Source organism: Erythrolamprus reginae, unplaced genomic scaffold (assembly GCF_031021105.1).
Source record: "Erythrolamprus reginae isolate rEryReg1 unplaced genomic scaffold, rEryReg1.hap1 H_2, whole genome shotgun sequence".
Classification (NCBI taxonomy): Eukaryota; Metazoa; Chordata; class Lepidosauria; order Squamata; family Dipsadidae; genus Erythrolamprus; species Erythrolamprus reginae.
In genome coordinates this window covers 548,731-825,309 of record NW_027248473.1, presented here as the reverse complement: position 1 = coordinate 825,309, position 276,579 = coordinate 548,731, and the positions used below count along the sequence as shown (strand labels likewise).

At 40.9% G+C, this 276,579-nt stretch overlaps 2 protein-coding genes across 4 annotated transcripts; one reads left to right on the top strand and one right to left on the bottom strand.

The window, feature by feature from the left end:
• Positions 1 to 49,686: 49,686 nt before the first annotated feature.
• Positions 49,687 to 64,863, top strand: LOC139155459 (nuclear receptor subfamily 1 group D member 1-like). Of its 2 annotated transcripts, none has more exons than XM_070730596.1 (8): positions 49,687 to 50,182; positions 57,466 to 57,801; positions 58,149 to 58,237; positions 59,596 to 59,740; positions 60,835 to 61,409; positions 62,331 to 62,516; positions 63,655 to 63,865; positions 64,402 to 64,863. In XM_070730596.1, the coding sequence occupies exons 1-8, from the start codon at positions 50,122 to 50,124 to the stop codon at positions 64,596 to 64,598; spliced, it is 1,800 nt and encodes a 599-aa protein (XP_070586697.1). In that variant the 5' UTR covers positions 49,687 to 50,121; the 3' UTR covers positions 64,599 to 64,863. The 2 variants fall into 2 exon arrangements, with proteins under 2 accessions (XP_070586697.1, XP_070586696.1); XM_070730595.1 differs by lacking the exon at positions 49,687 to 50,182 and adding an exon at positions 51,237 to 51,481.
• Positions 64,864 to 77,077: 12,214 nt separating this feature from the next.
• Positions 77,078 to 274,317, bottom strand: LOC139155460 (thyroid hormone receptor alpha-like). 2 transcript variants are annotated; one of them, XM_070730598.1, is made up of 10 exons: positions 274,277 to 274,317; positions 205,863 to 205,930; positions 137,250 to 137,501; positions 108,004 to 108,065; positions 99,162 to 99,262; positions 90,337 to 90,484; positions 89,772 to 89,977; positions 85,557 to 85,703; positions 79,941 to 80,199; positions 77,078 to 78,071 (listed from the first exon to the last, which is right to left on the bottom strand). In XM_070730598.1, exons 3-10 carry the CDS (start codon positions 137,300 to 137,302, stop codon positions 77,821 to 77,823), a joined length of 1,227 nt encoding a protein of 408 aa, XP_070586699.1. In that variant the 5' UTR covers positions 137,303 to 137,501; positions 205,863 to 205,930; positions 274,277 to 274,317; the 3' UTR covers positions 77,078 to 77,820. The 2 variants fall into 2 exon arrangements, with proteins under 2 accessions (XP_070586699.1, XP_070586698.1); XM_070730597.1 differs by lacking the exons at positions 137,250 to 137,501; positions 205,863 to 205,930; positions 274,277 to 274,317 and adding an exon at positions 125,834 to 125,973 and having other exon boundaries at positions 77,817 to 78,071.
• Between the last annotated feature and the right edge of the window lie 2,262 nt (positions 274,318 to 276,579).

Here is a 276,579-nt window from a genome sequence, read left to right as displayed (position 1 = left end):
GTCCGTCTTACTCTATATGTTCTAGATCAGAGGTCTCCAACTTTTAAGATTTGTGGACTTCAATTCCCAGAATTCCTCAGCCAGCTTTGCTGGGGTTTATCTTGTGTATTTTGATAGCTTTGCTGGCTGAGGAATTCTGGGAATTGAAGTCCACAAGTCTTAAAGTGGCCAAGGTTGAGACCCCTGTTCTAGATGAGACCTGCATTTTCTTCTGAGGCTGCTGGATCTTTTGGTTTAGACAGGATGTTTAGAAGGTCTTTAGTTTGATTGTGGGCCTTGGAGATGCCATGTGGTTATAATAGTCTGTTGGTGATTTCTGGAATGTTTTTGATATATGGCAGAGTTATCCTTTTCACATTTGCATTGGTTGAGCTGTGGTAGATTGAATAGTCAGGCAATTTTTGATGCAGCTAAGACTCAGTGGTTCTCAACCTTTCTAATGCCATGAGCATGACCCCTTAATACAGTTCCTCATGTTGTGGTGACCCCCAACCATAGGTCTAGCACCAATTCTCCCAACAGAGCTTTAAGCTGATTGGCAGGAAGGTCAGAGCGACACCTCCACTGTAAACGCTTGATTGGTCAGACCTTCAAATTTCTAGGTTCTATCATATCTCAAGACCTAAAATGGTCACCTAACATCAAAAACATCATCAAAAAAGCACAACAAAGAATGTTCTTTCTGCGCCAGCTCAGGAAGCTCAAGCTGCCCAAGGAGCTGCTGATTCAGTTCTACAGAGGAATCACTGAGTCTGGCATTTGCACCTCTATAACTGTCTGGTTGGTGCTGCAACCCAACAGGACCGACACAGACTTCAGAGGACAATCAGAACTGTAGAAAAAACAACTGCTGTCAGCCTGCCTTCCACTGAGGACTTGTATACTGTACCAGTCAAAAAGAGGGCGGGGAAAATATTTACTGACCCCTCATATCCTGGACACAAACTGTTTCAACTCCTACCCTCAAAACATCGCTACAGAGCACTGCACACCAAGACAACTAGACACAAGAACAGTTTTTTTCCAAACGCCATCACTCTACTAAACAAATAATTCCCTCAACACTGTCAGACTTTCTACTAAATCTGCACTTCTACTAGTTTTTCTCATCATTCCTATCACCCATTTCCTCCCATGTTGACTGTATGACTGCAACTTGTTGCTTATATCCTAAGATTTTTATTAATATTGCTTCTTCATTGCTTATTTGACCCCTATGACAATCATTAAGTGTCGTACCACATGATTCTTGACAAATGTATATTTTATTTTATGTACGCTGAGAGCATATGCACTAAGACAAATTCCTTGTGTGTCCAATCACACTTGGCCAATAAAATTCTATTCTATTCTATTCTAAAAATATGTTTCAAGGAACCAGAATAGAAGCTTTAATTCCTAACACCATGGGAAATTTGTCTTTTTCCATGGTCTTAGGCGACCCTGTGAAATGGTCGTTCGACCCCCAAAGGGGTCCTGACCCCCAGGTTGAGAACCACTGAGCTAAGTGGATATACATTTTCTTGGAAGTCGTTGTATAGATCAGTGACCGCAAACCTTTTTTGACTCAGGTGCCAAAAGGATGTGTGCACGCACAATAGCGTGCATGTGCATGTGCATGCCCACATCCATAATGCAATGCCCTCCCACCAAGCATGCACACAACCCCTGCACTGCCCCTTGCCTATGCACAACCTCCCGCACTGCTCCCCTGCACATGTGCACGGGCCTCACTGAAGCCTCCAGACTTCTGATGGGCCCATTGGGTTATTTTTCACCATCCCCCAGGTTCAGGAGGCTTTCCTAAAGCCTGAAGAGGGTGAAGACAGCTGAAAAGAAGGGCGAAAATTAGCTGACCAGTACACATGATAATGCACGCTGGAACTGACATAGGGCAATACCTCATTTCCCATCAGGCATGGCTCCTCGTGCCACCTGTGGCACCCGTGCCATAGGTTCACCATCAGTGGTAAGGATGTTCTGGCTCCTTTCTCAGATCTTCAGGATTACTACAATATGTGCTTGTCTAAATGGTGTTCTTAATACAGCTTTTCTTGTGGATAGTTGTGTTGTTACTTTGTTCATGGAGCATTTGGATAGTGTGGGTAGTTTTCCATAGAGTTACATGTCTAATTTGCAACCACTGGCTCTGCTGATGAGGATATCCAGGAAGGGAAATGCATTGTTTTCTTCCTATCTTTTTTTACTCCTTTGAAGATATTATTATTGAAGATAAGAGCCGGGGTGGCGCAGCAGGTAGAGTGCTGTACTGCAGGCCACTGAAGCTAACTGTAGATCTGAAGGTCAGCGGTTCAAATCTCATCACCGGCTCAAGGTTGACTCAGCCTTCCACCCTTCCAAGGTGGGTAAAATGAGGACCCGGATTGTGGGGGCACTAGGCTGGCTTTGTTAAAAAGTGCTATTGCTAACATGTTGTAAGCCACCCTGAGTCTAAGGAGAAGGGCGGCATAAAAATCAAATGAATGAACGAACAAACAAACAAACAAACAAACAAACAAACAAACAAACATTGTTGATAATTTTATGTCTTTTTTTTCTTGTTGATCCTTTTTTGCTACGTCAAAGGTACTGTATCATTTATATACTGGATCCATACTTTGTATACATGAAAGTTCTATGGATTCTATGCATTGAATTATTATTATCTTTGATATTACTAATATCTCTGCTATTAGTCCTGAAGGGGCTGATACCATAGTTTTGAGTTATTGATTTATTTGTCCATCAAACTGAAAGGTTGTGATCCAAGTAAGATCCAATCATTCTTCATATTTCTACTTTGCTATATTTGGTTAGGTCAGGGGTACTGTGAAGTACTAAACCCATGGATTCTTTGCTAATTCTGGGTCAGTGGATGTAATAACTCCTGTGATATCAGATGAGTCCATGATTTCACCTTCATCTATTGCAGTGGTTCTCAACCTGGGGGTCGGGACCCCTTTGAGGGTCCATTTCCCAGGGGTTGCCTGAGATCTTGGGAAAAGACAAATTTCCCATGGTGTTAGGAACTAAAGCTTCTACTCTAGAGCCTTGGAACATATTTTTACAATCTGCCAATCAGCTTAAAGCTCTGTTGGGAGAATTGGCGCTCGACCTATGGTTGGGGGTCACCACAACAGGAGGAACTGTATTAAAGGGGCACGGCATTAGAAAGGTTGAGAACCACTGATCTATTGCCCTCTGTTTGATTCTTTGGAGACACTGTGGTAGGGAATTTATTTATTATATTTATTTATTTATTTATTGGATTTGTATGCCGCTCCTCTCCATGGACTCGGGGTGGCTCACAGCATATATAGAAAACATAGTAATACAATTGATACAATTTAATACAATTTAAAAACTTTTTTAAAAATTCTAAAAATACTTTAAAACATTCAACTCATAGATATTTGCTACTCTGAGAGATATTCAAGCTTTTCTATCAATTTTTTGGCAATGTTGTAGTTTGCAGTACCTGATAATGGTACAATTATATCTTGCATATTTTGGGAATTCACAGAAGCATGAGAGGATGCGTCATTTGCCACTTGTCTGATAATTTGACTTGATGGATTGCTAAGAGTGCTCTTCATCTGGTATTGGACTGGTTTTCACTATAATTCATCATATAGGAAAACAATCCTCCTCCAATTAGGGACTGGAGGCTAAAACATATGAAGAACAATTGCACGAACTAAGTATGTTTAGTTTAATGAAAATAAGAACTAGGGGAGACATGATAACAGTGTTCCCATATCTCAGGTTGCCATAAAGAATAGGAAGTCAAACTATTCTCCAAAGTACCTGAGCGTAGAACAAGAAGCCATGGGTGGAAACTAAATAAGAAGAGAAACAATTTCATCTATTAAACTACTGAAGTTTGCAGACAATACAATAGTGATTAGTCTCATTCGAGACAATGATGAAACTGCATACAGACGGGAGGTTGAACAACTAACCCCATGGTGTGACTTGAACAATCTGGAACTGAACACATTCAAAACTGTAGAAATGGTGGTAGACTTTAGGAGAAACCCTCCCATCCTACTGTGTCTCACAATACTAGACAACACAGTATCAAAAGTAGTGACATTCAAATTTCTAGATTCTTATCAAATCTCAAGACCTAAAATGGTCACCTAACATCAATAATGTCATCAAAAAAGCACAACAAAGAATGTTCTTTCTGTGCCAACTCAGGAAACTCAAACTGCCCAAGGACCTGCTGATACAGTTCTACAGAGGAATCATTGAGTCTGGCATCTGCACCTCTATAACCGTCTGGTTTGGTTCTGCAACCCAACAGGACCGACACAGACTTCAGAGGATAATCATAACTGCAGAAAAAGCAATTGCTGCCAACTGGCCTTCCATCGAGGACCTGCATACTGCATGAGTCAAAAAGTGGGCAGTGAAAATATTTACTGACCCCTCACATTCTAGACATAGACCGTTTAAACTCCTAGCCTCAAAGCAACTCTACAGAGCACTGCACACCAAGACAACTAGACACAAGAGCAGTTTTTTTCAGAACGCCATCATTCTGCTAAACAAATAATTTCTTCAACACTGTCAAAACTATTTATTAAATCTGCACTACTGTTACTAGTTTTTTCTCATTTCCTCCCATTTATGACTGTATGACTGTAACTTGTTGCTTGTATCCTTAACATTTTTATTAATATTGTTTCCTCATTGCTTATTTGACCCCTATGACAATCATTAAGTGTGGTACATCATGATTCTTGACAAAAGTATCTTTTCTTTTGTGTATACTGAGAGCATATGCACCAAGACAAATTCCTTCTGTGTCTAATCACACTTGGCCAATAAAGAATGCTGTTCTGTTCTGTTCCGTTCTATTCTATTCAGGAGAAATTTCCTGACAGTTAGAACAATTAATCTGTGGAACAGCTTGCCTACAGAATTTGTGAATGCTTCAACACTGGAAGTTTTTAAGATGTTGGATAACCATTTGTCTAAAATGGTGTAGGGTTTTCTGCCTAAGCAGGGGGTTGGACTAGATGACCACCCAGGTCCCTTCCAACTCAGTGTTGTTGTTGTTGTTGTCGTCGTCATCATGATCCATAATATGTTGCAATCTGTCCATAATAATACTGGTTCAGCCTTTCAGATGTTCAGGATTGCAGCAGTGTTGCAGTACATGAATTCAATCCTCTACTGCAAATATTCTCTTTCATCAGTAGCCTATCAACTCAAGCATCATGTGCATACCATGGTTGCTTAATAAATTTTAATTGGCTACATAAGAAAGTAAGCCAAAACTAAGAATGATAGCTTACAGCATATTAGCCATGGATAAACTAACCATAACACTTCCTTTAAAAAGTCAATCATAGTGACTCAGTTGGGTCCAAGTTCTGCCTTTGTAAGGCTTTAGATGTCATAGGAGGCTAATTCAAGTCATAACTATTTACAACCAGACGCAGCCAAGAATCTGGTTTGATCATCTGCTTCCCATTACAAACATAGCTGGAGGTCATACAGTTTGCTTACCCATATTCAACTGAGCCATGGTATGTTCATTAACCCCGTTTTCTGAGTCTGCACAGCACACTTAAATAAATTCAGGACTGAGTTGTGCAATGTGAGGGTAAACTGTAGTAAGTTTACGTTTCACTGTGTTGTGTGAACAGAATCACTCTTATGCTTGAGTTTGTAGCATGCTATAAACATTTTGTCCCAGATTCCAATGTGATAATAACAAGAGGGTCTCAATTGTTTTAAAAAACCCAAAATTGTATTTTTATGTTCTAATTATAACACAGTGTAGTGGGGTGATCTCTAAAACATTCCAAGACTCCGATATTTTTGCTCTGAATATAATAATATCCTTCGGAATTTGCTGGCATGGGATTCAACAAAAGAAACTCTTTTATCTACTATATAATTACTTATTTACATAACTTTGATTTGCTGGCCAATCTTACTCTTATATTATAAACCTGTGGCCACTAGGTGGCTCTGGATATCCAATTGGTGCAGCCCTTGCCGATTCTCTATGTACTTGTATTTGGGTACCTTTGCTTTATCTTTTTTCAATATGTCAGTGCAACTCTATTTTTATCCCAAGGTGGTTCCGATGTACATTGGACATTGTTGTGATTCCTTTGTGCTTCTGTTACCCATAGCATCCTCACCAGTATTGTCATTATTATGCAAATGTAACATCTTCCTCCAAGAACTTCAATCAGTTGAGTACAGTGGAACTCATTAGCTAGAAGGAACTGAGAATTATACAGCAGAAATATAAGTCATCTCATATACAGAAATAGTAATTCCTACCATGGTGTTTTAAAGCACTCAACAACATGAACTTTCTAGAAATTACTGTGAACACCTTCGATGCCTTCTTATTCACTATTTATAACCACACTTCTGGGATCAGACTCTGAAAGAAGCAGTTCGAAAATCTGGATGTAGGCAGGTGTTACACTTTTTGCAACTGCTTGGCAAGGCAGCAGACTAGCAAATTCCAAGGCATATATAGGTCATTCAGTTGGAGAAGTATTTTAGCAAGTGTTTGCATGTTACAGTAGATTAAAACATTGGATGTTTGACTCATAGCGTCTTCCAAATTTATTTTATGTATTTATTTATTTTGTCCAATACACAATACATATTGAAGAGAATAGACATGAAGTATTATATATAAAGAAAAGATATAAAAAATAGAGAAGATATATGAAAGGAAGAAAAGATATATGATATATGAGATAAGGAGAGACAATTGGACAGGGGACAAGAGGCACACTAGTGCACTTATGTACGCCCCTTATTGACCTCTTAGGAACCTGGAGAGGTCAATCGTGGATAGTCTAAGGGAAAAATGTTGGGGATTAGGGGTTGACACTACTGAGTCCAGTAATGAGTTCCACGCTTCGACAACTCGATTGCTACAGTCATATCTTTTACAGTCAAGCTTGGAGCGATTAATATTAAGTTTGAATTTCTTGCGTGCTCTTGTGTTGTTGCGGTTGAAGCTAGTCATTGATAGGCAGGACGTTGCAGCATATGATTTTGTGGGCAATACTTAGATCGTGTTTTAGGCGTCGTAGTTCTAGACCTAGGATTGATAGTCTGCTTTCGTAGGGCACTCTGTTTTGAGTGGAGGAGTGGAGGGCTCTTCTGATGAAGTATCTTTGGGCATTTTCTAGGGTGTTGATGTCCGAGATGTGGCATGGGTTCCAGACAGATGAACTGTATTCAAGGATGGGTCTGGCAAAAGTTTAGTTGGCTCTGGTTGGGCATAATTTGAAATTAATCCCCTGGACAATCAGCAGAGTGCAGAAATAACCATCAAGCAGAGTTATTTGAGAAGTAGCATCCTTGTTTGCTTCCCAATTTTGGGGGGGGGGGGGGAGGAGAGGAGAGACTATTTTGAACGATTATATTTCATCTTGCACTTTCACCCCTGCCCAAATTCAGTATAAAGGAGAAATGCAAAGCTTGACTTCTGGATGTTTTCCCAAGCCATTCATAGCTCCTTTCTAGATCACATAACTGAGATAGCATTTTAGAAGGAAGGAGTCAGCAGCCTTCTTCTATATATATTTCCTTTGTTGACTTCTTCTTACATACCAAAACTTGATCCCTTTTCTGACAGTAATCCTGCTAATTATATTCAGTTAGCCAAGTGAAGTCCTGAATCACTTTATTTCTTCTCTTCAATATGTCATCAGACTGGAAAGAATTTTTTTTTAAACTGTTGCGTCCATCTGTAATTCATTGTGTCTTCTGGGGCATGTTTGCTGTGTGAATGTTTTGCCCATGATTAATACAAAGATATATTTAATGTGCATGCAAATACAGTGTTTCCACTTACCTTTGTGTAACAGAAACAATCATGTATTGTAAAAAAAAACATATTATGTAATAATTCTAATCTGAGTAATATTCGGGATATGTCAAGTTCAACCTCAATGATTTGGGAATAAAAAGTAGGTACCCAACAGCCAATCATTGTAGTTTAGCGTCATGTTTGGAAATCTCTACTTCCCTCACTTGTGCAAACTCAAAAACAGTGTTGTGCCTCTCAAAAACATGTGCTACATTTGTGCTGGTACAAATGTAGAATCTGTGTCCCTTCATAGTACAGTATTTATCCACTTGGACTCCTATTATTTCCCTTGTTTCTCTCAGCAGAGGCAAACGACATACGCTGGCTACTGCAGATGTAAACAACTCTAATACTTGGCGGTACTGCAGTCCCCCTGCATCCAGGAGTTTCTTTGCCAAATTCCCGCCCCCTCCTCCTCCTTCACCCGCTAGGGGAACACTGACATAGCCACAATGACAAAAATGGAGATGTCTTGTTTAGGGGTCAGAGCTCCGTCTCCCCCGACTCCAGCCTCCATAACTAAGTCAAATCCTTATTTAGACTTCCAAAGGAACAGACTAGCGCAGAATGAACGAAAACAACTCTCCCTCCTCCTGCTCCCAGCTAGCGAAGTAAAACACGCCTTGCTTTGTAACAGGAAGTTTCCGTAGCCAAAGAAATGTACAACACACACACACACACGGTTAGTATCCTGCATGTACACGTGCAATATCCCCGCCTCTTCACTTTGGCACATGTCACTGCAGCAGAGAAGTCCTAGGGAAGAAGTTGTGTCTAAAAATGGATCGCGTTTCACATGGCAGGGACACGTGATCGAAAGAGGCAAGTCTTTTTTTAAACAAACAGCCCTTCGTACTGAGAGATGGCTCAGGAAAACAAGCAGCAGAAGAGAATAGCTCACATGGGGAGCCGTAAAAAGACAGCCCTAGATTACTGGCAAGCAACTGCCTGGAAAAGCCACAGCAACTGATTTGGCTGGCTGAGCCAGACTTTGTCCTAAATCAGGCTTCAAAGAGAAAACGTGATAGAAGCCATTGCCAAATGCATCTATTCGCAACAAAAATGATTCGGGGTGAGGTTGGAAGGGGGTGTGTGTTAAAGGTTGGTTAAAGGTTGATACCATATTTGGAACACTGTGTTCAGTGCTGGAGACCTCACCTACAAAAAGATATTGACAAAATTGAACGGGTCCAAAGACGGGCTACAAGAATGGTGGAAGGTCCTAAGCATAAAACGTATCAGGAAAGACTTAATGAACTCAATCTGTATAGTCTGGAGGACAGAAGGAAAAGGGGGGGGGGGGACATGATTGAAACATTTAAATATGTTAAAGGGTTAAATAAGGTTCAGAAGGGAAGTGTTTTTGATAGGAAAGTAAACACAAGAACAAGGGGGCACAATATATTTTACTATGAGTATCTCCTCTATAACCTTCATTCGTGTATTTTACTGTGTGTGTGTGTGTTTATACACACACCTACACCCCCCCACTAAAACCCTCATTGTGTATTGGACAAAATAAATAAATAAATAATCTGAAGTTAGTTGGGGAAAAGATCAAAAGCAACATGAGAAAATATTATTTTACTGAAAGAGTAGTAGATCCTTGGAACAAACTTCCAGCAGACGTGGTAGATAAATCCACAGTAACTAAATTTAAACATGCCTGGGATAAACATATATCCATTGTAAGATAAAATACAGGAAATAGTATAAGGGCAGACTAGATGGACCATGAGGTCTTTTTCTGCCGTCAGTTTCCTATGTTTCTTTCTATGTTTCTAAATAGCTGCCTTTAGCATCGTAAAGTTTAGGCCACTCTGTTTTAGGGATCTGCAGTTACGCAATACACCATCTAGACCAGTGGACTTCAAAGTTAGTTAACTTCAAGAGATACAAGCTGAAATTTCCAGAATTTCGCAACCAGGGTGAGATTGATAGTTTTTGTAGTTTATCCTACGATGAGAACCCAACCATATTGTAGTCACCACACATTCTTCAAATATGCAACATGGTTTGCTTGAACTTAATATATTAGGGAACATGGCAAATTATATTTTGTTAAGTTGACTTTCTAATTTAGGATGCTGGGTGAACCTACCTGGAAATGTATTAGCATAAACTGAAAGGAACAACAAAGAAATAAGTTCACAAATCCAGCCAGTTTTCCCAACCTAGAACTCTGCAGTTTTGCTGACAGCTTGCTCTGCTATGATTCCCCAATTAGAAGATGCTGATTGGGGAGTTATGATAATTGAAGTGCAACATGGATAACCTCGTGTTAGGAGAAGCTGCTATGCGACATATCCAAGTGGGTATGTCTTTGCCTGAACATTATTTCACTATGGCTAATGTAGTCATTAGCTGAGCCTGCATGTGCTAAGCCATAAATCAACATACATAAACTATAATGGATAGTTCAAATATTGTTGTCATCAACCGTTCAGTTGTGTCCGACCCACAACCACTCTATGGACCAGCACTCCCCATGCCCTCTGCTTCCTTCAGATCCGCCACAGTCCTCTGGGCATCTTCCTTTATCATATTCAGTCTATAGGGCAGTGATGGCAAACCTTTTTTTCTCCCGAGTGACCAAAGAGCATGTGTGTGTGCTACTGCAAATGCGCAAGTGCCCACACCCATAATTCAATGCCTGGGGAGGGCAAAAACACCTGCCCCTGCCCCCCGGAGGCCCTCTAGAGCAGTGTTTTTCAACCAGTGTGCCGCGGCACACTAGTGTGCCGTGAGACATGGTCAGGTGTGCCGCGAAGCTCAGAGAGAGAAAGACAACAAGAGAGAGAGAAAGAAAGAGAGAGAGAAAGAAAGAAAGAAAGAGAGAAAGAAAGAGAGAGAGAAATAAAGCAAGAGAGAGAGAGAAAGCAAGAGAGGGAAAAAGAAAGAACAAGAGAGAGAGAGAAAGAGAACAAGAGAGAAAGAGAAAGAAAGAGAGAGAGAGGGAGGGAAGGTGGGAGAGAGAAAGACATAGAGGGAGGTAGGGAGGGAGAGAGAAAGAGCAAAAAAGAGGAAGGAAGGGAGAAAGAAAGGGAAGGAGAGAGAGAGAAAAAGGAGAAAGAGAGAGAAAGAGGGAGGGAGAGAGAAATAGAGCAAAAGGGAGGAAGAGAGAGAGATAGAATTTTTTTGTCCAAACTTTTTTTAGCTGCCCCCCCATCCCCACTCAATGTGCCCCATGGTTTTGTAAATGTAAAAAATGTGCCACGGCTCAAAAAAGGTTGAAAATCACTGCTCTAGAGGCTGGAAATGGCTTGTTTCCCAACTCCTGGTGGTCCCAGTAGGCTCGTGTTTCACCCTCCTCAATCTCCAAAGGCTTCCCTGGAGCTGGGGGACAGTAAAAACACCCTCCCCCATGCTCCTGGAGGCTCTCTGGATGCAAAAAATGCCCTCCCAGAACCTCTGTGTGAGCCAAAAATCAGCTGGCTAGCACACACATGCACACTGGAGCTGAGCTAGGGAAATGGATCACGTGCCAGCAGACACGGCTCTGCGTGACACCTGTGACACCCATGCCGTAGGTTCGCCATCACTGCTATAGGGCGACCCTTTCTCCTGCCTCCATTTATCACTCCCATCATGATAGACTTTTCAGGTGAGTCTACTCACATGACACGTTCAAAGTATGACAGCCTTTGTTTGGCGACCTTGACTTGATGAGGTTTGATCTAGGACTTCTTTGTTAGTTATTTTTTCACCCCGTGGGAATGAATAATATCTCCTCCTCCTATCTGCCTTTTTCAGAGTCCCTAGTTTTACAGTCGTAAGTAGCAACTGGAAAAATTATTGCGTTGATTTATCTGCATTTGCTTATGCCACACATAGTAGTTCTTCCAAGTGTTGTATGTCTCCTGAACTCAGAGCTGCAGCCAACACTTTAATCGATTTTGGAGCCCAAGCAGATAAATTCCTTTACTGTGCCGATGGTCGCATTGTCGACTCTGAACTCTGACTTATGTGTTCTCTGCAGTAGTCATTATCTTTGTTTTCTGATGGCCTGTTACAACCAAGCTCAAGGAACATAAACCCCACAATGGCTTAGTCTAATTTCAAAGGTTGCTAATACATAGTTCCAGAGGCAGGTTCCAGTTAAATTTTGCTAACGGTGTGCATTTGCGCATGCACCCGCGTCCCACCGCGAGATTTAAGTTCCGTGTATGCTCAGGATGACCTTACAAGCCAAAACACATGGGGAAAAAAATAAAGATCGGCATTAACACAAGGGCAGCTGTAAGGGCTTTTTTCCACGTGGAGAAGCCATCTAAACCCAGAAATAATTGCCAAAAATTACATCATCACTGGGCTCCTACTGGTGCAGAGCAACAGACCGAACTGATAGAGATACACCACTGCATAGTTCCCAACAGACCAAAGCAAGGCTGCATCTATTCTTTAGCATTTCTTGTATCATGTGCAAAAATCTGAAAATAATTTTTTTTCATAGTACCAAGATAAAATTTGCTATCTCTATCCACGAAGGCAGTGCTAAAAGCATAACTGGACTGGCCTGTGGAAAAGCTGGCATCCTGATGATGTGTAACAAACTCAGTAAAAGACCTTGGAATACTAATATCAAATGACCTAAGTGCTAAAGCCCATTGCAACAATATCTCCGAAAAAGGCTTCTAGAGTTGTTAACCTGATCCTACGTAGCTTCTGCTCTGGCAATCTCACACTACTCACCAGAGCCTACAAAACCTTTGCCAGACCCATTCTTGAATACAGCTCATCTGTCTGGAACCCATACCATATCTCGGACATCAACACCCTCGAAAACGTTCAAAGATACTTCACCAGAAGAACCCTTCACTCCTCCTCTCAAAACAGAATACCCTACGAAAATAGACTAACAATCCTGCGTCTAGAAAGCTTAGAACTATGACGCCTAAAACATGATCTAAGTACATATTGCCCACAAGAGCATATGCTGCAACATCCTGCCTGTCAATGACTACTTCAGCTTCAACCGCAGCAACACAAGAGCATACAACAGATTCAAACTTAATATTAATCGCTCCAAACTTGACTGTAAAAAATATGACTTTAGCAATCGAGTTGTCGAAGTGTGGAACTCATTACCGGACTCAGTAGTGTCAACCCCTAACATTTTTCCCTTAGACTATCCACGATTGACCTCTCCAGGTTCCTAAGAGGTCAGTAAGGGGCGTACATAAGTGCACTAGTCTGCCTTCCGTCCCCTGTCCAACTGTCTCTCCTTTATCTTATATATCATATATCTTCTCTATTTTTATATCTTTTCTTCTATCCTTTTCTTTATATATATTACTACATGTCTATTCTCTTCAATATGTACTGTGTATTGGACAAAATTAATTAAATAAATAAATAAATCACAGATTATTGAATCATTAACTTAAATGACGGTGCATAGCTATTTCCTTCTCAGTTACTAAATAGCTGCCAAACAAGTTTCTTCAAGCCAGTGTGCCAATGGGCAAGGAAACCACGAGTTACTCAGTGCTAATTGTGTCCAAGTGTTTCCCTGCACATGCGAGGTGCCTTTATTGCTTAAGTGAGAGTAGCAGGCTGTGAGACCAATTGGTATGGGGAAAAATAGTCAAAGCGCCTTAGTGCAATTGTTGGCATACAAGCCGGCTTTGAATTTCCCATAAGCAACTATGGAACCGTGAAGCAGCCGCCATGTGTAACTCGGCCAAGGGAAAGAAATTGGAGGTTAGGAATTGAGCTACAAAGCTCTTCTCTCTTAAAAACTTTTGCAGTGTTTTGGCAAGAAAAAATTGATGATGAATGACCCTAAACTGCTTAATGCATACTTGACATTCCATAACTGTGCTGTGCTTGCGTGGCTGCATTTGCTTATTTTTTATTATTAATATTTTTTATTGATTTTTATAATATAAAACACACACACAACGTATGACATATAACATGTGCTCAGTGATTGTGCCCACCACCAGACAATCAATCATACCCCACCACCGGTTGGGGGTCTTTCTTGTTTAAATCATTTAAACCCAAGAGTGAAATATTTCTTTACATATTAAAGAGTGATTCCAACTTGTTTCTTATAGCTTGGTCTCGGATCCTACTCGCCATATATCGTCTTACCTTGTCCCATCGCCCCATCAGCTGTTGCAAATCAGTTTCATTAGTCGAATTCATCCTTTTATCCATAATCTCGAATTGAATGTGGTCCACCCATATACCTATACCAATTTTGCATTGTCCATTTTGTCGCGTCTTTCCACCCCAACACTATTACCGCTTGAGCGCTTTCTATCGCTGCTTGTTTTATTTCTCTGTATTCTCCCATCTCACTACTTTTAACTAATGCTGCCATTTCCTTAGTAATGGTCCATCTTATATTTAATATCCTATTAATATCCTCTTGCACTGTTTGCCAAAAGTTCTGCACCACTGGGCATTCCCAGAGCATATGCATAAACACTCCTTTATCTTGGCACCCATGCCAACAGATACCTTTAACATGAAAAGGTAAAAGACGTAGCTGCATTTGCAAAGCTAACCAACTGCACCAAAAAGGCCAAGAAGGAAGAGAATCCTTGGCTTTCTCTAGAAAGTAAATCACTCTGCAGAATGAACTGCAGTGCTGTGCTTAGAAGGTTTTTTTTTAAAGGGAACATAACCTTATTTAAGGGATTGCCCTACATTCCAGATTGCCTCAGTTTCACAAGCAGCTAAAATTATACCACACCCAGTGCAACTCCATCTTCCAATTCAAAGCTCTGCAGAACACACACAAAACTACCTAGTGCACACACACTATCTCACACATGTCCATACAGGTTGCAGGTCCCAGTGGGTATGGCTAGCTGATGAGGCCAAAATAAGGCCAAAATAAATCTATCCTAGTCTCCCTTAATTTTCAAATTCAGCAAAAAAAACATGTGGCACATACAGATAGAATTGTCGGCTATCAATAAAATTAACTGCCTTGGAAATGGCCCTGGGTTGGGCCTAGAGGCAAATAAGGAGCTGGGATGTTCCTTCAGTACACCAGGGTGATTCGACCCTTCCCTGGTGCAAAGCTGAAGGGATTGGATACTGTAGCCTAGAGCAGTGTTTTTCAACCAGTGTGCCGTGGCACACTAGTGTGCCGCGAGACATGGTCAGGTGTGCCGCGAAGCTCAGAGAGAAAGCAAGCAAGAGAGAGAGAAAGAAAGAGAGAAAGAAAGCAAGAGAGAGAGAAAGCAAGAGAGAAAGAACGCAAGAGAGAGAAAGAAAGCAAGAGAGAGAGAAAACAAGAGAAAGCAAGAGAGAGAGAAAGAGAGAGAAAGAAAGCAAGAGAGAGAGAAAAAGCAAGAGAGAGAGAGAAAGAGAGGGAGGGATGGAGAGAGAGAGAAAGACATAGAGGGAGGTAGGGAGGGAGAGAGAAAGAGAGCAAAAAAGAGAGGAAGGAAGGAAGAGAAAGAAAGAGGGATGGAGAGAGAGAGAGAAAGAGGAAGTAAGGGAGAGAAAGAGGGAGGGAGAAAGAAATAGAGTGAAGGGAGGAAGAGAGAGAGAGAGAACTTTTTGTCCAAACTTTTTTAGCGGCCCCCCCCCCCCCTCAATGTGCCCCAGGGTTTCGTAAATGTAAAAAATGTGCCGCGGCTCAAAAATGGTTGAAAATCACTGGCCTAGAGGATAATTCTCTGAAATATATTACTTATTTCACAAACTCTATAAGCCTTTCTCTTTAAAAGTAAAAACTGCTTTATGATCACAATTGAAGCCAAAATTTCTGTTGCTAAGTGAGACATTTGTTAAATGTTTTATCTCATTTTGCAACCTTTCTTCCCACAGAATCACTGCAGTAGTTAAATTAGTAACACAGATGTTAAATGAATCTGGATTCTTCATTGATTTTGCTTGTCAGAAGGCCCCAAAACACTGCAACTGTCGTAAATATGAGTCGGTTGCCAAGCATCTGAATTTTATTGATGTGTCCATGAAGATGCAATGGTCATAAATCTGAAAAACAGTCATGTCACTTTTTTCAGTGCTGGTTTTAGCATGTTTTTAGAACGTCAAAATGTGCAGACTGCAGCCACGGGAGCAGTCATGGGTCTTTCCAGATACATCCATGTTTCTCCAACACTCTGTGGACTGCATTGGTTGCCGATTGGTTTCCGGACACAAGTCAAAGTTGGTGATGACCTACAAACCCCTACATGGCACCATTACGCATGGGATCACTTTCTGCCATATGAATCCCAGCAGCCGGTTGGGTCCCACAGAGTGGACCTTCTCTAGGTCCCGTCAACCAGAAAATTAGATTAGATTACATTAGATTTATTGGATTTATATGCCGCCCCTCTCCAAAAACTCGGGGCGGCTCACAGCAAGACAAAAACAATACATAATGACAATCCAATACCCACCAATCCAATGACAATTTTAAGCTAAAATTCATAAAAAACAACCCCAGAGTATTACAACAAATAAACAAAACACGCATACAATCAATCTAATACCAAAACAACATGGGCAAGGGGGAGATGTTTCAGTTCCCCCATGCCTGACGGCAGAGGTGGGTTTTAAGAAGTTTGTGAAAGGCAAGGAGGGTGGGGGCAATCCTAATCTCAGGGGGGAGCTGGTTCCAGAGGGTCGGAGCCGCCACAGAGAAGGCTCTTCCCCTGGGTCCCACCAGACAACATTGTTTAGTCGACGGGACCCAGAGAAGGCCAACTCTGTGGGACCGAACCGGTCGCTGGGATTCGTGCGGCAGAAGGCGGTCCTGAAGGTATTCTGGTCCGGTGCCATGAAGGGCTTTATAGGTCATAACCAACACTTTGAATTGTGACCGGAAACTGATCGGCAACCAATGCAGACTGTGGAGTGTTGGAGTGATATGGGCATATCTTGGAAAGCCCATGATTGCTCTCGCAGCTGCATTCTGCACGATCTGAAGTTTCCGAACACTTTTCAAAGTTAGCCCCATGTAGAGAGCGTTACAGTAGTCGAACCTTGAGGTGATGAGGGCATGAGTGACTGTGAGCAATGACTCCCGGTCCGAGTAGGGCCGCAACTGGCGCACCAGGCGAACCTGGGCAAACGCCCCCCAAATGTCGCTTGGCGGAGCCTAGGGGAAGAGCCTTCTTTGTGGCGGCCCTGGCCCTCTGGAATCAGCTCCCTCCACAGATTTGCACTGGCCCCACCCTCCTTGCCTTCCGCAAAAATCTTAAGACTTTTGACTCCAAAGACTCCAAAACTTTAAGGCTTAAAAAAAAAAAGAGGGACTGAGGCGGCGCCTCTAATATACACGGCACAAGGCTGCCTCCCATACACTGGCTGCTGCTGCTGCTGCTACCTGCTGCCTCTTCCTTCCTATGCTGAAGGGCTCCCCTCTCCTTTCGCTCCCTCACTTTGTATCTGGCGCCTTCCATTTGCTATGGTGACTCCTCAGCTACCCAGAGCAAAGGGAGTGTTTCTTTTCTCTAGGCGTTGACAGAGGTTTATTCCCTGTCCAAGCGCCCAAAGAAAGGAAAATGCTTTGTTCGCTCTGGACCGCCAAAGGCCCCTTAAGCACCACTGAAAGGCTCCTCTGGCAGCCCAGAATGCTGGGATTAAAGTGGGAATGGGAGGAAACTAGCCAGGCCTTCGTGCCGCTCTCAAATTTCCTGGGAAATACTTCCAGGCTCAGGTTCTTCTTAAGAAGAAGCCAAAAAATCTTGAACACCTGGTTTTTATCTACAAAAGTAGACGCGTTATTAATGTTATTAAGTAGAGGTACCACTGCATTGGGTTTTTAGCTTGTAGTTTTTTAACTAATTAGATTTGTTTGTACACATTGTTTTATATTGTATCTTGTGAGCCACCCCAAGTCTTCAGAGAAGGGTGGCATACAAATCTAATTAACAACAACAACAACAACAATAATAATAATAATAATGTACGTTTGTGTTTTAAATTTTTATAGTTATAATATACACTGAAGAAGGCATTTAATGTCATTGTACCATGTGCAATGACAATAAAGTAAACTAAACTAAATTAAACTAAACTATTGTAACTTTAAATAGTCAATAAATGAACTATTGTTAAATAAAAAATTACCTGTAATAAACTCCTCAAACTTTCTTCCAGGATAATCAACATCATAATTTGCACCAGGCCCTCCTTAAAAATAAAAGTACCAAATTTCAGAACTTACCGGAACTCAGACTTTCAGTTTCTTTTATCCCAGATTATCCAGACATCAACAGACACTTTTCAGAGTATTTGCTCTTCTCAAAATACACAAAAGGAGGGAAAACCTTTAACCTATAGGTTTGAAGTAGCCTGCAAGGGATTGAGAACAAATCATTGGAAGCTTCCGTTTCTTATTCTTTTCACAATACGTCTCTGTTGCCATGAGAGAGGAATTAGGCAACAACCTATGCTTCGTCTAGCGTGGTCTCTTTCTGCTTAAAAGTGGGACTTTCCTTCCACTGTAGGGAGCAAAAAAAACTCAAAAACCAAACAAGCCACCTCTAGATATGTGAATCCTTATCTCAAGGCCAAGGCCATTAAAGAGGAGGAGAGAGAGAAGCTTCGACAAAGCTATGTCCCCGACTATGTCTGACCTTGTTATTGTTGTTCAACTTTAGGGAGATTTAAACTCAGATTTCTTCTAAAGTCACAACGTCCACTAATTTTAGTTTTTTTATTTATTTTATTTATTTATTTTGTCTAATACATAATGAGAGTTTTAGTGGGTATAGAAATATATACACACACATAGTAAAATACACGATGAAGGTTATAGAGGAGATACTCATAGTAAAATATATCTATGAAAGAATAGAAAAGAAGATATAGTAATAGAACATATCAATGAAAGAATAGAAGAAGAGATATAGGGATAGAAGAAAGGAATAGGAGATATAAGAGAGCAATAGGACAGGGGATGGAAGGCACTCTAGTGCACTTGTACTCTCCCCAATCTTTAAACCAAGTTTTTAAAACTTTGCAGTATTGTGACCCCCCCCCCCTTTGTATAAAACAAATGATTTCAGTGGAGTTACAACTGGGCAAGAAATAAATATATGACTTAACAATTTGGAATGTGATCTATATATTGCCAACCGAAAGTGCATTTTGACCACATGTATTTTGACAGTGAGCCGGGTTAGGTGAAGGTAAGGGTGGATTCCCTTTCCATTGCTTGCTGCCTGGCCCCACAGTTTGAGAAAACCTGCCTGAAATCAAATTATGTCACAGGGGATTTTGAAGGTAAGTATCTCCCACATACATTAAGGGGTGTGCATAAGTGCATCAGTGTGCCTTCCATCCCCTGTCCTAATGTTTCTTCATTTTTTTCATTTTTTTCTACTAGTACTATGCATATAAATATTATTTCTTCTAATATTTAATCTAATATTTCTTCTTATTTTTTTTGTTACTTATATCATGTATATGACTATTATTATGTCTTTGCATACCTCCAAAACGTACTTGACAAAACAAACAAACAAATAAATAAATACATTGGAGGAAACTGCATATTAGTGTAACAATAGAAATGTTAACTTTTTCAGAGTCTTTCTAAACAAGCATTTCATTTTCATTTTCATGGGCATATACACTGGACTTTAAAGAATCAGGGTAGGAAGAGAATTCATGCTTCTGAATTCTGGTGTTGGAGGAAATTCTTGAGAATATCATGAACAGTGAAGAAAACAAACTAATGGATCATCAAAGAAATCAACCCAGAATTCTCAGCTCAGGCATAAATGTCCAGGCTCAAATTATCCTACTGTGGATACATTATGCAAAAACCTGCCTTGCTCTAATATAGGAAAGCTGGAAAGAAATAGAAGAATAACATAAGTGGATGGACTTACAGTGGCAATGAGTGCACTATTGGGAGACATGAAAGAGCAAATTAGAGATAGATTTTTATGGAGAAAATCTGCCTATGTTGTTATTAGGAGTCAAAAGAGTTTAGTCTAGTAGTTAAAGCATTAGGCTAGAAACCAGAAACTGAGTTCCAGCCTCATCTTAGGGATGAAAGCTAACTGGAGTGACTTTTGACTGGTCACTCTGTCTCAGCCCAAGTCACCTCAAAAGTTTGTTGTGGGGAAAATAGGAGGAAGAAGTATTAGTTATGTTTATCACCTTGGGTTATTTATAAAAATGATAAATGCAGAATAGATTTTTTTTTAAATGAATTATGGCACAAAATCAAATCAATACATGGGTAGCTATGCCCTACTTTTTAAAATATTCTCAGAACTGCTTTCAAAAGTATTCCTAACCTGGATACCTGGCCAGACTGCTGACTGCAATGTAAATAGACCCTATTAGGGTCATCTAGTGAAAGCTACATCTAGAGTGTTTGCCTACTTGACAGCAATGCATGATGAAATTTGCTTTTTATCCAGTGTCTTGCAGAATTCAATACTGCTCTTGATTTGGGAGAGTGCCCAACACAAGATCATGTCACTGGAGGCTTTCACGAAGAGATTGGACTGCTCTTTGTCAGAAATGGTGTAGGGTCTCCTGCTTGGGTGGTCTGTGAGTTGGACTAGATAACCTGCAAAGTCCCTTCCGACTCTGTTAATCTGTATGCAGTTGGTTTCTAATGCTAATGGAGGACTAGAGGACAGGTCTCCAGTTTTAGTCCAGAACATAGTACCCCACTGGTCTATTGGAGTGGGGGGGGGAGGAAGAAGGGAGGAAGAGGAAGAAGAAGGAGGAGGAGGTGTTGGAAGGGTCCATGGAGGTCTTCTATTCCAAATCCCTGCTTAAATATACCCTATTTTAAATATACCCTATAGTGGACCTATGGCATACCTAACCATATTTGCTGGCACGCAAGCCATTGCCCTAGCTTAGTTCCAGCACGCATGCGGGTGCCTGCCAGCTGATTTCTTGATCACATGGAGACTCTGGGAGGGCATTTTTGGCTTCCAGAGGCCTCCAGGGGGGCAGGGGAGGGTGTTCCCCCCCACAAGCTCCAAGAAAACCCATTGAGCCTGGAGAGGGTGCAAAATGGGCCTACCAGGCCCACTGGAAGCCAAAAAATGGAGGAGGGGGGCGCTTGGGGGTATTGAATACAGATGTGCGCATGCACAAGTGTATGATAGCATGCACATGCATTATTTCTTCGGAGAGGGGCGGCATACAAATCTAATAAATTATTATTGTTGTTGTTGTTGTTATTGTTGTTGTTGTTATTATTATTATTATTATTATTATTATTATTATTACTATTATTGTAATTTATTAGATTTGTATGCCGCCCCTCTCCGAAGACTCGGGGCGGCTCACAACAATAATAAAAAACAATATTATAGAGAAACAAATCTAATATTAAAAAAGAAGCATATAAAACCCTATCATATTTAAAAACCAAACAACACATACATACCAAACATAAAATATAACAATATAAAAAAGCCTGGGGGAAAGGTGTCTCAACTCCCCCATGCCTGGCGGTATAGGTAGGTCTTGAGTAGTTTACAAAAGACAAGGAGGGTGGGGACAGTTCTAATCTCTGGGGAGAGTTGATTCCAGAGGGCCGAGGCCGCCACAGAGAAGGCTCTTCCCCTAGGGCCCGCCAAACGACATTGTTTAGTCGATGGGACCTGGAGAAGGCCAACTCTGTGGGACCGTATCAGTTGCTGGGATTCGTGCGGTCGCAGGCGATTCCGGAGATATCTGGTCCAATGCTATGTAAGGCTTTAAATGTCATAACCAACACTTTGAATTGTGACCGGAAACTGATCGGCAGCCAATACAGGCCGCGGAGTGTTGTAGAAACATGGGCGAATCTGGGAAGTCACACGATGGCTCTCACAGCCATGTTCTGCATGATCTGAAGTTTCCAAACACTTCTCAAAGGTAGCCCCATGTAGAGAGCCTTGCGGTAATTGAACCTCGAGGTGATGAGGGCTAATTGTTCTGACTGTCAGGAAATTATTCCTTAGTTCTTGATTGGATCTCTATTCAATTATTTTTAATCTTTTACTCCTTGTCCTGCCCTCAGGTGATTTACAGGCTAAGTCAACCCCCTCTTCTCTGTAACAGCCCCTCAAATATTGGAAGACTGCTATCACACATCACACTTAGGCCTAGACGATAAGAAGATTCTTCATCATATAGTTTAGCCTTCAGTTCTTCAACCATTTGTCTGAAATGGCATAGGGCAGTGATGGCGAACCTATGGCACGGGTGCCACAACTGTCAACGAAGCAGTGGAAGTGATGTGCCGGTGCCTGGAGGCTGTTGGGGTCTGGATGGGTTTCAACAGACTCAAACTCAACCCTGATAAGACGGAGTGGCTGTGGGTTTTGCCTCCCAGGGACAATTCCATCTGTCCGTCCATTACCCTGGGGTGGGGAATTACTGACCTCCTCAGAGAAGGTTGGTAACTTGGGCGTCCTCCTCGATCCACAGCTACCATTAGAGAACCATCTTTTGGCTGAGCCGAGGGGGGCGTTTGCCCAGGTTCGCCTGGTGCACCAGTTGCGGCCCTATCTGGACTGGGTCACTGCTCACAGTCACTCATGCCCTCATCACCTTTAGGTTCGACCACTGTAATGCTCTCTACATGGGGCTACCTTTGAAGAGTGTTAGGAAACTTCAGATCGTGCAGAATGCGGCTGCAAGAGCAATCGTGGGCTTTCCCAGATACACCCATATCACACCAACACTCCGCAGTCTGCATTGGTTGCCGATCAGTTTCCAGTCACAATTCAAAGTGTTGGTCATGACCTATAAAGCCCTTCATGGCATCGGACCAGAATATCTCCGGGACTGCCTTCTGCCGCACGAATCCAAGCGACCGATTAGGTCCCACAGAGTTGGCCTTCTCCAGGTCCTGTCGACTAAACAATGTCTGGCGGGGCTCAGGGGAAGAGCCTTCTCTGTGGCGGCTCCGACCCTCTGGAACCAACTCCCTCCGGAGATCAGAATTGCCCCCACCCTCCTTGCCTTTCACAAACTCCTAAAAACCTACCTCTGCCGACAGGTATGGGGAAATTGATTCCCCCGGGCCGTTTCAGTTTGGGATGCATGACTGTTTTTTATGATAAGGATTTTAAATTGTTTTTTAACCATTAGTTTTGTAGTATGTATTGTTGTTGTAAGCCGCTCCGAGTCTCCGGAGAGTTGCGGCATACAAATCTAAATGAATGAATGAATGAATGAATGAATGAATGAATGAATGAATGAATGAATGAATCTATCTATCTATCTATCTATCTATCTATCTATCTATCTATCTATCTATCTATCTATCTATCTATCTGCTGGCCCATGAGCTGCTGCCCTAGCTCAACTCCAACATGCATGTGTGTGCTGGCCAGCTGATTTTTGGCTTGCACAAAAGCTCTGGGCGGCCATTTCTGTGAAGGGCAAAACATAAGTCTACTGAGCTCACCAGAAGTTGGGAAACAAGGTGTTTCCAGCCTCCAGGGGTGGGGGAGCTGTTTTCACCCTCCTCAGGCATTGAATTATGTGTGGGTGTGGGCACTCACGCATGTGCGATAGCATGCGCGTACGCTTTTTTGGCACCCGAGGGGAAAAAAGGTTCGCCATCACTGGCATAGGGGCTCCTGCCTGACAGGGAGTTGAAGACCAAGATCCTTTCCAGCTCTGTTATTTATGCCTTATCACCTTTGTTGTGCTTCTCTGCATTTTGCCCCTTAGGAGGAATGGCTCTGCAGTTATTGTCCTTCAGCCTTAAGAATAAGGATACTCTACTAAGAAAGTCTTTTGGGCTTGTTCTAGAGAAGAATGAGCACCAAGGAACTGTGCCTGGCCCATATCCACGTCATCTTTCCCAGTTTGACATTCATTCCTAAACTTCCTGGTCCCATAAGGAAGGTATGATAGTGATATTAACATCAGTGGTATTAACAACGTCCCTGGCCACATATATGAATGTGTTGGATTGGTGTGTATGCATGTTGCTATGTTTGTTTGTTTGTTTGTTTATTTATTAGATTTGTATGCCTCGGGGCGGCTCACAGCAATAATAAAAACAATATTCTAGCGAAAACAAATCTAATATTAAAAAAGCACATAAAAACCCTATCATATTTAAAGAGCAAACAACACATACATACCCCAAACATAAATATAAAAAAGCCTTGGGGAAAGGTGTCTCAACTCCCTCATGCCTGGCGGTATAGATGGGTCTTGAGTAATTTACAAAAGACAAGGAGGGTGGGGGCAGTTCTAATCTTCGGGGGGAGTTGATTCCAGAGAGCCGGGGCCACCACAGAGAAGGCTCTTCCCCTGGGGCCCGCCAAACAACATTGTTTAGTCAACGGGACCCGGAGAAGGCCAACTCTGTGGGACCTTATCGGTCATTTACTAGTTTTATTAGGATTTTAGAGATTAGACAATACTTTTGACTTCTTCTATTGTTTTTGTAATTCTTTTATTGCTGTAAGCCGCCCTGAGTCCTTCAGATTGGGCGGCATAGAAGTCAAATTAAATAAATAAATAAATTCTAATAGTGATTATGCAAATTCAGTGGGAATGTTCAGAAAGTTCAATCTGTAGTTAACTTTGTCTGATTACTTCGTCTTTATTTCCAGTGCATAGTTATTCCAGTTTCATGTCTACTGGCAGATGATGATGACCTGTAGGACTAGGAGATATTTTTTTTATCAGGAACAGACAATCATTTTGATAAGGAGCATCATGAATTTGATGGAGAATGAGTGAGCCTTTGCTAGAGTTTTAGGTGTAAGGTAAAGGGATGTTGAGTTTTTTTGTCCTCCCAGTCGTTTTTTGGAGAGGTTTTTTGATTTGATGCAACATTGAGCCTTTCTCTGCAATCAGTGAGTATTTCTAACTTTAGCATTAAAATATTGCAAATATTTGGCTTTTTCCTTCAGAGGAAATTCCAAGGGACACACACATACAAAAAGATTCCATGTGGGGCCTTGGTTCACTCAGCCATTTTATGCAGAAGAACCAACCATATTAGAGAATAAACACAGTGGATGGTGGAGAATTTGATGATCATTAATTAAACTTAGTCAAAAGTAATGCAAATGGCAATGTTGGATCTAGATATGTTTATGTCACCCAAGCAGTCCAATTCTATGTATTCTTACACAGAAGGATTTCAATACTATACCCTAAACATTGATGAAACTTATTTTGGCATTAACAATTCAATTATAAATTATAAAGTTTAATGATACACAAGGTTTGGGTCACTACCTTTTACATTAATGTCGTTGGCCACATAGCTGCTATATTTTAGTCATTTGAACCTTCTAAACTAGTGTTTCTCAACAATAACAAGGTTAAGATACCTTCATTCCAATTCCCAGAATTCCTTAACCAGCCATGCTTGCTGGGGAATTTTAGGAGTTAAAATCCAGACTTCTTAAAGTTGCCAAGATTAAGAAACACTGGTCTAGACATTCCTCAGTGGTAGCTTCATTACATCAGGTCTGGACTCCTGTGTCATATGCTAGTTGGTAGGTTAGCCTTGACTCCTCATTACAAAATGTTGCTTTTAGAACCTGACTATTGTGAGAAGCTCTTCTTCTTATTCTGGATCAGTTATTACATTTGCAGAAAAGCTTTCTTGGAAAAGCATGTCAGGTGGACCCAGCAGAAAGTTTTCCCCAATGATGATCCAAACAATGGCATGTATTCCCTTGTGAAATTGTCATTACTGTTATAATTTTCTTGGTCTGATTTTCTAATCTGGGACACAAATGTATATACAAAAGGGCATCTGCTGGCAGTAGAATAGCTTATTAATTCAGCTGCGTACAATGGTTGAAGGCAGCCCACATCACTATAAATCTAACAAGAGTTATATATAATGACAAGTAAACTTTGATGTTTAGATATGTAGATTGAGGTGCTCCAGTCCTGGGCTTTGAGGATGTGTGAAATCCGGTAAGATGACAATAGCAGTAGCATTTAGACTTATACAGTATAGCATTTCACTGTGCTTTATAGCCCTCTCTAAGCAGTTTAGAGTTAGTATATTGCCACCAACAATCTGGGTCCTCATTTTACTGACCTTGGAAAGATGGAAAGTCGAGTCAACCTTGAGCAAGATAGGTGAGGTCTTCTCTAAGTATAGATTATTAGAGGAACTCCGATGGGTTCTCTATTTGCTGTAGCCACTAATCTAAGTGTTAGGATTGTATGTTTATTCTGAGGTTTGCTGGCAGTAGAGGGACGCTTTGGAGAGGGGGGGATTAGAGGCTTCTAACCTCCAATGTTATTTCCTATGTTCCTTTCTATTTAAAGTCTAACCTTTTTCCAACAAAGATGCAACAATTTAGTTTTTCAAAAGCACTTTGACTGGATTTTTTTTTAAAAAAAAATTGCATTATTATTACTTGCTGTTAAGCCGTTTTTGGAAAGGGAGCATTCTAAACGTTCGAAATAAATAAGCTGCCACACTTCCCTTTCTTTGCCTGAGCAAAGAATAAATCATGTTCTGAAAATAATAGGAATCAGGCCAAAGTTTTGAAAACAACAGATACATATGAATGCCAATGGGTTGCAGGCGCGGGTCTAATGATTACGGGGGAAAACACCCGTTCCCTTTGGACGCGCGTGCCTGCCTGCCTGCCCACCTCTACTTTTGGGTTCTGTAATCCTTGCCAGGTTTTCCTCCTGGTTTACGTAAGCAGCTGCAGGAGAGAGGGGAAAGGGAGCGGCGGCTTTGCACGCGGCTAAGCCAGCTCCTTCCCCTGGTGGTCGCTGCGTGCCGCGGTTACAGCCTTGGCTCGGCCAGATCACGAGGGCCGGCCATGAGCTGTTTGGGCAGTTTGCCCCGCTCCACTTCCTTTCCGCGAAGCCAATCGAGGTGATCCGCCTGCCTTGACCCCAACCCTGGGAGAGAACGGGCTTAATGTGCTCTCCTTTTTTTTCCCTTTCGCTCCTGGTAGTAGCGCCCGCGGCCTCGGAGTAGCATCCTCGGAGCAACCAAGGCGAGACGCAAATGTAGAGCGAGCCCCGAGGAGCGTGTTCGCCCCGGCTCTCGCCCTCCCCCCCCCCCCCCCCAGCCTGACAAAAGAATTTAGATCGCCTCGTGACTGCTAGGGTCAAACAAGCTTCCGTGCTGGGCAGCGAGCCCAAACTTCTTGGCACGGCTTGCCGCAGTTCTCTTCCTACCCTTCTTCCCTTTACACCCCCTGCCTCCCCTTCTTAATGCAGTAGCCCCTCAGGGAGGGAGGGTCGGCGGTGGGTTCTTTCGGTGAAAGCGGGGCGGTTGACGTAGACAAGCTGCCGCAAAACCGCCAATATCTCGGGCAGAGGCTTAACTTTTGAAAGAGCCAGACGACGGCCCAAAAGGCGCGCTAATTCCTCTCAGTGAGGCGAGAGACGCCGCAGGGGGGGAGGGATCTCGCTTTGGATGGCAAACGCTGCATTGCAGGAGGAAAACGTGACTGAGGAAGAACAGGATTCGACTGCAGTCCAAGAAACGCAATGTTGCAGTGTGGCATACTGAAATTTGGGGGGCGGGGGGCGGGGGGCGGATATGATGGAAGCAGAAAAGTTTTACTCTGCGCTGTTCTGGGTTCCCAGGAAAACAACGAAGCTTTTCGCCACCGTTTACTGCATTGCAGATCTAGGTTTTGGGGAGTGTATACACGTTTGTGTACATGTGAATAATTTCAAAGCAGATTTTAATTGAGTATATATGAAAATTTCATTGAAGAGTCTAAAAAAACCTGTGGCCACTGTTGGTCAATTTATCATCAGTAGTAGTGATAGCTGCATAATGCAAGGAGCTAGTAATAACACTTCAAATATCCTGTTTATCAGAAGATGCTTTAGGGGGCACTATGTTGGAAAAACGAAATAATATATAATTTACGGGATATTCAGCATCATACAGAAGAGTTCTAAGATACCAGAAATCCTTACCGGTGTTGTTAAGTTCCTAGGAGTTACAATTAAGAACAAGCACACTGAAATGCTTTTGTGGAAAATTCTGGTCTTGTAGGATTATATACAACATTGCAGAAAGTAACACTTGCAAAATAGTTTAATTGTACGTGGAAAGAAAGTTTTAATGGCTTTTATTTGTATATGCTGTTATATTTGTAAACGTTCAACAATATTTCCATAGGATAGGAAGTTTGTCTGTTTTTTTGGGTGGAGATTGTCAAAGGAAATTTTATTAGCGTATTTATTGTGGGAATGCTGCCACTGTTGTAACATTGGTACAAATCGGGTTATGTTAAACAAGTAAGTAGGGCTTATTCATTCAATATAGCATGTAATTTGAATTCAACAACTGTGTTTTGTTAATTTGACTTTAGCATGCTGTTTGATCCTATCTTTAGTTGAGTCCCTGGGCAGCTAACAAAAATTAAAGACATAAAACTAATACTAATATTGGGGGTCTGGAACGACCATACTTTTCTAGAAGCAGAGAGAGAGTGGGAATTAAATACGGCTCCTAAGGGTATACTTCTCTTCTTCCTACAATGAAATAAAAGAAAATCGTGTTGCATGTGTCTGATAAATCAGCTCTAAAGCACAAGAAGGAGGCTTCTTCTGCAGTCAGGAAGTGCTTGGCAGATTTTTAATGGGAGGAAGAGTCAAGAGATTTTCAGTTGCCCACTGCTTTGGAAGCTTAGGGAAAATGGAGTATGGGGGTAGGTGAAGATGCAAACACATACCTGCAGGGCAGTCTCCATACATACCAAAGACACCAAAGTTAAGAAGAACACCTCCATGGGTAATATATTCTAAACCAACTTTTTGCTTTTGGCAACCAAGCACTTCCATTCAGGACTTTAGGCATTAATATCAGCACCTTAGATTGTGCCCAATAAAACCAACTTAACAAACAGCATAAATTTTCAGACAGGAATTTGTGTCTTGCGCAGTTTGACAATTTAGCTGCCCTACTGGAGCTTTTTAAAAATTAAACTATATACTGCATTGTCATTATGCATTTTCATTCAACATAAATTCCTCAATGGGTAAAGCTGAATTGCTGATTTACCTGGTGCATAGGTAAAAGATGCTCCTGTGCAAATATTTCAATACTTAAACACACATGAAACTTTGATCCTAATAACTCTTTGGAATCTTATCCTCTAGGAAAACAATGCAGTTAATTGCAAGATCATAAACACATCATTGTCCCAACTGGTTGCACAGCATTCCATCTGTTCCCACAAAATCATAAGGTGGGCGCTCCTCCTTTGATGTCCTTTTGCACCCCACTAGTTTCTTCCTGGATGCAAAATTAATGTCTACCACACTGCTTATTTGTACCTCAGAGATGTTGTAAGTCTCCAGTCTTAGTTTCTAGATTAAGGCTGGCAAGATGCTTAAGATGCGGCAGCAACAGAAGAGCAGGTTGTTCCACATTAGGCCTTACCCTGGCTCCAAAAACCATTGCAGTTCACTAGGAACAACTTCTGCTTAGTTGCCCAAGAGAACTTAAACTGGTATACATGGTTTTCAGAATTTTGTCCTAGTCCTGGTCACTGGAATGCAGACCCAAAAGGCATGCTGTTGAAAAAGATAGACATCCTTAGATTTATTAGTTTGAGTTGGTCCTTTCTCAAGTATGATCTGCCTCCCTTTGGAATAAAAGCTGGAGAAATGAATGTGGAATATGTAAAGTAGAAGACAACCAGCTTTTCTCGACAGGGCAGAGATCATTTTTTGCAGCCTTAAAAAAATCAAGTTGCAATATTTATCTTCTTTAAAGAATTGTACGTAAATAGAACTTTCACCTTTAACTGCTTATCTCCACCTAGCTATTGTAGTATGCTACTGTTTGTTTCTTCATGTAGTTTCTGCAGCATACAGATCTATGATCCACCCTCTACTTTAATGGATTTAGGAACTAGTCAAGAGTTATTACAAAACTTTTGGTCAGGGTTCATTCATTACAATCAAGCTAGTTAAATCCATAATAAATGGTCAAATCAATATTGCTTCCGGTTAGCATGAAGAAATGAGGTAGGTCAAATCAAGTCATCTCTGGAAGTAAAGTTGCCATCCAGTAAACATCAATACCTGATAACTATAACATCATGACATAAATATAGGCAGTCCTTCATTTATGACCACAGTTGAGACCAAATTTCCCATTGCTAAGTGCGACAGTATGCTAAGTGAATTTTGCCCCATGTTACGACCCTTTTTGACAGCTTTTAACTGAATCATTGTGGTTAAGTTAGTAACAGGATTGTTAGGTGAATCTTACCAGAGATGGGTTTCTACCAGTTCACACTGGCTCTATAGTAGCAAACTGCTGGTCATGTCACAGAACTGGTTCTGTCAATGCTAGTCCATGAACACTGCCACCTTTTGGGGGGGTGGGTTATTTTTTGGAGATATTATTTCTGGGTGGGTTTTTTCTGTCCATGTATGCGGAAGACAAGTTTCTGGCGCTGCATATGTGTCACCATCTTGTTTTGGGGTTGGGTTTTTTTGGGGGGGGGATATTGGATTTTTCAGCGCTGCTCATGCGTCACCATCTTATTTTCAGCTTTTAAAAAATTATCTTTTTGGCACTGCACAAAGTGCATGCGCTTTCATGAGGCAGGGCTACATGGCGCAGGAGGAAGCGAACCAGCAATGGGGTAAGTTAGAACCCATCCCCGAATCTTACCCATTGACTGCTTGTTAGTAGGTTGCAGAAGGTCTTAACCTGGGATGCTGCAACTACCATAAACACATGCCAGTTGCCAATTTTGATCACGTGGCCATGGAGATGCTACAAAAATTCTTAAGTTGGAAAGTCACCGTCCTAAGTCACTTTTTTCACTGCGGTTGTAATTCAGATAATCACTGGTTGTAAGTCGAGGACTATGGTTGTTTAGTTTCCTTGGCAGCAAGATGGAATTAGTTTTGCTTTGCATGTGTGTATTTTCATTCTGTTCTGCAATGCTTTGGATTTTCTTTTGATCTGCCATCCAAGTACTAACCAGGTCTTTAAGTATAAACCAGGGTTAATTAAGTTCAGCCAGGAATGAGAATCATTTGATGAAGGGGGTCCTGTGAGTTTATTGGTTTGAATTCAAACCTCGTATTTGAGGGGGGAAACACATTGATTTACATATGGCAAGCCATGATTAGTTGAATATAGTAAACCATAATTGGCTAGGGTTGTAGAAAATACAAACTCTAAATTTAGATATTCCTTGTCTAATGATAGTAATTGGAGATTCCCTTTGCTAAACTGCACGATTGTATAAAATACAATGATAATTGATTCCCATTTGGCAACATCAATTCCAGCAGTTCCCAACTGTTGTCATTAAGCAGGAGCCTCACATGATCATGGTTTGTGATTTTCTGCCAGTTTCCCATTTACTTGTGGGAAGCCTGGAGTGTGTCCCAGTTCAGTTTTGGTACTGGTGCACATCTGTGTACACATCCCATCGTACAATTTCACTTCATCACATGCTCAGGACCACATTACAAGATGTGCTTCGGATGAAAAATAAAGATCGGCATTAAGATGCGGGTGGGCAGGTGGGCTTCTTCCAACACAGACGCCAGGAAAAAAATTGCATCATCAGTGGGTTCCTACAGGTACAGCCCTGTGGACTGCACCAGAAGGAAACCATCACTAGGGAGCCCTGTTGAAGGTCACAAATGATCACAGAACAGTCAAAAATCCAGGCACAGAGCACCTAGATTGCAATAATGTGACATGGCCCCAGTGATGGGCTACCAAACGTTTTACTACCATACTGTGGGCGTGGCTTATGCATTTTGTTTCAACATCTTTCAGTGCAAATTGGGTGCTCTTGGGTGGAGCTCCAAATTTTGCTACTGGTACTCCGTACCTGACCGTACCCGTAGGAGCCCATCACTGCAGGGCCTCGCAATGGCCAGAAGTTGGAGTACAGTGATCCCTAGATTTTCGCAGGGGATGCATTCCGAGACCGCCCGCGAAATCAAATTTCCGCGAAGTAGAGATGCAGAAGTAAATACACTATTTTTGGCTATGGACAGTATCACAAGCCATCCCTTCACATTTTAAACCCCTAAATTACCATTTCCCATTCCCTTAACAACAATTTACTCACCAGTATTACTGGTACTCACCATTGAATAAGACACTTAGTGATCCTGATATTTATAAACATAGTTATTTATTAACAATATTTTTTTTGTTATTTATTTGCAAAAATTATTAGTTTGGTGATGATGTATGATGTCATCGGGCGGGAAAAACCATGGTATAGAAAAAAAACCTGCGAAGTATTTTTTAATTAATATTTTTTGAAAAACTGGTATAGGCTGTTGGGGGTCAAGGGAAAGGGAGGGTTTTGCCTGATTCAGCATGGTTCTTATGTTCTTATGCTACAGGATGTCCTGATAGCCAATGGATGGTACTAAGGAAGATAGAAAAATGCACCTAATACATTGAGTATTAAGGGTACTTTCAATTAATACTGAAAAAGCAAGTACTCTTTTGCCAAAAGGCTGTCTCTAAACTCTAGCCACAAGAAAACAAGCAAAGGGGCAATCTTATTTCTGGTTGCCCTTTATTCTGTAATCTTTGGGGCAAGTTGTCCTGATCCAGCAATTTTTTCACTCAGTCAGCAAATACGTCAACGTATAATCTGGCAAAATAAAATGCGCTTTAAAAAAAATTATCTGTGTTGTTTTGCAGTTGAATACTACTTTCCCAATATCATAAATGCAGTCACAGCTGTATACACATTTACGAGATTTCTCAACATCTTTCATTTTGGGGAAATCGATTGGGTTAATGCAGAAAACTGAACAATAAAGATACTAGATAGGCAAAAATCTGGCAGCATAGTGGGAGTCAAACTGTTTAAAAGTTAGGCAAGTTGTTAATCTGTTTACTTCTTTCTCAAACTTGCACCTGCCTGCAAATTTTATAAATAGCTGGCAAAGCTAGTTCAAACATGTAAAATCAAAAGTGATGCAACTCCAAGGCTGTTACCCATGTAAAACATTCTGTATCCATTTGTACAACAAAGGCAGTTGTATTCAGCAGGCTCTGGCCACTTCTGGGGAACAGATAGTGGAAATTTTGAGTAGTTCAGAGAAGTAGTAAATACTATCTCTGACTCACCCCACCCCCATCTATTCTTAGTCTCCCATCTGATTGGGAGGAAATGAGGAGGTTTAGAAGTAAGACGCCTTAAACAAGATCTAAGTATTGCCCACAAGATCATATGCTGCAACGTCCTGCCTGTCGGCGACTACTTCAGCATCAAGCACAACAACACAAGAGTACACAACAGATTTAAACTTAATATTAACCGCTCCAAACTTGACTGTAAAAAATATGACTTCAGTAACCGAGTTGTAGAAGCGTGGAACTCATTACTGGACTCTATAGTGTCATCCCCAAACCCCCAACACTTTATCCTTAGATTATCTACGGTTGACCTATCCAGATTCCTAAGAGGTCAGTAAGGGACAAGTACAAGTGCACTAGAGTGCCTTCCGTCCCCTGTCCTATTGCTCTCCTATATCTCCTATACCTTTATTCTATTCCTAGATCTCTTCTTCTATTCTTTCATTGATATGTTCTATTCCTATATCTTCTCTTCTTTCTTAGATATATTTTACTATGAGTATCTCCTCTATAACCTTCATCATGTATTTTACTATGTGTATATAGACATATACCCACTAAAACCCTCATTGTGTATTGGACTAACTAACTAAATAAACAAACAAACAAGCCCACCAAGCCACGTTCACAGAACTGGTGGTAACATTTTTTGAATCCCACCACTGAACAAAAGTCAAAATGGGACATGGGGTTTGGGGTCACAATTTAAGCCCGGTTAGTGATGACCAGGGCTAGGGCGACCAAATTTGAGTTGCAAATTCTATATGACTTTCAGTCAGCAGCAAAGGGTTGAGTTTTCTGCATCTCTTTGCTGGTATTTGGTGATTATGTGCCTTGTATACTGCTCAGCCTGCTAGCCCCTTTCTCAGATTTTGGATAAGACTTTTTTTAAAAAATTAATATTTTTATTGATTTTTTAAAATTATGGACACACACACAACATAAAACAGGTACTTTGTGAGTAGTGCCCACTTCCGGACAAGCATTCACACCCCACCACCAAATTGGGGGTGTTTCTTGTATATACCATTTTAACTCAAGAGCAAAGTATCTGTTTACATATTATAGAGTGATTCCAATTTTTTCCTCATAGCTTGGTCTCGGATTCTACTCGCCATATATCGTCTTACCTTGTCCCATTGTCCCATCAGTTGTCACAAATCAGTTTCATTAACTGAATTCATCCTTTTATCCGTAATCTCAAATTGAATATGGTCCGCCATGTACCGGTACCAATTTTGCATTGTCCATTTTGTCGCATCCTTCCAACCCAAGACTATTACTGACTGAGCGCTTTCTATCGCTGCTTGTTTTATTTCTCTAAATTCTCCCATCGCATTGCTTTTAACCAATACTGCCATTTCCTTAGTAATTATTCATCATATATTTAACATCCTATTAATATCCTCTTGCACTTTTTGCCAAAAATTCTGCACTACTGGGCATTCCTAAAGCATATGCACAAGCATTCCTTTATGTTGACGTCCATGCCAACATATACCTTTAACATTCTGCTGAGAATATGCAAGTTGAACGGGTGTGTAACACCACTTATGTAATATTTTCCTTCTCATTTACCTAACCCTTGTATTCTTAGTTTTCCTTATATTCTCCACTATATTTTTCATCTATTGCACATCTACTTCTATTTCACTTTGCCGCCATTTAGTCAATCCTTGGATCATATCCCTGTCTGACTGCAGTAACATCTTATATATACAGTGTTCCCTCAATTTTTGCGGGTTCGAACTTCGCGGAACATCTATACCACGGTTTTTCAAAAATATTAATTAAAAAATACTTCGCGGTTTCCCCCCCCATACCACGTTTTTTTCCCGCCCGATGACGTCATATGTCATTGCCAAACTTTCGTCTGCCTTTAAAAAACATTTTTTAAATAAACTTTAATAAGTAAACATGGTGAGTAATAATCTAAATGGTTGCTAAGGGAATGGAAAATTGTAATTTAGGAGTTTAAAGTGTTAAGGGAAGGCTTGGGATACTGTTCATAGCCAAAAATAGTGTATTTACTTCCACATCTCTACTTTGGGAAAATTCAACTTTCGCAGGCAGTCTCGGAACGCATCCCCGGCGAAAATCGAGGGAACACTGTATTACTTGCTTGCGCCTTGGTATACCCTCACTTTTTTCTCTTATTATTTTCTCTAACTCTATCTCCTCCCTAAACAGTGCTTCTTTATTCTCCCTTTCATTCATATATTTACATATTGCATTTATTTGTGGCCATCTTCCCTTACCCAACCACCATTCTATACGATTTCTACTTGGCCTCCCATCCTTCTTATTTAACTGTTCTATCTTAGTTATCCCTCTTCCCTTCAACTCTCCTATAACCCTATTTAGATTTGTTTCTAAACAAGGTTTTTTATCCCACTCCCTAAAGTTTGATGCTAATAAACCCCCTGGCAATACCTAAAATAGATACAGCATTTTGGGAACTATCATCATTTTTAATGCTCTTATTTTAGCCATTCTCCTTAGCTTTTTCTCTTTCCAACTCCTCGTCTGTTGCAACATTTTCCTCCATATTTGTCTATAATTCACCTCGATTTTCGCTGGATTTCTCAATAACAAAATTCCCAAGTATTTAATTTTCTTTAGTCCTAACTTCAAGCCTGATTCTTTCCTAATTTCTATCTGCTCTCTTGGACCTGTATTTAAACACATAATCTCTCATTTTTCCATATTGACCGATAATCCCGATTCCTGTTTAAACTCTTGCAAAATATTTCTTATACCTTTAATCATCTACATCAGGGCCTGGTTCAGTATAATTGCATCGTTTGCAAATAGATTTAATTTCATTTCTAATTCCCCTATTTTATATCCTGCCCAAGTATTATCTTGTTTTATCTTATTAGCTAATGTCTCTATTGCTATTAACATTGGAGATAAAGGGCATCCCTGCTTGGTACCATTTTGAATTTTAATTTTCTGCATTCTTTGTCCGTTCACCCTTATATATGCTTCATTCCTTTTATAAATCTTTTATAATTCCGCAAAATTCACTCCCCATATTTAGTTCCTTACATAATTTATATAAATAGCTATGGTTAACTTTATCAAAAGTTTTACAGACATCTCATTTCAAATTTCCTAATTTCTTTTTAGTAACAGGAAGTCTTTAAGGACCAGAAACCTGGAGAGAGACTGCAGTAGCTCAGGATTATATGTTCAAAGCAGGAGTGTACGCCATACTGTCATTGCTACATTTATCCCGATAGGTTAGATTGGCTATGTTTATACAATGCACTTATTGAATTAATCCATTTCGCATAATCCATTACAAATTAAATAGGTAGCCTGGATTAGTGCAACACACTGAGACACAAAAACTGAACAAAGCAAACTAACATATTAATGAAACATAATGTACTGTGCAATATTTTTAAGCACACTGCTTATGTGTGCTGTGGGATCATGGTGTGCCCATTAATCATAGGCTATAGGGCTAAGTATTGACTCAAAACACAGACTGGATAGAAATAATACAACCCAGTAAGAGCATGCAATTTAAGCATAGATCTATGGAAAAGAAATTATTTTAACCGGGCAAAGCAATCTCCCCCTGAGCACGTTGAAGTTATATATGGTATGCTTGTGTGTGTGTATGTTAGTATAGGGGATTTTCTTAAATTTATAATATTTTAATTAATTGAATTGTATTGGATTGTTTTTCACTTGTTGTGAGCCGCCCCGAGTCTTCGGAGAGGGGCGGCATACAAATCCAAATAATAAATAAATAAATAAATAAATAAATCCCTCCATGAGAAGAAAGCTATTTCAGTATAAAGGAAATAGAGCCTTCAATGTGAGGAAAATTAAGAATGAGAGAAACAGTTACCTTAAAGCGCTACAGGGACATAAGGCAACCTCAAAAAAGAAATGTCGTTTGGCGGGACCCAGGGGAGAAGAGCCTTCTCTGTGGCGGCCCCGCCCCTCTGGAACCAACTCCCCCCAGAGATTAGAATAGCCCCCCCCCTCCTTGCCTTTCCTAAGCTTCTTAAAACCCACCTCTGTCGTCAGGCATGGGGGAATTAAGATATTCTTTCCCCCTAGGCTTCTACAATTTATGTATGGTACGTTTGTTTGTTTGTATGTATGATTGGTTTTAAAATAAGGGTTTTTAGCTTCTTTAGTATTGGATTGTCGCATGTTGTTTTTACCACTGTTGTTAGCTGCCCCGAGTCTACGGAGAGGGGCGGCATACAAATCCAATAAAATGAAATGAAATGAAATGAGAGGAATGTATAGAAATGTCAAGGCACGTGCTTGGCATTCTGATTGACAGGCCCCAGAAAGCAGTCCAACAAGCACCTAACGCTTCCCCATTATCTACTCAGGACACCTGAGCCATGTTGTTTGGACTGGCTTACCTGCATTTGGCAACTTGTCATACTGTATTTGAATATTGTCAGAATATAGGTGTGTGAAGCTCCACCTGGGATTTGTTTTGGAGCTCTGGCTCCAAGGTCTCGTAGGAGGTGTGAGCACAGCAGCCTGGCAGGGTGTTTGTGGTTTGGGTACCTCTGCAGACAAGAAGGTTTTGGAGGCGTATGCAGCAGTAGGTTCCATTGTGGAAAATGTGGCTTTTCCTGTCTCTCCATAGTCCAGTGTCTTTTTCTTGGAAATCTGAGTAGGCAAGGCAACTGGGCAAGTGTCCCACTTTTGACTGGTTTAGGTTTGGGCTTAAGTTATTGACACAGTTTTCTCACAATTTGAATGACTGGGAAGGGCACTTGTTATAAACATATTTCCTAATCCAACAGATGACTGTATTAGATCATATGAACACAACCCATGGAACTTCTCAGCATGCCATAAAGCAGAAGGCCATTCTTTTGGCTAATAACAAACTGTACATTGTGTTCAGATCTCAGACTAAATCTTCAGGCGATCATATAAACCCCGAGTCTACAGAGAGGGGCGGCATACAAATCTAATAAATAATAATAATAATAATAATAATAATAATAATAATAATAATAATAAACTGTATCATAAAACCATAAAATGTAAGATCAAATAATAATAACAACAACAACAATCCCATCATCAACATATTCAGTAGCACACCCCAAAAAGTTTAAGATTTCAAAACTTAATGAAAGAGGATAGTTAACAGAGAGGAGGGCAGGATATTCTCTATTGGCTTTCTTGGCCCCTAGTCGTTTAGCTTCATAATATGATTTCCCAACTCAAATGCATACTATGGGAGTTTCCAGAATAGTTCCAAAGTTCCAGGAATTCAAGAAGCAAACAAGAGTAGATTGTTTAGGAGCAATCACATCCAATATCCAAGCCAGCTCTGAATTCCAGTAATTGATCATGGACATAATGAAATTGGCATTAGATCATTGGCTGCCCAACAATAAGGCACCTGAGATGGACCATTTTGATGATTCCACCATCACATGTAGATTGATTATTTATTTATTTACTTACTTACTTACTTATTTATTTATTTATGTATTTATTTATTTTTATGTATTTATTTTGTTCAATATACAACAATATACAATGAAGCTTATAGAGATATAGTAGAGAAGATATATGAGATATAGAAGAGACTGTAGGACAGGGGATGGAAGGCCCCTTACTGACCTCTTAGGAATCATTTGGTATCAGAGATACTAAATCTCAGGATGACCAAAAAGTGACCTGACCATGAAGAAATACTAGTAGAAATGTCTTCTACCTTCGGACTGTGAAATGTCTGCTTCAATAAAAAAATCAGATCAAGCATACAGGCCACTTGTATGAGTTGGGTCAGTGCAACTTGGGACAATTCTGTGAACAACTGGGTCATTTTGTCCCTCACAGTCAAGACATGAAGATGAAAATACCCTAGCTGGCAGTTATAAGTAACTCTTCTTTCAACATGTTTATGCAAATTTGTGAGACAGAATTTGCATTGCAGACACGTTTTGTCACATGACTCCAGATAACGCCTATGCTAGAATGGGGGGAATTAACCACCAGACCAGAGATGAGACCAAAAAAATGCAGGAAACGTGATGTGAAAGTTCTCTCTCTGAAGAATGCAGTTCAGTGGATTTATAGATTCCTCTTTAACATTAACCAGCAACAAGGACGCTGCAATTTCTTGATGTGTTTTGTGAAATTCTTGGACATGGTACCAAGGGCCCCAATCATAATGTGTATCACTGTTACATGCTTCATCCATAGTAGTGTAATTTAGATGGCTAGGTCATGGTATATCATAATTTTTCCCAGTTTTTTCTTCGATTATGGCATCTCCTGGTATAGTGATATCAATAAACTATACTTTTCGACCATGGACAATCGTGATATCTGATGTGTTGTGTTCCAAATGATGATCTGTCTGTATTTGAAAGTCCCACAAGATCTTCACCATATCATTTTCGGTAACTTTTTCCACTTTGTGTTCCCATTATTTTTGGGATTCAGGTATGTCGTATTTTTACATAACGATCACTGGATTAATTTAGCAACTCAATCATGTCTAAATTAGTCCACTGGTCATTATGCAAAAATACATATTATTATTGCTACTACTACTACTACTACTACTACTACTACTACTAATAATAATAATAATAATAATAATACAAATCTAATAAACTATAACTATAACTATTGTTATTATTGTTGTTGTTATTATTATTATTATTATTATTATTATTATTATTATTATTATTATTATTATTAAATCTTCAATTTGATTCACGGTCTGGGACTGGTAAAAATGGTTCAAATCCTAACCAAGAATCTAAGAGCTGTTAAGGTAACTTCTGAGTACATAGACAGTTCCAAGTAAAATGGCTTTTTGCAAAGTCAGAATATTTATCAGACCTGATATTATCGTTATTATCGTTATATCCTATATTACATATAAGATATTTGAGAGGTTTACTACCTGGAAAGACAGGACATAAATGTATAATAAATAAAGTCCATGATTTTGTGAACCAAGGGACATCTTGCATTACAACTTCATCTTCCTTGTTAATAGATCATCAGGCACAATAAAATGTGCAATAAAATTTGAGAAGTAGTTCCAGCCCCAAACGGGGCTGGTTTTCCCATAGTTTAAGACATTGATTAGATTATCATGATTTTCAGATATTCAAATTCTATTTAAATTCAATAGCCAGTTTAGAATCATGCTTTGAAACAGATATGTTTCACATAAAATTCATCATTCATACTTCACACTAATCCATAATAAATTGAGGTACCGTGATGGAACCTGTACCTGGAAAATGAAAAAGGGGTAGTCTCAGCAACAGAATATAGTTTTCCAGGAAGGTAGCATACATTTTAAAGATGCACAAAATAAGAATGCATTGCCCTGAATGGTAGTCACACTATAGCTATCATTTGTGAGGTTTATAAATTCAAATGACCACTAGAAATCACAAAGAAATACAGAAAACTCTAACTCTACTGACATTTAGTAGATTCGCCCACGTTTCTGCAACACTCCGCGGCCTGCACTGGCTGCCAATCGGTTTCCGGTCACAATTCAAAGTGTTGGTAATGACCTTTAAAGCCCTCCATGGCATTGAGCCAGAATACATCCGGAACCGCCTTCTACCGCACGAATCCCAGCGGCCGACAAGGTCCCACAGAGTTGGCCTTCTCCGGGTCCTGTCGACCAAACAATGTCGTTTGGCGGGCCCCAGGGGAAGAGCCTTCTCTGTGGCGGCCCCGGCCCTCTGGAATCAACTCCCCCCAGAGATTAGAACGGCCCCCACCCTCCTTGTTTTTCGCAAATTACTCAAGACCCACCTTTCTTTCCCCTAGGCCATTACAAGTTATGCATGGTATGTTTGTGTGTATGTTTGGGTTTTTTTTATAATAAGGGTTTTTAGTTGTTTTATTAAATTGGATTGTTACATGTTGTTTTACCATTGTTGTTGGCCTCCCTGAGTCTGTGGAGAGGGGCGGCATACAAATCCAATAAATAAATAAATAAATAAATTTAATGGCCATCCAGATTTTTGTGGCTCAGATTTATTATGCCTTTCGGGTTAAGTTGACATAGGAAACTAAAATGGTCTTTGCAGTAAACATCTTGTACTCTTTGGAAAATGCAATGGCTAAGGTAGTTCCATTTACTGATTAAATCCTTGTTGAACTCTCTGTGGAAAGGGAGTTCCCTAAATGTATATGCAGTTTAATTACCAGACACTTGGTCAATATTGCCCTATCATATTGGAAGAATGCTGTGTTATGCTATGACACTATGATTTGTGCCAGTGGTGCTCCACCTATTCCTTGCCATTGACATATCAATACATGCAGCTTTTTCCCAATCAGGTGTGTGACTGCTGGGTTAATTTCGCAATTTTTTTCCTATTCTTCTCCAATCTGATGCCTTTTAGAGTATGACTGCTCTGAGAATTAAGGTAATTCTGGAAGTTGCAGTCTCAAAACTCCTAGAGGGCATCAGAATGGAGCACGTCGCTTATGTCTTACCATTGTGGCTCAGACTATTATCTCTTATGAGAAATCCTCTCCTTTAAATTTCAACCAACATATAGAATGTCTGAATATCTTTAAGCAGGTCTTTAATGTTCAAGATTCCCTACTGCCACGATACTATCCTGTCTTGCAACGAGGCCACTTAACTATTATAAGGAAGATGCTATTAATATTTAAGATGCGCTATATAAATAGTAGGTATCATGGTGAGGCACATGCCTTTAGAAAACAGCTGGGAATTGTGCTACTTACCACAAGTCACACTTTCATAGTAGGCGCTGTGTAAAGCATGCTTTTGGAAAATGTGTTTATTCTAGTTTAACTGGTCTGTACTAAAAAGGGAACCAGAGTGGGCAGATAGCAATAAGCCACTGGTTTCCCCAGTCTTCAGTGGCATGCATTCCTCTGAACCATAAATGCAGGACACATTTTTTCACAGTGCCTGCCTTCTCTTACTCAGCAATTGCTCTAGACTCTCCAGGTCTCAGTGAAGTGAGTAACATCCCTTAAGGAAGACCTGATTACAATATGGGACCTAAATCCAAGTGTAGGAATGCAGCCAAAGGTGTGTTGCTTCACAAGGCACATGGCATTTAATGAAACTCTTGAGCAGACAATATGGAACATATTAAAGGGTGGCTAGGCAACCTATGGTATTTTGGATTACACTGCTTACAACTCTCTTGTCATTGGCCGTGATTCTGGCGTTGATGGGAGTTCAGAAGAAAAATATCTGGGTGTTATAAATGAAAATAGAGGATGGTATGATCCCAGAGAGGGGAAAAAATAGCTCCTCTATTTTCATTTATTTTTAAAAAACGGAAGTTATCATTCTCCAGATGTGCTGCATTCAACTCCAGCAGTTCTTTTACTAGCACATCAGGAAGTTACCATTTGGGGAAAGACAGTAATGTTACCTAGGAAGGGGGAGAAGCAACTTTTGCCTGCAAACCAGAAAATAGCTGCTCAGCTTTTGATGAGGTACAGTTTAAAAATTGCATAATGCCATACTTTACTTTTAGGGTTAAGTGCACGTCTTGATCTTGGTTTATCTTTACATCAAGCTTTCTCAACCTCGGCAATTTTTAAGATGGTTGAATTTCAGCTCCTAGAACTCTGTAGCCAGCATGTTTTAAGATTATGGGTGATGTTGATGAAAGCTGCTTCAGATTAAGAATACAGTGTTCCCTCGATTTTCACGGGTTCGAACTTCGCAAATAGCCTATACCACGGTTTTTCAAAAAATATTAATTAAAAAATACTTCACGGTTTTTTTCCTATACCACGGTTTTTTTCATCCAATGACGTCATACGTCATCGCCAAACTAATAATTTTTGCAAATAAATAACAAAAAATTATTATTAATAAATTATTATGTTTATAAATACTGTATCAGGATCACTATTCAATGGTGAGTACCAGTAATAATGGTGAGTAAATGGTTGTTAAGGGAATGGGAAATGGTAATTTAGAGGTTTAAAGTCTTAAAGGAAGGCTTGTGATACTGTCCATAGCCAAAAATGGTGTATTTACTTCCGCATCTCTACTTCACGGAAATTCGACTTTCGCGGGCGGTCTCGGAACGCATCCCCTGCAGAAATCGAGGGAACACTGTAAATCCCTGCAAAGGTAATTTAAAACCCCACTTTCAGAGAAGCCAAAGTAGCATAGCACAGCATTTGATGTCCATAAGCCAGAAATAAATTCATTTCTTCCAATTGCTCTAATACTCCACAATCACTTTCTGTGTGATATTGGCCAGAATTATAGACATGTGAAGTATAAAACACTTGCCTTGGACCTACAACACTATTACCCAAAAGGAGGGCCAGATATGCTGATTTCTAGTTAGTCTGCTACCAAGCAACCTGTTGGGATTTGGAATTCAACAAATTCTGGAGGAATGTATGATGTTCAATCTTGTTTAATATGTAACACCTCACTACCATTTGAGCACTTTTTTTTTACATGACTGGCAGCACAAAACTATTGGGTATCCGTGTGAATAGTCAACAAAAACATTGTCAAAAAGCACCAATTATTTTTCAAAACAAGGTGTGTGCTTTATTGATTTCATTATTTTAGGGTCCAGAGCACACCAACCTGTTCATCTCATAAGCAAATCTGAACATACTTGTTCTCCACACCTATTAACCAAAAATTCCTGAGTGGATGCAGATGGAATAATAATAATTTATTAGATTTGTATGCCGCCCCTCTCCGAAGACTCGGAGTCTCATTTCATAGTCTCATTTCACTTTCCACACAGAGCTCTTTTTGTAATTCAGCACTTACTTTACATAATGATTCTCCCGCTCCAATTAGCATATAACACCCATATTCTCGAAATTCTCCCCAAAGATCACTCGGATGGCATGAATGTGTTTCAACTTCGGGCCATTCAGTTACTATTTCATTGAATATATATATCAGTACATCTTTCTCTGGGCTCCCATACCATCTCACCTGTCTACCTTTATCATTTATGCAAATCCTTCTACTTCTCCCATTATCAACCCTAGTCACATTAGAATCTGTATTACCCATTCTTCATTTCTTTTCTTGCGGGTACTGGAGAGTCCAGGCTGAAAGGAGAAAAACAAGCATTTTATTTTCTGGTTATCCGCACCTTCAAGGATCTGACAGGTTGGCTTATCCACCTATCGGGATCATAACTTCTCTTCACATGAGTGTAATGGGTCCAGCCTCACTCTACAATGGTATTAGTACAAACAGATTGCAGCTTCACCCCTTTATCAGGATACAATCTCTGACTTCAATATGATGTACTTTAAAAACTCAATACAGGTATTTGCAATGACAAGCTACTGGATCTGCAAAACTCAAAAGATTTTGACATTAACTGCAAATACTTAATCAATCCCTTGTCTTTGGTAGGCAAAGTACCTTCTTCAATTTCCTCCCCCTTGAACAGGCATACCAAACATCATTTCATAATGATTCAGCCCTGTGTAATCTTTTAATCCATTTTATTTCCGTCTCTTCGTTAATCAATGTTTTATTTTGTTGTCCATAGTTTCATTTTTCCCCAGAACTAGCAGGGTATCAAGGGCTGTGTAAGTCCCAATCAAGGGCTGTGTAAGTCCCAATAAATTCTCAAATGTCCTCCTAATTCCTTGTGCAATTTAAAGTATTTCCCCTGGTATTAATCAATTCTCTGCACCAATCCGTATCTGAAAAACCTAATTACAGTTCTAGCAGTTTCATCAACAATTATTAACAAATATCTGAGCCCCCCCACCCCACACACACCTGTGGCCTTTTTGTAAAATCAATTTGCAGCACCAGAGATCTTTCTCCCCTTTGAGTTTGCCTTATGATGATTATGATTCAAACATTTATTGACAAACCATACATTTGTTTATGATTTGTTGGGCCATGGTATACATTTTGATCCTTGCAAAAATTTTCAACACAGCATCAGTCAGGCCTTGAGTTTTCCAATGACTTCGCTCATGCAATCTTTCCATTATTATGGTTGATTCAATATCTGTCTCCAATCTGGCAAATACCACTGCCCATTTTTCGCTTCTTGACCCCCTAACTGTGTAAGTTTCTCCTTTTATTTTTCAGTGAGAATTGGTTAGGCTCTTCAGGTTCTTCCACTTCAGGGACCAAAATTAAAAGTTTTTCTTCTTGTTTTCCCTGTTGGTAAGTTCTGATGTGTATTACTGCGATCCTTAAAGGCTCATGCAAAGCATTTAGCACTCCAACAATTAGTTCATAATGGATCAAATTCTTTCCTTGACTAACAACATACCCCCTTTCTCTCCAAATTTTCCAAAGGTTTTGCACTACTCTAAAAGCATATTTTAAGTTTGTATAAGTATTCACGATCTTTCCTTTACTTAAACCCAAAGCTCTATTGCTTGTGCTGACCAATGTTTCAGTAATTTATTTATTTATTGGATTTGTATGCCGTCCCTCTCTGTAGACTCGGGGCGGCTAACAACAGTGATAAAAAACAGCATGTAACAATCCAATATTAAAACAACTAAAAAAAACCCCTTATTATAAAACCAAACATACATACAGACATACCATGCATAAAATTGTAAAGGCCTAGGGGGAAAGAATATCTCAGTTCCCCCATGCCTGACGGCAAAGGTGGGTTTTAAGAAGCTTAGGAAAGGCAAGGAGGGGGGGGGCAATTATAATCTCTGGGGGGAGTTGGTTCCAGAGGGCCAGGGCCGCCACAGAGAAGGCTATTCCCCTGGGTCCCACCAAGCGACATTGTTTAGTTGACAGGACCCGGAGAAGACCCACTCTGTTGGACCTAACTGATCGCTGGGATTCGTGCAGCAGAAGGCGGTTCCCTGAGATAATCTGGTCCGGTGCCATGAAGGGTTTTGCTTCTCTCAATCACTAACAAAACTTCTTCTCTTATGACCGCATATCCATTTGATTTTTCTCTGTCCACCACCCAAGAGGATCCTTCTATGTATAATTTTTTTTCCCTTCTCCCAGCGGCTCATCTTATAAATCTGGCCAGATTTTGATTTCAGGTTCTACCATCCCTTTGTGGTCTAGCAACATGCCTTCATATTTTAAAGGTTCCAAATCTGTGATCCAGCATCCCACTTTTTGCTTTAACCAATTTCCAATTTGGTGAGGGCTATTGACTATTAAAGCACACCCTTGCATAATTTTCTGCTCTTTTCAACCAAATATATGCTACTACAGTGATGGCCTGAAGGCATTTAGGTCATCACTTATTAACAATGTCCAATAATTCAGACAGGTAAAATTCACAAATAGGTTTCTTCTGCTCACAACACATTTGGGTAAGCTGTTCCCTCATATATATTTACAAACAGGTAAAAAAAATTCACAGTCTGCAGGATCCTACTAATCCTATTAGTTTCCTTGAATCCCTCTTTTTGTTTTCAAGGATTCCCCCCCCCCCAACTAATTATGTATTTCACTTCTCTTTTGACAAATTGCCATTTATTTCCCCCCCCCACACTCAACCTCTTTTGGGCTGAAAGTTTCAATTTTAGGGAGGCATTGTTGATTCTAATTCCTCTTTGCACTAATTGGTCAGTAATGGGTTGTCGTCCTTCCCTCCCCTAGCAAAATAGGGGACTGCTTTTGTCTTATTACTGCTTCAAAGTTTTTTAAAGTTATGTATATTAGCTCAATTTGCAACTTTCCTCTATTCCCTATTGTTCATTGGCTTCTTCTGTAAATTTAAATATCACATCCTTTTCAGTGGAAAAATTGACAGTAATTCTCATTTGTACTATAACATCTCCTCCCATTATATTTGTACCTGCATGATGTACATTAAAAAAGCTACGTTTATTGTCCTTCTTTCATAAGTTAAGGGAAAGCCCCCCCCCCCCCCCCTTATTCTCTTTGTTTCTTCTGTTACCGTATTTTCATTTCAGGCTTCACTCACAGATATTTGGTGTCTACAAAAAAAAAATGACCACACTTTTTCATTTCCCATCTTTAAATTTATCAAGGACTTCAGGTGAGTTAAACCCCAGACTACCCTAATATATTTTTCTCATTTTCTTCCATCACTCACTTGCTTAATCTGTCTTTTCTGTGGACATTCTTGTACAAAATGACCTCTTCTTCCACATTGAAAACATTCTCTTGGGGCTTTGGAAAATTCCCCCCTCCCCGTTTGGAATCTCAGTTCCTTCAAAAACTCTTCCTCCTCCATACTCAACCCCCTTTCCTCTCATTCCTCTTCCAAAGCCTCCTCTGCCTCTGGGAATGAATCTTCTTCCTGCAACTAGATTGGATGTTTCCTGCCTTTCTATTTCTTGGATTTTTCCAATGGTCTGCTCCATGGTTTGGCTAGTTTCTTTTAAATTGGCAGCCATCAGGTTGGTTTTTCTTTTAACTTGATTTTCTTCTCTTTTTACAACAACTTTCCGAATCGGGCAATTTTTAAAAAAATGCCCAGGTTGGTAACACCCAAAGCATTTCCTAACTTCGTCTTCCCTGCCCTTATCACCAAATATTTTTTTCCATTATTGTTTGGTCTCACCCTCAAATTCTTTCATTCAACGTCCTGCCTGTCGGCGACTACTTCAGCCTCAACCACAACAACACAAGAGCACACAACAGATTTAAACTTAATATTAACCGCTCCAAACTTGACTGTAAAAAATATGACTTCAGTAACCGAGTTGTCGAAGCGTGGAACTCATTACTAGACTCCATAGTGTCATCCCCAAACCCCCAACACTTTACCCTTAGATTATCCACGGTTGACCTATCCAGATTCCTAAGAGGTCAGTAAGGGGCGAGTACAAGTGCACTAGAGTGCCTTCCGTCCCCTGTCCTATTGCTCTCCTATATCTCCTATTCCTTTCTTCTATTCCTATATCTCTTCTTCTCTTCTTTCATTGATATGTTCTATTACTATATCTTCTTTTCTATTCTTTCATAGATATATTTTACTATGAGTATCTCCTCTATAACCTTCATCATGTATTTTACTATGTGTATATAGATATATACCCACTAAAACCCTCCTTGTGTATTGAACAAAATAAATAAATAAATAAATAAATAAAATTTGCTATGGTTACGGATCTTAAAGGTGGCTTTTTAAAAATAAATCAATACAATATATCTGTAACCAAAGTAAAACACATCAGCTTCAAAAAAAATTTTTGTCCCACACACAGACAAAACAAAATACTGTAACAACAACAAAAAATAATGTATTCCAAGTTCATGCTCTGAAATATATCTAGGTCAGACTTTGAATTCAATGCTTTGCTTCCAGTAAAATAAGTCAGATTCAAATTCCATTCAAGTTAAAAAAAAACAATGTTCATAAATTAAAACATCCATAAATGCAGACAAAACCTTTTCAAAATCATTTCTTTTCAATTAAACTTTTTAAACCTCAAAAAATCTTCAAAAGAAAAGCAAACCAAATCAAAACAATGAAAGGCTTGCCCACTTCCTCCCCTTTCTCTTCTCAGGCAGGAGAAGGGAGGTGAGGAAAGGGGAAAAAATGGTTAAAAGTGAACAGCTAAACTGAAAAGGGAGGGCTGTCTTCCCCTCCACTCCCCCTCAATGCAAAAGGATCTTTTGTTTTTCCGAGCACTACACGGAAACATAACACTTTTATCCCACTCATCATTCTCTCAATTCTACACACCATTATTATGTTAAATCCCCCTTTTTGTTACTACAGAGCTCTTGACTGTTTGACTGGGCTATTTGCCCCTTCAAATCTTTTACTTCCTTAAGCAAAAGTTTTAAAAACTCTTTGTCTTCTGGTTCAGAGAAAGATTCTTTTTCCTTCTCTGAACGTAAATGTTCCTGAATCTGGCTGTAAGATATATTTCTCTTCCAGACAGAATTTTCTCAAAGGTCCCTCTTTTTCTCTCTTTAATTTAAGACCTTTGTTTCTCTTTATATCTGCAGACTCTTTTATTTCCCTTTATTCTCTTTATTCTTTGTCTCTGATATTTAAATTCTGCTTTCACTACTGTAAGGAGGAAAACTCGGAAAAAACGGCTGTATTGGAGAAGGTCCATTCTTATTCTGGGACCGCCTTCTGCCACACGAATCCCAGCGACAGGTTAGGTCCCACAGAGTTGGCCTTCTCCGGGTCCCGTCGACTAAACAATGTTCTTTGGCAGGACCCAGGGGAAGAGCCTTCTCTGTGGTGGCCCCGACCCTCTGGAACCAACTCCCCCCAGAGATCAGAATTGCCCCCACCTTCCTTGCCTTTCGTAAGCTCCTTAAAACCCACCTCTGTCGTCAGGCATGGGGGAATTGAGATATTCCTTTCCGCCCAGGCCTATACAAGTTATGCATGGTATGTTTGTGTGTATGTTTGGTTTTTAATAAGGGTTTCTTAGTTATTTTAAATATTAGATTTGTCATATGCTGTTTTATTATTGTTGTTAGTGCCCCGAGTCTACGGAGAGGGGCGGCATACAAATCTAATTAATTTTGTTTGGGGATTTTAAAAAATTATTAATTATTAATTAATAATTTTTAAAAATCCCCAAACAAAAATTCTTTTTATTTCAGCACTATCTTTTGCCAATTCTACTTTGGCAGTCAGTTGTGGTGGTGGGAGAAAGCAGAGGTTCTTATACATCACGTTAAAGCATCACGTTTTTCATGGGTAGCCCCTCTTTTCATTATGTGTATGCGCAAGGTTCAACAACTTTAATCTCTGCAACCGAGCGGGTGGGAGAAAAATAACCAAGTCACTGCTTAGGGATGTTATCATGACCAAAAGCTGCGCAAGCGCAAAAAAAAATTGTACGGGGAAACTACAACTCCCTGCCACCTTTGCGTCCAAGTCCCGTAAAGAAGCCCAGTGCAATGTGCTTGCTGTTGCTGCAGCATTAGTAGAAAGTGTGTCACTGGGACACGAGGCTCTCCCTAGGAGTCACATGGTGGATGTTCCTGAGCCGCGTGCTGGTGTCTGCACAGCTGCAAGGAGAGAGTGAGCTTTGGCAGATTAACATTTTGCAGGCGAAGGGAGAGGCAGCGGCATAATCGAGCTCCCCGGCTGGCGTGAGAGAATCTTTGCACGCGCAGCCCAGCTCCAGCTCTTCCTAAACTGAACGCCGGTGCAAATTACAAAGTTTTTAAAAAGCAAGTCGCAAGATGAGGTTCCTTTGCATTACAATATAACTTCGGGCAGGGTGGGCAAAGAAGAAGAAAGAGGAGGGAAAAGAGCCCTTTGCTTTCCTCTGTTCACCAATCGAATCCCAACTCGCGTCGTCGCTTGATATGAATGACAACCATCAGCTGAACAGGATGGCAACTTTGGACGACAACAACAATGCCCCAGGTAAGACCCCGCTTTTCATCTATGGGATTCCCACATTGGTTTAATCTTCCTGTAACTAAAAAAAAAAAAAACCCGCAGTGATTTAACAGCTCCTCATTCGCATCTTTGATATCATTTTGTGTAGGACAAAGTCCAGTCACGGAGCTCAGCTCATGTTTTGGTTTGTGCGCTAGCACTTCAGCTAACTGGGGGTCTATTTTACTGGGAGGGTAGGCAGGGGTCTCTCTCTCTGACACACACAAATAAGGCGGTTATGTATGAAGTTGTTTCTGAAACTACATAGGATAAAGGAGCTTTGCCGGACCTCCAGCCCCACAGAATATACTTTGGAATGTCCGGAGGAAAACCGCATAGATCCTTTCTTCTACCTTGTTCTCGTCCCCCGGTCAAAGATCATTTAATTTGCCACACGTGCACTCTGGCTCCCTCTTGGGGCCTGGGGAAAAGGGAAGCAAAGTTTAGATACCAGTTTTAAGGGAGGAGATCAACCGCGGAAAGGGCAAAGACTTGGGCCACTAATAGTCGCAGGGCGACGCCCTTTCTTGTCCTTTGAATCGAGGGCCAGATGGCGAACGAGGGCAAGTCCGGAAGAGAATGGGGCTGTTTTGCTTCCCGGTTGCGCCACACAATTATTTTTCAATGAACTTTCTTCTGAGGAAAGTCAAGAAATTCGTAATCTCTCTCGATATTCCCACCTCGCCATTGTGTTTAAAACTCCCCCCCCACCGTGGGGGGGGGGGGGTTGTCGTCCCCGAGGAATTTCCCTCCCTCGACGTTTGAAATCGCTTTGCCCACTCTGGATTCCCCCCCCCTTTTTTGTGGGGGATTCCCCCACTGAGGGTCTCACGTGTCCTGTGTTCGGACTCAGCCACGTGCAAAGTTTGTTTTCCTCACCGGCCCCGCCCCTGTCACCCATTGGCCTATCCTGCCTCAATTCCCTCTTTAAACGCGCCCATTTTCGAACGTCATCATTGAGGAAGCAACAGTGCCCTGTCTCCTTCCTCCTGGGTGGGCGTTCGGGTGGTTTTTTTTGCTAGTGGGCGGAGGAAGAATCGGAACCAATGGAGAGCGAGGGGAAGGGCAAAGCGTGAGGGGCGGAGGATAGTCAACAGAGGGGAACCATGTGCCAACGGGACACGTTGGGGGAGACTCGTCCGACCTGCTAAGCTTATTGTCGGTCTCCTATTCATTACACTGCGCGAGGAACGGCTCTTAATATCTTTGGCGCTTTTGAAGATTCTGGTTAAATCATGAGGTCCGAATGCCGGCCTGTTTCCCGCATCTTGGAACCTGCCCTAGGTAAACTAAAAATTAAGTAATGCGAGTTGCCATTACTCGCAAATTAAGTATGAGAGTATCCTCTTCATTTTATTCTCCCCACCACTACTAACCACACCAGGTGGCAGCTTCTAGCTAACCTTGACTAATTGTAGGAACTACTGACAGGAATCCAGTCTATTTTATTTATTTTTATTTATTTATTTTGTCCAATGCACAATGAGGGTTTTAGTGGGTGTATGTATGTATGTATGTATGTATGTATGTATGTATGTATGTATGTATGTATGTATGTTTTCGTAGATTTTCATGGGTACAGGTATGACGGTCTTGGTATATTCGGGTTTCTTCCCATGTAGGATTTGGAAATTTCCAAATCCTACACAGGAAGAAACCCGAATATACCAAGACTCATATATATACACACACACACACACACACACACACAGTAGAATACATGATGATGGTTATAGAGGTGATACTCATAGTAAAATAGAAGAATAGAAGTATAAAAGAATAGAAAAGAAGATATAGTAATAGAACATATCAATGAAAGAATAGAAGAAGAGATATAGGGATAGAAGAAAGGTATAGGAGATATAGGAGAGCAATAGGACAGGGGACGGAAGGCACTCTAGTGCACTTATACTCGCCCCTTACTGACCTCTTAGGAATCTGGATAGGTCAACCGTGGATAATCTAATCTACTTGCACTGTAGACGGGATAGGGAAGGTAAAAACACACAAGTACACACATTTATGTATTTTCGAAGAAGACAGATTAAGCTGCTTGAAAAGCTGCCAAGGAAAATGTATAAACAGCTGCAAAGAGCTGAACTTGAGGCAAGCTCTGAGGTTGCATTTCTTTAAAGGTAACAATGTCACCACAGTACAAGAGAAATAAGGTCATGGAGGGGACTTCCTGGGACCCCACTTCCTCAATCCATATTGCTGAATTTCTTTAGAAATGAAACCTATTGCAATTGTCCACACCCAAGTAGTTGCGCTAGTATCAATTTGGGTTTAGATTTCTTTGTGAAAGCGGTTTGTAGATTGGAGGCTTTGGTTTGGGATTAAGAATAAACATTTTAGTTCAGCATAACAGCAAATACTTTCTCTACAAACGTTACTCAACCTGATTCTGAAATTCTTACGCTTGAGCCTGTTCTTAGCCACAAAAATGGTTAAAGCACTGGTTTAGTGTTTATTCCAGCTCACCAAAGGGATCTGTTTTAATAATTGATCAAGTTCCCCTCTTCCTGCACGGTGACGTCTTTATATCTAAAGAGTTCTTATGCAGTGCTTTGCATTGAATCTAATGTCCTCGTGAATTGAAAAAATTGACAAAATCTAGGTTTGTTTTTAACATGTTGGCAATGCTCCAATATTATCTACAGCCACTCCCAACCCTCCACATGCCTTGCCCACCCCCCATGCCTTTTGCTCTGCCCACCCCGGCGTCTCTTGTGGCAGCAGCTCCCTGCAGCCGCTGGCTGCCTTTTGCCCTGCCCGCCCCCACACCTCTCACGGCAGCGGCTCCCCAAACCGCTGGCAACCTTTTTCATAGCCCACCCCCAGCGCTTTACCTTGCCTTGCCTGCAGGGGCGCCGCAGGCATGGCGCTCTCCTGCGCCACAGACATCTCTCTCCTGCGGCACAAGAGAACATCGCGTGACCATAGATGGGCAGCAGCCAGAACGGGCAGGTCGCTTTTTGCCTTGCCCATCCCCTGTGCTTCTTGTGCCAGCAGCTTCCTGAAGCTGCCGGCTGCCTTCCCCGCCCCACTGTTCCTCTCGCGTCAGTGGCTCCCCACCACCCACTCCCGCATGCCGTGCCGCGAGCCTGGTCCTTATTTTGCTTGCAGGGGGACCATAGGTATGGTGCTCTCCTGTGCCTCAAGCATCTCTCTCCTGCAGCACGAGAGAACATCGCATGGCCATAGATGTGCAGCAGCCGGAACAGGTAGGCGGCTTTTGGCAGCTCCTGCGCATGTGCAGCAGCCGAAATCTCGTACGCAGACCTCTTTCCGGCGGCAAAAATTGCCAGTTTCTTAGCTTCTGCGCATGCGTGGAACCAAAAAACCCGGCAATTTTTAACCGGAATCTCCGGCTTCTCGTGCACGCGCATGCATGAGCAGCCGGAACCAGAAGGGGCCTACACACTCCGCTTTCCACAGGGGAACAACAGTTCCAGGCGTTCCAGCTGGAGCCCATGCCTGCAAATATTGCTAACAGACATGACACACCTTTGACTTCTTCAGACCCATTTGGAAGTTCTCCAGGTTAATTTCTCGTAACGTTCAGTGCCATCTTGTGCCTTCAAGCATTATTTATTCTCTATGACTCACCTGGGATGGTCTGTTTTAATATTCCTGGGAGGGACATAGCTTCCTCCACTGGGATTCCCTGCTCCACCCTTCAGGGTGTGATGTGGCAGATTTTCGAACTCTGCTGCTTACCTGTTAAAAAATAGGAAGGAAGAGTGTTGTAAAGGAGAGGGCAGGAGCAGAGGAGAAAAAGGCCCCTGAGCCTAGGATTTGGCAGGAGTTGCCTTGGATCCGAATCAGGAGCAAGATGATGGAAATGTTTTTGCCTTAACCAGCCAAGAGAGTTGGCTGCTCTCCAGGTCTCTGCAGCCCAGCAGTTCTTAATTCAGCTAGATGCCGTAATTTGGATGTCTTCATCCTTCTTTGTCCTTGGTAACTTTCTTGGCCATTATGCTTAAATTCAGAGACAGACAAAAATTCCAGATTAGTACTGGGCTGCATGACATTTGGAGCAGTCTAAACTGGGAATGGTGAATTTGCTTCCAGAATCATTGTTGTCTTTTAAAATGTCTGAGAATTTCCTTTGGCTGCAGTACTGCAATTGGTGCATTTTCTGGATTAGAAATGTCATTCATATGTACCCACCCACTCTCCCACTTTTTGCAGTCTTCAGATAGCATTTATACCATTTTTATCTTCTATAACTGCAGAAGGAAAATAGAGATCTCTCATTTTCCCTCTAATTTCTGTAGAACCATCGTGAATTGGCGCGTACGTAGGTTGCCTCTGAAAGAGGTCAAAATGAATGAAAAAGATTTCGGGACATTTTCCCAATTCCTTAGCCCCCATCCTGGTTTTTTCTGTTGTCTAAGAAGATTAAGTTCTAGATTAAAAGTTACAATCTCAATGGGATCAGTAAACCAGGTTCCAAGTGTTTTGAGGATTAGAGCAGTGTTTCCCAACCTTGGCAACTTGAAGATATCTGGACTTCAACTCCCAGAATTCCCCAGCCAGCAAATGTTCTAGAATTCTGGGAGTTGAAGTCCAGATATCTTCCAAGTTGCCAAGGTTGGGAAACACTGGATTAGAGGATAGTTACTAGAGATCTTTTTTAATCTAATTGGTATCTGGGAGCCTCTTGGAGGTGGGGGAATGCCTGAAATGGGTTGATATTATCTATAACGCTAGAACTGGAGGCGAGACAGTAGTGTTTCAGATTCAGTGAATTTAGTAATGTAGGAAGCACTGCAAACAAAATCAAATAGGTGCAACTTCAAAATCAAATAGGTGCAACATTTTTTTTTTTTTGCAGGAAAGTATTACAGAGATTTTTTTTTTCATCTGGAGAAGCATTCTTCACTTTAGTCCCAGTTTTGGGTGTACAATATTTTTTTAGGGCAGTTGAAGTGATAAGTATCCCTCTTTATAATAATATACAGTAAAGAGTAGTATAAGGTTAGAAGATCTTGCCTTGCTTAAGGCTGGTGACACCACCTTTTTTTGATAATATGTGATGTACAGAAGATGAGCATGAGTGGCAGGTTCTAATAGTTCAGTCTTCTCAAACGTGATGCATTTCAGATATTTTGGGACAGCGGACCCAGAAATCCCTGCCAAGACCTCAGTTTGGGAAAGGCTAAATTGATTCATGCCGCCCTCTTCCCTGTTGGCAAAGGAGATTACTTTTGGATTGCCAGCCATAGCTGGTATTGTCTTAGGTTCACCTAAGCAAGCAGTCCCAGCTCTTCAACTGCATCTAACGACTGAGCTAACTTGGCAGTCCTAGTCAAGATTGGCTTGTTGTCAAAGGCCTTACCTGGGCACTGAATGTTTCTCCCATGTGATCTTGTTTATAAGCCTTCTGGCATGTATGACTTTGTTTTTATTGCTCCAAGATTCCTTGGCATTAATACTTGCCTCCTGGCAAGTGGTCTGGTTCTGAAGCCTTGAGTCTTTTTTTAATCAGCAGGTTCCCGATTCAATTGATCTTTTGGATGTGATGGATTTTTTCAAAGAAATAATTATTTTGGCTTCCACCTATATTCCTATAAGTCATTTGCTTCATCCTTTTCCAAACCCATCCCATTCGCAGCTTAAGATATAGGTCAACATCTGAAAGCAGAAAGAATTGTATTGCAAAATAAATACAGTAATTTAGATTACGGAGAGGGGCGGCATACAAATTTAATAAATTTAATAAATAAAATAAAATTTTGGTGAGATGAGTTCAAAGTTTGCAGCTAGGAAATAAACTTTATAAAAAGATTTATTCAAATGTGTTTGAGGAGAAACTGCCATACTGCACATACATTGGGCTGCTTTGTTTTCTTACTCCTAGTTTATTTAGATTTATTGCATTCTGTAAATGCTTTTTAGAACATGGACACTTTGTTCCCATTCACTGTTCTGCCACATCTTATGTAACTTGCTTGTTCATACTGTAAACTGATTCACTAATTGCCACTTTTTTGGTATACAGTATGATGATTCATATGGGATGAGAGGCATATAGGAAATAAATAAATATTGTATTTGCAGATGATGAGAGTTGACATATCTTTCTTAAAGTATCATGCTAGCTGGAGATAATAAAAAACGCTTCTGTATTCCTGGAATAAAATGTTTGAAACTCAATTGATCCAGTAGATAAGAAGCAAGGAAATATTCTCATTGAAATTTAAAGTTTGGAAGGTACGAGGAGGCCATCTAATCTAAATGTCTACTGCAAGAATCTTGCTAAAGAATCCATGAATGTGGGTACGTCAGTCCTCCCTAGAGACTTGTTCCTCTGGCTGAGATGGAGTGTAAAGTATTCTCATGGAATTCGTGCTTCACATATATGACTGGAAGTTCTAGATTGCTAGCTGTGTATGAAATAGGGAAACAATTTAATCCGAAATCAATCTTTTGATGTATGTGGGAGGCTTCCTATTATTACCCTTAGCAGCTTGCTAAGTCTTCAGCTATTTGCTCGCTAAGCATTTCTTGAACATAGAAACATAGAAGACTGACGGCAGAAAAAGACCTCATGGTCCATCTAGTCTGCCCTTATACTATTTCCTGTATTTTATCTTACAATGGATATATGTTTATCCCAGGCATGTTTAAATTCAGTTACTGTGGATTTACCAACCACATTGTTTCTCTGCTATTATAATAAATAAAACGTTTTCTTTTCTCTACTGCATTCAGAAATGTACAAATCTCTCATGTCCCGTTTTAGTAGCATTTTTCCAAGATAAAGATCAGCATTTGGGAAGGTGTTTCCATCTCATCTCTTTCTCCTTTCCTTTCTCTTCTACATTTCTAAAACCTGTCACTTTGGTCATCTCTAACCTGAACTTTCTTAATGTGCAAGAATGGCCCTTCCCAGAATTCCCAGCCTAAATGACTACAGATATAAAATGCAGTCCTGGCATTATTCCATATTTGGCTCCAAAAGGTGTGTGTGTGTGTGTGTATATATACTGATGACCCTGGGATTAATCCTCAACTAGATGGTATGCTATAGAGCAGTGTTTCCCAACCTTGGCAACTTGAAGACATTTGGACTTCAACTCCCAGAATTCCCCAGCCAGCATTTGCTGGCTGCGGAATTCTGGGAGTTGAAGTCCAAATATCTTCAAGTTGCCAAGGTTGGGAAACACTGCTATAGAGATCCAGTTACCTGGCAGAAACAGTTCAGGTGCTTTACTCTAGGGAAAGAGAGATTATCACAATTTTTTTTTCTCTTTATGCAGGTGGCGTGATCAGTTACATTGGTTCAAATGGATCATCCCCAAGCCGCACCAGTCCCATCTCTCTGTGCGGCAGTGACAGTATGAATGGCAGCTGCCAACTGGTTTCCCACCCAACTTTTCCTAACTACTTCCCACCTTCGCCCACTGGATCTCTGGTGCAGGATTCTGGACGCCTCTATGGGGGTTCAGCTGCACTTGATGATGATGCCTCCCCATCCTCGTCGTCGTCTTCCTCCTCTTCCTACAGCTCTGGAGGGTCTCCAGTGGGACTCCAAGTGACCTTAGATGATGGGAGGCGTGTCTCCCCTATCAAAAGCACCAGCAGCAGCATCACGAGTGAGTGATGAACTGGAAGGCTGCGCTTTGGGGGATGGGATCAGATTGAGGATGCTGAGGTGAGCATGGATTTGAGAGTGAATGTTGAGATGACCACATCTGGCAAGATAGTTGTGGGCTTACAGCTCCATCAACTACCGACTGTTTTGGCAGACTGGGGGATTCAGGTATTTCAATTCTTAATGTTGCCTTTCTGACAACATTGATTCCAGCTGCGTTTCTCAAAACCAGCTATGTGCATCCGATGTTTGAAAGCTCACCAATGTTGAAGTGGCTGAAGCTGTAGAATTGTGAGTCCAGTCTTCAGACAAAGAACCTTATAGCCCTTGTCTCTTTTTCTCCTTCAGAACTCAACGGGATGGTCCTTCTATGTAAAGTTTGTGGCGATGTTGCTTCCGGCTTCCATTATGGTGTCCATGCCTGCGAAGGCTGCAAGGTAAGGTACTTCTGGTACTTTGAACAAGGAGAAAATATGTCTCATATCAATGAATCTCTGAGAAGATACCTTTTTTAAGAAAGTCTTTGATGAAATTGAGAGCTGCTTGTGAGCATATTATGCTCTAGAGCAGTGTTTCCCAACCTTGGCAACTTGAAGATATCTGGACTTCAACTCCCAGAAGATATCTGGACTTCAACTCCCAGAATTCCCCAGAATTCCCCAGCATCAGGTCTGTCTTATCAATTGCTTTTAGTGACAACAAAGATTTATAGTGTGATTATAGTAGAACTGCCTCAGAGTTGACTGCTTGAGACTCCCCATCCAGGTGCACTGATACTTAATAGTGACATTCCAAGCTGTATTATTTGGGAATAATGAAAACTATCAGCATTTCTAGATGGAATAGCTGCAAGAATGCCTTGAATAGTTACATGCAGCTAATCAGAGCATTCTCTGCAGTCAATTCTGCTTCAGCCATAAAAAAATATTTTAATATGAAGGCAACATAGTGCGCTATTTTAAAGAGAAGCTTATTTGCAATTATTATGGAGAAAAGACTTTTGTGTCATACTTTATGTAGGTAAATAGCAAATATAGTTAATTTCTCCTCTCAAATTTGCACTAGACCAATGTTTCTGAACCTAAGCAACTGTAAGACTTTAATTTTAAATTTCAGTTTTCAACTTTCAATCAATATGGAGAATTTTGGGAGTTAAAATCCACCAGTCTTCAACTTGCCATGGTTGAGATTGCTCTGGGACAGTGATGGCGAACCTATGGCACGTATGCCATAGGTGGCATATGGAGCATATCCGATGGCACGGGAGCCGATTCCCTAGCTCAGCTCCAATGTGCATGTGTGATTTTTGGTTCGCACAGAGGCTCCGGGAGGGCGTTTTTGGCTTTCAGAGAGCTCTGGGGGGGGATGGAAGAAGGCACCCACCCCCCAGCTCCAGGGAAGTTTTGGAGCCTGGGGAGGGCGAAACACGAGCCTACAGGGCCACCAGAAGTTGGGAAACAGACCGTTTCTGGCCTCCAGGAGGCAGGGGAAGCTGTTTTCATCCTCTTGAGGCAGTGAATTGTATGTGTGGATATTCACACATAGGTGATAGCATGCGCCCACCCTCTTTCGGCACTTGAGCGGAAAAAAAAGGTTCTGCATCACTGCTCTAGGACATTTTTTCCTAGAGCCAAGCATGAAAACACTTGAGAATGTATGGGAAAGCACTTGCTGTTACATTTTCGCTTCCCAATCTCAAGAGAGATGTATTGAAACACACCTACTAAGAATTAACGACCAGGCACAGCTAATCACTGCCTAAGTTAAATGAAATACTCGTCTCTCACAATTGCAGGGTTTCTTTCGGCGCAGCATCCAGCAGAACATCCAGTACAAAAAATGCCTGAAAAATGAGACCTGCACCATCGTCCGCATCAATCGGAATCGTTGCCAGCAGTGTCGCTTCAAGAAGTGTCTGAGGGTTGGCATGTCTCGTGATGGTGAGTTCTTGAGCAAGAAGTGAAGGGATCTCAGGGAGAACAATAGTCTAGTCTTGGTGTAAATCTTTTGGTGGGCTTTGAGAAGATCTGCACCAAAGGGTAAGTCGTATGCACTGCAGGACAGATTTTGGGTTGTCTTCCACCTGCAATTCTTCCGATCCACACTTGGGTGCAGATGTTCTTGACCTTAGAGAGCCCCTAAACGTATAAAACGGCAAGAGATGGGTGGGGAGAGCGGAGTGTCAGCTGACTGCCTTTATCCACTGTGATGTATCTCCTTGAGATACTAGGATTAAGCTCTTGCCTAGTGCACTTGGACAGCTTTGCTGAAGGGTTGGGGAAGGTTATGTGGGATTGTTTTTTGTTTTGGATTGAGCAAATACACTGCTCAAAAAAAATAAAGGGAACACTTAAACAACACAGTATAACTCCCAAGTAAATCAAACCTCTGTGAAATCAAACTGTCCACTTAGGAAACAACACTGATTGACAATCAATTTCACAGGCTGTTGTGCACATTCAACTTTGTACAGAACAAAGTATTCAATTAGAATATTTCATTCATTCATATCTAGGATGTGTTATTTGAATGTTCCCTTTATTTTTTTGAGCAGTACAGTATATTTTAGTCTTTTAGAATTTGCTGGCATGGATTGTTCTTTAAAAGGAGGATTAAGCACAGTTGGACTAGTTAGTAGTTGGATGGGGGAAGGCTAGGAAATTTCAGAAATTTATGTTGAAAAAAAATGGAAGCAATGGTAAGGTACTTTGTACTGTTGCGATAATGCCGATATATGCCACTTAACTCTAAGGAATTTGATATGTGTGAAATTCCTAGATTTCCACTGAAGTTTATCCTGCTATTGTTTCCTTTGTCACCCACCAAAAGGAAAAGCAGGATGTGTGGCCACAAGGCCCATAGGTTCTTTCATGGGTCCATTAATGGAAAGTCTTTGAAGATGAAGTTTATCCCATCCCTGCTTTGCTTTTTGGAAGAATATTTCCTTTTAAGGATTATAATACCCACGTTGATCCTTGGATTCCACAGAAATATTTCATGCATCGTCATCTTTTTTTCCCTGTGTTCTTTGCAGCTGTACGATTTGGACGCATCCCCAAGCGTGAGAAGCAGAGGATGTTGGCTGAGATGCAGAGCGCAATGAACAACATGGCTAATAACCAACTGAGTGCGCAGTGCCTCCCTGAGAATCTGCCCACAGGACACCCACAGTCCAGTACCCTCTTGCTGGGCCACCAGTCTCAACTGGCACCTTCTTCCCCACCATCCCGTGCAGCCTCCCCACCCCAAATTTCTCCTTGCTATTCCCAGTTTTCTCAGCAGCTGACACCTCCCCGATCCCCAAGCCCTGAAGATGTCATGGAGGATGTCATTGCACAAGTGGCTAAAGCCCACAAAGAAATTTTTGTTTATGCCCATGACAAACTGGCCACAGGGTCCCAACCACCCACAGGGAGTAACAGTTCTCCTAGTTGGGACAACAACTGGTTGATCAATGGCCACCACAACAATGGGGTGCATCTTCAGAAGGACAATTGGAACACTGGCTCTGCCTCTAGACCTGCTTGCCATCAGAATATCAATGGTCATAGATTTTGTCCCTCTGGGGAAGCAGATCTTTCCCTTAGGCAAGGCGAAACAAGCATCTTGGTAAGTGTTACTTTGCTCTGGAAGTTCCCATTTGCCTTTCCAATTCAATTGTTGCTAAATTGTCCTGCTGCTGCTGCTGGTGGTGGTGGTAGTTGGGCTTAATGTGGTCAGGAAATCAACTACTTCCCTGGTATGGGAATGAAATTCAAATCAAGAAAATTATGTTCATTTTAGCTATTTGGTTAATTATTCGCCATGTGATTTGGGTGTATTTTTGTCCCTACTATTTTTATGTTCTGGATGCTTACTATTTATTAAAATTAGATTAGTTGTTCTGGTGCCTTAAGAGAAGTTGCTGCTTATTTACCTAAGGAAGAAGGTTTACTTCCCCTTTTGTTCTTGAAGCTTTCTATTTCAAGAAAAATCCGTTCTGAAGATTTTGTTTTTATTTCACAAATGAAATAGCAAACAATAAATTTTAATATTTATTGGAATAAAAAATAATGCCCGCCTATTTTGAATTCAGTAATCTTTCAGAGCCTTTTGACCCGAGTGAAGGTCAGAGAATCTCCCACATTAAGAAACCTTGGGTGTGTAATCAGAGGTTGCCATTATTTAGGAGGTATCTGCTGAAAATATTGGTAGATGGATCATGCTTGTTCAATTATGCATGCGATGGAATGGCCAGGTGCATTGAAAATCCTCAGTATTTCACTCTGGTTGCTATTACTAAGTGAAAGCTCAGTTTTCATGATTCGTTTTAAAACAACAACAACAAGGAAATCAAAGTTTGCTAAAATTTTATTTAAGAATGTACATCACAATTAGCAATAAGAAAGGAAGTTTTTTTCTTAGAATGGAAAAAATGTATGCAAACAGCCAAAAATGTGCTTAGAAGCTTATTTTGCAGGCTTACCTATTTCCAATCATTTAAATCCATACCCTTATTTGTCCTTACATGACTATTTCCCCTCCCAACAGGCTTGCCCAGTGAATTGTCATCCTCATGGTTATAGTGGCCGCACATTTCAGGAGATTTGGGAGGATTTCTCACTGAGCTTTGTGTCAGCTGTACGAGAAGTTGTGGAATTTGCTAAACACATTCCGGGATTTCAGGAGCTGTCACAACATGACCAAGTCTCACTACTCAAAGCTGGCACATTTGAGGTAGGAAAATTTCCACCCACGCTAAGATCCTCCTTAGTCACAAGCTATTGATATTCTGTGCTGGGAAATACTTCTTCCCACAAACCTACTTCTTATTTGTCAACAGGGCAGAGCAAAGGTTGTTTTGAAATCCCATCACAAATTTCCATCTCTTTTAAGAACCGAGAAAGCATTGGAAAGACATTATATTTTGGCTTCTTTCTCAAATATAAATTACAAATAATTAAGATTGTTGTCAGGATGATCTGCTTCTGGAAGGCTGTAACCTAACTGACACCAAGAGCAAAATAAGTAGTTTAAAAACCAGGAAAAGAATTTGGGCTGAAATTCTGACAAATTGTTTTTCTTTGAGATCTTTGAAAGAAAAAAACCCAGCTACAGTGTGGTTTGATCATTAGCATGTTTATTTATACGTAAAATTGCAGCCTAACTTGAGAGATGAATAAGATCATTTTTTGCAAATTAATAGTGGAGAAAAAGGTTAGGGCTAATTCTTACCAACATGTCTGTAGGGAATGGAATTGCTTGTGTACTTGGGTCATCTTGGCAGTATCAAAAATTGTCCTTTTGTATATTTGTGTATACTCAGAAGAGTGGTTTTTTTTGCACACCTTTTCATAAAACAAATATGAGTTCCTATAGATGCCACTGGTCCTGATGTTACTATGTAAATGTTTTTCAATGTTACCACTTGTTTTTTTGACATATAGTCAAACTTTTATGACTTCAAAATAAAATTAAACAGTCAACATAGTTCATACTGACATGTCAGATATGTTTTACTGGAAATGTGGATATTTATATACATAGTAGCAGAGAAAGTTAAAAGTAACTTCATGCTTTAGCCCATGGGATTGTCATATCTCTCAAGTTTATGCTACAGTAGTTTGCATTAGATTCTCAAATCCATTGAAGTAATTGATGAAGTAAGATTCTTCATTTTGAGTCAGAAATTCTTGCCATGGCATGAAAGGCACAAATTACAATTATAATCTTTCCTAAATTGTAATTATAATCTCAAAGTTTATTATGTCATTTTGGAGTTTTTTTAAAAAAAATGGAAAAATGCATTTGACCAGTGTTTGTGGGAACATACTTGTATTCTGAAAGCTCTTTTTTCTTTTCTCTCCAACCCCAGGTGTTGATAGTTCGGTTTGCCTCCCTTTTCAATGTCAAGGAGCAGACTGTAACATTCATGAGCCGCACAAAGTACAACCTTGAGGAGTTGTGGGGGATGGGCATGGATGACTTGTTAACATCCATGTTTGAGTTCAGTGAAAAGCTTAGTGCCTTGCAACTCTCTGAAGAAGAACTGGGCCTCTTCACAGCAGTGGTGCTGATCTCTGCAGGCAAGTATCCATTGAGCTAGATTGGTGGGAACTCCAGTTCCATTATGCCGGCTTTTTGATTGTATCCTTTTCCCAGCATAGTTTGCTCTCATTCATTTGCTGTCCTTGCCAATGGCTTTCACACCTCCAGATTTGTGACTCTTCACTACCAAAATGTAACCCCAGCTCCCTCACACAGATCTTCTTCCCTACCTTCCAAATACTAGAAACCTTTTAGGTATAACTGAAATTCTCCATATTCCTCTTCTATCCCAGAAGCACTCCCTTCCACATCATATTTTAACAATATTATGTCCTCAGAGACAAAACCTTTGTTGTGAAGTAGGATGCATGGTGACTGTTCTTTAGAAATAACAACTAACTATGTTTTAAGGATTGTGATTTGCTGATCATCTCTAGCATGGTTTTCTGTTACAATTGGGCATTCTTGTGACCTGGAGGGAGGCTAGACATTTCTGCAGTCTGGACTCTGGTTTTATGTTCTTCCTCTGCAGCCTTCCTCCACGGTACTTACTGTCCGTTCCTCCCCAATGTAGATCGCTCAGGCATTGAGAACCCAGCATCGGTGGAGCAGCTGCAAGAAACACTGATCCGGGCGCTGCGAGCCCTCATCTTCAAGAATCACCCCCAGGAGACATCCCGCTTTACCAAACTGCTCTTGAAGCTGCCTGATCTGCGCACCCTCAACATGCACTCCGAAAAGCTTCTCTCCTTCCGCATTGATGCTCAGTAGAAGATAGTGCAGGCAGAAATACTGCGAGTCCAGGCTCCTGACCAATTCTCCCTGCTTATTGCACTAACCAGACTATTTTGGGCCTGGACCTGGCTATCTATTTATGTTGGGTGTAGCAGCTGCTACTCCTGCCTGCTCAGAAACAAAACAGCACAACCGCCTTTGTAAATATATCCGTGTATATTGAATACTCTGTAAAGAGAATACCCCTCTTCCTGGCTGTGGTGCCAACTTCAGGAGAAAAATACAATGAAATCAAACTGCCTGGGTGGTTGTCTTCCTTCTTTTGTTCACTTCTTGCTCTCCTAAGTTGAGACTACTGTGATGATTGGGATCAAGTGTGGCATGATCCTTTAGCTGCTACCAGAAGGAAAGCAAGTCTTAGTGAGGGGGGGGGGTAACTGGAGCCCCATTGGCTTTTTCTAGGGAGGGTGATGTGGTCTGAAGTCCTGTAAGAACTGTTAAGTGACCAGGTTCACCTGCCTTATTATTCCTTAGAATCTTTTAAGTTTTTCTTTGGTGTAGGAAACCTACACAAATGAAAACCTTTCTGATGGATGTCACTTAAAGGGCAAAATAATTTTGAAATTATGTCCTTTGTCGGTAGAAATGCAAGGGAAATAACTAAACTATCTTCTTTGAAATACTCTTGTCTAGCAAAAAAGGGGGGGAAAGGAATAAATGATCACCCATCCTCAGATTCAATTTAAATAAAATGAGGCAATTAGGTATGCTGGCAAATTGGCCCCCGTTTTTCCAGGGCCTGAATGCTTGGTGAACTTTCTGCGTGTAAGGGAGGTTTTACCCAGTAAGAGAAGCTTTGATTGGTAAAATGGTTAGAAGAGAACAGATTTCAGCCCAACCTTATACTCAGTTTTGGCAGTTAAAAAAAAGGATGTTATGCCAGCCACCATTTACCAGAAATGAGACACCAAAAGTCAGTTGGGGCTGTGAGGTGTTTTTTTTTTGTCTTTGTTTAAGGGTAGGTTTGTTTGTTTTTTTAATCATATATTTATTACATAAATATATAGTAAAATAGACCAGCAACAATTACCATAAAAATATCTTTCTTTAAAATCCTGACCAAAAACACAAAAAGGGTTTAATTTTTCCCCCCCCTGCCCCAGACTTTTCAGGGTTATTTTTTTTTTCAAAATCGCACGTCACAGACAAATTGTGATTGTCGTATTTTTTACATCAGCAGCTTCCTGCTTCCCAGATGCAAAAAAAAAAAAAAAAAAAGGGAAAAGAAAAGGAAGAAAAACAGAAACAGAAAAAAGAAAGTTAAGGGAGAGGGGGGGAACGGGATGAGGCAGAGGGAATATTTTGTCCACCTGGTTTTTCTTTCCCTCTGAACTCTTCCCCTATAACCCAACTCCCCTTCAGAAAACCCCATCTCCCAAATGTACATTCACTAACTCCCTGCTCACAGTTTCTTTCCCTGCTCTGGACTGCGAAGGGAAAACCACGATGCATAGTATTATTGGGGTTTAAGTATAAAGTTAAGTACAAAGTTGCCTCCTTATTGGAAACTTCTTTCTATTCTTCCATAATCTTTGATGATAATCTGGATTCAAATTATTATTTTTTTTTAAAAAAAGAAAAACCCTTTCAGAAAGAAAGAAAAACTGCCTGGGGTGATGGTGAAAGAAAGGTAATAGGATACCATTTATAGGGCTGCATGAGGTATGTATTGGCAAAGAAATACTGAGAGGTGGTGTGGGAATAATAAATCGGTTTCTCTCCCCTCCCCACACATAAATAGGTCTATCGTGGAAAAAAATATGCTTCTTACGGTCGTTTAGTGCCCCACATGGATGGAGGGAGGAACTTTGGAGCACTGCCCTAAGAAGCAACACCTTTGCTATAGATTGCCAAGGGGTTTGCTTCTCTGATAGTGTTGTCATGGCGTAGGAAATGTGGGAGAGAGATTCTGTTTCTTGCACTGAACTCTGGGTAAAATGGGGGCATGGCATGGCAGGGAAGGATGACACCTGAGGTATCAAAGTATGAAGTGTCACGGGAGGGATTCACACCCTGAGATCTCCACATCAACGTTAAGGATAATTTATGGCCTAGGTAGCAGCCTATGTACCCTCCTACCCCAGCTGACATAAGATGGGGGACAGTGCCCTCTATAGGTAAATGGGCACATAGGAATTAAAGTCAAGAGGCCTTCTTTCTCCATTAGCAGCTTTCTTGCGTAGAGTGTCTTGCATATATAAATCTCTAGTACAAAGCGGGGAGGGAGGGGAACGCAAACTCTACCTTTCTGCAGTCAAACACCTTATGCAAAAGCTATTTCAGCCCCCCTTAGGAGGTGGTGTTAGGTATGTGCTGGTGATGGAGAGAAGAGAGAGTTTAAATGAGGACTGCAACCAAGACCCTAAAAACAGACATTGACAGGTAGTCCTTGACTTATGGCCATTCATACAGTGACCATCTGAAGTTACGATGGTATTGAAAAAAAGTGACTTATGACAATCCTTGGTCTTGTCATCGCTGCGGTCATGTAATCACAATTTTGGTTTCTTGCCAACCAGCGTGTATTTGTGATTGTTGCAGTACCCCAGGATCATGCAATTGCCATAGGTGATCTTCCCAGCTGATTTGCAATAAGCAAAGTCAATGGGGGGAAGCTGGATTTGCTCAACAGCTCAATGATTCAGGTAATAACAGCAGCAAAAAGGTAATAAAATCAGGTGTGGCTTGTTTAATGACTGCATCCATTCAGTGGCAGGTTTCAGCTCCAATTGTGGTCTTAAGTCGAGGACTATCTGTGCCATTTCAAAAGCTTAAGGGGGTGCAAAATGCGTTCATCCCTCACAGCTGACAAGGTGATGTTGGCCAGGCTGAAAAGGTTTACTTTGGCTACAATGCCTTAGTTTTTCAAGTAATCTCTGTGAAAAAGGAGCTCTAGCCTATTTCTTGTAAGATACAACCAAATGAAGCTGGTTGTTTCACCACATGATGCTGTTACTTGATCACACTCCAAAGGTGTCGATTGAAACTATAAAGACTGAATTAATCTAGTGTTGTAAATTCAAACCAAAGCGATAATCTGTGCTAGTTTGTTCACAAAGTATTTCTATTTAACAATAATGCCATCTAACAAGCCACTGTCATAGAAATGTCAACCAAATTGTCATCCAAAGTCTCAGGGTCTCAAAAGATGAAAAAATCATTTTCTTAATTTTTCTTAATACCTCAGGCTTGGCTTTCTATTTTAAGAAAAGAAACCAAGAACTTAGTTCAGAGGTCTTCAAACTTGGCAATTTTTAAGACTTGTGGACTTTAACTTCCAGAATTCTGGGAGTTGAAACCCACAAATCTTAAACTGGCCAAGTTTGGGGACCCCTGGCCTAGTTTCTCAAATTAAGGGGATACAGAATTTAGCCAGATCACTTCAGCCTGCTAAGCAAGAACAATGAAGGGTTTATAACTCTATACTGGCTGCTAAGCTGAAATCACAGAAATGTTTCTAATTGGACAGGCCATCTCTCCTTCCTTCCAGAGCCTCACAGGGACAACCAAACACACCAACTAAAGTAGTATAATAATTAGCCAAGTCAAATAAACTAAAACAAATAGCTGACATTTGTCTTCCCCCCTACGCTACCTTCCATTTGAGACTTTGGCAGGAAGCTATGCGTGTATGTTGAGGCAAGCCTGTGCAAAGTGCAGATGGGGTTTACACTTCGTATACATAGGATATCTGTGCACAGTTGAAGGAACTATACTTATCAAATATATATGCTCTAGATGAAATTCTGCACAAGCTCACTAAATGAATAAGCAGTCCCACTCCTTTCAGGTAGGGTCTAGAACAGTGGTTCTCAACCTTTCTAACTCCACGACTCATCATGTCATGGTGACCCCCAACCATAAGTCTAGTGCCAATTCTCCCAACAGAGCTTTAAGCTGATTGGCAGGAAGGTAACAGAGGGACACTCCCACTCTAAATACCTGATTGGTCGGATTTTAAGAATATGTTCCAAGGCGCCAGAATAGAAGTTTTAAGTTCCTAACACCATGGGAAATTTGTCTTTTCCCGTGGTCTTAGGCGACCCCTGTGATACAGTCCCGACTCCCAGGTTGAGAACCACTGGTCTAGAAGCTGTTCCTTTCAGTTCAACTACATGTATTATATGTACACATCTTAATATGTTCAAGCTCTTTCATCCAAGGTAATACCATTTGTGACTATTTTCCCAGGACTATAAAGCTGATCTTACATCTTGAAGTTCAGTATGTGTGGGAAATTTATAAACGAGGGTACCAAAATACTATTTTATAGAGGTTGTACTATTTGGTATAAGGCAATGAGGAATTATTATCCTGCCCCCTCCTCCCTGATGAACCATGCTTTGTAGATTTCAAACACAAGATGTTCCAATTACACCTTTTCAAGGCAGAATTAGTTGGGCTATATATAAAATATTTACAGAATTACAAATGCTGAACAGACTGTTCACTTGATTGATATGTGAAAGTGTGTCCTTGCTGGCAATTTACAGAGTATTATTAAGGCCTCTAGAAAAATGAGTGTAGAGAACTGACCTCAAGATGGGGGTAGCACTGAGGCTTGAATGGTACTTCAGCTGCCCTGACAAGATGGGGGGGATGAAGTGAGGCCAAATGACAAATGTGTTTGAGACAGAAACAAACAACAATGGGGAAAACGAGGTAAGGTTAACAGCAAGAAGGAAAATGTCTGCAAACATACAGAAACATATATACCTACATTTAAGATATACCTCAACTTTGCCACAAATGCTTGTCGACAGTTCAAAACAGTTTGAACCCAGAGAATAGGCAGGGCTCAGTACTTCTAGCTTTTAGCTGGGCACAACGAGAATATAATATTCTTTAGTATGGGAGAGAATCAACCTGTCTACAAATAGGGAACTCAAAACCAGCATGATAGAAGCAGAGACACACTGGCAAGTGTGTATGCGACAGGGACCTTCTTTTCATAGAGAAGCAAATTTGAACTAGATATGTTTGTACCTCTTAAGAATATTAAAATACATACAGAATTTGTTAGCCTAAAACACAAGATTGGACATCCATACATCTGAGGTCATTTACACTGCAGATTCACAAGTCCCTCATTTTCATGATTACAAATAAAAACATACACATTTAGACACGAGGCAATGCTGATAGTGTGTTAGGGACACATCTGGGGTCACCATAAACCAGAGTGTATCTTTCACATATACCAGGAAGATGTTTATGTAGGAACACCAACAACAGTCAGAATAACATACCCATTGAGATAAAGAATACATGTAACCAGCTCTCGCCTCTGCGGGGTCTCCTGGCAACATCACAATGCCTAAACTATTTCACCGCTTCTACCTTTGATCAATCCACAAGAGGTGCAGAACAACCTGCCTTTGGGTGGCATTCATTTTTACTTGTGCTGTCCAAGTTTTGTTTTTAAAAAAACCCATTAAGGCCCTGGGCTGCCAAAGAGGATGCGGCATCTATAGTGTGTATAGTACAGGAAGCAAAGCAAACTCAAACCCTTTCCAAAAAGAAGAGGGAAAAGGTATTAGTTCTAATTGAAGATGGGATTTCGAATAAGGTAATGATAGGAGGATTATTTGAGATCTGGTGGGGGTTTTTTAGGATTCTGGGTTAAGGGGTAAGTTGCAGATTAGTTACCTATGCAAACCTTTTCAGCCTGGCAAGGATTGTTATAAGCGGCAAGAGTTTCTGCAGCCCTTTGCAGGCAGCAGAAGTATATAGGTAGTCCTTGTTTAGCAACTGCCCCAATTATGACAGCGATGAAAAAAAACCCCTATGCAACTAATCCTCCCATTTATATCCTTACAGATTCTGTAAAGCAAAGGAAGCTGACATAAGATCGCAAGCACAACCGGTTTCACTTAACAACCACATCATTTAACAAACAAATTGCCAGGGATAAATGAGGATTACCTGTAGTTCATCCCAAAAGAAATAGCATTAACCTCCAGATAATTTATTTTTCTCTTTTAAAGAACTACGTGGCAGATTTTTGGATAAGTACTTGAAAGGCTGGCTGCTGAGGGAGAGCAGTAAGTCAAGAACTAGCACTAGAGAATAATGTGTTTCTTTCAATGTGAGCCTGTATAGCCGGGACTCCTTGATCTATGGGGAGAGAAGGCTGGGAAAGAAAAAAACAAAGAGACTGACCTGAGGCAAGGGAACAGTTTTAGCAGACTGGGGAAGAAGATCTTAAAAACCGTTATTCTAGGTCAAAATCAGCTTTTTTTTTTTTTTTAATGTATAGCTTATTCTTATTCTAGCCGAAAATAAGAAGAAATGTGAGTACTTCTAAACATCGTAAATAGTTTTTGCAGAATTCTCAGCTTCAGGAATCTTTGTTTTTTTTTTCTCTCTCTCTTCTAGCAAACAGCCCCTCACTTGGATGCCATGGGAATTTAGACAATTGGAATACAACGGTAAAAGGCTGAAGATAATTAATTAAAATGTTATCTGAATTTATTTGGGTTCTTGTCTACAATACTTTGGCTTCAACTCAATTTTAATGGAATTCATGGAAGCTGAACTTTAGAATCAACTCAGATGTTTGAGCCAATTAATAATTTCATTCTGGTTTTCTTTGGAGAACATTTAGCAAGGTGGCTAGGTTTGATTGCAGAAAAAAGCAACAACTTTTGAAAAATTCCTCAGGAAAAGGCATTCTTCATGCTTATTTGTGCAGGGTTTCTTGGCCTAATTAACTGGGCAAGAGCATCCTGGAATACTCTAGAAATTTTCAAAATGCATGGAAGAAATACAAATACACTGCTTCCAAAGGAAGATCCAGAAAAAATTGGATACTGCTTCCACATTTGTTTTAGGTGCCAGCTTGGGACAAGTATTCCATCTCAAGTGAGGGGAAAAAAAAAAAGTAATTTTATAAAAAGAAGATTTCAAATGGCTGATTTTCCCCCAGCCTGCTCTTAAACTGGTTTTTAGATCTTTTTTCAACTGATGAGTCCAACTTTCTTTTATATTTACATTCATTTCTAACCTAACTGAATTGATATTGTTTCAAACTCCTTTTATAATTGAATTGACCGTTTTTAACGCATGTGTGTAATTTACATCTAAAGACCTCAACTCTCCCTCAAATAACACTCAACTCTTTCAAAGGCTACATTCATCACTGACCCAAGCAGGATTTCACACATTCGGTCATCATAAGAACTACTGGATGTGTCAACTGATTCAGTAAAAACATTGTTTATGTGATCACGTTCAACTCATTCATAACAGAAAATCGTTAGTATGGAAGGTTTATGCTAACAAACATGCTTGAGGCTTAGAAACTACATACCTTGCAAAGCATCTCAATTTCTGAAATGGGTAAGAATGGGTTGGGATAGGAATACTAATTAGCTTTGTGTAGTGCAGATACATTAGTGAAAGCTGTACCTCTCCCTGAATGAAATATGAATAAGGATAAAAAATTAATTAGCCTGTAAGCACCTTTTGACACGTTTCTGTGATATCTGGGATGCATTACAATCTTTTTAGATTGGAATGAATAAATAGAAGGGGAGGGGAAGAATATGAAAAGAGTAGCTTGGATTGAGTTCAACTCTTGATTACGTGGATAATTCTGGATGTATTTTTTTCTTGTCAAACTTTATTCAATATTCCAGTTAGAGAATACACATCTCAGGGATCTGATTTCAAGCCAAGTCCCTGAGATGCACAGAACCTTAAGGAACTTTTTTTGTTTCCTTTCTTTACAACAGTTGTATGCCACTAGCTTAATCATGAGCAGTGGGTGGATGTGATGCTGAAATACTATGGCAGTAATAACAGATTGGTTTTTAAAATGCAATTGGAAAATGGTTAAGTATTTTCTCCTGCCTGAAAACTTGCTACAGCATATTGCTGTTTTAACAAGACTGTTTTAACAACAGTCGAAGGACAATACAGGAGTTACAAGTGGGTGAGTGTCACAAACTGATACCTAATGTTCTATTTTATTTACTCAGTGAGTTTCAATTTCAGCTTTCAGATTTTGTTGTAACTTTTCTGGCCAGAAAACCGGTCCCTACTACTCACATCTGCAGAAATTCCTAAAAGATTTCCACTGGAAGAGCCATGGAAAGAAAGCATTGAAAAAAGCTAAGGAACCTTATGTCCTTATAGGGAAGCATCCATATTTATGGGGCTTGCATAGTGGGGAAAGCAGCAGATTAAGGCTGGGTTCACACAATGTATGTTTTAACCATGATTTAATGAATAAATCAACTGAGTTCATAAAACATGCTAAACCATGAACTATGGCTTAAAAAGGTGGGCAAGTTCTATACAACACGCTAAGCTAAAATCAAGGAAAATCACATTGTGTCTTAACATAACGAATAAAGCCAGCCTAAGAATAATGCAGTAGGCTGAGAGCAATGATTGTATGAAAAAAGTCTATGAAGAAAACGGGAAAGCTGCTTCGGATGGTTATATTAACACTGGGCACTATTTAAAAACTTATTAAATTGTGATGATATTAGCATAGGACAGAACGCTGGGCTCCTGAAGCAAAACAAGAACAGCACAGAGGCGCCTACAGATCACAGCCAATTCCTCCTGTTTTAATCAAATACTGTGTTTTCCTTACTGAATACTCCTTCGAGATAATTGTTTCCATGGCCTAGCATTACCCAATTGCATTAGCACAAGTAGAAATAGCAGTGAAAATCTCCAACCTGGAACTAAGCAAAGGCTGTTCTTGTGAATAAGTGCTATATAAATCTCCATGGATAAGTGCTAAATAAACTTCTGTGTGGAGCATTTCGCTCTTTGCACAAGGAAGCAGAAAATGATGTTTCCATGAAAAATGCAGCCCTACCTTTTGTGGAGGATTCCGAATTGCTAGAAACCCAAACAGTCAAATCACTTCATTTCACTGCTCACCTTCTGCTTGATTCTCAGGTGTCATTGCTGAGATAAACGGCCTGAACCTTGGGGATTGCTGCCCACCCAAAGAGAGAATATTGAACTAAAGAGGACACTGGTCTGCTTCCATTTAAGGCAGAAACTTATGTCCATAAAGTGAGTCTTTGATTCAAGTTCCAAGAGTGTATTTTCAATCAAACCTTTAAGATATAAGATCAGGGTCTGGCAAAAGAATCTCAATGGCCATGTTGAAGCAAATCCAGTGATTTTGGTAGGATTTCCTTCTGGTCAGGGAGTTCAGCCTAATTAATCTCTCTCTCACACAGACACAGGAACAAACACAACACACACACGCTCTCTCATACACACAAGCACACATACCTCATTTTATTGCACAGAGAAGATTAATGTAAGAGGTGAACTGTTTACCAAAGATTTGCAAGCCTGTTTAATGGGACCAATACAGATTTTTGAAGGGATGAGTAATATTAGAAAAGGGCAGAACAGCAAGGGTTGTAGCAAGAAGGGGCAGTGTTAAGTGGGCTGAGTAAACTAGCTATTTTTCAGAAAGTATGATGGAATTAAGTTTGTAATAAGCCATGTGCAAATTGTGTAGGTGTACAGGGAATAGCATGTTATGACATAAGTAAAATAAGAAAACACCAGTCTTTGAAATTAGTCAACCAGGCTATAAAGTTCCTCATCTTTGGATCCTTTTTCAAATTGTTATTGCATGGATATGAGGCTTTGGGGATAGTTTCACGCAAATTTCTCCAGACTCTAAGCTGAACAAAAGAAGTTTTATCCCTCAAAGAAGTCCAAGAATAGCTCATATCTTCAAGGCAAAACTTCTGCATCTTCTCAAGATACATTATTTCAGTGGGACCCAGTTTTATTCCTTGGGGAAATAGCTGGTGGAACAACTACTGGGCATGGCGTTTCCTCTGCATTTTAAACACAAACATCTAACTCCCGCATCAAGAAAAGCTGAATGCTGCTCTAAGAAAAACCGCAAATGTGGGCTAATTTTGCATAATGTGTTCTGTTTCTGCACCAGAGGTATGTATATCACACACCACTGGAAATCCCAGTTAAGGTCTGTTCTGAGGTTTCATTGGGCTTCATAAGCCATCTTCACTACCATACAAGTTAAAAACTTGCTTCTTTCTTAAAGGAAAAAAAAACATGAGACTGTTCAGATCTGTATTCAACATCACATTTGATGACTGGGGAAAAGGCTGGGATTTAAGACCCCAGACTCCCTTTAATTCAAGCCCAGCAATTATTCCTCATTTAACCCCATGTCATTTAAAGATGATAAAAATAAAGCAAAAAATCAATCAAACAAAAAAAGCATGTTTTTTTCTAACCCAAATTTTTGTTTGTGTGATTTTTCTTTTTTGTGAACAGACCCGTACAAAGATTATTCTTCTTAATTAAAAATTATACATACATACATACATACACATATACACACATACATACATATATATGTATGTATGTATATTAGCTTAAATTGGAGCTGAGTTCTCCACACGCCGGCCTCTCAACCTTCAGGTGGTACATCCAACATGCACCCAACTCATCATGTAACATTTCCCGCGGCGTCTTAAATGAGGTAAGAGGTAAAGGGTTGTTTTTTTTCAACGGAAACCATGTCACAGAGAGAAAGAACAAGGGGGTGGGGGATAAAAATATACCCCTCTCCCGAATAACATTATATTACAGTTGCAGAAAAAAGAAATAAAGTCTGGCTATTAAGTTGATGAGAAACAGATCTATCACAGATAAAGCAGTTTAGGAGAGATAGAGAAGTCTGATCTATTAACAGTGTTAAGTGCCAAAATACTTGCATTAAGGTGATCACAGTCTGGCTTGCATTAGAGGTGGAAAAGACAGGAAGAAAGCGGGAAGCTGGTGGTGGCTGTCTTGTTTTTGTTGTTGTTTAGAAACACCTCCTCCAAGGGCGAATCTTTTAGAGTGGGAATTCATAACTGGACGTTCCATGTCAAATATGGCCCTAGGTACCTTCCCCGAGCATCAGCCAAGAGGCAAAAATACAGGATTAAAGGCAGGGCTGGGGTTGTTAGGCATGGTAGATCATCCAAACAATGTTCCCAATAAAGCTCACTGCTAGCCAGAACTTCAGAGGTTCTTTTTTCCAACAACCACATAAGCATAACACTAAATAATGAGGAGGAAGGGGGTGGGAGGAAGCTGAAATCAAATGGAAACAATATCTCATTTGAACAACTTGAAGTGTTCTTCTCTTGCCAGCTCGGCCAATTTTACCAATGTGGGTAGCCTGCCTCCAAGTTCCCTACTGGATATCTACAGTCCATGCAACCTGAGGCTCGAGGCATTGCTCTGCCCATGACAGTTCAAGTTAGGCAGAATGACCCTCCTTTTTGTGCATGGAAGTGCATTTGAATATTATTTCATTGATCTAGCACCCCTCCTAAAGGGAAAATTAGACTTAATCAGGCCAGGATAACCTTCCCAACAGGCCTTCATAAGAGAAACCTTTGCCTTTTCTTCCCGTGTGTGCAGATACAAGTGGGATTTCGAAAGGGCCAGTAATTTAGAAGTGCGGGGGACATGGAATGCTGTAGGAGAAAGAGACGTTATTATGCAGAGCCCACGACCTCTTAATACAGAAAGGCTGTACAATCCCGGAGTGGAAAGGATGTGCCATGTCCCCATGAATTTTGCTGTCTTCTCTATGTTTTCTATATTGCTAAGTGCCATCCCTCCCACCCCGCCAAAATAAGAAAGGATTGAAACCTAACTTTGATTCTCTTGGAGCACTGAAGGATCAGGGTTTCTCCTCGTTTCCTCCCCAGGGAGAGAAGGGCATTGAAGGGAGGGTGCAGTACGGCAGCGAGAATACTAGTGCAGAAAGAAGTGTACCGCCACGTGGCGTGGGAAAGCGTGTGCAAAGAATTAGCAAGGGCCTTTTCAAAGCCCCATGGGAACATTGCATGCAGCCTTTCAGCTGGGAGAGGGCAGCAGGGGATGGGTGGGGATCTGTTAAATCCACCCACCTTGCTGAACATGGAGGTAGATTGGCTGAAGCTTTGGGGAGGGAAGAGGACATGGGGGGGGGGGGAGCAAGGGCGAAGGCTGATGAATATACCTCTCAACACTGGAACACAAAGCAGGCACCTCTTAAAGAGGTAAGCCCTGCAGTGCCATTCAAAGCAATATAAAATAGATCTTTCTTTTTTTCAATAATTCAGTCACCTGTTTCCCCATCAAGGGAGGAGCTGAGAGGAAGGATTTTTATCTCACTCAAAGTGCATTTGTCCTTCACATGTGGACCTTCAGCCTTAATTTGGATTCATTCTTTTCTTTTCTTTTTTGCCGAAAGAGCTGTGACCTTCCTCCTCCCACCTGCCCCTATTTATTTAATAAGATTTCTCTTTTCCTCTATCTCTCTCTCTCTTTCTCTCTCTCTCTCTGTTCCATTTCTTTCTTTTACAAAAAAAAGTGCATTTTCAATTTTAGCCTCCCAGGGAGGATAACTAAATGCTAAAAGTTCTTAAAGAAAAAAAAACAACAACAACCAAACACACTCTGACGTTTCCTGGGACTGTTATGTGCAAAAGAATATATATATATATTTATATGTATATATATTTTATATATATTGGTAATCAAGTCCGTTTAAACGAGAGAAGTTTGATCAGGGCTCAAGAGGTGCCGATTGCTTCCAGTGTTGTGGGTGGGTGGGACGGGACAGAAAACGTTTCTTTAAAGAAGGGGAGAAAGGCAAAGCATTTTGGAGGGAGGGGGGGAGAGAATAATATGGATCTGTTTTTCTCTTTCTTATGTTAAAGTTTAAGACAGACATTTCACCCTGGAAAGATGACTTTGGACAACAGGGGACACAACAAGGGGGCAGATGGGAACTGCATTGTCCACTTATTATTTTTTAAAAAAATATCTGCCTAGACAAAGAATGTGTTGGCTACTGCACATGTCTACCTCATAACCCCAGATTTTGTATAGCTTTGACTTTTTTTCATGGCCCACCCCCCTCCCCTACCAAGGATGCCCGAGCTTCCCCTATCCAGGGGATTCATTGATGCTGACGTGCAATATTTAGAAAAAAAAACAAAAGAAAAAAAATGAAAAGAAAAAAAAATCAAAAACAACAAAACAGAACAAAACAATGAAAATCTGTTGTGTCCAAGGTGATGAGGTGAGGGCCTTGTGACCCAAGTCCACACATCGCCCCAGCCCCAAATTGCCCCATGTCCCCAATTCGCCCGCGCCACCCTGTTTGCCCCCTCCCTCCACCCCTCCTCGCGCCCTAAACTTCCTGATCCTCAAAGACCTCGAGGAAGAGTGGCGGGAAGAGCTCCGTGGGGCATTCCACCTTCATGTGCAGGAAGCGGCTGGCATGGCAAGCCCCAATCATGCGCAGGTCAGTCACCTTCATGAGGAGCTTGGGCCAGAAGTGGGGAATGTTGTGTTTGCGATAATTGATGTAGTGTTCAAACGCCAGCAGATATGTCTCTTGGCATTTTTCAATCTTATCAACGCAAATTAGCCCACTGCGATCTGCAAAACAAATGGAAAAGAGGACACATGTGAAGCTGCATGCGTACATTTGTCCCTCTGCAATCCACCAAGTGGCCTCAATCCCAAATTACCTTTCTGACTCACTCAATCTACCAAACCCTCATTGCTCAGATTAGAATTAACTCGGTGTCCTCCATATGGGCAAAGCACAGCAACTGAAGTTCAGTCCCTTAGTTTTCCTGCTCCCCTACCCCAGGGTTGGGCTCCTTCTACCTTTTCCTACCAGCGTGCATCATGATGTTTTGCATGCATGTGCATGCTCATAGGCGCGATTTTACTTCTGCACATGCTCAGAGAGCCAAAAAATAGCTAAAAATTAGAATCAAAATGGCGGCGTGCACGGATCAGCACAGACGGCACCAAAGCCGCCATACCAAAATTGCGTCATTGGCAGGCCGCTACCAGATCGCCCGCACTGTATCGCGCTAACCTGACCTAAAAGAAAGCATCCACAAATGTGCTTGCAGGAAGAGTCAAAAGTTTTGTGAGACAGGATAAGACTTTTGTCAAAGTCTGTGGAAACTGGCCTGATATGTTCGCTATTCTTGCTCTAGTGTTTTAGATATACAGTGTTCCCTCGATTTTCGCGGGTTCAAACTTTGCGGATAGCCTACACCACGGTTTTTCAAAAAATATTAATTAAAAAATACTTCACGGGTTTTTTTCTATACCACAGTTTTTCCTGCCCAATGACGTCATACATCATCGCTAAACTAATAATTTTTGCAAATAAATAACAAAAAAAAAAAATTGTTAATAAATAATTATGTTTATAAATATCAGGATCACTAAGTATCTTATTCAACGGTGAGTACCAGTAATAATGGTGAGTAAATGGTTGTTAAGGGAATGGAAAATGGTAATTTAGAGATTTAAAGTGTTAAGGGAAGGCTTGTGATACTGTCCATAGCCAAAAATAGTGTATTTACTTCTGCATCTCTACTTCACGGAAATTCGACTTTCGCGGGCAGTCTCAGAATGTATCCCCCGCAAAAATCGAGGGAACACTGTACAGTTTTTCTATGTATATGAAGAGACTCCAGAGATTAAAAGTGGCTTGTTGCTCATTGCTTACCACTATCTTATAATGATCTTCAAGAGAATACAGGTAGCCCTCACTTAATGACTATTATTGGGAGTGCACCTCTGTCACTAAGCATCACTTCATAGTATTGCTTATTGACAGTCATAACCGAGAATGACTTTTCACTCCGAATCACTCAATTCTATCTTCAAGATGTCCCTCAAATTAAACTGACGTAGCTTCCTTTTGTTCTGGTTTCTCAGTGCAACTTTCTCACCTGAACATATTGATGTAGTCCAGTTAATAATATTCAACTTGAATTCAAAGGCCACTTTAATTTAATCCTACAACTGACTGACTGACTGAAGCCATTAAATTAATCCTCTTCTTCATTATTTAATGTCCTTCTAATCCTATAACCATTCACTAGCCAGGTACAGCATATCCCATAATTCCACAAACGGGATACATATTTTGCTGTAGCTGGAGATTTGGAAAACTGTGAAAATAATATACCTAAAAGTACAAACATATATATTAATGGTCATGGTCTCACCCAGGCATTTTGACAAGTGGAAAGTTGCACGTGGCCCATCCTTGACCTCAAGAAAAGGTTGCAGCTAAGATGCTAGACCACAGGCAGACAAAAGTTCAGGTTCTACCTCCTTGCAAAGTGTAACTTTAATCTGAATTCTTACGAAGCCACTGATAATTAACAGGGATAATGCTGAGCTATATGCGGCCTTAGCCTGACTCAATTAGGTTTGAATAATGCCAATCACATAAGGGGCACGCTGAGAACATAATCCTTCCTGCACGCATACCTGAGGACATGAGCAGCACAGCCTGGAGTAGTGCCACTTCAGTGTCATCCAGGCTGAAGGCAGAGAGGGATTTTCCCAGATCAAAGATGGCATCTGATACTACGCCCAAGCCACCGTTCTTCAGCTGCTCCCGCTTGACGGCCATTTCGCCACTGAGCGTCAGGGTTTCGCTTTCAGGGTCATAACGCACAGCTGCCCGCAGTGACATAATCTCCATGCAGCAGCCCTTTAAAAGGATGATCTGGTCCTCACAAGGCAGCTAGAGACAGAGAAAAGCACAGTCACCTTGGCATACATGGTTTTCTAGGAGCAAAATGAGATCTTACCCCGCCTCCCAGCGAAGGAAGGTTATTTTTTTGTTTTCCAGGGGAGAAAATCAGTGCAAACCCTTAATATACAGAGACAAGGAGCGGCTGTGCTATCAATGTGGCTGGGCACAATTCGAAGTGTTGGTTATGACCTATAAAGCCCTACCTCGCCTATGTAACTTTGGGCATGATATGACTGTGTGTATGTATTTTATCTACTGGGGTTTTTTTTTAGACTTTGTAATGTAAAACTGTTATTTTAGATTTTAATTATTAGATTTGTTACCATGTATTGTTTTTATCACTGTTGTGAGCTGCCCCGAGTCTACAGAGAGGGGCGGCATACAAATCTAATAAATAATAATAATAATAATAATAATAATAATAATAATAATAACAACAATACATGGCACAGGACCAGATTATCTCAGAGACCGCCTTCTGCCGCACGAATCCCAGTGACCGGTGAGGTCCCAGAGAGTTGGCCTCCTTAGGGTCTTATCGACCAAACAATGTCAGTTGGCGGGACCTAGGGGAAGAGCCTGCTCTGTGGGAGCCCCAGCCCTCTGGAATCAACTCCCCCCAGAGATTCGCACTGCCCCCTCCCTCCTTGCCTTCCGAAAGAGCTTAAAAACTCATCTTTGCCGCCAGCCTTGGGACTTTTAGATCTTCCCCCTGACCACTAACTAACTAACTAACTAACTAACTAACCAACCGACCAACCAACCAACCAACCAACCAACCAACCAACCAACCAACCAACCAACCAACCAACCAACCAACCAACCAAATAAACAAACAAACAAACAGTGGGCCCCAGAAATAATTTTTAAAAAGAGTACACATTTCCCTAGGTCAAAGTAGCAGGAAATCAAGAGCCAAAAGTTAGTTGTGGTAGGAAATGTGATGCTTCTTTTGAAAGTCACTTATTTGCAGGAAATGTTCTTCTCTTAGCAGCTGGCTCTGTTCACCAGGAAGCTAATTTAAAATTGCTGCCCTCAGCTAGTTAGACATGCTCCCAGGATGGCCATCTACGAACAAGAAGTTATATGCATGATAATTCTCCTACAATTTTCAGCCTGAGACAATGTTCCTTCTTTTCTAGATTTGTGACCAAATCCCCGATTTCCAATTTTGGCCTATTTATCCAGCCTGGACATTCTGAAGACAACATAAGCAAGGGTGAAATGTTCCTGGTTCGCTCGCGCCTGTCAGTCATCGGAGAGACTGTCGCAAAGGCAGCATGAGGCTCTGCCCACCTGCTGCCATTTGGGTGATTTTACCCTCTGTACAGAACACTTTGTGAATGCGCAGAAGTTAATAGATCCCAAATAGCAACGTCCAGGCAGGTGTCAGAGTCTTGCGCTGCCTTCGTGACCAACTCTCCGGCAACCGACAGGAACGAGTAAACTGGGAGCATTTCACCATAGATTCATTCCATCATGTATGGAATATCAAAGAGGATACTTTACACCAGTGATGGCGAACCTATGGCAAGGGTGCCACAGGTGGCACGCAGACCCATGTCTGCTGGCACATGAGCCATTGCCCTAGTTCAGCTTCAATGTGCATGCGTGTGTGGGCCAGCTGATTTTTAGCTCACAGAGGCTCTGGGGGGTGTTTTGGGCTTCCAGAATGCCTCCGGGGGGATGCGGGAGGGCGTTTTTACCTTCCCCCTGCTCTAAGGAAGCCTTTGGAGCCTGGGAAGGGTGAAACACGAGCCTACTGGGCGCAGCAAAAATTGGGAAACGGGTCATTTCCGGCCTACAGACGGCTTCCGGGGGGGCAGGGGGAAACTGTTTTTGCCCTCCTCGGGCATTGAATTATGGGTGTGGGCACTCGCGCATGCATGATAGCGCGAACACATGCACGCTCTGTTGGTACCCAAGGAAAAGAAGGTTCATCATCGCTGCTTTACACTGTTAACATTAATGCTGTATAATATAATAACTGAGTTTTCACAGCATATTAGAATAGAGTAAAATGATATTGATAAGTACAGAATGTTCTGGAATCCTGCCTTTGTCTTAGCATGCTATAAAAACTGACCCACTCAATTTTCCCTAACTGAAGTAGAACTAGAAGAAAACAGAAAAGTATTTTCTGAAAATATGGTGAAGGAGGCCCAACTATTTTCTTTTCTTCTTTTTTTTTTTTTGCACTTTGAGGATTTTAATGAACAAACGTTTCAATGGTTTTGCTGCTGTATTGTGTTCATGAAACCCTTTGCAATATTTTTTAAAAACAAGGCTTTCTATGAATAACAAACTACGTACCAATATCTTCTAAATATGCGTTGGAACTCTTTGAAACTTGACAAAATCTAATTTTTAAAAAAGATACATGGTTGTCCAGTGACTTTTTTTTTTTTTAGGCCCAACTATTTTCGTTACTTAAGGGAAGGACTCAGTATAGATTTACCCGATGTTCTCCATTTGTACAACTCACACCGTTATCATCTCCAGGCTAAACTACTGCAATGCAGGCAGTCCTCATTAACCATCCATTTGCTCAGTAGCTGAACAAACGTATGATGATCTTGAATGAAGGGACTTTCAACTGACCCTTGAAGTTCTAAGTACTTCAGAACTCCCACATGATGCGAACAAAATTCAGGCCAACTCAATCTTATTTGCGTTTAATCTTTTGGCAACCTGCATACCCTGCTCCCATGCCTCTGCCATACTGTATGCCCTCTATCATAGTGGCCGCAATTCTTTCACATTGGTGCATCCAGGGCCTTTTCTGCATACTTCTCCATTTGGCTTCCATTCATTTTCCGCCCAGGGCCTGCTTGTCACATTAAAAAAGGCCCAAGTTGCACCAGTGAGAAAGAATATGAGGTGGGCACATTGGAGACCCTGGTTAGGGGAAAGAAGGAGATTTGGTTGCACTAGGGTGAAAAAAAGGAGATTTGGTTGGATAAACAGTCTGCATGGTGTAGTGACGTTGGGCAAGGCTGAACAACAGCAGCTGTTAGCAGTGGGTAGATAAGTAGCAAAGAGGGCAGAGATGAAGGGGAGATAGGCAAATGGGGAAAGTTAAAGAGAAGGTTGGCTCTCTTACTTAACCATGGCATAGAACTGGGAAGGGATGGATTGGATCCGGCTGGGTCCTCAACTAATGACTGGTGGAATTTAGTTAACAACAGCAACCAGGAGTACAGAGACTGCCTTCATTAAGAAATGCATTCATGTGATGTCATGCTTTAGAATTACATTGCTTAGCGATGGAAATTCTGGTCCCAATTACCATAGTTAATGGAGAACTATCTTTAGACCTCAGCTGAGGCTGCCTTTGAAGGCTACTCAGAACTGCCATAGGTGCAAAATACTGTGGCTGGCAAGCATAGGCTACACCAGTGATTTTGTGGCTGCCACAGTGAGTTTCCAAGTATTGTTCAAAGTGCTGGTTTTAAATTGCAAACCCATTTATGCTTTGGCTTCCTGATGTTTTCAGAATCATCTCCTGAAGGCTGGGAGAAGATTGAAGGCAGTGATTCCCCACTGCAGCACCATGACTTCAAAACCTCCTTCTCTCCCTCCAGTTTATAGTCTACTACATCTTCTTGGTGACATTTAAATGTGGTAAAAGAATTCACCCAACACCGTCAAACTATTTATTAAGTCTGGACTACTATTACTACTAGTTTTTTTCTCATCATTCTTATTACCCATCTCCTTCCACTTATGACTGTATGACTGTAACCTGTTGCTTGCATCCATAAGCTTTTTATGAATATTAATTGTTTCCTGATTACTTATTTGACCCCTATGACAACCATTAAGTGTTGCAACTCATGATTCTTGACAAATGTATCTTTTTCTTTTATGTACACTGAGAGCATATGCACCAAAGAAAAATTCCTTGTGTGTCCAATCGCACTTGCCCAATAAAGAATTCTATTCTGCTCTAAGAAAAAGGGTATCATTCCAGAAAAAAATTCAATTATAATGGCTGCCACTGGGACTGGGTGACTTCGTGTTTATTTAAATATTATATTTATTGTTCTTTTGATGTAAACCGATGGTATATTCTGTAATATTGGAATAGACGGTACAAAGGAATTGGAATAATAATTAATTCCAACATAATCATTTATCCACCTTGGGAATGAACAGGGGGCTTCTTCTCCCAAATGTTTCTTCCAACGCCTCTCTACTTTCAATACTTTCTGGATTTCTTATTTGTCAAATCTGCTGCTTTGGTGTATTTTTTTCCTGTCTTTTACTTAAGGATTTCTCCTGTACAAAATGATTCCAGTCAAGCAGGAATCACAAACTGAATATGACAACATTATAATATGCCCAGTTAACTAGGCCATATGATTGTATCACTGAAAGCAAATTTGCTATAGCAGAAGAATCTCCTTGGCTGGTTAAGTTTAACGCAATAATGTTCAGTTTAACAAAACTAAGTAAAGTCTATTCAGGGTGCAATGTATTCTAAGTAACAAGAGCTATTCTTTTTGTAGTGATCCATAAGCTATTCCATAAAAGATCACGGAAAATGATCATCATTTGATACTGAGATGGAAATATTTATGGAATTTCATTTTCCTTTAATTTAAATCACGTTTTAATCTTGCAAACATAGGATGAACTGATAATATTTGACACTTATCTTCATAATTCCCTATCATCCCCTGTATGTGTAAAGAGCTGAAGAAAGGTATATGACCAAAGTAGGGCTGGTGGGACAAACCTCATAAGATTAAAATCTTTCAGACCAGGTCTTGATGGGAGGAGAAGAGATGGCATGTGAAGACACTGATGATGTGAGCACAGAAATATTCCTCAATTATAATCATAATAAAGCCTACTCATTTTGGTTTTAAGTCATGATGGTCCTAAACTGAGTCACTCAGTGACCAGGCATGATTTTACAACCTTTTGTTTGCAGTGGTAGTCATGGTTCACTCTGGGGCATTGTTGTTGGGAAAAAATGGTAGACTGGTTTTCTACAAAAACATAAATTAAGGTCACATAATCATGGTTACTAAACATCCAAAATATGGTCATGTGATTGCAGTGATGGGGTGGTGGTAGCTGCTGTAACTTCATAACTAGCTTGTAAGTACCTTTGGGGAAGGGGGTCTCCATTGTAACTTGAAATGTCATTAAGTGACCAATCATAAATCAAGGACTGCATATATATTGTATTCCTATCTCTACCTAACAATCAACCAAAAATGGTTTTTAATTATGATAAAACAAGAATGTAAGGAGAAATTCTCTGGAAGTTCAAAACTTCACAACCAAATAATCAAATTCCTCCCTTCTCTCTTTGCTCACTATCCTTTGCTTACCTCTGAAAACATGGGCAGTTTTTTGGCAAAATCCACCACACGGGTGATGGCAGGGGTAATGATCTTCGTAAACTCACTGAATGCCTCCAGGTCTACTTTGTCTCCATCAGGCATGGAGGCCATTGGTGACTGACCAATATCTTCAGGCTATGAGTGAGAGAAAGAAGCAGTATTAAATCTCTGCAGAGAACTAAACTCGGGAAACAGGAAATTTATCATCCAGCCCTAACATTGGAAATATACTGAAACTCTTATCTGTCAATAACTTTTCCTTTTCTCAACTTCTTTACAAGGTAATCTCTTTAGGTTACATATTCTTTCTATAATTACCCTGTTTCCCCAAAATAAGACATCCCCTGATAATATTTTATTTATTTATTTCATTTTTATTTGTTTGTTTTGTCAAACTTTCGAGCTTGGGCCTTTGAGTGCACGGCAATAAGGCCAAATGCTTATTTTCAGGGAAACATGATAGTATCAAAATAATATCACCCTTTTAAAATATTTTGATAAACATTTTAATTATTATTTGAATGGATTTTATTTTAAAATCTTTTAAATTATTAGATGCAATTTAAAAGGCCAGTTTTAACAGGTATTACTCTGTTAACACACTCTGCAAATGTAAGCGTTACATTGCTGAAAATTCAAGTTTCGGCGCCTTGAGGGTGGGAAGATCAGAATCCATAGTTCTCCTTCAATGCACTAGTTTGAGAATGACACCCATCTGCCTTTGGCTGTTCTAGATCTGAGTACTTTTGAAAAAGCAACATCAGAATATCTCCGGGACCGCCTTCTGCCTCATGAATCCCAGCGACCGGTTAGGTCCCACAGAGTTGGCCTTCTCCGTCGACTAAACAATGTCGTTTGGCGGGACACAGGAGAAGAGCCTTCTCTGTGGCGGCCCCGACCCTCTGGAACCAGCTCCCCCCCCCAGAGATCAGAACTGCCCCCACCCTCCTTGCCTTTCATAAGGTTCTTAAGACCCATCTTTGCCGTCAGGCATGGGGGAACTGAGACATCTCCCTTGGGCCTATACAGTTTATACGTAGTTTGTTTGTGTGTATGTTTGATTTTAATAATGGGATTTTTAGTGTTTTTTAAATTATTAGATTTGTTCTTACATTGTCTTTGTTATTGTTGTGAGACGCCCCGAGTCTACGGAGAGGGGCGGCATACAAATCTAAATAATAATAATAATAATAATAATAATAATAATAATAATAATAATAATCAGCCTTGGAGAACTTCCATCTGCTTTCCAATGAAAGCGTAGTATGTTTCACACACTTCATTTCCCAGTCAATTGGTATACTTGGGAAGACCATGCTCAAATCATGTTCTGATAAAGCCCAGCAGTCCCTACTTCCCAGGTTTAAATTTATTTCTTATATACACAAAGCACTTTAAGAATAGGGCCTTTTTAGTTTAGTTGTATGAACTGAACAGTAATGCTTTTTAGTCGATTCTTGGACTAAATTTTGGGAGCGCTTCCTCTGTTCAGTAAGGAACTGCTGCATACTATAAAGGCTGCGGGAACAGACAGAGCAATCTTAACCCATGACCCCCTCAGTCTGCTGGCCTATTTCCTCTCCCCACCCCCAAGCCTCACTTTCTATGACCTCCATGTCCTGACCTGCCCTGATATTAACTGATTTTGGCCAGCAGAGGGCACCCCGAGCCAGCAATTCCTGCTCTGCTTAGAAATAGGGAGGAGAGAGAGGGGGTGGCACTGAGGGGTTTCCATTCCATCTGTCCTTGATCAGAGCTGAGAGGTCACAGCTGTGTCCATTTGCTCAAGCAAATTAACCCTTCAAAGGTATATCTGCAGCACTGAATCTGCTAAATCAGTATAGTCTAACCTCACCTCAAATTTTAAGATGTAGAGATTTCAACTTCCAGAATTATCCAGCCAGTAGGTGGCTGGGGAATTCTGAGAGTTGAAGATCATACACTTAAAAGTTTGCCAAGGATGATAAATACTATGCACTGAAATAATCTTAATAAAACATGGCTGAATTTTCAGCTTTATCATCAGGTTCACACTGACTCTGAACTTAGTATAATTGTTAACATTCAAGATGGAATACAATTTTCTCACAATTGCCCAGATCTGATTTTAACATAGAATCTGTGCTAAAATCAGAAAACGCCTGTATCCTTTAATAAAATGTGAGCATCTTTTAAAAACTGGGGCATTTAGCTGTATGACATCTTTCTTAAACTTTTTTTTTCATTTCCTTTATTATTAATTTTAATTTGAATAAATTTCAGGCTAGAAATATCGAGTATAATTTTAAAATCTCTTTTTCATTCATGTTCGTATATAAATTGTCTGGCTAATATATAAACTTATTTTATTTCAGTACAGGTGATAAAAGCATATGCCTAGCCCTTGGGGGGGGAAAAGCCCAATATTTTATGCATTTAACATTATTTGCCACTTTTGCTTTTGAAAATGTACAATTCTGTGATTTTTAGCACAAAACGTGAGCTTTTTTGGGATGCAAAACATACTTTTTAATGGTATAAAGATCTACTTTTACCTAATTCATAGTAGCCTCCTTACTTTTACTCCTAAATGGAGAGCTGCAGAAGAGCTATACACAGAGGTGCCAAACTCAATTTTATTGAAGACCGCATCAGGGTAGTGTTAGACTGCCGGGGTAGGCATGGCCAGGGTGACTAGGTGTGGCCAGCTGGATGTCACTCATGTTGGAGGCACCACTGGTGATCCAAGCAATCTGCCAGCGAAAACTGGCTCCTGAACTCAGGTTTCAGTTGCCACAGTCTCCTGCAATCCTCTACCAGCAAAAGCCGAGCTCCATTTTCAATTGCAGAAGCACTGCGGGCTATTGTCAGGGTGACCCTGCGGGCCAGATCTAAGTACCCTGTGTGCTGGATTCAGCCTCTGGGTCTTGAGTTTGACATCCCTGAGCTAGCATATAGCTGAAATGTATATTTACCAAGTATCTTAATTAGTCAAGTGGAACGTAAATATACTTTGTCCAGATGCATAATTCTAAATACACAAACTCTAACTGTGCATTTTCTTCTTTTTCCAATGGTTAAGAAAGAAAACACAAATAAAAAACAATTGCCAATGCTCAGTTGACTCTGCAATGATGCGTACACTGTTCCTCAACAATGGCAACTTGAAGATGCGTAGACTTCAGCTCCCAACCAGCATTATGCAAGAGTCTTAAGACTCACCTATGTCGCCAGGCCTGGGGCAATTAGATCTTGCCCCCCTGACCAATAAATGTGATGCATGGCGTGATTGGACTACAGTATTTGATTGATTAATACATTGAGTTTTTAGCTGTAGTTCTTTTTCATGTATTAGATTTGTCTTGTACGCTTTGTTTCTATATTTATTCTGTGAGCCGCCCCGAGTTTTCGGAGAAGGGCGGCATACAAATCTAATAAATAATAATAATAATAATAATAATAATAATAATAATAATAATAATAATAATAATTCTGGGGGTTGAAATCCACACATCTTCAAGTTGCCAAGAATGACAAACATGTAAGTCCAACAGCAGTAAAAAATAGAGGCATGTGTCAAATTGAATGTCTAATTTTTGGTAACCATAAAATATGCATAAAATTCACTTATTCTGCTGGACTTACTTTTAATCCATCAGATTCTGGGGTAACGAGATGTACAGGAAGACATAAACTTTCAAAAGAAAAATAGGGGCATACAATATTTCAGGCAGTCTTTGTTTAAATGACTCTAATTGGGACTGAAAACTGTGGCTAAATAAAGTGGTTGTTAAGTGAAACATCATGTGACTGCACTGCAGTGCAGTTCTACCAATCCCCGTTGTGGTTGTTAGGTAAATCACCTGTGATTGTTTAATGAGGCATCATGCAATTGCAGCTTGTGACCTCTTGCTGGCTTTCCCATTTGACCTTTGCCGGTCAAAAGCTGGCTGGGAGGGCTGCAAATAGCAATCACGTGGATGTGCAGAATGCTGCAATTGTTCTAAATGCCCAAATTGTGATTATCTGACTGCAGGGACTATGAAAGAGTCCATAAATCACTTTTTCCAGTGCAGCTGTAATTCCAAACAATCACTAAATGAATTACTGTTAAGGAAGTATGTAATCCAAACTAAAGGAGGAAAAGAAATAGGTAAAATTGTGTATATTATGTGTCAATTCCGACAAACAGAGCTGTGTACCCTATTTGCCAGTACAATTTACCAGGAATTTCCGCTTCTGTTTCCAATGGCTGCCTTGGGCGTTGGTACTGCAGTGTGCATCCGTAGCGATGCGTATCAGCTCCCATTCCTCTGGCGTTGGCTCCGGCCGGTGCTGAAGGGACTTCACCATTTCCTCTTTGCGCCGTCTCTCCCGGTTCTCTTCAATCAGCTTCCGTTTGGCTACTCTCTTGGAGTCATCCAGCACCACTAGGAGGGTGGTGAAGAATGAAGAGGTATGAGAGGAGGGGGGACTTCACATAAAGCCAATCAGAATTCTGCAACCAATTTGGCCAATTCCAAGGTGCCAAAGGGAATTACGAATAGATGGCTTAATTAAAACCTTAGGGAATACTAGGACAGCTCTCACGCTATTCAAGGACTCAAAATGTAGGGATTCAAAGATGACCCCTACGTAATTTTACACACCAAACAATTATTTCCCTCTTTTGATCCTTCAACGTGTGTCCATTCTTGGGCACATTTCTTCTCCCTGTAACCACTCCCATCCCCTTCTCCCCAACTCCCCACCCCACCCCAGTTCTCCACAGTGGGCGCAATGCCCTTACAGTCCATGGCCATGCCAACAGCAATGCACTTCTTGAATCGACAAAGTTGACACTGGTTGCGGGTGATCTTGTCGATGACACAGGAACCATCGTATTTGCAGGAGTATGTTGGGTGCAGATTCTTCTGGATGGTCCGTCGGAAAAAGCCCTGCGGAAGGGAGACCACAGTGAGACCCAGGCAATTCTGAGAAAGCAGAGTGTGTATTCTTTGATTCTCTTCTCGCCACCCATATTCCATTCTCCTCAACTTTTGAGCTTCTATATTCTATGCAAGGGGGCACAGCCCTGTTGTAGCACTATTGACCTCTCTAACTAAACAGGCCTTTTTTATATATCTGACACTATAACTATCAGCGACAGACCTGTAATCATAGAGATGACTGTGGTAAAAAGGTATCATTTTAGTATTTGGAACAGTAGTTTGCTATCAATGTGAATTTGTGGATTTCAAATGCTATGTGTTTCTATGGTTCTAAGCCAAAATATAGTCACCTTGACATATTCTGGTACTGTGGTTTCTTAGGATTGAATACACAACAGTTTACCAGTAAACTATTCTCCTCTTACTGGATCCTTGGTTTTTAAATTGGGGTTTTAAATTAACTTAAACTTAAATATTAGATTTGTTTACATTGTATTATTATTGCTGTGAGCCGCCCCGAGTCTGCGGAGAGGGGCAGCATACAAATCTGATTAATAAATAAATAATAAATACTGTAAATAAATCCTATAGAGCAGGGTTGTCAAACTCAATTTCGTTGAGGGGTGCATCAGGGTTGTGTTTGACTTTGCAGGGCTAAGGTGGATGTGGCCAGCTCGACATCACTCCTGTCATGGCTGCCTGTGGGGGTCCGGATTCTCTGCCACTGGAAACAGGCTCCTGAGCTCCGTTTTCGGCTAACACGGCCTCCTGCAACTCCCTGACAGTTAAAATGGAGCTTGGAGGGTTACAGTTTCACTGGCAAAGGGTTGCAGGAGGCCGTGGCTGTCAAAAACTGAGCTTAGGAGCCCATTTTCTCCGGCAGAAGCACCCCTTTGCTGTTTCCAGGGCAGCCCCACACACCAGATCTAAGTACCCCACAGGCCAGATCCAGCCCCCGGGCCTTGAGTTTCACACCCCTTCCCTAGAGTTTTCATTTTATTTCACTGAGTTTTCTTAGATAAACTTTCCAAAAGATCACATCTCCGAGCTAGTATTTTTTCCTCCCCATTACCAACCCTTAAATTTTTCTTAAGCCTACTATTAGCTTTTAAACTTTTTCAACCCAGGACTAATTCCACACTTCAACCCAGACCTGACTGGCATTTTGCCACAATTGAGTGATTTATGATGCCACTTGAATTTTCTGCCCAAGGCACTGCGTCTGCCTACAGTTTGTTTGTTTTCTATTTAAGCCTGTGTTTCTTTTACCTTTTGATTGTTCTTTTTAAAGTAAATAAAAAGAAAGCAAAGGTAATGTTTTTTAGCCATATGTCAGCTACAATCTATTTGTGAAACAGCATCATACAGCTGGATATATAAGGGCACTATCTTTTTCGCCTTTCTGTGGAAGAAAACAGATTTTAACTGTTTTAATTATGAGCTGGTCAGAGTCATGTATGTAAGAAGGAAATATATAAATTTACTAACTTATTAACTTAACTCATTCCTCACAGAAGTTGCTGCAAAATGGGAAGATTAGTCCTATCTAGAAGGCTCTAGCTATCAATAATAACATCTTGTCAGACCATGGGAAACATATAATTTATAAATAAAGGGTGGGGGAAGGCAGTTTGCACTGTGATGCTACTTGAAGCAAATAAAAGGAGGGGGGGAGAATGGACTAATAACTAAGAGGGAAATATATTCTATGTGTATTCTAAGATATATTTATGATTGTTAGAAACTTTATTTACAAACTTTAACTCTACATTAAATTTAACTCTGTGTTAACTCTACGTTAAGTTTGGCAGTGAAATTAGGTTTCTGACAGTGTTTTTACCCAATCTCCATCCAGAGTCTTTAAATGTCCACTCATCTTTTTCCCATCCCCATTCAAAAAAGTAAACACAACTTTGCAGCAATCTGAAGTACTACAAGAAACTGTAAGACATTCTTAAAGTCCACTGTAGAAAATGTCTGCGTTTCAGGCATGCAACCAAATGTTTGTGTGTGCGCTTAACATTATCTTGCCTCTATGTATACAAAGTAGTTATTTTTCAAATTGAGCAATTACAAAAGGAAAATCTTTTTCTGCTCTGCTGTGTCTTTGAACTGCATTTGAACTAAACCCCCATAGTCCAGATCCAATAGGGAGTTGACTGGGGGGAGGGGGAGATTATTGAATGAGGCCAAGATTTTAAGATTTCATTCCTCTTATTATAACATCCGGTGCACTTTACATTTAAAAAAACCCCACTCTTCTGAATTTAAAGGCATGCAAGCAAGCACATTTTCATAGATTTCTAACTAAACCATGTCAAAGTAATAGCATTTTAAAAATAACATTAATAAAAAAACCCATCTTGAACAAGGGTGTCAAACTCGATTTCATTGAGGGTCTCATTAGGGTTGTGTTTGGACAGGGTGGGTGTGGCCAGCTTGACATCACTCATGTTGGGGATGACTGTAGGGGCCCGAGCGCTCTGCCAGAGAAGCTGCAGAGCTCTGTTTTCAGCTGGGACAGCTTCCTGCAAGTCTCTGCCAGTGAAAACGGAGCCCACAACCCTCGCAAGCTTCATTTTCATTTTTGCTGGTGAAGGCACTGCAGGTCGATCCTTCACTGTTTCTAGGACAGGCCAGATTTAAGCACCCCATGGGTCTGATCTGGCCCATAGGCCTTGAGTTTGACACCCCTGACCTAGAAATTCCACATGCTACGGCCGGGAATCTAAAGAGCGGAATTCCAAGTCATATTGTTACTGAGTGCAGAATTAGACCTTTTAGAAGAGGAGGAGATAGCCATCTTGAGAGATGGATTGCAAGGGGCCACCGCTAAATGACATATAGCAACCCCTCAGTGAAAGTGTAGTGAATTGTTACAATTTGGTTAATTGTAGGAAATTTTTTGTGGAGTGATTTCCCTGTAGAATGTCCCTTATATAGGCAGTCCTCAACTTACAGCAGTTCATTTAGTGACTGTTTGAAGTTACAACGGCACTTTAAAAAGTGACTTATGACCATTTTTCATAGTGACAACTCTTGTAGCATCCCCACAGTCATGTGCTTTACACTCGGATGCTTGACAACTGGTTCACATTTGTGATGGTCGCAGCGACACTAAATGGGTCACATTATCCCCTTTTTTGACCCTCTGAAAAGCAAAGTCAATATGGGAAGTCAGATTCGCTTAACAATCATGTTACTAATTTAACAGTGCAGTGTTAACCCTGCAGTGATTCACTTAACAACTGTGGCAAGAAAGGTTGTAAAATGGGCCAAAACTCAATAAACCTTTCACTTAGCAATACAAATTCTGGGCTCAGTTGTGATCTTAGGTCAAGTTTTATCTGTATTTTCTGTTGCAAGGTCCAACATTGACCCTAAAACAGCATAGGTTCTTATTAAGTTAATTTTCTCCTCCCTGTCTTTAAAACAAAACCTGTTTATTTTGTCTGCAGAAATCCATTTATAGTGCTGTACAATCTTTTGTCAGCCACATAATCCAAGTTTCTTTACTGCTAATCATTGCTAATTAGTCAAACTACATAACTTCTTCTTTTCATTTTGGGCATTTAATGTTGATTGTAACTTAATTCTCCCAGACATAATGCTTAAGTATTTTGGCATTCTCTAATAAAGCTAATTATACATAATCGTAATTTGAGTGTGATAGCCAGAGCAATGAATTTGGACCAGGAAGATATAGATTCAAAAGCATAACATTATAGATGTCTATGGAAGTTCTCAGTCATCCAGGTTCTTTTTCAAGGATCAACTGGACTTCCTGGTTTTTCATTGAAGATTTTTCTCTTGTCATCCAAGAAGCTTCTTCAGCTCTAACTGGATGGTGTGGAATGGAATTGAAGGATTTATATTCCTTTTAGACAGCTGGTCATTTGTGTTCTTTTAGCAAGTTGTTAAGATCACCTAGAGGTTTATGTGTACCATCAGGGTCAGCTGAGTAGTTCAAATGGGTGTGGATCCTTCTTGGAAATGTTGAAAGGACAGTGTTGTAGATTGGAGATAGATGATTTATTTTTATTTATTCATTTGTCCAATACACAAATACATAGGAAGAAAAATAGACATGTAGTAATATATATAAGGGTAAAAGTGAACTTAGAGGAGAGGATATATGAAAGAAAGAGAATATATATGATAAGTGAGAGAAAGGAAAGACAATTGGACAGGGGACGAAAGGCACACCAGTGCACTTATGATGTCACATCACTCCCCCTCTGTTAAGAGAAGTATGTTCAATTTTGACATAGATGGCCTCTTTGACCCCTCTTTCAAATCAGCAGTCTCTGTCAAAAATGTGGACCTCATTGTCTTCAAAAGAATAGAATAGAATAGAACAGAACAGAATTCTTTATTGGCCAATTGTGATTGGACACACAAGGAATTTGTCTTTGGTGCATATGCTCTCAGTGTACATAAAAGAAAAGATATATATGTCAAGAATCATGACACATGATGATTGTCATAGAGGTCAAATAAACAATGAGGAAATAATCAATATTAATAAAAATCTTAAGGATACGAGCAACGAGTTACATTCATAGAGTCATAAGTGGGAGAAAATTGGTGATAGGAATGATGAGAAAAAACTAGTAGTAAGAATACTGCAGAGTAGTAAAGAGTGGCCTATGTGTTTTAAATGCAGGTGAATCTAGTCCTAATGTGTTTGTCCTTCTATGTTGTGTCATGTGCTTATGAAGTGGTGGTTTCCCCAAGGTACATATCTGCACATGGCTTGCTGTACTGTACTGCATATACAAAGATGCTCAGTTTTTGTCTTTGAGATGGACAAGTTTCTGCCTTAGTGTATTCTTGGGTTTGAAGTATGCGCATAGGTTAGGTTGGCTGAAGATCCTCCTGAGCTTTTCCGATAAGTCTGCAACATACAGAATAACAACGTTGCTCTGTTTATTATTCTCTTCCTTGTCTGTTTTGCAGGAGCTCCAGTAGGATCTTTTTTGAGATTTTAATGAAGGGCCACGTGGGATAGCCACACATTCTGAGGGCTTCCTTGATGTGTTTTTGTTCTTTTTCTTTCCCATCTTTGCTGGTAGGCGGAGCTTCAGCTCAGTGTTGTCGCGTTCTGATGACTCCCATTTTGTGCTCCAGCGGGTGGTGGAAATCAAAATATTGATCTGCGTGAGTGGGTTTTCTATAAACTTCCATGTTAATGCTTCTGTCTTTCTTAATGTGTACCGTAGAGTCCAGGAAAGCTAAACTATTCTCCTTAACATCTTTCCATGTGAATTTGATGTATCGGGTGAATGTTTCCAATTCCTGTTTTGATCTTGACCCCTGTATTGTCCACATACTTATACCAGTGAGTGGGTGGAATTGCTAAGGAGTCTAGAGCTTTGGTTTCTACTTCTTCCATGCAGAGACTGGCCATAATGGGGGACACAGGTGAACCCATGGCACAGCCGTGTTTCTATCTGTAGAAATCTTCGTTGTATTTAAAATAGGTAGTGACCAAGCAGAGGTCCAGCATTGCATACAAGTGGCCTGAGATGGGGTTGATTCTTTCATCTAATGCAGTGTTTTTCAACCAGTGTGCCGTGGCACACTAGTGGGCCGTGAGACATGGTCAGGTGTGCCGTGAAGCTCAGAGAGAGAAAGAAAACAAAGAGAGAGAGAAAGAAAGCAAGAGAGAGAGAGAGAGTGAGAGAGCAAGAGAGAGAGAAAGAAAGGAAGAGAAAGAGAGGGGGGAAGGTGGGAGAAAGACATAGAGGGAGGCAGGGAGGAAGAGAGAAAGAGCAAAAAAGAGACGAAGGAAGGAAGAAAGAAAGAAAGAAAGAAAGAGGGATGGAGAGAGAAAAAAGAGGAAGGAAGGGAGAGAAAGAGGGAGGGAGAGAGAAATAGAGCGAAAGGAAGGAAGAGAGAGATAGATAATTTTTTTGTCCAAACTTTTTTTAGCCGCCCCACCCCCTCAATGAGCCCCAGGGTTTTATAAAAGTAAAAAATGTGCTGCGGCTCAAAAAAGGTTGAAAATCACTGATCTAAGGTGCCGTCTCGTAGCAGTTGTTTTTTCACTACCATAACAGCTTTGATGCTGAATGCAGTTGAAGAGAGAAGTCACTTCATAGGAAACTATGGTCTCATTTATGTACAGTTTTAATTTCCAAACCAGTCCTGTGAATTGTTGATGTGATGGATGGTATTGTTAATAAGGTAGTTAGAGGTTTGGCAATCTTGAAGGTGACGCTAAATTGATGCTGCTGACAATTGGTCTTAGTGGAGTCCCCTCTTTGTAGATCTTGGGGACTCCATGTATACATGGGGTGGCTTCCTCAGGGTGATACAGTTAAACCTTAATGACTTGCTAAAAGAATGCAAATGATCAGCTGTCTACAAGGAGTATAAATCCTTCCATTCCCCATCATCCAGTCAGAGCTGAAAAAGCTCCTTGGATGAGAAGCAAAACTTTCAAAGAAAAATTAGAAAGTCCAGTTGCCTCTTGAAAAATCACGTTGGGAGTACAACATTATAAAACTTTCAGCAAATTAGTATCCTTGTGCCTTAATACAGATAACCTTACATATATTCTATGATAAATAACTAGTTATAATTGCGGATTTGGAGTAATGGTAGTGGTATTGAGAAAGGCTGACAAATAGGGAAAATACAATGGATCTATTTTTCCCCCTAGTCAAACCATTCCTGATGTTTTTGTAGCTTCTTAAGACATACCAGTAATCTCCTTCTCCTTTTCCATTTTTTCTAGTCTAGCCTTCTTTTCTCAACAATGAATGTTAACTCAAAAGGTTTTTATGCATTCTCCTTACTTGGTCCATGTATGTTATTCCTGCTTGCCATCTCTATTTCCTATCACCAAGTGGCCAAAAACCCCAAATTACTTTCCATATAGGACACAATGTGATGCCATGTAAAATGTTTGGGATGATTTACCTAATGCAGCAGAGCTGTGCCCATAATTAATTTTTCTGGAGTGAGTTAATTCAAGGTGCAGGCAATCCTTGACTTATGAACCAAAATTGGGACCAAAATTTCCATTGCTAAGCAAGGCAGTTGTTGGGTTATACCTGATGATACGACATCTTTTCACAATTGTTCAGTGAATCACTTCAGGTGTTAACTGAGTCATATGGTTGTTAAGCAAATCCAACTTTCCCCATTACCTGCTTGTTGAAATCTGCCTGAAAAGTCACAAATGGTGATTACATGACCCAGGGAAGCTGAAACCATCATAAATACATGGCAAGTGTGAAATGTTTGATCATGTGACCATGAGGATGTTGCAACAGTCATAAGGGAGGACCAGTCATAAAATCCTTAAGTCATACGTTACTTTTTTCAGTGCAATTGTTAACTTCTAACATTCATTAAATAAATAGTTGTATGTTGAGGACTACCAGTACCGACCATGTAAGAATTTTTGACAGACATGTTGAAGTGTCACATAACATTTTTTTGAGCCAGCAAAAAATTATATTGGCATTAAATTTACTATTGGCAACCTATCTTGTCATGGACATGCTGTTAGCAAATGGCACTGATCTTATTTACAGTTTGCAGGCACGTTCAGAATAAGGATGAATTGATATCCCAAGGTTTGTTTCCCTCTTCTCCTACCTTATGTCACCAGCTAGTAGAAAAAATAGGTACTGATCTCTCTCAATATAGATGATGTAGGTAAAGAAAGAAATAAGTTTTGATAGAAGAGTAACCTGCTTGGGATTCGTGGAAATGAATTCTAAGACAGCATGATTATCAACTAAGAATGTAACCTAAGAATGTTAGCTAAGTCTAGAAATCTAAGTCTTGAAGAGTGTTAAACCTGTATGCAACCATATAAAACTTGTGTGCAAAAGAGCTAGGGGTGACATTATAGCAGTGTTCTAATATTTGAGGGGCTGCCTTAAAAAAGAGGGGGGTCAACCTATCTTCCAAAGCACCAGAATGCAAGATGAGATACAATGGATGGAAACTAATTAAGGAGAGAAACAACCTAGAAATTTCCTGACAGCGAGAACAATAAATCAGTGAGATGGCTTTCCTTCAGAAGCTGTGGATCACTGGAGGCTTTTAAGAAGAGAGTGGACAACCACTTGCCTGAAATGGCATTGGGACTCCTGCTTGAGGAGTGAATTGGACTAAAGACCACCAACTATTCCAACTCTGTTATTCTGTTACCCCAAACAACTGACAGACATTGGATGAATTGCATCATGAAACAGCAAAGAGAAACCTCTCTTCTGCTTTACCATATAGCTCCCCTGAGGCTGATCCAAGTCTTTGAAACTGGGAACAATGTGGTTTGAAAGAATAAGGACACTCACGCTACCTACAGGAGACTGAACTTGGAAGACAGCACCGAAGGACTGGAGAGTAAGAGGCATGCCTGCAACAGGCCAAGTGGCCAAAAGTTCCTAATCCAGCACTAACTGAATGTCCACTGTCAGATTGGGCTCGTGGTAAAAACTATCGCAACCTATTGACTGTTTAAAGAGCAAAGCGTTACTGTATGCTCAGGATGACTTTAAGCTGCCTTGGGTATGACTTGAGATTGAGGTGAAAGTGATGTCAGAAGGATACTGGGGGTGGGGTGGGGGGCGGGAAAAGTTGCTGGGCTGTATTGCTGCTGTGATCAGGTGCAGATGTGGAAGGCCCTTGGTTGAGATACACCTTTTCAAGCATTTTTTACCTTGCAGCCTTCACAGGTAATACAGCGGTAGTGGTATCCTGTGGCTTTGTCTCCACATACAACACACTGCTCATCTTTGTCCAAATAGCTAGGGATGTACCCTGTAGGAGAAAGCAGCCAAGAGGTCAAAGCTGGAAAGATGAAACAGCAGCTGCAAGAAGTTAAGACTATTGAAGTAGACTAGAAAGCATTCTTGCCCATCACTCACACTCCATGGAGAGGCAGGGCAAGACAGCAACACCTACTCCTTTGTGGCTACTTACCAATATCTGTTAGTTAAATACATTTGTCCTTTGAACATGAAGTTTGAATAAAGTGTTCATTACCACTATATTTTTTTTAAAACTGAAATTTAGGCACTGCTTTATAAGACAGTTCAGGTTCTCTGCTGTTTTACAAAATGAGAACAAAATCACTTAAAGCTCAACATAACATCAATTCTCTTGAAAAGGACAAGCAGCTAAATTTGCTACGTTGCAATGGCTTAGAACAAAGGTCTCCAACCTTGGCAACTTTAAGACTGGTGGACTTCAAAGCAAAGCTGGCTGAGGAATTTGGGGAGTTGAAGTCCACAAGTCTTAAAGTAGCCAAAGTTGGAGACCCCTCCCTTAGAAGAGTGTCAGGATACAAAATACCCCTTGCTTTATCGACAACAGGCAGAAGGTGGAGGCTTTTCCATGGCCCATCTTCCCTCTAGAGTAGAGTCTACACGGCTGTTCAGATCCTACTTCCTGGCTGGGTGACAGGAGGCCAGGGCAAAGTTCTGGCTTGCTTGCTCCAAATATTTCTGAAATACTTTCCCACCCCCACCCACCAAAGCTGCCTGAAATAGTGATAAAGAGAAGAGAAAAACATAACCACATGTTTGTCCATAAAAAGGCCCTTTGTTTCTAGTCAAGGAGGAGAAGCAGCAAGCATGATGATCATCCCTACTAATTACTCCATCCCCTTTCTATAACCTTGACATTTCCCATCAATAGGAAATAACAATGTCCTCTCTCATTGCGCTCTCCCAATCAATCCCTACTCACCCACTCCCACTTCTCTACCATTGTGGAAATCATAGCCACAAATAGGGAAATCACTATACAGACTTGCTATAGAAGCCGGCATCTAGTTTTTCATTGCCTGAGAAATAGCCAATAATAAATTACCTTTCATCAACCAAACTGCTTTTTTTTTTTGCATGCTTGTCCTATCATCTCTACATCTTTTTCACTTATATTTATTCTTAGTACCAATAGCACAGAACCTCCTTTGACTTTGGCTGAGAAGGCTTCATTTGGGGTCCCCCCATTCAGCTTTGGGGTCCATCAGTTTGGCTCTAAGGATGTGCAACGATGTGCCGGATGGGCTATCCTCCAGCCAACAAAATATTTTGCGTTGGCAGGCAGTTTTCAGTCCTCCTTCCATCCTTGGGCAATGGCTTGCACCTTATGGTCCTTTCCCCAGTCTTTTTAGCTTCTCTATTCTTTGAATCCGCTCTCATGTCTTTCTCTCATGCCCGCTTCCTGTCTCCCCCTCTGTTTTGCCTGCTATTTCCCTTGAGGCCCCTTCTCTGAAATTAAAGTGGGGAAGGGTTAAAGAATGCACAGATAGCTGCAGAATGTTTTCTTAATACAGCTCCATGGTTTTACTCAGCATATACAAAAGGTTCAAGGACTGCATGCATGTCTTGAAACTTTGTGTGTGGGCGCACAACTCAACTCTGATTATGTGGGTCTTTGTTGAAAAGAAGCTTCATGCTCTTCTCAAACGAGCACACTATTAATATCTATTGCGTGTTTACTGCTGTATGAACGAGCTTCTCTGATTCCTAGAAATGGCCGAGAGCTGATTCTCACATTACATTTTCCTTATTGGACATCCCTTAATATATAAAATGCATACTTCCCAACTCCACCAGCACCTATAGATCACATGTAGATGGCCACAAATATGCCACTTTGTTCACAATGGAATTACTGCCAGTTCAAAATGCCTAATGAACATACTCCTAGATATATGATTGGTAGTTTGCATGTATTTTTCCAATATAGTCACTCATGCCCTCATCACCTTGAGGTTCGACTACTGTAATGCTCTCTACATGGGGCTACCTTTGAAAAGTGTTCGGAAACTTCAGATCGTGCAGAATGCAGCTGCGAGAGCTATCATGGGCTTTCCCAAATATGCCCATGTTACACCAACACTCCGCAGTCTGCATTGGTTGCTGATCAGTTTCCAGTCACAATTCAAAGTGTTGGTTATGACCTATAAAGCCCTTCATGACATCGGGCCAGAATATCTCCGTGACCGCCTTCTGCCGCATGAATCCCAGCGACCGATTAGGTCCCACAGAGTTGGCCTTCTCCGGGTCCCGTCAACTAAACAATGCCGTTTGGTGGGACACAGGGGAAGAGCCTTCTCTGTGATGGCCCCGACCCTCTGGAACCAGCTCCCCCCAGAGATTAGAACTGCCCCCACCCTCCTCGTCTTTCGTAAACTCCTCAAAAACCCACCTTTGCCGTCAGGCATGGTGGAATTGAAACATCTCCCCCGGGCTTATACAGTTTATGTATGGTATGTTTGTGTGTATGTTTGCTTTTAATAATGGGTTTTTTAATGTTTCTCTTAAATTATTAGATTTGTTATATATTGTTTATTATTGCTGTGAGCCACCCCGAGTCTATGGAGAGGGGCGGCATACAAATCTAATAAATAAATAAATAAATATGCATTCCAAATGACAAAAGTGAATCAAATATTAAAAATTCTGTGGCTGGGGAATTCCCAGAGTTGAAGTCCACATATCTTAAATTTGTCAAGTTTGAAAAACACTGACTTATATGGCATATTGACAACTGTTACATGAAGTGATTTTATTAAGTCTATATTGCCAATACTGATCAAGAAGACTTGCTATGGCTTAAGTAATGCTATGGTTTAAGACTTGCTATGGTTTAAGTAATGATCTCAGTGTAGACATGCCTCAAAAAAGCATGGAATCTTTCACAGGCAAACTATGCTTTGCTATTTACCTACAGCCTTAAAAAACAACTAGCAGCCTTAATAGACAATTAATTAATCTTTTCTCAGAGTTTAATCTAATATCATTTTGGTATCAAGACAAATAACTTTCAGGAAAAGAAGAAATTCCATTTTCTGTTCAGGTCAACAGAGGACTTTCTAAATCTCTGGATTGCGTAGGAGAAATAAAACCTTATAGAAGTCTTTCCAGATAGATTGATAATATCTTTTAGTGGCTTTTTTAAAAAAGGGCTAATTAGACAGGAAAACACAATGATCCTGAATTTATAAAGGGTAGCTTGTAAGATGACTATCTACAAAAAAAATCCACCTTGTAGAAGTACAGGTGGTGCTCAACATATAATCATTCAGTTAGTGACCATTCAAAGTCAAAAAGGCACTAAAAAGTGATGTGTGACCAACCCTTACATTTATGACCATTTCAGCAACCCCAGTCACATTATCACAATTTGGGCATTTGACAACAGGTATATATTTAAGAGAATTGCATTGCCTGGAATATATAATTTTATGCATGGTATGTCTGTATATATGTTTGGTTTTATAATAAGGGTTTTTAACTGTTTTAATATTGGATTGTTGCATGCTGTTTTTATTACTGTTGTTAGCCGCCCCGAGTCTACGGAGAGGGGCAGCATACAAATCTAATAAATAAAATAAATAATAGCTATTTGGGACCTTCCAAGCTGGCTTCCAAGAAGCAAAATCAATGGAGAAATCGGATTCTCTTAATAGCCCCAGGTTCAACTGCAGCAATTCACTTAACAATCATGGGGAAAAGGCCATAAAATTGGGCACAATTCATTCAAAAAGTAGTGCTCATAAATCGAGGATTATCTCTATTTGCAGTCCCTGATTGACTGAAAGCTATGTTATCACTAATATAGCTTCTTCGTCCCCATTTCTCCAAAACAGAAAGTTTGGAGCAGATTGTTTCCCAATTTTAAAGAAACTTGTTTTAAAATGAAAAGTGACTTGCAGAGAATATAATTTTAATACTTGAGAATACAAAAGCAGTTAGACAGATTTCTTCAATCATGGATCAAGAATGAGAGCAGAACGCAAGATGAGGAAGATGTGCTGGATATGTTCAGCACCTTGAATTATTTGTAAAAATAATAAAGCTAAGATACGAATAAATAAATAAATGAACAAACCTATATAAGTTCCACAATTATTAAGAGACAAATGATTATAAAGTTGCAGGTGCAAGCTTTTCCCCTGTTATCCATGAGCAGCTTTAGCTGAATATATTTATAAGCTTCCTTATAATCAGAAATTTTGCTTTATCATAGTTTTCCATCAAAGGGAAGTTTGCAAGTACTGTACAAGTAGAAGCATGTTTTGGGTGCCTATCCTTACACCATCAAATATACATATGTACGTTATGAAAAAAGGCAGATGCTGAAACATCCACAAAAGAAAGATCAACCACATCTTCTCTTTATTTTAAGTATTTTTTTAAAGTGTGGTCATGTGTAATTTTGCTTAGCATTTATTAGCTGCATTCAATTGGATATATATAATTTAGCACATTACATCTAAAAACGCTTCACCCCATCATGACTGACTGTTTAGGGCAAGTGGCATAAGTGATGTTACGAATATCATGATATCACCATGCAAATCTATTTAGCCGGAGTGATGGCTCAGCGGTTAAAGATGCATCAGGAGAGCTAATGGCCCAGGTTCAAGATCTAAGCTCCACGCAATAGGGTGAGTTCCCATCACTTGCCCCATCTCCTACCCTAACTAGCTATTTAAAAGCATGCAAATGCAAATAGATAAACAGGTACCACTTGGTACCATCCACGAGCCTTTGCCGTACAACCATGTTGGCCACCTAACCATGGAAAATGTTTTTGGATAATGCTGGCTCCCTTTGCCAAGAAATGGAAATGAGAACTGTGCCCAACAGTTAGACATGACTGACAGGGAAACTTTTATATTTACCTTTCTTCTTCTTCTTTTTTTTTTGGGGGGGGGGGAGAAAAACGGAAATGAAAGGTGGTTTAGTCATTATGCCAAATAATGACTGTCCGCTGGACTTGGACAGTCAATAAATTTAAATAAATAATTTTATGACTGGTTTAAATTTACCTCTTGAACCTTTCCTAACTCAACAAACTTGTAATATATTTAAGAAATAGTTACCAGCAATTTTTAAAAGTTCTTAAATAAATGATTTTTCAGAGGAATTTGGGCCAATTTGGAAGGACTTCGTTTTGTTCCCCAGGTACTTCTTGCTTCTAATAAGATTGATATATAACACCCATACTCAGAGTTTTTTCATCTGTTTGTTTAAAGTAGGACTGCAGTAATTCTAAACTTCACATTATGATTTTTTTGGCTTGACTCAAAACTGACTAAGTTTTAGTCAGCTAAATTACAAAATGCAGATGACTGGAAGCAAAAATGCCTGTAGACAGAAAGCTAACTAGGAATAACAGTTCAAGTTTGCTATATCTTTTATTTAGAAGGAATATTTAAACCTGTGAAAGGATGACACTTTAAACTGCTTTTGAAACACTGCTTAACATTCTGTTGCCTCATTTTATTAGGCTTAATATGTTCTTAGTTCGTGGATTATTATTGTTATTTTTGCATACTATGAGAGATGCACATAAATAACATTGCCTCTGTCATTAAAAAAAGGACAATGAAAGCAAGTAACAATTATGGCTATTATTGAAACATGGAAATAAGAGTAAAACTGAAAACTGAACCATGATTCGACTTTTAAGCAGACTGCCTGTTTGCTTTGTGGAGTATAGTCCTTATATGGTATATTATATATGATTTGAAGATTACTAGCAACTGAACAGTGAAGAAAAAATGTCAAGAGGTTACAACCCTATAGATACATCTCAATAATTTTTATACATTACTGCTTGCATATTTTGCAAACACAGGTAAAAGATATTGTTTTAATTTGGTAAATTAAAGAAGGCTTCCAAGGACAAGATTTTGGTCTTGCATCTCAAACAAATTCAGATTGTTCTGCAATCTAGGTGAGAAAGTCCTTGGGCCAAAAGATGCTGCCTAGGGAGCAGTCAGATAAGAGAAGGGCAAGAGGTTCAGAAGAAATTTCTTGAGCTGTAAAAGAGATGGTAGGAGATTTACACTTTCAGACTTGCAAGATTTTGCTAATGTAACTTTACAACAAAGTAGAATTAGCACATCTAGTCGTGTTTTCTTTCAGGGCTATCTAGTAGGACTGACAACTGAGATCGGCAGCTTAGTTGTTAAATGAAGCATTCACCAAGTGACATTGCAACTGTGTCATGATCTTAATTCATCTTTTTCTTTTCTTTACAGACATCTGGAGGTCATAGATGCGAAGACTGGTCGCAAAATTACTTTTTCATCATCATTGTGACCTCAAATGGTTGCTAAACGAGCTGCTGAATGAGAATTACCTGTAAATCAAAAGGACACGCAGAGTCTCTAAGAGAGCCACAAACTGATGGGTGTAACATCCTCAAGCAAAGCTTCAAGTCATACTGTTGAGGGATTATGAGAGTTGGAGGCCAATGTGTCTGGATCAAGTTAAACGAGAGTACTATACATAAAATACTCATAAAAATAATGGTCTTGCGTGTTATGATTTATTTCCTAATTGCAAACTTTCCAACTTCATAAATTTTCTATGTGCCGTAGAGATATTAAAAATCAGGGTAATCTCTAGCTGCGGTTTTAAAAGCTGATGAACATAAAACGAAAAGAATGAGGAAAGAGCTGGAATAGAGCAATATAGACAGCAGTTCTCTGGCTGAGGAATGAAGTTAGGTTGGTCTTGGTCCTGCTATAGCCTCCTTTTGACCCTCAGTCACCTCACAGATGAAAGAAGCCAGATCTGCTTCCTTTCTGCTGTCCACTGGCAGATACATTATGAACTTAAACCCAATGTACTCTCATTCTCTGTAGAGAAACCTGGGAAATATTTTCTAAACTGAAAACTAACTACAACTTGCCAGGTTCCTGGGAGAAATGAAAGAAAACCAAGAATCTTTTTAGTGCTGATACAAGGGTTCCCTGCCTCTTTTCCTAGCCTTGCGGTATGTTTCTTTTTATATAAAGATCATTCTTCAATTATATGCACTATACTGTCTTTCCATTTGACAACTGCTGAATTAAAGCAATGTCAGGTAAAAGGCAACAAAGCTGTTAAACCCTTATGGAAAGAGTTTTCCTCAATGTGGTTTATCCAAATAGCAAATGTCTATGAATGGGAAATAATTCCATCTACTTTTTAAAATGTTTATGACAAAAGAATGAAAAACGTTGTTTCTAATGTGTATCTCACATTGTACACATCTCTCCAGATCTATAAACGTTCCACTAGAGACTAGGGAATTCTGGGAGTTGAAGTCCATGCAACTTAAAGTTGCCAAGATGGTGATAGTTTATATTCTTTGTTCAGCCTCTATTTAAAAAATAAAAACACATTGACACTGCTGGTGGGTGGATTAATGCAAAAGCTAAATTGAACAGTAAGTGCTGAAATCTGGACCCTATTCCTCTCGCTCACCAGACCAAGAGGATGTCCCTCCTGATAGTAAAATTATTGCCATGCTGCTGCATCACTTAATAAAAACCCCTGAAGAACTGGAAGTAAAGTGTTGAACAGCGTATTTTAATAAGAGGGAGAATTTAAAAAATTGATTGCAGCCAAGTCTTGGGAGATGGAGGCTAAGTGGGGATAGAAAAAAAAATCACACAAGAGGAAAAGTTATGGTCTGGCGTTCTTTCGCATTCACCAGTCCACATGCGATTCCCCTCTTGCCCCATGACCCACTGTGGCCTCACCTTTAGAATCCCGCCCCCAGTTCTTTAGTGGTTTATCTTCCTATTGCAGGCTTTGCCATTTGACATCCGATATCCTGAGCTGCCCCATGACTCCCTTTTCTGGACTAGTGAAAAACAAAAAAAAACCCCTTCTCAATAGGTTCACGGATATTGTTTTATTTCAGTTTGTCAAAGCAGATTTCACCCATCTCCTTTAATTTCTCCAACCCTCTGGAATATCAACCCTCTGTTATATAAGTATAATAATAACTTTGAGAGCAAGTTTGGTCTAGTGATTAAGGCATCAAGTTAGAATCCAGTAACTCTGAGATCTAATCCTGCTTTAGGCATGAAAACTTGCTCGGTAACTTTGGGCCAATCGCTCAACCCATTCACCTCGCAAGGTTGTTTGTGGGAAAAATAAAAAGAAGTAAGGAGTATTAGATACGTTCCCTACCTTGAATTATTTATAAGAATAATAAAGACATAATATAAATAAGTATATAAACAAACAAAAAAATACATTTTTTAAGAAGACTCTGTTGGAACAATTGCTCTGCTACTAAAGTCTAATTAATAATGTGATCTATTTCAAAGGGAATACATGCTTGAGTATAAGATAGGAAGCTAAAGGAGGTCCTGGTCCCGTTAAATCTTTATGGAGATTTGCAAATATCCATTAAAAGACTTACAAATGGTAATGCCAGATCTTCCAAATTTGTAGCTGATAAAGTCAAACGGACCTGCGACTATCAGCTGGATATGGTTTTCCTGCCTGCTTAGGACAGTAGAAAAACAGAACAACCCTGTTGTCGTTATCAGAAAGTACTATCATCTTTGGATGCTATCCTTTTCTACTAAGTCCCGTTCCTACATGAAAGGAAAGAATCCTAAAAAGTGAGTCACTTCCTCAATATCCTCTGGCAGGATTACAAGGAAATGTACTGTCTTCTAGCATCACAGAAGAGATAAGCACATTGATCTGAAAGCTCTGAGCACTGGCAAGCCTGGGAGAGATGCTTACCTGACATATTGCTTTTCACCGAACATTGGCTGCTTTTTCTTTTACGTTTCCCATCCGGCCACCTTCAAAGAGAGAAGGGGGAGAATCAGTCAGAAATTTGGAGTTTTACGCATTCAGTTTATCTTTCTTGCTCACCTGCTGAAGCCTTATTCCCCTGACTCAAAACTTTTCCAAATCACCAGAGCTCACCCTTTTTCTTCATAGTGTAGCGTTTTCATTATCCTGCACCCTTTAAGAAATCAGGAGGTGTGAGCAGTACAAGGGGACTTATCTGAGAAGAGCAGAAGTAGTTGGGGAGATGTTTTAATGCACATGTGCATGGCTAACCCACTTTACAGCCACGATTTCCATGATATCCTTCGCATAAGCAAGAGTTCTGCTACATTGTTCTCACTTCAAGCTAATACAGACTATAATATAATAGACTATATTTAAAAAGGGAAGTTAAATTACCAGCGATCACTTAAAGGAAGTTAACCCAATCCAATCCAGGGTTATACTTCTTGCACTGAGATCTACGACTGCCCAAAAAAATAAGTGAGAGATTGCCATGATAGCACTACACTTGCCCAAAAAGCTCAGGGTGATTATTCCATTCAACCTTGTGACAACATTTTAGCGTAGATTAGGACTTAATGACATAACTTATCCAAAGTTAAGTGGCCTAGTTGAAATCTTCTGCCTTAAGATAATACCTTGCTGGAGCAAGAAAATATGGTAGAAAGAAAGATGCAGAGCTACATAAATCCTTTTGGCAGCTGAAATGTAGGCGTCTATGAAAGGGAGGAGGAAAAATTCATGAAACATTGAAAATGAAATGTTAATACCAAAAAAAAAAAGGAATCCCAATTCAGCTGCACATTTGGAAGCGTACTCAATAGGTTGTGTATGTGTATTTAATTTGCACTATTAAGCTTCCATGGTATGCTTTATTAATTTGAAAAGAAGTTTCAAATTACAATATTTGGGGGAAAGCCTAATTAAAGGTTGTTATACATTACTAGGAATACATAATGGAAACAGATGAGTGGAAGGGGTTCTTGGTATATTCTAAATTTCATATTATCATTCATAATGATAATGTGTATGTGTGTAGTGTAATATAGCGTAATGTAATGAAATGAAATGAAATGTAATGTAATGTAATGTAAGTATATAATTGATTACTGACCCAAGTTCTAATGAATAATCAAGGAACATTTATCAAAACTGTCTCTAACCCAGTAATCTGAAATTAAAGTAACTACTAACAATCCTATGAAGTTTTGAACATTTCAGTAATTTTGAGTACAGTATAGCATACAGTATCTGAGGGGTTTTTTTTCTAGTCCAAGAACTGAGAAATTATTTTTAGAGGGAAAAAAAGCTTTGAAATAAATATTAGAAATTTCTGATAATCCTTCGAAGAATTTCAGGCAACTAGAAAGAACTGAAGAAAAAAATGATCTCACAGATATAACTTGTATGCCCATATGACTGAGATAAAAATTTTATGTAGATGGAACACTCTTGGGAACAATGAATTTGTATTATTAAAACATAAAGTATATTTATTTGCAAAATATGTACTTGTTTTAATAATAAAATACATGCACTCCTTAGAAGTGGGCCTTCTCCGGGTCCCGTCAACTAAACAATGTCAGTTGGCGGGCCCCAGGGGAAGAGCCTTCTCTGTGGCGGCCCTGACTCCCTGGAACCAACTCCCCCCAGAGATTAGAATTGCCCCTACTCTCCCTGCCTTCCGTAAACTCCTTAAAACCCACCTTTGCCGTCAGGCATGGGGGAACTGAAACACCTCCCCCGGGCATGTACAATTTATGCATGGTATGTTTGTGTGTGTGCTTGTTAGTAAATGGGGTTCTTTTTAAACTTTTTAAAATATTTTAAATTTATTTGGATTTGTTACGATTTGTTATATTTTGCTGTGAGCCGCCCCGAGTCCGCAGAAAGGGGCGGCATACAAATCTAAATAATAAATAAATAAAATAAATAATAAATTTATAACCATTCATTTAGCCACCCGTTTGAAGTTACAAGAATATTGAAAAAAGTGACTTATGACCATTTAAAACAATTGCATAGTATCTGTACAGTTACATGATTAAGATTTGGGTAATTGGCATGTATTTAGGAAGGCTGCATTATCCCACCGTTACAGTGATTGCCATTTGCAGTGGTTCCATTTGATTTCAAACAATTAAAAGTCAAATGGGAGAAACTGAATTCCCCTAATGATCACTTGACTGACATAGACAACTGCAATGATTCAATTAACTGTGAGAAAAAAATATTGTAAAACTGGGTGTGACTCACTTAACAACTTTCGGCTGTGGCGAGGGGGGCCTATGCCCAGGTTCACCTGGTGCACCGGTTGCGGCCCTATCTGGACAGGGAGTCTTTGCTCACAATCACTCATGCCCTTATCACCTTGAGGTTCGACTATTGCAATGGTCTCTACATGGGGCTACCTCTGAAGAATGTTCAGAAATCGTGCAGAATGCAGCCGCGCGAGCGGTCATGAGTCTTCCTAGATACACCCATGTTTCTCCAAAATTCTGCAGACTGCACTGGTTGCTGATTGGTTTCTGGACACAATTCAAAGTGTTGGTGATGACCTTCAAGGCCCTACATGGCATTGGACCAGATTACTTACGGGACCGCGTTCTGCCGCATGAATCCCAGCGGCCGGTTAGGTCCCACAGAGTTGGCCTTCTCCAGGTCCCATCAACTAGACAATGTTATCTAGCGGGGCCTAGGGGAAGAGCCTTCTCTGTGGTGGCCCCAGCCCTCTGGAATCAGCTCCCTCCAGAGATTTGCACTGGCCCCACTTTCCTCACTTTCTGCAAGAACCTCAAGACACACTTATGTCGCTAGACATGGGGCAATTAGATCAAGACCCCCTGACTAGTAAATGTGATGTATGGTTGTGACTGAATTGGTTAATTGATTTTAATATACAGTGGTACCTCTACCTAAGAACGCCTCTATTTAAGAACTTTTTTAGATAAGAACCGGGTGTCCAGGATTTTTTTGTCTCTACTTAAGAATCATTTTCTACTTAAGAACCCAAGACCGGAAAAATTTCCCAGGAAATTTGAGAGCGGCACGAAGGCCTGGCCAGTTTTCTGCCATTCCCCCTTAATCACAGCCATCTGGACTGCCAGAGGAGCCTTTCGGTGGCTCTTAAGGAGGCTTTTGCAGTCCAGAGTGAACATAGCATTTTCCTTTGGACAGGGAATAAACCTCTGGCAGTGCCCAGAGAAAAGAAACATTCCCTTCGCTCTGGGCAGCTGAGGAGTCACCACAGCAAAGGAAAGGCGCCAGCTACAAAGCGAGGGAGTGAGAGGAGTGGGGAGCCCTTCAGCATGGGAAGGAAGAGGCAGCAGGTAGCAGCAGCAGCCAGTGTATGGGAGGCAGTGTATGGGAGGCAGTGTATGGGAGGCAGCCTCGCGCCGGGTGTATGGAAGGCGCATGCTCCTCCTCACCACCTCAGAGTCCCTCTTTTTTTTTTAAGCCTTAAAGTTTTGGATTTTTTTGATTCCCCTTACTTCACCTTCTTCCTTCGGCAACGACTCTCCTCCTCCTGTTCCTCCTCCCACCCAAATTCCAAGCTTTTATTTCTTTCCTAATGGGTTTGCACACATTATTTGCTTTTACATTGATTCCTATGGGAAAAATTGCTTCTACTTAAGAACGTTTCTACTTAAGAACCTGGTCACGGAACGAATTAAGTTCTTAAATAGAAGTACCACTGTATTGGGATTTCAGTTTGTAATTTTAATTAATTAGATTTGTTTGTACTCATTGCTTTATATGTGTCTTGTGAGCCGCCCCGAGTCTTCGGAGAAGGGCGGCATACAAATCTAATAAACTAGCAAACAAACAAACAAACAAACAGTTTTACTAAGCAATGACAATACTGGTCCCACCTGGAGTTGTAATTAAGGACTTTCTGTAAATAGGAACACCTACATGATAATAATCCAGTGAAAATCTGACTTTTAATTCTTCAAATTATCAGACCCTGTGCATTAGAATTCTTTATTGGCCAAGTGTGATTAGACACACAAGGAATTTGTCTCTGGTGCATTTTTTCCTAATATAAAGACCAGCAAGTTAATCTAACCGTTACTTAACAACTCTAGTATGATCCATTGGAAATGGTTATTTCCACCATACTGAGTGAAAACTTCCTAAATTCAATTAATAGGACCACAAAACAATTGAATATTGTTAGCATGATTAGAAAAGGGACAGAATCTATAGTTTCCATTGTAAATAGTTTAGTATTTCAAAGAATTAGAATTGTGTAGTAGGTTAAGATGTTAGACTAATCAGACTGAAATCTGCTATTGGTCAAGGAAATTCTCATAAAATTGCATTCAATTGTATAAAACAAACAAACAAAAAAAGAACTTATCCAACTGTGTTCATAAGTATACCAGCTTAGTTCCTAATATTGCTCTCTCCCTATCTCAGTTTCAACAGGATTGAGGACAAGGGAGGAATATGGGATGGACACAGCTTCAGTTGCCCTCTGAATAACCTTTAAAAGGATTTGAGAAATGTGTCCATAACAGTATTTTAGGATTTATCAGCAGCCCTCAACAGCATTGGCCTGGTATCCTTCTTGACCAACAGGAAGGGACTCAGAATTACAACACTCATTGAATGACCATTCAAAGTTATGATGGCACTGAACAAGGACTTTTGTTGGGTTCTCATTTGCAGCTATCACACCATCCCACAATCATACGAGATGCTTGGAAACTGGCTTGCAACTACAAATCCTAGCCTTCCCCAGCTGCATGATCACCATTTTTGACTTTCACTGCTGGCTTCTGATGAGAAAAGTCAATGGGAAAACCAGAAGATTATAAATACCAGCCACCTCCTAAAATTCGTACTGCCCCCACCCTACTGGCCTTCCGGAAAGCTGTAAAAAGCTGGCTTTTCCGGCTGGCCTGGGGCCATAGATCAAATGAGGTACCATCTAAATCTGACCACAAGAGATATGCAGAGTTTTAATATGGGTTTTAAATTATTCTTTAAATTGTTTTTTTTTTAGATGTTGTTCTCTTTGTTGAGTCCCTGGGGAGTTGGGTGACATATAAATTAAAATAATAAATAAATAAATAATAAATAAATAAATGGTAATCTCTTGACTGGTGGATGTTGTGACTGCTCAGAATTTTTGCCTGATAACAGACACTGGGATTGCTGCTACTACTAACCTAAATTGGTGCAATTACGTGATAACATGCCTTATAGCCATGTTGTTTAGCAAATGAGTTTACAGTCCCAATTATTGCTAAGCTACACTTATCTATACTCCTGTTCTTTCTTCAATGGACAGTCCCACTTGAGGTAGGGGATGGCAGAATAACCAAGGGGTTGCTCTCTGTGGAATGCTGCATGGACCAATTCACCTCCTCTGATTTTTTATATATTTATATGAAACCTCTGGGTAGTTTGTTGCCCAAGCAGCAAATGACTTTTAGGTGAAATCTTATATCTGAAGTCTGTGAAGGGTATGGATGAGATGTAATAAGTCGAAAGGGTTTGCATTGTTTTCACTGAGTGACATTTTTGGAATTGTCATTTGACAGGACAGTTACCACTCCTGAAAGAGTAGATCTATGACTCTGGTATCCTTCTGAACCTGCAACTACTGCTTGATGGTCAGATGGAAGCTGGACCAGGGGATCTTTCTGCAGCAGCAGCTGGTATACAAGCTGTGAATTTACCTGAAGTGCAAAAACCTCCTAATGGTTAATTCACGTTGTCATCATCACTTGTCTAGTTTACTACAATGTGCTCAGTATGAGGCTGCCTTTTTGAAGAACACTCAGACTGCTCCAGAATGCAGCAATCCAGGTGCTGGTTGTTACAGGCCAATATGAGGATTTTCTTTTATTTGTTTATTATTAATATTTTACTGTGAGAAACATTAAGCAGAGCAAAATACAAGTAGGGTCATGATTTTTTTACAATTACAAATTCTGCATTACATTAGTATCCATTCTCCCACTCCACCATGGTGATTTTAAAAACAATGGAAAGACTTATTATGATTATCATCATTGTCATTACAACTTATACAAGAAATAGACTCTTTTTCATTCAACAGCCTGGGTTTGTCTCCCCCAACAGAGTGAGTAAGTGTGCAGAAATGCATGTCTCTCCACTAGCTTTTCCTTCCAAAATAAATTCCAAAGACAAAATGTCCTTTTTGGCCTAGATCAAAAACAACAACAAACGATGACCTCAGCTGAAGCTCCACCAATCATCTGCCAGTCCAAGTACTCTCATTTGCATGCTGATACCTTATTGGCCACTGTGGTGCTAAATGGAATGGAAGAGGAGGAGGGAGGAAGACTCCCTGTTGGACTTCTCTGAAACCTGCATATTCATAAAGTACTGAATTGGGAGGGGAAGCCCTACGTTTCTGCAATTTAATGGGCTTCAATTTTAAAAATCCCTACTTTATTTGCAAACTATTTTAAAAAACTTGGCAAAGAGGAATGTTTTTAGTGATTTTTGAAATCACTGAACAAGACTAAGTTCAAGTGGGTCCCAGGCAGGTCCCTAAGGTAAAAGGTCCTATGAAGTCATAGCAGATAAAATCCTATGAACAAGACATAAATGCATCAAATGCAGCTCGAATGCCAGGGAACAAGAGCAGGATTAAGTGTGAGAAAGATACAGCAATAAATAATAGTAATAATAGTAATAGTAATACATAGCTATAAGCTCCCAAAATGGTTGTTAGAGCAAAAATTATTCTGGAAAGGATTTACAAGAAATGAAAAATAGCTCACATTCAGCAGCCACAGTGTCAACTGATCACACAAGAAACACAATTTGTTTTGACTTGAATATCACAATTGTTGCAGGAAGAACCACATGTTTTATACCCTGGAATATGTATCTTTAAATATACATATTATTTGAGATTTCCATACCAGGCAGGAATGGTTTGAAATTGACAGTAACAGCATCTAGGCTCTTATTAAAATACTACCCTTAGGTAGGGCAATTTTACCCTAGATTCAGGCATATGATCTTTTTCTTTTACTGCTAGGATTCCCCATATTTTTAGTCTAACCCCAAGCAAGATAACTATTTGCCTGCGCTCGGATTGTACCACTCAGACAACAGGGAGGAACTTGCATAATTTAATACTTCTCCATACAGAAATACTCCCTTAGCACGACAAGTTATATTTAAGAGAAAATGAGTTCATTTTGCCCTTACCCCCCCCCCCTCCACAAAGAAACACACCTGTTTACATGAGGATATTTATAGTTAAATGGAATGGAAACCCTCGGTGGTGTGAGCTCCCTTCTATAATACTAAGTGATCCAGTCCCAATGCAGGTTTATGCGGCAATAAGAACTTGCACATCTGTCTCATAGGCATTTCAACAGAAATATACTGTATATATATCCAGCCGAGTGAGTGCTTGAATTACACCAGCAGGATATGCAAAAGGAAAAATAGAATTTTATTTTTTTTTTTAAAAAATAAGCTGTTTGTCAGGGAAGCAGCCCCAAAACATCGCAGGCTGGCAGGGTGTACGTGCTCCCTTTGAGCAAACATTACATATCAGCATGTACACAATGCAGCTTCTAAAAAAAGACTATCGTGACTGCAAAGTTGAGGGGGAAGGCAAGACTGGTACGGCCAGACTGATACCCCTCCCCATTTCCAAAGCACCAACAGGATGTCCTCTCATCCACGTAAAGCTTATAGGCACGGCTTGTACCAGGAGTTCCTGGAACCAGTGCCAGACTATGCTCTCTCTCTCTCTCTCTCTGCTGTTCTTCACAGCGGCTTGCATGACGCCGCTTGGCCCTCTGCCAGCAAAGGAGGCCAGGACGGCACCTGAGGACAGTATGTGCCAGCAGCAGAACACGAAAGAAAGGCACGGATGGTCTCCCTTATAGCTTTTGGGATTCCCCAGAGAGGTCAGGGAGGAGAAGAGGAAGAGCAGTGAATGCAATAAACTGTTTTGATTTGGGCACCAGCTTCTAGGGGAAGGAAACAGACAGAATAAGCCCTGCGAACTCCAGGGCTGGGAAGGGAAGACAGACTTGGAAGAGATTCCGATCTGAAATACAGCGATACCTCGTCTTACGAACCCCTCGTCATACAAACTTTTTGAGATACAAACCTGGGATTTAAGATTTTTTTGCCTCTTCTTCCAAACTATTTTCACCTTACAAACCCAAGCCGCCGCCACTGGGATACCCTGCCTCCAGACTTCTGTTGCCAGTGAAGCACCCGTTTTTGCACTGCTGGGATTCCCCTGAGGCTCCCCTCCATGGAAAACACCACCTCTGGGCTTCCGTGTTTTTGCAATGCTGCAGGGAAATCCCAGCAGCGCAAAAACGGGCGCTTCGCTGGCAATGGAAGTCCAGAGGTAGGGTTTCAAGGACTTCCATGTTTCTGCGATGCTGCAATTTCACTGAGGCTCCCCTCGTTGGGAAACCCCCATCTCCGGACTTCCGTTGCCAGCGAAGCACCCGTTTTGGCGCTGCTGGGATTCCCCTGCAGCATCGCAAAAACACTGAAGTCCGGAGGTGGAGTTTCTCATGGAGGGGAGCCTCAGGGGAATCCCAGCAGCGCAAAAACGGGCACTTCGGCTAGCAAAAGGGGTGAGTTTTGGGCTTGCATGCATTAATCGCTTTTCCATTGATTCTTATGGGAAACATTGTTTTGTCTTATAAACTTTTCACCTTACAAACCTCGTCCTGGAACCAATTAAGTTTGTAAGACAAGGTATCACTGTATTTGCATGCTAGAACTGAGACAGAGAGCTTTGGCTGTCCAATTCAAATCTTCCCTGAGTGTAACATTGCATAAATCTTAGATTTAGAGTTGTTGTTTAAGGATACTACGGGATAGATGAGGCAACCCAGTAAGCCATGCTGCATATTTTGAAGAGAAAAAATAAGGTGTTTTTAAAAAAAAAAAAAAAAATACAGCAGATAAATATATATGCAGCAACTATCTCCACCACCACCACCACCACATATATGCCCATCTTTACAACCAGTGTCACAACTAGATGCTTCTATCAAACAAGACCAAAACTTGTTCCCTTATTGAACGATGAGCTATTATGGAAAAGTGGATATTCAATCCATATACAGTTTGCTACAGAAGTGAGTACGCCCCTCACGTTTTGTAAATATTTAAATATATCTTTTCATGTGACAACACTGAAGAAATGATACTTGGCTACAATGTAAAGTAGTGAGTATACAGGTTGTATAACAGTGTAAATAGGCTGTCTCCTCAAAATAACGCAACTCACAGCCATCAATGTCTAAACGGTTGGAAACAAAAGTGAGTTCGCCCCAAGTGGTAATGTCCAAATGGGGCCCCAGTAGCTATTTTTCCTTCTTGGAGTCATGTGACTCATTAGTTGTACAAAGTCTCAGGTGTGAAGGTGGAGCTGGAAGTTCAATATGGCACCTTATGGTAATGAACTCTCTGAAAAATGAATTGTTGCTCTACATAAAGATGGCTTAGGCCAGTGAGGGCGAACCTTTTCCCCCCGGATGCTGAAAGAGCATGGGCATGCGCTATAATGCATGCATACGGGCCCACACCCATAATTCAGTGCCTGGGTAGGGTGAAAACAGCTCCTCTTGCCCCCACAGACCCTCTAGAGGGCGGAAACGACCTGTTTACCAACTTCTGGTGGGTCCAATAGGCTCGTATTTCACCCTCCCCAGGCTCCAAAGGTTTCCCTGGAGCTGGGGGAGGGTAAAAAGGCCCTACCCCTACCCCCAGAGGCTCTCTGGAAGCCAAAAATGTCCTGCCAGGGCCTCTGTGAGCCAAAAACCAGCTGGCTGGCACACACATGCCCACTGGAACTGAGCTAGGAACTGAGCGCGTGCCAGCAGATATGGCTCCATGTGCCACCTGTGGCACCCATACCATAGGTTCACCACCACTGACCTAGGCTACAAGAAGATTGTCAAGACCCTGAAACTGAGCTGCAGCACAGTAGATAAGATCATACAGAAGTTTAATAGGACAGGTTCCACTCAGAACAGGTCTTACCATGGTCAACCAAAGAATTTGAGTGCCCGTGCTTAGCAGCTGGCTTTGGTACATAGATGTAGAAGTGCTGCCAGCATTGCTACAGAAGTTGAAGGGGTGAGGAGGTCAGCCTGTTAGTGCTCAGACCATACACCGCATACTGCATCAAATTGGTTTGCAGGGCTGTCGTGCCAGAAGGAAGCCTCTTTTAAAAGTAATGGACAAGAAAGCCTGCAAATGGTTTGCTGCCGACAAGCAGACTAAGGACATGGATTTCTGGAACTAGGTCCTGTGGTCCAATGAGACCAAGATAAACTTATTTGGTTCAGATGGTGTCAAGCATGTGTGGCGGCAACCAGGTGAGGAGTACAAAGACAAGTGTGTCTTGCCTACAGTCAAGCATGGTGTTAGGAATGTCATGGTCTGGGGCTACATGAGTGCTGCCGGCACTGGAGAGCTACAGTTCATTAAAGGAACCATGAATGCCAATATGTACTGTGACATACTGAAGCAGTCTTCTTCGCAGACTGCCCCGCAGGGCGGTATTCCAACATGATAATGACCCCAAATACACATCCAAAATGACCACTTCCTTGTTAAAGAAGAGGGTAAAGGTAAAGGACTGGCCAAACATGTCTCTAAATCACTGGTTCTCAATCTGGGGATTGGGACCCCTTTGGGGGTTGAACGACCATTTCACAGGGGTCAGCTAAGACCACGGGAAAAGACAAATTTCCCATGGTGTTAGGAACTAAAGCTTCTATTAGGGCACCTTGGAACATATTTTTACAATCCGATCAATCAGATGTTTACAGTGGGGGTGTCCCTCTGATCATCCTGCCAATCAGCTAAAAGCTCTGTTGGGAGAATTGGCGCTAGACTTATGGTTGGGTGTCACCCAGGAGTTGGCTACTAGCCGGAACGGAGGAACGCCCGTTCCGTTGATGGCAGGGAGCGCTTAGGCTCGCTCCATTGCCATCCAGCATGCACACGGCATGCATGCGCACCTGCGCAATTCTGGTAAAAATTACTGGGTTTTTTGCTTCCGCGCATGCGGAAAGAGATTTTGGCTTCTGCACATGCGCAGCAGCCAAATCTCGCTGCTGTGCCTAGAGCAGCAGCTGGGGCTGGCAGCGGTGGGGGAGGGAGGGCGAGTGGCACGGCAGGGGCAGCCAGGGCAAAAAAGTGGCGGTGGCTGTAGAGAGCCACTGCCACGAGAGGGGTGGCAGGCATGCAGAATGAAAGGCGGTGGTGGCTGCAGAGAGCCACTGCCATGAGAAATGTGTTGGGCGGGCGAAAGGCAGCTGCAGCTGCAGAGCCGCTGTCATGAAAGGTGTGGCGGGTGGGCAGGGCAAAAGGCGGCTATGGCTGCAGGGAGCCGCTGCTGCGAGAGGTGTAGCGGGTGGGCGGAAGGCGGCTGCAGAGAGCCACTGCCGCGAGACGTGTGGTGGATCGGCAGGGTGAAAGGCGGCTGCAGCTGCAGGGAGCTGCTGCTGCGAGAGGCATGGCAATCAGTCAAAAGGCATTGGCAGCTGCAGGGAGCCACTGCCGTGAGAGGCGTGGCAGGCAGGGTGAAAGGTGGCTGTTGCTGCAGGGAGCCACTGCTGCAGGGAGCTGCTGCTGCGAGAGGCATGGCAGTCAGTCAAAAGGCATTGGCAGCTGCAGGGAGCCGCTGCCGCGAGAGGCGTGGCGGGTAGGGCGAAAGATGGCTGTTGCTGCAGGGGGCTGTTGCTGCAGGGGCCGTGGCAACAAACAAAAAGCGGTGGCAGCTGGAGAAAGCCACTGCCATGAGAGGCGTGGTGGGCAGCAGGGTGGAAGACGGCATGGAGCCGCCGTGACAGGTGTGGGGGGGCCAACAGCAGCAGGCAGCAGCGAGCGGCCACTTACACTTTTTTAGCCTGTTTCTGGGTTTTTCGATTCTGCGCATGCAGAAAACCTCATCCTCATCCTGAAACCTCATCCTCTTGTGAGATTCGTCTTCTGCACATGCGCAGAAGCCGAACCCCGTGCGGGGCACCCCCTTGCAGGGCACAGGGGCACGCTGGTAGGGCTGGGAATGGTAGCCCGTCCCTGGGGTCGCCACAACATGAGGAACTGTATTAAAGGGTTGTGGCATTAGAAAGGAACTACTGCTCTAAACCCTATTGAGTAACTGTGAGGCATCCTGAAATGGAAGGCGGAGGTGCGCAAGGCCTCTAACATCCACCAATTCTGTGAGGTCAGCTCGGAATGGAAGAGGACTCCAGCGGCAGTCTGTGGAGCTCTGGTGAACTTTATGCCCAGGAAGATTAAGGCAGTGATGGAAAAAAATGGTGGCCACACAAAATATTGATACTTTGCGCCCCATTTGGACATTATCACTTAAGGGTGTATTCACTTTTGTTTCCAGACGTTTAGACATTAATGGCCGTGTGTTGTGTTATTTTGAGGGGACGGCACATTTACATTATTAAACAAGCTGTATACTCACTACTTTACATTGTAGCCAAGCGTCATTTCTTCAGTGTTGTCACATGAAAATTTTTTAATAAAACATTTTAATAAAATGTAACACCCCCCCACCCGCTCTCTTGATGAAACAAGAATACACAACTCAAGAATAATGGATCTCTCAAATGGGCCAAATGAGAGAAGAATAGAGCATTTTACCTCAGACTTGTAAGCAAATCCAAATCCTTAGTGTTTGTGTTATTAATTAATTGATCAATGAACTAGGTGTTCAAAACCTAAATAATTCCAGGCATATGCCAACATATCAAATATATCACCAATCAGAAGAGCAAAATCCCAAAACCAAACCCATAATCATTCTGATTTTTAAAAAAACATTAAAAAGTAGTATCTTCACAATCATCCTATTCTTCAGACCTGGAAAACCAACCAAGTCTTCAATAATTTCCCGAAGCACATATGGATGTGATCCACATGAATTTTGAGGACAGAGTGCAAAATGTCCAACAGAGAAGGTGCACTTCTTGGGTTGTGTAACATGATATTGTTTAATTGACAGGACTCATAGGTTTACACACCCTGTTAGATGGAATTGGACATGCAAGGACAACTGGACACAAGTTGTATATAAAATCATTAGGCCCTATGACATGAAATGGCTTTTAAGGTGATAACTACTGTGTTTCCCCGAAAATAAGACACTGTCTTATATTAATTTTTGCTCCAAAAGTTGTGCTACGTCTTATTTTCGGGGGGTGCCTTATATTTCTCAAATAAGACAAATTCACAGGCAGAAAAGCTGACACCCCCAAAGAAAGTGTACCGTACAGTACACTGATTACAGTATGGTACCTGTCAGTATGGCACCCACACACACAAACGACGGCACTTACATGGTACAACAGTATACTCCCGCTATTGCAGCTTTCGGCCACCAGAGGAACTAAAGTCTACGCACTGTAATGGAGACTGTAATGGCAGTGAGACAGCAGCAGACTATTACAAAGCGATGGAAGGGGCCAGCAGGGGACGCCACATTATTACAGTACCGCTATGAACAGCTTTGAATGGTACCGTATGTTTTTCCACCGTACCGTATGTAAACTTGACTACACCTTATTTTTGGGGGGTGCCTTATATTAGCAAATTCTGCAAAACCTCTGACATGCCTTACTTTCGGGGTACGTCTCATTTTCGGGGAAACAGGGTAGCACCTTGAGTTGAAAATGGAAGACAACTGCCAACCAGTGCAGTTCACAAAGCAGAAGGATCACATGGACATAACATGATACCTCCAAATCACATTCTAGACCAGTTGTAGTTTTGGAATGGTTCTTAAGTGTAGCCCAATAAATAGCATGATACAATAATCCAATTGTGAAGTGGCTAGGATGTAAATGAGTGTCTCAAGATCCTACAGGGCCAGTAAAAGCTACAAAGGTATCCATGCAAAGGCCCCTTTGTCACAGTTTTGGGCCAGGACAATCCAAGAAAAAAGCCAAATTGTGCATCAATTTTCTCCCAAGAGCTTCAACCCTATCGAGAATCAGCAATGGAATTCATGTAGATGCAAAGACATAAATCCTTTGTCGTGTAAGAATTGAATCTGAATCCTGTACATGTCATCCTTTTCAGATATTTAAGGTTCCTTACACTGGCTTAGGACTTTGATGCATTGCTTGGCTGGCAAGGTGTCAAGATAGTTGGGTATCATTCACATATTAATGATATGTGATCCCAAACTGGTAGATGACTTCACTTAGCAGGTTTATGTAGATTCTACGCAGAAGCAGAGAAAAGTGTCAAATTCTGCACCGCCTCACAACTGAGGTGCCACAGGTGTGATCTTTCCCCACCTACCAAAGCCAATTGAAACCAGTCATAGAGAAAGGAGGAAAAATGTGTTGCAAAATTGTGCCTTTCATCCTAAGACCAAACCCTAAGACCAGTTCAAAAGGATTGAACAATTTACAATATTGGAAGCTACTTAGAGATTAAGAAGCATGAAAATAGATACAGTAAAACCACCCTCACTTTGACCCAAGGCATCAAGAAGAGAGACCAATGCTACACTAAATAATCCTTTTGAGCTAGAGACCAATACTATCTCTGCCTTGTTTCCAAGATGGAAGGTCAGAGACTGGAAAATAAGATTCAAGTTTGTTTTCCTAAGGACAGAACGCATCCATCTGCTTCAACGTTGAAGGAAAAGAAACTAACATCACCACGTAAATTCAACCACAAGTCATCTTTTGGGTAGCTTTAGCCATCCAGGAGAACGAAAAGGCTAAAGAACCCTTCCCCGTTTCTTAGGGTTCGTACCGTGTTTCCCAGAAAATAAGACACTGTCTTATATTAACCTTTGCTCCAAAAGTTGTGCTACGTCTTATTTTCGGGGGGGTGCCTTATATTTCTCAAATAAGACAAATTCACAGGCAGAAAAGCTGACACCCCCAAAGAAAGTGTACCGTACGGTACACTGATTACAGTACGGTACCTGTCAGTATGGCACCCACACACACAAACGACGGCACTTATATGGTACAACAGTATACTCCCGCTATTGCAGCTTCCGGCCACCAGAGGAACTACAGTTTACGCACTGTAGTGGAGACTGTAATGGCGGTGAGACAGCAGTAGACTGTGTCTGCTGTACTGGACAGTACAAAGCGATGCAAGGGGCCAGCAGGGGACGCCACATTATTACGGAACCGCTATGAACAGCTTTGAATGGTACCGTATGTTTTTCCACCGTGCTGTATGTAAACTTGACTACGCCTTATTTTCGGGGGTGCCTTATACAGTGATCCCTCGATGTTCGCGATCTCGATCTTCGCGAAACGCTATATCGCGATTTTTCACTCTCTTCCTTCCTCTTGCTCTTGAGCGGCAAACAGCGGGTGGGCGGGTGAATGGGTGAGTGGCGGCCGGCCGGCAGGCGGGTGAACGGGCGAGCGGCAAACAGCGGGTGGGCGGGTGAACGGGCGAGCGGCAAACAGCGGGTGGGGGGTGAACGGGCGAGCGGCAAACGGCGGGCGGGCATCAGCGAGGAGCCGAGGTGGCGGGGAAGACCCAGGGAAGGTTCCTTCGGCCGCCCAGCAGCTGATCTGCTCGGTAGCGCAGCAGCAGCGAGGAGCCGAAGATCGGGGTTTCCCCTTTGCGTGGGCGGCTGGGAAACCCCGATCTTCGGCTCCTCGCTGCTGCTGCACTACCGAGCAGATCAGCTGCTGGGCGGCCGAAGGAACCTTCCCTGGGCCTTCCCCGCTGCCCACACGCAAACCCCACCATCTGCGCATGCGCAGCCATGAAGAAAAAGGGCGCACATGCGCAGATGGTGTTTTTACTTCCGGAACCCTACATCGTGAAAAATCGATTATCGCGAGGGGTCCTGGAACGGAACCCTCGCGATAATGGAGGGATCACTGTATTAGCAAATTCTGCAAAACCTCTGGCATGCCTTACTTTTGGGGTACGTCTTATTTTCGGGGAAACAGGGTAGAATCAAAGTTGCTTCAATTAGCAGTAAAATGCTTTGTCCTGGGCACTCGCGTGAATTATCTCCAATCGGAGTCCAACTGTTTGCAAATCAACCAAGTAACAAGAATATTCCCCACAGCAGCTCTGCAGCCTTCCCTAACAGCAACAATCTCTCTAATCAGGAATGCTGGGTAAACATTTGGCCACTTTTATCAGTATAATATCTAATACAGGTTCTTAATAATGCTTGATGATTTTTTCATCTTTCTCCCATAGCACATCAGACATCTCTTCTTGCACTTCATTTAATGGAACTCCTCAGAAAACCAAGGCATGCCCAGCAGGAAAACAGGCCTCAAAAGGGCAATCTTGTCTGATTCTCTAGCTGCACGTCCATTCTGGGTTGCAACTAGAGCCCCAGTTGAACTGTCCACCACAGATCCAAAAGAGGATTCCCCCCACTCCACCAACAACATTTTTATATTTTACACAAATGTATACTTTGTCATGTGCAGTAACTACTTACACACCTTCTAACTTACATTTATCACAGAATGTAGGAATCTGGAAACAACACTATAAGCATTCCAGAAAGGAAAGCATTTTGCTGTCAGTGTTCAAAAACCCTCCCTTGCTTCCTATCTTAGTTTCTCAACAGAATACATAGGGGGAATGCTTACTAAATCGCCATTTTCAGCATTTGCCTGTAACTTCTCTCACAAGGGTCTGCCTTTCGACCATTTGAAGAGTGCGTTTTATTGATCATATCAGCCCCATCTAATTTCATCTCAAGATCAAGGATCCAAGGGAAATTTAAGCCCCAGTAATCCTCATTTGAAAATTAAGCAGAGGTCAAGTTCCTAATGCTAATCTGAACAGAGGGCAAAGAGATTTGTTGGCAGAATTTTAGGGGAAGGCTGCTGAATGTAAACACACATCAGGCAAAATCTGAACAAATCCAAACCTTTGGATTCTCCCAACTCTTGCAAAACCACACATTTTGGGAAGAGGTCAATACCAATTCTTTGCAGCAGGTGGCAGCGTGGCTTACTTGTATTAGCTCCGCCCAGAATATGGAGAAAGGTGTGTCCTACTCAGAATAATCACTAGCATTACTAAACGTTTTATTCATTTAATCATTGACATTTCACCTAGCATTGGCTATGTCTTATCAAGTCCATATTCAGAACCGCAAAGGTGAAAAAGGCATCTCGTGATGGCTGGCTTCGCATACGACATGCAGATCAATTAGTGGAAAGTCAGTGAAAGGCTCAATCATTGTAAACTGTTTAGTTTAAACTTGGTTAGTTTTTTTTCTACGGGTGGAGTGTGTGTGTGTGTGTGTGTTGCGTGTGTGAGTGAGACAGAGAGAGACTATTTTGTATTATTTTCTGTCCTCCAGCTGTTTAGCTCAGTGGTGAGCTGCAACCAGTTTAACAACCAGTTCGGTGATTATGTACTTTGCGTGCACCTAACACAATTGCATGCAGAGTTCAAAATACAACAATTTGAAGCTTAGCTATTTACCTTCTAAGGCAGTCCTGGTAAGTAGAACAGGGAAGGTGTGGAAATGAGCTGTGGTGTGCGAATCAGCTGAACCAGAAAGAAAGAAATATAGGACAGGATAGAGCAGGAGGGCAAGGCAAGCTGATCTTCGGAACTACTAGTTTGCTCGAACCGGTCCAAACCAGCAGCAGCCCAACACTGGTTTAGCTATATCATACAGTTAATTTCTGTCCTTCATACAAGAGCATGAGAAAAGAGCTTCTCTGAAACAGGAAGTACTGTATCCTGCTATTACATTCCTGCGTCAATTAATCATGATGGCCTTAGGCATGTGTCTCACCTGTCTTTTAGCCAAGCCCAACCTTCAAAACTTTCCAGGAGTGATGGGTGTTGAAGTTGGGTATTTCTGAATGATGTCAGATTAGATGAGTTGGAGGCTACAGTAACCTGCTCATATGGACAAGGTAAGCTGAAAGACATTCAAACAGGAGGCTCTGATTCCATCACTTCCCAATGAACATCCTGAAAGAAGTCATTTACAAGCTGGAATTGCCAATGATCTGTTTTCCTTAAATTAAGTTACCTCATTCCTCTAATTGTAAAGGCCAGAGTCGGTTGGGAGAACGAGACCGGCTAACTTCAGATATGTCACCTTGAGCTCCTTACACAAAGAGAGGATTACCTGTATGATCAAAAGAAATATTAACATATATTTCATTGTGATGATTTTGGGCAAAACTGGGCTGCCCCAGAGACTGGGGCAAGGTTTCTAGACTAGAGGATGAGGTATTGGCCAGGTATCAACCCAACTTTGAAGTCAACCATTGCTGGATTTCTTATGCCTAGTGTTGTTATTAAGCAGAGCCTTTAGTGCTCTGTGAGTTTGTTCATTTGTACTTCTGTTGGTCATTAAGATTGTGAATGCATGTTCTTTTAGAGTCTGAGACAATACTAATGCTTTGTGCTTATACGTGTCTAGCATGCCGACTTCAGCATTGAGGAAAACATTGGTATTGCCCTTTTTCAGATCGCTGTCACTAGTTACACAGTGCAGGGGTTGCATGATTGCTATTCAAATCTATTCCACATGACCTTTATCTGCAGGTCTCAATTTCTCCTGGCATGATGTTGCTTAATTAGATCCCCCTCTCCCCCCAATAGGTTATGGAACAGGGATGCCATCTAGTGGCCAGGTGTGTTCATCACCAGAAACTAACCACATACAGAAATTATATTTGGAGCAGGGAGGGGAAGTGCCTGGAGGGGGGAAAAAGAGCATTTTATAGGTTACCACTCACAAGATGAGGTCTCTCTTCCTGCGAGCTCTTAAGCTCATAAATGAACACTGGTTTCAAATACTAAAGCACGGAGATATAGCTAGCCTGAAATATAATAAAAAAAATAGATTATGGTGTCCTTCAGCATCAACACATATGCGCGTAACAGAATATATTCTCTACTCATAAGTATGTGTACAAAGAAACTGGGAGACCATGAATTCTAGTTCTGCGAGGTGGATGTTCTTGGCCAGGCGCAGGAAGGAGGGAATAACAAACCAAACTGGAAAGCCCGTTTGGTCTAGTGAAGAAATGAATATTTTATGACACCTGGACTACATTTGGCCCTTTGGCTCTGTCTGATCCACCCATTCATTGAGGTGAACTGGAACTTAGAAAACAACTTGCGGAATGGCATGAAGATAAAGTACTTTTCTGTGCCATTTGCCCCTTGGCTGGCACAGCCTGAAGTGATGATGATGGTGGCGGCAGCTATTGTGTAGAGCAGTGTTTCCCAACCTTGGCAACTTGAAGATATCTGGACTTCAACTCCCAGAATTCCCCAGCCAGCATTCGCTGGGTGGGGAATTCTGGGAGTTGAAGTCCAGATATCTTCAAGTTGCCAAGGTTGGGAAACACTGGTGTAGAGGGACTTAGGCTCACCAACCACAATCTTCTTGAAGTGCCGCCTTGTGGGCAAGTGAGTGGAATGCAGCCAGCAACTATTGGTTTAGTCCTCCACAACAGTTCCCATTCCTTATGTGACCCTTGGGAACATTGACTGCCCACCCCTGGTTAACCACCTCTAATGTTTCAGGCACCAGGCTAGAAATCAGGAAACTGTTCTAGTTTCTTAGATGTGAAAGTCATCTGGAGGACTTTGCGTCAGTCACTTTTTCTCACCCAACCCTTTCTCACATGGTTATTGTAGTATTGAAAATAAGAGAAGAGGAAGGAATATGACTGCTGATTCTAAAAATAAAACCTGAAGGATGAAAAAAAATAATTAAGCATCTACGGTAATATAAATCATGTTTGCCACCAACAACAACACAAAAAAAACCCCACTGAAAGAATTACAGACTATTTCAATTACAACTATCAGTTGAAGTTACAGTTCCCAGCCAGGGTGGAAACAAAGTAAAAACAAAACAAAACAGGAAAATGAAGACTCTGTTACCTTTTATATCTGTCTTTCCAGGTAAATCCCCTTTTAAAAAATCAACTACAATCATATATAGGAGGGTTTAAATTCAGGGAAACCTAAATAATGTGCTAATTTTAATCATACATATATAAATAAAATCCATGTGGTGCTTTCCCTACATAGTTATAGTACATTTACAGGTATTGTAGGTACAACTACGCTAGTATCAATTTCTTCCTGCTGCAATAACAAGCAGGAGGTAGGTGTGTGTGTGTATACATATACATACTGTATGTATATATGTCTATGTATATATAATACACACACACACATACTGTTTCTCCCCCAAAAAGACATCCCCTGGGTTTTGGGGTTTTTGAATGCATAACAATAAGGCCAAGTGCTTATTTCAGGGTTCAAAAAAATATAAAACAGGCTCTTATTTTGGGGAAAACATGGTACACACTCACACACACACAAATCAGGGAACTCATGGCAAAATCTGAACAATGAAATTCAAATTTCTGCTTCCATCATTTGGAAAAAAAGAAAAGTTACTGGGGCATTAAGTTTTGTGACCTAATTTCATTTATTAAAATTCTTTTAAATTTAAAAAAATGGAAAGTTAGCAGGCTGGAAAGCGAATCCCAGCTTAACCATAATCCTTTCCCCCGCTAAAACTGTTTCTTGGATCCACACAAACTCAAGTGCCATAGTTAGAAAATAAAAAAGTATATGCTGTCACATATAATTTCATGTATTTTCTTCAAGGTATGAGCTTTCTATAACTGGTCACAGCTATTACGACAATTCTTTTGAGAAGATACCTGTAAAACACCTCAAAATCCAAAGCTAGGGACTCTATCCTACAAGATTTGGAAACATTTTATTGGAGGGGAGGGAAACAGAAATTAACCCAATCAAGCCTGCTCTGGAATTACTATTCTATCATCAACACATGAATCACATGGTCTTCTTGGAGATAGCTCCAAGGTTCTGGACTTCCTTGCCACGACAGACCTATCTATCCTTATACATCGACATCAGTCAATAAAAGTATTTTAATTTTAATTTGGAAAGGACTTTTCTCCATATGCTGATCTCTAAATATGAGGCAATTGAAGGGTTTTTTAAAAAATCAAATTGCTTTTATATGGTTTTAAAACTTTTATCTTATTGTTGTATGTTATAAATTATATTACATTTATATTCTTAAAAGTTGCCTGCAGCCCCATTTGGTGAAAAGAAAATAATATAAATCTGACAAACTAATTACACCATGGTTTGAACAATCTTTTCTTCTAGGTTTCTTTCAGTTTCTCGCTAGCCCCCAACTAACAATGAAAACCCCCTCAAAAGTCTGCAAAGTAGTCCACTTCAAAAATATTTTTTGTTGTTCAATTCTAACGCCAATTCACTTTCTTGCATCTTTATAGAGGGTTTATAGCTTGTAGCAATTTACTCACATTCTGTGTTTCCATCAAGTTCTTCCCAGTCTTCTTTTTCCATCCTTAGCTTGATTTCTCCCATTTAGCTCTACAATATTGGATTTATCCTCCTGACTAAGTCTTGGCAGACCCAGAACCAATTTCCAACTGGACAAAGAACAAATACTGAATACCAAGACCGGCAGCAGTCTTGAGACCAAACTAACAACTACAGAGATGATAGACCTTGAAACTGCCTTTGCCCAATTAGAAGTCTGATGTGTATGTCTGGGGAGGGGGAAATACATCATGAAGGACAGAAGCTACACATGGATTAAATTAAGTTGCTCCCTGACTTTAAGTAGCCCCCTAATTTAAGTACCCTAAGTACCTTCCCTGTCCTTCCAATTCCATGTCCTTGCAATTACTGTATTGCAAACAAGAGAAAAATAGCTTGATTCTGAAGCAATTTGCCAGCATTACATTGAAAGGACCTTGAGCAAAGTCAGTACGCCCTCAGTCATTTAAAAAACCAAAAATTGATTCTTTGTGAAATGATCACTACGAGAAAATGGTCAAAAAACCCCAAAAAACCCCAGAGAGCAAAATCCATGCTTAGGATTTGAGAGATGAGAGAATTCTAAAAGAGTTTGGTCCCCCATCCTTGCTTAACTAACCTGGCTGCCAATACTTCATGCCAGCAAAGTCTGGGCAAACAGAGGCAGCAATACAACTGCCTGACAGACAGGCAGTCTCGGCAGCAAAAGACACCTGCTGCGTTGTGGGGCTCAAGAGGGTCCAGTCCCTGCCAGTGTCAGAGAATGGGTTCATTATCCTAACTATCCCCACCTCTACTTGGCACTTCCAGATGCCACAGACAGAGGGATAAACAGAACCAGCTTGCAGCCTGGCACACATGGAGACAAGCCCTTCTTAGGAGTGGAAGTAGACAAAATCACAGTTGTTCTGGCTAGCAAATAAATGGGACCAAGAACCACACAATTCTCTCCCTTTCTCAATCATACACATAGCCACATAAGCATAAACAACATATGGTTTGAGTCAAAGAATACTGGTGAAATTTGAATGATGCAATAAACTGGATCTGCATGTATGAGAATTACTATAATGCAGTGGATTCAAATATAGTACAAACATTTGCATCATATCAGACTCCCTATTTACATCAGGCTCCTGGAGGCAATGCCCCCCCTCCCGTGTCACAGGTGTTGGCTGTTACAATTTGCCCCTAGTCCCATAAATTTTAAGAAAATCAGCTGTGGAGAACCTGGCCTGTAGGAAGGAAATATTTGCACTGATGTCATTTACTCAGCTCTGTTTTTCAACATCTGGAACAGGGGTGTCAAACTCGCGACATGTCACGTGACGTATCACAACTCCCTCCCCCCTTTACTAAAATGGGGGTGGGCATGGACAGCATATGACACATCTAATTTGCAGGCTGCAAGTTTGACATCCATAATCTAGAAGAAAATTGTTAAAGTATTCTGAACATTGCATTGATATGCAATCAACATGTGGATGACCCGCAAAATTGGCTCAGATTATTCTCAAAAACTAGTTTAGAAGAAACATGAATATATAAGCAGAACCATCAGACGAATGAAGATATATCCTTGATGGACTGCCATCTGTAGTCTGGGTTTCCTTTAAGCCTCAGAGATAATTGGAAATCTGCTCAGAAATCTGGGGTTGATGGCCAGAAGTATTTTTTATAAGCTTATGCTGCTGCATCAGATGCAACTATATCGTCACAGAATTGAACATGTTCCAGCTATTCATAGTAAAATCCAAGCTGTGTTATTGGTTTTATTAGGTAACTAGTTCAGGAAATTAGGTCAGTACAAAATGAAAAAAATAAAATAAAAGCAAAAAAAAAAGCTTCCTAAATAATTTGGTCAAGTGTTTTGGGTATGTTTGCATTTCTCTGCAATTTTGTTTTACAGGAACTACAGTATATCATTCTGCAGTAATGGAAGGTTAACTATATGATCTGGAGAAAAGATAAAGTTAATTTAAAGAATCACAGACAAATGCCACATTTGTACTCCCAAATAGTTTCTGAATACTCCTAAAACAGTCTCTTGGATATTGGTGACTGATTTACATGGAATCAATAAGGTTTATACTTATAACAGTGATGAATACATTTTCAAGTTCATTTCATCTTTTAATTTTTAATACTTTAAATTATTTGAGTCCAAATAATTAAGGATTGACTACTTTCATCTAAAGTGCCCACATTCTGAATGTACATTTATTCCTATCTGGAATAATTTAATTTAATTTAATTTATTAGATTTGTATGCTGCCCCTCTCTGGAGACTCGGAGCGGCTCACAATAAATAAATGGAAGTCATCATAGTAGCAGATACTATTCAAGAAAAAAGATCTTTTTGATAGTGATCTCACATCCAAAAGCTCTGAATACATGTATTTTCAGCAATTTCATGACTCCTATTTTTGCACTGTTGGTCTTATTGGTAATTAATTTTTAAGTTGATACTATTAGTACTGCATTTTTATTATGCAGATGGCTGGATGTACTTACAGGTAGCTATAGAAATTAAATACATTGACAATAAAATTTTAAAACAGCAATTGTTTCTATATTTTTGCATTCAATTTCATGGAGAAGGGGTTTACATTATTTGTTTTGAAGCAGGAATCCATTAAACCTGGCTGTTATGGATAATTCTCAGTCCTTCCATTCCCTTTTTAGGGAATATTACTAAGATGGTGGAGATCTAATAGCAGAGCGTTCTAGATAACGTAGATTATTTGGACCCTTTTCAATCAACTTTATGACTGGAATCAAGATAGGATCGGCTGACCTATGATAGAATGAGATTTTGCTGGCCTTTCTGGATCTCTCAACCATCCTTGATAATGCTAATCATAGTGTTCTTGTGGACCACCTGGGGATTCTTATCTTCCCTCCATGAGTGGTTCTAATTGATTTTGGAGAAGAAGAAGCAGCATTGAAAGGTCTCTATGTTATAGAGTTTGACCTTTTAACCCATTTTCTCATACGATTTAATATCTACAAAAGCTGTAAGGAAGGTCATCAATCTGCTTGTTAATAATAACTAGTTGTGTATATCCATCCCACATAATACTAAAGATACAGTTAGCCATCTACCTCAATGCCTGAAAGCCCGTAGTATTTAGGTAGGGGGAAATAGGTTTAAGTTTGAAGAGGGAGTGGTCGTTGATCTATTCTAGAAGTTGATGTATCCTACCTAAAGAGTAAGTGCAAACATTTGTATAATTTCATCTTGGTACCCATTATGGCTGCTTCTGGAATAGTAGTCTTTGTACCTTGGGTTTCAACTTTTGCAGTTTGCTACACATGTAGCTGCCCTTAAAAACTACTTGGAAGCTAAAAGCAATCCAGAATTCAGCAGCCTAATTATAACAGGCATTTACCCGTTTAACATCTCTACTGTATTATATGGGCTGCATTAACCCTAAAGAAATAATTGGGTTCACATCATGACATTATTAATTGGGTTCACACCATGAAATTATTAAAAGGAAAAATAAAGAAGGTTAAAAATTAATCTTAGTGCAGGTAGCTAACTAGATCTATTGATTTATAGCTGACCTGACTGTTATGTGAACACTAGAACAGAGAAACTATAGTCTCTCTTGCTCACACTATCCAACTAAGTCACAGCACAATTTACTTCCCAGGCTGAGTAACAAATGTGATTTGGGGGAAATGAAATGGAGACGATGTGTACGTGACTAGGGCAAGTTAATACATATCATTTGACTACTAGAATGTACTTGGCCTTCTCTCTTCTCTCTTTTGAACCTGTCAAATGTTTTTCTTAATTGTTTTTCAGGCTGAACCTCTTTTGTCGTTCTCATATATATTCTTTTTTGTCAAAAACTCCCCTTCTGTTGTTATTCTAAAAGTAAAATAAAATAGAGAGAAATATATGAAAACAAACAAAACCCGCCGAAGTTTCTTAAGACTTCACATTCCTAACTTAATGCCAGATTTGCTATTCAGTTTCCTTTCTGGAAACAAACAAACAAAGACTGAGGATACTGCAGTGTGAATTGACAGCCTCTAGTTATAGCATTTGGAAATTACCTCACAAACTTGGCTGAAAATGAACTTGTCTATCGGTTCGTGACATGACTGCAACCTCTGTGCATATTGCACATGCCTGTAAACTTATATATATATATTTCCACATGCATAACCTGCCTCCCCAGACATTAATTTTTACATGGGAAAGGGGAATGTTATCAGTTCAGTTTACCAGATTGGTTCTGCTACTTCAGAAAGCTAGAATTCAAGTATCAACCAGTTAGTAGTAACAACTGGTTGCTAATCCAATGTATTTCACATAAACCCTGTATCCTGAATTTTGATGTGAAGTTGCTTGCAACATTGATTATAGTTTATATAAAATTGCCAGTAGTTACTCCTTTAATTGCTACAACTAAATTCATAAGCCACATTCACAAAAATTGTGATTTTCATCTATTGTTGGAGATTTGGCTTCTAATATATGCAAAACCATAAACTCGTTCTTTATAAAATCAGGATAGAGAGATTCTACATAAGAACTGAGTGCTAGGATAAGTTTTAATAAACATTTGCTTCTCAGTGATTGTAGTAAGTGAAAATCCACAAAATAGTAATAGAAGCCAATAATTACAGAGAAGATTATTCCAACAATCTTAAAGACACAATCTTTCAATGGAGATAAACTCACACATTAAACTTCAACCTGTGAGGTGTCTAGCTAGAGAATATACACACATAAGAATGGAGAAAAAACCTTACATATTGCATGGAAGTTGTCTTCTGAAAACATTACCTTGTCCTAATCCAGGACCTTTGTTGAAATCTCCAAAGCACCTGTGGCAGTGTAGCACCCCAATTAAATCACAAATCAATTGTAAATTATTGAACTGTCAAAGTGATCTTGGGTGATTTGGGGGTGTAGCATGGACCAAAGAGCTACTAACTTCCCCCCTAATTAATATAAATAACATTTGATCTCTATATTTTTTTAAATTAACATCTCAACAGAAGGGAGAACAGATTCATGTTTTACATCCAGAAGACCTCAGGTTCTATTTCAGGTTAAAAGAATCCAAAGATGACAGAATTGAGGATGGCCTCTTTCCAACAAGAGACCAGCAGCCTATATAAACTCTTAAGGTCACTCAGCAAGCTCTCTAAACCAGTTGATTTTGTTTACCTTTATTTTTTTTAGGTTCTTTCAATTCAGCTAATGTTATCATGTGAATCAGCCCAGGCAAAGAAAATGGATAAGAAGGAAATATACAGGAATGTATTGATGAACATTTATTTCTAAATAACCGCAGCAGAAAAATAAGGCTGCTTTTTACTGTATATTTAAAAACTACTTATGAAATGGACCTAGCACCACTGAACATTATTTGTAAGACTTTGGATCCTCTATTTTTATTTTCAGCCTTCACACAAATCTGCATTTTGACTCACAGCCTTGTTCACACACCCACATGGCAGGGGTGTGTTCCACTTACCTATGCCACCAGTTTGCACTGCGACGTTTTTTAAAATACAACAAAGCGAGGGAGATAGATCCCTTGACTGAAAAATATCTACCAGTATGGGATTGTTTGTGGAGGGATGGACTTCAGCAATATTTGCTACAGAGTATGCTGGCTCCGTGCCACAAAACGTTGTCTTTTTGCAAGAAACTGAAATGCAGTGCTTTGCCTACTTAAGAAGACACTTAGGCTCAATGCCAAAACCCAGCCTAAAGCCCATGAAGAAGATGAGTATCAAGCTGCTTTAGAAATAGAGAAAATGAACTATGAAAGAGGGCCTCAAAGATTCCAGACAGATTCTTTTAGATAGCTCTGAAAAAAGCCAGGATTTTTCCTGGAGCCACTACTGTAAGTGCAAAGGACATTGTCCAAGTATCTGACCGGCTGCACAGCCAGTCCAGAGCCAGCGATTTTACAAAATATTATTGCATTTGAGAAAAGTGGGGAGAGTATGGTGCCCTTCAAATGACTCACAGGAAGGCACAGGCCATGCTTTGAGAACCATTGTAGTAATGCAATATTATCCTCACACTAACAATTAGAAGCTGCCTACTGGCATTTCTAGTTCATAATTAATTCTGATTAAACTAAGAACAAGAACAACCCAGCTTTTCTCATTTACATCTTATCATTCCCTGGCAACACCCCTGATCTGCCATGTCCCCATAGTGTTCTCTCTGTCCTTAGCCCATACACAAGACAGCCTTAAGTCATGACTAGCTGCACAGATTTTTCCTTTAAGTTACCAGGAACCAGTGATAATTTCAGGCTGCATACAGTCTCTTAATCTTAACTATCCATGTTAGCAAAAGTATAGCTACCTATAAGCTAGTTAAAAGTGTAATTATCTATAGGTTACTTTGGTGTATACAATCCTTTCCCTTCTATCCCTTATGATTCCCTTAATTTTTTCTCTGTGTAAAAAGAGCTGATAACACTGCTAAAAGATTCCCCCTTCTCATTATTATTTGCCCAGAGGCTCGTTTTCAAGCGGGTTTGCTACCCCTTTGGACAAAAAATATATATTAAACTAATTCTATTTATTTATTTGTTTGTTTGTTTGTTTGTTTATTTATTTTGTCCAATACACAATGAGAGTTTTAGTGGGTATATATCTATATACACATAGTAAAATACATGATTCTCAAAACAAGCATCTCTAATATCTGGTTAGTGGAGTCTGGGATGGAGCAGGTTTGAAGTTATCACTCCTGTTTCATTGCCTCATGTAATGAACTTGGGAAGGTACTAGGTTTTGACAAATGACTAAATCTCTGGTGTTTAGCCATGCTGTGATCGTTTGCTGCCAGCTGGTGATGTTCAGAAAAGGGAAGACAGCCAAAAAAGAGAAGGTTTAACCAAAGACTTTGCTTAACATGCCTGTACACTGACATCAGGGTGTCACCCGAATGGAGGATAGAAATGCAGAATAGGAGTCAGCAAGTTTTCTGCTGGTTTAGTTTTCTGCGAGTTCAGGGTGGTAGTGAGAAATTGCCCAATTTTTCACATCTACTTTTAAAAAGCCGTGAAGAGCACAATTAATTTTGAATATGGTGCTAAATTATATGTTTCGTGATGTGAATGCAGAAAGCAGCAGAGGTAGCATCAAATGGAAAAACACGAAAATCATAGAAGTCTAACTTTATATTCCCCATTGCTCCCCCTAGAGGTTAATGAGGTATTGCAGGACAATCAGAAATGAGTCAAACTGGGATAACTGAGAATCAAGAATATTCAAAGATACTTCAAAAAATCCTGGAGATCTTTGTAGAAATTTAATTTTTAAAATTTTCAGCACATGGCTACTTTTTAGTGCATCCCATCAACAAGAGTGTACATTTCTACCGCGTTTACCAAAAATAAGCCTTCCCCCCAAAATAAGTCCTCCCCTAAAAATAAACCTTCTGCCCAAATTAAGTCCTCCCCTGAAAATATTTAAATGCATGTGTAGCCAAACCCCACCATTTCTTTTGGTTAGGGTTAGGGAGACAGAGTTGGAAATCAGGTAAGACAGCAAGAGAAGCCCCGTCTTGCTCCACGCACCCCAAAATAATAAGACCTCCCCAAAAATAAGGCCAAGCGCTCATTTTGGGTTTTTAAAAAAAATTCAATTCAATTCAATTTATTAGATTTGTATGCCACCCCTCTGTGAAGACTCGGGCGGCTCAGTATCTTATTTTTGGAAAAGTCAGTATCTTATTTTTGGGAAAACATGGTAGACCAAATTCAAAATTAAATAAGCAGTTTTGAAAATGCCATTGAAGAAAATCCCCAATGTTCTCTAACTGCTTTAATGCTCTGTAGATTTGATGATCTTACCGGGTATCCTCTGGCTCCGATAGGCACTCCACCGTGCTGGGCTTCTGTTCCATTCACCGCAATTCCATCCAGGATCAATAAAGAGAGACCAAGGTGGGCTCCGCCCCCAGAGGCAACACCCCACGGTCGCCACGACAGATGTGGATTTGAGATTTGAGGGAGGAGGGGCTATTATGCTACGAGGCAAGCCCCATTGTGGTCTTCTTCACTGTTGGCAAATTGCAAGCATTCTGGGTCAAAAGCTTGAAGACCCTATGAAGATAAAAAAGAAGGAACGGATTTCTTATTCATGTTTCATCTTGAGTCCTTCTCATTCTCTTGACGTTGAAACAAAAAATTTAAAACATTCTATAATAATAATAATAATAATAATAATAATAATAATAATAATAATAATAGTAATAATAATTTATTGGATTTGTATGCCGCCCCTCTCCGTAGACTCGGGGCAGCTAACAACAATGATAAAAACAGCATGTGACAATCCAATAATAAAACAGCTAAAAACCCTTATTTATAAAAACCAAACATACACACAAACATACCATGCATAACTTGTAATGGCCTAGGGGGAAGGAATATCTCAACTCCCCCATGCCTGGCGGTATAAATGAGTCTTGAGTAGTTTACAAAAGACAGGGAGGGTGGGTGCAATTCTAATCTCCGGGGGGAGTTGGTTCCAGAAGGCCGGGGCCGCCACAGAGAAGACTCTTCCCCTGGGGCCCGCCAAACGACATTGTTTAGTCGACGGGACCTGGAGAAGGCCAACTCTGTGGGACCTTATTGGTCGCTGGGATTCGTGCGGTAGCAGGTGGTTCCGGAGGTAATCTGGTCCAATGCCATTTTATTTTACTGACATATCCATGTATCATACTGGCTATAGCGTGACATAATTTCTGAAACTTTCCTCCTAAATTCTCAATTTTTACAATTCAAAACCACAAAAAGCAGGATGAAATATATGAATGAAACACAGTTTTGTCTATGCCTGTTTATTATGAATATATTCTATACGTCAAATTTTAAAAAAAAATTGGAGGAAGAAAAAAAGAAATATTTTGAGCACCGACACATTGGCTGATTTCTACATGCATTTAACCAAGGAGCAATTATCCCCCTTTTTCTTGTAATGGTGCCTTCCTCTTGTCTCCAGACATCCGTTGCTGTACTGGTGTTAAAGCAGCATTTCTCCCTTATTCTCACATTATGTGTATGAGCAGCCTAAGTGTATGAAATTAATTAGTTTTTCCAGCACTTCTGAGGCTGGAAACAAAGTCACATAACAAGTGGAATGGTCAGAGAAGAACCATTTGAATGTTTTAGTCAAAAAAAATCTAAAACTTTAAGGCTTTAAAAAAAAAAAGAGGGACTCTGAAGCGGTGAGGAGGAGCACACGCCCCCCATATACCTGGCGTGAGGCTGCCCTCCATACACCGCACCAGAGAGAGAAACCCAGGCGGGCGAGAGGGGGGAACCTCCCGTTCCTTTGACAGAAAGGCGGCTACAGCTGCTGCTGCTATCTGTTTTCTCTTCCTTCCCGTGCTGAAGGGCTCCCTTCTCCTCTCGCTCACTCACTTTGTAGCCGGTGCCTTTCCTTCACTGTCGTGACTTCTCAGTTTGGCTGAAGCTGAGTTGATCCGGCCGGGGTGAAGCACCCCCTTTTGCCTTTCCATGCCCAGACACTCAGGGAGGCAACCTTGCGCTGGGTGTATGGGAGGCAGAACGATGAGGTAGTCACCACAGTGAAGTGGTTTATTCCCTCTCCAAGCACCCAGAAAACGAAAATGCTTTGCTCGCTCTGGGCTGCCAAAGTCTCCTTAAGCGCCCCCGAAAGGCTCCTCTGGCAGCCCAGAAAAGCCTGAGATAGCCGGGATTAAAGGGGGAATGGCAGGAAACTGGCTGGGCCTTATAAAAATTATAATTTTCACAAGGGTTTTTTAAAATTATTTTTTAACTATTAGATTTGTATATTGTCCTGTAGTGAGCCGCTCAGAGAGGGACGGCATACAAATCTAATAAGTTGTTGTTGTTGTTGTTGTTGTTGTTGTTGTTGTTGTTGTTGTTATTATTATTCGTGCCACTCTCAAATTTCCTGGTAATTTTTTCTGGGCTCGGGTTCTTAAGTAGAAAATGGTTCTTAAGTAGAGGCAAAAAAATCTTGAACACCTGGTTCTTATCTAGAAAAGTTCTTAAGTAGAGGCGTTCTTAGGTAGAGGTACCGCTGTATGTCAAGGCATGCCAACTCTCTGAAATCAAACAGGCAAAAAAGACCAGGTAGACTCTATGGGAAAAAAAAGAAAATTGTGTCTATCTGATGGAAAATAAATGGACCCTCAAACAGCAATGCCCTAGCCCACAAAAAGGCTTTGAAGATAATAATCAGCATCCCAACTGCACCTGGAAAACTACCATCAGACTGTTACATGGGCACACTGAGACATCTCATAGTTAGCTGGATCCCTACATTTTGGATTAGCTGCAGTTTTTAAGTGGGTCTTCAGAGGCAGTCTTCTGTAGAACGTGATGCAAAAGCATAATTGTAAGATGACCAAATCATGAATGACTCTCTGAAGGACAGTCCATATCAGTTGAGAAGCACTTGAGCATTTTCTTTTTGAGAAGAAAGTATACTATCATGCTTCAATATTGGCAGAACCATTCCTACCTCAAAGAAACTGACCCTGTATGTGAGGACAAACTACACACTACCTAACAAGTTAGGAGGGGAAAAGATATAATAAAGAAAGGATTGTTCGGACAAGCAGTCTTGAGGATTCTATCTGTTTCCCTGGGAGTCACAGATGCAAACTTGTCTCACCTAACAAATCCAAACTATGTTTCAGTCACCTCTGGGGGAACAGCCAGTCAGGTCTAACTATAAGTGAGTAACTATGCTAATAATTCCAAAAATATGGATAGCTATTGAATAGTAGGAATGAAATCCAGCAAATTCTAACTCTTTTTTTTTTTTTTGCAATCTGATAGTTACCAGGATTTCTGCAGCTCAAATCTGGCAGGCTCAGTAAACAGTTGCATTTCTTCATATGTTGCTCTTCTTATATTTTATAGTTACTGAGCTGCGATGGCGCAGTGGTTACAGTGCAGTACTGCAGGCTACTTCTGCAGCTTGCCAGCTGTTTGGCAACTCAAATCTCAGCAGGCTCAAGGTTGTCCTTAAGAGTGAGGACCCAAATTGTTGGGGCAATATGCTGACTCTGTAAACTGCTTAGAGAGGGCTGTAAAGCACTATGAAGCAGTTTGGTCTAAGTGCTACTACTATCATTCAAGTCTCCTTATCCTTTTTTATTGACTATAGTTAGTGGAAATTCAAAATTTCCTTCCACAGCTCTTTTCTAAAGCCCAGAGATTTAATTTTTTTCTAAAGTATACTATTGGTATATTGTATTTATTAACATATGATTGCCTTTATTCGCTTCACTCAGCTTTTGTTTGTTTTGTAAATTTTGTGGTCATTGACCGAATAAATATTATTGATTTTTAAAGAACAGAAAATGTTGAGATGCAACATTGGTTTGTATGTATTATGTTCTGCTGCAATTTTTCAGATCTAGCTTAGAATAATGATCAAGAACGTGAAATATTAATCATTAAGTCCCGGCAAATAATTTCAAGATGTTTTCTAACATTTCACTTTTAACTACTTCTACAAGTTAAAAATAGTAACAGTATAAACAGCATATCAGTGTCTTTGTATCATATAAGAGCAACTGTATATAAATGTAACTGTACCATAATATCTTAGGGCAAAATAAAAAGTGTTATCGATTCTTATTCTATTCTTATTCTATCGATTCTTATTTTATTACTAAAGAACAGACATTGAGAAAAGCTACCGTAATTTTTTGTTTGTTTGTAAGTATTGGTAGATCTGATCTATTAAAAGGCAAGATATAATGATCCCATTATTGTACTCTTAAAAAACATTAGAAACATGTAACTTGGCTAAGGGTACTGTGGACTGACAAGAAAGCAAACCGATGGATCATCAAACAAATTAAATCCAGAGTTCTCACTCGAGACCAAGCTCAAATTATCCTACTTTGAACACATTATAGAAAGACTCGGCTCTCTGAAAGGGCTTTACTGCTAGGAAAGGTGGAAGCTAAGAGGATGACCAGCAGCAAGGTAAATGGATTTAGTTACAGTGGTGATGAGTGCTCTATTGGGAGACATAAAAGAACAGGCCAGGGGTAGGTTGTCATAGAGAAAATCTATGAGTGTGATTGCTAGGAAAATGACTAGGCAGCATATAATCAATAAATCAAACTTGGCTCACTATCTAAACAACATTCTGTTATATACTTCTGATGCTTCATAGTTGAATTCACGTATGATATACTAAGTCAGGTTTTTAAAAGACATAGTTGGTTGAGTAATATAATTTATAACATTTATAGTTTAAGTTTAGCTGGGATTACACATTGTGCTAAGTCTAAAGTGAGGAAAGTACAATATAATTTCAATTGATGTGTGAATCCAGCAACTGAAAAACAGTGGTCCGCAATGGGTAAATGCAATCCGTCATTTAGTCTGGAGCTGCAGCCACGTGGTTTCTGTGATCAGCTTTGGTGTATTACGGACAGCTCTAATGTATCCATCCCTAAATTAGAAAGTGGATGTAGGACTTTAAATTCAATCTGAGCCAATGGAACATGCCTCTTTGAAATAGCATGTACAAGCGACATGGGGCATATGAAAAAAATGATCAGATCAAAGACCATCTCATACAACAATCAAACCGAATCATTTTGGGAATTTGTAAACACAGCGTAATGAAGAGTTACCTCTTCAATACTTCAAAAGAAAAGGATTTAGGGGTAGTGATTTCTGACAGTCTCAAAGTGGGTGAACAGTGCAGTCAGGCGGTAGGGAAAGCAAGTAGGATGCTTGGCTGCATAGCTAGAGGTATAACAAGCAGGAAGAGGGAGATTATGATCCCGCTATATATAATGCTGGTGAGACCACATTTGGAACACTGTGTTCAGTTCTGGAGACCTCACCTACAAAAAGATATTGACAAAATTGAACGGGTCCAAAAACGGGCCACAAGATTGGTGGAAGGTCTTAAGTATAAAACGTATCAGGAAAGACTTAATGAACTCAATCTGTATAGTCTGGAAGACAGAAGGAAAAGGGGGGACATGATCGAAACATTTAAATATGTTAAAGGGTTAAATAGGATTCAGGAGGGAAGTGTTTTTAATAGGAAAGTGAACACAAGAACAAGGGGACACAATCTGAGATTAGTTGGGGGAAAGATCAAAAGCAACATGAGAAAATATTATTTTACTGAAAGAGTAGTGGATCCTTGGAACAAACTTCCAGCAGACGTGGTAGATAAATCCACAGTAACTGAATTTAAACATGCCTGGGATAAACATATATCCATCCTAAGATAAAATACAGAAAATAGTATAAGGGCAGACTAGATGGACCATGAGGTCTTTTTCTGCCGTCAGACTTCTATGTTTCTATGTTTCTTGTCTACATTCAGCATCAGGTACAAAGAACTATAGGAAAAGGGAGGTGTTTCACCACTGAATCTGCCATTAGGCAAAATGAGACAACAGTCTTGGATAGTATAAGAGGAGGCGTGTGGAAGCACTGTTTGTGAACCCTAAGTGACCTTGCTTCTCTCTAGTTCATTAGCAGGGATAAAAGAAAACTGAAATCTCTGTTCAATCAATTTCAGAATAGAAGACAGTACAATAGGGGCATCAATTTGCCTTTGACCTCAAGCAAAATGCCTTGAACTTGTTCTGGTTGTTATGTTAGCCCAGCTGACAGAGGCTGAAAAAGCTCTTCTATGAACTTGTATAATTCCTCTTAAAAAGCAAACTTTGCATCCCCCAGATATGAGAGGACTGCAGCACCAGAATTCCAAAGCTGCGTAGAAAACACCCCAGGAGCCGGACTGAGGAAAGCTGATCAGTTTCAATGGAACTTCATAAAAATATTGGCATTTGGTTGTTTCCTTAACAGCCTCATGTGTCTCTTCTGCTGCGGAGAAAACAGAAGGCTCTTTCTATGCCCAGCAATATCAGAAAACCTGTCAAAATCCCCCATGCTGAAGCTCAGGTTTTCTAGACAAGATGGTCACAAAAATAACACGCCACCTACCTAAGTCAAAAAGGAACCAAGCTGAGAAGGAGATGGGGGAAGGGAGAGGGAGAACTGCTGGAAAGCGTTAAAAGAATTGTATAACTTTTTAAAAAAAAATCCACTTCAAAGTCAACACCATTACTTATGCATAAATTTAAATAAAGATTTGTTCATAAGAATTAAATCTCTCTTTTAAAAAGATATACCAGCCCAAAGATGGGAGAGTCGTGGCTTAAATAGGATCAACTTCTTCCTACCATGGCGCTAGAGCTCAAGAACTGCTGGAACTGCTCAAAAACAAGCTTTAAAATTTGTTCTCCATATCAGGGATGGGTTGCTTACCTTTTCCTACCAGTGCGCTGCATGTGTATTGCGATATTTCATGTGCGTGCGCACACGTCCTCAGCATGATTTTCCTTCTGCGCATGCGCAGAGACGATTTTTCTTCTGCGAATGCTCAGAGAGCAGAAAATCATGGAAAATTATAAAAAAAGATGGTGGCGTGCCCAGACCGGCATAGATAGACTGGAGCTGTCTCAACAGAATTGCACAATCGGCAGGCCACTGCTACTCCATATGCAGCCTTGAAACTTGGTGACCATTTATACAATCTGTCACTTCCCTAGACATTTTGGCTTGATTTCTTGGACTTCCCAATTTAAAAATGTCAATGTTGACTTCTTCTTAACATATGCTCCCATCCAATGTTACCAACTAAAGTTACCAGACACCTCCCCTCCCTCCCAATCATGGTGATAAATGTTAAGGAAACTCAAATTCTGAAACTTGTGGATGGTCACAAGCTTCCTATCTCTCTTTCGGAAAAAATAAAACAAGGTTGCCCTAATGCATCTATTAGTTTTTAGTATATTTATGACACGCTAACTTGTTTATATATTTAGCATAGAGTAGAAACTTACTGGGTAAGTTACTGCCTTTCGTAAACTTCTTAAAACCCACCTCTGCCGTCAGGCATGGGGGGACTGAAACATCTCCCCTTGCCTATGTATTATTATTATTATTATTATTATTATTATTATTATTATTATTACTATTATTATTAATTAGATTTGTATGCCGCCTCTCTCCACAGATTAGAACTGCCCCTACTCTCCCTGCCTTCCGTAAACTCCTTAAAACCCACCTCTGCCGTCAGGCATGGGGGAACTGAAACACCTCCCCCGGGCATGTTTAGTTTATGCATGGTATGTTTGTGTGTGCGTCTGTTAGTTTATGGGGTTCTTTTAAATCTTGTATAAATTTTAAAGTTTTCTGATTATTTATGATTTGTTCTATTTGCTGTGAGCCGCCTCGAGTCTTCGGAGAGGGGCGGCATACAAATCTAAATAATAAATAATAAATAAATAAATAGACTTTATGTATGGAACATTTGTGTGTATGCTTTTATATAAGTTTTTTTTTAGGTTTTTTAATGTAAAATTATTATTTTAGATTTTAATATTAGATTTGTTATTGTATATTATTTTTGTCACTGCTTGAGCCTTCCCGAGTCTGCGGAGAGGGGCGGCATACAAATTCAATTAATCAATCAATCAATAAACAAACAAATAAACAAACAAATAAATGTTAAGATGGGGAGCAGGAATATTATATAGAAAGGGACAGTGAGATGGTTCGGTGGTTAAAACGCTGGGCTAGTCAGCTGGGAAGCTAAGCGGCTGAGTTCGAGATATGAGTGCCGTGTGATGTGGGGAGCTCCCCCTATTTACTTCAGCTACTGCCAATCTAGCATCATGCAAATGTGAGCAGACAAATAGGTATCACTTCGGCAGAAAGGGTTATTGCATTCCGTATTTTCATGCTGGCTACATGATGACAGCAACATCTCAGACAACATAGGCTCCCTCAGCTGAGAATCTGAGATGAGCACCGTCCCCTTGAATCTGTCCCAATTGGACAGGGGAAACCTTTATATAAAAAGTATCACCACAGGAAATTGGGACAAGTAATAGACGGATATATAAACAAGAGAAAACATAGGAACATGAGAAGGAAAACATTGCCTCAGTTTTCTTCAAACCAGTCATAAGTGATTGGGTATTGTTTAGACTCTCATCTCCTCTATTCCCAGTTAGTAAAGATATGCTAGGCCTCAGCTCTTCCTTTACTTCCCTCTCCTTGCCTCCCCCATTTCTCCAGTGTTTTTTCCTCCCTCCTGCTCTTGCTGTCTCAGCCTTAACATGCTACATATAAAGCGCTCTGTAAGGAGACCTGCAGCTCTCTGGCACATTGCCAAACCTGTGTAATCATCAAAGGAAGTACAAAAACAGTCAAGCCTTGCTGACCTCCCCAAAAGGGAAAAGAAATTGGGGGAAGAGAGTGGAAAAAATGCTGAGAGGCCCAGCTTTATCCTTAAAGGACCTTTTCATTGGGATTCAATTCTCTTGAAATGGATGAAAAACTGAAATTTCACAAGGATATACAAGTTCAAGTTAAAATCATGGCAAAAATGGGGGGAAGGAGGGGGTCAAATTAAAGAATAGATCACCAAATCCTCCCGAAGAATTTAATAATTAGAAAGAAAATGGACAGGAGACACACTTTTGAATTCGGCAATGCAAAACTATGAGTTACAATAGAAATATTATTCAATCTTTAGCGATTTAACTATCACGTAGAATACTGTGTCAGCGTTCTGAGCCATTGTTTTGAGTTGGAGACTTTGGCCTGCCACACTGTTTATTTTGTAAGGTTGAAGTTCACTTTCATATTAATACTGCGCAATTATACACTTCACAAAAATTCAGAAACTTTTACTTAGTAGCAATACTGTCTTCAAGCCCTTTAAAGGGTTTTTAAAGAAAGGGAGTCCTCCCCCCTCAAAAAACCCCCCACCCCAAATCCTGATTGTTATGCTACATTTTACCACAACCTAGCCTTCTATTACCTGATTTGGAAATTTTGGAAAACGAAGGTCAATTTATCCAGATGATATAAGGAATATAGTGCAGGCAAAGAGATGAGACCACATAAAGGAAAAGGTGGAGCCGGATAAATAAAAGCAATCCTGTTTAGTCCAAACTGTATCATCACTCAAGAGCAGGAAACAGGTGTAATAGTAATTCTAATTACATAGCAGTTTCATAGTACTATAAATGCTGCACTTAAATGTCACTTTTCATACCTGCCAAAATTGTAGAAACGAAAATAATAGAAATATTGTCTATAGTCACCCAAAGATTACATACGCAGGAATGGTATTCTGATATTTGTCCTAGTTTCATCATTATACTATATCCGCTTTGGCCTCAACACTAAAACATATTCAGTTTTCCTTAATGTATTTGAGAAGATTATTGGAATGACAGCATATCAATTTTTTTTAAAAAAGAGTGTCTTTAGAGGCATTAATATGTATTACAATACATATTATTGCAGCAAGAGACCATTACTTGGACATCTTTGGGAGATAAATTAATGTCAGCTTCCAAAACATCCTATACAATGTAATCATAGATACTCTATGTCGCTAATAATATGAATAGATATGACATCCATTCAGGTACAGATGCATAGGTGGAACAATTCAACCTAAGTTACAAAGACAAATTATGAAAAATATTAGTTTTAAAACTTTAATACATTTTATTGAAAAAATAGAAATAAGCTTTAAAAACTTATTTATTTGCTAAGATAAATTATATTAATAAGTAAGTGCCAATAAATGAAAGGTTTGGCTAGAACTTGGCCACTCTTGAAAGAGTTAAGTGGGGTCAGACCTGCTTGGATGAGAAGTTATCAGAAAATATCTGAGCAGCAGATACAGGGATATGTCAAAAAGCATCTCAGAAAAGCCAACGGTATGTCACTTTCATATTTTTGTCAAGAAAATTAGATATACTATAGATTTGCCCAGGAAATTATTAAGATTTGATCTTGAGTCAAAGGAGTTATTACTTTTTATGTAAGTAAATTTAGTGTTCTGAATATATTAGATCCTTATTTAATGATCAGAATTTGGACCAAAAACTCAAAATGATGACTAAATGAAATTCAGACATGATTTTACTTCAGCTCTCCTTTGTTGTACAGGCTTGGGAAGATCATAAATGTGTGGATTGGTCACAAAGTTACTTCTGTGAATGAACGAAGAAATTCTATCTGGGAAATTCTATCTGAAGATTTCCTGTACCTGCAAAGCTGACCTCACGGGTGGAAAGATCTTGAGATTACATTTCTGTGGTTCTGCTTTGTTCTTACCATCAAAAAACTCTGATGACCCCGTATGTTGCTTAACTAATTCCTATTTGTCCTGATGCCTGGCATTAGCAATGCTAGTTGATAAAGATGGAGAAATAAACATTTGGAGAGTCCTGGATACTCCTTTCAGTTTTGTTCCCTTCATGCAGGCTGGAAACTGCAGTTCCTGTTTGTACTCTGTACAAAACAGTTGGATTTGCAACGTATAATCAAGCTAACAATGAATGTTTGTTTGTATTGAAGTACTATAACTTTAAGAGGTAGTATTGAAAATTGTCATAAGAGGGAGCCAGAAAGCAGGATTCTCTCTCTGTTCTTTCTGCTAATTCACTGAGACTGATGTAGAACAGCTCTGTGTTAGTTTGATGTATAATGTCTGATATTTAAGATACAGACTGGCTTGTAATATTATTGTTTGAGAGATATTGGCTGATTTGAATGTGAATGACCAGACTGTTTAACTTGACTGTGCTATTTCTAAAGTAAACACTAGAGTGGTACCTCACCTTAAGAACTTAATTCTTTCAGTGACCAGATTCTTAAGTAGAAAAGTTTGTAAGTAGAAGTAATTTTTCCCATAGGAATCAATGTAAAAGCAAATAATGCATGCAAACCCATTAGGAAAGAAATAAAAGTTCAGAATTTGGATGGGAGGAGGAAGAGGAAGAAGAGGAGGACAGTCGCTGCCGAAGGAAAAAAGTGAGGTGAGGGGAATAAAAAAAATCCAAAACTTTAAGGCTTAAAAAAAAAAGAGGGACTGAGGAGGCGAGGAGCAGCACGTGCTTCCCATACACCTGGCACGAGGCTGCCTCCCATACACTGCACCAGAGAGAGAAACCCAGGCGGGTGAGAGGGAGGAACCTCCCGCTCTTTTGACCGAAAGGCGGCTGCTGCTGCTACCTGCTTCCTCTTCCTTCCCATGCTGCAGGGCTCCCCTCTTTCCTCACTCGCTTGCATTGTAGCCAGCGCCTTTCCTTCACTGTGGTGACTCCTTGGTTTGGTTGAAGTCAAGTTGATTCGACAGGGGCGAAGCACCCCCTTTTGCCTTTCTGCCCCCAGACATCCAGGAGACAACCTCGCACCAAGTGTGCGGGAGGCAGCACAAGGAAGTCACCACAGTGAAGTGGTTTATTCCCTCTCCAAGTACCCAGAGAAAGGAAAACGCTCCATTCGCTCTGGGCAGCCCAGAGGGAGCGTTTCTTTTCTCTAGGTGCTGGCAGAGGTTTACTCCCTCTCCAAGTGCCCAGAGAAAGGAAAATGCTTTGTTCACTCTGGACTGCCAAAGCCTCCTTAAGCACCACCGAAAGGTTCCTCCGGCAGCCCGGAAAAGCCCGAGATGGCTGGGATTAAAGGGGGAATCGCAGGAAACTGGCCAGGCCTTAGTGACACTCTCAAATTTCCTGGGAAATTTTTCCGGGCTCGGGTTCTTAAATAGAAAATGGTTCTTCAGAAGAGGCAAAAAAATCTTGAACACTGGGTTCTTATCTAGAAAAATTCTTAAGTAGAGGCATTCTTAAGTAGAGATACCACTGTATTTTATACGCTTTAATGTATCTGTCTTGTATGATGGAATAATTTTCCTGGATATCTGCTAGAATCCCACGTTTTCCTCTGTGCATGGCCCAAGTTATAAAATCATAGTAATTCATTTGGGAAGATGAAGTTGACATTGATATTCTGCTTGTACAGGTACAGGCAGTTTTCAATTTACAACGGTTTGTTTAGAGATTATTTCAAGTTACAATGGCACTGAAAAAAAGTGGCATGACTAGTTTTCACACTTACATGAACTGATGACAAATGCAGAGTCCTGAGATCATGTGATCACCTTTTGTAGTCTTTCCAACAGGCTTTTGACAAGAAAAGTCAACAAGGGAAGCCAAATTTACTTAATCGTATGATTCACTTAACTACTGCAGTAATTTGCTTAACAACCAGATTATAATACAGTAGTCCCTCACCTATCGCTGGTGTTACGTTCCAGACCTGGCCGCGATAGGTGAAATCCGCGATGGGGAATTTATCGACTGATAGTACTTATTTAAGTATTTATATTGTAATTGTTTGGTAAGTTTTCATTGTTTTAAGTGTTTATAAACCCTTCCCACACAGTATTTATTTTAGATACAGTATTTAAATACAGTATTTACAATTTTAGATTTTTTTTTTTTGGAAAAACCTGCCGATCGAGTTCGGCGGGCTGTTTAAATCTGCCGATCGACTTCCTCAGAAACCCGCGATGAAGTGAAGCCGCAGTAGGTGAAGCGCGGTATAGCGAGGGACTACTGTAACTCACATTGCAATTGTCTTGCTTAGCAACAGAAATTTGGACTCCATTTTGATCATAAGTTGAGGACTACCAGTAGTCCTCCACTTGCAATCATTCATTTAACAATGGTTCAAAGTCATAACAGCTTTGGAAAAAATAATTTATGATCCACCCTTAAACCTATGACTGTTGCACTGCCCTGGTGGTCATGTGATTGTGATTCACGTGCTTGACAATCAGTTAGCATTTACGATAGTTGCAGTGCCTTGCACTCACATGGTTGTAATTTGCAACCTTCCAGTCAATAAGCAAAGTCAACTTAGGAAGAATAGAATAGAATAGAATTTTATTGGCCAAGTGTGATTGGACACACAAGAAATTTGTCTTGCTGCACATGCTCTCTGTGTATATAAAAGAAAAGATAGGTTTGTCAAGAATCATAAGGTACTACACTTAATGATAGTCTGGGTAGATGTAAGCCAGATTTGCATAGTAATCACATGATTCAGTTAGCAACTAAAGTAAAAATGGTCTGGTCACATGATGACTGCATAGCTACTGAAGTTCTGATCCCAATTGTTGTCATAGTTCAAGGAACTCTCTGTGGAATTTTGGACTCCAGCGTTGCCCACCACTGATTCTATATTTTATTTATTTGATAAATTTATTTGCCACCTACCTCTCCATGGGCCTACACCAGGCATCTTACGACGATAAGAAGAAAGAAATGAAAAGAGAGTAAACAGAACAGAAGTAAAATAATAGAACAATAAAAGAAACAATGAAAAATAAAATAATGAAAATATAGTGATACCTCGTCTTACGAACTTAATAGATTCCGGGACGAGGTTTGTAAGGTGAAAAATTTGTAAGACAAAATGATGTTTCCCATAGGAATCAATGGAAAAGCAATTAATGCATGCAAGCCCAAAACTCACCCGTTTTTGACTGCTGGGATTCCCCTAAGGCTCTCCTCCATGGGAAACCCCATCTCCAGACTTCCGTGGTTTTGTGATGCTGCAGGGGAATCCCAGCAGGGAAATCCCAGCAGCACAAAAATGGGTCCTTCGCTGGCAATGGAAGTCCGGAGGTGGGGTTTCCCAACAAGGGGAGCCTCAGCGAAATTGCAGCATCACAAAAACACGGAAGTCCTTGAAACCCCACCTCCGGACATCCGTGTTTTTGTGATGCTGCGATTTCGCTGAGGCTCCCCTCACTGGGAAACCCCACCTCCGGACTTCTGTTGACAGGGAAGCACCCATTTTTGTGCTGCTGGGATTCCTCTGCAGCATCACAAAAACATGGAAGTCTGGAGGTGGGGTTTCCCATGGAGAGGAGCCTCAGGGGAATCCCACCAGCACAAAATGGACGCTTTGCTGGCAACAGAAGCCCGGAGGCAGGGCATCTTGGGTTTGTAAGGTGAAAATAGTTTGGAAGAAGAGGCAAAAAAATCTTAAACCCCAGGTTTGTATCTCGAAAAGTTTGTATGACGAGGGGTTCGTAAGACGAGGTATCGTTGTACATCGATATGATAACTAAAAGATAGAAAGGTGGAGAGCACAGAGTAAAAGGGAGGGGTTATATCCTTTTTCCAATTGGGATCTTACTACCTCATTGGTGCCAATTGCACTGACTTAATTGTTGCCAGTGTGTTACATCAAAGTTCTCCCCATTTTATAAAAAACAGACTAGTCAAGAAAATTCTGAAAACATGTCTCTTTTCTCTTAAAAGTAGATCCCTAAACTATTTAAAATTTTGAACACACTGATTATTTTCAGTTGCCCATGGTAACTTGGAGGAGTTTGCAGAATTCAAACCTTTTGGGATAAAGGGAATTAAAAGGCAGAGTGGACATTTGCCACAGGAAGGAGAGTCAGATTATTCTTCCCTGCAAGGCACTCTGGTTGTGGTTATTGAACATGCAATAAACATGCAATAAACAACCTCAGTGTGGTTACTGAACATGCAATAAACATTGCTTGTGTGGTTTTCACACTTGCAACATTTGTGGCACATTTAAAATACAGGAAATTAAGACAGCGATGGGGTTTGGGTTAGGAACACACTACTTGAGGCTCTGCCAGGAACAGCTGAAATACCAGGAGAAAGATGTGTTGGCCTAACTTCAATATGATTAATCCACATGCTAAGCTTGGGTTTGGGGAAGGAAAGAAATAAGATGTGCTATGCAGCAGAATATGCAAAGATATTCATTTTTTTCTCCTTGAAGTTCAGGACAAATTGCACAATATTGACTCCTTTACAGAATTTAATGATTCTGAAACAGGACTGTTCACTTGCACGTGTTCCTCTATTGTTTTATTTTAACAAAAATAAGAATGCGAATATTCCTCGTGTTTCAAGAAACTTGTTTTTGTGGAAGATTAAAGGCAAAACTAGAAAGCAACATTTAACTCTATAATCTAATACTGAAAATAACACCGCGGTGTGATTTCAGCTTCTGACACCTCTTTTCTGGAATTAGCAACCAGCTGCAGAGGGAAATGTGAAAAGGAGGAGAGTATCAGCTTTTGCTTCTGACATGATTACTAGAAGTCTAGGCTTAAAATTCATGAATTTATTTATCCCAGGTTATCTTTATTTACCCTAGCTTGTGTTTCAGAAGTCAATAAAGGAAGAAGGCATAGCTGGATCATTTGGGAGTTCACTTACCCACTCCATCTTCCCTGCATATATCCACTTCTGAACATAAGGACACAGAGAGAAATTCTCAATTTTTACCAAGTATTACTAGCCCTCATGAACAGTTCCTAAAATATATCCATTTTTGCCCATTCCTAACCGTATAGAAAAATATTGTTTTGAAGATAGGTGCTTTTAGTACATCCCTTCTCCTTCCAGTTAGAATTTTGAAATTAAACAGAATTGGCTATAGGTTTGAAATCTATTTCTGCATGGACTATGCTGCTTTTTCAACATGTTTATCTCCGATAAACTACATATTGACTGATGAAGAAACATAATACAAAGTACAGTGATACCTCGTCTTACAAACGCCTCGTCATACAAACTTTTTGAGATACAAACCCAGAGTTTAAGATTTTTTGCCTCTTCTTACAAACTATTTTCAGCTTATAAACCCACCGCTGCCGCTGGGATGCCCGGCCTCCGGACTCCCATTGCCAGCGAAGCACCCGTTTTTGCGCTGCTGGAATTCCCATGGGTTTCCCATGGAGGCTCCCCTCCATGGGAAACCCCACCTCCAGACTTCCGTGTTTTTGTGATGCTGCAGGGGAATCCCAGCAGAGTAATCCCAGCAGCGCAAAAATGGGCACTTCGCTGGCCACGGAAGTCCAGAGGTAAGGTTTCCCAGCGAGGGGAGCCTCAGTGAAATCGCAGCATCGCAAAAACACAGAGGTCCGGAGGTGGGGTTTCGAAGCGCTCGTTTTTGCGATGCTGGGATTCCCCTGCAGCATCGCAAAAACACAGAAGTCCAGAGGTGGGGTTTCCCATGGAGGGGAACCTCAGGGGAATCCCAGCAGCAGAAAAATGGACACTCCAGCTGGCAAAAGGGGTGAATTTTGGGCTTGCACGCATTAATCGCTTTTCCATTGATTCCTATGGGAAACATTGTTTCGTCTTACAAACCTTTCACCTTAAGAACCTCATCCCGGAACCAATTAAGTTTGTAAGACAAGGTATCACTGTATATTGACTACAGAGCCTACCTGCTTAAGCATTTATATAACCGTGGTTCTCCCTTTTAAAATGTCCACATTTTAAGGAACACATTGAACTATTAATATAAACATCTCAAGGTATCTAGCCAAAATCACTTATTTAATAGTAATGCTGCAATGAATGAATGCTGTAGTACATTTGTTTAACTTTATACAGTGGTACCTCGAGATACGAGTTTAATTCGTTCCTGACCTGGGCTCTTAAGTCGAGCAGCTCTTATCTCGAACGACTTTTCCCCATAGGAATTAATGTAAATAATTTTAATTGGTTCCAGCCCTCAAAAAACTCACAAAGTTAGTCTAAATTATGCAGAAAGACAAGTTTTTAATGAAGAAATGTACATGTACATATAAATGAATAATGAAGTTTCTTTCACTTAACTTGTAAACTTTCTTAAACTTTTAAATTTACATATGTTCAACTTCTCTGCCACCCAATCCTGTAGGACAGAGGTCCCCAACCCTTTTTGCACCAGGGACCGGCTTTAAGCGATCAAGAGAGGAATGGGATAAATGAATGGACGGAGGGTGGGAAGGAAGGAAGGAAAGAGGGAAGGGACAGGAACAGAGGAAGGAAGCAAGGAAACTTATGAAAGGGGAGAGTAAGAGAGGAATGAGTGAAGGGAGGGAGGGAGGGAAGAAGGTGGGAAGGAGAAAGAAAAGAAGAAATAGAGGAAGGGAAGGTAAAAGAGAGAAAGAAAAAGAGCTAACTTCCGCGTTCAGCTTCAGGAGACAGCTGCGAAGCCGCGCGCGTGTTTTAAAAGGTTGCAGCCGGCCTGGGGGGCTCGGGGGGGTGCTGGCAAGCCCCCCAGGCTGGCTGCAAGCACCCCCCGAGCCCCCCAGGCTGGCTGCAACCTTTTAAAACACGCGCGCCGCTTCGCAGCTGTCTCCTGAAGCCGAACGCGGAAGTTAGCGTTCGGCTTCAGGAGACAGCTCCTTGGCGCTTGTATCTCGAATTTGGGCTTGTAAGTAGAACAAAAATATCTCTCCCCTCCCAGCTCTTATCTCGAGTTGCTCTTAAGTAGAGCAGCTCTTATGTCGGGGTTCCACTGTATATATTATCTCACTGTAAGAACACAAAAATTTCAGCCAGAGACATGTAAAGAATTGCAAGGAAAAGGAGGAGCTATGTTTTCCAAAGTAACTGTCCTCCTTCATATTTGGAGAAATGCTCTGCTTTAGTTGTTTTCTGGTAAAGCAAAGCACTTTGCAGTGTTTTGAGATATGTTGGCAACATTTGTTCTTAAGCTGTAGTAAACAAAAATGAATCACATTTGGCCAAAGTTACTCACTCTTTTCACATTTTAGTACTTAGCATAATGTTATACCATTACATTCAAAAAGTAAAACATTACAGGCCAGAGATGGCGAACCTTTTTTTCCTTGGGTGCTGAAAGCGTGTGTGCGTGCGCTATCACACATGCACAAATACCCACACCCATAATTCAATGCCTGGGGAGGGCAAAAATGGCTGGAGACTGTTTGGAGGCAGAAAACGCCCTACCAGAGTCTCCTGCAAGCCAAAAACCAGCTGACTCATGCGCACATGCGCACTGGAGCTGAGCCAGGGCAAGTGCTCATGTGCCAGCAGATATGGCTCTGTATGCCACCTGTGGCACACATGCCATAGGTTCACCATCACTATTATAGGTGGTTTTTCAACATATATTGGGGTAATTCCTGGAATCAAATTTATTTGAGAGTTTAAATTTTTGCTGAGTCTTGGATCAAGTTGAACTCTGGTTCTTTGTAGTTGATTGCAATAAATACTTGCTCTAAGAATAAGCTGCCAGTATTTATAAAAGAAATGCTTGGGACCAAACTTGCTAGAGAATCATGTGTACATTATGAATAAAAGAATGTAAGCAATGGATAACAACAACAATATACAATTAATAATAAATGCTATAGTGCCTTTGATATGTATATTTGTTCAACAAAATATTAGCCAAAGATTTATATCAAACCTCAATAAGTCTTTAATAGTAAAATACTGTAATGAGAAGATAGCATGATACAGCATATAACAGAAGCTCTCCAGGGGAAGAGCCTTCTCTGTGGCGGCCCCGGCCCTCTGGAATCAACTCCCTCCAGAGATTCGAATAGCCCCCACCCTCCTCGCCTTCCGTAAAATGCTCAAGACCCACTTTTGTCGCCAGGCGTGGGGATAATTACCATCTTTCCCCTTTTTATTATATTTTGGGCCTTACTGCATGATAGATTAGGTTGAATGTGTGTGACTGCATAGCTAGGGGTTTTATTATGTTATTAATGTCTTTTAAATGGATCTAATTTTTTATTGTTAGATTTGTAATGTATTGTATTATTGCTATGCTGTGAGCCGCCCCGAGTCTTTGGAGAGGGGCGACATACAAATCTAATAAATTATAACTATCACTATAGGTTAGTATACCCCTCGCTACTTCGCGGTTCATCTTTTGTGGATTCGCTATTTCACAGGTTTTCAAAAGGGGCTTAAATCCATTAAATCCATTGAAAAATTTAAATCCATTATAAATTCATAAAATTCTTCTACAGTACTACTGTACTCTATTAAAGAAACTGGTAGGATATCACATGTAGTTCCACCTGATAAACATTATAGAATCACTGTTTAATGCAAAGGGTGGGTTTTAAAAGTCCAAATATTTGTTAAATACATAAAAAAATATCTTTTCTCTACTTCACGGAAATTCATTTTTCACGGGTGGTCTTGGAACCATCCTCACGAAAAACGACACCCCTAAGTGATAATGTCCAAAGGGGGCCCAAGCAATCGTTTTCCTTCCCTGGTGTCATATGACGCATTATTGGTACAGTACAAGGTCTCAGGTATGCAGGAAGAGCAGGGAAGACAGGCACCATGGAGCACATGGTGTCCTCCTTTCTTTGTAATTCTTTAAATCACTCTAACTGAAAACTTTATGGCCTTAAATTTGGTGTCGTCACTCTCGCTCTCCCCTATTGGTCACTGGAAGTTCAAATGGCACCTCATGGCAATGAACTTTCGGAGCATCTGAAAAAATGAATTGTTGCTCTACATAAAGATGGCCAAGACCTGTGATAGCAAACCCATGCCACAGATGCCACAAGTGGCACATGGAGCCACATCAGTGGGCATGCAAGCTCAGGTCGGGCACACATATCTGTGCAGCCAGATGATTTTTGGGCCTTCTGGGTATACTAGGAGTTGGGAAACAGCCTTTTTTCAACTTTCAAAGAGGGTGGGGAAGGCCCATATTTTGCTCCAGAGCCTTTTCTAAGAGCCTGGGGAGGGCGAAAACAGCCTGCGGGGGAGAACCATTTTCTCCCTCCCCAGGCTCTTAAATGTTCTGCCGGGCTCTCTGGTAGGAGCCTCCCAAAAATTCAAGGGTACAAATTTCAGACACACATACGTTTGAAAATTCAAAACAATGTTCTTTATCACAAAATTCAAAATAAACTAAGCACTCTTTTTGTATTGCAAAGAGCACTCTTCCCAAAACAACCAGGTAGTCTGTACAATTTCCCTTAAGCAGTCATTAAGTACTTAGCTAGGAGCTGTGAAGAAACTTCACACCCCTTCTTCTTCCAAGGAAGTAAGACACACACACACACACACACACACACACACACGTTGCTCTGCTTTGTTTTCCACGGCGTGAAAAAGCACCAAAGTCCAGAAAAAGACCGTTGAACTTACCTGAACGGTCTTCTCGATGCACTGCAAGGAGAGTCCAAGATGGGTTATACTTCAGTCTGATTGGTAGGGACTGAGTTTTAATTTAAATAATTACTAGGCAGGCACCGCCTCCCCCCCTTAGCCCTCCAGTCTAAAGTAAGGCGAAGGAGCAGTAAAGCAAAACCATTTATTAAACCATAAACTTTCCAACCACAACAATAATGAAATAGCACACCCCCCACAGAAACCCTGGTCCCAGAGTCGGGAGGGTTTGGACTCTCCTTGCAGTGCATCGAGAAGACCGTTCAGGTAAGTTCAACGGTCTTTCTCCAATGCACTTGCAAGGAGAGTCCAAGATGGGATATGCCCAAGTTGCAATCACGGGGAGGGACAAGACTGGACCAGGGGTTCCACATAAGAACAAACCCCTTGCAGTACCCTCCTCCCAAATGCTGCTTCCTCCGAAGCAAAGGAGTCAATCCTATAATGTTTTATAAAGGTTGATGGAGCCGCCCACGTGGCCGCTCTACATATGTCCTCCAACGAGGCCTGGGTCCTCCAGGCCGATGAAGCTGCCGCACTTCGAGTGGAATGACCCGTTATCCCCAAAGGAATTGGAGATCCCTTGGTCCTGTATGCCTCTGCAATACATTCCCTCAACCATCGGCTAATAGTTTGGGAAGACACCTTAGTGCCCATAGTTCTAGTGGCAAAGGACACGAACAGGGCCTCTGACGTTCTAACATCCTTAGTCCTTCGAACGTAGATCTTTAAGGCTCGTCTCACGTCCAGCTTATGCCATCGTAATATAGATGGATGAGTCCCACGAGCACAGAAGTCCGGAAGGATAATATCCTGAGTCCTGTGAAAGGTTGAATTTATCTTGGGTATAAATGCCGGATCTAATCTAAGGACTACCCTATTGGGGTCAAAGCGGCAAAGGTCTGGTCTAGCTGACAGGGCAGCAATCTCCGAAACCCTCCTGGCAGAAGTGACTGCAACCAGGAACGCGGTCTTTAGGGTCAACAACCTTAACGAAATCTGACGGATAGGTTCAAAGGGGGGACCTGTCAGTGCGTGCAACACCAAGGGGAGGTCCCAGGAAGGAAAACGATGAATCACTGGTGGTTTGAGATTGGTCGCTCCCTTCAGAAAATCCCTGATCCATGGATGTCTGGTAAGCGAACGGTAACTGTCTGTCGACAGGATGGTGGCAAGGGCGGCAACATGACGGCGTAAGGTGTTAGGGGCAAGGCCCTTTTCTAGTCCAGCCTGCAGAAATGATAAGACTATCTGCGGCGACGCTGTCTGAGGATCTACTTCCCTTTGTTCGCAGAACCTATGGAAGGTAGCCCAAGTTGCCTGGTAGATACGCCTTGTAGATGGTCTACGGGCGGCTTGTATGGTGTCAATAACTGTGTCCGGTAGGGCCTGGCGTTTTAGATATTCCCGCTCAAGCGCCACACGGTTAGATGCCACCACTGTGGCTCCGGATGAGAGAAGGACCCCTGTGTCAGGGATATCCGTTGGTCCGGTATCCTCCAATTGGGTGACCTCGACAGTTGCACTAGGTCTGCGAACCAGATGCGCCGGGGCCAAAACGGGGCTATCAGTATCACTTCTGCTCTCTCCTCCAGAATCTTCCGAATCACTCTGGGAAGGATGGACAGGGGAGGGAATGCATAAAGAAGGCCCTGAGGCCATCGAAGTGTCAGGGCATCCACTCCTTCCGCGCCCGGGCTGGGAAAGCGAGCGAAGAAGCGAGGAAGTTGGGTGTTGAGGTTGGTTGCAAACAAGTCTATCACCGGTTCCCCAAACCTCCTTACCACCTCCTGAAAAATCTTGGGGTCCAGTCGCCATTCGCCCGGGTCGAGCGTCTGGCGGCTGAGCCAGTCCGCCCACACATTCTCTACTCCGGAAATGTGTTCCGCTGAAAGCGAGGCTAGGTTCCCTTCTGCCCATCGGAGGAGTGATGTTGATTCCTTCATTAATCTCCGTGACCGTGTTCCGCCTTGTCGGTTGATGTGCGACCGTGTGGAGACGTTGTCGGTCAGGATGCGTACATGTTGACCCCGTACTAGATGGGCAAGGCTGTGGAGGGCCAGTGAAACAGCCTTCAGCTCTAGGAAATTTATATTGACCTCTTGTAGGTCTTGAGGCTCCCAGAGACCCTGAACCATGTGGGCAGAGAGATGTGCTCCCCACCCTGTCAAACTGGCATCGGTTGTTATTGTAATAAGCTCCTTGTCCAGAAAAAGGGACCCTTTGGCCAGAGAGGGGGACCTCCACCATTGTAGGGAGGAGCGTACTCTGGTACTGAGGGGGACCCTCCTGAGAGAGTGACTGGTCTTTTGTCTCTGATATGGGAGCAGGAACCATTGGAGTGGGCGTAAATGGTGTCTCGCCCATGGCACTATATCTATGCAGGAAACTAAGGTTCCTAGGATCTTCGATAAAAGGGCAAGAGTGGGATATTGCTGAGGTCCCAGTTCTCTTATCAATGTCCTGATTGTCCTTTGTCTCTCCTGGGACAGAAAAACCGTACCCAGGTTTGAGTCTATAGTGGTGCCCAGGTGGGCAAGACGATGTGTGGGTGTTAAGTGACTCTTTGGCCAGTTGACTGTGAAGCCATGGTCTTGTAGAGTCTGTATTGTCAGTTGAGAGTCTCTGTATGCCTGTTCCCTGGTTCTTGACAGAATGACAATATCGTCTAGATACGCCATCACGCGTACCGACTGTCTTCTGAGGCTGGCCGTGAGAACGTCCAGCAACTTCGTAAACGTCCTGGGGGCGGAGGATAGTCCAAAAGGCATCGCCCTGTATTGGAAGTGTCTGCCGTCTAAGTAGAATCGCAGGAATTGCCTGTGATGTGGGAAGATGGGAACGTGCAGGTAGGCCTCTTTCAGGTCTATTGACGTCATGAAATCCTTGTGTCTTATGGAGGCCAGAATAGTTTTTAGAGAGTGCATTCTGAATCTCCGGTATTTCACATAGAGGTTTAACTGTCGGAGATTGAGGATCATTCGCACTCCTCCTGAGGATTTTGGTATGAGGAATATTGCCGAGTAGAAACCCCTGCCTTGATGAGCCAAGGGTACCTCCTCTATGGCCCCTATCTCTAGGAGGTGAGATACCTCTTGGCATAGGAGTTTTCTCTTCTGAAAATCTGATGGAGTATGGCAAGGTAGGAAGCGATGGGGGGGAGGTCGGATGAATTCGATCCTCAGGCCTTGGGAAACCGTGGATACCGCCCATGCGTCTGCGGCTGTGGTTTTCCAGATGTCGGGGAAGAACCGCAGTCTGCCGCCTAGTGGGGTGTCTCTCTGAAAGTCACTTGTTCTTTCTGAAGCCCCTGTTGCCTCCTCTGAAGGGGCGGCGGCCCTGGTAGGACCTGCCTCGGTCCGTCTGATAGGACCTGTCCGACCTAAAGGCTCCCTGGTTGAAGGAGCCCTGGAAGTACGGCCTCGTTGCCTGGGAGTTGGTCGAGGAGGGCTCTGCTCGAAAGGGCTGACGTCGTTGATAGGGGGTGGACCGCCTATCCTGCCGCCTGTTAGCCCTGGGCATCACCTTCTTCTTGTCCTTGTCCTCGATTAGGACATCGTCAAGGACTTCCCCGAACAGTTTCTTCCCTTTGAACGAGGCGGAGGCAAGACTCCACTTGGACTTGACATCCGCTTGCCAGTTGCGGAGCCAGATGAGTCTGCGCGAGGCCACAGAGGAAGCCATTGCTCGTGAAGCGAACTTGGCGGCGTTGACGGTGGCATCCGCCGAAAATTCGGTGGCAGCCAGCAGTTTGTTGAGGTCCTGCCGGAGTCTGCCATCCTCTGGGTCGGCCCTGGCCTGGATCTCCTTAATCCAGAGGAGCATGGCCCTATTAAAAAATGAGGCTGCCGAGGCAGCTCGTACGGCCCAGGCTGCCATCTGGTGGGTTATGCGGGTCACGTTTTCTGCCCGCTTGTCCTCAGCTTTCAGGCCTTCTTGCGACTCAGAGGGTACTAGGGCGTTAGACACAAGGCTCGTTACGGGCTTGTCCACGGCAGGGAATTCCAACAGTTCCTCCATCTGTTGGTCAAAGGTGTAGAATTTACGGTCAAGGTTGGAGGGACCTTGAGCCGCTGCTGGATTTTCCCACGGGCGCTGAATGGTTTCCAGGAACAGGTGGGAAGACGGGATGTTTACAGTCTCCTGTTTAGGAAAGACAAACAGGCCTCCTGTTGGTTGGGATGCCTCCGGAGGCACCGCTTGGCCGCTCTCACCAGCCTGATCGATAGTCCACTTTGCCTTGTTCAGAAGCACCTTGAAAAGGGCGGACCTAAACAGGCCCGTATAGGTGGGTTGTTCCGGCGGTTGGTCATCCCCGGACAGGTCATCCTCAGCAGCGCTGAATTCATCACGGTAGGCCTCCTCCTCCTCCATGGATTCCATTAATGATTGCGTGGCAGGGGCCGTCCAGGGGTCTCTAGACCTCATTGGAGGGAGTCCCACTGGGGCCTGCTGGTGTTGTTGTGCCCCGGTGACAAGACCCTGGCTATACGTGGTAGCGATCATCTCCTGCAGGGCCTGGGGCATGCTCTGCCAGGCATCATGGGTATTGCGAAGGCCTGCCGCCGTAGGGGTAAAGGTGGCTGTCTGAGCGTATTGTGAAGACTGAGAGGGGGGGTAAGTAGAAGGCCACCCCGCCGCTTGTCTCCCCAGGCCAAAAGGCTCGGGCCTGGGAGGCATCCAGGCCTGGCTCCCTCTTTCTGGGGACCAGTCCCTCTCTGAGACTGAGGTTGTTGCCCCTTGGTAAAGCATAGGGGGTGAGATAGAGGGATTGGCAGGTGCCTGTTGATTTGTAGGCACAGGCGGCCCTGCTGCTCTCTGTGAGGCCTCTAGTTGTTTTTCAAGAGCTCTGATGCGCTTTTCTGCATCTCTTAGTGAAGAGCTCTGTGTAGATTTTGATTTTGATTTTGAGGCTTTCTCCTTGGGGGTACTGGGTCTAGTGGGGGTGGTTTCCTCCCCAACCTGTGCCGTTTGGTCAGCCATGCCCCAAGGTAACACTCACGATTCTATATTATTGATTTGGAACCTTTGCGTTGTCCACGGGGCTCCGTGTAAGCAAGTATTGCCTCTCAGAACTGAAAGCGAAAGGCCAGGAGTGCTCCTCTCTGCGCCTGCGTGCCTTCCCTGCCAGCCTCGGCATGGGGTGTGGCTCAGTTCAGTTTCGAGCCGGCGACCTCACCAAAATGGCCGCCGGCCGGTTACTATGGCAACGCGGCAGTTTGTGGGCGGGAAACTGTAGCCGGGAGGGTCTATACCTTCCCAAGATGGCTGCCGCCTTCTGCTGCGTCAGTGCAGTCAAGATGTCCGCTTGCCGTTGTCATGGCAACTGATCGCAGCCTCACCGGCGGGCGGGAAGCCAGCCGCTCCCGCCTCTTGCGATCGCCCAGCAATTTGTCTTTCGAGCCGATCCGCCGCTTCTCTATGCAACATCAAGGGATGGCTGGATCGGCTCTCGCCTGCCTTCGTCGGGGGATGGGGGGGGTAGTCTCCCCCCCCCACGGCCGCAGGGGAGAAGCGCTAGCGCTCGGCCGGTGGCTTATTCGCCGGGGGGGGACGGACCCCCCGAGGCGTCAGCCACTTCCTCGTCCTCCGGGTGCCACCTCGGAGGTAGGTCACCCGGGCGCTCACTCCCGCACCCACAAAGGCAGCTTGCTGGGATCTCTCTGTTCCGAGTGGGTCTGGGTAGGGAGGAGCTGCAGGCAACTGGGATAAACCCACGGGAGGTTTGGAGCCCAGGCCCGCTCGAGGCAATAATTCCCCGTCTGCACCTAAAGGAAAAGGAAATAAAATGCAAGTTAGTACAATACAAAATAAACAGCAAAATATAATAATTTTACTGGAGAGGTAACTCAGGCGTCCCTTTACTGCGACTGAGTTTTTTAGACTGGGGGGCTAAGGGGGGGAGGCGGTGCCTGCCTAGTAATTATTTAAATTAAAACTCAGTCCCTACCAATCAGACTGAAGTATAACCCATCTTGGACTCTCCTTGCAAGTGCATTGGAGAACACAGGATTCCTGACGAACTCCGATCAGATACTCTTCCACAACGGCCAAACCCACGTGCTGCTATTTATAGCAGCAGCCCTAATTACTGGAGCCCCACCGAAACACAGGTGGCCTCACTTATTTCCTGTAATATGTTCTTACTTGGTCTCTTCTACGCATAATTCTGCACTTGCGCGGGTCTAAAATGTCATCATCTGAATCAACGGAAGATAAGGGAGAGTGACTGCCTGGGCTGTGTGCCAAGCCCTCCTCTGCCGAGTCACTCCCACCTTCTTCTTCGTCCGAGGAAACTAAACTCTGAACTGACTCTGTCGGCAATAACACAGGCCTGTGACATGTGATAAACCTGCTTAGAATACTTTGTTTTTAGAGTACAGTATTAAAAATATTTTTATAGATTCTTAGTTTGCATGTAGCATTAAAAGTTATTCCCAGAATAAATACTGGTAAGAATAAATCTTATGTGAAAGACTGTCCTGTCATAGTGGGAAATTCTACTTCCTGCTGTGGGTTGAAAAGAGCTGTAGAAACTCCAAGAGCTCTAGAGAGGAAAGGTTTTGGTAATCGCACCTCTTTCATTACTGAAGTAGCACATACCTAATCTGTTAATCATCTTCTACTTTGCATAGAAAATTGAATAGATTCTGTTTCCCGCTTGAACTGGGGTTCTGAAAACAGAGAGGTTTGTCCATTGGCACCTGCGTTGTGTCCCTTCTGATGCTCTGTTAAGCTGTCAAAACTACAACTATGTTTTTCTCAGCAAAAGCTCCAGAAATTTTATTTACTCACATTACAGTTCCCTGGCATTGCATGTTTGTTTATATTGTTGCTTTTTCATTGTAAGAGTTGAACACTGGTAATCATTATGAAAATAGAATAATGCTGCAATGAGACTGGAAGGGTGTCACACCTCAAAAAATAGAGGAGCAATTGCAGATAATCCATGCAGTAATGATTTAGTCCAGTGATGGTGAACCTTTTTTTCCTCGAGTGCCGAAAGAGTGTGCACATGTGCTATCATGCATGCATAAAAGCTCATGCCCATAATTCAATGCCTGGGGAGGGAGGAAACAGTTTCCCCCCCGGAGGCCCTCTGGAGGCCGGAAACAGACTATTTCCCAACTTCTGGTGGGCCCAGTAGGCTCATGTTTCTCCCTCCCCAGGCTTCCCTGGAGCAGGGGAGGCTCTCTGGAAGCCAAAAACACCCTCTCAGGCAAAAGTCAGCTAGCTGGTACACACATGCATAGTTGGAGCTGAGCTAGGCCAATGGTTCAAGTTCCAATAGATATGGTTCCACGTGCCATCTGTAGCACCTGTTCCATAGGTTCGGCATATAGTCTTTACTTGAGGCACAAATGATCAGGCTCAATTTATCCAACTTTGGACACATTATATATGAAGACCTAGATCTCTGGAGAAGGTTCTGATGGTGAGAAAGGGGGAAAGAATTAACATGCATACAATCCTTAAAACTCTGCAGAACATCATCAAAATGATGCCGCCTCCAAGCGGCAATAGAAAAGGGACACTTCCTAGATCCCAAACAATGACACTTGTTAATTGAAAGGACCTAGACTACACACTCCTATCAACCTGCATCAGTTAGGCTGATACCAAGGGAAATAAATGGTTCGTCAGATAATTCAGTCATATTGAACACCCTAAATCATCCACAGAAACACACTGGTAGCCAGTGCTGTTCATGGAGCATGGGTGCCACATCAGTATACTGAAGCATGTCCATCACTGCTAGCATTCCGGTTCAGTTAAAGTTGTCAAGCCATGAGATTACCAAGGTATGATTAAGAAGTGATTGCCTGATGGGCCTCCCAATCTATATGAAAGGGAATAGCTGGTGAACTACATGAAGTGCAAAAACCTGTCTGGCTATAGCAGGAGATGTGAGTCCAACAAGACCTCTTGATTATAATCCCATTCATGTAAATAATAGAATTTCCTTGGAGTTTAATTTGATCTTTGCTGCAGTGAGCTCAAGACAATTTCATCCATACCCACACAGTCACCAGGTATTGAGAGAGGAATTTGACACACTTAGCCAACCCAGGGTCAAAAAAACAGAATGCTGATAATATCCAACCTCTAACCAGCAGATGGCCTCACCCGTGGTTTCACATGGACGTTGAACAGGAGGGGAGAGAGCTTCAAGCTCTGTGGCACCCAATAAAGGAAGAGTTTAAGAAATGATCTCCTTGTCACCAACTACTGACTGGAACTGACTAGAAGAGAGGAAGGAAGAGAACCACTGTAAACGGTGCCCCAAAGCAGATCCAGATGACTACATAGTTGATGGTAATAAGAGCTGCTGAGGGATAAAGGAACACAAGGGTGGATGCATTGCCTCCTTCTTGGCTCTGACACAGGCCAATGACAAATGCAACTGAAGTTGTCTCCACACTGAATCACAGCCTGAAGCCTGATTAAAATGGGTCCAGATAATATGTTTCCTCCAGATTATTCCTCAGCAGTTTGAAATCTGATCACCTTTTCAACAACTTGCCTAGAAAGGAATGTTAGCGATTGGACAATAGGTATCCCTGTCCAATTGTCTCTCCTTATCTCATTTATCTTTTCTTCCTTTCATATATCTTCTCCTCTATTTTTATATCTTTTCTTCTATCCTTTTCTTTATATATATTACTACATGTCTATTCTCTTCAATGTGTATTGTGTATTGGACAAAATATATAAATAAAATAAAATAAACATGCCAGGACATACTGTATTTCCAAACTGGAGGCAACATCACTAGAGATGTAGACTTCACAGCATGGACCCAACCTCAAATCACCTGCCCAACTGTCTACATAACCAAGGAGGAACCAGGGTCCAAGAAATAAATGGCCAAACTAAAAATGCAAAGATTTTTTTTTCTTATTTCCTAAGGAATCACTAAACATATCCCAGGTCTCATTACAAGGAGATTGGGTGAGTCAAATTCCAACTTGGACCAGAACTGAGCAACTTTACCTACCAGATACCCATCTTATTCCTTATAACCATCCTGCAGATGATCCCATAATCTGTCCCTATGCAGTAGGGATCAAGTCACCCTAAATAGGACTGCTGGATAACGATCAGCAGATGCAACGAGGGCAGAAAAATATAGATATTTTGCTACCTTACTGGCACAAAGTAGTTCCTAATATCGATTACTATGCTGGGTAGAATCACTCCAAGTCTTCCTCCGATAGCTCTCCAGGTATCTAGTCTAGTCATTTACCTCTCAGTGCTCCTCAGCAAATCAAGGAGCTCTCTTAATTGGCACACATAAAGGAAATACAGTACAGAGAGCCACACATTTCAGCCAGTGATCAAGGCCCCAGACAATCTGCTCGCAAGATCCTTGGGGAAAATACCAACTCCCTTCTGGAACCCATCAGATCCATCAGTTACCTGGGGTGGGCCTATCAACAGATCCCATCTTCCTGCAAGGGGAGGATGACATCAGAGAACCGAAAGTTAACCCAGTTCTTTGCTTAAGCAAGCGAAACACATTGTTTGAGTATACACATAATAATTTTACAACACACTACAAGGCAACCATTTGCTCTCAAACTAACCAAGAAAAGAAAACCCAAAGTTGAAGCAAACTTCCTACACTGTACACATGCAGCCACAAGGTCTTTAATTGACCTGGTTAAATGTGCTGTGCAAACAGACAGTATAAAGTTAAACATATACTCCATCCTGTTGTTTTAAAAGCCAATAAAACGGGAGGGGAGAAAGCAAGACAGTTGTCCTACAATGTAGGTGAATCCATGTTGTACATTATAACAGTCCTTTATAGGTACCAAATTTGATTTGACTTTAAATGAAGCTACAGTTTAGACTAGCTTTCTTCACTGTGATTCCCCAGATATAATGACTGAGAATTTTAGAATTTGCCTCGAAGAAATTCATACAGCTGAAATCCAATACATCTGGGGGTCATGAGGTTAAGGAAGACAAGACTGATATATAAATGAAGCTTCATGAGTTGTCAAGTTTGTGTGAACTCTTTTTCAATCACAAGGAGATGGGAAGTACTAAACATGTTTCCATTATTTCACTAACTTTTATATTAAGTTAAGACACCTGACTTTAATTTCAAGTAAGTTAAGGTTTACTTTAACCATATAATAGAAAATGCAACATCTGGTCCTAGCTTGTTCACTAACAATTCATATAAGTAATGTACAGTACTTCCAATCTCTTCTTCAGAGTTTGGTAAAGGTGTATGTGTGAATGTATTCATGCACACAACTCACACACCCAACCCACTTCACCATGATGTCAAAATTGGCTCAGGTTATAAGTCTTAAAATTAGCTGTGAAGGTATGCCTACATCAGTGTTTTTCAACTTTGATCATTTTAAGTTGTGCAGATTTTAATCCCCAGAATTCTCCAATCAACACATTGGCTGGGAACTCTGGAAATTCATACATCTTAAAATGGCAAGATTGAAAAACACGGATTGATAATTAGTTATTGTATTTATAGCAGAAGAAAAAGTGAGAGATAATAACCGAAGTCTTCTGGTGAATCTATAGCTAAATGGAGTTGTGACCAATTATCCTCAGAGATCCTATGATCTATTACATTACACTCATTCTCATTTACATTCAGGATTTGTGTTTTATGCATTTGCTGTAGGTGCAAATAATGATATTATTGCAAATGTGAAGATATTATTCCATCTCTTGTTTTTCAACCTATTGTTTCTGGTTTGTTCTGATCATGGCAACTTATGACCCAAAAACCTTTTGACTTATGAGAGTGTATTTATCAGTAGTGGTCATTTTCCAATAACTATTCCTCATTAAAGAGGGAGAGTAGGGTTGCGTTTTTTTACCCTTTTAATATAATCCTCAACTACACATGCTTGGCAATATTAAAATAAGAATGCAAATGAAACACTTAATTGAGAGTAATGAAATAGGCTTATGCCATAAATGAGTACAACCGTATGACCTTTAAAATTTCATCTCCTCATACAAATGATTCATACTTCACTGTATTAGTACAGCAGATGATATTGGACCATTCTAAACCTTCATCAAGTAATAATTACTTTCAGAAATGCACATGTGCCCATAAGAATTCTAAGGGTTCCAGGACAAGAGTCCCAAATTATTCATGTCTATGATGTCTTCAACATTACGTCTTCCATTGTAGAATGGACTTTCAGTTCCAATTGTTTTCCAGTTGGAACATATTTTGGGGGAAGGAGTCATCTTTCCCTCACTGTTCAACTATATATTCATTTTAGGGTTTTAATCTATGCCTTCGTATTTTTATAAGCTGTAAAATTTAACCACTATGCATGATTTTTAAGACTACATTTTATGTTGTTCTGACAGCTGTTTACATATTTAATTTTTAACATACATCAACTTTCAGCCTCCTTATGAACCATGTTGTCCCCCTTAAAAATATTTTTGCATACCTACTGAAACTTGACATAGTGTCCCCACTACACCCAGATTGAATTTTTTAACTGCATCATCACTTTGTGCATACAGAGAAAGATCTCTTACAATACCATTTAACAATTGTATCTTGCAGGAATTGAATCAGCAAAATGTCTGAGAAGCTGTTATTGGGACACTGTAAATAACTTTCTAAGCACTTTTAAGATCTTAAGAATCTAGTATGAAAACTGTTGCATTTCAGAGAAGGAGACAGTAGAATTTTGCAACATGACAGTCAGAATTCTAAGAAGGCTAGATTGCTTTCTGATAAATGGCTATTTAATCATATTTCATAAACATCTAGTTTGTTATCCCCATTTATTTGGGTACTCATCACTGTCCATAGTCACAAAAATTGTCTGCTCCTGTTTTAATGGGGATAACAAAGTCTTCACTTAGAATTTCAACATAAAATATATAAATGCAAATCCTTGTAAAGACTATGTGCCGTATGTTCTTTGTATACAGATAGTCCTCGACTTATAACAGTTCATTTAGTGACCACTGGAAATTACAACGGTAATCAAATACGAAAAATGATTTATAACCATTTTTCACACTTGCAGCATCTCCATGGCCACATGATCAAAATTCACACTTGACAGCTGACTCATATTTATGATGGTTGCAATATCCTGAGGTCAGGTGATCACCTTCTGACAAGCAAAGTCAACAAAGAAGCCATGTTCATTTAACAACTGTGTTGATTTAACAACTGTATTTATTTAAAGGCTATGGCAAGAAGGGGGCAAAATTCACTTAACAATTGTCTTGCATAGCAATAGAAATTTTGGGCTCAATTGTGATAATGAATTGAGGAATACCTATGGTATCATGTACATTATTCTGGTTGCAGAAGGCTTGTAAATTGAAAGTTTTTTGTTTTGTTAAGTTTCCCTTCTCTAGGAGTGGTGGTGATGGTCCCATGGTAAAAAAAACCCAGAGCTTATCAGCTGGAAAGGTTCAGGTTCAACACCCAAACACCACGTGAGCTCCTGTCCTGCCCCAACTCCTGCCCAGCTGGCAGTTCAAAAGCATGCAAATTTGAGTAGATGATAGGCACCAGTTCAGTAGGAAAGTAATAGTGTTCGGTGTGTCTCAACATATATTCAGGCTGGCCACATGATCCATGGAAGCTCCTTTGGTTAAGAAATGGAGATGAGTACCGCCCCCTAGAGTCGGATAAGACTGCACACAGGACACTTTCATCTTTAATACCTAGGAATTGAAATATGCACTCAAAATCTATTCAAACAGTATATTGCAACAATGAAGCCAGAGTGGGTTGAATTAATTTTTTAACCATCATTAGACAGGATAACAGTATTCTCCCAAATTTGTCACATCTAGCTGAACAATAAATAATAATTTAAAAAACAATGTATGTGCAGTTTAATTTGCATAACTTAGTAAAATTAGATAATGTGGTTTCATTTCACTACAGAAATCTGGATACAGCTATATTCCACACAACAACATTCTAGGCTACTGGTTAATTTTAACTGATCTAAATAACATAAAGTCCAAGTAGTAATAAAGCTCGGAAACAAAGAGAATTAACACAAAGACTCCCATTTTTGTGTGCAGGAAATTCTATTCCCTAGTACTAGGGCAGACTCAAAAGTCCAAGGAAATAAAATTACCATGTCAAGTGACAAACAGAGCATGCACTAAAACAGGGGCCAAACTCTATGTACAGAGACAGACTAGAAAGGTATATGAGACTGTCTAATTCCAGATAAATGAGAAAAGGGCAAAACTGGCAACTGACTGATGGCTGGCAGTATCACTGATATGCAGCTAAGCAGAAGAATCCGGAACCTATCTCAGAATGTTTTGGCTTTGCACCAACACTTGAGCCTTTCTTTCCATGTCTTCCTTTGGAAAACACTTTCCAACACTTTCCAAAAGAATATATGTGCCAGGAGACCTTTTAACATGAAAGATTAAAGTATGTTGATGCAAAAACTTATAACCCACAGCAAAGAGAAGTAATGACAGCCAAAAAGCTTTGTACATTACTCCTTTCCATCCTTAAACTTACATTCCCCAGAGATTCAATGATACAACTTCTATATCCATATATTTCCATGTTGGGAAGTCTTTCATCAGTTAATTTGTTATGTAACTCTTAGAAATCTAATAGTTTTGTGTTTCTTCATACGTTTGAGATCAACCCTGAATCCACGTACAAGAAAGTTGGGGAAGAGAGAGGGAGAGACAGGGAAACATAGAAAATTACATTTCTTTTTTTATTTTTATAACCTCAATGATTAAAAAGCCAGTAAAATGTGGGAGGGGATAGGGAATGGGCTTTATTCAGGATTCTATTAGGGTAAAGCTCACCCATGTTTGTAATTTGTCCCCAAAATCTTCCAAAACATTCTAGCCTAAAAGAAACACCAACAAAGGTAATTTGCTAGCTGCGATGAAGAACATTCCACTTTTCTATGTTATTTACCTACCTTCTTCATTTAGTGCTTTCTGGATTTATTATTTATTTTTATTTATTTATTTATTTATTTATTACTTGGATTTGTATGCCGCCCCTCTCCGAAGACTCGGGGCGGCTCACAACATGTAGAAACAAATCATAAGTAATCAAACAATTTAAAATTTTAAAGATTTAAAAAACCCCACATACTAACAGACACACACACAAGCATACCATAGATAAATTAAACGTGCCCAGGGGGAGATGTTTCAATTCCCCCATGCCTGACGGCAAAGGTGGGTTTTAAGAAGTTTACGGAAGGCAGGAAGAGTAGGGGCAGTTCTAATCTCCGGGGGGAGTTGGTTCCAGAGGGCCGGTGCCGCCACAGAGAAGGCTCTTCCCCTGGGACCCGCCAATCGACATTGCTTAGTTGACGGGACCCAGAGAAGGCCCACTCTGTGGGATCTAACTGGTCGCTGGGATTCGTGCGGCAGGAGGCGGTCTCGGAGATATTCTGGTCCAATGCCATGAAGGGCTTTAAAGGTCATAACCAACACTTTGAATTGTGACCGGAAACTGATCGGCAGCCAATGCAGACTGCGGAGTGATGGAGAAACATGGGCATACCTAGGTAAGCCCATGACTGCTCTTGCAGCTGCATTTTGCACGATCTGAAGTTTCCGAACACTTTTCAAAGGTAGCCCCATGTAGAGAGCATTACAGCAGTCGAACCTCGAGGTGATGAGGGCATGAGTGACTGTGAGCAATGAGTCCCGGTCCAGATAGGGCCGCAACTGGTGCACCAGGCGAACCTGGGCAAACGCCCCCCTCGCCACAGCTGAGAGATGTTCTAATGTGAGCTGTGGATCGAGGAGGACGCCCAAGTTGCGGACCCTCTCTGAGGGGGTCAGTAATTCCCCCCCCAGGGTAATGGATGGACAGATGGAGTTGTCCTTGGGAGGCAAAACCCACAGCCACTCCGTCTTATCCGGGTTGAGTTTGAGTCTGTTGACACCCATCCAGGCCCCAACAGCCTCCAGGCACCGGCACATCATTTCCACCGCTTCGTTGACTGGGCATGGGGTGGAGATGTAAAGCTGGGTATCATCCGCATATTGATGATACCTCACCCCATGTCCTTGGATGATCTCGCCCAGCGGTTTCATGTAGATGTTAAATAGCAGGGGGGAGAGGACCGACCCCTGAGGAACCCCACAAGGGAGAGACCTAGGAGTCGACCTCTGTCCCCCCACTAACACCGACTGCGACCGGCCAGAGAGGTAGGAGGAGAACCACTGAAGAACAGTGCCTCCCACTCCCAACCCCTCCAGCCGGTGCAGAAGGATACCATGGTCGATGGTATCGAAAGCCGCTGAGAGGTCAAGGAGCACCAGGACAGAGGATAAACCCCTGTCCCGGGCCCGCCAGAGATCATCCATCAACGCGACCAAAGCGGTTTCCATGCTGTAACCGGGCCTGAAACCCGACTGCTGGGGACCTACATAATCGGCTTCTTCCAAGGACCGCTGGAGCTGGAGTGCCACCACCTTCTCAACAACCTTCCCCATAAAGGGAAGGTTGGAGACTGGACGGTAGTTATTAAGCACAGCTGGGTCCAGGGAGGGCTTCTTGAGGAGGGGGCGCACAAGCGCTTCTTTATTGAGTGATGGAAAAACTCCCCTCCCCAAGGAAGCGTTGGTAATCTCCTGGGCCCAGCTCCGTGTCACCTCCCTGCTGGCCGAAACCAACCAGGAGGGACACGGATCCAGTAAATAGGTGGCGGAACTCACAGCTCCAATGGCCTTGTCCACTTCATCAGGTGGATGCTAACCACTACAACTCCCTTCATCCCCAATCACACTAGCCCACATCTGCCATCACAGCAGACTAGCTTAGTGGATATGGAGACACATCTCTACTTTTCAACTTCTCAACGCCTTGTATTTTCTGATGCCTAGGTGGCCACTTTATTCTTCTATTATTAAAGCCTGGCCTACAGAAATCCTTTGGCTACCTAAGCTTGCATGCAATTAACATCCAATGATTAAAACACAGTTTTCTGGGGCTTCTGCCTGCCTTCTAGAAAGGCAAGTGGTATCCTGTTAGTGCAAAAGACCAGAGGGAGAAGGTGCCGGAGGCCTATAGTACAAAATCACTTCAAAGGTAGTGTGGTTGCTTCATAATGGTTAAGAGTCATTTTCAGCTTTGCTAGATATTTGCACGCAACATGAACAGAGAGAGTACAGGATCATCTTCCATATTTCAAAACAGCCTGATTATTCTCATATAAATACATTCTCTCCTCCTCTTCAAGTGCTTTGTAAAAGAGCAACTTTGGAAATATTAGCATGCATATAAAGAAAAATTTGGAGTCGGGTAGGAAACTTAAGAAAATTAAATGTAGAACATATCTTGTGGGGAATGGAGAGAAGAAGCTTTGCATTGAGTCAGAACATTATTCTATCTAAACACATTGTTATCAATCTAAGCAGGTACCCTCTAAATACTGTGTTTCCCTGAAAATAAGACCCTGTATTATATTTTTGAACCTTGAAATAAACACTTGGTCTTATTCTCTGCACTCAGAAACCCGATTCAATTCAATTCAATTTATTAGATTTGTATGCTGCCCCTCTCCGAAGACTCGGGGCGGCTCACAACAATGATAAAAACAATATTATAATGGCACAAATCTAATATTAAAAATAACTAAAAACCCTATCATAATTAAAAAACCAAACAACACATACATACCAAACATAAATTATAAGGAGCCTGGGAGAAAGATGTCTCAAGTCCCCCATGCCTGGCGGTATAGGTGGGTCTTGAGTAGTTTACGGAAGACAAGGAGGGTGGGAGTTGATTCCAGAGGGCTGGGGCAGCCACAGAGAAGGCTCTTCCCCTGGGGCCCGCCAGACGACATTGTTTAGTCGACGGGACCCGGAGAAGGCCAACTCTGTGGGACCTTATCAGCCGCTGGGATTCGTGCGGTAGCAGGCGGTTCCGGAGGTACTCTGGTCCAATGCCATGTAGGGCTTTAAAGGTCATGACCAACACTTTGAATTGTGACCGGAAATTGATCGGCAGCCAATGCAGGCCACAGAGTGTTGTAGATATGTGAGCAAATCTGGGAAGCCCCACGATGGCTCCCGCGGCCGTGTTCTGCACGATTTAGAGTTTCCGAACACTTGGGCTTATTATCAGGGGATGTCTTATTTTGGGGGAAACAAGGTATGCTTTGATGACAATGTTTTAGACTCTGAAAACTGTAGTCCAGTATCTGTGCAGTGGCCTAGCGGTTAAAATGTTGGGCTTGTTAGTCAGAAGTTGGCAGTTTGAGACCTAAGCATCCTATTCCTGCCCCAACTCTTGCAAACTAGCTGTTCAAAAGCATGTAAAATGAAAGTAGATAAATAGGTACCAGTTGGGTGAGAAGGTAACAGTGTTCTGACCACTGAAGCATGTTCAGACAATGCTGATTCCCTCAAGCGGAAACAGAGATGGGCCTTGCCCCTAGAGTCAGGCACGACTGGACAGGGTAATTTGTTTGTCTTATTTTTATATGTATACTTGAAAGCTGCAGGTTAGGGATGGCAAACCTGGACTGACTACCAATAAAATTTCCAAGTTTCTTCTCCAAATATTGAACCTTTTTTGCCTGAAAAACAATTACTGTATTTGATACATCCAATAGTAGCGATTGGCGACGACAGCAAATGGCGATCCCAACTGCCTAGAATAGTTGATTGGCGGTATTGTGGAGGCTAATCTCACTGCCAATCAGCTGCTCAGCAGGGAAGGCTCCAATATTTCCCAGTGCAATATTCCCCCCCACTGCAATATTCACTCTAAAAAAAGTACAGATATTTCCATTCACTTTTTTTTTTTGGGGGGGGGGGGGGGGTTGCATCTTACAGACCGAAAAATATAGTAAATCCGTCTCTATGTAGATAACAGTAGATATTCTTATCAGAAAATAGCGAAGACTAAACACTTATAAACTAGCTCCTCACCTCCCCATAATCACAGGATACACATCATAATGCAACCTGTATAAAATAATCCAAGGGAGTTCCACTATTGCAATTTTGCAAGTAGAGTGCACTAGTTTGTTTGCCTAAGGCATTGGTACAGCTGGAACACTGCGCATTAAGAAAACTCAATTTCTCAAAAATTGCCTACTTTCTCCAGCAGGAATAATCTAAATATCTTACGTTTTAATAGTTTTATATACTGGAAAACTGGCCAGCAGAGTGGTCACTGAAGGCCATTCTCTGTGGTCTCTGTGGTCTGAGTTAGGTCTCACAGAGTTGGCCTTCTCCGGGTCCCGTCAACTAAACAATGTCGTTTGGTGGGACCCAGGGGAAGAGCCTTCTCTGTGGCGGCCCCGACCCTTTGGAACCAACTCCCCCCAGATACCAGAGTTGCCCCCACCCTCCTTGCCTTTCGTAAGCGCCTTAAAACCCACCTCTGTCGTCAGGCATGGGGGAATTGAGATTTTCCCTTCCCCCCCTAGGCTTATAAAATTTATGCATGGTATGTCTGTATGTATGATTGGTTTCTTAAATTGGGGTTTTTAAATTAACTTAAATATTAGATTTGTTTATATTGTCTTATTATTGTTGCTAGCCGCCCCGAGTCTACAGAGAGGGGCGGCATACAAATCTGATGAATAAATAAATAAATCCTGCCTCACATTAGATGACATTCAAAGCAGAAATCTCTTATCCATCAGTTCAGTAACCTTTATGAAAGTCTGCAGGTGTTCTTACGGCAAATTTGTCATTCTCCTTGTAAACATCCTTCAACTTGGCTATTGTGCAAACACCTTGGTTGTGCAAGCTTGTGATTGTGCAAAGAAATAAACACCTTAGGAACACCAGTTAATTTTCCATGATCTCAGCTGTTTAGCTGTTCTCACAGGAAAACATCCATTTATCCTTGACAACTAATACTGCCTAATATTGCTGATGCACTATCCCTCACCCAAGCTGGTGGTCTGCTTAAGAAAGAGTGATCAAGGGTCAAATGACTAGTTAGTCCAAGTTTAACATCACTTCTTGCAATGTCACCATTTTCTTCATGCAGATACTGCTCAGGGATGGAATTCAATTGCACACTGTGTCATAAGCACTCCATCCGGAAACTCTGGATCATCCTTATAATTTCCCTGGAGATAATATCATTGCACACCTATTGGCAGAAAAAGCACAGGAAGGTGTTAAGAGAGATGAAAACTGCCTAAGATGGTGGATGCAGGCAGCTAGCACAGTGCTTTAGTGTTTGGCATTTCAGACCTTTCTGTGTTATTTAGTTTTGGAGTTACTCTACATGGCTTAACCTACTGCACAAAGGTGCTGTGAAATTAAAAGTCAAACATAGAAAAATAAACAAAAAGCAAGACACGGCAGATTTCATGTTCCATTATCTCTCCAGTGCTCTTAAATACACAGTTCCTAGTATAGGCTGGCACACAGCACAGTAGTTCGATTAATTTAGGTTTACTGAATAATCCACAACTACCCGTGTTTCCTCCAAAATAAGACCTTGTCTTACATTTCTTTTGAATCCTGAAATAACCGCTTGGCCTTACTGAAATGTACTCAAAAGCCCGATTGGGCTTATTATCAGGAGATGCTTTATTTTTGGGGAGACAGGATAGCAGAATCAGCACAACATACTAAGTTATAAATCATGGTTTACAATTTGCACCCAAGTTACATGCAAACTATACAAAACCTTGGGGGCTAGTACAATGTGGCAGGAGCATCTCAGACATTAACCCCCTTGAAAATGTCCAAAGATACTTCACCAGAAGAGCCCTTCACTCCTCCACTCGAAACAGAATACCCTACGAGACTAGACTTTCAATCCTGGGCCTAGAAAGCCTAGAACTAAAACGCCTTAAACAAGATCTAAGTATTGCCCACAAGATCATATGCTGCAATGTCTTGCAATGTCGGCGACTACTTCAGCTTCAACCATAACAACACAAAAGCACACAACGGATTTAAACTTAATATTAACCTCTCCAAACTTGACTGTAAAAATATGATTTCAGTAACCGAGTTGTTGAAGCGTGGAACTCATTACCGGACTCCATAGTGTCATCCCCAAACCCCCAACACTTTACCCTTAGATTATCTACAGTTGACCTATCCAGATTCCTAAGAGGTCAGTAAGGGGCGAGTACAAGTGCACTAGAGTGCCTTCCGTCCCCTGTCCTATTGCTCTCGTATATCTCCTATACCTTTCTTCTATTCCTATATCCCTTCTTCTATTCCTTCATTGATATGTTCTATTACTATATCTTTTTTCTATTCTTTCTTAGATATATTTTACTATGAGTATCTCCTCTATAACCTTCATCATGTATTTTACTATGTGTATATAGATATATACCCACTAAAACCCTCATTGTGTACTGGACTAAATAAATAAATAAAATAAAATCACAAAACAAGCACTACCTAAAACTATTCTATCCTGATCTATCCTGAATGTGGATTTCATATTGTTTCAGCAAAGTATCTTTCAGATGTCATCTCCAAAAAGTGGTTCTGATGTATAGATTTGCATTTTATGTCACCGTCACCAGTGTTCCCTCTAATTTTTTTTGGGGTGGGCGGAAAAGTATAGTGTCTGAGCGGCAGTCCCTTTGGGACTGGGCGGCACAGGAATAATAAATAAATAAACAAACAAACAAACAAATAAAAAACCCACCCTGTTTTGCCTCAGAGAATTTCAAAATAAAATACTTTACTGTGTGTCTATAACAGTGAGCTCATAATAGGGCAACTCTGTCAATATCAAAATGCCACTTAAATAGTTGAGCTAGTTTCAAACTAGATTTTGATTTTCTTTCTCTCTTCCTTACTCCCATTCTTTTTCTTTCTCTTTTTCTTCCTCTCTTTTTTCTATCTGTTTCTCTCTCTTCCTCTCTTCCCCTCTCTCTCCTTCCCTCTCACTCTTTCCCTCTCGGCTTCTGGGCAGGTTTGGAAAACTCTGAGTTGATGATGACTTTTAAGTGAGCGATTGCTCACTGCTCAGCTTAGAGGGAACTATGACCGTCACCCCAATTTTTTTTTCTCATTCTACTTCAACTAATCATGATTAAAGTTCTGTGTGCTGAGGATTTCTCTTTCTGGAGATTTGCAGCCTGTCTCTCAACCCTCTTCTAATTCAATAGAGCCCCCCCTCCCTTCTAGAATTGCCAGAGAACCTCATTCAGCAACCCCCAGGCCCCTTCTTTCTCTCTCCACTCCCCTCCCCTCCATTTTACCTGCCCATCCCAAGTAAATACTCAAGGCTGGGTAAATAAGACAAGCCCCCCTTCCTTTGTTCTCCCCCTTGGCCACCTGGCTGCCCCACCTTGGGCACACCTCTCCCCCTTGAAAGGCCCCCAGCCACACACACCCCGGTCCCTAGCAGTCTGCTGTAGCAGCGAAGAAGCAGCAGCAGCAGCAGCCGCCCCAGGCAGTTGGGGGCAGGGAGTGTGGTGGGGAAAAAATTGTTGCACAATCCGGCTTAGTCAGTTTCTGGCATGACCCAGCCCTAGACAGATATGGTTGGGGGGGAGGGAGACAAAGAGATAGATCATGTTAACTCTCGCATTGCTGTGTCCTTGTCCCTTTCGTGCAAAGGAATGGAGTGAAAGAGTGGTAGGTATAAGTCTGAATTTAAAATCTCAACGGAGAAAGTTATCTGGGGTCTGGTTCTACTATATTCAGGGGAGCCAGACGGGAGAGTAAACACCCAGATGCCTAGTTTCTACTGTGAAGGGTATAAATAGCCTTGTCGTGAATTCATCTAATACACATAGGCAAGGAGCCAGTATAGTTTAGTGGTTACAATACTGACCTAGAAACCAGGAGACTGTGAATTCTAGTCCCAGCTGGGTAAATGGGTTAGTCATTCTCTCTCAGCCAAATCCACCCCACAGGGTTGTTATAGGAAAAGCAGGAAAAGGGAGGAATATTATCTATCTATCTATCTATCTATCTATCTATCTATCTATCTATCTATCTATCATCTGTCCATCCATCCATCCATCATCCATCCATCCATCCATCCATCCATCCATCTATCTATCTATCTATCTATCTATCTATCTACCTATCATCCATCCATCCATCATCTATCCATCCATCCATCCATCTATCATCTATCTATCTATCTATCTATCATCCATCCATCCATCCATCCACCTACCTACCTGCCTACCCACCTACCCATCTTCTACTTTCAGTTATTTATAACATTTTAAAAGGCAGGATAAAAATCTAATAAAGAAATAATAAATAGGGCAACCATTACTTTCATAGCCTTATTTGGGAATAATAATGCTGATGCTCAGAAAAACTGCAATTTTTTACTAGAATGGAATGGAATAGAATAGAATTCTTTATCGGCCAAGTGTGATTGGATACACGAGGAATTCGTCACTGGTGCATATGCTCTCAGTATACATAAAAGAAAAGGTACATTTGTCAAGAATCGCGAGGTACAACACTTAATAATATAGATAATGTGTCTGTTAACATTCTTATCAAAGCTTCAAATATTAAAACTACTAGAATTGGTCTTAGCTACAAAACTTCTAATTTTGGGTTCTAAAATATTAGGGTTTAAGAAAGAGATGGTTGAGACCCAAAACAATTTTTGTGTAATATGGACAAGAAAATTGATGTTACATACTAGAACAGGGTTAATGAGTATACAAACTGTTAAAATAGGACCCAGTTTTGTATATGCATGTGTTTCAGCAGTAGGTTGCTCCAGGTTCAGCCTAGTTCTGCTCACCTGCCCAGGACGCTCCGCCCATCTACCTGGGATGCCTCCATGCATGTATACAAACTGATAGCAATGCGTTGTAGAATCCAGTATTTGTGTGTGTGTGTATGTGCACATGTATCACTAATAGTATGGATATAATATTCTGACTTTTCTCTAGCATATGTGTCCTTGTCATTTTATCTTTACAACAGCCTTTTGAAGTAGATCATGCTGAGCATGTTTACAGAAAATCAGCTTCTCTACCAGCCCAACCCAAAACCTCAGGCAATATACCTCTCAGACTGGGTCATGAGCTATCTGGGGTGGGGAGTAAAACCTGGTGGTTTTTTAGAATTTATCACTCTGCATCTAGCTCCGGGCAAAAATAAAGCTATTAAATTGTATTGGGTATGTAACAAATTAAGGTGGGGGGGGAAGGAAATATAATGCTGAAGGTAGCATTTGTTAGTGACTGAAGGAAGACAAGGTATCAGAACACAAAACAGTCTCTTCAAGTCTTATAGGACAAAGGGTTCCTTGAGTTCAACTCGGTCAGGTACATACAGGAGAAATCATGAATCACTGGGTCTCCAGGAATACAGGATTGTAGCGCCATGTAAGGCGGCAGAAAGGATGAAGCAGTGTGATAAGAATATTAGGATATATGTCGCTCAGTTCTAAGCATGCTGAGCACAGTCAAACCTCTTTCTTTGTGAGAGTGTGCCTATCCCTTCTCCAGTTTTTTTTAAAAATCTTGAAATGTTCCCAAAATATTGAATTATTACTTCACAAATTCTTTAACTGCCCGAATTTAAAACAACAGTTATGCATTTATAGAAACATTGAAAAATAAGGGGGGAAACAAATACAGTGATACCTTGTCTTACGAACTTAATTGGTTCCGGGATGAGGTTTGTAAGGTGAAAAGTTTGTAAGACGAAACAATGCTTCCCATAGGAATCAGTGGAAAAGCGATTAATGCGTGCAAGCCCAAAACTCACCCCTTTTGCCAGCCAAAGCGCCTGTTTTTGCGCTGCTGGGATTCCCCTGAGGCTCCCCTCCATGGGAAACCCCACCTCTGGACTTCCGTATTTTTGTGATGCTGCAGGGAAATCCCAGCAGTGCAAAAACAGGTGCTTCACTGGCAACGGAAGTCCGGAGGTGGGGTTTCCCAGCAAGGGGAGCCTCGGCGAAATTGCAGCATTGCAAAAACATGGAAGTCCTCGAAACCCCAGACTTCTGTGTTTTTGTGATGCTGCGATTTTGCTGAGGCTCCCCTCACTGGGAAACCCCACCTCTGGACTTCCGTTGACAGCGAAGCGCCCATTTTTGTGCTGCTGGGATTCCCCTGCAGCATCGCAAAAACACGGAAGTCCAGAGGTGGGGTTTCCCATGGAGGGGAGCCTCAGGAGAATCCCAGCAGCGCAAAAACGGGCGCTTCGCTGACAACAGAAGTCCGGAGGCGGGGCATCCCAGTAGCTGCGGCTTGGGTTTATAAGGTGAAAATAGTTTGGAAGAAGAGGCAAAAAAATCTTAAACCCTGGGTTTGTATCTCAAAAATTTTGTATGACGAGAGGTTTCTAAGATGAGGTATCACTGTATACACACACACACAATGTCAAATTCAAGACAATCCATATCAGCATTCCAAAGATTTATATCAAAACACTCTGAAGCTGTGTTGTCCAATTTATCCCATCCCACCCTTCCCCAAATGCTAGAATTTCCCCAGAATTGTTTGCAAGGTTAGCTGCACAGGCTAGTTTAGTAGCATCTGCCTGAAAAAAAAATTGGGGAAAGTCAGGTTGTCATCATCCTTATGATATGCAATGCAAGAAACTGTCACTAACTGTTGCCATTAGCTGGGAAATGTTCTTAGAGTAGCTGCCGTTTGAGTAAAAAGACAGCTTCCCAAAACAAACAGGGAAAACAGTAATAGTACGTATTAACATAGTATTATAGAAGGCTGCAAATACTTCCCATGTGTTACCTTGTTAAAAACCCTTAGCACTCTCTCAAGGCAGACTCATTTGCTGCAAACGTGGGGGCGGTAAGAGGGTGATTGTTAAGCACCATCCAGTAAATTAACAACAGAAGCAAAGCCTGAAATACCAAGGTCTGATGAAGAGAGCCACGGCCGCAAGAAAGCTTACACTTTTTAATAAAAATTGTTGGCCAGAAATGTGTTTGACTGCAGGTTAATAGGGCTCTCCTCCCAGAAAGGTCCTTTCGATTCTCACTTTTGTTTCCTTGATCAGTAGGCCTTACTAGTTCTCAAACACTTGGCAAGGCCTTCATCTCCAATTCTCAGGATATTACCTCTAACTGCCCTCCAAGCCAAATCACTCTTGCTTTTCATCCTTCCCAAGCGCCCTTGCTTTTCCTGTGCAGACTACCAGCTCACTAACTGTCCCTCCCCGCTACTCACCTGCTATTTCTGCCAAGCCATGGAACTTATATCATGAAGTGTAAATACCATGGGTGGGAGAGCCAAGCGGAGTGTTTATTACATTCAGGATTGGCGCACAACAGCCACTGCCAAGTATAGAGATGGGCAGCGTGCCAAAGTCGTACACAGAATTCATGTCCTTCACAGGGACATGGAAATGCTGGGGGGGTGGAGGGGGGGTGGGATTCTTTGCAGCATGTGGCTTGGACCCAGGCCACGGCCAGCACACTGGAACTTTTTATTCATTGTCATCTGGAGAAAATAAGTGAATCAAAACGAAGGAAAAAGAAATGAAGGTCTTCTTCTGTTAACGTCACAATATGATCAACTTATAACCGTTAATGGAATCTGCCCATCACAGTCATGGTCCTAAAGTGTGACTGACCCTATTCAACGACCTTTGTTGCAGCAGTCATTAAGAGAACACAACAGTTTTTAGGTGAATGCAGTATTCGTAAAATGGACACTTTGGTTGTTAAACAAGCCAGTTGTTTGCGGTTCGCCATTTCCCCCCCAAAATGGGAAGTGGCTGGTTTTTGGCAAAAACATTTGGACATTTGCAAATGGCTATAAATGCAGGCCCAAAATGTGGTCAGATGACCATGAGAGGAAGCAGCCATTAGAACTTCAGAATCAGATGATAAATGTCTCTGGCGAGATGTGTCATAACTTCAGTGCTAAGCAACTGGTCGTAAATCAAGGGTTATTTGTATGTTCATATTCATATATGCAAGCCATGGAATGGATGGATTTTCTAGACACAGAAAAGGAGAATCCTGAACTTGTATTTTCAGCCAAATACAGCTATTTCAAGAGTTGAAAAGAACAGCAGGAACCACTTTAAGCCTCTGTACCCTTAAGCTGCCCTAATTCCGTGATGGTGAACCTGTGACATTGATCTTGAACCTTTTTTCAGAAAAAGTGTGTGTGCACATTATCGCGCATGCACGAGTGCTCACACCCATAATTCAATGCCTGGGGAGGGCGGAAATAGCTTCCCCTTCCCCTTAGAGATCTTCCGGAGAATGGAAATGGACTGTTTCCCAATTTCTGGTGGGCCCAGAAGGCTCGTGTTTCTCCCTCCCCAGACTACAAAGGCTTCCCTGGAGCCGGGAGAGGGTAAAAACGCCCTCCCCCATCCCCCCGGAGGCTCTCTGGAAGCTAAAAATGCCCTCCCAGAGCCTCTGTGCGAGCCAAAACTCAGGTGGCCACCACACACATGCACGTTGGAGCTGAGTTAGGTCAATGGCTCACGTGCCAGCAGATATGGCTCTGTGTACCACCTGAGCCCCCCATGCCATAGGTTTGCCATCACTGACCTATGACATGCATGCCACAGGTGGCACGCGGAGCCACGTGAAACTTTTCCATGTTTCAGCTCCAGCGTGCACGCATGCACTGGCTGGCTGATTTTCGGCCTTGGGAAAGGCTGTTTTGTCCTCTGGATGCTTCAGGGAAGCTTCCCAGAAGCTCTGGAGGTAAAAAAAAATCCCCCAATGGACAAACCAGAAATTCGGGAAAACTTCCGGTTTGTCCGTTTAGGCATTGTTTTTCATTTATCAGCAGTGGTGGGTTCCTATCGGTGTGGTTCAAAGAGCCTCACCGGTAGGAGTCCACTGAATTTTCAGCTACATATTTTTTTTTCCTGGCATCTTTGCATGGAAGGAACCCTCAGCTGTGCTTCGGATGAATTATAAAGGTCTGCATTAAGACAAGGTGGGTGGGTGGGAGGCTTCTTCTGACACAGAGACACCGGGGTTGGGGCGGGGAAATCAGCGAAAATTCAGTGGGTTCCTACCAATGCGGCTGTCTGGACCACACCAGTAGGAACCTACCATTGCCTACCAGGCTTCAGAAAGGCCTGTGTGAATGCGCAGGGGACAGCACGGGATGGGTGGGTGTGCACATGTGTGTGGAGGGGAAGAGAAGGGGTGTGGGCACATCCATGCATGCTAGCACACACACACACACACACACACACACACACCTTTTGTCACGTGAACCAAAAAAGGTTTGCCATCCCTGCCCTAATCTATTTGTTCAATAATGTCTCCTAACAGAATAGACTTTCAATCTGTAGCTGGTTTAGACAATTTATTAACCCAGGACTTGTAATTTGGCTGTTTGCCCAGGTTCGCCTGTTGCACCAGTTGCGGCCCTATCTGGACCAGGACTCACTACTCACAGTCACTCATGTCCTCATCACCTCGAGATTCGACTACTGTAATGCTCTCTACCTGAGGCTACCTTTGAAAAGTGTTCGGAAACTTCAGATCGTGCAGAATGCAGCTGTGAGAGCGATCATGGGTTCCCCAGGTATGCCCATGTTACACCAACACTCCGCAGTCTGCATTGGTTGTCGATCAATTTCTGGTCACAATTCAAAGTGTTGGTTATGACCTATAAAGCCCTCCATGGCATTGGACCAGAATATCTCCGAGACTGCCTTCTGCCGACGATTAGGTCCCACAGAATTAGGTCCCACAGAGTTGGCCTTCTCCGGGTCCCGTCGACTAAACAATGTCATTTGACGGGTCCCAGGGAAAGAGCCTTCTCTGTGGTGGCCCCGACTCCCTGGAACCAGCTCCCCCCGGAGATTAGAACTGCCCCCATCCTCCTTGCCTTTCGTAAACTCCTTAAAACCCACCTTTGCCGCCAGGCATGGGGGAATTGAGATATCTCCCCCGGGCCGTTACAATTTATATATGGTATGTTTGTGTGTATGTCTGCTTAATAATGGGGGTTTTAAAATGTTTTTAAATTATTAGATTTGTCATGAATTGTTTTATTGCTGTTGTGAGCCGCCCCGAGTCTACGGAGAGGGGCGGCATACAAATCTAATAAATAAATATATATTTGACTTCAAAGACAATCAAGGATTTTTTCATAATGCTAACGTAAATTTCCATTGTTTGTGGCCTGCAATTGTGTGAAGGCGGGGTTGGTGCAGTAGTGCAAATAATTGCCTTTACCAAATTCATATCAACGTGCTCTTGCAAGAAAAGTTCTCCCCGTAGTGACGTTCTAAACATACATGTGATGGAAACTGTTGGCTGAGCTAGGCACTGAAATGTGCACCTTCCATACATTTTCCCTAAAAAAAATATCATACTATAATGAACACTAGCAGTTTGCTAAGCTCCATCTGTTTCCACCATCAGAAGCTGGGAAGAAAACATGAGAGACTGCCTCCCAGCTTTTTCTAAAAACAGTGTTTTTCAATCTTGATGTATGTTCTTCAACTCTCAGAATTCTGGAATTCTGGCTGGGAAACTATGAGCTGTCATCCACACATCTTAAAGTTACCAAGTTTGAAAGGAAGACCCACCCTCCCTTTAAGCAGAAATCTGAATGCAATCCAAATATCCTCACTCCTCATCCTTCTCTAACTCACAGGGCCTTGTTTCTTTATCCTTCTTCAAAGCTGAACATACTGAATTCACAGCTCTCAGTATCACATCTTCCAACTCAGCACCACAGAGAAATTCTAAAAAAATACTAGCCTGAGTACATTTTAGTTGTCAATAGAAATTCTGCTTCTTTTACCCATACATGAAATAAAGGATATTGAGGCAAAAAATGAAACAACTGTTTAAAGCCCTACATGGCATTGGACCAGATTACCTCTGGAACCGCCTGCTACCGCACGAATCCCAGCGACCGATAAGGTCCCACAGAGTTGGCCTTCTCCGGGTCCCGTCGACTAAACAATGTCGTTTGGCGGGCCCCAGGGGAAGAGCCTTCTCTGTGGCAGCCCCGGCCCTCTGGAACCAACTCCCCCCAGAGATTAGAACTGCCCCCACCCTCCCTGTCTTTCGTAAACTACTCAAGACTCACCTATACCGCCAGGCATGGGGGAGTTGAGATATTCCTTCCCCCATGGCCATTACAAGTTATGCATGGTATGTTTGTGTGTATGCTTGGTTTTATAATAAGGGTTTTTAGTTGTTTTATTATTGGATTGTCACATGCTGTTTTTATCATTGTTGTTAGCCGCCCCAAGTCTACGGAGAGGGGCGGCATACAAATCCAATAAATAAATAAATAAAATAAATAAATAACTTTTACATAATTTATCTGGCTGAATATCTGCAAGATTTCCTACTCAAATGGCTTTATGCACAGCTACCATGATTACTTCAGATAACTGAACTTGCAGTTATCTGATACTGATGAATTTTTTTATCACTGCATCTCAACACTGTAACTTAGATATAGTGGATAATATGCAGCTCCTGTCATCAGAATTATTGATTTAATTTCACAGGAACTTATTTTCTAAAGCCATTTGCAATAATTAATAAAATGCAATTTAAATAATCTGAGTCATTTCACCAAAAAATCCAATTGCCTAATATATCAAGATACTATGTACTTTCAAGTTATAGTACTTCTGGTGCTATTTTAAATACTGGCCTGAACTGACATCATTAATTGTTGGTGGACTGTTTCAAATAATAATTTGAAACAGTTTTAAATTAATTCCACACATGCAAAGCACAGCTCCGCTAAAATGGAGGTGGGGAGTTGACGTCTTATTAGATATGTTTTATTTCAATCTACAGGTTTTAGAATCTCTTTCATGTAGCGATAAATGAATAACAAAATAATGCTAACATTATTATGCTGCAGATGTGGTTAAGCTAGAAACATTTGCCCAAACACTTTTCAATGTCTTCTTGTTTATTCCCCAAATTGCAAAGTATTCTTTTAAGCAGACTGAAACTGTTAAAACTTATTTCAAATAGTTTTACATGAGTAGTCAGTCATGGTAATTAAGGATAAAAGATGCTTCTTCCAGAAATTTCCAACTTCCTCATTTCTCTGTTATGATGACATAGCCTAGCAACTCTTTATATTCTTAATTACATCATCTCAGAAGCACTAGATTCTTCAAGTTGTTTTTAATTGTAAACTTCTTTGAAAACAGCACTTTGAGGAAGTAACATTTATACTACATTAGCCAAATCGCATTAATTTCTGTAATTGTGGACATTTGTGAATATCTATTTATTTTGAATAGTTAACTCTGCTTCAGATAATCATAGGAGAGATGAAGAAACTACACACAGCACATTTGCCTCCTTGAAACTTCTGCACATGACAAATTACATACCTTCATGCCTTTAGAGTTTCTATCCTCTAAAATAGGGGGCCAATGTCCTGGTTCTCTTTGACCCAAAGTGGGTTTTACGTCCCAAGGACAATTCCATCTGTCCGTCCATAACCCTGGGGGGGAATTATTGACCCCCTCAGAGAGGGTCCGCAACTTGGGCGTCCTCCTCGATCTACAGCTCACATTAGAGAAACATTTTCAGCTGTGGCGAGGGGGGCGTTTGCCCAAGTTCGCCTGGTGCGGCCGTATCTGGACCGGGACTCACTGCTCACAGTCACTCATGCCCTCATCACCTCGAGGCTTGACTACTGTAACGCTTTCTACATGGGTCTACTTCTGAAAAGTGTTCGGAAACTTCAGATCGTGCAGAATGCAGCTGCGAGAGTAATCATGGGCTTCCCAAGGTATGTCCATGTTACACCAACACTCCACAGTCTGCATTGGTTGCCGATCAATTTCCGGTCACAATTCAAAGTGTTGGTTATGACCTATAAAGCCCTTCATGGCATCGGACCAGAATATCTACGGGATCGCCTTCTGCTGCACGAATCCCAGCGGCTGGTTAGGTCCCACAGAGTTGGCCTTCTCCAGGTCCCGTCGACTAAGCAATGTCGTTTGGCGGGACCCAGGAGAAGAGCCTTCTCTGTGGCAGCCCCGGCCCTCTGGAACCAGCTCCCCTCAGATATCAGAGTTGCCCCCACCCTCCTTGCCTTTCGCAAGCCCCTTAAAACCCACCTCTGTCGTCAGGCATGGGGGAATTGAAATGTCCCTTCCCCCTAGGCTTATAGAATTTATACATGGTATGCTTGTTTGTCTAAGTGGTTCTTTAAATTGGGGTTTTTTAGATTATTTTTAATATTAGATTTGTTTACATTGTCTTTTTATATTATTGTTAGCTGCCCCGAGTCTTTGGAGAGGGGGGGCATACAAATCTAATAAATAAATACAGTAAATAAATAAATAAATAAATAAATAAATAAATAAATAAATAAATAAATAAATTCTCAATTTACAGACAAAATGACTTGCCAAACATCTTCTTGATTTTGGATTCATGTTTGCATTAATTATTAGGAGAAAATAATACATCAGGATCTAGGCAACTCTATAGTTTACAGAGTGAAACTATAGCGTTTCTAGAAACTATAGAGGAATCAATGGGTTAGAAAAAGTATGGCAGGAACCTGGATTGCATATCCTGTTTTTTGAAGATAGAAAAAAGTCACATTTATTTTATGACCGGATGGGAATTATTATGATTAATCTTCTTTGTTTAAGTCTTTTTACTTTAAAAACACTCAGAGTTGGGATTTTATTGTTCTATTCTATGCTACTGTTTTATCAGAACTTTCTGAATATATCCTTTACTCATGTTTTCCCAGCATAAAAGTAGAATGAACATTTTTAATAAGGGATGGTGGGAAAGGAGGAAAGCTCTATTCTTATAGGCAGCAATTGAACCCCTAGCACACCAAAGCTTAAACAGATGGAGGTCCTCTCCCCATCACATTACCGTGAATATCAGCTGATCAAGAAGGATAAATCAGAAGGAATTAGCAAGGTTTAGCTAAGCCTATGTGAACAATAAAAGGTAATTAACCATCAATGGGCCAATCTGACTGGAGTTGCTAGAACGACTGATGGGGGTAGGTGTGCGTGTTGACATCTCTCAAAACAGACAAGCATTCTCAACTATGGAACACACATTACATTTAATCTGTCACGTCTGATGTCTTGGATGCATACATCCTGCATGGTAGTATTTATTTATTTAATCAGTGTCTAAGCCACTTCAATTGTTGGAGGCACTCAAGGTGATGTACAATACATTCAAAAACACCTTTTTTAAAAGAACAAAAAACTAATCTTAACAATAACAACATTGAACATCATTTATAAGAAAAAAATGCTTCTGAATCATTCTATATAAAATGTCCAATTGCATCTGTAGGGTTCCAATCCAAAGCTTTACAACTGTACTGGTGAATAGCTTTCAAATTCAGAGCCAGCACAGCCAACAGAAATTACATGTAGATCCTCAATATATAACTGCAATTGAGCCCAAAATGTATGTTGCTAAATAAGAAATCTGTTAAGTGAACTTTGCCTCATTTTACGACTTTTCTTGCTACATTTGATAAGTGAATCACAGCAGCTGTTAAATTAGTAATACAGTTGTTAAGTGAATCTGGTTTCCTCATCGACTTTGCTTGTCAGAAGGTCACAAAAGGTGATCACATGACTCTGAGACACTTCAACCCTCATAAAGGTGAGCCATTTATCAACCATCCGAATGTAAATCACGTGACCAGAGGGATCCTACAATGGCCGTAAGTATGAAAAATGGTTTTGTCACTTTTTCCAGTGATGTCTTAACTTTGAACGGTCACAAAAAAGCCCCGGCTGTGAGGACTACCTATATTCAGCTCGATAATCCATGAAAAAAAGGTGACTGAAAGATTCAAGACTTTCCACTGTGTTTATTGCAAATGTATCACATATTTAAATGGGCATGATATGAAATTATCATGGCATCGAACCAGAATATTTCCGGGACCGCCTTCTGCCACACGAATCCCTGCGACCGATTAGGTCCCACAAAGTTGGCCTTCTCCGGGTCCCGTCGACTAAACAATGTCGTTTGGCGGGTCCCAGGGGAAGAGCCTTCTCTGTGACGGCCCCGACTCTCTGGAACCAGCTCCCCTCGGAGATTAGAACTGCCCCCACCCTCCTTGCCTTCCATAAACTCCTTAAAATCCACTTTTGCTGCCAGGCATGGGGGAATTGAGATATCTCCCCCGGCCTATACAATTTATGTATGGTATGTTTGTATGTATGTTTGATTAATAATGGGTTTTTAAAAATGTTTTTTAAATTATTAGATTTGTTAGGAATTGTTCTATTGCTGTTGTGAGCCGCCCCGAGTCTGCGGAGAGAGGCGGCATACAAATCTAATAAATAAAATTAATTAATTAATTAATTAATTAATTTCTAGCTAGTTTTTTCAGTGGTGTTGCATAATTAGTTTGAGACCAAAGTAAGCAAACTTCAGTTTCTAAATAACATTGGAAAACAGAATTGACTGAAAAACATAAATCACAAGATTCTCAAATTATACATCAAGCTATTTAATCTATTCAGAATTGGAAACAGGATAGGTTTGAGATACTATTTCAGAACATGCAGGTATACTAAGAGTATTCAGGAGAAGAGAGCATGGGAACTTTTCCAGACTAATATATTTATATATTTATTTAGCCATATTTCTATCCCATTGCAATCCAAAAACTCTCAGACATGCTCTTCTAGGTACAAAGCACTGTCCCATATAATCTGAACAGCATCACTTCAGATTAAAATATTTTCACTGAAACATGCATAAAGATTTCAACATTAAACTAGGTCTCTCTCATGCATATGCAAGGCAAAGATTTCAGAAAACATTAAAAACAAAAAAATGTTTTTAAATTCATAATTTTTAGGAAAAGGAATGTTCTTTTTCCGCATTATATCTGCCACATCACCAAATTACATATGCATCTTTAGCTTTCTTAATCTATGCTATCTTGAAGTTCAATTAACAATTCTCACAGGCCATCTTTTACCAAACTGGCTCTTTCCAGATGTGCAGGACTAGCTAGACCTTAGAATTCCCCTTGGCCATCTTTGTTAGGAATTTTGAAAACTGTATTTTTCAGCATATCTCTAAGATGCTAGAAAAAGATTCCTAATTGTTTTCTAGACTGAAGAAACACTACAGTAGTATGGGGGACCTTTTATGGCTCAGATGCCAAAACAGCTATTGCCTACTGCAACAATATCGCCAAAAAAAGCTTCTAGAGTTGTTAACCTGATCCTACGCAGCTTCTGCTCAGGCAATCTCACACTACTCACAAGAGCCTACAAAACTTTTGCCAGACCCATCCTAGACTACTGCTCATCTGTCTGGAACCCATACCACATCTCAGACATCAACACCCTTGAAAATGTCCAAAGATATTTCACCAGAAGAGCCCTTCACTCCTCCACTCGAAACAGAATATCCTACGAAAATAGACTAACAATCCTGGGCCTAGAAAGCCTAGAACTGCGGCGCCTAATACACGATTTGAGTAATGCCCACAAGATCAACGTCCTACCGGTCAATGACTACTTCAGCTTCAACTGCAACAACACAAGAGCACACAACAGATTCAAACTTAATACGAACCGCTCCAAACTTGACTGTAAAAAATATGATTTCAACAATCGAGTTATCGAAGTGTGGAACTCATTGCCGGACTCAATTGTGTCAACCCCTAACCCCCAACATTTCTCCCTTAGACTCTCCACGATTGACCTCTCCAGGTTCCTAAGAGGCCAGTAAGGGGTGTACATAAGTGCACTGGTGTGCCTTTCGTCCCCTGTCCAATTGTCATTCCTTTCTCTCACTTATCATATATATATTCTTTCTTTCATATATCCTCTCCTCTAAGTTCACTTTACCCTTATATATATTACTACATGTCTATTTTTTTTCCTATGTATTTGTGTATTGGACAAATGAATAAATAAAAAAATAAATAAGTGTGTGTGCATAGACTAGCACGCACATGCCCACATACCCTTTCCTGTGCATGCAGACAACACCCACATTGCCCCCTTATGCATGTGCATAACCCCCCCCCCACACACACACACACACCCTCTCCACATACATGCGCACAGGCCTCAGTGAAGCTGAAGCCTGGGAACAGCGAAAAATGGGGCAAATTCAGAAATGAACTTCCAGTTGGCCCTTTGGGCTCTTTTTTAGCATATCTGGGGTTCAGGGAAACCTCCTGAAATTTGGGGGTGGCGAAAATTGGCCAAACGGACCAATCAGAAGTTCATTTCCAAACTTCTGGTTAGGTTGTTTTTCACCATCTCCAGGGTTCAAGAGGGTTTCCTAAAGCCTGGAGAGAGCGAAACGTCCGAAAAGAAGCCCAAAAATCAGCTGGCCAGCATACGCGTGTGTGCTGGAATTGACATAGGGTAATGTCTCACATGCCCTCAGATATGGCTCTACATGCCACCTGTGGCACGCATGACATAGGTTCACCATCACTTCACTGTAGGATCCTTCTGTCTTTTAGAAGGATTGCAGAAGACGGGACATTTTTAATATCTAACTGGCATCAGAACTTGGGCTGAAAGGCTAAGTTCTTCAGGTGATGCTATAAAAATATGCCAGATTTTCAACAGACGACAATGGAGGCACTTCTAGCACCAAATCAAAGTTGAGAGATATATATGGGATGTGCCAACTTTTCAAAGTCATTTCCATCCACATTCTCTTTATTAGATATTATTATTTATTATTTTATTATTATTTATTAAATTTCTATGCCGCCCCTCTCCGCAGACTTGGGGCGGCTCACAGCAGCAATAGAAAACAATGTACAATACAAATCTAATATTACAAAGTTAAAAACCCATAATTTAAAAAACATGCACACAACATACCATACATAAACAAAATAGGCCTGGGGAAGATATCTCAGTTCCCCCATGCCTGACGACAGAGGTGGGTTTTAAGGAGTTTACGAAAGGCAAGGAGGGTGGGGGCAATCTTAATCTCTGGGGGGAGCTGGTTCCAGAGGGTCGGGGCCACCACAGAGAAGGCTCTTCCCGTCAACTAAACAACATTGTTTAGTTGACGGGACCCGGAGAAGGCCAACTCTGTGGGACCTGACTGGTCGCTGGGATTCGTGCAGCAGAAGGCGGTCCTGGAGATATTAATTATATCAGCAGAAACAGCAAGTGGAATAAAGACATAGTGGGGAATTGTAATGTATTAGATTTTTTTTTTAAGTGAAAGGAAAGGGGAGAACATTACACTAGCTACCCTGGCAAGATTGGGACATAATTAACTCCTTCTCCACTACATATATTCTCACTTTTTTCATCCAACAAGGATGAGCATAAAACCAGGTTCCAGGAACTCCTTGTTCTGGATTTGAGAATCAAATTAAGTCTAAATACCGGGATGGAGTCATATAACAATGTCAATCATTGCAGCATAATCTGTCGCAAACCATTTGTTATAGGAACCCACCACAGTTTCCACATAAATATGGGACAGGGTCAACATCCTAAATATGTCTTACAAAGGAAAACTGTATGAGGAAGGAATTACTTGTACAGAATCTAAGTCCCTTTACATAGTAGAGCTTCACAGACAGACCCACACATAAACATATTTCATTTCTAAACATTCCTAAATCCACCAATTGTTCTCAATGAAAAGCTTCTATTAAATTGGGATTTGCAAACTAAAAAGTATTTTTTAAAAAATTAAATTAGGAAAAAGATATGCACAAATACGTTAATTTGATTTGAGGCAAGCTGCACACCAAACTGTATTGCATGCATAGTGTTCACGCTGGGGCCAAAGTCACAGCCCAAAATATTCTTCTGATCAAGCTGAATGCTGGCAAAGTCAGGTTTTCATAAGGGTTACACAAAACAATCTTCTGCTCATCTTTGCTTTACCTTGGCCCACATTTGTCACAATTTTCTTCCCTTATTTTACAATGACTGTAAAATGGTTGAGCAATTGAACCATAGACGCCTTCGGAAGGGAGAGCCAAAACAAATTTTAAGCAACCTCCCTTCAACTTAGGGGAGAGACACAGAGGCTGGCCATATGTGTGCTAAGATGCCAAAGTGCTTCTCAGCAGCCAAGTGCCAAAAACCAGCCCTTTATTCTCCTCCAAATTGGAACTTGGAAAGGGAAGGGAATTCTCTCCAATAGCAGCACTTCATTTCCTCATCATGAAGGGTGACCCCATCCATTCCATTCTTTTTCAGGTTTATGCCCAACATCATTGAAATGGCAGCGTGAGATCAGAGGCAGATGTGTCATCTGTCCATCAAACCAGAACCATGATGGCATGTACACACCCTTTTGGCACTTGAGCATGAAAAGATTCCTCAACACTGAACTAGAACATCAAGATCTGAGAAGAAGCTCCTCTGAAGGCCAGACCCCTCTCTGCAAATCACAAGTTTTTAATGTCACCTTTCAGGCTTCAAAATGAGCATTTGGAAGAGTGGCAATGCCAGAGTTTTTTAAATTTCCGTCTTAGAAATTGGTAGTGTTAAACTTATTTGCTGCCTATCTCACTGTAGGGCTACTCTGGGCAGCTTACAGCAATAAAACAGATGAAAGTGTATCACTAGCAAGTCAATGTAACAATAAACAATGAAAGTAAAATAGTATGAATTAAAAGATGGGTCGGGTGGGTAAAGAAAAAGTACAGGGGGGGAGATGGAGTCAGCTAATTGGTTCATTAGCCACCTCCAATGGGATACACTCCCTTGTTGGGATTCCAGGCCAACTGGCAGAGCCAGGTTTTCAGGCCTCTGGGAAGGATACAGGGATGGGGACAGACCTCACCCTGGGGGACAAAATGTTCCAGAGAGTTAGAAGGTTCTTTTCCTGGAGTTCCTTGACTGACAAGATCCATACCAGGCCTCTCTGCTGGCATGAATAGGCTGGGCCTGCTTTAGAACAGTGATGGTGAACCTATAAAGCCCTGGACCAGAATATCTCCGAGACCGCCTTCTGCCGCACGAATCACAGCGACCGATTAGGTCCCACAGAGTTGGCCTTCTCCGTGTCCCATCAACTAAACAATGTCGTTTGGCGGGCCCCAGGGGAAGAGCCTTCTCTGTGGTGGCCCCGACTCTCTGGAACCAACTCCCCCCAGAGATTAGGACTGCCCCTACTCTCCCTGCCTTCCGTAAATTCCTTAAAACCCACCTTTGCCGTCAGGCATGGGGGAACTGAAACACCTCCCCCGGGCATGTACAATTTATGCATGGTATGTTTGTGTGTGTGTTTGCTAGTAAATGGGGTTCTTTTTAAATCTTTTTAAATATTTTAAATTTATTTGGATTTGTCATGAATTGCTGTATCTTGCTGTGAGCCGCCCCGAGTCTGCGGAGAGGGGCGGCATACAAATCTAAATAATAAATAAATAAATAATAAATAAAGGTGCCACTTGAGGGGGCATCCGGAGCCATATCTACTGGCACATGAGCTGTTGCCCGAGCTCAGCTTCAACGTGCATGTGTGTGCTGGCCAGCTGATTTTTGGCTTAACCAGAGGCTCTGGGAGGGTGTTTTTGGCTTCCAGAGAGCCTTCGGGGGGATGGGGAAGGGCGGTTTTACTCTCCCCCAGCTCCAGGGAAGCTTTATGAGCCTGGCGAGGGCGAAACACGAGCCTATTGTTATACCTTAGCTAGAGGTATAACAAGCAGGAAGAGGGAGATTGTGATCCCGTTATATAGAGCGCTGGTGAGACCACATTTGGAACACTGTGTTCAGTTCTGGAGACCTCGTCTACAAAAAGATATTGACAAAGTTGAACGGGTCCAAAGACGGGCCACAAGAATGGTGGAAGGTCTTAAGCATAAAACGAATCAGGAAAGACTTAATGAACTCAATCTGTATAGTCTGGAGGACAGAAGGGAAAGGGGGGACATGATTGAAACATTTAAATATGTTAAAGGGTCAAATAAGGTCCAGGAGGGAAGTGTTTTTAATAGGAAAGTGAACACAAGAACAAGGGGACACAATCTGAAGTTAGTTGGGGGAAAGATCAAAAGCAACATGAGAAAATATTATTTTACTGAAAGAGTAGTAGATCCATGGAACAAACTTCCAGCAGACGTGGTTGATAAATCCACAGTAACTGAATTTAAACATGCCTGGGATAAACATATATCCATCCTAAGATAAAATACAGAAAATAGTATAAGGGCAGACTAGATGGACCATGAGGTCTTTTTCTGCCGTCAGTCTTCTATGTTTCTACTGGGGCCATCAGAAGTTTGGAAACAAGCCATCGCCGGCCTCCAGAGGGCCTTCGGGGGTTGGGGGAAGCTGTTTTCGCCCTCCCCAGGCACTGAATTATGGGTGTGGGCACTCGTGCACGCGCAATAGCGTGTACACACATTCTTTTGGCATCCGAGGAAAAAAAAGTCAACCATCACTGCCTTAGAGGGATGAAACAGTTCATCCATGCCATGGGAGGTTTAAAATTCCACAATATATAAAAGCTAATAAATGTATTATTATTAAATTCATGAAAACTTTATATCATAATACATTTGTTCTTGTCAGGTGCAAAAATACTATTATTTTCGCTGCAATAGAGAAGCTTTCACTCTAGAATTGTTGTAAATAATTCCCTAATTTATTCCCACTGTGGCACAGTAGAACGCATCTGTTACTAGATTGATTTAGGGATGTGCGAACGGTTCTATGCATTATATTGTTATTTAGGGAAGATATGAATTAAAGTCTGAAAAGAGTATGTTGGGGTCAAAATTTTAACCTATACTGGGTTTTGAACTAGTTATTTCAAATGCAGCAGATCCAAGCTGTGAACCAGACCTAGAAGAAATACGAACACAAGTCAAATAGGCCCCTTGGATAAACATATTTAATCTCACACAATTTTTTCAGATTGTATAGGTCAGTGTTTTTCAACCAGTGTGCCGTGGTACACTAGTGTGCTGTGAGACATGGACAGGTGTGCCGTGAAGCAGGAAGCTCAGGTTCCTGTCTCGCAACTTTTTGCAGAGAGAGAGAGAGTGTGTGTGAGAGAGAGAGAAAGAGAAAGAAAAAGAAAGAAAGCAAGAGAGAAAGAGAGAGAGAGAGTGAGAGAGAAAGCAAGAGAGAGAAAGAAAAGAGAGAAAGAGAGTGTGTCAGAGAGAAAGCAAGAGAGAGAGAGAGAGAAAAGGAGAGGAAGGGAGAGAGAAAAGAGCAAAAAGGGGTGGAAAAAAGAGAAACGAGAAAATGATTGAGACAGAGAATGAGAGGAAAGAGAGAAACAAAAGAGAGAGAGAAGTGACTCTTGATTTAAAGCATATGATAAAGAGCACCCAAAGAATAAGAGAGAGAAAAACCCCAGCCCTCACCTGTTTTTGGAAATGGTTCAAAAGTGTGTATACAAACACACCGACAAGGGTGGGGAGGAGACAGGGATGGAAAAAGAGAGGAGAGTGTGCCCCAGGATTTTAAAAAGTAAAAAATGTGCCGCGGCTCAAAAAAGGTTGAAAATCACTGGTATAGGTAGTCCTCAACTTACAACCATTCATTTTGTGACGGTTCAAAGTTACAATGGCACTTATAAATAGTCCATGCACATACAACTTTCATAGCTTCTTAACAATATGAACGATGTTAGGGCATTCGGCATCTGGCATGTATAAAGGCTGCAAAGTCCATGGAGAGAGGCGGCATACAAGTCCAATTAATAAATACATAAAGATCACATGCTCACCTTTTGTGACTCCCCAGGTATCTTCTAGTAAGAAAGATAATGGAAAAAAGAGGATTTGCTTAACAATTGCTTGATTCCTTTAACAACTGCTGTGATGTGCTTAGCAACCATGCCAAAACAAGTTGTAAAATTGGGAAAAACTAACTTAACAACTGCCTTGCCTAACAACAGAAATTCTCCTCTTGATTGTGGTTGCAAGCTGAAGCATAATAGTTTATACTAATGAAGTTTTAAAAAGCATGGGGTCCTTTACAAGAGAATTTAGATTTATGAGCCGCACACCATGTGGACAATACGACAGAACAGCCACACCAATTTTCTATCTCCCCAACGTAACAGAATTTCAAATGCATGCCCTTCCCAGCATGCCCTTCCTTCCCAAATGGCTGAAATCCCTCTTCCTTCCCTTTCAAAATATGCAAATAAAGAATGGAATTGGAGTAGCAGAACATTTAATTTCTATTTTACCAGCCAAGAAAAAGTCCTAACAAAAAGTAAAAGAAAGTTAATTTCGCTTCACTCCTCAACAGCATAGTTGTTGTTGGAGAATAAGGAAGAAGAAATTATCAGAACTATTTTGTAAAGCTCAGACTGCAATGTAGGACATAAAAATATAATTAAATTTTCTTTTGTATTAGTACCCCTATAAAAACAAATACTGTAGTCTAGACCAGTGTTTCCCAACCTTGGCCACTTGAAGATATTTGGACTTCAACTCCCAGAATTCCAGCGAATGCTGGCTGGGGAATTCTGGGAGTTGAAGTCCAGATATCTTCAAGTAGCCAAGGTTGGGAAACACTGGTCTAGAATATATTAGAAAAATATCACAAAGACTAAGAGACATAAGAGCTATGTAGTTTGGTAATGAATTTTCTAAAGAACAACTTTCACCTGTGCTAAATTATCAGATTTTATTCAGAAACAAATATATAATGCAATCCAGAAAATGCTTCAAATATCTGACATATGATTGTGTTTACAAACATAATGGCCCATATTTTGTAGATATGATGGTTCAAGATGCTTCTGAGATTTAATATTCCACATTTTAAAACTCACTGTCATCACTATCCAAGTTATTAAAATTTTATATGGGCAAAATATATAATTCCCTACCATGCTCCTCAGAGTTCTATATTTCAACCATGTACCATGTTAATTATTTTCATAGTACCTTGCAGATGATAGACTATTTAATTCAGGTCCCATACCTGCATAATTGCAGTCTTCAGCAATTAATTCATTTTAGAATTTGTATTGTGCTTTTAGTTCAACATTCACGGTGGCTCACAGACAATTATAACGGAGAATACAAAACATAACAAAATTAAGACAATGGAAGATCCTTTCTTACATATTCAGTAGTTGACCTTCTAACCATAACTACTTTTCAAAAAGGCTTTGCCTGCTTTCTTTGAATACCTGAACAGGTTTATTTGAACTGACATGCTGCTCCATTTCTCTAAACTCTGAACAGCTTATGATATTACCAGGAATAAGTAGAAATAAAAATTAATTACTACAATTATCCATCAATTAATTCAAGAAACTGCAATTCAGAAATGACACTTTCTTGCTTACCCCCAAAGCCTTTCTAAAGAGCCATATTTTCATAGTTCTTAAAAAAATGTAATATACCTGGAGGTGGGATATAGTATTCCAAGGAAATAGAGCCATCACCAAGGTGGTCAAAGAGATAGTCAATCACTATGTATATAAGGCTTAAAAACCTGTTGACACCTTGAGTTAGGATTTCTGAATCTGATCAACTGGCACAATGGTCATAATTTTCTATAATTACAATCTACAGATTAAATTATAACTGGGGTTCAAGCAGATTTTCCAAGTTGTAAAACACTCTTTTTATATTTAGTGGCATCCTGCTCCAAATAGATTGTCCCACAGATTTCATATTAGTGTTATCAGAATAGGTAACCATACTATAGGTCAGTGACCTAGAGCAGTGATTTTCAACCTTTTTTGAGCCGCGGCACATTTTTTACATTTACAAAATCCTGGGGCACACCACTAACCAAAATGACACAAAATGACACCCTAACACACCCTCCTCTCTTTTTCCATCCCTGTCTCCTCCCCACCCTTGTGTGTGTGTGTATATACACACTCTTGAACCATTTCCAAAAACAGGTGATGGCTGGGTTTTTTTCTCTCTTATTCTTTGGATGCTTTTTATCATATGCTTTAAATCAAGAGTCACTTCTCTCTCTCTTTTGTTTCTCTCTCTCTCCTCTCATTCTCTGTCTCAATCATTTTCTCATTTCTCTTTTTTCCTCCCCTTTTTGCTCATTTCTCTCTCTCTCTCTCCCTTCCTCTCTTTTCTCTCTCTCTTGCTTTCTTTCTCTCTCCTCTTGCCTTCTTTCTCTCACACACTTGCTTTCTCTCTCTTTCCCTCTTTTCTTTCTCTCTTGCTTTCTTTCTCTCTCTCACTCTTTCTCTCTCTTTTCTCTCTCTCTTTCTCACTCTCACAGCAAAAAGTTGCGAGACCGGAACCTGAGCTTCCTTCTTCGCGGCACACCTGACCATGTCTCGCGGCACACTGGTTGAAAAACACTGACCTAGAGGTTAGGGATATGATGGTGAGCAGTACTGAAAACCATTTAGGGCAGAATTGTCAAAATCAAAGCCCGGGTACCAGTTTGGCCTGCAGAGTGCTTAGATCTGGCCCTAGAAGTTACTGCGGAAACAGCGAAGGACTGGCCCACAGTATCTCTGCCAGAGAAAATGGAGCTCGGGAGGGTCGCGTGCAGCCCTTGCAAGCTCCATTTTCGCTGGTAGAAGGTTGCAGTAGACTGTTGCAGCTGAAAATGGACCTTTGAAAGCATGTTTTCCCTGACAGAATGCTCAGGCCACCACAGGTGCCCATGACACGAGTGACATTGAGCTAGCCACACCCACCCTGTTCCCCTATGCACCCGAGGTCAAACGCAACCCTGAAATGAAATTGAGTTTGACATCCTTGATCTAGCATTTCAAGGCAACAAGCAGGATATATTTCCCTCCTGTTTCTGATAAATGTGATCTGGTCAGCCTCAATACAAAAACCTAGATGAAATCTTGATTGAAATAGATCCCGAAAATCAATTTCATCCAGGTACATTTGGAGATACATGGCTATAATTTCCTCAATAACCCATCCAAAATGGAATATTTGAAAATGGCCCATAATTAGCTAATTTTTCTGGACCTTTAAGTCTGTCAAGATTTTTTTGTCTTCTGGGATGTTGGCTATTCCTGCCAGCTTGGTATTGTTGGCAAATTTGATGAGTTTCCCTTCTATTTCCTCATGTATATTGTTTAAATCTAAATCTAAAATTAGTTTTAAATGTATATCTAAATCTCAATTTAAAAGTTATGGTGCTTGTATTTATAAAAATGAAATTAAAGATACATTATATAACTGTAAAATAAGAAAAAATACATCATGTCAAAACATTTTTGTTGCGTTTTAATATACTTGCCTCCAATTTCTTCACAAATGAGCACATTTCACTTACTGGAAATGCGTGAAGTAGATGACCACTAATCCTTAATTTAATAGAATAAGTTTTTTAAATTGTTATTCCAACAATTCACTTAATTAACTCCTTTTCCTGTACTTTAGTAGGATATTCACTATTGCTGACCGTTATATTCTTCATATTTGGTACAACTTAGGATGGACAACTCAAGAATATATATTGAATAATCTGTTACAGTAAACCTATGACACACATGTCAAAGATGACACACCATGACATTTTGGATGTCACACCAATATTCACAACTGACAATAATTCTCAAAAGCATACTACTTGTGTGATTTCTAGAGGCAGCTTCAGATCATACAAGGCCTTGTTTTTTGAAGTAACTTTGGAAAATACTCTTGCATGGCCTCTGCAACCTCTGAAATTCACACAAGAACTAGGCATGATTTCACACAGTTTTTGGAGGCTGCAAAGACAATGGAAGAGCATTCTCCATGTTAACAGTTTGAGTACATCCGACAATAGCTTTTGGTTGATAAGGAGACATCAATACCTCACTTGCTTGTTGTATGTTTTTGTTTTTGAATGTACAATTAAGTAAAGGCTTTATAATTTATGATGTATAACTGAAAATAGAAGTACAGTATTTGAAACAGGGTGATTAACTAGAGACTAACATAAATACTTTAGGAAATGGTGTTTATTATAATTATATGTGGTAATAGCCTTTGGTTGATAGGGGGCTATAAATTCCCCACGTGTTTGTTATATGTGACGTCTTTCCCCCCCAATATTTGTTGTTGGTTCTGTTATTTTTAGCTTTTTCTTAATATTAGATTTGTGCCTGTACAATATTGTTTTATCGCTTGTTGTGAGCCGCCCCGAGTCTTCGGAGAGGGGCGGCATACAAATCTAATAAATTATTATTAATAATTATTATTATTATTTGTGTGTAATATTTTTTTTAAGGAAGAGCATTCTCCAAAGTTGCTTCAAGAAAATAGGCCTGGTATGACCCAAAGCAGCTTCAGGTAGCCCATAAGGGCATGTCAACAGAAAGAGAACTTCTCCTGGGGCTAAGTGGAATGCAAAAAATACTGCTCTGATATGGGGAACAATTGTGACATTCCCCAAAGCTCCTGCACCTTGGAGAATGGTATGAAGAAGATTTTCTTAGTGGCAGCAATGATGGTCTAATCCTCCACTTCAGGCCCAGCCTTGGCACTGCTGAGCGGTATTGTTCAGGGTGGTCTAGATGGAATGATAGGAGATAGAGAATTTTTTTCTCTTTTGTCTGGTTTTTTTGGGGGGAGGGGAAGCATGACATACCAGCAGAGTCAAATTAGGAATTTTCCAAATGTTTGGCATGGCAAGCCTAAAAGGTTTGTGATTATTGCTATGTACTAGTTACTATATGCAAAACCACACACATACATAAACACAAAATCATTTGAAATGGGGCAAATCCTTTCATTCTCACAATCCCTTATGATCGAGGGCTTTCTTCAAATTTATTTTCTTTGTTCGGAATTATTGGGAAAATATTTTTCCTGGAGTCAAGTAAAACTTGTCCACCTTTTGAACCTAATTTTGAAAATATGCCATAGATTCCATTATTTTTTGATAATAATTCAATGGTTTATGTTTTAAATTTTAAAAATATAATTGTTTATGTTATGTAGCATGTGAAAAAATATTGCGTGGATCCCAGAATCCCCCCAACTGAATAAAAAATAAACTTCGGAAAGGGGCGGCATACAAATCTAATTAGTTGTTGTTGTTGTTATTATTATTATTATTATTATGACAAATAATTTATTATAAACAACAATATATTAAATCATACCTGAAGGCAGCCAAGAATAATTTAGTGATATTATATAAAGAGAGCGATTGATACAATTATTTTGGAATGAATTTGAGTGAAAGACTGCTGAGAAAGTAGACAGTGTTCTCCATGCTGACAAATCTGCCACCTATTTACTTGATCTGGGTCCTTTTAAGATTGTGAAAGGCCACAGATGGGTTCCTCCCAGTTCGGACCGGTTCTATGGAACTGGTAGTAACTTGGCGGCCTGGGTTGCTAGAACCAGCTGCAACCAGGTCTGCCACCTCTCTGAACCAACTCTCTTGGGGGCGCCGTAGGTGGCGCCATCTTGTTTTTTAACACTGTGCCTGCATGGGAAGCATGCCCGTATGGCGCATCTAGGAGCAAACTGGCAGTGAAGAAAAGCAGAACCCACTCCTGGAAAAGATCAGGGAAGTCATCTACAGTTAAGAACAAACTATGCTGTTAGGCTCTCTGAAAGTGACAATAATGTTTTCTGCCTGTGCTGCACTCCCCCTTCAAGCGTCCATTCATGGACTAAACAGTTTTTGACAGGTATTAACCAGTCTCCAATCTTCTCTATTCAGAGAGGGTTGTTGAGAAAGGGAGGATTGGTCTGCAACTGACAAGAACTCTGGAGGAAACAGATTATCTAGATCAGGGGTGTCCAATTCAAGGCCTGTGGATCAGATCTGGCCTGCAATGTGGTTAGATCTTCCCCTGGAAAGAGCAAAGAATTGGTCCACAGCCTAAGCCCAAGCCAACCGGGCGCTGATCTACAACATAGTGGCAGCCATCTGGGCCAAAATATGGTCAGTCTTAGATCCATGAGATTGTCCTGAAATCAGTGAAGGACCACCCCCACCCCCAGTCTGCCCCCTAGGCACACACAGAGAAGGAGGTGACCACACATGGGGCCTCGTGTTCCTGGCGACCATCTTGTCCCACAGACTGACTGCATTCTGAGCTCTTCCCTTTCACCCAGGATGCCAGTGCTCACCACCTCTTGTGCGCATGCCCAGGGAGTGGGGCTGAAGTGGGTTTACATGTTGTAAGCTGCCCTGGGTCTCAGGAGAAGGGTGGCATAGAAATCGAATTAATAAATTAAAAAACAAACAAATGAATATCTTGCTGGATCAAGGCCAATGAGCAGGGCATGGAGGCTCTGGCATGGACAGGGCACTGATTTATTCCACAACCTGGTGGCAGCCATTTGGGCCAGAACATGGTCAGCCTTATATCTGACTTGAGAGACCACCCCGGTGCCCCGCCCTGCCTCTTGGGCATGGCTGCATGCACACATAGGGCTAGTGTACGGGGGGCCAATCTTGCCCCACAGGCTGACTCTCAGCACTTGCCTTTCACCCAGGATGCCAGTGCTCGCTGCCTGTGTGCATACTCAGGGATTGATGCCGAGGCAGCAAGGTGGTCTCTTGTTGACTCCAGGGCAGCTGCGTGGAGTAATCTAAAGCTGACCATGTTCTGGCCCAGATAGCCAAGTAGTTGTAGATCAGCACCATGCCTGCACCAGCACCTCTATGCCCCGCTTCCCAGTCTGGCCTCACAGTCCCCTTTCACTGGGACCACCCTCCCTGGCATGGGAAAACCACAGTTGGTAGCTGTGCTGCTAATCTCTCCCCCTGCCTACATTCTTTCCCTAGTGCAGAGGAAGATTGGGATGGCATAAAAAGCGTTTGCAATACTTTGGACAGCAAAATCCCTTGCTTCAAGCCTTCCACTGGCTTGCAAATTGTACTGTTCCAATCTTGGCAGGAAAAGCATTTGCAAGTCGACACAACTTTGGGGGCAGTGAAATCGTCTTGCTTGAAATCTTTATATGCTCTTTGTGCTGAGACTGGAACAATGTGAAAGGTGTTTTCAAGCTGATGGGAGATTTCACTGCCCCAAAATCTCGTCATCTTGCAAATGCTCTTGGGCATGATTTAATACAAGCCTCAGTTCGCAGAGAACAGAGGCCTAAACTACTGTAGTGCGAGATCAATAGTGCAAGATCTTGCCTGGCCCATCACAGGTGCCCCACGTAGGCAAGGTTGAGTTGTCTGGTCCCAGTTACGTGATCATCCAGCCATTCCCACCTTGCCCTTTGAGGGTGACCCTAATGCTGATCTGGCCCTCAATGAAATTGAGTGTGATATCTCTAATCTAGACTGATTTGAGTTGGGTTTCAGGCCAGCATTTAGTACATTATTTTGGTGATGATTTTGTAGCAGAGCTAGAATGGTTGTGGAGCATCCAATGTGAGGTTTAGCTTCAAACCTTTCAGAAAATATTCATGCTGATGGATAATTATGGAAGGTGTTCTAGTTACATGGAACACTGGTGGCCTTGAAGGGCAGAGGAAAAATATGTTAGCAAGTCAATGATGAGATAAACAAGATCTAAGCCAAGATAGAAAATAATTTATAAAAATGCCTTGGACGGTCCTCAACCCTTAGTTCTCATTGAGGTAAAAGAGGAAGGGGGGTCATATTGATACTTGCAAGACTAATGTCAATCCAATAAGGCAAACTAGAGTAAGACATAGACACCATGCAGACATAACACATTATTTAGAACACAGAACATCTACAGTAACAGATTTTTGGTTTGCAAATCACAAAAACTTGGTTTACAAAGCACAAACATGCTGAATTAAAGCCGAACAAGCCACAGAATGAGTTACCGTACATTAATACTGTATCTGAGCTTACTCACCTGCAATCCTGAAGTTATCCTGGATGTCAAACAAAAATTTCCAAATTATCTTATTTCATCCAAGGTTTCTGAAAAATAAAATATCACCATCCGATTATTACAAAGATATCAATCAGTGTCGTTTCACCTCATTTTACTGATATCAATCAGTCTCATTTTACCAGACTCTGCATTTATTTAGAACATCAGAAACCACAGTGCCCCTCAAGATGCGGATCTGGTTAATTTTTAAAGGTCAACATTGCAGTTTGTCATAATTCTCTGACTATACACATTAGCACAGTTCTCATAATCTTAAATTCAACATGTAAACATAATAATATTCTGGAACTCCGGAAGTAATTGCTGGATTCAATGAATTTAGGCAATTTTAATCTTTTCCTTTTGGAAGAAGGATATTGAAGGGGTAACAATTTGCAGTTCCAAAGATCCCTAAAGAAAATGGTCAAGTTTCAGACTATTTTACAGGACACAGGTTAAAATTTATCACCAATTATTATAATGGGCACAGAATGGGAATTTGTCTATTCTACCAGATCTCACAAGGTGGGAATGCTCCACATCCCTTCTGTGAAACAATGCCAAGATGCAGGAAATGAGACCTTCTCTATTGTGGTGCTTGCTCTTTGGAACAGCATCCCCCTTGAAATCTGGATGGCCCTGACCCTGTTAGCTTTCTATAAAGATCTGGGTTAAGCTTAGGCATCAGGGTTAGGATGTTAATGGAATAAGACATGTATGAGATTTTGATTGAGAGCTAGTTTTTTAGAGGTCATAAGGTTGAGATGAGTGGATATATAAATTCAAGAAAGAAAGTAATTTATTTATATAACATGCTATAACCATATAAAAATAAATTAGGGCTTAATATGATGATCTGATTTACTCAACTTGCTAAGGCAATGGCTGACTTAACACTACACTCTGAACTGCAAACTATGGCTAGCCAATGTCCATTTATATTAGTTGGAAGTGTTCCACATACCAGCCATTGAAATTTATCCAAAACCAATTCAATACATACAACAGTCTCCAAGAATCCAAAATAAGTAAATAAGTTTACTTTTTCCACCACCTCCACAACATAGCTTGCATTTGATTGTAATTTAATCTTGCAGTCATCAAGCCAGTCTTTTCCTCAAATTCTCATAAGGAACTGCGAATGATTATAGGAATGGCTCACTGTCCCTTTAGCATAGACAATGGTATGAAAATAAATGCAGTTGGCTCAGCCTGTAAATCAATTCTCTATATCTTAAAACATTAGACTCTGATACAGTTCACACATTGAGCTAAACCAAGTTTTATTTCATAATGGTTTCTTTAATAATAGTTGGAACAGGTTGATTTACAAAACACACCAAGCCATTAGTTAGAGTTTGAAACCATCATGATTTCACCCAGGATGCAACCAACTTTGTGGTTTAGCGCGACGTAATGAATCAAACTTTCCTATCAAGATTATCAATTTGTGGCTGATGGCAACTTGTAATCCTGCAACACATCCTGGTCACCCGTCCGAAACTTCCCAGCCCCTTTCATTTTAATTCTATTTTTTAATGAATGAAATGCTTTTGTGTGGGGTAGGCGGGGTGGGATATTAAAGGTAAAATAAAGGCCATATGGACTTCAACTTATTCATGACCTCATCTCCTTTTCAGCAATCTGTGGATGAAAAAAATGTTTCCAATCTTTCAATTTGCCTAAATATTATTTTATGTATCAAGGATGCCTGTGTTCATCCAGTTGTGTGCTGTTTGTTATTACTTCTTTGTTTTTTTGGAAAGGAAAAGTGCTCTGTACATGTTCAGAGCCTGTCTTTTTTATACAAAACAAAACTACATCCCTATCGCTTCTCTGTACATTCCAGGCTGAAATTAGGTTCAAAAGCTCAGTCTTGGTGAGCATCCAAATTCAAATTTAAGGCCCTAAAGAAACAAAAAAAAATTATTCTCTGCAGGAGATAAACTAGTTCCTTTTCCAGTCATTTAAATAACCCTCTTAACATGCAACTGCCTGGCTGGGCTCCCAATTCCCACTATCCCTGCACCCCAACATGGATTTTTCCCGCTGACTCAGGATATTTGCAGCTGCAAAACAAACCATGGCCAAAGTCCACAGCTGAAAGGAAGCCAAGATGCACCTGGAGGCGAAGGGGAGGCTGAAGGAGAGCATTAGGTGCAGCAGGGAAGTCCTTGTTTGATACGATAGTGTGGCATAAAAACCAGGTTCAGGCATAAAGGCCAAAATTTGGATGTGTGGGTATCAGCGTATGCTGCAAAAGAGACTTGGAGCCAACAACTGAAAGAATCCATGTGGCTATAATAAATCTTAGCGATTTTAAAAAACTGTACAAGGGAAGGGCTTGGAGTTGCAACTGAGATTTATTGGCAGGGATATGATAAATGTGGAGGGATAAAGCAAAGGGGATCATAAGTAAACTTTTAAAATCCAATCTTCACAATTTCAATCTAGCTTTCTTTGGGTTGTAAGAAGCACAGTTTAATTTTTAAAAAATATAGGATGCCTTTAAGATTATAGATTCTGAAGATTCTGCTAAATGCTTGGTAACATTGCTGAACCCAAAGTTAGTGTTTAATGGGACATTCAGAAATCAGGGGATAAATCTTCCCTACAACTAACCGTTTTGTAATTTATCATGATAGAAACCCAGTCACTCCAGTGATATGCCCTAAAATTATTTTAATGAAAAAAATCTAAGTTATTACTAAGGTCGAACTGTTTTAAAAGTCATCCCCCCATCCCCATCATTCCTGAGGAAATTCTCAAGAGCATTTTTTAAATCAAGCCTCTGAAGTTCATTTTATATTGGCACCATCTTTTCTGTAGAGTATTTATTACTCTTGATGAAATATTTATTGATGGGATAAAGTATATGTTGTAAACTTTTGTTTTTATGATTATTGAGGTCTTAAAATTATGTGATCTGGAAATTTTGTTAAACAAATACATTTAAGTAGCAACAAAAGTTTTTTTGTATAATTCTTAAAATACATAGATAGTACAGGTAGTCCTTGACTTATGACCAAAATTGCACCCAAAATTTCTGTTGCTAAGTGGAAAATCAGTAAAGTATATGTTTTGCCCTATTTTATGACCTTTCTGGGGCAAAGTTGTTAAGTGAATCACTGTGTTTATTAAATTAGTAACACAGTTGTTAAGCAATTCTGGCTTCCACATTGACTTTACTTGTTAGGAGGTTATAAAATATAATTACATGACCTTGGAACACTGCAACCATTGTAAATATGTGTCAGTTGCCAAGCAACTACATTGCCTAAAATACGATCTAAGTATTGCCCACAAGATCATATGCTGCAATGTTCTACCTGTCAATATTTCAGCTTCAACCGCAACAACACAAGAGCACGCAACAGATTCAAACTTAATATTAACCGCTCCAAACTTAACTAAAAAATATGACTTCAACAACCGAGTTGTCGAAGCGTGGAACTCATTATCTGACTCAGTAGTGTCAACCCCTAACCCCAAACATTTTCCCCTTAGACTATCCACGATTGACCTCTCCAGGTTCCCTAGAGGTCAGTAAGGGGCGTGCATAAGTGCACCAGTGTGCCTTCTGTCCCCTGTCCAATTGTCTCTCCTTATCTCATTTATCTTTTCTTCCTTTCAAATATGTTCATCTATACTTTTATATATTTTCTTCTATTCTTTTCTTTACTTATATTATTACATATCTTTCTCTTCAATGTGTATTATGTATTGGACAAAATAAATAAATAAATAAAATAAATTTGAAATTTGAAATTTGATCACCTGATCATGGCTATGGTGCAATGGTCAGTGCCATTGTAAGTTCAAACAGTCATTAAATGAACTGTTCTAACTGTACTGTATTAGCATTATTCTCTAAGTAACAAATGCACATTCATTCATTCGATTTCTATGCCTCCCTTCTCATTGCTACAATAAGGAGGATATGTTGGAAAGAGCCTTGACAAGGTTTTGGGGTTTTACATAGAAATTCACTACAGTATATGTTTATAATTAAAATTTCTTTTAAAAAAATAAAGAGAAAAACAATGCAAACATGAAGTAAGAAAAAGTTAAAAGTTAACTTTTAAAAGTTAAATGTTCAAGAAAGAAAAAGGAAAATAGAAAAAAGATACAAAGAGGTGGCTGAAGAAACTTCTTGAATGCGAAGCGCTACAAAGAAGTACTGTAGCTTCCTTCTTTATAAGACCTTCTTTACAATAGTTATAAGTACAATTATAAATTTACTCTATGAATAAAAAATAACTTTATTTATTCTTTGAGATCCAATAAGAGGTTTATTTTACGATTTGAAAATCTGACTTTATACTGTTTAATTAAAAAATATTTAAAAATAAATAATTATATATATATTTAAATATTTTTATTAAACAGTATAAATTCAGATACATAATACAAAAAAAGGACACAAGTACATACATTTTAAAAAAAAGATTAGAGAGATACCTTGCTCTCTCTTTCCTTTCCTTATTGTGTTTCATATATAACTCTATATAATAAACAATTTGCAGTTTTCTATATTGGTATTTTTCATGCTCTACTACTTTAACTCTATGTCTCTTAGAGATAAGCATATATACTTCAGTTCAAGATGTATAAAATATATACATAAATTTACTCTATAAATAAAAAATAACTTTATTTATTCTAAATCGTAGATTGTCTTATCTTTGTAATTTTAAAACATAAGTTTGCGTTTTTCTGTTTCAGGAAATCTATAAGAGATTTCCAGGCAGCAATAAATGTAGAAATTATCTTTTCTCTCATCAAAGAAGCCAATTTAGTCATCGCAGCAAGCTCTATCATCTTTAGTAACCGTTCTTCTATTGTGGATAAAACTGACCCTGTATTTCCATCTTTGTTCCTATAATAATTTTGCTTCATTTATCATATACAATACCAAAATTCTACGATTTTTTCAAATTATTTGTTCAATCTTATTTATTAATTGTAAATTAATCTTTTAAAATCTTCTGAATCAATATAAGTATTTGAATTCAGAGTTTTTTTGATTTTTTACACGTCTACCAAAGGTGATAAAATGTCCCTTCTTGTTGTTCACATTTCCAGCATAAATGTTAAGTGTATTTGTATTTGTATTTATTAGATGCCGCTCCTCTCCGAAGACTCGGGGTGGCTAACAACAATAAAAAAGACAATGTAAACAAATCTAATATTAAAAATAATCTTTAAAAAACCAATTTAAAGAACCAATCATACATGCAAGCATACCATGTATAAATTCTATAAGCCTAGGGGGAAGGGAAAATTTCAATTCCCCCATGCCTGACGACAGAGGTGAGTTTTAACGAGCTTGCGAAAGGCAAGGAGGGTGGGGGCAACTCTGATATCTGGGGGGAGCTGGTTCCAGAGGGTTGGGGCCGCCACAGAGAAGGCTCTTCTCCTGGGTCCCGCCAAACGACATTGTTTAGCCGATGGGACCCGGAGAAGGCCAACTCTGTGGGACCTAACCGGTCGCTGGGATTCGTGCAGCAGAAGGTGGTCCCGGAGATAAGTGCCTTTATGCATTTGCCCTGGGAAATATACAATGGCACATAATTTTATAAAAACTCTATTTAAGATAATTACATAATATAAATTTTAATTATTTCAAAATTTTACCATACCTTCTTTATCATATGTTTTATTTGTTGTCCTTCTGTTTCAAATTTCAATAAGTTATTTTATTTCAGAAATTATCAGTTCATTATTTTTGCACAATTCTATTTCAAACTCAAATCTTACAACCATAAATTATTTTGTCTACTTTAAACCTTTCTAATAGCTATGAATAAGAGAACCATTGACAACTGTATATCTCTGCCAGTTAATTTATCGATTTTATATTATATTCCTCTTCACAAAATTTTAGTTTCTTGTGATAGGTTAGCCATTTGGGTTTGTCTATTATTTCTTGTCTATAAAATGCTACTTGTGCTGAGAATGACAAATATGTTTTCAGACAAAATCTGGTTTGTATCTGTTACATACTCTCAATAAGGAACATTTAACATAATGATGTGTAAAATCCACATTAATCTTGCCCTTATTGAATCACAAACATCCATTTCACCTAAATCTCATGTCATATTTTTTTACCTCTCAAAGCATTATGTTTCTCAGCAACAACTACTCTTTCATTCAAACCATACAACAGGCTGCAAAATATAATTTTAAGTCAAGTAGACCCAATTTTCCTCTTGTACTTGCATCTGGTAACATTATATATGCCATTCTTTAAAAAGTGAATCAGATGCCAAAACAGGCATTTTATGAAACAAACACTGGTAAAACTCTGGTAAGATACTCATTTTTATCAGAGAAATTCTTCCCAGCAATGATAGCTATAATTTTTTTCCAACATTAGTACAGTTTTTATTTTATTTTCTACTTTTTAACAGTTACTTTTAAATAGTATACAATTTATGTCTATTATAGTCATACCCAGATATTTTACGTTTTAAATTTTAAAACCATTTTATTCATCTTTTAATTTCACATTTTTATTAACGTCTTTATTTTCTGTTCATTAATCCTGAAACCTACTAAAGTGTCAAATTATTTTAATCTGTCAATTAATTAAATTCCTTTTAAAGGATTTTCCAGTACCAAAGTCATCAGGAAAAGACCTTAATATACAAGGGTTTTGATGTCATAATTTTTACTCCCAATTCCTCTCATCTTGTTGTATATCTCTAGTTAGTATTTCAAAAACTTAAATAAACGAAACAGGAAATAGTGGGCATCCTTGTCTTGTCCCTTTGAGAAATTCACAGGATTTTGTTACATTTCCATTAACAATTATTTGTGCTTTCTGTGAAGTATAAATAGATCTTATCTATCTTATAAAGCCCAAAATTCATAACTTCCAAAACCTTGAACATTTCAATTCAGAGGATCAAACAGGCATATTATATTTATTTTCCCTATCAATTAAAGGAGACACATCAAACATAAAAGCCTGGATCAATATTTTTATTTTTTCTCAAAAGAGTTTATTTTATTATACTTTACTTTAAAATATTGCATGCTATATTTTAAAACTAAAGCTTTGTAATGAGATTGACAATATTGTGACATCATAAAATTGAATGTTAACTATTTTCTATTAAGAGGAAATGAAAGAAATGGTCCAAAGGGCACGATGGATGAAAGCTAAACTTGCTCTTTGACCCTAAGGATTCTAAGCAAACAGCTGCGCAGCCCTCCACATATGATGAGAACCTAAATGCCATCCAGAATGAGCATTAGTCATAATACTAGGGAATTTGGGGAACTGCTTGGTTAGAAAATCTAGAAATATTATTCTAGCACATCTAAGTTAGTCCCTCTTTTTTGTGTGGTCTTCTGATTAGGAGAGAAATAAGAGGTTGAGGACTAAATCTTCATGACCTTTCATTCACTTTTATGAAGAAACACTGAATGGATTGACCTCGTCATCTAAGCTGATTGGACTGAATCTGTCAGAGCTGTTGAGGACATACCTCCATTGCTATCACTTCCAGCTTTTAACAAAGACGAATCATAGAATCATAGAGTTGGAAGGGACCTCCAGGGTCATCGGGTCCAACCCCTTGCTCAATGAAGGATTCACTAAACCATCCCAGAAAGATGACTGTCCAGTCTCTGTTTGAAGATCTCCAGTGAAGGTGAGCTCACCACCTCCTGTGGCAAACTGTTCCACTGGTTTATCACCCTTACCATTAGAAAGTTTTTTCTGATATCTACCGTAATCTAAATCTTGCCGTTTCATTCCATTGTTTCTAGTCCTTCCATGTGCTAATGAGAACAATGCTGATCCCTCTGCTCTGTGACAGCCCTTCAGATATTTGTAGCCAGCTATCGTCTCCTTTCAGTCTCCTCCTTTGCAGACCGTCAGGCATGGGGGAACTGAGATATTCTTTCTCCCTAGGCTTCTACAATTTGTGCATGGTATGTTTGTATTTATGATTAGTTTTATAACAAGGGTTTTTAGCTGCTTTTAGTATTGGATTGTCACATGTTGTTTTTACCACTGTTGTTAGCCGCCCCGAGTTCACGGAGAGGGGCGGCATACAAATCCAATAAATAAATAATAATAATAATAATAATAATAATAATAATAATAATAATAATAGACTAAACATCCCTAGATCCTTTAACCGTGGACATGGTTTCCAGACCACTCACGATCCTTGTAACTCTCCTTTGAACTTGCTCTAGTTTATCAATGTTCTTTTTAAATTGGGGCGCCCAGAATTGAACACAGTATTCCAAGTGTGGTCGTACCAAAGTACTATAGAGAGGAATAATTACTTCATGTGAGCGAGATTCTATGCTCCTCTTGATACATCCCAGGATTGTGTTTGCCTTTTTTGCAGCTGCTTCACACTGTTGGCTCATGTTTAATCTGTGATCTATCAATACACCCAGGTCCTTCTCACCTGTGCTGCTGCTCAGACATATTCCTCCCATTCTATATGTGCTGTTTTCATTATTTTTGCCCAGATGTAGGATCTTTCATTTCTCTCTGTTAAATGCCATTCTGTTAGTTTCAGCCCATTGTTCAAGCTTGTCTAAATCTTTTTGAATCCTATCTCTATATTATTTAGTATTATTAGCAACATCGCCCAGGTTTGTGTCATCAGCAAATTTGATAAGTTTTCCTTCAATTCCTTCATCTAGATCATTTATAAATTTGTTAAATAGCATTGGGCCTAGGACAATGTGGTACTCCACTTGAAACATTCTTCAAATTGGATGTGCAACCATTTCTTACCACTCTTTGAGTACAATCACTAAGCCAGTTTTGAATCCATTTAACTGTTCTTTTGTCAATCCCATACTTGACCATTTTTTTCAATAAGGATGGAATGAGATACTTTGTCAAATGCTTTACTGAAGTCAAGATATACCACATCTATTGCAATTTCCTGATCAACCCATTTGGTAATTCTATCATAGAAAGTAATTAGATTAGTCTGGCATGACTTGTTTGTTACAAATCCTTGTTGGCTCTGGTTAATTTCTATCTAAATGCTAACGTGGTGTGCCAATAGTCTATAAAGCAAAGTTGTCCTCCAATTAATCACTGACCAGACTGTTATCAGGGTGGGGCTGGATGCTATATCCTCCCCCACAAGAAGGAGCATATAAAGTAAGACCAACACCTTTTCTCCATAGTGTTGGATATAGCATCCAGAAATGGGACATGCCAAAGCTGGCTTGAACTTATGGGTAGGCTGATCCAATCACTCCTGGTCCTCATGAATTCTTTGAACTACCTGCCCCCTCCACACAGGCAAAGATGTCCAATTTATAATTTCCAATAAATGGAGACGGGGAGGACCAAGTAGCTGCATGAGAGACCTCTTCAAGAGAGACCTGCATAGTCCACACCGCAGTGTGGCCACACTTCAGATAGAATGAGTGATAATCCCTTGGGTAACTAAAGATCCTGCAGTTCGTATGCCTTTGGAATGGTAGATCACAACCATCAACCTTTGGTCGAAGAGGACACCCTGTTGTCCAATATGGCCAGTTAGAAAGCAATAAACTGTCTTCCCTAACGTAGCAGTCAATTTGATGTAGATGTAGAGGGCCCTCCTTGTGTCCAAGATATACCAACTTTTATCTAAGGGATGGGTTGGTTCTGGGCAAAAGTTAGGTAAAATCAGCTCTTGCACCCTGTGGAACCAAGAGTTCACCTTGGGAACAAAGGAGGGATCCAAATGCAAAAACACCCTATCCTTGTGAAAAACACACAAGTCTTTCCTTACCAAAAGAGCAGCTGGCTCAGACACCCTGCTGACCAATATGATGGCCACAAGGAATGCCACTTTACAGGTAAGGTGGGGCAGGCTGGCAAACCGCAATGACTCGTAAGGAGCCCCGGTGAGTGAATTTAAGACTTTGGACAGGTCCCAGGTAGAGTGCCTGCGCACTACTGGGGGACACAGATTGGTAGCTCCCTAGAGAAATTTACGGACTGTAGGATGTAAAGCAAGGGATTCCAGCCACCCAGACGCTAATACCAAAGACAAAGCTGCCACTTGCCTCCTGTTTGTATTAGGTGATAGCGCCCTATCCAGTCCATCCTGGAGGAACTCCAGGATGGATTTGTGCTTTGGAAGCAGCTGATGGGATAATTGTCCTAATGACCCTGGAGGAAAAATGGTCATGCTCTGCTCAAGCACTAAGTGCTCAACTGGAACCACTATGGCTCTGGGTGGACCAAGGCTGCCTGGCTGAGGGAGATTTGGTTCTGAGGGATCCTCCAGGGTTATGCCACTAAAAGGTTTACCAGGTCTGTGAACTAAAGCCTCCTGGGCCAGTGGGGAGCTATAAGAAGGACTTCTGCCCTCTCTGCCAGGATCTTTCTGATCACGCGGGGAATTAGTTGTGGTGAGCATTTGCTGGCCAATGTTTCAGCCAGAGCAGACAGCAGGCCATTACAGTAGATCCAATGGATTTGGACACAAATCTGGTGGCATTGAGGGTCACATCAGCAGAGAATTGGACTGCAGCTATGAACTTATTGATGCCCTGTTATAATCGGAAGTCCATTGATGGGACCCTCTCGTAAGGCTGCCATGGGAGGGCTGTGTGTGTCAATCGTTGGTTTCTATAGGCTCTTGCTTCCTCTCAGCTGAAATTTGGAGCATGAAGCTCCTCTAAGGGAGAGGAACAAAGAGCCCCTATGTTTCCTCAATCACAGAGGGGGTGTTAAAGTTGGCCTCAGCTCCATGATTTGCTTGGGACAGGATCACAAAAGCTCCACAAATGGCAGCACCACTGTCACTTTTGGGAGCACGGAGCTCCTCTGATGGCTATCAGTCAACATCCCGGTGTCCTCCTGGCTGTGATGATCAGGAGCACAAAGCTCCACTATTGATCTCCAAAATAGCCAGCAAGTTCTTAATTTAGCTGCGAAAGTCCAGTATATGACGCTCCAGTAGCGATCTCCATGCTAGTCTTCAAAGATCTTAAATTGGCTGAGGGATTGCCTCAGGTTTCTTTGACAGCCTCTGTGTGCCAGAAATAGCAGCCAGAACCGAAGCTCTCACTGAAGGGACCCTGCCCCCCAAGCGACTTGACCCGACGTTAGGGAGTCAGCTGGTAGACAACTCACGAAATGGAGAAATTGATGAAAATAATATCCAGGAATATTCCTTTCAAAAATGGGAGTAATGGTTGGCATGTCTGTTCAAGCTGAGTGGGATACCATCAGGGGCGTATCCTCAACAGCTCTGACAGACTCAGTCCAGTCAGCTTAGATGATGAGGTCAACCCATTCCTGGATCCTATCCACCACTATGGAGAAAGACCATATTTTTTTTAAAAAGAACTTATTCCTCCAAAGAAATATGGGGAATATTTTAAAAAGTGTACTCAAGGATGTGAGGTATGAGCCCTGTTTTAAATTCTAAAATCCTGAATCCAGTCCCATTCATACCATAACTGTCTTCATAATGATTAAAATATGAGAAACTCAGAAGCCCGAAGATACCCAAACAATGCATGAAAACCTTTTAAAGTTAAAGCATAGCTGTCTGCCTGTATAAAAATAGTGTTTAAAGCATGGGTATACAATCTGCAACTCCCTAAGTTTTTTATCCAATCCCAAGACCACTTTCTCAGCTGCCGCCAATTTCCAACAAATTAAAATTTAAGCAAAAGTCATAGCTTTACAATTGAATGCAAAGTGAAAAGATTGGGTATGGGAATCTGATTGGTAAATAAGTCTGCGCCAATTCTCCCAACAGAGCTTTAAGCTGATGGCAGGAAGGTCAGAGGTACACCCCCACTGTAAACGCCTGATTGGTTGGATTGTAAAAAAATTTCCAAGGCGCCAGAAGTTTTAGTTCCTAATACCATAGTCTTAGGCGGCCCTTGTAAAACGGTCATTCGACCCCCAAAGGTGTCCCGATCCCCCCAAAAAACTAGTATTGTGGGCATACATATTTAATTCACATTCCCTTAGCTGAGATATAATCTTTAAAATGTACATAGTGGCAGGGGGAATGGATACAGAAATTGGTTTGGGATTTGATGTCATTTTTAAAAAAATGCAAACTAATACATAATGAACATTATCTTTTGCCCAGAAATTTAATGAAGCTGAAATGTGGCAGATTCAACATCACTTCTCAGAGAGGATAAGCAGTTCAATACAGGTTGTCAGTGTAATGCTACAATTAGAAGAATGAAGTTTCTAAGATTTATCCTCAGGGTTCCAAAACAATTATGTCATGCAGTTGAAAGGATAAGCCAAGGTGCAGAATTCACTCTCTTGAAATATCACCACTCAATTTAAACATCAACCATGGGATTTGATATTAAAGTCTTATTTTGTTCCCTTTTCCCTACCAGCTTTTTTAAATATCTTAACTGATTAAGATTATGTAAAGTTCGAAAATTTGCAGGTTTGGCTTGACCTATTAAATACAAATCCCAGCCTACGATTAATTTCAGGTAGAGTATTTTTTAAATAGTTATCTTGGCTTATGTCGTTTTCCTCTTCTATTTGTACTTTTAAAGTCAGTTTCCAACTCTTACACCGGAAAAATGTGCTTGAAAATCATCAACATGGGCAATACTGTACTTACTGAAATACAGAACCCAAAGAAGCAATGAATAAAATTTTCAAGCCTGGCTCCAAAGCTTGCATAGCTTCTCTGCCCTTTCCCATGACTTACAAAAAGCAGGGAACTCATCAAGAGAAAGAAAAAGAGAACCCATGCCAATCTGATGATTTATACAACTGAGGAAAAACAACTATATTTAAAGGAGTGTAAAATCCAGAGTGCATAGTTACAGAATCTTTACTTAAATATGGAGCATACCCAGCCTAATACGCAGTTCAAGAACAATGCTGACAAACCAGAAAAAAAGATTCAGAAGAGAGGTGACAAACTAGAAGAGCAGCTGCAAGTCCAGTGGCATCTTGAAGACCAAGACTGCTTGCACTCATGACATTAACACTCAGAAAAAGTGACAGATAACTGAAAGGGAATCAAATTGCATGTTCTCTTTGAGCACCAATTTAAGCACAAGTCACTCTCAAGCCTCACGTGCAAAAATGCCTCTACAGATTGCATCATATACTTTCCAGGAGAAGAACTCACATCATTAAATGTTAAGGCGGAAAGAGATCTTGATGCCTATTCCATCAGAGTAACACAAAGAAGTCTGATATTGTTAATAGCGTGAAGAAAATTAGGTACCCTGGTGCTTTAAAGTTTCTGAACGCTTTTGTATATTTGTATTGCTGTATAAATATGACCTAAAATGTGATCCGCTCCCCACATAAAGAGAACCCAACTAAACAAATGAGTCAAAAGTATTACGCTTGTTTGTTTATTCATTGAGGAAAATGATCCAATGCTACATATTTTTGTGTGGCAAAGCTCTCAGAGAAGCTAAGAAGCCTGGGAGCTTTTTCTAGAAAGAGAAAATGGAACATCGAAGTAGGTTGGCTACAAAATACTGGAAAAAATGTTGTTTTGGGATCCTGATAGAAAATATTTAGATGATGAACTACGGAATAAGTTGTACTTCTTAAGAACTGATAAAAATATATATTTGGCCAAAACATGTCATGATTGATTAGGATGGCTTTAAACTGAATAAAAGAAAAGTTTTGCATTCTAAAAACCATTGCAGAAAAGTTGTTGAAAGGAAGTATTTTAAAGAAAAATCAGAAGGAATATTATGCTTTCCTATCCATACATAAATGCTTAGGATATAGAAAATAAGTAAGATGAATTTGAATTAATACACTCTAATACGTATGTTTTTTTATTAAATTTCTATTGTACCAATCTCATGAATCAAGATGACTGTGGGTGACTTATAATACAATAAACGTAGAAATATAAAAACAATTATAAATCTAAAAATATTATCTGGTAGCACAACTCTAATGAGTGGAATATAGTAACTGAAGGATACTATTTGTTCAAAAGGAAAAGAAAGGAAGGATAAATAGAACTATGTTAAAAATATCCATTCTTCTTTAGAAATGCACATAAAAGAATTTGGCAATACTGAAAAAGCATTTGGATTAAATTAAGCAGAGGAATAAATAAAAGCAATACTGCTATTGGTGTCTGCTATCACCCTCCCAGCCCAAGAGATGTGGATGATGCCTTCCAAAAGCAAATTTTAAATATTTTTCAAAAAGGCATGAAGTCATAGTGATGGGAGAATTTAATTATCCCAACATCTGCTAGGAGACAAATGTTTCCAAGTACAGCCCTTCCAGTAAATTCTTTACTTATTTTACAGACATCTTTCTCTTTTAGAGAATTGAAGGGGGGACACACAAAAGTATCACAATGTCTGGTTATAATATTAATATTAATTAATTAATATTCATTAATAAAGGACACAGTTGAGAAATGGAAGTAACAAAAACAGTGGGAGAGAATGACAGTGCTATACTAGTGTTCTGGATTCTAAAAGGAAATAAAAACAAGCAAACGTCAAACACTTAAATTGGACTTTTTAAAAAAGGTCTTAACAAATCCAGTACAACGGTAGGTTGGATCCGATGAAATGAGAAATTAAGAGGAAAAGGGTTTTATTTTAAAAAATGGGAGGACAGATGATTCAGCAAACTATAAATCAATTGGTCTGATATCAATACTGGTAGAATTCTAGAATATATCATAAAACCCTCAATTTGTAAATCTCTTGGAGGGCAAATGAATTAAATTCAAAAATTCTAGGGTTATAATAGGGGTTATAGTCTACGTTTGACTATACTGTATACTATATTTGAAGCATATCAGGTTGGAGAAGGTTGTTTCATACTATAAATTCCTCAGGGCAAGGATCTTTTCTTCCATATTCTAAAACAATCCTGTGCATCAGTGTCATTATACATTAAACAAACTCAAATTGCAGGAGATGGAAACGAACCAACATTTGAAAGCTTCCAATTTATTTTAAAGATGATTAAGCTTCACGTGAGGACTATATGAGGACCATCTTTTATAGACAATCCGCAGGCTAAGAATGTATGATTTATGGACAACTCATACTTACAAATGGGATGCCTATTTCTAAATATGGCGGACAACATTCTCCTCCTTCCTTGAGCTAATGAACTGCAGCACCCTCACACTGTTTTCATGAACTGCTGAAGCCCCATGTTTTTCATATACAATCTTGTTTTCAGCAGTGCAAGAAAACATGGCATAGCTTTGGTCGTTTGTCAGCTCAAGAAAGGGGAATGCCATCTGCCATTTTTATTAATAGGCAGCCCGTTTATGAGTTCCAATTTCACATACAAATTTTTAAGTGAAAGGTAAACTTAAGAATAATTCTTAACTGGGGTATCACCTGTACACCAAAATTTCCAAGGCAAGGCTGCAATGGATGGCCTAAGATCTATGTCTTAACACAAGGAATTTGATTAGATCTCTTCCCAATGTAGTTCTATATACACCTTCCTCAAACGACTTACCATTCCCACCCATTTCCCACTTCATTCATTCATTCATTTATTAGATTTGTATGCCGCCCCACTCCGAAGACTCGGGGCGGCTCACAACAATGATAAAAACCGTATTATAGTGAAACAAATCTAATATTAAAAGAAATATATAAAACCCTATGATATTAAAACCAGACAACAAAAAGAGCCTGGGGGAAAGGTGTCTCAAATCCCCCATGCCTCGTGGTATAGGTGGGTCTTGAGTAGTTTACAAAAGACAAGGAGGGTGGGGCAGTTCTAATTCCAGAGGGCCAGGGTCGCCACAGAGAAGGCTCTTCCCCTGGGGCCCGCCAGACGACATTGTTTAGTCGACGGGACCTGGAGAAGGCCAACTCTGTGGGACCGTATCGGTCGTTGGGATTCGTGCAGTAGCAGGCGGTTCCGGAGGTACTCTGGTCCAATGCCATGTAGGGCTTTATTTTTTTTTAAATAAATTTTTATTGATTTTCTTAAAATAGACAAACTCACATACATTTACTATAAAAGATGGGGTTGTATTTCCCCCGCTTATCTCAAAAGTATAAATTTGAATACAGAAAAAAGAATACATATTTAAATACAATTCGTTATTGTAAATGTTAAGAAATAATTTGTTAAATTTTGCATTAAAGTTTTTCATATTTAAACTAGTACTAACATAAATTCAAAGTTCTTCTCATAGTAATTCTATGTATATAAACTAATTCTAATATATTGCTGAAACAAACTTATTCTATCTAATGGTATTGTAACACATAATACAGCAATTTTTGCCGAAATACTTTGCACATTTATTTTATTTATCTTAACCTTCTAGTGTTTCTTCTTATTTATCCATATATAAACTTTGTTCCATGTTTCATAAAATTCAGTATCTTCTTGATCATTTAAGCGTCTTGCCATCATATCCATTTCGGCGCAATCTAATATTTTCATAATAACTTCTTCCTCTTTGGGGATATCCTCCCCCCCATGTAGGGCTTTAAAGGTCATAACCAACACTTTGAATTGTGACCAGAAACTGATCAGCAGCCAATGCAGGCCACAGAGTGTTCCTTTAACATCACAACTGTAGATTGATCTAAATTATCAGGCAGCACCTATTTGGACGAGAAGAAAAGGATAGCACATAACAGTATTAATTGACTTGTGTGAAGATTCTGCCCTACTTAGCTTAATGTGGAAAGCACTCCTACATTAAGCTAGGTAAGGACAGTACAAGTCCATTACTCCCTAAAGATGGGGGGTGAGGGGAATCTAGTCAGGATGTGTATGTGAGTAACAGGAAGAGAGTAGTGAGAATAGGTATAAATATATATTGGCTGGTCTTGCAGATGTGCTGGCAGACAATAGCATTTGCAAAAATGAATTATAGAACAACTGCATTTGCTAACACATTTTAAACATTGTATTGCTTTGGAACTCTGGGTATGGCTTATAAAACCATATTTACTTACTTTAATATTTTATTCATTTATTTTCTGTATGTTCAAAGCACTATTGGTTTCAGTCTGAAAACAGTTCATTCCCCACCCATTCATTCTCGATCTGATCTCTTGTTTATTACATATTTAAGTTCTCCATTCCCATTGCATTCAGTGAATAGAGTAGAGTAGAGTAGAGTAGAGCAGAGCAGAGCAGAACAGAACAGAACAGAATGGAACGGAACAGAATAGAAAAGTTGGAAAGGACCTTAGAAGTCATCTGGTCTAACCCCCTGCTTAGGCAAGAAACCCCACTTAAGACAAATGGTTATCTAATCTCTTCTTTAAAACTTTGTGTTGGAATATTTACAACTTCTGAAGGCAAGTTATTCCACTGATTAATTGTTCTGTCAGGAAATTTCTCCTTAGTTCTAAGTTGCTCCTCTTTTTGATTAGTTTCCATCCGCTGCTTCTTGTTCTAGTCTCAGGTGCTTTGTAGAATAGCTTGAATAGCGGGAATAGTTCCCTCTTTGTGGCACCTCTGAAAATAAGAAAGCTGCTATTATACCATCCCTACTCCTTCTTTTCATAACACTAGACATATCCAGTTTCAGTAACTCTTCTTTATATGTTTTATTCTTGAATTCCCTAATTTCCCTAAGTTCTCAGTTGCTCTTCTCTGCATTGGAGTCTCAACATCTTTTTTACATTGTGACAACCAAAACTGAAGGCAGTACAGTGGTACCTCAAGATACGAACCCCTCGTCTTACGAACAACTCGTGATACGAACCCGGGGTTCAGCAAAATTTTGCCTCTTCTTACGAACTTTTTTCGAGTTACGAACCTGCGTTCGGAGACTGCTGGGAAGCCGCGCGGCTGTTTTAAAAGGTAACAGCCGGGCGGCAGGGCTTCTCAGAAGCCTCCCGAACGCCGGTTCGTAACTCGAACAAAGTTCGTAAGAAGAGGCAAAATTTTGCTGAACCCCTGGTTCGGTTCGGGAGGTTGCTGGGAAGCCCCCCAGGCCGGCTGCAACCTTTTAAAACACCCGCGCCGCTTCGCAGCTGTCTCCCGAAGCCGAACGCGGAAGTTCGGCTTTAGCGTTCGGCTTCGGGAGACAGCTACGAAGCGGCGCGGGTGTTTTAAAAGGTCGCAGCTGGCCTGGGGGGCTTGCCAGCACCCCCCGAACCCCGAACCCGGAAGTTCGGCAAAAGTTCGGGGTTCGGGGGGTGCTGGCAAGCCCCCCAGACCGGCTGCAACCTTTTAAAACACCTGCGCCGCTTCGCAGCTGTCTCCTGAAGCCGAACGCGGAAGTTCGGCTTTGCCGTTCGGCTTCAGGAGACAGATGGGAAGCAGCGCGGGTGTTTTAAAAGGTCGCAGCCGGCCTGGGGGGCTTGCCAGCACCCCCCCGAACCCCGAACCCGGAAGTTCGGCAAAAGTTCGGGGTTCGGGGGGGTGCTGGCAAGCCCCCCAGGCCGGCTGCGACATTTTAAAACACCCGCGCCGCTTCGCAGCTGTCTCCTGAAGCCGAACGCGGAAGTTTGGCTTTGCCGTTCGGCTTCAGGAGATAGATGGGAAGCGGCGCGGGTGTTTTAAAAGGTCGCAGCCGGCCTGGGGGGCTTGCCAGCACCCCCCCGAACCCCAAACCCGGAAGTTCGGCAAAAGTTCGGGGTTCGGGGGGGGGTGCTGGCAAGCCCCCCAGGCCAGCTGCGACCTTTTAAAACACCCACGCCGCTTCGCAGCTGTCTCCTGAAGCCGAACGCGGAAGTTCGGCTTTGCCGTTCGGCTTCAGGAGACAGATGGGAAGCGGCGCGGGTGTTTTAAAAGGTCGCAGCCGGCCTGGGGGGCTTGCCAGCACCCCCCCGAACCCTGAACCCGGGTTCGGGGGGGTTCTGGGAAGCCCCCCAGGCCGGCTGTCACCTTTTAAAACAGCCGGAAAGCCGTTTTTTTGCGGGGGTTTGTTTGGTTGCACGGATTAATTGACTTTACATTGTTTCCTATGGGAAACAATGTTTCGTCTTACGAACTTTTCGTCTTACGAACCTCCTCCTTGCACCAATTAAGTTCGTATCATGAGGTATTACTGTATTCCAAGTGTGGCCTTATCAAAGCATTATAAAGTGATATTAACAGTTTATGTGATCTTGATTCTATCCCTGTTTATGCAGCCTAAAGCTGTATTTGCTTTTTTTTGCAGCTGCAGCACACTGCTGGCTCATATTTAAGCGATTGTCCACTAGGACTCCAAGATCTCTCTCTCAGTCACCACTATTGAGCAAGGTACCACATATATTGTACCTGCGATTTTTGTTTTTCTTGCCAAAATTAGAACCTTTTTTCACCATTGAATTTTATTTGGCTGGATAGCACCCAATGACCTGTCTAATTTTCTTTAGCCTATCTTCCGGAGTGTTGGCTATTCCTGCTAGCTTGATGTCATCTGCAAATTTGATGAGTTCTCCACCTATCCGCTCATCCAAATCATTGATGAATATGTTGAAGAGTACTGGGCCTAAAACAGAACCCTGGGGAACCCCACTGTATACCTCCTTCCATGTTGATGAAGTTCCATTGAGGAGTACACCTTGAGTGTGGCTGGTCAACCAGTTATGAAACCATCTGGTGGTAATGTTGTCTAACCCACATTTTTCTATTTTATCAGGTTATGGTCTAATATTGTTCACTATTTTACCAGTATTTCCTCATATTAACATTTCCTTCATTTCTCTGACTTTTAGAAATATTTATTAAGGTAAGCAAATTTATTTAATTGCTCCAATTTTCCCTATTTCTATATAATTTTCAAATGTTCAGTTTTCTTGGTCTTCAATATATACATTTTATATTGACAGTATTTTTTCGTATTACCCAATTTAGCTTAACATTTAGTACAACTCATATGGATTCTCTGCCAATAACATAGCTTAATTATATTTAGAGTGTGCAAAATTCAACATGTTCGACTACTGTAATGCTCTCTACATGGGGCTACCTTTGAAGAGTGTTCGGAAATTTCAGATCGTGCAGAATGCAGCTGCGAGAGCAATCATGGGCTTCCCCAGGTAGGCCCATGTTACACCAACACTCCGCAGTCTGCATTGGTTGCTGATCAGTTTCCAGTCACAATTCAAAGTGTTGGTTATTACCTATAAAGCCCTTCATGGCACCGGACCAGAATATCTTCGAGACCGCCTGCTGCTGCACGAATCCCAGCAGCCGGTTAGGTCCCACAGAGTTGGCCTTCTCCAGGTCCCGTCGACTAAGCTAAACAATGTCGACTGGCGGGACCCAGGGGAAGAGCCTTCTCTGTGGCGGCCCCGACCCTCTGTAACCAGCTTCCCCCGGAGATTAGGACTGCCCCCACCCTCCTTGCCTTTCGTAAACTCCTTAAAACTTACCTCTGCCATCAGGCATGGGGGAACTGAGACATCTCCCCTTGCCTATGTAGTTTTATGTATGGTATGTTTGTGTGTATGCTTTTTAAATAATGGGTTTTTAGACTTTTAATATTAGATTTGTTATTTTAGACTTTTAATATTGGATTTGTTACTGTATATTATTTTGTTACTGCTGTGAGCCGCCCCGAGTCTGCAGAGAGGGGTGGCATACAAATCTAATAAATAATAATAATAATAATAATAATAATAATAATAATAATAATAATAATAATAATAATAATGTCCAGGACATCTCAGTGTATTTATGATTCAGAGGATTTACCATCTTCTGGAACAGCGAGGTCCAGAGGAGAAAGAAAACACTTAAGAGTTCTGTTCTATTTCATTCCTGAATTAATGAGTTTTTGCATTACATTTAGCTTACATACAAAAAATAACATTTACCCAATCACAACACTCACCAAAAATCATGACAATTTATCTACATACCTATTCACAAAAAAACCCCATAAAACAATCAGAGGAATATCATACGTTCCATTTATTTTACCACATTAATCAATTATATTCCTATAATATCTTCCATTACTCAAGCCTATGTAGTTTATGACAAATTTTCTCTTTACCACTAAGCATAAACTTTTTTTCTTATATTCACAAATTTCTCAGTGCTCAGACTAATACCTACTTTGTCCATCCTGCCAAGAATAAAGTTGCACAATAGCTAATTAAAATAATCTTTTACATCCTTACTATAACCTGCTCCCCTTCCTATCCTCACAAAGCTGGCCAAACAACAAGGCCAACTGCACAGAGATTTCCTTTATCCTTCTAAAACTAGGAATAAACAAGCCTTGTTGTCTTCTTCAGTAAAGAAATTCCAAAAATGGGGAGGGTCATTCTTTATTAGAAAAATCCTTATTTTAAAACCTCTACCCGCTTCCATTACATGCTGAATCTGATTTTAATTATAAAAAGTATGTATAAATGGGTTTTCCCCTGGTTCGGTTCGGGAGGTTGCTGGGAAGCCCCCCAGGCCGGCTGCAACCTTTTAAAACACCCGCGCCGCTTCGCAGCTGTCTCCCGAAGCCGAACGCGGAAGTTCGGCTTTAGCGTTCGGCTTCGGGAGACAGCTACGAAGCGGCGCGGGTGTTTTAAAAAGGTCGCAGCTGGCCTGGGGGGCTTGCCAGCACCCCCCGAACCCCGAACCCGGAAGTTCGGCAAAAGTTCGGGGTTCGGGGGGTGCTGGCAAGCCCCCCAGACCGGCTGCAACCTTTTAAAACACCTGCGCCGCTGGCTGGAGAATTCTGGGAGTTGAAGTCCACAAGTCTTAAAGTTGCCAAGTTTGAGGATCCCTGCTCTGGAGGCTGGAAATGGCCTGCTTTTCATCTTCTGATGGGCCCAGAAGGCTCGTGTTTCGCCCTCCCCAAGCTTCAAAGGCTTCCCTGGAGCCGGGGAGGGTAAAAACACCCTCCCCCATCTCCCTGGAGGCTGTCTGAAAGCCAAAAATACCCTCCCAGAGCTTCTTTGTGAGCCAAAAATCAGCTGGCTGGCACACACATGCACATTGGAGCTGGCTGGCACACACATGTGCACACACATAGGGCAATGGCTCAGGTACCAGCAGATATAGCATATATATATATATATATATACAGTGGTACCTCATGATACGAACCCCTCGTCATACGAACTTTTCAAGATACGAACCCAGGGTTCGGAATTTTTTTGCCTCTTCTTACGAACTTTTTTCACCTTACGAACCTGCCGCCGGCCGCTGGGATGCCCCTCCTCCAGACTTGAGTTCCTCCTGTTTTTTCCCACCCTGTCCTGCCCCATTCTCCCCTCTGGATCTCCATGGGTTTCCTCCATTTTTCTCCACCCTGTCCTGCCCCATTCTCCCCTCTGGATCTCCATGGGTTTCCTCCGTTTTTCTCCACCCTGTCCTGCCCCATTCTCCCCTCTGGATCTCCATGGGTTTCCTCCATTTTTCTCCACCCTGTCCTGCCCCATTCTCCCCTCTGGATCTCCATGGGTTTCCTCCGTTTTTCTCCACCCTGTCCTGCCCCATTCTCCCCTCTGGATCTCCATGGGTTTCCTCCATTTTTCTCCACCCTGTCCTGCCCCATTCTCCCCTCTGGATCTCCATGGGTTTCATCCGTTTTTCTCCACCCTGTCCTGCCCCATTCTCCCCTCTGGATCTCCATGGGTTTCCTCCGTTTTTCTCCACCCTGTCCTGTCCCATTCTCCCCTCTGGATCTCCATGGGTTTCCTCCGTTTTTCTCCACCCTGTCCTGCCCCATTCTCCCCTCTGGATCTCCATGGGTTTCCTCCATTTTTCTCCACCCTGTCCTGTCCCATTCTCCCCTCTGGATCTCCATGGGTTTCCTCCGTTTTTCTCCACTCTGTCCTGCCCCATTCTCCCCTCTGGATCTCCATGGGTTTCCTCCATTTTTCTCCACCCTGTCCTGCCCCATTCTCCCCTCTGGATCTCCATGGGTTTCCTCCGTTTTTCTCCACCCTGTCCTGCCCCATTCTCCCCTCTGGATCTCCATGGGTTTCCTCCGTTTTTCTCCACCCTGTCCTGCCCCATTCTCCCCTCTGGATCTCCATGGGTTTCCTCCATTTTTCTCCACCCTGTCCTGTCCCATTCTCCCCTCTGGATCTCCATGGGTTTCCTCCGTTTTTCTCCACCCTGTCCTGCCCCATTCTCCCCTCTGGATCTCCATGGGTTTCCTCCATTTTTCTCCACCCTGTCCTGCCCCATTCTCCCCTCTGGATCTCCATGGGTTTCCTCCATTTTTCTCCACCCTGTCCTGCCCCATTCTCCCCTCTGGATCTCCATGGGTTTCCTCCATTTTTCTCCACCCTGTCCTGCCCCATTCTCCCCTCTGGATCTCCATGGGTTTCCCTCCCCCCACTCCGTTCGCCTCAGCTTCGTCTGCCGGCAGCTTTTTTTTTTTTAAGCCTTAATGTTTTGGATTTTCCTAATCGGCTTGCACGCATTATTGGCTTTTCCATTGATTCCTATGGGAAACATTGTTTCATCTTATGAACTTTTCACCTTACGAACCTCGTCCTGGAACCAATTAAGTTCGTAAGATGAGGTATTATTGTATATAGATATAGGTTCACCACCACTGCCATAGGTGGTAACTGCAAAGCCATTTTTCTGAATGGGCGTTTGTTATGCCAGAGATGGTCACACCCAAAAAACTGAACACAACATCTGGAGTTATTTAATGCTTAGTACTAGTAGTTCTTTTATTGTTGTTCCTCTAGTAACAAAATTTTGTCAGAATAAAGTAACTATCTGCACAACAATTAGATATATTTTGTGAACTGCTGGGTGAACTGCTGGGCAATGTGTTCATCTTTGCCCTCCCACTACCTCCATTCCAAGTTCCGCTGACTCTTTGCCTGTCCCTCCTGAGTGTCTGGACTATATTTCATCACAGAAACCAGCAAATGTATCAATATTCCATGCACCAAATCCCATTTGTAATTTGAATGTCGTATTACACACCCAGCCAAAATTTTAGGTGTTTTGTTAGTATTTCATTGAAAGCTTCTCACAGGCTTTTGATTTAGCTATTATGAAGATTTTATTTAATTTATTTATTTTGTCCAATACATAATGAAGGTTACAGAAGATATAATCATAGTAAAATATATCAATGGAAGAATAGAAGAAAAGATATAGGAATAATATGAGAGAAATAATCCTTGGGAATAATAGAGTCCACATACATCTGCATGTAGGTAATAGAAAAATAAGAGAGACAATAGGACAGGGGATGGAAGGCACGCAGGTGAACTTATGCATGCCCCTTACTGACCTCTTAGGAATCTGGAGATTCCTAATAGTTTAAGGGTAAAATTTTGGGGGTTGGGGATGACACTACAGAGTCAGGTAATGAGTTCCATGCTTCGACAACTCGATTACTAAAGTCGTATTTTTTATAGTTAAGTTTGGAATGGTTAATATTAAGTTTGAATCTGTTGATGGGGAGGACGTTGTAGCATATGATCTTGTGGGCAATACTTAGGTCATGTTTAAGGCGTCGCAGTTCTAAACTTTCTAGACCCAGGATTGTTAATCTAGTTTCGTAGGGTATGCTGTTCCGAGTGGTGGAGTAAAGGGCTCTTCTGGTGAAGTATCTTTGGACATTTTCGAGGATGTTAATGTCCGAGATGCGGTATGGGTTCCAAGCAGATGAGTTGTATTCAAGGATGGGTCTGGCAAAAGTTTTGTAATCTCTGGTAAGTAGTGTGAGATTGTCGGAGCAGAAGCTACGTAGGATTAGGATTGGCAATGTTGTTGCAGTGGGCTTTGGCACGTAGGTCATTTAATATTAGTATTCCGAGGTCTTTTAATGAGTGGGGGTTATCTATGAGATTTTGTTTATTCAGTTTATATTTGAAGTTCTGATTCTTTTTGCCGATGAGGAGGACAGAGCATTTGTTAGTTGAGATTTGGAGTTTCCAGATGTTAGACCAATCAAAGACAGAGTCTAGGTCTTTTTTGGAGAATAGCTGTGTTATCGGTGATGTTGAAGAGTTTTACATTGTCGGCGAAGAGAACACAGTTCCTTGTGATATGATAGCAAAGGTCATTTATGTAGAGAATGAAGAATATTGGTCCCAGTACGCTGCCTTGGGGAATGCCACTTTTAACAGGAATGGGAGTAGATATGGTGCTTCCTATTTTGACAACTTGTCTGTTTGACAGGAATGCTGTAATCCAGCTGTGGAGGGATCCTGAGATGCCATAGGATTTGAGTTTTAGGAGTATTTTGTCGTTGACCACTGAATCAAAGGCTTTGCAGAAGTCTATATAAATTGCATCTATAGATTTTCCTTGATCTAGATGGGTAGTCCATATGTTTTTTGCAGTGAAGTAGTTGCAAGTTGCGGGATAATTTTTTTCTGAATCCAAATTGTTTGTTAGAGAGTAAGCTATTAGTTTCTAGGTGGAGAGTAATTGATTGATTTATAACTGATTCCATGTCTTTGCATGACACGCAGCATAGTGATATTGGTCTGTAGTTAACACGACAGGGGTCTCCTTTTTTGAAGATGGGGATGACCATTGCTTTTGACCACAGCTTCAGAAGTGTGCTGGTCCTGAAGGGTTTTTCAAAGATTATGCTTAGTGGTTCGGCTATAGGGGAAGAGAACATTTTTAGGAAGTATGCACATAGACCGTCTGGTCCAACTGATAGAGAAGGTTTGAGGTCCCATAATGCCTTTTCAAAGTGGTCTTCAGTGAAGTTTATTTGGGTTAGGTCGTTGAGAGAGTTTGTAGTGCGATTAGTGAAATTGGTGATATTGGGGGATGAGCTGTTACTGTTAACAAAGACAGAGCCAAATAATGAGTTGAAGAGGTTAGCTTTGGATGGATCATCGTGGTATTCTTTGTTGTTGGGTCCTATGAGAGGTGGGATAGTTCTAGAGTTTGTTGTTAACAAAGTTGTAGAAGGCAGGTTATTTTTCTTGCTTGTGGCAGTTATTAGTGGTACATGAAGTCTGATAATTATTTTCATTTCAAGCAAGAATATGTTGTAGAGGTCATTGCAGCCAGAGAATAGAGCTTGCCAGTTAAGTGTTGAGAGATCAGCTTCATACATGCATATATTGCATATATGGTGGCTAAATCTAAGAACATGGCAACACTTGTGTTGCATGGCTTGCAGTGTAAGAGTGTAACTAGTGTAATACTATGTTTCTGCACCAACTAGTTCATTCTTAGTTCACTTTTTTGAAATTGAACTTGGGTGTTGCATTATTTGGGTGGATCTCAGTGTGGTTTAGGTTGAGGTTGAAGTTTATCATGCTGTGGTTGCTGTTGGAGAATGGTTCTTTTATTTGTAGGCCACTTTTGCAATATATGCATATATTGCACATTTGGTGGCTAAATCTAAGAACATGACAACACTTGTGTTGCATGGCTTACAGTTTAAGAGTGTAACTAGTGTAATACTATGTTTCTGCACCAGCTAGTTCATTCACCTATGCCATAATTGAACTGAAGGTATCTCTACTTGTTTCTTCCTGTTACTTTCTATTGTCTTGTAAAATTAATACTTTATAAGAAATAAACATACATCAAATAGAACCAATGAAATGAAATAAAAGCCAAATCTAAAATTAGCAGTATAATTACCATTTTAGGTGACTTTCTCTAGAGATCATATATCTTTACATGTGGTTCTATTCAAAAAAGTTAAAAATCCCAAACCCAGGCTTTTCAAATGCTTTCCTCCCTTTAAAATCAAAGTAATATAAGCGATATTCATGCTGTTAAATTATAATTTACACGTATAACAATAAAAAAAAGAATCAAAGCCTCAAAAAGATTTGAATAAAAGCTACACTAAATGCAATTTGCAGAAGCCAATATTTATCCTATCTTTCAAAGAGTCATATGTAGTAGTTCTGACTAATTTTCTTCACAGCTACAAATCTGTGAAATGGGTTAGGCTGAAAGAGATATTGATTGGCCAAAGGTTACTCAGTGAATTTGCATGGCTGAGGGAAGATTAGAGCCTTGGTTTCCCCATACCTAGGGTAACAACTTAATTCCTATATTTCATTCACACTCCATTATTTCAGAAACAACTTTTAGCTACCAAAACAGATTTCTAGATACATAGAGTATATTACACATGAATTGTTTATGAGTAACATCAAGAAAAATATATTTACTATAGGTAAAATTTAAACCCAAGTAAACTAGGAACACACATCTATAATATATATATTGCTCAGGATAGTACTCCAAATAAGGAAAACAGACCAAACTTCTGAATCACCACAGATGATATTTCCACCTTGAAAACATTCTGATATAAAAAAAATGTGGAGAAGTACTTTTACTGTTTCTGTCATATATAAATTATAAAGGATGTGTATCAAAAGACCACATCCTTTCAAGTTGAAGCAAAATGTTCATCCAACAACTTTCCATGTCAAAAGACCTGGTTTAATCTTCAATATTCCCAAGAGTCTTCTGAAACCTTGAAGAGATTGAGCATTGGTCTTACCTGATATGCCTCTTCTCATCAGGTGGAGCCAGCATTCAGGATGGGTTGTCCTTGTCCCCTCAGAATGAGGACCAAACCTATCTCTTTTTTTTTGGCAGGATCCGCCCTGCTAAGACCCAGCTTTGACGTATCTGAAAGACAAGTACCCTGATACTATCCTGTCTTTCCTGGGAAAAGGAGACCCTACACTCTAAGGAATTGATAATGGTTCCCAAATAAAGAAGAGGTAGAAGGGGAAAGGTGAATATTGTCCAGATTTATAAAGAACCCATGCTGTCCTAGTGTTAGAATGGTCACCTGCAGGTAATGCAGCACAAGGTCTCTAGATAGCTCATGCATCAAGGTATCATCAAGGTAACACCGAACACGCACTGAGAAGAACCACAGGTGACCCATTCAGGCTGCCAAAATTTTGGTGAATACCCTGGGGGCAGATGAAAGCCCAAGGGTAGGGCTCTGTACTGAAAGTGCCTACCTGCAAGCAAAACTGGAAGTATTTCCGATGATGGTGGCTAATTGGAATGTGAAGGTAGGATTGGAGGCTGGTTTTAAGGCTCTGCTGGACTGCTGAAGCAATCAATAGGTGTAAGTTGGCTGAGTTAAAAACAACAGACAGGGGTCAGCTCTGTGGTAATAGGCCTGGAGCCAGGTTCTGATTGGGCTTGGACTGCCAAAGCAGAGAGCTGACATGGAGCAGAAGTGAATCCAGAAGGATCCAGAGGTCTGAGCTTGATCTTGGAAGCCCTGGAGCATCCAATGCTAGGGGATCATCTGCTGTCCCCCCCCCCAGTCTGTTGGTTGTCCCTTGGGAACCTGACTCCTATCTTGGATCAATATAGTCCTGGTTGATTTGCTGGAAATCTTCTGCAAGGCCTTATTCCTGCACTTTTCTGCTCGATAGGACCTGGAGGAGTGATGGCCCAAAGTTTGGGACTGATCTTCCTCAGGAATGGAACAGTTTGACTTTTGGGGACATTTGTCACCAAGTTTGTCCGCTAACTTGAGAAAGAAGCCGTAAGTAGAATCCAAAATGGCTGCTCTGGCAAACGACTCTAATCTTTGTGGTCAAACTGCCCTTTGGCTTTTCCTCGCCTGCCCAAGCAAGCTCAGAGGAAAAACTGGTAGTGTAGCAAAGCAACTTCAGCCCTCCCGAGAAAACTCTGAGGGAATTGGGCACTTTAAATTAAAAAGCTGGCTGCTTGGAAATTCGGCCTCAAAATGGCTGCCAGGAGACATGCGAGCTATTAGCTCCAGCAGCTTTACTCCCTTGAAGCAGCAGAAAAGATAGAGGCTGTAGGATGGTGAGCCCTTGCAACCAGAGTGCCATAAAAGGTGATCTCGACAAGGAACAGGTGTGGGAATCACCCTCTTGCCCCCAAACAACGATACAGAGAAATTAGGAGGAGCAAGTCCACTGCCCCTTCTCCAACAAAGCCAAAGCCTCTTTTTGCCTGCCATGCTTCATTATTGTTAGGTTGGCTCAAAGCGCTGTGGCAGACCTGAGAAGACTGTGCAGTGAGAGGGCTATGCACACAGCACATGGCTGAATGGTTGCCAAAAAATGGCCAGAGCCAAAGCTCTGTGTGATCTTCAGGCTCTAGTTGGAATATAAGAAGGCGCAATGCACTGTGATCTAAGTGTCAGGCTGGAGCCATAATGCTTGGTTGTTTTGACCTGCCACATTATGCTATGTTCTTTTTGAATGTTCTTGCTGTGGGAAGAGGGGAGGGACGGTTGCATGAGGAGTTAGAGGTAAATAAAATAAAGGTCATCTTTTGTTAGCACCGGGCCAGAAGATGAGTGTGTAGAGACCTGGTGGCAGAAGATTAGTGGTCCATTTGATGAAATTGTGGATATGGGACAGGAGAATGAACTTGGAAGTAGAAATCCTGGGGAAATCAAATTCAGGTTTCCCCAGACACGTACCAAAATGGCTCTAAGAATAAATTGGAACTTTGAGGAAGTACTGTATTTGCTTGGGACTCTGATTTAAACTTAGAAGTTGGAATGTTGACACTAAGTGTGTTTTCCAGGTGGCTAATCAGTCTTCAAGATGGGAGCTGAGTTTGCCATGTCCATCCTGTTGAAGGACCAAATCAAAGCTGGCAAATCCTGGCAAAATAGACTCGGTCCTCATTCTAAATTGACGAGGACAACCGATCCTGAATGCTGGCTCCACCCATGATGGAGAAGGTATTAGGTTGCATAACAGATTAGATGAACAAATGGTTTAATGAATCTACCAAGAGATGCTAAATCATAAATCATGGTTTATAATTTTATAAATTATAAAATTATGGAGTTGTGGCATATACTGTAAGCTAAGATCACACTATAAGATAAAGAATAAGATATCTGTATTAAAATTGTGTTCTTTGAACAAGTTATGATGGCTTAATTCAGGTGATAAACCAATAACAATTATTAACAGAATTGTACCAATTATTCTGGAAGCAATTAATTTAATATCAGCCAATGCTGAGGATGGCAAAATTAAACACTTCAGATATAGGCTTACTGGACGGAATGATGGCAACCAATGTGGTGAGAAACATGAGGAAGTGTAACCACTGAGAAGTACAAATGTTTTCAAATCATCAAAAATATTACATCATTGTTATTGTTATTAACTTACGGCACCCTAGCAATTTTCTGTGACACACTGTATGCCTCAGCATATTATCTGGGAATCACCATTCCCAGGGCTAGCCATATGGATTTCTAAAATCTTCTGTATAATTAAATATAAAAAGAGTTTGGTTTTGATAGATCCAGCAGGATTCTAGTCTAACAGTTGACAGTCAAAATATAGTCATCAGAATCGGTGTCTACTTAGCATAAGAACAAATATACTCCACAAGTCGACAGATAAATTTATTGTTTTATTGGATTGTAATATGCTTCCCAGAGTCACTTTCCACGAGATGAATTTCCATTAAAAAATTGTTTAAATAAATAGATACAACTTGGTGTAAGGCTCATGGGCTTACAAAGACAGCAGTGTATGTGACAGAATCTAAAGGCTATTTTCTATATGTTTAATTGGTCCTTTTTCTAAAAAAAAGTGGACCACAAACAATGGAAAATAAATTCCGTTCCCCTTTTTGGAGAAGTACTTTTCTCCCTCTGCGTCTTTACTTGCATTCTGAGATATGGATATGAGTGGCTGGATTGAAATATGCATCCCAGTCAATATACACTTTTACAAAATAAGATTGATACTTGAGTATTTAACATATTATTTGGCTATAAAACATTTTGATACAGATGTTTGACTGCAGTTATATATCTGGATGATAAATTGAAGCAAATATGACCTGATTATAGTGCGGAAACACAGTCTATTCTTTCATTCTCAGTTCTTTCAGTTTTCATTAATAAAGATGCCATGGTGTCGCAGTGGTTAGAAAGCAATACTTTAGGCTAACTCACTGCTCACTCCAGGAGTTTGATTCTAAACAGCTCAGGGTTGACTCAGCCTTCCATCTTTCCAAGATCGGTAAAGTTTTGGGGACCAATATGGTGACTGTGTAAACTGCTTAGAGAGGGCTATAAAGCAGTGTGCAGTGGTATATAAGTCTAAGTGCTATTGTTATTGCTATCTTATGGTACCCTAAAAATGCATACATGTGCACATACATACAAATACGTTTAGATTACAAAAATGTAGAAAATCACAGGTTGGGTTTTTATGTCCTGCCATGGTTTCCTAAATCATGGTTTACTCAACTGGAACATGCTGTGTTGATATCTCACCCAATATGACAATAAAAAATTAAGCCTTGAAAGCCAAAAACATGCTAAAGCCACAACATGCTAAATCGAAATCAACCAAATCACTCATTTAACTTAGCACAGTGAACAGACCCAGTCAGAACAATGCTTGCAAAATACAAATGGCATATGTCCATGCATCCAGACATGGATCTGAGTCAGGTCTGTTCTTAATGTTTTGATGGAAAAAATCTTGCACGTGGAGAAGTTATGGGGACTGTTCCAAGAAAATACACACACAGCTCTGTGAAAATAGATGTGCAAATGAACTTATGAGTGTAGGTATGTCAGATCCTTTGATATATGCTCTCTCCCTCTGCTGTCCAACACAATCTATCTTAAGTCCTCCATTACTATACCCAATTGGAATCCAAAGTATTTAGGGGCAGCAGCTGCTGTAACTGCCAGCACTCTGGTTTGGAAGGTGGATGCCACAAGGATGACATAAGCAAAGGCAACAGAGTGGTCCCCGCGGTAGAAGAGACAATGAGTCACTTAGAGTGCCTGTCCCCACAACAAAACCATGGTCCCAGGTTACCCAACACCACCATTTCAGGTCAGAACAAGAATCAGAACATAAGAACATGGAAGCATTAGTACAATGGTCACATCGTATTCTCCCTGTAATATGCACATCCCTGCCTGGTGACAGGGTAAGTTATTGTGAAACTTGTCAGAGATGAGCAAAGAAAAAGAACATGATGAAAAACAATGGGCGGCCATGTGATAGACATACATATTCTCGTTTCCAATTATATGAAGCAAAAAGAGAACTCTCTTCACTTGGCCTATCGCAGGCAAACCTGACAATTGATCCAGAAAGCAGCTGACCTATATCTGCAGGTCATGAACTGACGGGATAAGTCTCTGGGTCGACATGACTCAAGGCAGGGTGGGGGAAGAAATCGATCCTTCGAGTTTACAGCTTTCAGAGGCTACCAGAAAAAGCTGTTCTAAGAATAACAACACAAAGGGAGATTTTCAGGGTGCCCACAAACAAGATTGGATTATCCAGGCTCTTAAACCTACTCCAACAGGAATGATTTCACAAACATTAAAAGTAGACTTTCAATCACTTCCCCTATAATTAAAATACTCCTTTTCAAATCTTAACAATGGAAGATTTTTCACACGGAAATTTGATGGCAACCTTTAATATCCAATAGAAACCTCTTTCTGCCTTTTTCTTTCCTCCACGTTTGCACAACTGCATAACTGGGTTCCCACATTGTACTACACCAGAAATGATTGTTTGTGTCTTAATGTAATGAAGCCTTTGTACTTTAAAAGTCAGGCTTCAAAGCTTAAACTTCTTTGTGAAGTGCTGTGGCATACAATGACAAGCAGCATTAAAATAAACTAAATTGATATCAATTTAAGATAAATGCAGCTACCTGAAAGAATCCAAGGTGTAGATATCACATAGGAGGGTACCATGTAAAACAGATTTGGCCATGTCAGAGATGGCCATGGAGTTAAATCAGGGAAAGGGAACCTGTAGTGTATTGCATGCTATAAGTATACAACTTCCTGCCTTCTCAGAAAGTATGGCGAATAATAAGGGATGAGGGAACTTCTGTTCTGAAACATTTGGGCTGGATCCATACAACATGCTTACCAGGTCAACTAACATTCTGATTCCTGCCTCTGCACGTCATGCCAAACTTAATTATTTTGTGGTTCAAGCACCATGAAGAAATACAACATGTTTTATTAGTTAGATTTAGCAAATTGTGCTAACCCCAAAACTGAGTTAATCACAAGGGGCTTAAGCAGCTGGTATGAAGATAGCCTTGGAATCATATAAAGTTAAGCCAAGTATAGTGTATTTATTAAACATACCATATTTTTCAAAAACACAAGGCACACCTTTCACCACCACCCCCAAAAAAGGGTGAAATGTCAGTGCGTCTTATACACCGAATACAGCCTTTTTTGGCCATCCGAAGTCCTGCCCCTGAGTCTCATTTTTGCCAAAAATGGGCCCAGTTTTTTGCAAAACTGGGGTGCACAGAGGGTTTGGGAGGCCTGCAGAGTGCTCCTGGGGGCTGGCTGAAGGCAACCCACCCATTTTTGCAAAAAGAAAAGAAAAGTGAAAAACAGGCCATTTTTTTGCACAAATGGGGACGTTTTTCCCTTCCTCCAGCCCCTAGGAGCACTTTGCAGGCATCCCAAACCCTCTGCATGCCCACCCATTTTTAAAAAAAAAAAAAAATGTCGCATGCAGAGGATTTTGGAGGCTTGCAGAGTGCTCCTGTGGGCTGGAGAGGACAAAACCTTTTTTTTTCTTATTTATCTCTTTGAAATCTTGATGTGTCTTATACACCGGTGCCATCTTTTAAAATGAAGAGCTCCCCGTCGCATTCGTAGAAGCACAAAACCACCAAAAATCGGCAATATCTCATACAAGCAAGTGTGCCTGCATGCGATTTTGCTTCCTGCGCATACGCATGCATGCATCAGGGATGCGGAGATGAGTGCACATCTCCATTTTTCCTACCAGGGCAGCATATCGGACCATCCATGCTACAGCCCAATGTTGATCTTATAGTCCGAAAAATATGGTGGGCAGTTAAGGAAACATGTCCTTGCACAATATCTGAATCTAGTCACTCACATCATTTTCATGGACACATTTTGGGCAACTCTGCTCCGAGTCCTTGGAGAGGGGCGCCATGTAAATCCAATCAATCAATCAGTCAGTCAATCAGTCAATTGATAAACAAACAAACAAACAAACAAACTAGCTAACTAACTAATTAACTAACAAACAAACAAACTAACTAACTAACTGAAATTGCTGCACATAACACTATCACTGGGGATCCTCTGAAAGCTTACTAGGCAGCTTTAGTAATAAGGAGGGTCCTGTATTTTGAAAGCACCATTTACAATGCCTAAAGTGACTGTACCCAATGAACACTCTGTGAAATTAAAATGGTAGCTACAACCAGTCAACTTGAATTAAGATAAGAGTAATCAAAGCAATACAGACAGGTAGTCCTTACTCAGCAACCGCTTCATTTAACAACCATTCAGTTATGATGAAGATGAACAAGTAATATTGTGGCCAATCCTCACTTTTATTATCTTTTTCAGATAAAGCAAAGGAAAACTGAAATAAGATTGTAAGTACAGTTGCGGTTCCACTTGGTTCTTACTTGGCTGAACAACCAAACTACAAGGACTACTTGTATACAGCGGATTTTAAAGCTTGCATAACTTATGAACGAGATATGTATAGATCTGATTATTACAAGTAGCCCTTGACTTATGATCATAACTGGAGCCAACATTTCCATTGCTAAGCATGGCAGTGGATAAATGAATTGTGCCTGATTTTACCATCTTTTTTTGTCACAAGTAAGCGAATCACTGCAGTTGTTAAGTCAATTTTGCAGTTGTTAAATAAATCCAGCTTCCTCACTGGGTTTGTCAAAAAGAAATCAGCTGGAAAGGTAACAAATGGTTGTCATATGATCCCAAAATGCTGCAACTACCATAAATACATGCCGGTTGCCAGGGTCCAAATATTAATCACATGACTGTGAGGATGCTGTGATGGTCACAAGTGCGAGGACTGTTTGTCTTTTTTTTTTCCAGTGCCATTGAAACTTCAAATGTTTTACAAACAAATAATTGTAAGTCAAGGACTACCTGAATATACCTAATTGATACGCCTGCTACAACTCCCTATTTCCCACAGTAATTATAAAATTCTGATGTCTTCAATTTTCTTGTGGGAAAAAGAGGAATCTTCTTTCTTATTCCCCTCTCTACATGTCAAGTCCTGACCCACCACCACCCAGAAAAACAAGAAAAATAGCTTTTTAATAAAAGCTGTCGCTTGCTATTTCCCCCCCCCCCCCCCCACCCTTATGCTTTCCTTTTGTATCTGGGGAGTGGAAGAGGGGGGAAAGAGGGCTCCCTTGAGCAACCTTGATTTTCTTGTCTAAAAAGTTCATGGGAATGGTTTGCTTTTTTTTTACGCAAAGGTCATCATTAGGCAACATAAGTTACATACCCAGCAAAAACTAAATAACAGAAAAGCAGATGCCTTGGGAGCCATTCTAGGAGACAGAGGTCAAAGGTTTCAAGAAATCGGACTTAAACATAATTTACCATGTCTTAACTGTAAAAGGTAAAAACTTGGGTATTAATAAGACCAACAGAAAGGATCCTCCATTTAGGGAGATACAGTGATACCTTGTCTTACAAACGTAATTGGTTCCGGGACGAGGTTCTTAAGGTGAAAAGTTTGTAAGATGAAACAATGTTTCCCATAGGAATCAATAGAAAAGCGATTAATGCGTGCAAGCCCAAAACTCACCCCTTTTGCCAGCCGAAGTGCCCGTTTTTGCGCTGCTGGGATTCCACCAAGGCTACCCTCCATGGGAAACCCCACCTCTGGACTTCCGTGTTTTTGCGATGCTGCAGGGGAATCCCAGCAGGGGAGTCCCAGCATCGCAAAAATGAGCACTTCGCTGGCAACGGAAGTCCAGAAGTGGGGTTTCCCAGTGAAGGAAGCATCAGTGAAATCGCAGCATCGCAAAAACACCGATGTTCTCGAAACGCCACCTCCGGACCTCTATGTTTTTGCGATGCTGCTATTTCACTGAGGCTCTCCTCGCTGGAGGGGAGCCTCAGGGGAATCCCAGCAGCGCAAAAATGGGCGCTTCGCTGGCAACGGAAGTCCGGAGGCGCGGCATCCCAGCGGCCGCGGTGGGTTTGTAAGGTGAAAATAGTTTGTAAGAAGAGGCAAAAAAATCTTAAACCCCAGGTTTGTATCTCGAAAAGTTTGTATGATGAGGCGTTTGTAAGACGAGGTACCACTGTATCTCTAATCATGGGGACAAACAGCAAGATAAGGCCAATAGGGATCAGCTTGATGCCTCAGCTGGGAAATCCCCAAGAAACAACCAGATGCCCCCTGATGAAACTGTCATAATCATAACAACAGAGTTGGGAGGGGCCTTGGAGGTCTTCTAGTTCAACCCCCTGCTTAGGCAGAAAACCCTACATTACTTCAGACAAATGGTTGTCCAACATCTTCTTAAAAACTTCCAGTGTTGGAGCATTCACAACTTCTGGAGGCAAGACGTTCCACTGATTAATTGCTAAAACTGTCAGGAAATTTCTTCTTAGTTCTAAGATACTTCTCTCCTTGTTTAGTTTCCACCCATTGCTTCTTGTTCTACCCTGTGGGTAGAACTGTGTATTGGAACAGATCTAGATATAGCTTTTTTTCCTTTTTCTTTCCTTTCCTGTCCCGTAAGAATGGTGAATTTAGCTACTATTTTAATTTTTCCAAGTCTTTCAAAGTAGTGTTGCTGTTGCTTTAATGGGAAATCTAAATGAGAAACCCAGAAGACACCTAGTGCTGCTTGGAACATGGCTGTTGTCAGTTCACTATCAAGTTGGAGGCTCTAGAGTAGGACTGTCAAACTCCTGGCCCGGGGACTGGATGCATCACAGGCTGATCACACCCACATCTGGTGTAGTGAAGGGGGGAATGTGATATCATTGTGATGACGTGAGTTTGACAGCTTTGCTCTAGAAAGCTCATTCTAGTCCTGCAACAAAACTGAAACCAGCCTCCTCCAAAAAGCTTTTAGCAAAGAATCATATATTATCATTTTGGAAAGTGTAAAAAGGGATGGGATCTTAACCTCCTTTCCTTCCCACTTCTTCTGAAGTTTTCTTATATACAATGGTAAATAAAGACTGTGGCCTCATTTGCATTTTCAGTATTTCAATATAAATACAACCTAAAGAGTGATCTGTTCTCCACGAATATCCTAAAACAGGGGTAGGGAACATTGGCTCTTCTACGACTTGTGGGCGTCAACTTCCAGAATTCCTGAGTTCAGGAATTCTGGGAGTAGAAGTCTACATGTCATTGAAGAGCCAACATTCCCTTACCCCTGCCCTAAAACATAAAGATAATTCAATTAAGTCAATCAGTCATAACCATTACAATGTTTAAGTGATTTTTTAAAAAACTAACTTGTGTAATGCAAAAATATGTGAACTTATAAGATCATCAGCCCATTTAAAGGGAAAATTATAGTCAAGTGTTTTAATCAATGATAATCAGATATGAGAAGGGACTAGAATTCTGGGTATTTGTTATCAAAGCCTGACCAGATGTGTGGAAGTGTGTAATGACTCAAACAGAGAATCTCTGAAAAACAGTTGTTGATGCTCACCAGGCGGGAGAATATTATAAAACTTTTTCCAAACAATTTGGACTCTACCCATCTACTGTCATGAGATTGTATACAAACGGAGGTAATTCAACACCATTATTATCTTCTCCAGGAATAAACCAATCATGATCATGCCAAGAGCAAGACATGTAATACAGTACTCTGAGGGGTCTCAAAGAACTTCAAGTTAACATCTTTAGAGCTAAAGGCCTCTCTTGCACATGAGGAGAATTACAATTCTGCACATGGCAGAGTTGCAAGAATAAAACAAGTATTCTGTAAAGAGAACATTGTTGACCATCTACATTTTACAAAAGTCTGTGCAGATAAGCCAAAAGGCTACTGGAAGAATGTTCTGTTGACAGAAGAGACCAAAGTAGAAGTTTTTGGCTTAAATGAAAAGCATTATGCTTGGTGAAAACACTACCACGGAAGCTTTACCAAATATGTGAAAATAGTGATGACAGTATCCTGGTATGGGCCTGCTGTGCTGCCTCTGGATCAAATAGCTTTTCATCATTAACGCAACTGTGAATCTGGAATTGTGTCAGCAAATATTACAGGAAAATGTCAAAATACAGCATATATCCATGAACAGAAACTCACGAGAAAATTAGTTATACACAAAGTAATAATTGAAAGCACAGAAGTCATAGAACCAAAGATGGTTCAGGTCAAAGTCCTAATTTTAATCCCATGAAAATGCGGAAGGACCTGAAGCTGGCAACTCATGAAAGGAATCCATCATCTTGGAGTTAAAGGTATTCTGAAAGGAGCAATGGGCTAAAATTCTCCCAAACCAATGTGCCAGATCGATCAACAGTTAGCATAAAATTTAGTTGCAATTAATTCAGTTGCAACTGCCAATGCCAGTTATACTAATCAAAGATTCACATACTTTTTGCCACACACAAATAAGGATTCTTTTCCTAATGAAGTACCGGTAGTACAATGTTTTTATTCATTTAATTAATTGGGCTCTCTAAATGTAAGTTTAGGACTTATATAGATCATATTTTAGATCATATTTGTACGGAAATATTGAATAGTCAAAGGAATTCATAAACCCCGAAGCATTATTGTAGGCAATATTTTTACTGGCTGAATTTTCTCCAATTTTTAAATCCTATAAGATACTATATTATATTACAGGCTGCCAGGATCTTAATTTGGACAATTATCTCCTTTCAATTTTCACATTTTCATTGTGGATGTGGTTGGATAAAGGGGAGATAAGCTGATATTCCTCCCCAGTTGCCTTCTTAAAAGTTGGCACACACTTAACACTGAATTGCACAATGTCCATCTGACTTCTTTGAAGCCTTTTATTCCTTTTCACCTCTCAAATCAACTGTTGTGAAGATTCTTTTCTTTATGGCTGCTTACAAATAGTTGGGCATTTTCTAAAAAGTTTCCTTCATTTTCAAAATTACCGGTATATGTTCTTTTTTTGTCGGCAGCTTGTAATATGCCTAAATTATGTCATTTAGTTAGTGGTTAGATTTTACTTTCAAACTTGTAACAACTCAGTCACTTGAGTTCTTAACTAGGAATTCTGAAATTTAAAAATTTGACGTCTAGAACAAAATGCCTCAACATAGAATACTTCAATTCCAGATTCCAGACAGAGAGCTATTTTAACTTCCATACTACATATAGTCAATTCAATTCAATTCAATTTATTAGATTTGTATCCCGCCCTTCTCCGAAGACTCGGGGCAGCTCACAACAATAATAAAAACAGTTTAACAATGGAACAAATCTAATAATAAAATTATATTTAAAAACCCCAACAATTTAAAAACCATACAACACATACATACCAAAAACATAAAATATAAAAGCCTAGGGGAGATGTCTTAATTCCCCCATGCCTGGCGATATAGGTGGGTCTTGAGTAACTTGCGAAAGACAAGGAGTGTGGGGGCCGTTCTAATCTCCGGGGGGAGTTGATTCCAGAGGGCCGGGGCCACCACAGAGAAGGCTCTTCCCTTGGGGCCCGCCAAACGACATTGTTTGGTCGACGGGACCCGGAGAACTCCTTGACTTACAACCACAATCAAATCCAAAATTTCTGTTCCTAATTGAGACAGTTGTTTGAGCTTTGCTCCATTTTACAATCTTTTCTTGCCACAGTTGTTAGTTAAGTAAATCCGGCTTCCCTATTGATTCTGCTTGTCAGAAGGTCACAAAAGGTGATGAGCCCAGGACACCAACAGGATTCAGTTGCCAAGCATTTGGTTTTTGCTCATTTGACCACAGGGATGCTCCAAGGATTGTAAGCGCAAAGAATGGTTATAAATCACCTTTTCCCATGCTGTTGTAACTTTGAACGATCACTAAATGTACTACTGTAAATCAAGAACTACCTGCACTAAAATTTTATCTATTTCCTTACCAATATTTTTTTTGTTTGTTTTCCACTAAAATACCCAGTGAGCATTTTCACTGTCATAACTAAAAGCCTCCTACTTCAATTATTCCCCCTTAAAGAATGTTTATATTTTCCAAAGAATTTGCCTAACTCCTTCCTTCATTTGTATAAACATATACAGTTTTCCTTCAGGGTCACATGCAGGGATTAAATTCATTATTCGCTTACAAAAGGGCTTATTTTGACTGAGATGATGGGAATTCTACTTCATCAAGTATTATACAATATTGATTTAGATTGTTAAAAAAAAGTTTGCTGAAAACAGCATCCTTTATATAAACTATATGAACAAACAGGAAACTTTGCAGCATCTACCATATGGTTTCCTCAGTCCCCAGCAAAAGAGCAACTACAGGACAGTTTGTTTAAAAAATAATTTTGACCCCCTTCAATTACCGATAGAGGCTTTGGGACACAGCACTTTACAGATTTATTTAATTTATTTGTCTCTGTGTGTATATCAAGTCAGTTTTTGACAACTGACATCTGGCTGGACAAACCCTGCAGTTTCTTGGCAAGGGTTTTTTTTGAAGTGGTCTGCCATCGTCTGTTTCTTCCTAGGACTAAGGATTGGATTGGCTCAAGTCCACCCGGCTGGTTTTTTGTGTGGGTAAAATGGGGCTAGAGTTCAGTCTCCCAAGTTTCTAATCTGATACCTTAACCACCAACCAAAGTGGCTCTCGCACCACAGATTATGCTCCTAATAATCCAAAATATGCATGAATCTAACACAGGCTCCCCCCAACCAGGCACACTCCAGAAATTTTAGACTGCAGTTTGCAAAAACATAATCCAATACACTTGAAAAGCATCAAATTTCAAAAGGCTGTTTCAATAAGCTACTTGTCTCACAGCACGAAAATCAGTAAACAGGGTCTAAGGAAAACAAAGCAGAATGACCAAAGAGAACAAGAAATTGCAAAACCAAAATATAAAATATTTAAATTTAAAAACTATTTAGTGAATTGTTTGGAAATCTAAAGGAGGAGTTGTATCATGCTGAACAACTCTAATAAGACTAGATGTTTTTTTTCTTTTTTAAAGGGGGGAACTATAAGAAACCAACATACCAACTAGTAAAGGGGTTTTCAACTTTGGCATCTTCAAGACTTCAACTCCCAGAATTCCTCATCCCAGAATTCTGGGAACTGAAGTCCACAAGCCTTAAAGTTGCCAAAGTTGGAGACCCCTGAACTAGTAGACTAAGTCCTACTCCCTTTGCTACAGATTACCTATTTATGTAATTTATATACTAAAGCTATTTTAAAACAAATAAAACTGCAGCAAACTGCTCCGCAGTAACTGATCCAATAGTTCATTATAGAAAGAAAAGCAGCAAAGTGAGTAAAAAAGCAGTTGGGAAGGGGGGCAGAAATAGTTGTAAGGGGAAAGAGGTGGCCTCAGTTTCTCCATCCAGCAAAGATGTTGCAAAGACAATCCCAGACAGGAAGCGTAGCTTGCAATGCCACTAGATAGGGAACTTGTGTTTAACAGCTTGGGGGGCCTCATGGTCTTCCGAGAAGTGGAGTATTAGAAATAAGAGGTCAGCTTTTGTGGTGTGAAGAGGCCTCTCGGCATTACACAATGGTGAGACCTTCCTCTAGTCCCATGGCGACATCCTTCTCATTATTCCCCTCAGATACGCTGGGTTAGTGATCAGGTGACCAATGCGCCAACTGTTGTTTGAAGCGATAATCGTAAGAAAAAGGGAGAGGTTTACCACTTAACTGGCTAGTTGTGAAAGCTGGAAAGTTTTAAGTCTTTGGAGCCCCTTTTCCAATTTTATTAGGTTTTACTAGTGCTCGTGTACAACATCAGCCTTAGCCCGACATCTGGTTTCTAACTACGAATGCAAAAGAGCCAGTGTAGTGTATTTGGTAAGCGGCCATAGTTCCCTCTAAGCTGAGCAGTGAGCAATTGCTCACTTAAAAATCATCATCAACTCAGAGTTTTCCAAACCTGCCCAGAAGCCGAGAGGGAAAGAGTGAGAGGGAAGGAGAGAGAGAGGAAGAGAGAGACACAGATAGAAAAAAGAGAGGAAGGAAAAGAGAAAGAAAAATAATGGGAGTAAGGAAGAGAGAAAGAAAATCAAAATCTAGTTTGAAACTAGCTCAACTATTTAAGTGGCATTTTGATATTGATAGAGTTGCCCTATTATGAGCTCACTGTTATAGACACACAGTACAGTATTTTATTTTGAAATTCTCTGAGGCAAAACAGGGTGGGTTTTTTGTTTGTTTGTTTGTTTGTTTGTTTGTTTGTTTGTTTGTTTATTATTTTTGCGCCGCCCAGTCCCGAAGGGACTGCCGCTCAGACACTATACTTTTCCGCCCACCCACCCACCCCAAAAAAAATTAGAGGGAACACTGTAAGGGGCTGGAATGAAATTAGGGCAACGGCATCCTGCACCCTTTTTTGGAATGGCAGCTGAAAGAAATATCGCTTTGGTTGAGGTAGATGTTGGAAAGGGAAGAGAAGAAGGGAAGATGTTGAGAAGGGAAATGAGCTTATCCTTTGCACCTATGTAAAATCAGACATTTGATTCTCTGCTCTAACAAAAGCTATTTTGAATCTGCTTTCTGAGAACCACCACCTCTTAAAGAGCCTTTTAAAAATGTATATATAGGTTCTACAAGGCAGGGGCACATGTAGGGGGAAGAATCTAAACTGCTGGTTGGCTGTGGCCTTCTATTATTAAAAGATGAATATAGGGGACAGTGAGCCATGGAAAAAGGCCTGGGAGCAACTGCTGAACTATTATATTGCTTCTTTGTGAGCAGTCAAAGCACACCACATACATTATCTCAGCCATCCTTATAATTCTGTAAGGAAAGTACGACATGAATTTACCTAAGGCCATTGTCCCATTAAATTAGAGGCTAATTCTGGAAGTCGTAATGCAACACATCAAGGTATCAAATCGTGAAAGGCTCTTTAAGATTTGCATCAGAGGCTTTCACTTGGCAGTTCATAAGCCCCAATCAACATACCAACCACACAATGGTGGTGTTTTTAAATATATTGGGATAGGATGAGGTTAGGTGTAGAGAAAGATTTGTAAGTGAAAGAGAGAAAAGGGGAAAGATGAAGTGGGGAGCAAACCACAAAGAGAAGTCAGTATATGAAAAAAATAGCTTGGTTCATATACAAAGCTTCACTAGACTAAAATTGAGTTGAGTAGTTTATGACTCAACATATTGTATGAGCACAGAAACTGGGTTAGAGGTTACCATATTATGTGAATCTCCCGACATGTAAGATGAAAAAATAAAAATAAATCAAGGTCTAGGTTTACCTGTTAAATAAACTCAAATTTAAAAAACACAACTTCTATTCTCACATAGTGCGTTGTGTCCAATTACACCACATTGTAGATTAATGTAAGGTCCTGATTCATACAGACACACAGAGCCACAAACTATCAATTCCTACTTTAATCCAGTGCAGCACATTTACTTAATGTTTATCCCATCTCATAGGAAGTGACTTTGGGCAGTGTACAATCATTAAAATAAAACAATAAATATATAAAAACAATGAGTTATATTTAAAAAAACCACAATCATCTGGTACAGGAGAGAAATAGAAACCATAGTTAATAGTTAATCCAGGCCTTGAGAATCTTATAGAAAAAGGATGGAACTAGCCTTACTTCAGGGGTGAGAATGTATTGTGTAAATCTTGCCAATTAATTGCCTCTTTGAATTTCAATCTTTTTTTAAAAAAGAAGAAGAAGAAGCTGGAATAGCTGAAGGCTACCAATTTTATTTCCTCTCAATGTTTTTTTTCAGATTTTCACTGCTGTCCACATTCTACAGCAGTGAGTTGCTTGAGGTACAAATTTAATGAGCTGAATATTCCATTTATCCCAATACTATGTACGCCAGCTCGTAGCAAATCAATACATCTTCAAGGACACCGGATTGGGGGCAGTCTTGGCCAGAATTTCAGACAGAAGTATTTCCCAGCCCTGTTACTTGATCCTTTCAACCAGAGGTTCCAAGATCTACTCCTTTACCACAGAGCTAAAGCCTTTCTTCTAAAAATAGATGCATATTGTAACTTGTAGCCATTAACAGCACTTAGATAGAGGGAACGTAGGCCCATTCATAGCTATGCTGGAGTGATAAATTTAAGAGTGAAATTCAAGATGAAATTAATAACATCTTTAGAACTTTCGGATTTAAAAAAACAGTAGATATGGAAAAAGGGATGAAAATCTGAGTCAACAGGGACCAGGATAGGATAAGATTTAACTCTTTTCCCCTGCAGATTTCTGTGCCTGCTATTGGTAATGGGAGAGGACCTGAATTTTAATCAGGACTATAATAGAAGGAAGTTGTTCCAATTGCTAAACAGATCATCCTACGATCGATGCAACATTTTTATGACACTTTTTTGGCGGTCACTAAGTGAATCCATGGTTATTAAGTGAATTCATTATCTGCAGTGGGCATGTCATACATGAAAAACAACCCAAGCAACTTTTAGCTTCGCAAAATGTATCAATGCAGTTATTCTATATTTCCTTCTTTAATAATTTTCCTTTAGAGAAAAAGGATTGAAAAAAGCAGCAGAACATAATACATGGAAGAAAATGCCCAGATCCCTATAAAAATCTATATGAGGGCAATGCAGGTCGTGCAGAATGCAGCTGCGAGAGCAATCATGGGCTTTCCCAAATATGCCCATGTTACACCAACACTCCGCAGTCTGCATTGGTTGCCGATCAGTTTCCGGTCACAATTCAAAGTGTTTGTTATGACCTATAAAGCCCTTCATGGCACCGGACCAGATTATCTCAGGGACCGCCTTCTGCTGCACGAATCCCAGCGACCAGTTAGATCCCACAGAGTGCACCTTCTCTGGGTCCCATCAACTAAACAATGTCGCTTGGCAGGACCCAGGAGAAGAGCCTTCTCTGTGGCAGCCCCGGCCCTCTGGAACCAACTCACCCCAGAGATTAGAATAGCCCCCACCCTCCTTGCCTTTTGTAAGCTGCTTAAAACCCACCTCTGCCGCCAGGCATGGGGGAACTGAGATATTCTTTCCCCCTAGGCCTTTACAATTTTCTGCATGGTATGTCTGTATGTATGTTTGGTTTTATAATAAGGGTTTTTAACTGTTTTAATATTGAATTGTTATATGCTGTTTTTATTACTGTTGTTAGCCGCCCCGAGTTCACGGAGAGGGGCGGCATACAAATCCAATAAATAAATAAATAAATGCACAACGAAGGACATTCAGGTTCAAGGATAAGCTAAACCCAAAGTAGTTCATTTGGTTTTGGCTTAGCATGCTTTCAAAATATAGCCACCGTGGCTTATCAACAAGCTGTGGCTCAGGACAATTTTGAGTTATTCAAATTGTCTTGTATTATATTTTGCCCTAGGAAGAAGCCAAAGCATCTTGTTCCAGATTTTAATTGATGATTATTTTTACTGCTGCTTCTAAAATAGCGCTTAATCTCAGAGTATTAACTGAGATTATTTTATTGTAATGTTATATAGTGTTGCATAGGCTGTCTCAATGTGACTGATTCAATCCAGTAAATAAATAATTTTAGATAAACAAATAACAAAGTAATGCCATACATGCAATTGTTAGGGAAACGGAATTAGCAATGCAAAAGCTGCTTGACTTCCAAGGAAGACCCTCTACCCCTGAACATCAGCCAGCAGAGAAGTACAGCTATCAACACTTGCGCCACGCAGAGAGAAGGTCATTCAGATCCAGCAGCACAATAGGCCACAGCACTGTTTCCTGATATACTCCCAGAGCAACAAAGAGAAGGAGAAACAGAAGTAGCATGTAAGAAAAGAGATCAGTTCTTCTCCACTGTCGCTTCTTTTTCCCTCCCATTTTCTCAGCAGCAACGATAAAATCAGATATATTTTTTTCATTTGGCTGAGAGGCAAGAGCACCGCTGCTTGATGTTTTTTGAAAACTGGAACAGGAAATTCGAATACGAATTTGAAAAAGGGGAGGGAATTGTATTCCCATCAGACAGCTAGAAAATGCAAGGATACAACTATTCACATAGACAATGCACTTATTAATTACATCCTTTAGAGAAGGGTTTCCAACCTTGGCAACTTTAAGCCTGGCAGACCTCAACTCCCAGAATTCTGGGACATTGTCTTTAGAGACAATGGTCCCCAATCTTTCCCACTCTGTAGTGGATTGCATGAGTGCCTGCTGCTTGCACAAATGGAGCTTCACACACTTGTGTGCTTCCCTGCTGCTTACACGGCCTGGTTCCCAACGGGTTGTGACGCAGTCCTGGGCTGCAGACTGGGGATTGGGGAATCCCTGCTTTAAGAGATATTGGAAACTCGCTTACCTAACTGCTAGTACTACTGCTTTAGTTCTAGATTCTGAAAATAGGAAATCTTACCGATTATGAAGGGGAGAGAGAGGTGCATAAACAGGCATATTCTTGTACCTTCAATAGCAAACTTCATCTACAGAAATCTACAGAAAACATAAAGATACGTCCCATAGCATTACAAAACAGAATAGGCTGGAATTCTTTATTGCAAAGGCAAAAATCAGAGATGCATCATATCTCCCTGGCTGAAAGTTATAGCCTCTGAATGTGGAAGGAACCGAAAGGTAATCATAGTTCTCTCAACTGTTCCCAGCAAAGTGTTGTGCCACCCTTTTGATTAACTGAATGGAGTAAAGCTGTTTGGTGAGCCAATTTTGCACCATATTTTTCTCCATCTCAGCCTGTGGTTAATATAACTACAGATCTAACTCTGGCTTGGCCAAAATTCACAATATTGAGAACACCTAATTAGGATTCTTCATCAAGATGGATTTCTTATCTAGCAATAGGAAACTTGCAACTTAATATATGATGCAGAAAGCTTCAAGTATTTCCTTGCCAATAAAAACATATGTAGTTATAATGTATCTTATATCTGTCATATCATATAAAACCACATGAGCTTCTCTTTCTCTAGCTCTATTCTGTGTTCTCAAGCAAAATTTGGATCTTCCCAATTAACAACGAGATCAAATTGGTTATTTGAGCATTTACAGGAAGGTCTCAACTTACAACCACTGGTTTAGTGGCCATTCAAAGTTATATTGGTGCTGAAAAAAGTGACTTACAGCCATTCCTCCCACTTACGATTGTTGCAGTGTCCCCACAGACATAGTTCCCTCTAAGCTGAGCAGTGAGCAATCGCTCACTTAAAAATCATCATCAACTCAGAGTTTTCCAAACCTGTCCAGAAGCCGAGAGGGAAAGAGTGAGAGGGAAGGAAAGAGAGAGGAAGAGAGAGAAACAGATAGAAGAAAGAGAGGAAGGAAAAGAGAAAGAAAAAGAATGGGAGTAAGGAAGAGAGAAAGAAAATCAAAATCTAGTTTGAAACTAGCTCAACTATTTAAGTGGCATTTTGATATTGATAGAGTTGCCCTATTATGAGCTCACTGTTATAGACACACAGTACAGTATTTTATTTTGAAATTCTCTGAGGGAAACAGGGTGGGTTTTTTATTTATTTATTTATTTGTTTGTTTGTTTGTTTGTTTATTTATTAATTATTTCTGTGCCGCCCAGTCCCGAAGGGACTGCCGCTCAGACACTATACTTTTCCGCCCACCCCCCCAAAAAATTAGAGGGAACACTGCCCACAGACACATGATGAATATTTGGACACTTGGCAACTGGTATATATTTATGATGGATGGTCAACTTATTTTCCAAAGCACCAGAAGGCAGAATAAGAAAACTAATGGGTGGAAACTAATCAAGGAGAAAAGCAACATGGAATTAAGGATAATTTTCCTAACACTGAGAATAACTTGCTTTCAGAAGTTGTAGATTCATCATTGGAGGCTTTTGAGAAAAGACTGCATAGCCTGAAATGGTATAGGGCTGTGATGGTGAACATATGGCATGTATGCCACAGGGGACATGCGGAGCCATATGGGAGGGCACGCAAGACTTTTCCATGTTTCTGATTTTTGGCCTTGGAAAAGGCAGTTTCATCCTCTGAATGCTTCAGAGAAGCTTCCCTGAAGCCCCGGAGGCAAAAAAAAGTCTCCCAATGGACAAACCGGAAGTTCCGAAAAACGCACTTCCTGGTTTGCCCATTTGGGCATTTTTATCACCTACCAGCAGTGGTGGGTTCATACCATTGTGCTCCAGAGTGCCTTGGTGGCGCAGTGGTTATAGTGCGGTACTACAAGCTACTTCTGCTGACTGCTGGCTGTAGTTCACCAGTTCAAATCTCAACAGGTTCAAGGTTGACTCAGGCTTCCATCCTTCCAAGGTAGGTAAAATGAGGACCCAGATGGTTGGGGGCAATATGTTGACTCTGTAAACCACTTAGAGAGGGCTGTAAAAGTATTGTGAAGCGGTATATAAGTCTAAGTGCTATTGATATTGCTATGAACCCAGTAATGCAATTTTTGTCAAATTTCTTTCCCTGGTGTCTTCTGAGAAGGAGGTTCTCAGCTGTGCTTCAGATGAATACATTGACAAGGGCGGGCTGGAGGGCTTCTTCTGACACAGAAACGCCAGGAAAAAAATCCAGAAAATTCAGTGGGTTCCTACAGCTGTAGCACTCCAGACCCCACCAGGATGAACCCACCACTGCCTACCAGGCTTCAGAAAGGCCTGAGCGCATGCGTGGGGGGCAGCATGTGGGGGGGGGTTTGCACATGTGTGTGGGAAGGGAAGGGGTATGGTATTTGCATGCATGTTAGCACACCCACACAAACACCTTTTGGCACCCAAACCAAAAGAGGTTCACTATCACTGGTATAGGGTCTCCTGCTTGAGCAAGGAGTTGGACTAGAAGACCACCATAGTCCCTTCATAGAAACATAGAAGACTGACGGCAGAAAAAGACCTCATGGTCCATCTAGTCTGCCCTTATACTATTTCCTGTATTTTATCTTAGGATGGATATATGTTTATCCCAGGCATGTTTAAATTCAGTTACTGTGGATTTACCAACCACAACCATTCCTTCTGTCCTCCAATCTGAAGTTAGTTGGGGGAAAGATCAAAAGCAACATGAGAAAATATTATTTTACTGAAAGAGTAGTAGATCCTTGGAACAAACTTCCAGCAGATGTGGTTGGTAAATCCACAGTAACTGAATTTAAACATGCCTGGGATAAACATATATCCATCCTAAGATAAAATACAGAAAATAGTATAAGGGCAGACTAGATGGATCATGAGGTCTTTTTCTGCCATCAGTCTTCTATGTTTCTATGTTTCATGTTGCTTTTGATCTTTCCCCCAACTCACTTCAGATTGTGTCCTCTTGGACCTTATTTAACCCTTTAACATATTTAAATGTTTCGATCATGTCCCCCCTTTTCCTTCTGTCCTCCAGACTATATAGATTGAGTTCATTAAGTCTTTCCTGATATGTTTTATGCTTTTAAGACCTTCCACCATTTTTGTAGCCCGTCTTTGGACCTGTTCAATTTTGTCAATATCTTTTTGTAGGTGAGGTCTCCAAAACTGAACACAGTATTTCAAATGTGGTCTCACCAGCACTCTATATAGCAGGATCACAATCTCCCTCTTCCTGCTTGTTAAACCTCTAGTTATGCAGCCAAGCATCCTACTTGCTTTTCCTGCCGCCCGACCACACTGCTCACCCATTTTGAAAATCACTACACCTAAATCCTTCTCTTCTGAAGTTTTTGCTAACAGTTTTATTCTGATTCTTATTAGATCTAATTCGATCTTTCATATGGATATCAGCGAAAGATAATTATTGGATATTAAATATTGGATATTCCAGCATGGAACTCTATTTGATATTTACAATACAGTCCTTGACATATAACCACAGTCGGGACAGAACTTCCGTTGTTAACTAATTAATTAAATGAGACGTGCCCAATATATATATATATATATATATATATATATATATATATATATATATATATACATGTAGATTGTTCTGAGTTCGGGTTTTGCCCTGTGTAATATTTTGCATGTCTATGCGACGTTTCGGTGAAATCACATCCACCATCATCAGGCTGAAGTTTCCAACAGCACGAGGCTTGGAAACTTCAGCCTGATGATGGTGGATGTGATTTCACCGAAACGTCGCATAGACATGCAAAATATTACACAGGGCAAAACCCGAACTCAGAACAATCTACATACATATACCCGTGAAAATTTACGAAAACATATATATATATATATATATATATATATATATATATATATATATATATATATATATGACTACTACAGTTACATGGTTGTTAAACAACTCTGGTTTCTCATGTTGACTTTGAATGTTGGAGTCTGGCTGGGAAAATCTCAAATGATGATCGCATGACCCCCTGGACATTGCAATCAGAGTTCTGATCTCAACTATGATTCTAAATCAAGGACTACCTGCATTGTAAATACCAAATACAATTTTATTCTGGGGCATCCCAAATTTTCATTACATATGAAAATACCCAGGTGAAAGTCTCATTGCCAGATAACTCATAATTTTTAAGATGGACATTAAACTATAGTGGTAGAAGCCAACGGAAACACACAGGCTTTACAAAACTAATTCCTGTACTATAATTACAGTTAATATGATGCCCAGATCCTGACCACAGGTTATCTTGGAGTTCAAGAAAAACGCTTTGCCCCTACAGTCTGAAACAATGAGCTGTAAACTAAAGTCCTACAGATCATCTGAATATTAATAGGGGGAAGGGAGTTGGACTTTCTACATTCTGAGTAGTGAGTTGCTCTAAATTTTTTTCCAAATGATTCTTTAGCAGACATTATCTATCCAGTCCATACAGAGATACTAGCTAAAGAGGGAAATGATCAACAAACTGCATCTCCCTATGACACCTGGCACAGAATCCACAGGTAAACGGTTTATTCATTAGTATTATACTTGATTTTTATGAAATGAAAATAAACTTACCACTTCCCTCTCCTTGCTTCAACTCTAGTTTTCAGAAGTAATTTACATAAACTGATATTTGACTTCCTATCTACCCATGGCCATGTGTCCTACCTTTGACCCATATGAGCTTCAACTATCTGTATTAGACTCAGACCTCGCTGTCACAAAACTAAGCCCCAGGCCTGATGCATAGATAATATAACCATAAGTAAACAGGGCTACCACAAAATAGAATCAGGGTTCAAAGAGCCCTTCTAGTACGCATTAATTTATTGCTGCACACAACAGAGCCTTCAGACAGACCACATGCAACTCTACTTCTGGATACAGCATCCAACTTACAATACTTTTCAATACTTACAAGGTACAAATATGAAACATCCCTAAACATCCCTGTTCTTCCCCTCTCAGACTATATTTGATTTTTCATTTATTATTTTATCAAGATGGTCAGAAATGTACAGCACCTAACTAACCTTGATTAATTTGGAAAAATTAATTGGGGCTGCAATTACTTAGTACCTGAATGGCAGACTTAGATTTCAAGTAGACTTGAAATTTAAAAAAAACCCTCCTAGAATATAGGGGCAAACCACAAAGTTACATGAACATATTCTGAAATCATCAAGAATCAAAGTCAGGCTTGGCTTGAAGGCTCATGCATGGATGGACACATGCCACATGTGATCATTGACAATACCGTATGCACGCCACCCAAAGAAAATAAGTTCCTGCCCTGATGACCTTAAAGTCCAAAAGTCATGCGTTTAAACTAGAAGCAATGCATTCTACACCCATGACGCAATCATAGCTATAAGCAATTTTCTTTCTTCACTATCAAGTTGTCCCATGTAGGTTGAAAGCTTCCCTTTCCTATTTAGGGAATTAAGAACAGAGAAACAGACAGGGAGTGCTTAGGTTTTTTTTTAAATTCTCAGTCACTGTCAGGCTACTTTTTTGCTTAAAATAACACACAATTGCTTTCCCCCTCCTTTTAAATATGTCAGAAACATCTGATTTACAGATACGGAAGATGATCAACACCCATGTTCCGTAGCCCCAATGTCAATATTTCTAACTACTGTTGTCTTTGTAATCCCCATTAGCTATATGGGCATGTAACATATAGTTTGACATTGTGCTTATTAAATAATTATGCTTATTTCTGATCAGCTCCAACATTTAATTGGGTTTTTTTTTAATGCCCACATCCCAACATTATAGGTACTACTTGATTTACAACAGTTCATTTAGTAACGGTGAAGTTACAACATGACTGAAAAAAAGTGATTTATGACCATTTTTGGTTATAGGATTAAAATTCAGGTGCTTGGCAACTGACTCATATCTAAGATGATTGCAGTGTCCCAAGTCATGCGATCACCTTTTGTCACCTCTGATAAACCATGCTGGGGTGGCGCAGCAGGCAGAGTGCTGTACTGCAGGCCACTGAAGCTGACTTCAAATCTCATCGCCGGCTCAAGGTTGACTCAGCCTTCCATCCTTCCGAGGTGGGTAAAATGAGGACCCGGATTGCGGGGGCAATAGGCTGGCTCTGTTAAAAAAGTGCTATTGCTAACCTGTTGTAAGCTGCCCTGAGTCTAAGGAGAAGGGCGGCACAAAAATCAAATAAATAAATAAATAAAATAAATGCTAATGGGAAAGTCAGATTTACTTAACAACCGTGCTAGCAAAATTCACTTAACAAATGTCTCACTCAGCAATTGAAATTTTGAGATCAATTGTGGTTGTAAGTTGAGGACTACCTGTATAGGCATCAAGCCAAACAAATATCTCAGAATCTTGGGCAGCAGGGCCTTCTTCTCTTTTTTTGGCATGACTCCAGGCATCATCAAATGAATTCAATTGAAGTGTTTCCGAGTTGAACTGGGAAGAAGGTTTTATGACAATCCTGCCCAAAAAAATGCTCATGACCTGATTTCAAAGCTATGGCAGTCACATACACACAACGCGAGTTTATGTGAAAAGCATTTTCGGTGCTTGGCAACCAATTCAATTCAATTCAACAATTTAAAAACAAACCATACAACACATACATACCAAATTTCTCAGGGCGGCTCACAACAACAATAAAAACAGTACAGTATAACAATGGAACAAATCTAATAATAAAATTACATTAAAAAACCCCAACAATTTAAAAACCATACAACACATACATACCAAACATAAAATATAAGAAAGCCTGGGGGAGATGTCTTAATTCCCCCATGCCTGGCAATATAGATGGGTCTTGAGTAATTTGCGAAAGACAAGGAAGGTGGGGGCCGTTCTAATCTCCGGGGGGAGTTGATTCCAGAGGGCCAGGGCCGCCACAGAGAAGGCTCTTCTCCTGGGGCCCGCCAAACGACATTGTTTGGTCGACAGGACCCGGAGAAGGCCAAATCTGTGGGACCTTATCGGCCGCTGGGATTCATGCGGTAGAAGGCGGTTCCGGAGGTATTCTGGTCCAATACCATGAAGGGCTTTAAAGGTCATTACCAACACTTTGAATTGTGATCAGAAACCGATTGGCAGCCAGTGCAAACCACGGAGTTTTGTAGAAACGTGGGTGAATCTAGGAAGCCCCACAATGGCTCTCGCGGTCGCATTCTGCACGATCTGAAGTTTCCAAACACTTTTCAAAGGTAGCCCCATGTAGAGAGCATTGCAGTAGTCGAACCTCGAGGTGATGAGGGCATGAGTGACTGTGAGCAATGACTCCCTGTCCAAATAGGGCTGCAACTGGTGCATCAGGCGAACCTGGGCAAACGCCCTCCTCACCACAGCCGAAAGATGGTGTTCCAATGTCAGCTGTGGATCGAGGAGGACGGCCAAGTTGCGAACCCTCTCTGAGGGGGTCAATAATTCCCCCCCAGGGTAATGGACGGACAGATGGAATTGTCCTTGGGAGGCAAAACCCACAGCCACTCCGTCTTGTCTGGATTGAGTTTGAGCTTGTTGACACCCATCCAGGCCCCAACATCCTCCAGGTAAACAACCAGCTCACCTTTGCAGCCTTTTGCACCTTTAAACGGTCACACGATGACAATTTTCAATGTACTTTTCTGGTTTTTGATGCTTACTTCTGGTTTCCAACAAAAAAAATGCTCAAGGAATAAAATGGATTCACTTAACAACTGTGGCATTCATTTAATTAATGACTGCAGCAAAAAAAAAGGCAAAAAAACTCTCTGGGCCAAGTAATGTGACCCAGTCATGTGATCTTTCAACCTAAGAATGCAATGACTTATGACTGTAAATTTGGGCCCAATTATACTTATAGGTCAAGGATTACTTGTATATTATTTATTTATTAAATTTATTTGCTGCCCATCTCACCGTGAGGCAACATTTGACAGCTTACAACATTAAAAATATTGATTCGTTGCAGTGCAGCAAATTAATAGCTAAAAAAACATCTACCCAAGGGCTGGTTAATATTTATAAAAACCCACATGATGCTCTTGAAAGCATGTAAGAAGAACAAGTGTTACCTCAAAGGAACGACGTCTAAATAAAATTGGAGGTAAGTATTGTGTAGACTAAGAGAACTCTTTCAAGCATGAAAGGAGATGGTACACAGTGTAGCACTGAATATTAACAGATTAACAGAGTTGAAAAGGACCTTGCAGGTCGTCTAGTCCAAACCTCTGCCCAAGCAGGAGACCCTACATCTGCCTCTACCTAGGATCGAACTCACAACCTCCCGATTGCGAGGGAAGCGCTCCACCTCTAGGCCACAGAAGTTCTTTTATATAGTATATCCCCTCCAAACTGGTAGAAAAATATCAAAATTCTAGCCCTCCCCCTTCTGATGATATTAGTGTATCACCATACTTGCTGCTTAAAGTAGAAGAATTCTTCATTGGCCAAGTGTGACTGGACACACAAGGAACACACACAAACACGCAAACACACACAAAAGGTCTGCCTTTATGCCGTACTTCTATCCCTTTGGGTTGCTTTTCATCTTCTATAACGGAGTGTGTAGTAGGAAAGGGTAACACTGCCTTTTTGTCCTTAGATATACCTGCATCTTTCCTAGTACCGTTTCAGGGTATTTTTTTAAAGATATAAATTTACATATTTCCACCTGGTTATATTTCTAGGTACAGTGGAACCTCTACCTAAGAACGCCTCTACTTGCAAACTTTTCTAAATAAGAACCGTGTTTTCCAGATTTTTTTGCCTCTTTTCAAGAACCATTTTCCACTTACAAACACAAGCGTCCAAAACTGTAACCAGAAAAGGTTGGGAGGAGCCTCCGTGGGGCCTCTCTAGGACACTCAACTAAAAGATGAAATGTTCATTAAGCCTAGACTGAAGCATAGGCAATTGTCTGAAGGATTTTAAGTGGTGCTCTGCAGAATTTGCCGATGTTATATGTTTCTATTAAGATCAGTATCTGCAAGCAGCAAAGAGATGTAAAATTGTCCTCTGCGACCTTGGTATTTAGACATTATGGTGGGATGAGGCTATTATAAATGCCTCTGCAATAAAGATGCATTTTGGCTGTTTTACACCTTTGCACCCAAAAATATGGAAATGCAGCTATAATCTGCAGCTTAATAGAACAGCAAACAACGGATAAAACTAAGAAACACTACTAAACTAGGGACCATTAAAATGTATATAGACAGGCACAATACAATTGTGGCTAAATAAAGAGGGAGACATCTGTGGGTTCTTTTAGGTTTTCTTGGAGGTGGAGCACATCAGTTTACAAAATTATATCCATTTAATTCAAGGAACAAATGTCCTCATCATTTGACAATAGCAGCAGACAGTTTCTATTCCTAAATTCTAAATTATATTATTGTAGTGAATAAAACTTTACAAAGAGTCGGGAGTGAAGTTTTGCATAAAATAACACATTTCATGCAGTTCTGAATCACAACACTGATGCTTAGTCTCCAAACTCTTCAATATTGGACTGATTGAATGGTTTGTTTTTCATCTACCTTTATTATTTTTATAAATAATTCAATTAAATTAAATTAAATTTATTAGATTTTTATGCCGCCCCTCTCCGAAGACTCGGGGTGGCTCACAACAACAATAAAAATAATATTCTAGCGAAAACAAATCTAATATTAAAAAGCACATAAAAACCCTATCATATTTAAAAAGCAAACTATACATACATATCCAAACATAAATATAAAAAAGCCTGGGGGAAAGGTGTCTCAACTCCCCTATGCCTGGCGGTATAGATGGGTCTTGAGTAATTTACAAAAGACAAGGAGGGTGGGGGCAGTTCTAATCTCCGGGGGGGAGTTGGTTCCAGAGGGTCGGGGCCGCCACAGAGAAGGCTCTTCCCCTGTTTAGTTGACGGGACCCAGAGAAGGCCAACTCTTATCGGTCGCTGGGATTCGTGCGCTAGCAGGTGGTTCCGGAGGTACTCTGGTCCAATTCAAGGGGACAAACATACCTAATATTCCTTCCTGCTGCTATGTTTGTCACAACAATGCTGTAAGGTGGACTGAGAGAGATGCAAATCAGGTCAAATCTTCCAGTCCGCTTTCAGGCTAAAGTGGGACTAGAACTCACGACTAATCCAGCTTTAGCCTGGTACTTTAATCCAGGGGTGAAATACTACCGGTTCAGTCAGGTTCGGGCTTACCGGCAGTGACAGCATGAGGCTCCACTCACCCATTCAGATGTCACCATTTTCTTGTTTTTCACCCTCTGTGCATGTGCAAAGCCTTCTGTGCATGCACAGAGGGTGAAAAACTACATGCAACAGTGGTGCATACACATGCAAAACCACTGCACATAAATCGCAGGCTTCTGAACCAGTAGAAAACCAGATTCCTAAGAGGTCAGTAAGGGGCGAGTACAAGTGCACTAGAGTGCCTTCCGTCCCCTGTCCTATTGCTCTCCTATATCTCCTATACCTTTCTTCTATCCCTATATCTCTTCTTCTATTCTTTCATTGATATGTTTTATTCCTATATCTTCTTTTCTATTCTTCATAGATATATTTTACTATGAGTACCTCCTCTATAACCATCATCATGTATTTTACTATGTGTGTGTGTGTGTGTATATATATATATATATATGACGGTATTGGTATATTCGGGTTTCAGGCGAACACAAGGACAGAAACACCAGCCTGAAGATGACGAGTGAGACCTCGTCGAAACTTCGCCAGAAATTTCCAAATCCTACATGGGAAGAAACCCGAATATACCAAGACCGTCATACCTGTACCCGTGAAAATCTACGAAAACATATATATATATTCCATTTTACAACAGCACGAAGCTTGGAAACTTCAGCCTGATGATGGTGAATGTGATTTCACCGAAACGTCGCATAGACATGCAAAATATTACACAGGGCAAAACCCGAACTCAGAACAATCTACATATATATATATATATACAGGTATACACACACACACACACACACACACACACACACACACACTAAAACCCTCATTGTGTATTGGACAAAATAAATTATTAATAATAAATAAAAATTAAAAAGTAGATTTGACTGCTGTTTTAATCCCTAGACTAGTGATGGCAAACCTTTTTTTCCTTGAGCGCCGAAAGAGCATGTGTGCGTGCTATCGCGCATGCGTGAGTTCCCACAACTATAATTCAATGTTTTGGGAGGGTAAAAACAATTTCCCCCACTCCCAGGGCCTCTCTGGAAGCCAGAAACGGCCTTTTCCCAATTTCTGGTGGGCTCAATAGTTTGAGTTTTATTGAGTTTGTTTTATTGGATTTATATGCCGCCCCTCTCTGAAAACTCGGGGCGGCTCATGTTTCACCCTTCCCAGGCTCTAAAGGCTTCCTTGGAACTGGGGGAGGGTAAAAATGCCCTCCCCCATCCCCCCAGAGGCTCTCTGGAAGCCAAAAACACCCTCCCAGAGCCTCTGGGCAAGCCAAAAATAAACTGGCCGGCACACACATGCATGTTTGAGCTGAGCTAGGGTAAAGGCTCACGCGCCAGCAGATTTGGCTCCGCATGCCACCTGTGGCACTTGTGCCATAGGTTCACCATCGCTGTCCGCTGGCTCTCTATACTTATTTTATGACACATTCAATGTTATAACTCACAGTTTTATCAAAACTGCCCCTGACAGTTTTATCAAAAAAACAAAAATATCTGAAGATACATGCTACAATCCCAGTTTACCTTTATTTTAAAGGAAAAGATGCAATGCAAGGCATCTCTCTGAGCATTGGACAGAGTTTGTCCTCTTCAAATATCACCATACAAAATATTCCAAGATACCAGCCAGTCCATTTTTTAAAAAAATGCTCCATCTTTTGCTACCGTTGTTTCCAATTTTCTCTTCTAAGGTGCCTACTGAATATGTTCAAAACAAAACGGGGTTCATTTTCCTATGTATCACACTATACACCAGTGGTTCTCAACCTGGGGGTTGGGACCCCTTTGGGGGTCCCACGACCGTTTCCAGGGGTCACCTAAGATTATGGGAAAATAAAAATTTCCCATGGGATTAGAAACTAAAGCTTCTATTCTGGTGCCTTGGAGCACCAGAATTTACAATCCGCCCAATCAGGTGGGAATGTCCCTCTAACCTTCCTGCCAATGAGCTTCAAGCTCTTTTGGGAGAATCGGCGCTCAGCTTATGATTGGGGGTCACCACAACACGAGGAACTGTACTAAGGGGTCACAGCATTAGAAATGTTGAGAACCACTGTTATACACCATGGTGCTTCCACACATATGCTGATGCTTTCCTCTTATGCAGTGATGAATATCTTACAAATGCACAATGTGCTTTCCCATATATTAATGATTAACGTCAGTCTGCGTAATTCAGAATTAAGGTTCTGACCTTCTTTCTAAAATAGCATGTGGAACTTCGAGCTGAGTGTTGGTGGGTTGCTGGCTCCAGGTCGTCCCCTTTGCCACACGGTGAGGTCGGAGGGGGGGACTCGGGGCTTGTGGCGGTTTGGCCAGGGAGTGGAAAGTATGGGGCCCTTCCCTGCTCGCCTTGGAGGTCTCCTTGGGAGGGTCGCTCACAGGCACGCTAGAGAAAAGGCGCAGCCTTGGAAAGACAGCTGAAAGCCAGATGTGGAGCCACAGCCTTGGGGGCTGGGGCGCCAAGTGACGCATGAACTACTCTGTAGACAAGAACAGCTGTGGCCCTGGGGCATCGCGGGGCCGATTGCATGCTGCTGCCTGCGCAGAGAAAAGGCCATGCGCAGACCCACCAGGAGGAGGATCCTGGCTGCCACTGAGGCAGGGAAGCGTTTGCTCTCCCCGAGGCGGGGAAGCCGTCCCATGGAGGTCCCTTTCCAAGGTGGCCATATATAATCCAGTATAATTCCAGAGCATAATTCAGAGTATGAACATTTCTTCTTTTAATAATTAAACACAACTATCCCACGACAAATTTCTAGCAGTACAGTGATGCCTTGTTTTACAAACTTAATTGGTTCCGGGACAAGGTTCTTAAGGTGAAAAGTTTGTAAGACGAAACAATGTTTCCCATAGGAATCAATGGAAAAGCGATTAATGCGTGCAAGCCCAAAATTCACCCCTTTTGCCAACCGAATCGCCCCTGCTGGGATTCCCCTGAGGTTTCCCTCCATAGGAAACTCCACCTCTGGACTTCTGTGTTTTTGCGATGCTGCAGGGGAATCCCAGCATCGCAAAAACAAGTGCTTTGCTGTCAACGGAAGTCCGGAGGTGGGGTTTCCCATGGAGAGGAGCCACAGGGGAATCCCAGCAGCGCAAGAACGGGTGCTTCGCTGGCAACAGAAGTCCGGAGGCGGGGCATCCCAGCGGCGGCGGTGGGTTTAGGTGAAATAAAGGTGAAAATAGTTTGTAAGAAGAGGCAAAAAAATCTTAAACCCCGGGTTTGTATCTCGAAAAGTTTGTATGACGAGGGGTTCGTAAGATGAGGTATCACTGTACAGTGTTCCCTCGATTTTTGCGGGTTCAAACTTCGCAAATAGCCTATACCACGGTTTTTCAAAAAATATTAATTAAAAAATACTTTGCAGGTTTTTTCTATACTATGGTTTTTCCCCACCCGATGACATCATACGTCATCGCCAAACTAATAAATTTTGCAAATAAATAACACAAAAATAAATATTGTTAATAAATAATTATGTTTATAAATATCAGGATTACTAAGTGTCTTATTCAATGGTGAGTACCAGTAATAATGATGAGTAAATGCTTAAGGGAATGGGAAATGATAATTTAGGGGTTTAAAGTGTTAAGGGAAGGCTTGTGATACTGTCCATAGCCAAAAATGGTGTATTTACTTCCGCATCTCTACTACGCGGAAATTCAACTTTCGCCGGCAGTCTCGGAACACATCCCCCACGAAAATCGAGGGAACACTGTATTCTAGGATTAATACTACGCCATGTTGTGAGATTTGTATACTGTTTCTAACGAGAAAGTTCAGCAGATAAGGTACCTCACTGAAAAGTGAATGTTAAACCTCTGTGCTAGACATCTGTCCTCTAACTAGAATTCTAGAGATATTAGGGAGTATTGCTCCATCAACAGGATAAATGTACAATTCTAGCCAAGCTATTTTCTATATGTGATATGAAGACTCCATATATAGTCTCTCAGACAGCCAAATGTCTCAGGAAATCCTGATCACTGATCCACAAAGACACAAACTTGATGCACCATGAAAAGTAAGCATAGACTTAAGTAAAAGAAGTATTTCTAAGGGGAAACCAAGTCCATTTATATATATAGCAGAAGGACAAAAGAACATAATTCCAGAAAAAAGGCAGTTCTCCCAGTTTCAAGTAGCCTGCCTGGTTTGATTCCTTGTTCCTTCCAAATTCCTTAGTAAATTTGGGAGTGGCTACTATCGCAACGTGCGAATTAGTGCCATATGAGGCAAATTTCCATACCATGGGGAAGAGCCTGAATTAAATTCTCATGTAGAAATGGAATTACTATTCCCATCAAATCTGATAAGCCTCAAAAGATACTGAGGTTCAAACCATCATCCTCAGCCAACATATTCACTGAGCTTGCTAGCAAGGGAGCTGCTCAAACAGATCTACAGATGGGGCAAATTGGAAATGTGTCCTAGACCAGTGTTTTTCAACCAGTGTGCCATGGCAGACTAGTGTGCCGTGAGACAAGGTCAGGTGTGCCGTGGGGAAATTAAACATGGGTCCCCAAACTACCATTCCTGCCAGGATATCCCTTTTGTTTTCATTGAAACATGCCCAGGTTTCACACTAAGTGAGTATAAATACATTTAGAAACTATATTATTAACTATATGTATAATATGTACTGCGTTAGAGTGTCATTTTGTGTAATTTTGGTTGGTGGTGTGCCCCAGGAGTTTGTAAATGTAAAAAATGTCCCGTGGCTCAAAAAAGGTTGAAAACCCTAGAGAAACCATGGTTAAATAGGAAGAAGGTGGTTCCCAAGGCTGAATAAATGATTGTTGAGAGTAAATGTGACAACCTTCACATCACCCAGCTCTTTTCTTTATGGATTCATTTTGGTGGTGATCCTGTAGAAGTCTAAGCTCCTCAGAAGCATCCTCAGACTAAACATTCATCTTTCCTGCCTCGGAAACAATGCCCCTCCCTCTTGCACCCTCCCACCCAGCACCCCCTTTTAACTTTCCCTGTGATGGGAACCAACCATATAAATCAAACTACTGTACAGCGACAGAGGCCCTCCACGTGTGTTTCAGCTGACATATCTCTGCCCATAGACCACACTCACACACACCAACCCACACAGAGCCACTGTTCATGCCAGCAATGGTGAACTCTGCCCCACTTCCAGAAGACAGAGCACGCGAGGAAGCTCTTAAAAAGACACAAGATTTGAAAAGAAGGCAGCAGCCCGGGGCAGGACCAAGTCTCAGCAGAGGTTGCTTATACTATGTTTGTACAGTACTGTAAATGGCCTTTATTAATACAAGCTAGGTCACAGCAGTGAGAGGAGTGGGGTGTGGAGGGGAGCTAGACCCGTTGACTTGCATCTAATCAACGAGCCCTCCCCAGATCAGCTCCTTGATCCAGTCTTTCCTGAACACTGCAGAAATCAGATGTATTTTCCCCAAAACAATAACCAAGCGCTTGCCTGCACAAAGTCAGCATTCTGCCTAGTCAAAACAGGCAGAAATCAAAAGAGGAAAGCAGGGGAAACAAGGTAACAGACATGATAAAGTAATCTGAACTGTCTCAAAACTATACAATCTAAAGAAGAACGGTCCAGAATTCATAATTACATTGGCAAAATGGCTAGGAGTTGTTTGTGCAAAACAAATTTCACCCTGCCCTACATTCATCAGATTATTTTAGCCAACATCATATTCTCTTTTCCTTCATCTGCAATACAATAGTCACCTATCTAACGGGATTGTTGTAAAGATTTACTAATAGAAGTGACACACTCTGAATAACAGAAACTGTCATCTAGGTTCAAAGTACTTTTATCAGGATCCACTCTATCAACATTTGTTAAAAAGGATTAGCTGTACGTTTCCTAACTTTAATACAATGTTTCAAATGCTATACACCTTTCAAGTTTGAACATAAAAATAAGGGGGAAATGTTTCTGGTATTAGAGACTTCTTAAATACTTTCATGTTAGGAATTAATGTCTTTCTTCATTTCTAGACCTCAGCTTTTTTTATATTTTTTAAAGAGAGGAAAAAAAGTCAATGCTCATTACAAAGACACTATACAGTATATAGTATCTATACCTGGATTTATTAAACTCTTCAACACAGCAGCTTCCTTAGTTTAAGATTGTGAAAAACCCAGGAGTAATATTCAAATATCAAAATATTTTATATACAATCACTATTGAATAACTTGCAACACTCTTTCATCCTGAACCCCACCTGATAGTGGTTACATAAAATGCAAATCCAATTTTAATAAATACCGGTAGATTAGAAAAATAGTTATGGAAAGCTCCTGGTTTATTTTTATTCCTTTTTTAAATGCCTGAGTATTGTATCTCAGTCAATTGATGAGAGATTCAATTGGTTAAACTAGAACTAAATCATACAAAGTACAGATAAATAAGGCTGTTCTGTGATCCTTAATTCTAAAATAAATGATGGGGTTTTAGTCATTTAATGTCACAGGACAAATATCATAAGATTGGTGTGTTCTCACCCATATCTATCAGCGTATCAGATGGTGTGACTTTGTTTGAATTCTGCTAAGAATTTTCATTATTGCATCAATTAAAATTGTAATACTGTAATATATTAATTGAAAAAACAAATACTATAGGAAATGACTTTCTTAGCAACCATATACTATATTCTTATTCAAAAATTGTGAGGCACTTTTTTTGCGGTGGGGGGCGGTTTGGACTGCCTGCTCCTAAAATTTTCTCATATCTGGATCAACAACTTGAAAACCAACTGGCCTCAATTTCAGATACCACAGGATGGTGCTATTGCCAATGGCTCTCTACCCCCACAGCCTCTTCAAGAATGCTCTTCTATTAAATTAGTAAAACTCGGGTTGGCATTTAATACAAGATTGTTTCTTCTGAAGCAGATAACAGGATAGTTTAAGGAAGAAACCATTAGATTTTGATACACAGGAACAAGTGGTCCTAGTCAAGATACAGTACTACCTTTCAAGTCTTGTCCTCCATAAGGCTATTTGCCTTTTCTTAAGCAGATATGGAAACTGATCGCTAATGGTAACAGTATCACGTGGAAAGCATATTTACTTTTACACACACACACACACACACACACACACACACACACACAGAGTATTATTAAGTACTGCACTTCTGCAAGCAAAAAAACCCAATCACCATGACATGTTTGTATGTACTCATTGTATCAATATGAGGCAAATATTAACAATGTATAAATTCAACAACAGTAGAACAGTAATAGTAATGTATAAAGGCATATAAAAACATTTAACAAGAAAATTAATCCAGTGACATCAAGTAGAAACTGGTGTGGTGGTGGTGCAAGCAAATGGGAACTGTAATATAGTAAAAAAAAAAATTACAAATGTAAGTGTGAAAAAGAAAAGTTAAGTTTGTAACAGATCCTGTCATTTTTATTGTGCTTTCTGTAGTACCTGAAGCTTCAAACCGGTCAATATGGAGTGAGGATCCTGGAGAAAAAGCATTTCCTCAGGGTCATCCTAGCCAAAGGTCAACCCAGGTAAGATGAAGAGGGTACTGTGGCACTGATATATAAGAACTATGCTAGAATACTTCAAGTGTGCCGTGGCTCAGCCACTTCAGCCAAGCACACAACTATTAATTTTTACAGGTAGGGAAACCTGTTTGGTTGTTGTTGCGAAGCTACCAGGAAAAACCACTTATGTATCACCTACTACAACTTAATCCTCATGCGGACACCTCTAGAAGTCTTAAATGGTGTCTATTTAATGCTGCCCAAATCCAGTCGCAGCAGAGCAAAACACCCACCCATCTTTGAAATGTATGAGACTCCCCCCGCCCGCTTCCTATCTCAAAAACAAGTCTATAACTGCTCTCCAAGACTAGCTTAACTTACATATGAACCATAATCAAAACAAAATGTTTCGTCTACCAACACAGATCACTGGGTTGGTGGGGGTGAGCAACATCCCTCAGCCAAGTAACCGCAACTGATTCTGAATATCTTGTTTTAAAGTAAAGGCCATCAGACTGGGGACCGTGGTATTTCTTCCTTTCGTGTGAAATTTAAAAACTATTCCTCTCTCTTTCGTAACCAGCTGCTAAAACTATACATTCCAATTTTGTTGCCAAGTTCCAGTTGTTTCAGATGGTTGTCCTCAATCTGATGCTTGCCAATTTTCTCAGACTATAGTTCCTATAATATACAGACATCATAGCTTGATCACCAAAGCCAACTTAAGGGGAGGAACATTTTAAAACAATGCAATTTGGTCATAAGCTAATTTTGTTCTCAGAAGGTGATAAATACTTAAGAGTGAGTGTGTGTGTGTGTGTGTGTGTGTGAGAGAGAGAGAGAGAGAGAGAGAGAGAGAGAGAGAGAGACAGAGAGAGACAGAGACAGAGACAGAGACAGAGAAACAGAGAGAGAGAGAAACAGAAAAACAGAGACAGAGAAACAAAAAAATTCACACACAAGTTTTAAATCTAGCAAGGGTGTTTTCACATACAGTACTACAGTGAGATTAATTGAATTGCTCTTGGACATTTTGAATGTATACATTAATACTGCTAGTCAGTAGAAGATTCAGATGTCAGATGGTATATAAAGAAGCTTTACCTTTAGTCTAAGTAGTGCGGAGATCTGCATTCGTATTACACAGGTATGGAGTAGGTGGACAATACTCCCAACAGAGCAATAAGAATACCTTATGGTTGCCTTACCTTTTTGCTTTGTTGACAAAAGTCCTCTTCTAACATAAGAAAAAATGTCTGGGTTTAATTCCCTGCCTTGACTTCTAAATAAATCATACTCTTGGCCTGCACTAACCTCTTTACTTGCTTATTGCCACTGCAAGCTGATTTAGGGTGGGCAAGGCTTGAGGTCACTCTCAGATCATGACCTTTGCTCTTCTAAGGGCTACTACTATTCACTTAATGCTTGTAACTTCCTTCAAAGTCTCCTAGTCAATTTTTTTTTAAAAAACCTTGGTAGTATTACACTTTTTATCATGATATTAAAAGACAACCTTATTATCCTTTTTTCATTCCCCTACATTTCTATATGCAGGATAAAAGAGAGGGGTAAAGTGACAATTAATACTACAAGCAACAATTTAAAGAAAACTTGCAAAGGGAGATAGCCAGCATGACAGCCATAGGCTGATGAAGACAAGTACAAATAAAGATATAACAAAACTGTCCTAGTTAGTAGAAAAACTAACTAGAACTATTCATGACCAATGAAAAAATGCCATAAATGTGCTTTTAGCCTTATTCCAAGTTGGAAGTTAACTTCTTTACCAGAAAGAAATCTCCCCAAAATCTGCCCCCAAATTGTTACATTCCGGTTGGAGATTGCTTTAAAAATAAAACAACCAAGAATATGTCATTGAATGTGTGAAGTGGTTGGAAAATATCTGCCTAATTATCTTTTGATGATCCACACAAGGAATGGTATCTGGATTGGTCTTTAAAAGGAAAAAGAGGCATTTTTCTTGTTCTGCAACCCATCAACTTGCACCATAAGCAAACTGATGTATGCCCATTCCCTCCCTCATGAAGAGGGGGAGGAAAGAAAGCTTTCACTGGGGGAAAAATGCAAAGAACACCTACAAAACTGGAGAGAGGGGCAGGGTGACATGAGGCCCCTCCTTGCAAGATACATGCAAAAACTTGCATGCTGACTGGGACCATCATGGACCTAAACTGGGATATAATTCAGATTTATATCAACCTCTGCTGCTCAGCTTTCTCTTTCAATTTTAAATAAAATTGGGAGTTTCACCGAAGCATTTACAGACATCTCCAAGCTTTTGATTTTTAAACATTGACATGCATTAAGTACTCAGGATTAATCCGCCACTCTAACCATGTTCCCCTACAGACAGATGTCTCTCTGACAGCAGAGTGAGCACCAGTCGCCCCTCAGAATCCCCCTTTCTTCAAGAAGAGGGCCCCTACTGCATGGGTTCCTTTTCAACCCAAAGTACCCCCTTCCACCACCACCCTCAAGCCAAAAGGGGGACACTTCACTCTCCCTGAGCCCTTCCCCTATTTTTTTTTAATGGAATAGGAAAGTTAAATCCAGCTCTACCAGAAAATGGGCCTTGCTGCCAACATTAGAAACGCAGTCCCCCTTACAGCCCCCCTAGACTTGTGACCACCAGCCACATGCCAAACGTCCTTATTTTTAAAGAAAATATTTACCCACATTTCCCCCCTTTAAACACATAGAAAAATACCCTCCTGTTTCCCAACTCTTCTACAACCTCCCCCCCAATCAATGCAAACGTCAAAACAAATCTTCTATTGTCGGCCTTTGCAACAATCTTTGCATTTAAAAACAAGAAATGTGGAAAATCAGAGAGATCTTCCTGAGATTAGAACCAGAGATGCAAAGAGTAAGAAATCAAATTCATGCAAGAAGGGGGGGGAGTGGGGAATTAACCTTACCACCCCCTCTTGGAGAGGACGAGGATTAGCGTCAGTAAAGCAAATTCTTAATTTTTGGTGTCGAAAATAAATTTGATTTTGAGATCATCACTTCTGAGCAAACCAATCCTCCCCCCATTTTTTTAATACCAGAAATCCCAAATCAGCACCAACCTCCAGAAAGTGCGATTTTTAAAAAAGCAAGTCTGTCTTTGGAAAGAAAAGTGTTTCCCTTTTTTTCCCTCCTCATTTCTGTCCCTCTTTAAAGCATTCTTTCTCTCCATTGCCGAGAAGAGGAGTATGTATGTACGTACGTACGTATATAGAGAGCGAAACGGGAGGGGAAAACATTAAATGGTGAGATTAAAGGGGGGGGGAGAGGAGACGAGGTTTCCCTCCACAAGATTCCACAAGCGAAAAATCCCTACGTAGGAAAGGAGGGGGGGGGGCGCATCTTTTTTTCCCCACCACCCCTGCCTAATCTCGTTTAGATTTGCAACGTTGGCAGTGACAGGAACAGCTGCGAGGGGACGGGGAGCGCAGGGTGGAGACAGCTGGAAGAGGGTGGGGGGGTGGCGAGAAGGGAAGACATATTGGGGTTCACAAGCGCGCACGAAGCTTCCCCCTTAAGAATCGCAAGGATCCGCAATTCGCTCTTATTTCACCCGCCGTAACCTACCTTTGGCGAGGCGGCGGCGGCTGCTCTCCGTCTTCTTCTTTCTCCCCCCGCCCCCCTTCTTTGCAAGCAGGAAGCTGGCGTCCTGCCGGCCCCCCCTCCCTTCCCCTTGCAAGCTGGAGTTTCCCCGCGCGCTCCTTCGCTGCAGCCCCAAGGGAGGGGATCGGTGGAGAAGGCGGCCAAGAGGGGCTTGTAAGATCCGGGCTCGGGCAGTAGCGGCGCTCGCCTGGTGCGTTTGTGTCACTAGAGCTGGGGAAATGGACCCGAGAGCCGAAGGGAAGGAGGCCGGCCTGGCTCCTCCTCCTCCTCCCCCTCTCCCCATCCCTCCCCACCGCCACCGCGGCCGCCTTGGCTAACGCCTGCACCCTGCAGGCCGAGGACGCGCTGTGCCAGGACGGCCGCGGCGCGCACAGCGATTTTTCCCCCTCCTGCAAAGGAAAAGGAGGGAGGCAGGTTCGATCCCCAGCAAAAACACCTCGCCTTCCACGGCTCTTCGCAGCCCCCCGCGCACTTCCCCCCCCCCCCCCTCTGCGTTACGAGAGGCTTACAGTTTAAGTGGAAATTCGCATCGTGCGAAACAGCTCATCCGAGCATTCTGCCCGTGTACCCTTTTCTCGGGAAACGTATGCCCCCATTTCTTCAACTAGGCTTATTTCCAAATAAGGGTACATTCCACTCCAATCCTAGCAATAATTTGTTTCGAACATTTTAAAATAAATAAATAAATAAATAAATAAATACACCGTATGTGCATATGAATAAATCTAGAGTTCGCTGTTAGCGTAGCCAAATTCTCCCTCCCTCCCCCCCCCCAACCTGGAAAGACTTCTACAGCTTGTGCAACCCAGAAGAATCAAGCAGATAAAGTGTTTACGCCAGTGATTAACCAGCTGCATGCCGAGTTCTGCCTGTCATACAGTTGAAAAAGCGCACGAGCCTAAGAGGAAATAAACGACACACAACACTCACTACTGTACTTAGGAAAGTATGCTCTTCTTACCATAGGGCAGACGTCAACAATCTCTGTAAAGAGGGGACTACTTACCCTCCAGACGTTTTAAGAGGAGCAAAACTGTAGTGGGCGGAGCAACGATGAAGTAGGCAGAGCTATGCCACACACGTGGCTCGAGCTGGGATTTTCAGTATAATTTATATACTGTACACTACAGTACTCGGGTTTTTTATAAATCTTGAAAGCATTTCACATAGCTTTATAATTTTTGCCATATTCACATTTGCGTTTAGTAATAGTAATTTTGACTGAGTTTGTGCCACCTAAATTAACACTTGAAACTGCGATTTTTTTTAAACTAAAGCCACAATTGGATGTGTTCACACATAATTAAGCCCGAAGCAAACAAAACAGCATTGAAATACATAATTAAGCCGTAATCTGTTTTATTTGAATTAGTCTTGGTAGTTTATGTGACCATTGTAGTATATAATTGGCTCACTGTGTTGTGTGAACCTAAGTCACTTGGGTAAACTGAGAACAAACAACTAGATTAATGTGTTATGTGAATACAACATTTGAGCAAAAAGAGTAGATGCATGCACAGAAGCAAAAGTCTTGTGAGGGGATGCTTGCGTGAGATTTCAGCAAAGCATGCGCAGGAGCAAAAAAATCATTGAAATTGCACATACATTTGAGAGTCCCAAAATCACAAGATTTTGGCACGTTTTTGCTTCCTGTGCATACGCAGAAACAAAACCGCAGAAGGGATGCATGCACAGGCGCGCACATGGGCACACCTGAATCAAGAGGATTCGTGCACAGCATACCGGTATGCAAGTAAGTGCAACCCACCACTGCAGCGAACCAGTAGTGGGCTCTGAATTCGTTTGCCACCAGTTTGTGAATGCATGTGTGCAACACTTCTGCACATGTGCAGAAGCATCCTGGCTGGGTGAGTGGAGCCGCCACTGCTACTGGTTCTAAGAACCAGTCAAAACTGAGAGCAAGCCACCACTGCAGTGAACATAGAACATAGAGCAATACAGTTGGAAGGGATCTTCTAACCCAGTGTTTCCCAAAGTGTGGTATGCATACTCCCCAGAGGTATGGGAAGAGTTTGGTGGGTGTATGCGTTCTGAAATACATCTTGCCTTTTCCAACTTCATACATATGTTTAAGTTGCTTTTTCAGCATTTGTAAACATTAAGTCGAAAAAAAGGAACAGACTATTGGATGCGGAACCGCATCTCGGACTAAAATTAACAGCCAGGGAATCAAATTATCATCTCAGCACAAACAATTTCATCCTTCTCATTGATCCAAATAAATGTTATTGATAATATAACTTTTATTTATATTTTGTTATGAACAATTTTATTTTTTGGTTATTATTGTTTTGTATATGTACCAAAAAAAAAGAAATATATTTTGATTGTTATTAAAATACATCCTTTTTTTAATGAGGAGTACAGTACTAATCATTATGAAAATTATAGAAGGGGTATACATATGTCAAAAGTTTGGGAAACACTGATCCAACCTTCTGTTTTAGCAGCAAAGGATGGCTCTTTTATGATTTGTGGACTTCAGCTCCCAAAACTCTGGGTGTTGAAGTCCATAAGTCATAAACAGACCATCGTTCCCCACCTCTGTCCTATACAATTCCAGACAAATGGCCATTCAGTCTCTTCTTGAAAGTCTCTAATATTGGAAGACCCACAACTTACAGAGGCAAATCATTCCACTAATTAATTGTTCTCCCTGTCAGCAATTTTTTCTTTAATTCTAGATTGGCTTATTTATTTGTTTGTTTGTTTATTTGATTTGTATGCCACCCGTCTCTGTACACTTGGGGCAGCTAACAACAATAATAAAAAATAGCATGTAAATCCAATACTAAAACAACTAAAAAACCCTTATTGTAAAACCAAACATACAAACAAACATACCATACATAAATTGTAAATGCCTAGGGGGAAAGAGTATCTCAGTTCCCCATGCCTGACGGCAGAGATGGGTTTTAAGGAGCTTATGAAAGGCGAGCAGGGTGGGGGCAATTCTAATCTCCAGGGGGGAGTTGGTTCCAGAGGGCTGGGGCCGCCACAGAGAAGGCTCTTCCCCTGGGCCCCGCCAAACGACATTGTTTAGTTGACGGGACCCAGAGAAGACCCACTCTGTGGGACCTAACTGGTCGCTGGGATTCATGCAGCAGAAGGTGGTCCCTAAGATAATCTGGTCCGGTGCCATGAAGGGCTTTATAGGTCATAACCAACACTTTGAATTGTGACCGGAAACTGATCGGCAACCAATGCAGACTGCGGAGTGTTGGTGTTAAATGGGCATTTTGG

Coding starts and splice junctions, on each gene's coding strand:
- LOC139155459 (XM_070730596.1), top strand. CDS start 50,122: ATGAATGACAACCATCAGCTGAACAGGATGGCAACTTTGGACGACAAC. Junction 57,802..58,148: donor CACCAGCAGCAGCATCACGA/GTGAGTGATGAA, acceptor TTTCTCCTTCAG/AACTCAACGGGATGGTCCTT. Junction 63,866..64,401: donor AGTGGTGCTGATCTCTGCAG/GCAAGTATCCAT, acceptor TCCCCAATGTAG/ATCGCTCAGGCATTGAGAAC.
- LOC139155460 (XM_070730597.1), bottom strand. CDS start 125,973: ATGTCTTTCAGCTTACCTTGTCCATATGAGCAGGTTACTGTAGCCTCC. Junction 89,978..90,336: donor TGTTGGCATGGCCATGGACT/GTAAGGGCATTG, acceptor CCACCCTCCTAG/TGGTGCTGGATGACTCCAAG. Junction 80,200..85,556: donor AACTGCCCATGTTTTCAGAG/GTAAGCAAAGGA, acceptor CTCTGTCTCTAG/CTGCCTTGTGAGGACCAGAT.